This window comes from Phragmites australis, chromosome 11 (assembly GCF_958298935.1).
Source record: "Phragmites australis chromosome 11, lpPhrAust1.1, whole genome shotgun sequence".
Lineage (NCBI taxonomy): Eukaryota > Viridiplantae > Streptophyta > Magnoliopsida > Poales > Poaceae > Phragmites > Phragmites australis.
This window is the reverse complement of record NC_084931.1, coordinates 29,250,372-29,533,602: the sequence shown is the minus strand read 5'-3', so window position 1 is coordinate 29,533,602 and position 283,231 is coordinate 29,250,372. Positions and strand designations below refer to the sequence as shown.

Sequence of the window (283,231 nt, the reverse complement as noted above, 5' to 3'; positions counted from 1 at the left end):
TACCAATCTTTCAGGTCAAAAGCATAACTAACTCCAAAAATGACGAATAAAATGGCTGTTTTCCCATGATGTTTTTGTGCCATACTCATTCATAAATCATACAGTGCCAATAAAATTTATTACAAATATCGTATTAGTCAGGACGAAAAATGTAAGACCTCATGTTCTTTATTGGAGGAAAAAAGGAGACCCAATTAGTACGTACTATCTGATTATAAACTTTTAGATGAAAAAATGCAAAATTTTACTACAAAATAAAACGTAGAGCTTATATTTAATATTCAAAGAATTACACACCATTTATTTGAGATAGAATTTGTATAAACTTAAGAAACATCTAGGAATACAATTTATAAATGATTAATGTGGTATCTAAATATAAAAAGGAACTAAGTTAAAGTGTCCTATTCAAATATACACAAAATATAAAATGAAATATCCAAAAGACATAAATGTGTGGGTGCCTACTAGAGCACCGGACATTCTATGTTGTTGAAAGTCACATAGAACTTGTCAAACAACGCATAAATTTATTTTTACCATAAAATATTAATTTTTCTATGCCAATTAAAGCAGATAGGTTGTGTTATAATCAGAACGCAGATGCAAAAAGAAAATTCAGAACACAGATAATGTAATGGGAATAGAACAGTAAGCTAAATGTATAGTACAGATATAGCAGAAGTATATATACTCCCTCCAATCTCACATATAAGTTCATTTAGATGTGTCTAAGTCAAACCCTTTTAGTTTTGACCACCAATAGCAAAAAAAACATAAAGATTGACAGCATAAGTTTAATGTTACTAGATTTATCGTGAAAAAACTACCATAATATATAACTTTCCTATTTAAAATAATTTATTTTATAGATACTATTAGTCAAAATTTTCTAATGTACTTATATCTAAATTAAGAAACAAGAGTACTTCACTTTTGTCGTCGAGAGCAGCAGCATGCAAGGCATTTTGCTCATCGGGGCCCGAGTAGGACAGCTCGTCGTCGGCGTTGTGCAGCTCGTCAGCAATTTTGTGATGGCCCAACGAGCTGGCGAGGTACAGCGGCGAAGTGCCATCTTTTGCAACCACACGGGCGAGCTCCTTGTCGCTTTTCACCAGTGCTTGAACCATGTCCATGTTGCCGAAGCGGACGGCCTCGTGCAAGGCCGTCTCCCCGCGCATGTTCTGCGTCCTCAGGAAAGCCCTCACCTTCTCACGGCCGCCGCCGTTGTCCTCGCCTTCGGCGAGCTCGATGAGGTAGGCGACCATCTTGGTGTTCCCGGCCCGGGCGGCGCAGTGCAGCGGCGTGTCTCCCTTGCCATTGCGCGTGGCCAGCAGGTGCCTGGCCTTGCCGTAGATCAGCCTCGCGCTCTTCAGGTAGCTCGGGCTATCCCCCGCGGCTGCCACCACGTGGAGCGCGGAGTCCGCCTCCTCCGTGATGACTTCCAGCGCGGAGTCGTCGTCCTGCTCGCCGCTGGCCAAGTCGATGACGACTTGACGAGGCTTCAGCGATACCGACACCGCCGCTCCTTTCTCCTTGCCCAGGATCTCCTCTCGCAGCTCCTGCCACTTGCCGGAGCTTGCTGCCATGAGCAGGCTGGGACGCCTGACCGAGGCGAGGTCTTGCACGCCCTCGTTTGCCTCCTTCTCAAGGTTGGAAGCAGGCCGCCCCGAGTCGCTGCTTGACTCCATCACACTACTACTGTTTATATGTGCTATGGCGTGGAGTTCGTCTCGATCGTGGACAATAACAGCATGCATGCAATGTATATATATAGTTGGCTCCCAAGCCTCTATTATTCATTGCGTGCGACGATAAGCTATCTTTGGATTCTTCTGTATAAAATATGTTCTTTGCTTCCGGCCGGCAATATTGATTATTGAAAGCCGGCAACTGGCGTAATTAAGGCTCCTGGTTCGCACGTTGTCCTAAAGCTAGTGGACACAAGCCTTTCTTTATTCTGACGGGAATAGCGAGAGATGTGCCCATATGATGATATGAAGCAACCTTCGGGTTCTGCCAAGTATTTTTTTCAGGAAAGCTAAAGTGTGCCACGGTGTTTCTCCTCTCTCTTTACCTTTTTCTCTCTCTCCCTCTTTACCTTTTTCTTCAACTCCGGTGAGATCCGACTCAATCTTCTCCAGTTCCGGTCAACTCCGACCCTCATTTTTTACTCCGGCGAGGTTAGAGTTAGGGATTTGAGGTTTCGGAGTTCGGGCTCCGGCGAGGCTCATCTAATCCCTGAATTTAGAGGGAAGACTGGTCCGACGGTGACAGCAGTTTGGGCGGGACTATTGTCGGAGGGTGAACTCCTGTCGCAGGGATTCCGAGAGACCTATTTTTAGAGATTCGGCCGGGGGGGTGATCCTGAATATGTTCGTCGGAGAAATAAATGGAAGTGGAAATAAATGCAACGGCCGGTGGTGGGGGATGATCGACCCAGTGCAGGGGAAGTAAATGCACCGGAGTTTAGACAGGTTCGGGCCGCACGGGGGCGTAATACCCTACTCCTGTGTGGATGCAATATCCTTCCCTGGGGGGATCCCTCAGGGATATGTCTGGTTACAAGACTATATTGTCTAACTAAGAGCTTGAGGCTCCCTTGTTCTAGCTCTGCTCAGGCTTGCTTGCAGTGTTCTTCGTCTAAGTGTGGCACGGTCGATTGCTTGGGCTTGTTCTCTCCTCCGATGCTTCACGTCAATCCGGTCTCTTGGTCCGATCTTCTCTTCTTTCTGTATGCCCATCCTTTTATGCACTCGTCGGCCACGACATACCCCAAACGGGAAAGAAGGGGCGCAAGTTCCAAGACGCCACGACTGAGAAAGGCGTCACCATTCCTCTGGGCGAAGTGACAGGGGCGGTGGAAAAACGCGGCGCGCGTCCGTCCACCCGTCACTGTGGACGCCCTGGCGCCGGGCGCCGCTGAGAGGGCCCACCGAGCAGCCACAGAGGCACCCGGCGCGTCCACCCTGTCTTGTTCTTCTGCCAGGGCAGGGTGGCAGGCGGAACGCTTTGATCCTGGCAACGTTATCCCGAGATACACCGGATGGTATGGGACGGGACCCGTGCAATTAATGGCCCCACGCCTCTCTGCCAAAGCATGGCAGGGACTGACACTGCGGCGGGAGCAGTTGGAGATGTCAGGATGTCAGGCCGCGCATGCCCATTAAATGTGGCCTTGGACCTCTGACTGGTTGACACCTCGTCAGCGGGCCCCTCGGGGGCCCTTCTGGGTCGTCGGGGCACCGGGTGCTCTCGCACGAACCTTCGGGGAACCGAGTGCTCGGGGGCTGCCACGTGCAACCCCCAGCACCTTCTCCCGAGCACTTTTTGCACGAACCTTCGGGGAACCGAGTGCTCGGGGGCTGCCACGTGCAACCCCCAGCACCTTCTCCCGAGCACTTTTTGCACGAACCTTCGGGGAACCGAGTGCTCGGGGGCTGCCACGTGCAACCCCCAGCACCTTCTCCCAAGCACTTTTTGCACGAACCTTCGGGGAACCGAGTGCTCGGGGGCTGCCACGTGCAGCCCCGAGCACTCTCTCCCGAGCACCTTTGCACGAACCTTCGGGGAACCGAGTGCTTGGGGGCTGCCACGTGCAGCCCCGAGCACTCTCTTCCGAGCACCTTTGTACTGACCCTCGGGGAACCGGGCGCTCGGGGGCTGCCGCACGCAGCCCCCCGAGCGCTCTCTCCCGGTACTTAGCTCTTCTGACCATCGGGGGACTAGGGTACTCGGGGGCGAGTGGGCACCTCCCCGAACACTTTCTTCCCGGTACTTGGACTCTGCGGGTCATCGGGGAACTGGGGTGCTCGGGGACCAGAGGCTGTGGCCCCGAGCACCTTCTCCCGGAACTTAGATTTTCCTCATCCCGCGGGAGGGACCTCGCAGGATGGTGACACGTGGCGGACGGCTGGCCTGGCCTCGGGTACTCAGGGACCCCCGATTCCTGATACACCGACAACTATAGTTGGCAAGGTCGGGTGGATTGACTTGACAACAGCCCTATCGAAGAAAGGTTAGCCTAGCAGAGGGTGGGGTGGGGGTGACGACACATTGGGTGGGCATCGTCATTGGGGCATGTAACAATTACGAAGGCTGGAGGAGGAAGAAAGAAGGGGAGCCGTTGGATGAGAGATGGATCAGAGATCTAACGACCCAAAATTCGGATGGTAGATAGGCTAAAAATGCACGAGTGGGCTATAAACTGGGCCTCTTTTTTTCTACGGCCGGTGTGTTTTGAATAGACGACTTTATATTTTTTCTTGAGTACAATCCATACATGTCATGTTGAAATGAGGAGACGACGAATGGCACGAGGAATATTGTGACGTGCCTTCGTAACTTTAGAGAAACCCGATCCAGAATGATCATACAAACGAGGGGATTTAGGTTTGAGTTAGCAGTACCCTAACCTTGACGCGGTTTGTCCTCTGAATGAGAATTGACAGTAGAAGAGATTAGCTTCTGTATGATGCATGAGGCATGAGTCAGACTCCTAATTACTTAGCATGGAGCTCAATAATCAGTAAACCGTGTTCCAATGTATTAACAACTTTTCTACTTATAAAATATAGATTGCTAAGTAATTAAGCACAAGATAAATTTTCATGAACATGTATTAACAAAAAACTGAGATGCAGTTAACTACTAGGCCTCAATGGTCAAAACGGTGTCTGACAAAGGGGGTTAACCAGCTGCGGCAGCACTCAGCGAGCAAATTCATACTGTATACGTCTTACAGTTCATGCTTTTATATTCAAGGGAGAATCATTTGTGTTGACATCTTGAAGCAAAAGACATTTCACAACAAAAAATAAAAAAGAGAAAAAAACGACTCATAGAAATCCACCATGAAAATTTTATACGAAACTATAAAATGAAATTTATTAACATGCTCTTTTTACATAAATAATGTACTGATTAATCTTTTTTGTTTTTTGAGTGGAAAGTAGGGCTATCCTCAAAAAAGAAAAAGAAATGAAGGAAAAAAATGAAGTGGGTAGGAGTGAGCATGGATCATCCATGAGTATTCACTGATTCGCTCTAGTTTAATTTAATTACCTAACTAGATAGATCTAACTTTTAGTTTGAGGAGCCAAACATGGCGGCCTCCATCAAGAGGACATGCAAACTTTGCTAAGAGCATCTACATCCGCCTCCCATTTTTCTGGTGTATGTCTAGTTTTTCCAACCGGCGCCCTCAGGCCCCTATTTCAGTGATCACCACCGAGAACTTGCATCTATTGCATTCCTTCAAACTCTTCACCACTTCTAGGTAGTTCGAGGCCAAGCATATAGCTTCGTCGCATTGATATCAGTTGCAAGGCAAAGCGCTTCGTTACATGCTAGAGCTTCCAAAATGGTTGGATCGGTTAACTCATTTTAGATCAAAGCACTAACATCGACGGACTTTCCTATTCCATCTCTTCAAACAATACTAATATTTCTTTCCTGCTTGAGAGACTACATCATCAATGAAAGAAGGAAGAAATTGGAATGGATGTGGTTAATGTCTTGCTTGAGCTTCTAGGGTGGATTATATATATTTAAGAGTAAGAAACCTCCCAGAGATAAGATGAAAACATTGGATCATAATCCTAACAAATCCTACCCAACCATAACAGTTGAATCCTTTCGGATCATTACCATTAATCTTCATGTGATTGTCTTGTGGCGGGATCCAGCGAGGGTAAAGTCTTTTGCTCTGCACCCTACTATCAACTGATTTTTGTTTTGGTTTAATCATCTCCAGCTCTTCTATGTAGCTCCTAATGAAGTCAAAGGTCGACAATGGACTCTGAAACACTTCTTCATTGATTGCCTTCCTCCAGGTGTGCCAAATCACTCAGTAGGTTACTATCAACATGGTGAAGTCTTTGTCCTCGAGGTTCTTCGTCATGAAAACAACCATTCCTTTGGATCGGCAATAGTAACCAGAGTTGATCAATAGATCGATAGATGTCCATCCCTATAAATGGGACACGTAGGGTCCGTTTGGAACCTTTGCCCACACTTGCCTTGCCTGGCTGGGCAAGGTCACGTACTCACGTGTCGCTCGGATCGCGCTTGCCTCGTCTCGGGGCAAATTTGGAAATTTAAACAACATACGCGACCGTATTTGCGAAATTAGACAACATGTCGACGTATTTGCAAATCTAGCACTCGTATTCGGTACCTCAAATTCCGAAATTTGGATTTCGGTAACTGAAAATCCGAAAGCACCCCGGGCCCACCGTATTCGGCAACTGAGGTGCCGAATACGGCACTGTGGGCCGTATTCGGCACCTCAGTTGCCGAATACAGCCGGCCACCCATCCCATCCCCTTTTTCTCGCGTCCCATCAATCATTTTCGCGTCACATCAATCATTTTCACTATTTTTTGCAACCCGTGGCCGGATGCATGCATGATTTTGGCAACCCGTGATGTTTGGCACGGCCCGAGTACTTAGTTTATTTAATTAGAGTACTTAGGTTATACAAATTAGATTATTTAATTACGTTATTAGTTTATTTAATTAGAGTACTTACTTTATTTAATTAGAGTACTTAGATTATTCTCATTAGGTTATTTAATTACGTTATTACTTAGATTATTTAATTAGGGTACTTAGTTTATTTAATTAGAGTACTGAGATTATACAAATTAGATTATTTAATTACGTTATTATATTACTTAGATTATTTAATAAGAGTACTTACTTTATTTAATTAGAGTACTTAGATTATTCTAATTTGTTGTTCATCTATTTGTTGAACCATGAAGCCTTAAATCATTATCATGGCTCATGGTGGTCTTCCCGAGCTTCTTCAGCAGCGGTACGACGAGAACCATAGGGGAAGGATGATATTCACGGGACAACAGGTACCACGTTTATATGTGCTATTTCATTGCTACGAGAATTTTGAACTAATGCTGTACATGTATTGGATAACTCATGCAGTTGGGTCCGTTACGAGCCCGGAGTGTGCACAAGATTAAGGAGTTGGACCCTCGATTCCACGAGCCACTCGCACGGGCGGGACTACTACCTTTCGCTCTCATGATGGCCGGAGCTCCCATGGAGGTCGGTGGTAGGACACCTCTCCCGGCAATTGATGAGGCACTGCTCACAGGTCTCGTCGACCGCTGGCGTCCTGAGACGCACACTTTCCACTTTCCTTTTGGTGAGATGGCAGTAACACTGCGGGACGTGGCCATGCTGACCGGGCTGCCAATCAGGGGTGCCCCATTAATAGTTTCGCGACCCGCAAGGGAGCAGTGGAAGGGTTATGTTGCAGATAGGTAATTATTTGTTATGTAATGCACTTAAAATATTACAGTGCTATTAAAGCGTTATTGACCATCTGCATCTTATAGGTTTGGTGTGCAATACGACGGGAAGGATGCTGGCCTCTCCATGAACTGGGTTCATGGGCTGACACAGTTCGGTCCATGCCCACTGGATGCGGACGAGAATACACTTATGCAACACTATGAGGTGTACTTATACGTCCTGCTCGGAGGTGGAGCTCAAAGGGGGGCAGAGGCACGCAGGACTGGGCATCCAAGAATGCCGAGTACATACGGAGGTGGACAGAATCAGCTGCGGTGGATGTCATCATTACTGCTGGACAATATGACGAGGCCACGTACTGGGACTACCTTGCTTGGTACCGTCCGCGCACGCGTGCCACCTTACTCAGCGGACCTGTACAGCCGGGCCCCAGACCCTTCCCCGAGGATCGTGCCCGCCTACTTCATTTTGTGGTAAGTGATGCGTTACTTATATTGGTTTTCTTTGGAAAATCTCTGTATTACTGACATGTCCCTCATCTTATACAGACTGAAGAGGCGTATGAGATGCATACGCAAGCGGATCAACCTTTTGAGGAACCAAGCAGGTCATCATCGCAGAGGGATCGTAACCCTCTCCGGGAGTACATGAGGACAAGAGGATCCCGCTTCCTAAATGCTATACGTGGTCTAGGTGGGTGTGCCCCGCAATGGAGGGGGTACGACCAACATGCCATGGACCCGTCTCGTGCCTCCCACAGCAGGCGGTCCTCCCACAGCAGGCGGTCATCCAGTGCTCGTGAGGAACCCGTCCGGTCAGAATCACGACATACATCTTCAGTTTCGGCGCGTCATGTCTCATGTTCCGGTGCTGAGGCCGAGGAGTGCACGCAGCCTTCTGCGCCCGAGCAGGTTACGCTGGGTTCACTAGCACCTCCGGCTACGATGACACCTCCGGCTGCAGCATCTACTCATCAGGAGGACGTCATTGACTACACGCAGCAGACCCCTTGCTAGAGCGACCCTAATGCTTTTGACTGGGGTGCTGCAATGCATGCAACCGCCACCTTCACTGATCTACTCAGCGGACAGTCCTCCCATGATCTCAATGAACCTGGAAGTTCACATTGGTACCAGCATGGCGAGCCTTCGGCACACTGGACTCCATCGGAGCACGTTCTAGGGCTGTCCACACTTCCGCACGAGGATCCTTCGGCATGGTACATGTAGAGCCGAGTAAGCGGGGCGGGATACACGTTCGGTGGGGTTCCCACAGGGCAGGCAGATGATGATGAAGACGACCAAGGGCACGCAAGGCAGGGGCCTGCGCAGGCTGCTGGGATGAGAGCCACACACCCGCCAGACGCTTACACGCCTGGAGATTGTGTGAGGCATCGTCGCCGTTGAGTAGCCAGGACAATTTGTCATGACACATGTATTATTGATTTTAATGTCGAGGTCATCCCTATTATGTCTTATTCACTGTATTGTTAATTTAAGAAATTCTCAGTACAGAGGAAACAATAGTAGTTGTAAAGCATAAGTAGCTTGGAACCTGGTACAGAGGTTACACATAAAGAGCGAACAACAACAAACATTATCATGTACGATACGCCTAAAGAACATAATAACTTTATCAAAGTCATTGTTGGCCAAGTCGTAGATCCTCGACCGATGAAAGTGTGCCTTGCTCCTCCTTCTTGATATGATTTGCTCCACCTTAGGTGCAAACCGTGTGCTGCACTTCATAGCAGCATTACCACGGTCTCGAAAGTAGTCCGCCGTTCTGTAGAATGTGAGCTCAATAATGGCACACAACGGGAGGCCCCGTACTCCCTTTAGGACATTGTTGAACGCCTCCGCTATGTTCGTTGTCATGATGGAGTACCTAACATGGGATACAATAATTTTAGAATGGCTATTTGCATAAGAATCAGTACAATATGATCATTACAATTCTATGCGCTAACCTGGCACCATGAGTGTCATGGATAAGGGCCCAATGCTCCGCCGGCTTCCCCGCTATCCACTGGCTAAATGTACCACGTGAACGACAAACGATAGTTTGGCCCCCAACCATTTGCGCCCGCAGTTGATCCTCCCCTGCTTGCTGGTCTGCCATCATCTTGCGAGTGGTCTCATTTAACTCTCTCCATATCTTGTTGAACTTCGCCTGCTGGTTCTGAAGACATAGCCCTTTGAATCTCTTTACAAGCGACTTGCTGCGGTACCTTGTGTACAGGTTCGCGCCCAAGTGTCGCATGCACCATCTTCTCTCCACATCAGGCCATGCAATGGAGCAGTTTGTGCTATCATGCAGCACGTCTAACGCATGCAGAAGACCCTTGTTGCGGTCTGAGATGACGCAAACTCGTTCCCTATTTCCCACGACACGTGTCCTTACCAAGGTGAGGAACCACAGCCAACTTTCATTGTTTTCACTCTCAACCATTGCAAATGTGAGAGGAATGATCTGATTATTTGCATCCGCCGCCATTGCTGTCATAAGGGTACTGTCGGTGTATCAGGAACCAGGGGTCCCTGAGTCCCGAGACCGGGCCGGCAATTCGTCACGCGTCACCATCCCGCGAGGTCCGCCCTGCGAGATAAGAAGAGGCTAAGTCCCGGGAGAAGGTGCTCGGGGCCGCCGCCTCTGGTTCCCGAGCACCCCAGTTCCCCGATGATCCGCGGAGTCCAAGTACCGGGAAGGAAGTGCTCGGGAGAGAGTGCTCGGGGCTGCACGTGGCAGCCCCCGAGGACTCAGTTCCCCGAAGATTTCCCCCCAGTGCTCGGGAGAGAGTGCTCGGGGCTGCACGTGGCAGCCCCCGAGGACTCGGCTCCCCGAAGGTTTCCCCCAGTGCTCGGGAGAGAGTGCTCGGGGCTGCACGTGGCAGCCCCCGAGGACTCGGCTCCCCGAAAGTTTTCCCCCAGTGCTCGGGAGAGAGTGCTCGGGGCTGCACGTGGCAGCCCCCGAGGACTCGGTTCCCCGAAGGTCTTACCGGAGTGCTCGGGAGAGGGTGCTCGGGGCTGCACGTGGCAACCCCCGAGGACTCGGTTCCCCGAAGGTTCGCGCAAGATCGTTCGACGACCCAAAGGGTCCCCTCGCCGGGGTGTCAGCCAGTCAAAGACACGAATGCCGCATTTAACAGGCACGCGCGGCCTGACATCCTGACATTCTCAGCTGCCCACGCCCTAGTGTCAGACCCTGCCATGCTCTGGCAGGGGGGCGTGGGTCCATTAAATGCACGGGTCCCGTCCCGTTTCACCCGGGTGCCTCGGGATAACGTTGCCAGAATCGAAGCGCTCCGCCTACCACCCTGCCCCGGCAGAAGGACAAGACAGGGTGGGCGCACCGGGCACCTCTGCGGCTGCCCGGTGGGCCCTCTAAATGGCGCCGGAGGACCTCCACAGTGGCGGGTGGTCGGATGCACGCCGCAATTTTCCACCGCCCCTGTCACTTCGCCAAGACGGAATGATGACGCCTTTCTCCGTGGCACCTTGGCACGTGCGCCCCCTCTTTCCCATTCAGGATAAGTCGAGGTCGGCGCACCTATAAAAGAAAAGGATGGAGAATACATAAAACGACGCTCACGCTCACGCTCACGCTCACGCTCACAGCTCAACACACACAGCTCACAGCTCACGACACACAACACACGACTCACGACTCATCCTTGAAGAATTCCGCCTCAGATCCGGAAGCCCTCAAAAAAGACCCCGAAGCTCAGATCAAAAGACGAAGAACATCACAAACAAGCTCGAGCCAAGCTAGAACACGAGAGTCTCAAGCTCTCTGTAGACAGCTCACCCCTCTAACCAGATACATCCTTGAAGAATTCCCTTCAAGGAAAGGTATAGCACTCCCACAGGAGTAGGGCGTTACGCCTCCGTGCGGCCCGAACCTGTCTAAACCCCGGTGCACCCATCTTTCTTGCACTAGGACGATCATCTCCCACCACCAGCCACTGCATTTATTTCCGCTCCCATCTATTTCCCAGACAAGCTCGTTCAGGATCATCCCCCCGGCCGAATCTTTAAAAAGGGGTCTCTCGGACAGCTGGCGCGCCAGGTAGGGGGGAATATCCCTGGATTTGTTTGTTTCGCTTTTTTCCACAGGAAAAGATGGGTGGTGGGCACCGTCTCCAGCGTTCCGGCTCCACTTCCAGTGACGGAGTGCTGCCCGACGCTCGGGAGAGCCCAGTCGCTGCTGCGTTCTATCAGTAGCCTCTATCCACGTGCGCGGTTTTTCCCGCTCAAGGGGATCAAGGCGCTGGGCCCAGCAGGGCCGCCGTCGCCGCTGCTGATGCACTTTCCGACCCCCAGCAAGAGGTCGGGACCCCAGCCGCCAGGTCCGCCTCTGGACCACGTCGGGTGCCATCCCGGCGCAGGCTCGCATTCAGCGAGGCCGGCCCGGGGAGCGCGCTGCTTGCAGCGCATGCTCTCCTCAGGCACCCGCCCGTTCAGGCCACGCCGAATACTCCGGAAGGCCGGTGGATACAAGATGTCATCGCTTTGGTTGGCACTGCTCGCCACCAGGTGCAGGCCGGGAGTCCTCGCACCACTTCTCAACGTGGTGCCGCTAGAGCCGGCTCCTCAACGGGCAACGCCCGCACGGGCCGAGGGGCCTCCAGGCGGAGCGCCGTCCCCCTGGCCGTGTCCGAAGCCCGGGACCTCCGCTTGCGCCTTGACGAGCGGAGGGGCCACGAGGACGCCCGAGTTACTCTCGAGCGCCAGCGGGAGACCCGGCAGGAGGTCGGGGCAGAGGACCAGGCTTCCTCTCTCCCGGCCCAAGGCCACCGGGAATCCCCGGCTCGCCGCCACTCACCACCAAAGACCCCTACTCGTGCTGCGGGGTACGGCACCGGCTGCCGTGCCTTCACCACCGAGCTCCGCCGGGTCAGGTGGCCTTCCAAGTTCCGCCCCGAGCTGCCGGAGAAGTACGACGGGTCCATCGACCTCGTCGAGTTCCTCCAGATCTACACAACGGTCGTCCAAGCGGCCGGAGGCAACGAAAAGGTGATGGCAAACTATTTTCATGTTGCCTTGAGGGGCTCCGTCCGCTCTTGGCTTATGAACTTACCCCCAGGGTCTATTAGCTCCTGGGATGACCTGTGCCACCAATTTGAGGCCAACTTTCAGGGCACGTTTACGCGCCCCGGTTTGGAGTGCGACCTCCACGTCATCCAACAGCAGGAAGGGGAGACGCTCCGGCGCTTTATACAGCGCTTCAGCCAGGTTCGTAACACTATTCCGCGAGTGGCCCCCCATGCTGTTATTGTTGCTTTCCAGCAGGGCGTCCGCGACGTGCGGATGCTCGAAAAGCTAGGCACGCACGAGATCGAGACCACTGCGGAACTCTTCGCACTGGCCGATAAGTGCGCCAAGGCTGCGGAGGCCAGGGCGTGGCATGCCCCTCGCCCCGCCTCCGACCAGCCAAGTTCTCCTGTTCGCACGAGAAGAAGAGAAGGAAGCGCGAGGCCGCTCCTGTTGAGCCGACCCAGGTCTCCGCTCATAGGGTGCCGCAAGAGCCTGACCGCCGGCAAGAGCGCCGACCGGGCGTCGACCGACGTCCCGCCAGGGCCCCTGCTAGGGCTCCTCCTCGGGCCTCCGCTCCCACGAGGGCCCTGGCACCAGCTGGGGCACCGGCTCCCGCAAGAGCCCCGGCCCCCGGCCGAGCTCCTGCTCCAGCAAGGGCCCTCGCTCCCGCGGGGCCCGAGCCTGGTAAATGGTGTCCCATACACCAGACCAGATGGTACGACCTCACGGAGTGTCGTACGGTCAAAGGACTCGTGGAGCAGCGCCAGAGGGAGCGCGACGAGTCCCGCGGAGGAGGCAATGCTGAGGTCGCCCCCGACAACGCCGAGCTCGGCTTTCAGGAGCCCGAGCACGCCGTCGCCTTCATCAACGGAGGCACCTACACACCTTGCTCGTGCCGTGGCATCAAGGTCATGCGACGCGAGGTGTGCTCGGCAACCCCGAGCGAGGAGGCCGCAAGACCCCTGAGGTGGTCGGATGCTCCGGTCACGTTCAGCATGGCTGATCACCCCGCCAGTACCGCAGCCGTGGGGCGGCTACCTCTGGTAGTGTCTCCCACTATCTGCAATGTTAAGGTCGGCAGAGTGCTGATCGACGGTGGTGCCGGCCTCGACCTCCTTTCCAAGGAGACTTTTGAGAAGCTGCAGGTGTCCTCCCGACGCCTAAAGCCGTCGCTCCCCTTCTGTGGAGTGACCCCCGGGCACTCCCTGCCCCTCGGGCAGGTTGAGTTGCCTGTGACGTTCGGGAGCCGGGACAACTTCCGCACGGAGTGCGTCCTCTTCGACGTCGCGGAGCTCCCTCTCCCCTACAACGCCATCCTCGGGCGTCCAGCGCTCGCCAAGTTTATGATGGCCGTGCATTATGCATACCTTACGGTTAAGATGCCCGGCCCCGCAGGCTCCATCTCCGTGATCGCCGACTCCGGCGGCGCCGTCTCCTGCGCTGAACAGTCATACATGGCTCTGATCTCAGCGCAGGCTGAGGTCGATGGCTCTACAGGGGGCACGGGACCCTCTTCATCCAAACCCCAACTCGTCGCCGACGCCTCTGTTCCAACGAAGGAGGTCGTGGTGGGCGAAGATGCTACCCAGGTCGTCCGGATCGGCGGTGACCTGGGCAGCAAATAGGAAAGCGCGCTCGTCGCCTTCCTCCGGGATAACGCAGACGTGTTTGCCTGGCAACCGTCCGACATGCCCGGGATCCCTAGGGAGGTGATCGAGCATCACTTGGCGGTGCGTCCGGACGCCCGCCCAGTGAAGCAGAAGGTCCGGCGGCAGGCGCCTGAGCGCCAGGAGTTTATCCGCGAGCAGTTCAGCAAGCTCCTCAACGCCGAATTTATCCGAGAAGTCCTCCACCCCGACTGGCTAGCAAACCCAGTCATCGTCCCGAAGGCCAACGGCAAGCTCCGCATGTGCGTGGACTACACCGACCTAAATAAGGCTTGCCCTAAAGATCCCTTCCCCTTACCTCGCATTGATCAAATTGTAGATTCAACTGCGGGATGCGATCTTTTATGCTTTTTAGATGCAAACTCTGGGTATCACCAGATTCGCATGGCCGTAGGGGACGAGGAAAAAACTGCTTTTACCACTCCGGTGGGGACTTATTGCTACATGTCAATGCCTTTTGGCCTGCGTAACGCTGGATCATCCTTCCAGCGCGCTATTCGTATTACCCTTGACTCGCAGGTTGGTCGCAACGTCGAAGATTACATCGACGATCTCGTGGTCAAAACCCGAGACCGCGCCACCCTGCTCGAGGACCTCGCCGAGACTTTCAACAGTCTCCGCTCTACCCGCCTCAAGCTCAACCCGGAGAAGTGTGTCTTCGGGGTGCCGGCGGGTAAGCTCCTTGGTTTCTTGGTTTCTGGCCGAGGAATCGAGGTCAATCCGGAGAAGATCCGGGCCATCGAGCAGATGCGACCCCTGACTCAACTCAAGGAAGTCCAGCGTCTCGCCGGCTGCATGGCAGCCCTCGGGCGCTTTATCTCCAAGCTCGGGGAGCGAGGGCTCCCCCTCTTCAAGCTTCTAAAAAAATCCGGTCGTTTCGACTGGACGCCGGAGGCCGAGCAGGCCTTCCATGATCTAAAGAAGTACCTCACTTCGCCGCCCGTGCTAGTGGCTCCCTCTCAAGGTGAGCCCCTACTGCTCTACGTTTCGGCCATACCTCAGGTCGTGAGCGTAGTGCTGGTGGTGGAGCGCGATGAGTGTTCAGGACCGGGTGCTGGGTCCCAGCTCCCAGAGGTCCCTGACCACTCACCTGTCCTCGCGGCTCCCCCTGGGCAGGGGGTCGAGCCCGAGCACACTGCTCCTCCCAACCTGGGAGTCGAGCCCGCATGCCCGGCCAGCCCCGACTGCACCGCCGAGCCTGGGGGCTGGGCTGCAGCAGCCCCCCGAGTGAAGCCGCCGTCCGGGCCCACCGGGTTCAGCGACCGGTGTACTTTGTCAGTGAAGTCCTCCGGGAAGCCAAGACAAGATATCCCCAGGCGCAGAAGCTGCTCTATGCCGTGCTCGTCGCTTCCCGGAAGCTGCGCCACTACTTCCAGGCGCACAAGGTCTCGGTGGTTACCACTTATCCACTGGGGCCCATTCTCCGGAACCGGGAAGGCACCGGGCGCGTTGTAAAATGGGCGGTAGAGCTGGCGGAGTTCGACCTACACTTCGTCAGTCACCAGGCAATCAAAAGCCAGGCGCTCTCTGACTTCTTGGCAGAATGGACGCCCGTCCCCTACATCGTCCCGGAAGAGATCTTTGCCTATCCCGGGCACGACACGCCCGGGTACTGGGTCATGCACTTCGACGGCTCCCTCTTGCTGAAAGGCGCAGGGGCCGGAGTGGTTCTCACCTCTCCAACAGGTGAAGAGCTCCGGTACGTCGTGCAGTTGCAGTTCCGCGCATCCAACAACATGGCGGAATATGAAGGTCTCATCGCCGGCCTCCGGGCTGCGGTGGGGCTCGGGATTCGTCGCCTCCTGGTCAAAGGGGACTCCCAACTGGTCGTCAACCAGGTATCCAAGGAGTACCAGTGCACGGATCCTCAAATAGCGGCGTACGTGGCTGCGGTTAGGAAGCTCGAGAGACGCTTCGATGGCCTCGAGTTGCGGCACATCCCTCGCCGCGACAACGCTTTGGCCGACGAGCTCTCTCGCCTGGCCTCCTCACGTGCGCGCGTCCGTGCCGGAGTCTTTGAAGAAAGACTCGCACGGCCTTCCGTCCTGCCTGCCGAACAGGATGAAGGGGAAACCTCGAACTCAATTCAGGAGACCCCGGCGGTGTCCTCAGTGGGAAGCCCCGTCAGGGCGCCGCCGCCCGGTGAGTGCGCTGCGCTCGTCGAATGTTCTCAAGATGCCTCGTGGATGTCTGACATCCGAGGGTACTTGAAAGAAAAGTTCCTACCCGGGGATGAGGCGTCTGCCGAAAGAGTTGCTCGGCAGTCCAGACGCTATGCCATAGTAGATGGGGATCTCTACCGGCGTAGCGCAGGAGGTGTCCTCCTGAAATGCATCTCCAGGGCAGAAGGCGGCGATCTTCTCGCTGAGGTCCACGAGGGCGAGTGCGGTGGCCATTCATCGTTCTGCACGCTGGTTGGGAAGGCCTTCCGGCAAGGTTTCTACTGGCCTACAGCTCTCCAGGACGCTTCCGAGCTGGTTCGGCGCTGCAGGGCGTGCCAGTTCCACGCAAAGCAGATTCACCAGCCAGCTCAGGCTCTTCATACCATTCCCCTGTCATGGCCTTTCGCGGTCTGGGGTTTGGACATTCTGGGTCCATTCCCCCGAGCAATCGGGGGCTATGCATACCTATATGTCACCATCGACAAGTTCACCAAGTGGCCGGAGGCGGTCCCAGTCATCAAGGTGACCAAAAACACGGCGCTCCAGTTTATCCGCGGTATCACCAGCCGCTTTGGCGTCCCGAACCGGATCATCACCGACAACGGCACCCAATTCACAAGTGCCCTGTTCGGGGACTATTGCGAAGACCTCGGCATCAAGCTCTGCTTCGCCTCCGTCGCTCATCCTCGGAGTAACGGACAGGTCGAGCGCGCCAACGCGGAGATACTGAAGGGCCTCAAAACCCGGACCTATAACGTGCTCGCTAAGCATGGGAAGGGATGGGTGGACGAGCTGCCAGCCGTGCTGTGGGCTAACCGGACTACGCCAAGCCGCGCCACCGGGGAGACTCCGTTCTTCCTCGTCTATGGCGCCGAGGCAGTCCTCCCCTCCGAGCTCACTCTAGGCTCCCCTCGAGTGCATGCATACTCTGAGGGTGAGCAGGAGCAGCAAAGGCGCGACGACGTGGACTAACTGGAAGAGTGCCGGCGGCGTGCCGCTGTCCGGGCGGCTCGGTACCAGCAGAATCTGCGGCGTTATCATCTGCGCCATGTCCGGGCCCGGTCTCTCGAGGTGGGGGACCTAGTTCTCCGACGCGTCCAGTCGCGCGAAGGAATGAATAAGTTGTCCCCTGTGTGGCAAGGTCCCTTCACCGTGATCGTGGTCCCGCGAGCAGGTTCTTTCAGGTTGGCGACGGAGGAAGGACAGCCACTCCCGAATCCGTGGAACATCGAGCATCTCTGACGCTTCTACCCATAGATGGTCGTGCTCGCGGCTCAGGCCAGCAAGGCCGGGGGCTTCTCCCCGCCCAAGCAGTCCAAGGGCTCCGCCCCTTGGGTAAGTCGATGTCGCCCAACCTTGTAAATATTGTACATTCGGTATTTCAATAAGCAATCGCTATGTCGAGATATTTTTTCTGGATTCCGTATGTTTAATCTGTCTGGTGAGGTGCTCGGTTGTGCGAGAAAAAGTTCGCTCTCTCATTTTCCCTGCTGATAAAAGAATCCCAATCAGTATGCATGCGGGCAGTCACCGCTGACTTACGTCCGGCATGGTAGGCTGTGGTGTTCGGTGTCGTGGCAGGCTCCCGGGCACTACCGAGTTTCGGGGTGCTCTGGGTAATCCCATCGCTCGAGCTGCTCGAGTAGTCCGGAGCTCAGGCCCCCGGAGCGGGCTGTCGGTGCTCGGTCTGGTCTGTCATACCCGGGCGCCACCGAACCATAGGACCTCTGGGTTATGCCTCTGTCCGCTCTTGTCCGTCGGTTAGGGTATTCAAGAGGTCTCGGGTCGAAAACGAGAGCAGTCTATAACAAGTACCGCACTAACAGAGCACACCAGACAAAGAAATTCTATATTATCTCTTAAGTCACAGGCTGGCGATCACGAGCAGTTCGGCCGCGGGGGCTTAAATGCCCCGATCTCTGGCCGGCCCCAAGGGTCCTCGGGTGGTCCTACCACTTAGGCGTGGGTGGTCGAGATCACCCGACCCCGGGAGCCTCGTATGCCTCTGGGCACTCGGGCGCTACGCTGAAAGAACCAAGTCCCCGGGCACCCGAGCTCGGAAGCGCACCCCTCCTGGATCGGTTGGCCGAAGGGCCGACAGCTGTCCGGTGAGTGGTTATATTCAGACAAGTCTGCTTTCAGTAAATTTATGTTCCCGAGTCATTCTCGGGGGCTCTCGCGCTTTAATCTGTTCGGCGAGGTGGTCTCCTCGCACTCAAAACCCTGCCGCGTGTCTACTTTTTCTCAGAACGACAGGGCGGTTTGTAGAAAGGAGTACCGCGCGTACGGTAATGTCTGACCGGAGCCCTTCGTGGTGGTCGTGGTGTTCGGTCCGCTTTTAAGGACCCCGAGCACTACCGAGTCCTCGGGTGCCCTGGGTAATCCTATCGCTCGAGCTGCTCGAGTAGTCCGGAGCTCAGGCCTCGAGGGCGGGCTGTCAGTGCTCGGTCCGGCCCGTTTTAAGCCCGGGCACCACCGGACCACGAGGACTCTTGGTCACATTCTCGCCCGCACGCGTCTCCGGTCTACTAACTGGATGGTCGCGAGGTGAAAAAGTGTTCACCGGGCACGGCGTGTTCCGTGCTGGATCGATCTATCTCCCGGGCAAGGAAGTCTGTGTTTTTTTTGTTTCTTAACTTAGACAGCGCGGACTCGTGAGAACTCGGGGGCCGACTACGCCAGCAACAGCGATCGGGACAACTTCGTTCTCGGGGATGGGAAGGTCGGGAACGGCCCGACTGAGTACTCCCCGGGACTTCCAGGCAAAAGATCAGAAGAAACATCAAACACTCAGAGAAATTGGAGTTGTGAGCCCAAGGAAAAGCTGCCATTATATTCACAAGACATATACAAGGCATTTTCTAAGGGTTCACTCCTATATTTACGTTCATCAAGACGACAAAAGAAAGAAAAAAGCTACAAAAGATCTAGTCGGCGGCGGAGGCGTCGGCTGAATCCTCTGAGTCGTCCCCGGGGGCTGGCGGTGGCGGCACCTCTCGCCTGAAGCCGGCCGCTACCACGGCGGCGGTACTCCGGACCGCTACCCGGACGGCCTCTCCCTCAGCCTCGACCACTCCCTCCCGCGCCGGCTCCAGCGGGAAGTTCGGGTCCCTGCTTCGGTAGCAGGCCAGGACGTGCTCGGCCACTGCATGTGCCAAGCCACGTCCCTCCCGGGCGGCAAGTTCCTGGACCGCCCAAGGCAGGGCCTCAAGGCGCTCGCAGACCTGCTGAAGCCCCAACACTTGTCGTGCAGGGCTGTCGCTCTTCTGATCTTCAACGAGCCGCCCAAGACCACCCTTCTCTATGGCCCGCCGCATCCGCCGGAGTATGTCTTCCAGCATAAGCTGCAGGTTGACCTGTGAGACAAAAGCAGTCTCGAGCTTCTCTTTGGCGGCCCGCAGCTGCGCCTCAAGTCCCTGGTCCCCGGCCTGCTTCGTCTTGGCCACCATCTCGAATAAGGCGCGTTCACGGGCGGTCAGTTCCGCCTCGTGCTTCGCGTTCTTCTCTGCCCTGGTAGCCGTGGCCGCTGCCGCCGCAGCAGCCTCGCCCTCTCGACGACTCAGTTCGTCTTCTCGGCGACTCAGCTAGCACTCCCGCCGGGCCAGCACATCCTCCTGCTGGGTCACCGAATCCTCCTGGACACCGAGCTCCGACGCCGATAATTCATTGTCCACCTCCCGAAGGGAGACGTCCTCCTCCCAGTGGCGGATCTCTTCCCTGATCTTCCGGAGGTCGTCTTCCCAGCGCTGGAGGTCGGCGCGCGTCTTCTCGGCCGCGCCCTCCCGGCGGGTCAGCTCGGCTTGCCGCTCCTCCGCCGCCTGCTCCCGAGCTGCGACTGCCACCTCCCTCTCCTGCGCCTGCCCCATCCTGGCAAGGGCCTCGGCAGCTTGCTGCTTCGACGCCTCAGCCAGGCGGGCGGCGTCTTCTCGCTCCCGCGCGCCTTCTGCCCGCACGGTCTTTAAAATTTCTTGTTCCCGCGCGGCTTCCGCGCGGATGTCTTCTAGGAGCTTCTGCTCCCGCGCGGCCGCCGCACGGGCCTCCTCCTGGGCGCCCGCCAGCTGCGCCTTCTCCAATACCAGGCGGGCGCGCTCGGCCTCGAGCTCCCCCTCCTTGGCGTTCACCGCTATGCCCAGCCGCCCGACCGCTACCTGGACGCCTTCAATGGCGGCCAGGAAGGGGTCAGCGGGCTGGCCGGGAGCCGGTGGGGCCCAGGCCTCTCCGCAGAGTGCCTCCAGGGGGTCCGAGCTCTCTGCAGGGCCCTGCACCGCCATCCGCCCCGGGCTCTGCCTGCCCCGGGTAGGCTCCGCCGGTGCCGAAGACTAGAATCAGGGCCCAGGGACGCTTTCCCCGGTCTCCCGACGCCACCTCCTCGACGATTTCAGCGGCGCCCTCCTCCCTGGCTCGGCGGTTGCTGCCTGCGGCGACCCCTTCGCCAGCCCGCGCCGAGCTGCCAGCGACCTCCTTGCCAAGTAGCTCCTCCAGCCCAGGGAGTTCGGAGGCCTCGGGACTCCGGCTTCTTGGCTGGTCCACGGGCCCCTGGGCATCGAACTCCGGCAGCCCCGCCATAATGGCCACCCGGTTGGGGTTGGCGCAGAGCGCCATCTCCGGCCACGAGAGCTCCGTCCGGCCCATGTCCTCCGTTCCGGTGATCACCCTTGTCATCCCCCGTAGTTCCGCCGGCCCCAGATCCCATTCGCGCCGATCTGGGTCCTGGTGATGTCCTCCGGCCCGGTATAGAACCAGCTCGGCCGGGCCTGCTCTCGCAGAGGCGCCAGCCGATGGCGCAGGAAGTCCACGACCACCATGACGGAGGTCAGCCCGGACTCGCGCAGCTCCAGGATGCGCTCCAACACCGGCTTCAGCCTCGCGTCTTCTGGCGGCGGCGCCTCCCACGTCGATCGCCGAGGTTCCGCCGCCGCCGCCTCTGGCAGCTCGAGGCGCTCGTGGGGGTCGACGTCGACGAAGAACCAGTCCTGTCGCCACTCCTCCCACTTGCTGCGCAGCACCTGGGGAATATAATGATCCCCCAGGCCATCCCGGAGCCGAAGATTGCAGCACCCCGCGACGTCCGCCGTGGAGTGCCCCCTCTTCTTCCCCACCGGCCGAAGGACGAAGAAATGGCGAAGCAGCGTCGCCGACGGCGCCACCCCCACGAACATTTCGCAGAGATGCGCGAAGACCGCCAACACCACCACGGAATTGGGGCTTAGGTGCACCAGTTGAATGCCGTACGTCTCCAGCACTTGCAGGAAGAAGGTGGAGAACGGCGGCACCAACCCTGCCGCCACAAAAGAGGTGAAGAGGACGATCCGCCCTGAGACGGTCGTCGCCGGCGTCAGGCTCGCCGGCGTCACCACCACAGCACCTTCTTGCCCCTCCGGCACCAGCAGTTTCCTGATCTTGTCCGCCGCCTCCTCGTTCCTCAGACGAGACTCCGGCAAGATGCTGTCCGAAGCCTTGTCCCGGCGTCCTCCTCCAACCCTCGTCATCTCGACAAAAATGAAAGGTGTTTTGGCGGTGGAAAGAGAGAGAGAAGGAAGAGTGCTCCGGTCGCCTGAGAATTTCCTAAGGTCTTCGAAGCACAAAGAAGGCAAGAGCGCAAGAGCAAGGAAGCGTAAAGAGGGGGACGGACCGATCATATCCCCCTTTTATATCTCGAAAGTTCAAAAACCGCCGCCCAAACGGTTCGCTCGGCGAAGCGTCGCCTCGATCGGCGCAACCGCCAGACGAATCTCCCGCCGATCGCGCAATGTCAGCGGCTGCCAGGCGTATTTTCCTCGATCCGCACGGCGACCGCGCGTGCCGTCCGTACGGTCATCATACCCTTCGGAAGTTGTGTGGACACGCGTCCATTCATTTTCCCGTTAGGGCGTACTTAAGGTCTGGGTCCGTAAAGACCACCTCTCGAAAGCCTGCCACATAGCGTCTGCACCAGCCTCGGCCTCGGCCGCGACGAAGGGTCCATCCGCCGTCTCCATCCCGTCGCCTACCAATGGGCCCAGGGGCTACTGTCGGTGTATCAGGAACCAGGGGTCCCTGAGTCCCGAGACCGGGCCGGCCATCCGCCACGTGTCACCATCCCGCGAGGTCCGCCCTGCGAGATAAGAAGAGGCTAAGTCCCGGGAGAAGGTGCTCGGGGCCGCCGCCTCTGGTTCCTGAGCACCCCAGTTCCCCGATGATCCGCGGAGTCCAAGTACCGGGAAGGAAGTGCTCGGGAGAGAGTGCTCGGGGCTGCACGTGGCAGCCCCCGAGGACTCAGTTCCCCGAAGATTTCCCCCCAGTGCTCGGGAGAGAGTGCTCGGGGCTGCACGTGGCAGCCCCTGAGGACTCAGTTCCCCGAAGGTTTCCCCCAGTGCTCGGGAGAGAGTGCTCGGGGCTGCACGTGGCAGCCCCCGAGGACTCGGCTCCCCGAAAGTTTTCCCCCAGTGCTCGGGAGAGAGTGCTCGGGGCTGCACGTGGCAGCCCCCGAGGACTCGGTTCCCCGAAGGTCTTACCGGAGTGCTCGGGAGAGGGTGCTCGGGGCTGCACGTGGCAGCCCCTGAGGACTCGGTTCCCCGAAGGTTCGCGCAAGATCGTTCGACGACCCAAAGGGTCCCCTCGCCGGGGTGTCAGCCAGTCAAAGACACGAATGCCGCATTTAACAGGCACGCGCGGCCTGACATCCTGACATCCTGACATTCTCAGCTGCCCACGCCCTAGTGTCAGACCCTGCCATGCTCTGGCAGGGGGGCGTGGGTCCATTAAATGCACGGGTCCCGTCCCGTTTCACCCGGGTGCCTCGGGATAACGTTGCAAGAATCGAAGCGCTCCGCCTACCACCCTGCCCCGGCAGAAGGACAAGACAGGGTGGGCGCACCGGGCACCTCTGCGGCTGCCCGGTGGGCCCTCTTAATGGGGCCAGAGGACCTCCACAGTGGCGGGTGGTCGGATGCACGCCGCAATTTTCCACCGCCCCTGTCACTTCGCCAAGACGGAATGATGACGCCTTTCTCCGTGGCACCTTGGCACGTGCGCCCCCTCTTTCCCATTCAGGATAAGTCGAGGTCGGCGCGCCTATAAAAGAAAAGGATGGAGAATACATAAAACGACGCTCACGCTCACGCTCACGCTCACAGCTCAACACACACAGCTCACAGCTCACGACACACAACACACGACTCACGACTCATCCTTGAAGAATTCCGCCTCAGATCCGGAAGCCCTCAAAAAAGACCCCGAAGCTCAGATCAAAAGACGAAGAACATCACAAACAAGCTCGAGCCAAGCTAGAACACGAGAGTCTCAAGCTCTCTGTAGACAGCTCACCCCTGTAACCAGATACATCCTTGAAGAATTCCCTTCAAGGAAAGGTATAGCACTCCCACAGGAGTAGGGCGTTACGCCTCCGTGCGGCCCGAACCTGTCTAAACCCCGGTGCACCCATCTTTCTTGCACTAGGACGATCATCTCCCACCACCAGCCACTGCATTTATTTCCGCTCCCATCTATTTCCCAGACAAGCTCGTTCAGGATCATCCCCCCGGCTGAATCTTTAAAAAGGGGTCTCTCGGGATCCCTGCGACAGGAGTTCATCCTCCGACAGGTACCATGGAACTTGCCGCTTAGAAATGTGGCATCCACACATACAACCGGCCTACAATGCCTGAATGCTTCGATGCATTGTCCAAAGGACCAGAATAACCTAATGAGGTATCGGTCAGTGGTGCTATATGACCCATCATCTAGCCTGATCGGCTCATCCGCCATGGCCCATTGAGTCCCTGGATTCGTCATGGCAATCTTCTGCAGCAGTCTCGGAGCATTGTTGTATGACTCTTCGAAGCTTCCAAACAGCATCTTCAACGCCTTCTGCTTCGCTCGCCACGCGGTGTGGTAATTGATAAGCATGCCAGTCTTAGTGTGCACCTCCCCCATAATCGATTTTGGCGACAAACAAATTTCTGTACCAATAAGCGTGATGAGGAGTTGGGCTACGAACCTCGCATCAACGGCGTGGCTCACATTCCTAATAGCCTCTTCGCTGCATGTATGTGGGGTGTGTCTACTGATCACAAAATAGTTCTCATATTTCGGCTGATGTGCTCGTACGAAGTAAGGGCAATTCGGGTGCTTCGTACACCTGACCTCATACCCCGTAGGGTTAGACCGGGCGCACTTGTGGTCTCTTCTTGTTATTACAGCATAGTTGCTAATAAAGTGGATGACCTCCCCTCTGTTACCAAACTGTTGCCCGACCTGAATGTCGCTATTCTGGTATCCCCAGTTAGATAAGGTGTTATATTCAACGACGACACACTCCAGGAGCCCAGTACCACGAAAGTACTGGATCGCCGGGACCGGGTCATCATTGTCAGCAGCTTCTTCATCCCCGCTACCACCGTCTTCATTATCCATGCATCCTGCATCGACCTCACAAGGGTCCACTCTACCTCCCTCTCTACTGGAACTGCCCTCCCCGACATGCCCTCCATCCTCTTCATGCATCACCTGCTGGCCTGAGCCTTTCACAGTGGTCACTGCATCACCTTGCACCAGTCGTGACACTATGTTTACGTACACCGCCATATCAAAGTTCTCCTCCAATGCCTTGCGTGAGTACAAAGCCCATGCGTTGTTCCTACTCATCTCGAATAACGTATGGACAACGACCGAGCTATTTGGAACAAGCCGCGGTCGTACACCCTCTAAGACAACAGTATGGGACTGCTGGTTCACACGCAAAAGGCGCATAATATGTGATTTCAGGCCATCTAGATCAATAGGTACCTCAACTAAACTCTCTATGTGCTGGCAGTTCTGAATTGTTACAAGTCTCCCATGCAAAACTGTGGGACGTTCTCCATAATAAATATGGAAAATCATACCGTATCTCCTAAATAAATATACATGTAATAAATAATAAGTACAAAAATAATACTAATTAAATAGTGCAATATACAACTAATATGCATCTTTGTTGCTACTGGACACTATCTTCTACGGTTCTACCAAACCTAAGTGATTAAACTAATTAATCAAGTTAATTGATTAATTATATTACTTTAATAAAACTAATTACCTAGATTAAATCACGTAAATTCATGTTACTATATTAAGTAAAGAATCTAATCACACTTACTAATAAAAATTATATAACCCAACTAAATCATTAATTTAAATACTCTAATTTACCAAAATAATATAATTAATCAAATGTACTTGAATGAATTTAACAATATACTAACGAAAAGACTAATATACTTCTGAATGAACTAAGAAAAATCTAATTACAATTACTAATTAACTACGTAATCTAAAAACTTACCTTAAGGAAATTAAGCGCGGCTGCTGCTCGCGTCGATCCTCTCCGGCTGCCCCCTCTGCTCGAGCTGCTTCTCCTAGCGTTGATCCGCTGCTGCTCTCTTCTTTCCACTGCTGCTCTATTTTCTTCTCCCTTCTCTCCACTGCTGCTCTCTTCTCTTCTCCCTTCTCTCCTTTGCTGCTCTCTTCTCTTCTCCCTTCTCTCTTCTGTGAGCCAGGGCTTTTTATTAAGCGCAAAAGCAGCATCCCGCTGGCACGCACACACCGAAAGCATCGACAGGACGTGAAAGCGACATGATACACTGAATTCGGCAACTGAGGTACCGAATACGGCACTGTGGGCCGTATTCGGCACCTCAGTTGCCGAATACAGCAGAGTACAGGGTGTATTCGGCAACTGAGGTGCCGAATACGGCCCACAATGCCGTATTCGGCACCTCAGTTGTCGAATACGGTAGGCCCGGGGTGCTTTCGGATTTTCAGTTACCGAAATCTAAATTTCGGAATTTGAGGTACCGAATACGAGTGCTAGATTTACAAATACGTCAACATATTATCTAATTTCACAAATACGATCGCGTATGTTCAAATTTGCCTCGTCTCGGTGCTCGCCACTCTCCGACGCTGGCAAGGTTCGCCTTGCCGAGCAAGCCGAGCGAGACGAGCAGGTAACGGATCCAAACGGACCGTAGTGTCCTCCAGGCCGTCACGAGGCTCCACCGATCCAGGCCGTGCGCATGTGCCTTTCATATACTTTTATGGGCCTTGTCTTTCTGCACATTCGGCCCAAAGGTCATGGCAGACCGAACCATCCGGCCCCAGAAAAGGAGCAATTTAAACGGGCCTTTTAGGCTGGGCTTAGCGGATATCAGTTCCGGTTGCGACGCCGACCTTGTTCGGCCTCACGCCGTCGGGTTGCGGAAAGCAGTTCAGCTTCAACACGCCGGGGAACAACGCCGGTCGCCGGCCACTCCTCCCCGGCTCTGCCTTGGTTTGGTTTGGCCGCGCGAGCTTGGGGGGCCAGGGGGTGGAAGTGGTGAGCGCATCGGTGAGAGGTGCGGCCGTGCGGCTCCGGAGCAGGCTGTGGAGGTGGGCGAGGGGTGGATGAAGGGGGCGCATCGGAGAGGGTTGCGGTTCCGAGCAGGCGGTGGAGGTGGACGAGGAGAGTGAGGGCGACGCGAGGCAGCCGTAGGTGAGGAGTAGAGATGCGGGTGCGAATGATCGGGCCCCGTCGTTCCGGTGATGGACGGGGACGATCCTTTACAACGATGCATGCTTATGTGGGGATCGTTGCGCAATTTAGCCATCCTCGCCGCCGCCGCCGTCTGGACCGTCGTCTTCTCCGGCTGCGACCTTCGTCAACCCAACCTCGACGTCATGTAGAAGAGAGAGGGACTCAGCGGCTCCTGAGCCCGCGAGCGGAAGGGTGGTACTAGAATTGGAGAAGCCTGGCTCTTGGTGGCGCCTGTAATGCAATGTGAGGTCTTACTCTGACCAGCCTTTCATTTTGCTTCACAAAAACATCTATAAGCTCTAGATTTTTGGGTATTGGATGAATTTTGAATCTTACAATTTTTTTTTTACTTACTATCCACTATCCAGTGCTGGAAGTATTCAATTACAATCCACAAAACTACATTCCTCTACAATTCTACGCTCGCCAAACACAAAGATAACAAATCAGAGTCAATGCCGTTCTAGTATTCCACAATATAAGTGTCCTGCTCTGATCAATAGGAGACCTAGCTTGCTAGCGACCCTCGACCATGGTGATGGTCATGCTGTCCACAATGCTGCAGTCAGGCTTGCTCGACGATGTGTCTTCGGTCGCAGCTCTTCTTGCAGCAAAGCCAGGCTGCTTGGGAGTAGGCAATGAGGCAGTGTCAGTGCTGGCCAACATCAGGAGCACCTGGGACATCAGGGGACGGTCGTCCGGGTTCTCTTGCACACATAGAAGCCCCACTTTGAGGCATTTAAGAACCTCATCTGAGTTGAAGGAGCCTTTCAGGTTTTCGTCGACTAATACCAGGCTGTTCCCCTCGTTCAGTAAGCTCCAGGCCTGGTAAAAATCCAGAAATAGTTGCTAAATTAGCGTCAAGTCAAATTAATGAACATTATTGAGCTGGATGGATGCTCACGTGTGCTAGAAGGTTGAGGTGGCCGGAGTAGCTGTAGACACCTCGGTTCCTTTTACCAGTTATGATTTCCAGCACTATGACGCCAAAGCTAAATACATCTGATTTAACTGAGAACACTCCATCCATTGCGTACTCAGGAGCCATATAACCACTGTAGAGAACCATGTATATATCATCAACATTGGGATATTAAATTGCACAGTCAGTATTAGGTGATTAAATTTTCTGTCAAAACACTTAGTTACTTACTATGTTCCAACTACTCTGAGAGTATTGATTTCTGCGTCGTCACTGCCAAACATTCTTGCCATGCCAAAGTCTGAAATTTTAGGAGTCATATCCTTATCCAGAAGAATATTGCTCGTCTTAAGGTCTCTGTGGATGATTCTATATCTCGAGTCCTGGTGAAGATACAGTAAACCTCGGGCGATTCCCTCAATTATACGATATCGTGTTTGCCAGTCAAGTAGCTTGCTCTTGGTTTTGTCTGTTAACATAAATAGGTTGCTATTTGTTGCTTGAAAGGTTTGGAATGTTGTTGCTCAGAAGGGTTAAAGGCATACCAAATAGAAAGTAGTCCAAGCTTTTGTTTGCCATGTATTCGTATATAAGTATCTTTTCTTGTCCAGAAATGCTGCACCCAATCAATCGAACAAGATTCCGATGCTGTAGTTTAGCTATCAACAAAACCTCATTCTTGAATTCATCAAGACCCTGTGTTGATGTTCTTGAAAGTGTTTTAACAGCTATTTCTTGTCCATCCTCAAGCTTACCCTGTAGTTATGAAGTCATGTATTTTCAAATAAATTATATATGTATAAAAGAATGCCACATTTTTAGTGTCGGGACTACCAGTGATGTTTTGCTTACATCGTTACATGAAAGAACATTCTATTTGGAAATTCTTGAAATCTTTGTGCATGCTGAAATGCTAATGTTAAATTTAGTCAGCGGTTGGGCTGTCTTGGTGCCACTTTGAATTGTTTCAGAAATGTAAGATGTACCTGCACTACACCTATCATATATAGGTTGAGATTTGATACCTTGTATACTGGCCCGAAGCCGCCTTCACCGAGCTTGTTGTCGGTTGAGAAACCCTCTGTGGCTTCTGCTATTGTCTCGAAATCATACATTGGCAGATCCAGGTCATCCCCATGACCCTTTCCTTCATTAAGGCCCTCCTTACTGTGTGAACCAGCGCTCCATGTACTTAATCCTATAGAAATGCCAAAGTTAGAATTGCATCAACCAGCAAGTTGTCAGTTTCTCTGAATTTTTACATTTGTACTTTTTTTATTGAAGCAACAGGAGGGGCGCACCCCTACTGACTATATATATTGAATGGAAGGAACTGAGCTAGTGGGTGTGGATGTACACCTAGACCACCTAGGTTCGAGTCCTCTTTGACGCGAATTTAGGTGCCTATTTCTTCTTATTTATAATGTTACCTAGTTCCTCCTATGTTGGTCAAGTTTTTTTTTATATTGAATGGAAAAAAGAAAGTGTATCTATATACAAAGGATAAAAGGAAAAATAAATATTACTACATTTGTACTTTAAGATAAGGTATTGTTGTCCCTTTTTAGGAGGTCAACGGTCTGTAGTGATTGTATGTCACCTAGTTTTCTTGCTTTTGTTCTCTTTGCTCTCCAAATGAAAAACCCCGCGATTGCTAGAATCCCCACTGCAGTTATGCTGACAACAATTGCAACCACAATATTGACCTTCTTCTTTGACTTGCTTCTTGAACCTGTGCAACAAATCATAAATAATAAGTTTGATCATGGACTTGGTTGCACCTGCAATTTTCATATCTGGGTTACTTAGAAAATAATATACATAATAGTATAAAGCTGTCTATGAATTGTCAGTGTTCCATTTGCTGATTACAACGGCATATTGCTACTGTTAAGAACGAAGGCTTCATGGTAAATTTGTCAGTTTCGAATATCTTCATTCAAAACTAGGTGAGTGAATATATTAAAACTCTAGTATTATTCCATGGTCCATTTTTGGTAGATCTTTTGTACTACAGGATACAGAATCTATGTATCTAAACTACGGTGTATAATATTTTGCAGAGATAAGTGCTCACTCATTACTGCAAAGCATTCTTAACCATGGATGGAATAGCTTTGTTGCATCAAATGATCTATGTAACCTTTGCTTGTGAATAACTGGACATCATGGGACCAAATCAACTACCAGTTGGTGGTCGTGTTCTACCAATTACCAAACTCTTGAAATCTGAACACAGCATACAGCACAGAGGGTTCACGTCTATCCTGGACCATGGCACTATGAATATGGGATGCCTCGCACATAATTTGCAAGTTATGTTCATGTGGGAAATGAATTCTTCATGATATTTCAGTGGAAAGAGAAGACAACTGTTATCACTGTTGGCATGTCTTGGTCCAACATATGTCCTTCCTAACCAAAAAACCTGGAACATGATGTGATGGGCCCCAACTTTTTGCTGGCGTAGATCCATTTCCATGTGGTGCATCAAGTGACATGCCAGTGAATTTTAATTACCAAGTGTGAGAAGGATTGGTTCACATACATAATGGCATTAATAGTGCAGAGTTAGACTTGGAAACAGATGCTGCGACGCCCATGTAGCGAGCGGGACGATCTGCAGTTTAATAGTAATGCTTGGCTTCCCTAGACAGTGCCGATAGTTGAGCAGGAAGGGACCATGGAATTTTACCTGTGTCTAGGCTTTAAATCATGTGATGGTGCTAGAAAGCAAAGGAGAGTGGAGTACCATCTTGACCCCGGCAACAGCAGTGCCCTACATCACTACAGAACCTAGTGTGCAATTTGGACACGAGTACTACCAATTCTTTGGATCTGCAGAACTTTTCACATGGATTATTAATTACCTGCCAGCTGTGAAGCAACAATACCTTTTGTGATGGTAACAACTAGTCCAGGTATGTTGATTAATGATTTCTGCATGCTTGTGTGACTTGATGAATTCCTTCTGATTGGAGCATATGGTGCTAGTCTTACTTAACTTTGACACTTCTGTTGTTGCAGGGGATCTATTCTAATGCCTTCTGTTGAGTTTCATTAAGTAAGTTTTTTTCTAAAATGGCAACATTTTTTTCCTTCACCAGTTAATGCATATTTGTTTAATCAATAAACACACAAAACTAGCGCATCGTTCCTACTGGATCTCTTGTATACCACATATAAATGACATTTATCCCGGCTGTAGAGAGCCCTAGGCTCCCTTCTCCCTCTCTTTCTGTGCTTCTTTATTGATTGGCCGACACAAAAAAGGAAAAGACTTGAACACTGACTCACTTATCATGAAAAAAATCACCTTCATACTATCAGTGGACTAAGACATGGCTGATTAATGGGGATTAATGTTCATAATAAAATGTTTTTAATAAAATCATGTAAAACCAATTTACATGCAACCCTATGAACCCTCACATGTCAGTGTTTCTTTTAAGAAAAAAAAAATCCAGAAAGATCAGTTTATGCACATAGCAGCGCTTGTGCTTAAGAATTGTAAAACGGTGATGAGTGCCCATATATGTAAAATGATCTTAAGTCCCAAACACATTTTGTCCCGTTTCATTGAAAGGGTGCGGCCACTTTCACAGGAAAGTACCATGGTATTTTACCTTGTTTATAGCCTTTTGGCATGTGATATAATGATGTTGCTGGAAAGCATGTGCACTGGAGTACCATCTTGCACAAACCAGCATCAGCATGTGATATATTTGTCTGGACTTTGGACCACTTATTCTTTGATATGGAAGAGGATTCTTCAGATGGTTTAGTCACCTTTGTGAGCTTTCAAGGCAACTACTGTCCTATTAATACAACTACTCTTTTGGGTATGTCGATTCCTGCGCAGCTACGTTCTTTGATGATTTAATTTCCTTAAAAAAATGAACATATATGCTGTTACCAATACTTAATTTAACACTTTTTGTTTGTTGCAGACAGCTTAACGTCTTCTGTTCACTAGCTATGATGCAATTTATCAAATTATCCAGCTGCAGGCTTGCAGCAAACAAAGAAGGACATAATTCAGATTTATCTTTTATCAATATAAGGCATTTTCTTTTGGTCACACAACATGCAAAAATTGGCAATTTTTTTCGCTTCCTTCTAGCTGAATCTAATCGATGTCTATTCATAAATAACATTTAGTTGTTAATCCCATGTCAGGAAGGGCCCTTCCTCTTTTCTGCCTTTCTATTGGTGTTTCGTTATTTGATTGACCCGTAAAGAGAAGATAGACTCAAAACCTTTCCATCTATACCTCATGTTTGGCAGTTTTATACACGCCAACTTCATGCGAAAATAACCTTTTATTATACTGTCAGAGTTCAGGGTCACATGTGATTTAGACTTGGCTGACTAATTGGCCTTAGACATTGTAGATGTTTCATGATTTATCATGGTACCTAGAGATTTGGTTCCACACAAAAACTGGGGGTTAGATGAGATGTGTCGGCAGTGACTTGCACTGCTGCAACATGAAAATATCGTGCTGATATCTTCTGGATGGAAAGAAAATGCCGTGTCCAGTTTGCTTAGCAGGATTGGGAGATGCTGGAATCATTTAGTAGCAGAATCACATTATACAGTGAAACGGACATGCTATTTCGTCAAGTCAATTTTGCTGTTCTCATGTGCAGCACGTGAACTACTATGAACTGTGTGTCTATGTGTGCATGACTGGGGCAGGCACCAAAGTCTTCTCAAGAGGTCCAGAGTTGCTTGGAACCGAATCAATTCCTTCACTATTAAAGCGTCTATCCTAATCCTGCATTCATTGGATTGCACCATCAGGTGACATCAGGGATAGAAGTACAAGGCTTGCCTATAACATCTGAAAGACACAGTACAAGGATAGTTTCCACATGGGGTTGAGACTGGAAGACCTGCCTAATTGTAGGTATTGGAATCTAACCTGTTTCAGATCTCAAAGTTCAATTTGTATCCAGCTCAGTGTGTGTTGATTTTGTTCATAAGTCCTGCTCATTGTGCCCATCTACATCGCATAGCGCGCCTGAAAATTTGGATGCTACGTGTGCAACAAGGACACAGGAGATTGAAATACTGTTCCAGAATTGAGGCTTGCTTATCCATGCCACGGCCTACAGGTTTAAATCTTTCTTGTGCATATGTTCTCGAAAAATACTTTTCTTGTGCATAAACCGTAAATTGCTAAGTAATACTACTACGTTATGGTTCATCGCCTGGCTATGGTTTAAGGATGACAGGCTATTACTGTTGATGATATTACTGTTTGATGGGGACGAACTTCAGATGCCGAAATGATTGAAGGAACTAAAGGATAAACTCAGATCAGATGCTAAAGAAGCCTTTGGTCTTTCTTTTTTCTAGAAAAAAAAAACCTTTAGCCTTTCTTTCAAGTGGTGAAGTTATCTGATAGCAAGTTCTCACCAACCAACATGCATCATTCATCATTGTATGGTAGAACGAAAGAAATCAAGTTGTTCATGAGTACGTACATAGACGAAGTGAGGTGCAACGTACCGAGATCGGCCGCGGCGAGGCGGACGTACAAGTTCTGGCCGAAGGCCGGGTAAACCCGGAGGTCGGCGAGGCCGCCGGCCCACATGACGCAGCCACGGTGGCCGGGCTCGCCGCTGAGGTTGGCTCTGGCGTACGCCGTGCACGAGCAGTTCCTCAGGCACCTCTGCTTGCACTGCTCCCCGCTGGCGTCGTAGTCCACCACGGCGCTTGTCGTGTCCGGCACCTTGGCGTGTTGCAGCACCGTGAACCCGTCGGTGCCGTTGGTGCAGTCGAGCGGCGTCTCCCGCACGCACCCGGCTCGGCCGTCCCTCAGCGCCCACGACGCCGACGACCGCGGCGTGAAGCCGTGGAGGCACGAGCAGACCGGCACGGTGTTGGTGTCGCACACCCCGTTGGGCCCGCACTGGGAGACGGTGTCGCATTGGTCCTTGGGCGCGTACCAGTAGAGGTTCCACGCGCCGGCCGCCTCCACCCAGGTCCACCGCTGTAGCAGCCCGCCGCTGACGCCCGTGCTGTTCAGCGCCAGCCGCGTCACGATGCTGGCGTTGGGCACCTGGAAGCTGTAGGTGACCTCATGGGCGTTGTTGACGAAGCGGAAGGTGAAGCCCATGTAGGTGACGGTGTCCGGGACGCCGGTGAACTGCACGCCGTCCCAGGGGCCCGAGCGCCACACCTTGTTGGGCCCGTTCCAGACGAACACCTCGGGGTCGCCGGACGTGACCATCGCCGCGACGAAAGGGCCCGGCGACGGGTCGGAGGGGCTCGCCCACGCCGTCAACGTCATGTTCTTGCCGGCGGCGAAGTCCACCCCGACCCTCATCCCCGGGAGCAGCGTGTCCGTGGGGTAGTCGAATCCCTGCCACGCGACGCGCCCCCGAGCGTCGGAGACGACCAGGTTGCCGTTATCCTGGATCCGCGCCGTGCACGGGCCGCCGTGCACCGCGCCCGGCGGCGGGGACACCGACCACACCACGGTGGAGTTGGCGTCCGCGACGGCGAGCGTGCAGTCGTGGGAGACGGAGAGCGTGGCGCCGCCGTTGTCCCCCACAATGCCGCGGACGGGGTCGGCACGGTTGGCGACCCAGACGACGGTGCGGAGCGACACCTTGGCGTACCAGACGCCGACGTAGGTGTTGTTTGAGCCCGGCGGGGTGAAGAAGCCGAGCGCGAAGCTGCCGGCGCCGGACGAGACCAGCGTGTCGTTGCCCCGGAGCGGCTGGCCCGGCGCGATGGTATCCCTGGCGCGGGAGACCGCGGGGAGCAGCAGCAGAATCAGGGCGAGGCAGAGGCAGAGCTGGTGGTTGGCCACCATTGCGGCAACTGAACTAGTGCAGCAAGCTCGCGGCTCGACAACTTGGCAGCATCTTTATGATTCCATCATGTTGTGGGGAATTTTTTTTATTACTTAAATAAAAAATTAAAAATAGATTGTCTGTTTTGAAAATCCTACATCTAAAAATAAAAAATATTACGTTTTATTACTCTTAAAATTCAAAATACTATATAAATAGTCATGAAAAATTCTGAATTTTTTTTATGGAATAGATGATACTATGATCTAACTCTTCAAAACTTTTTAGATAAAAATATGATATGTAAAATGAGAAAAAGATAAATTTCATTATACAAACTAATAATTTTTTTTATTGTATAAGTAATTATTTGAGTTAAAAAAATTAAAGAGCTGGATTACAAAATCCTCTACACCATACTTTTTTTTTTCAAAAAAAAAATTATTACTATTTCGATAGTGTTTTAAATTTTGAGAGCATTAAAACATTGTATTTTATTTATTTATAACCTATCATCCATTTAAAAGATGTAAAATTTATGAACTTGTCACGCATCGAATGGCCGATTAGATTGTAGATGTACGATTTTAAAAAGAACACTTATTTTTATAATTTTTTATTTAAGAAATATAAAAATAAAAAAGTTTGTGTTATGATCAGCAAGCCAGTGAAACAGTTTTTTAAAACCTCACTACTAAAATATAAATTGTAGTATCTGAACGTACTTCCAAACACATCACACACGGTAGAACAGTTGTGAGTCTTCTGATCAGGCCCAGATGGGCCAATTCTTTTGAGCCTAGGAAGTCTCAGCTGGGCTGTATTGTGCTATTAGAGTTCTAATGGAGTTGGGCCTGTTCGCTGTGATGTGTAGCTGGGCCATACATCTTTCTCCATGTCACCTCTTCTCAGAATTTGCTCATGTAACAGGAATGCATACACAGATACACTTAATAAAAATGGTGTGTGCGTGCCGCCGTCTCACAGTAAAATTTGTCTCCTGCACTCCTGTCGGTCAGTGACGGTGATCACGAGGTACAGATCGACCACATCATTCATCCCCTCTCTGTCGGTGATCACGAGCAAGAGATCTACCATGTCCTCTATCGCGCAGATCAGTGCACGGATCGATGAGCCGGCGGCCGAAAGGGGAGCAGCAGAAAGAGACGATCGTTGTGCATGATGGTGAGGCAGACTTGAAGGCTAAGGCAGTAAGGCACACACGAACATGGACGTTCCATCCATGCACACATCAGCTCACGCTCGAGTCGAGCTTCCCTTTTTTTCAGCGTCAAGGGACTGGACCTGGACGAACAGAGCAACTGCCATGCATAGCTGCTGCGCCAATCCATCGTAGGCACGAGTTCCCGTCGCCTCTGACGGCCATCATTAAGCTGCAACTTTACAACAAAGACATCATGATGTCGTATGTATGCTAGATCAGATCAGCTAGCTTACCGCTGATTGATCAGATGGCGAGTAATCAACACATATATTTTTTTTCTTTGGAAAAGAGGACGGGAGTTCTATCATTCATTAAAGAAGAACATAGTTTCTACAACTAAACGCTCCTCTTGCTCAAACGAGAGGGGTAAGAAACTACATAAGATCAAACAAAAAAGACTTTGGCGCATAACAACACATAACACCTCTAATATGCAAAAAAAAAAAAGAGCTAAAGAGACAAAAAACACTTCTATTTTTACGATGACGTCTTTCTTTGCTAAGATTGAAACCTGACTTGGTTGGAGATTAGAATTTTGAAAAGTCCCCATGTTTCTCTTCTTCCAAATATTTCAACTCATATAGATGAAAATTACATTGGCTGTTTTTCTTGAGAGCTTTGGAACTGGTGATCACCACATATCGTAGCTTAAATTCTTGTCTGAATTACGTGGTGACGTTGATTATAACGCAAACGCAGCTGATGCAGATCGGCATGGTTCAGCCCTCCAGAATGCAGTCCGTTCCACTGATTTATCGGTCGAGACCTTGAAATCCCTGCCTCCTCGGCCAAACAGCTTCCAGAAGACAGATCCTTTGGCTTGTCCGTCAGGGTTGGTGGCGAAAGTGAGAGATGGAGGCATTTAAATGTCATTGGAGATCTTCTTTTTCTTTTCAGAAAGGGTATTCCCGAATTTCATTACCATGGCAACGAAATTACAAGATAGGCTACTAAAACTGAAAGTGACAATCCAGCTGGGGATTCCACAGCACAGGGGGCTATCCATTACAGGGGGCTATCCATTACAATTTATAGAAACAACCAGACGCTTGATGAACCAGCGCAAAAGATAGCTGCGAGAAACAGAGATAAACTATTCTACCGATCTACCATTACTACCGTCCACTAAGGCAAAAGGGTCACTTTTTCTTCCCCTGGCGAATGAGCGCCATTGACTCAGATTTTTGACAGATCGTCATGTTGTAATCAGTTGGTTCAAGTCACTCCTAGCTTCAGGATCTTGGCGTGGATGTAGTTGCAGAGCTGTCCGCTGCAGGGCTTCAGCACCATCAGTTTGCACCTGCTGATCGTCACTTCTTCTGCAGACCTGCCCAGTATTTCAAGAAAGAACAAGCATAACTAAATGATCCCAGCAGGAGATCGAACAAACTTTTTCTCAAAACAAACTCTATTTCTTATCCTCCAAATAGCCCAACAGATAGTTGCCAAACCAACCATCTGAAACTCCCCCCTCCCCCCATGCGGCAAGAAGTGTTTGATCCAAACAAAGTATTGATCAAAAGATTCAAGCCTACAATGAGCGCCAATAACGAGACCAACCATGCTCCACACATATTTAGCTAGAGTACAGCCAAAAAAAATAAGTGAGGAATGTTTTCATCCTCATCGCAAAATGCACATTTGGGGTTTACATGAAAATTTTAATCTTTTCAAAATGCACATCCTTGCCTTTTCAAAAGGTTGTCTTTAGTTAGGATAGTATTCTGATATATTACATGAAAATTTTGATCTTCAGGGGATCTTGACTTTCCAGATTATATTATATGGTCATTCGCAAAAAAAAAGATTATGTTATTTTGCCTACACATGTGAGACAGTGAAAATACGCTGATTTAACAGAAGTTTTGCCTGATTTTTCCCACAACCATTTGGGGTGGTCCCTTTCTTCTGACAGAGCCACAGTAGACAGTATATCTCGTAAACGTCTCAGTTGTACTTGCAAACGTTCATCAAGCCGCGATGTGATTGGAGATAGATCAGAGCTCGAGGTTTAGTTCCAGGCTCCCAGCCACTGCCAGCTTAACACGATTGGTCTCTGAACACGCTGTCGACCTTAACCAGTGTACGTGATGTAGTATTGACTCCTGCTGAAATTGTTTACGTGCAACTGAAATCTGATTCTCCAGCATTTGTCATCTACAGATCACCAGCCATGACATTATATTTCTTCTTGGTTCTGAATAGCTTCTGATGCAGCCATGACGCACTCACACATCAGTCGCTCTGCACAGCCATTCTGTGTGTCTGTGCAGTCGCCTCACCGCTCAATCTGAGCCCTTGATTCTCCGATTGGAGTGGCACGTGACATGGCGCCCTCCACGGTGGATCACACTTGGCAGCATCTCGCCAGCCCAGCAGCTTCTATAAATACTTGCCTCCCTTCCTTCACTCTGCACACCGCCTCTCTCGAACTTGTTTTTTTTCTCGAATATGAGTTTATAGATTACACAATACCCCTAACTGCGCAGGGAAAGGGAAAAACTAAAATTAGACCTATTACGAGGTAAGGAAACAAAAACAAAAAGGACAGAGCTAACGAAACTAGAAGATCGAGCCAAAACTACTAAATCGAACCCTTAGGATGGAAAGTTATCTTGCCCTGACGATACACCAGGGATCAATATCCTCTCGAATGAGGGTCATCAGTGAATCGGAAGTGATACGATGATTGTTGAAAACAATATCGTTGCGCGACAACCATAGCCTCCAGCGGGTTAGTAGGACCAGGGAGTTGATGCATTTTCGATACTCTTTAACCACATGTCGTCGGAGCTCCAGCCACCATTCCAGGAGAGAATTGTTGCCGTATGAGCATGTAGTCCCATAGTTTGTCACCAGATCTCCCTAGATAAGGTGCAGTGAAGGAGCAAGTGGTCGGTGATTTTCGGTAGCTGGGCACAATGTGTACATGAGTCTTCCGTTTGTAGACCATTTATCTTCTTTCGGTCCGTCGTCCATAGCCTCCCATGTAATGCGAGCCACCCAAAGAATTTTACCTTCGCTGGAGCTCAAGACCTCCACACCAACTTAGCGCCCTCAAACCAAATGGAGCTGAGGAACATGACTTGGTATGCCGATTTAGCTGTGTACTGCCCGGACGACGTCCATTCTCAGATTATCTAACCTTTTGCATTACTCAAGCTGACATATTTGAGATGGCTCCAAAGCCTTAGGTATTGAGCTATGGCCAATATGCACAACGGTCTGAAAATGTCTCTTATCCATCGACGGTTGGGCAACGCATCCCTCACAGTTCTAGTCTTCGAAATATTAGGAGCAACACATCTGAAAAGTTCAGGAGCCATGGTTTGGACGGAGTAGCGTCGATCCAAGGATCTGTCCAAAACAAGGTCCTCATGTTGTTGCCCACTTCAAATTCCGTAGAAGCTGCAAAAAGGGTGGCAACTGTAGCGAAAATAGCCCTATTAGGTTATGATTGTGATTTTAGTGATTAATGACAACATAGTCATTGGGACTAACATGTTTGTCAAGTATATGCTTTAGTAGGTCTCATAGATGCAACAAAAGAGAAGTCGCTGAAGCCAGAACAAAGAGAGGAATGAATTAGACTTGTTCCATGAATTTTGATGTGATCAAATGGAATAGATTTCTGTATAATCTTGTAGAGATCTTTACAAGCTTTCCATAGAGCCAAAGATCATCAAAATCGGAGTTCAGAGCGAAAAGTTATGCCCAAAATACATAACGATATTTTGCTGAAATTTGCCGACAGGATAGTCCGGTGCTCACATAAAAATTAGTCCGATGCTGCATAGGATAATCCGGTGAGTTCAATGAAAAATAGTCCGGTGTTCACAGAAAATTTGAAGCGGAATCTTTTGCATCACAGGATGATCCGGTGTTCACAAAATGAACACACCGGACTAATATTTCCAGAGAGCTCCAAAATGAAGATATGCACATAGGATAGTCCGGTGCATTTGTCCGGTGTTCAATAAGTTATCACAGGATGTGAACCGTCCGGTGTTCAATAAGTTATCACAGGATGATCCGGTGTTCACAAAATGAACACACCGGACTATTATTTGCAGAGAGCATCACAATGAACATATACACATAGGATTATCCGGTGCATTTGTCCGGTGTTCAGTGAGTCATCACAGGATAATCCGGTGTTCACAGAGACTTGAGTGGGGGTTCCAATGGCTAGTTTGTGAGAGTGTACTCACCGGATGATCCGGTGTTAGTACTACTGTTCTCACCGGATCATCCGGTGTTAACAGCTTTTTAGAGCCGTTAGGTTAACGGCTAGTGCGCAAGTTTGAGGCTATAAATACCCCTCCACTCAGTCATTTAAGTGTGGGGGAGTCTAGAGAAGTTCACAAACACCTGAGAAGACATCCAAGCCACCAAAGCGCTTAAAGTGATCATCCAAGGCGATCAAGCAGAAGATTAGTGAGTGATTAGTACTTATAGGCCTAGAGAGTGAGTTGCTAGGTGATTGCTGCCTAGAGAGTGGATCAAGGAGTGATCCAACAGTGTACCTCTTGGTACGCCGGCACCTTGGAGTCTTGGTGACTCGCCGGCAAGCTTGTTGACCCTCCGACTTGGTGTGGAGCGCGGCAAGGCGATTGTGCGGGGACGCGGAGACCCTTGCCTTTGTGGCTCAAGCTCCAAAGTGATCACGGCGGCAAGGAACCGGAAGAGAGGCTAGTGGTGAGACCTTGCCTTGGTGGTTTGGTGGCTCATCCAGGGGAGGCCTTGTCTTTGTGACTTGGTGGCTCAAAGGCCGTGACCGGGTGCCGACCGGGAGCATATCCTTTGTGGAGCTCCAACGTGGACTAGGGGTGGCATTCATGCCATCGATACCACGGGAAAAAAAATCCTTGTGCCGAGTTTGCTCTCTCTACCTTATTTATGTTTCCGCATTTAATTACTTGCAATTTACCTTCTTAGATAGGTTGCAAACGCTTTGATCGGTAGAGTAGACACATTAGATAAACCTAGAGCATATTTAGATAGAAATTGATATAGTTTATCTTGTGTTGTTTTTGGAGCTAAAAATAGTTTTAGATGTCCTAATTCACCCCCCCCCCTCTTAGGACGTCACCAATCCCTACAGGCAACCTTTGGCTCGTGATGCATGTGAAGGATGGCCCATGGTTTGGATGGATCACAACGTTGCCACCATAATCAATGGAGTCGCAAAGCCAAGCTGGCCAAACAGAGATCTTGGGTGCCCAAACCATTGTAATCAAGAGGCCGACAAACGCGTGACCTGGTAATGGCGCTGCATCCCCCCCCCCCCTATTCAAAGCCCTCTCTCCAGACCAAAGAAAAGTTTTCTAATCTGATCAATATCCTTGATAACCCAGGGTGGCACTATGATAGAGATCAGCGTGTACAGTGGGGTAAAGAATAGAACCGATCTCACTAACGCTGCCCGTCTAGCCTTAGAGATCAGCTTCGCCTGCCATGGTGGAAGCTTGGTGGCTACTTTGTCAACCAAAGGCTGCAAATGTCCTCTGCGGATCTTGTCGACTGAGAGAGGGACTCCCAAATATTATATAGGGAACAAAGATGATCCACATGGAAGACTATTGTTGATAATGGCAATGTGCTCCTCAGAGCAGTAGATTGGGACTGTTGTGCATTTTTCCAAGTTGGTGCCAAGTCTAGATGCTACCCCAAAGAATCAAATTATGTATAGATGTGGCGGAGCAATGGTGATGTGGCGGTGAGGCTTACCGGAGCTCGGCGAGGTGGTGTTTCCGACGGCGGAGAAGGAGAGCTGATGGGTGGGATGCGTTCCTCGGGTCCTTGCGGTGCTGGCAATGGCCTCGGACGCACCGGGGGAAGCTCGACTGCGGCGACGGACGCCCATGTTTCGCTCATTCGAAACAAGGCTTTTCGTGTTCGAACTGTTGTTTATTGTGTAATCGTGTATGTATTGCGGGCGTGCCATTATACTCAAAGTATACGAAAGGAGGCAAATCATAATTGAAACATGTAACTCTATTCATTCAATGTCGAAATCATAAAGTACAGTTTCATAGTTTACAATTTGCTCACACACATGTACAAACGCACACGCTATCTGACTATTTCTTCGGCAATTGCTCCGTCCTGGTTCCCATGGCCTTGCAGGGCCCCCGGTTAATTACGTTCGGCTTCCCGGACAACCTCCGATTAAGCTGCACTGTGTTGGTCATCGTCAAGTCGCCTCTGAGTCTACAGAGCTGTAGTCACACGCATCACAGATAAAGCAAAGTGAGCGTTAAACAATAAACAAAAGTAACAGACGGGACAAACAGTCTAGCATGAGCTTTATGGACTATTTATACATCCCGAGTCATCATCGGCCACACAGGCCTCAGACATTGTAGCCCCTCATCATCGGTCGTAGCCTTAGGTACTACAAGGGAATAGGGGGAGCGAGAGTTTAGATGATTAGCAGTCTTCCAGCTACAACCCGAAGGGAGCCCGACGAACTGCACAACATCTAAACTTTTAGCTACAACCTCTACCCCTTAACCCATCCGAATCTCTGTTGCAACCCCACAAAGGCCTCACAAAGTCATCAGCCATTAACCCAAGGCAACAAGCAACACATAGCTGGCTACTATCCCGACAGAGGTGAAATCATCATCATTACCAGCACACGTCACAAAGGGTGAATAGTATCACCCAAGCTATCAACATAGCAACATGAACTCGGGGCCTCAGTACCATCACTGGCCATTCCGAAAGGTAACATGCAATGAGCCATGAAGGCTATGAGCCACAAAGGCATGAGGCCACATAGGCAAAAGGGGGCCTAGGACCATTTCCACAACAATTCTACCACAATCAGCTAACTGAGTTCTACCAGGGAGCTAGATCAAAGCCTAAATGGCATCATGGCCGCCAACCAAAAGAACAAAAGTTGGGCGAAACAAGCACCCATCTCACATGACCACGGCGCGAACGCCGGCCAGATTCATCTCAAAACAAAGCTGAACAGCCAAAACCAACTAAAGGCCGCACGGATATAGGCATATTTCGCACGACCACGGCGCTAAACGCCGGCCGGACTCCATCTGCATGGACACGGGCACGAAGCGTCGGCCAGCATGTCAGTAAACACGGCGGCAACTTAACCACACAGAAGCACATGCGCACGGCGGCGCTCAGACACCCAGCCATCATTCCAGCGGCCCTCTGACTCCCAGCTGGCGGCGCATGACATAACAGAAGGCAAAAAAGAAAGGGGCAACGAACCACCATATCTGGCATGGTCTCAATTCCACGGTCGCGGTAACCAGACCGGTCGAATCAGAAGAACGAAAGACAGCTTAACGAACTTACGCAAAGCACCACCTCCACGGACACAGCAACAAGGGCCGGCCAGATCACAGAACAAACCCACTGTATGCATGGACGCGGCGCAAGAACGTCGGCCGGCTACAAGAACAACTGAATCACCAAAAGAATTGCAGCACAAACCCGGTCGGGGATTAAAACCCACGCAGCCAATCAAAGCCTTACATAGCCACGGCACGGTACAACGACCGAAGATCACCTGCTTGCGCGGACACAGTGACGAGGCACTGACCGACCATCATCATCCCAAAAGCTCGGCCCAAACCACTACAACGAGCATCACCGCCGGCCAACACGATCACAGATCACCAACGACCGCCTTGCTTTCATCACAGCACAACGAACAAACGACCACGGGCCATGCAGCACCTCTCCACGGTCGCGGCACGAGGGTCGGTCAAATCACCAACAAGAACAACCGGTGATCACAAATCATAGCCTACCCTGGACACGGCGACGAAACACCGGCCAAACATCACAGCTCCAAACGCACGGACGCGACGTCGAGGCGCCGGCCGGCCGAACACACCTGTTCGCACATAGATGGAGAGGGAGGAGAAATAAAATCATCACCGAGACTCACCGAAACTAGCGAAGGCGGCCATGGTGCCCCGGTGACGGCAGAAAGTGATGGCAAATAGTCGATTAGAGGGGGCAGATCTCTCTTTTCTCTATCTCTCTTCTCTCTCTCTCTTCTCTCGCAGATCTCCCCCTTCTCCATCCGCGGGGCACCCCCCTCCCAACCTTTATAGCGGCGGCCGGGGGCTTCCTACCGCGGCGAAAACGGATCGGCCGGTTGGATTTGGGGGAAGAAGAGATAAGGATGGGAGACGGGATGAGGACGACCGCGTACGGCTCGGGCGTGGCTGCGCAGCTCGGCTCAGGCGCGGCGCGGTCGAGGCAACGCGCCCGACCGCCTCGTACCCAGGGGTAGAGAGAGAAGCGAGGAGAGGAGAGAGAGAAGAGAAACGGGGAGAGGAGAGAGGAGAAGCGGGGAGGAGAGGGGCGCGTCTCAGGCGCGAGCGCAGCTGAGCCGGAGAGGGAAGCGGTAATGCAGAGAGAACGAGGCGGCGCACAGAGAAAGCGAGGGGGGAAAGAAGAAGGGGGCTGCCCTAGGGCAGCGGCGGGGGAGGCTTTAAAAGGGGCGAGGAAATGGGCAGGGCCGCCCTGGCCGGGAGAGGGAAGACGGCCGGGCTGGCCAAAAAAGGCATGTCGGCTCTTTTCTTCTTTTTCTTCTTTTTTTTCTATTTCTTCTTCTTCTTCTTTTTATATATATGTATATATACATGTGCGTATGCGTATACGGGGGATTGCGCAATAAACATGGCAAAATACCGTCGTACAGCCCGGTGGAGCTCGGTGATAGCAATGACGTCTCTGCAAAGGTGTGGAGCGGGCGGGGTTGTGGGCGAACGGGAGAGCGACGGGGCTGGGCGGCATTTAAAGGCGCGGGTGGAGACGTGGGCCCGCCGGCAGTTTCGGACGGCGCGGTTGCGCGTGGCGCGGTGAGAGGTGGGAGAAGGGGGCTGACAGGTGAGCCCGAGCTGTTAGTGAGAGAGAGGGAGGAGGTGCGGGCTCGGCTGTAGGCGGGGAAGGAGGGCTGGGCTGCGAAACATGGGCGTCACAATATAGGATAATGAACTTGCAGAAGTTGGGAGGGTTTAGGCTTGTAAATAATTTGGGTTTAGTTTTTTATTAAAAAAATGGTTTAATTTTTGGCTTTCAGTGTCTCAATCATGGTAGTGGGTTTGGTCCCTCCCTGATGGACTCATGGAACTGATGCAGCAATCGGGCCTGCCCCAAACGGTGGTAGGAACTTATCCTGCACTAATTGGGGGTTATTGCCTTTGACGGAAATTTTTTCCTCTTGTGGTAGGAAATGCCGATGGATTTGCGCCCCGATATTGGCGACGTCGTGAGTGTTTCTTCAATGATTTGTAGTTCTCTTACAACCCTTTAGAAACTAGTGGTTCAAATCACCACTTAGAGTGTGACTTTGCAGGGACTGATTAGGTCACTGTATCAAGGACAGTTGCTTTGAGAAACATTTAATTTAGTCATGTATGATATCTTTACCAACTCCCAGTTCCCACCAACTACTGAGTGCAACTGGTCATGATTCCCCGTGGGGATTAGATTGCTGAAAAAACTAATTCATTTTAGCAATGCAATTTGTATTTTTATCATACTGTGAGTTAGAGTACAACTCAACATTAAAAAGATGGGATCCACATGTGCATTAGGCTAATTCGAAAACACATTTAAATAACTGAACTCAAGGTTAATCTACTATGTTCAAGATGGGACTAGTATATGAGTTCAACTGACCTATAATTACAACTGAACTTCCCATTCATTCCAAGTGTAATGTATGTATAGCTTTGTTATTACCATTTTTTCTGTTTGTGTAATTTGTATCGGTTATTTGAGATGAAAATCCTAGCAAAATTGTGATAACTGGCCTAAATTACAAGCAATCTGTAGCTTTTCCATTGTCTCCTACTAAAGACGATTTTTTTAGCGTGTTCTTATTTTGTTTTTTCTGTTAAGGAGCGAAATTTCATCAGTTCGATGAGTGGGATAGTACAAACTGACCTAAAATTAGAAGTAAATTTCAGTTATATTCTATTTGCACAACTAAAAATGGTATCTTGTTTCAGTTTGTTTTTCTGTCGAGGATCAAATTTCGCTAGTTCTAGTTATATGTATATATAGTTTTTCCATTAAATTCTTGGTGCTATTCTTTCTGTCTGTATATGCAAACTTCTAAAATGCAGCATCTCAACGAGAATGTATCTCCTTTTCTTTTGTGGGCAATTATGAAATCCACGGGATTCCCTTTTCTGTTGATGTGGATTTTCCACTACAACAGTGCAATCCAACTCTGTCTTCTGATGGGTATGCAAGTTCGCTAGCTCTTGTTGCTTCCCAGTGTCACAGCAGCACATGGACCTTTTACTTGATCCATAATTTTGCATATCTTGCTTATTTGCCTCACAAAACCAAACAATGCATAACTAGTTTCCAAATAATATGATCATGTAGTTCATTGGGCTTCTGAATATTTGAATGTAAGTACAATTCATCATGAAACATACAGTACTCTCATGACCATTCAGAGGATGTCACTCTTGAGCAGCAAAAATTAAAATTTAGTGGCCTCGGGCATACTTGATTCCTTAGTACTCGGTGCATGCATCCTGTTATTGGCAAATCCTGTTATTGGCAAAGAACATTTTTCTGTCAAATCACATCACATCTATATGACAGCTTAAAAAGATAAATAATCACTCTCATATCGTTTAGTGTAAGTAATAAGCCACCCATGTTTTTTAGTTTTGCTGTCTGAATGGGACTGACCAACTACCGAAAAGTGAGAGCATCTAGAAGCCAAATATGATAAACTTGTAAATTATATGTTTAAATAAACTTGTAAATTATATGTTTAATTAGGGAATATCAAAATGTTAGTTTATTATTCGGATAAGCTTTCACTTATTCTGTTCATTTCATTTATTAGGGTTTTCATCCTCCGTCGGCCGGTCGATGATGGGTGGCGAAGGTCCGAAGTCCGGTCAGTTAATGACGTAATTACCCCTAAGGGTACCAAGATAATTACAATAATACCTACTAAAATAGACGGTTGGATCACAGCAATGATGCTCTCTATCATCTAGTATCATGGTGTATTGTAAATGTTCTCTTTGAATAAAAGATGGGAAACACTTGTTTTTTCAATACACCTTTACACCTAAATACCTAATTGACACTTGACATAATATTGTTGGTAATATTTTAGCCTCCATTTGGGCTTTAGTTCAGCAGACAAAAATAGTTATTCTGTTTTTAAGCTTGGAGCAAACTCAGATGAATTGTATCCATAGGATAACTTTGCTGAACTAGTTGAATTATACATTGGTGTGAAGTAGTTGAATTATATATTTGCCACCTTTTGTTCATTTCTGGATTAATAATATCACTGATGCAATATGGCTTATGAATCACGATGCCCTCATTCTTTCTACGTAAGCTTCATTCTGTTCCCAAAGTTTCCTGAATGTGATTTGCGCATTTACTGAAATGAATCAGTATTTGATCGTTTTAGTTCTTGCGCATTTATCGTAAGAGCAGTAAAAACACTACCGAATTTTCGATAGGTTTTACTCCACATACGGGCACGTTGCTAAACTAGCTGAGGAGATCAAGAAAGGCGCCGCCTCTGTCGAAGGCGTGGAAGTGAAAATATGGCAGGTCAGTCTCAACAACCATGTCTCGCAGTTGGCAACAATGCAGTCTGTGGTTTTGATGCTTGTCAGGAACTAATGTTGTTTATGCTTCAGAAATAATTACTAATTTATAAAATCTTTTTTTTCTTGGTAATTCTAGCATCGCTTCTTTTCGTTCTGCATCTGATTACCCATGTAAATTCGTGTATCTTATCTTACCATTCCAAAGGTCCCTGAAACTCTGCCTGAAGAGGTGCTCGGCAAGATGGGCGCGCCACCGAAGACCGACGCACCGATCATCACGCCGCAGGAGCTCGCGGAGGCCGATGGGATCCTCTTCGGGTTCCCCACGAGGTTCGGCATGATGGCCGCGCAGATGAAGGCGTTCTTCGACGCCACCGGCGGGCTGTGGCGGGAAAAGAGCCTGGCCGGCAAGCCCGCGGGCATCTTCTTCAGCACCGGCACCCAGGGCGGCGGGCAGGAGACCACGCCGTGAGTCATTGACCTGATCTCTCTCATCTCCCCCACAGCCTTGCATTGCACGAACCGATCACGTTGTGAAAGAGAGACGGAGACGGCCGGTGATAGATGCTAACGATTTTTTTCTGGGTCAGGCTGACGGCGGTGACGCAGCTGACGCACCACGGGATGGTGTTCGTGCCGGTGGGGTACACGTTCGGCGCCAAGATGTTCGACATGGAGAGCGTGCACGGCGGCAGCCCGTACGGCGCGGGCACGTTCGCCGGGGACAGGTCGCGGTGGCCGACGGAGGTGGACCTGGAGCACGCCTTCCACCAGGGCAAGTACTTCGCCGGCGTCGCCAAGAGGCTCAAGGGCGGCTCCGCCTGATGATCCGGCGATCGCCGTGCCAACGTGCTATGCACGTACGTTGTGTACGTACACTTGTGATTGTGAAGACGTGCATGGTACACCGGTGCATCTACAGCTATACTGTCTCCAGATAATATTGAGGCTCTGTTTCGTGGTAATCCACGGAGGGGATGTGTTTGAAAAAATTTGATCTCTGCAAATTTATATAGAGACGGAACGGGAAGATGCTTTTTATCCTCGCTATATGTCTGATATCACAAACACACACATATATATATATATATATATGTATATATATTTCTTAATATATTTTTTCACAAAGGGGGCCCACACACCCTCAGCTACAAAGGGATTGAGGAGCGCCCCAGAGGTGAGAGCTAGGGATCGAATCCAGGTCTCCCACCTGAGGGGCAGCCATCAGGAGCCACCTCGGCTCGATTGCCCTCTCATATTTTTTTAGTATTTAAATGTACAAATATTATTATATAAGAGAAATAATAAATTACTCTTATATTTTTTTTGTCTAACCTATGATATTTAATTCATCTTATACTAATTACTCTTGTATGCATAAAAAATTACTTATTTATACTATAGATATATTATTAATATATAGAAATAATTAACTATGATTTAACTTTACATCTCCATTGAAACCTGATTCTCGTAAAATTCTCCCCGGGATGAGAATGAGAGAAAACTTACTCCAATAACTAAATGAGCATAAAGATGAAGAAGCATTCTCCGCTGGGATTAGTCTCGTTATCATCCCTAGTCTCCATCACCTGGCTATCTAGCAATCTGCTGTTAACTAATCTACACGACTACGTGTGATGCGATCGATGTTGTTGTGGTTTCGATTGAACAGCTTGTGAAATTTGGTACGCCTATTGTGCATTTGTGTTTGATACCATTGCTCTCTTTTTTCTTTTTCCTTTTTTTGGAGAAGATCACATACCATGTGCTCTTATAATCCTTTCGCTGGTCACTGAACGGAATAAACGTCTTGCTGGTTTCGGCCCACTTACGGCCTTTAAGTGCCATCCGAGGTCCGTAGCTAGCTCGTCGCCCGGAGTGTTTGTGGATCGCGTGCCGGCCTGCCTACTCGGGCCGGGCCGTCAAAAGGACACCGAAAGGAATTGATGAATCGTGTCGACTTGTTACAAAGGCATTGATGCGTTTATGCGCCACAAATTGAATGAAACTAGGAGACAAAAGCATTCGTGGAAAATTGGCCCAGATTTTTAGTGGCTAAGATGTTCGTTGACACAATCTTTTAGTAAAAGAAGCGATGACCAAGACACGATATAATTTCACAAGCAGTGAACTAGTGCAACCCTTAGGTAACTTCATCCCGACCTGCAAAAGTTATGAGATATTACGAAAAGACTTCGTAATTTATTATATAAGGAATCCTATCATTCCACAAAAATCCAACTTAAAACACTAGATAAAATATTAAAGGTAATCCAGATAGTCCAAAAACTCCGTGAGAGTAAAATGGAATTTTTTTTTCCCCATTTTTATTAGTACTTGTCTACTAGCTACGCTTGGCTATAAATTATACGATGTACTTGACTGATTATATGTTTTAAAATTTTCTTTTAAGAAAAGTCCAACTGCTCACCATACTTATAGAGCTGACATCTCTGTTGCTCCCAAGTTTAGCACCTTTCCAACATTATATTCTCCTCCACCCCCAACCTGTCAAGACAAATTAATACAACCGATAACATTATTCCTTTGGAAAGTTGTTTACTACGTAATAGCATATCATTCTCTTTTGAACCTACCCAACATTATATACATATTATTTAACCTCTCTAATAAAGGCTCGTATCCTAGTTACTGCAGTTTCTTTCAGTTTACCCTCATTCGAATTCAATCTCGCAGTTACACATTGCTGATCGCTTAGATTTTGCTTTTGTTTCAACACTGAGTTTTACTGAAATAAGAACGCCTTGCTTGATTAGCACACACACAAATACCTGCCTAGCTAGCTACCTAGAGCTAAATACTGCACGCATGTCTCTATCTCTACCGAAATGTGCCCCCAAAGCTAGGATGCCAGAACTCCGGCGCCGTCTCGCTCGCCACCGTGTAAGTGCTCGCCACCGGGACGAGGCACAGCCCTCGGCTTCGCAGGTCCTCCTTCGCCTCGCTGCCGTCCGCCTGACAAGAAACCCTGTTAATTTATTGGGAAAACATGCAATTGGTAGGTGCAAATAAAGGAAAATAATTCTGAACGCTATTACACATCAAAATGACGGCTAAGAACTTGCAGATGTGTACCTGTTGTTGTTGTAGCTTCACAGGGCGTCCACACCTCAGGTACGGAGAGCTCAGAGACTGCAGGTCAGGTCGGTTCAATAGCTCGAATCACACAACTCGTGCAACTTAACAATATGCTGACCATGAAATTGTTCGGCTAATTGATTGAGGCTGAGCTATAGAACTCGATCTCAACTCGTATACTTACAGCTACTTGATCGTGCAGGAGCTTGATGTATTCGATGGCCTCGTGAAGAACCGATGCGGTATCTGTCTGAAATGCGCGGTTGCGATTGAAAATAATGTATAGGTTCATCAACTTGGAAATGAGATTTTTTTTTCTCAAACGAAAATTTAAGGAAACAAATAAGAGAGAAGCTGATGCAGAAAGGGGAGAAAATGGGCACCTTTCCAAAAGGCGAGACCAGTTGCTGGAGCGCAGTGATTCTGTCCCCGAGCTTCTCTTTCCTCACCTGCGGAGAAGAATCAAAAGCAACCCAAAAGCCATGCATCATAATTCAATTGATGATAACTAGCAAGAATATTTACTGTCTAGATAGCTAATTGAGCTGGAAAAGCTAGGAACAATAATTGAAGGAAATGGTTGTCATCATAATCTAGTATTCTAGTCACAGGCCGATGTACACCTTGAAGGTCGGCAAATGAGACGGCGTCTCGATCCGGGTCTTCTTCGCCGCCGCAGGCGAGTCAGGAACACTTCTTCTCGTCACCGAGGAGCATGCGTCCTGAGCAGGTTCCGTATTGGACTGCACCAGAGGCCGAGTCAGAAGAAACCCTAGCTGATCAGCAGGTAGCATCATATCTAGTCATCGCGCTAGTCCATATGATACCTTGAAACGTTTGGGCTCTAGGGCCTGCAAGAGAAGCGGCGGCGGCTCTGCAGCGGGCCCGAAACTCCCCATCGACGAGACGAGGAAGCCGGAGAACTGCTGCTGCGAGAACGGCTTCGTCATCGGGGCTGCCGGCGTGTCCCCGTAACTCATGGCCGAGCTGGAGTACTGGTTGTCCCCGTACAGGGACGCGCTCGGTGATGCTGCAGATGCCACGGGCGCCGTGCCGTCGACTTCATACTGGTCCAGCACGGAAGGTGATGATGGCTGGTCGAGCAGGAAGTGGCGGCTCGCGTCGCCGTGGAGTTGAAGCAGTGCGTTGAAGCTGGTGGTGGCCTCGGCAGTCGTCCTCCCGCCGCCCCTGCTTGCCAATTCGCAGGCATGCAACCATAGAGAGCATAGCCGTGGTGTAATATACTAATATACTAATATACTAATATGTCGTTACGCCGGGATGTAATTAAGGCAGAACGCGGCAAGTTCAGGATCTACTTACATGTAGGTTTGCGTCCAACCCATGTCTGGATCAGCGAGGAAGGAGGAGGAGGCGGTCGTGGCAGCGCCGTGCAAACCTGGCTGGAAATCTACCGGAGTCCCACTCGTCGCCGACTCGGCGACGTCCATCAGGTCCGTGGCCGGAGCCGTCGAACAGGCCGACGCGCCGTCGGTTCGTGCGGAGCTCCACCACTCGTCTGCCATGGGGAGCTAGATGGACGGCAGGCCGGCCCAGCGCCCGCCTTGGTGTACGTCGTAGTGGAATCTCGGAGATGTATATATGCCGATTAAGCAGTGATTGTAGCGAGGAATTCGGCCGGTATTTGCCGGGTGTGGACGGTGGACTTTGAGAGCTTGTGGAGGGCACAGGGGTCTCTGACTTGTTCACTGACGACCTTTGGATGGGGCGCTGCTCCTGTGCTAGTTCTAGCTAGACAGCCAGTTTATGGTCGTAAGGTCCTCACTTTTTGTTGATTAGATTAGAATGGTATCTGGCTAGTCCTGTACGCGTACAGTCACGAGGCTCATGTTGTAGTCAAGCTCAAGCACCGCGTTCATGAACAGTGCTGGCAAAGATATATATCTATCTTTGGTCCATTCCTAAGTTGACCAGTTTCCCTACACTTCTTACAATCGACCGTGGATTTGGAGCACGCTGGCATGGTTAGGGTTAGGAATGGGTTATGGTTCCGGGTTCGGGTGGTCTACGAGCTTAGAGGGTTGGCCCAAACGGTGGCGTGAAGGTGTGGCGAGACGACGATGGATGCCATGAGCGATGGGTGTTGTCGATGGCAGGGGCGACAGAAACGGGTTGGTTAGGGTGGCAGAGGACGGCTGCGGTGGATCGGACATTGGAAGAGCCGTCGAAGATGGAAGGAAGAGGGTGGGGCGGGAGAACAAGTAGCTATCGGTGGCGCGTCGCTCGAGAGATAGCAGGGTCCATTCTAAGATTTTGGTGGTCTAGTGTGAAACTAAAAAGTGGCTCATTGAATTGGAGCTTTAAATAATTAATTAATATATAAGTTGTAAAGATAATATTTAGTGTATTAAACAATTATTTTTGATAAATACTTAAAGTATACTTGCTAATAATCATACTATAAGCGAATCCTTCATTTTTATATTTGTCAAAATAATTTATTATATCTTCTATTTGTTGCAAGATAAAGTCGATGCACCTAGAAAGTGATTACAACTTCTTGCTTACAATTTTTTTTATCATTCTTGGCCATGAGTCCAATCACAAGCTTGACATAATTTAGATAAAGCTGACATTGTCTGAGGATCTTACTACCAAATCGCTTTTAACATTTTTTTATCTAACTCTCGTGTCGTTAATTGATGGATTACAATTTACTATAAAAAAAAATATAAATCTTACCGATTAGACTAAGTCGCTGACAGACCTCTTGACTGGCCGACTCTGAAAATCTGAAAGAACATGTTCGTGCGTAAAGAGTTTAGACGATTTGCTTAATTACTTGCATCGGGACCACTTGTTTGGCCGTTTGCTCTTTGCTTGCATGTTGCATCGATCAAGAACAAGAAGACAAGAACAAGTTCGTGCGTCACGTGGATGCGTGAGAATTTCCTTACCTTAGTTAGGGGTGGAAATATAACTTAGAGGCTTGTGAGCTAGCTCGAGCTCAAAAATACTCTACTCGGCTCAGCTTAGAGGCTAAACGAGCTGAGTTTGAGCCATATTTCCAGCTCGGTGTCAAACGAACCGAGCTCGAGCTGATTCGCGAGCGGCTCATTGGCTCGGTCGAGATCCAGCCAAGCCAAAGCCCATCAAGGTCCAATACAACCAGCGTACTTGTTTAATCGATAGATCCATATGGCCATACGGCCATACCCCAGTTCCCAATTCGTCAGTCGCCAAAGACCGAGAGAGACACATCGGGCGTCACCGCCCTCGTCGCGACGTCACCTCCTCAGTTGCCCACGGCCCACGGCCCACCGCCCTCGTCCCCTCCTCCCACATCGACATCCCAGAGAGCAGTGGTGGATCTGAGATTTTTTCGTAGGGTAAGCATCTAAATTTTTAAGATCACGAATTCAATAAAAAAGTATAAAATTTAATAAAAGATAATACAAATTTGGTAAAATCTAGTAAATCCAACAATAGATCCCAAATTTGTAAACCGCAATATAAATAATCCAATTATGACATTGTGGCAAATACTAATGGCCTTGCTAGTTAAACATAAGTGACAGGAGTGAGGAGTGCTGATCCATCCTACGTGATGAAATATTAAGAGGATCAGTAGGAAGTACCAAGTGAATTCTAGATATCTAATCATATCAATCCAGAAATATTGATCTGTTATTGAGATATTGAGATACAATATAGCTGAAGACACCAAACCATCTATCTAAAATTCTGTTTCATTGCAAATACAAGACGAGCAAGTTGAGCTAGTTTGATAGCAACTTGTGAAAAGTATACATCATATCATATGATATAATACAAGACAGTATTTTGTCAACTAAAGATTGTGTTTCACATAAATATTGCATTTGGATAAATCTTTCAACTAAAGATTATGTGTTTGAGGCACCAAAATGATGAGTTGCATAAGAACTCTACGATGTAGCCAATATTGTTGCAAAACTAAACACAAATGGATATTCTATTTCAATTACATATATCAAAGTGAAGATTGGAGAGCTACTTAACACTGGGCCGTTGAGCCAAGCTCCCACCGCTGAGCTATGCGGCCCGTCGCGCTGCCGCCTGCCGAGCACTGCCGCTCGCCGCGCCGTAGCCAGCCGAACACTGAACACGCGCTGCCACCTGCCGGCCATCGTGCGCCCGTGCTCCCCAGTCCTCGAGCCGCACCGCCGAGTCACGAACTCGTGATTAGGGATTGAGTGGGAGCGGTCGAGGCGTCGAGCAGAAGTATCAATTGGGCCAAGGTCACTTGGTTAGGGGCACGAGGTCGATTGGGTCATGGCTCATGAGGCCCAAAATTGGCTGCTTCTTTTTCGATGGTCTTGCGAGTTGTTCCAGCGCAGGGGTGCCGCACCCGCCGACCGAGCTTCCGTCACCGGACGTCATCGACCAAGGAGCTCAGGGCTGGACCAGGTAGTCCTAGGCCTATCAAGAGTACCCTGTGGGCTTGCCCCTCCTCTCCGCCTGCCCCTTCATCCTTATTCCTCCTCGCGCGTCGACTAGCGCCCTTGCCGCCTGCACCAACTAGTCACGATGGTACGTGCGGTGGCCAACGCCACCGCCTCCTCGCGCGTCGACCAGCGTCGCCACCGCCGAGGGCAGCGGTAGGGCCATCATGTGGGGTGGGTCCCTCCGTTCCTATCTGTTTTATAGAGGAGCTCGAGCGCCTAGCCAGGCCGAGCTGCGACCATGACCTCGATACCTAGAGGATGCCTGGGGCACCTAGGGGTCCGTTTGGTTCAAGGGATGAGGTGGGATGGGATGGGGCGATCTCTGTTTTTGTGTTGTTTGGATCAGGGGCAGCAGGGATGGGATGATCCCTCCTGAGGAATATTCTCTCAATATGCTGGATGAAGATATCCCTCAAAATATATGGGATGAAGCCATCCACCTTTGCTAATCATGCACATTAGTAAAATAATTAATGATATTAGTATACTTATATTACTTATTAGTACATATTACTACGAAATTAGAATTTGTACGGGTTAATGTACTAATTATTGCTAATTAATGAGCTAATTAGAGTATGATTATGGTTAATTAGTATATTTTATTGTTAATTAGTAATGATTATGGCAAAAATAACGTTAATACATGTTGGTGCATGTTGATTAGTGTATTATTAATAATTATTATTTAAAATTAAAAAATATAATTAGTTGATGATTCTCATCCTCATCCGTCCTCGTCCCTCCAACCAAACAAAAAAGAGACTCATCCCATCCAACCAACCAAATAAAAAACAGGATCATCCCATCCCTAAAAACAGGGACGGGCCTATCCCATCCCACTTTGTCTCCCAACCAAACGGACCCTAGATGGACGTGGACACCTCGATGGTCACCAGCCGGTCGTCGCTGTTGAGATGGAAGCTCGATTTAGATCAGTTCCTCGAAGCAGAGGACCCAAGCTCACGAGCTGGTTCAGCTCGAAAAGAGCCCGAGCCACGTTCGTATTCTAGCTCGCTTTTTCTATCGAGGCAGGCTCGGCTCGCCCAAGAGGGAGCTCGGCTCGTTTCCACCCAATATTTGACAGACAAATCGTGTGGTCTCGCACGCGCTCGTGGCGGCGCCATGGAGCCGGCGGGTGGGCCGAGTGCCTCGCACGCGTGCCTCCGCTCGCCTCCGCTACGTACCATTGGTCCGTCCGGCCGGGGCCGACCAATTTCCGGTTGCCGTCAAAGCCCAGAAAGCGACCGTCGCCGACGCCCGCACCACCCGTGTCCATTTGCAACGACCTCCGCTCTGCACCAGCAGCAGCTCCAGTACTCCTAGCTACTCCAAAGTGCCAATCGTCTGGTCTGACCTTAGTGGAATCTCTGTACGTATCATCTATCACTTGTTTGAAACAAATCTGAACAAACAAAAGGACGGTTGCCCTTGCTCCTAGTACTCCTACTCTCCTGCCGATAGTCAGCGTCCAGCAACGATCGAGTGATGAGCTTTGAGCTAGCGCTGCATGCGTGGCATGTGTCGATGCAAGCCAGCGACATGCAACTGCACAGGAAAGCTGGTCGATAAGAGCATCGCCGAATTCGCTTCTGGCGTCACGACGCGGTGCTCTGAATCGAGACTGTCGCCGGAGACGACGAAAGGAGATCAACGTACGATCGACCGTCGTTAACCAATTGATTATTACTCCTGTCACAGCGCGAAACAGACAAGGTTAGTTACGATTAGGACGCTACTGCTATGAGGAAAGTTAAGGTAACTGTTTTAGCTAACGCAAAACCGAATGCTTTTAAGTACAGCGCAAGTAATCATCGTAAAATAATATTCCGAACACATAAAAGCTTTGCGCGTCAATTTTATAGGACTGTAAATTAATCAAGTTTACCAAGCGGCTTAGGCCAAACTCGACGGTCGACAAGAGGTTGTGATTTACATGGAAACTAAGCAACTAGGATCCGAAAGATCACAGCAGCACTAGGGCCAAAACTTCAACATACTTCCACCGACGACTTGCCACATACATATATGACCAGTGACGGATTCAGAACTATAAAATATAGGATCACTCTCTCTCCCTCCTTCTATCCTCTTCTTCTTCATCTTTCATGTTAAAAAATTTAAGAGGAGGCTCCCAAGTACTCTCGGGTAGTTGGGGTTGAGCCCCCTCCCCGCCCCCCGTGATCTGCAGCTGTATATGGCATGTCACGAAGCTCATCCACGCTTCTGATGGCGGACTCAAACACGCGTTAGTATTAGTATTAGACTATTAATACATCTAGTACACCCTCTTATGCTCTAGTGGTTGGAGATTATGTAACCACTTCAGACTTTCAGAATCCCTGCTCCTGCCGTAAGCCTTGATGACAACAAACCTTGTAACGTTGTATTCGTCGTAATCTCTGAAACTAGTACTTGCCAAGATCTCTGCACAAAAACTAGTCTTGTTATGTAAGAGTGTATGATACCTTTTCCCCATTGGTTCTATTAACTAATTATGTCAACTTCTTGTTTCTGACTTGAGCTATGTTTGATAGGATAGGATATGCTTTATTTTGATACTAAGCTTACTAAACTTTGACTCATCAACTCCACTTGGTTCAGGTGAACCATTCATCTCAAGTTCTCAACTACGTGGTAGAACTGGGATATGTCCCCAATGGTGACGCCTGGTTTAAACGTAGTGCGTAGAGCGGTAGAAGATATATTTCCTAAACCAACAGCAGGAAACAACAAAAACTTATGCGTGTTCCTGAAAGAGAAGACTTGTCAATGATGTTCAGGAATCAGCGATCTTTTTTGTTTCTTTAAACAAGAGCAATCAGCAAAGTAGCTTGTTGTCCTTTCAATGGTCGTCCTCAAAAGTTCCGTGTGCATGACTGCCACTCGCAGAAAGAGATTTGACCTAATTAACCAACCTCTAATTCTAGACTCTTCTCCAGTTGAAAACCTGTCGCCCTGTGAGTGTAGATTTGCAATTTTTTAAAACAGATATATATATTTGTAATTTTTTAGTTAAAAATATAAAAATAAAAAAGTTCCCAAACGCGATTGATTTGTGGGCTCACACGCGTTGCGTTGGAAGCAAAAAGAGTGAGTGTTAGCAGCGGCGCTTTCCTTGCGGCCCAACGCTTATCCCAACCCAAACCCACCCGGGCCGAACGGCAAAGCAACAAACGGTGCGCCGCTGCCTACGGCCCACCGCGCTCAGTGTTCATGGTTTGCTTCCCTACCCCGGGTCCTCATCTCGGTGCTCGGCGGCGGTCTTTCTGCTCTGGCCTCTGAATCTGGGGGAGCGAAAATGGCTGAAAACCAGCCGCGTCCGGCAAGACGGCCTTCTACGCCGCCGCGCCCGAGTTAGTCTCCCGGTAATCCGGTATATAACTCGTACGCTGCGGCCCCGGCCGCCAGGCGCGCTGGCCCAAGGCCGCATTGGTCGTGATCAGGCACGGCTCGCAGACGGACGCCGCCGGTGGATAATACTAGAAGGCTGAAAACGTCTATGCCCACGGCGGCGGCGGCGGCGGCTGCCGATCGGCCACCTGCCCAACACAACCTGTGCGCCACAGTTTTGTATTCGCGAGTCATGGCGTTATCCATGGTATGATACCGTATCTTTAGCCAATTCTGTCGAAGCGTGGACAGCAAATTGACCCGTGCGTCGCGCCGTGTTTCTGCTTCTGTCGAGCCTGGACAAGGAGGCCAGAATGCAACTACGTGCGTACGTGTTACCCACGTAGGTTTTGTCACAAGATCGATCGGAGCAGCTAGGCAAGTGCATATATATGTCGCGTGTCAGCACCGAACTCGGCATGTACGTACCGTACGTACGTACGTACGCGTGCGCACGGTTTGGGTGGTGGGGTCACGCATGCATGTATATTCCGTGCGGAGGAGACATTGCGCACAGCAAGAGTAGATCATGAGCTGCTCTTTTGCGCTCGCAGAATTAAGTTCCGGTGCATTAGATCCAGCTAAGAAAGTGAGGAATTCAAGCTTGCATAACCAACAGATGAATCGCGACAAGAAATACAGACAAGGTGCCATAAATTGAAACCCGACCATACAAACCATCCGAGATGCACCGATTGATCACACACGCACGCAAGCTACACGGATGGACGCCGACGGCCTACCGCACTGCTGGTTTGTCGGCAGACGACCGGAATAGCCAGGGACACGAGCATATAATGCGAGCGGGGACATCCCTTTTGCGATCCGTCGCCACACGGGGTCCTACGCCCACGACATACTCCTTACATGCAGCTATCCCCATCTACTGGAGTATAGGACATTACTATAAAACCTGTTGGCTTCAAAATCTTCTTCATTATTGATTTTGAAGCTGACAATAGGTAACAAATAGTGATATTCTTCGACTATTATTATCAGCCTGAGAAACCGACAGAAAGATGTTATCATAGCTAGTTCAAGCTTTAAGTCAGCGGTGATGCCCTGATATCAATGTCTGGACAGCTACTTACCATCGCCGTGGACAAGCCCGAAAGAGCTAACATTAGTGGCCGATCCAGATTTTTTTAAAAGGGTGTGCTTGTTCTAACACAACATACCACATATCATATGCACTGTATCACAAATCTGATAAATTTAAGATTTCAAATTAAAAAAATGCAATACAAGGTATTTAAATAAGAGCACTAGTTAATTTTATATAAATATAAATTGCAAATTATCTAAAAAATTTACAACTTCAATTTAACACGAGGATGGCTCGTATTTTGAAAGCGCTTGATTATATCATCAATATTAACCGTTAAGAACATGTCTCGCTCTATAAATACTACGAGACAATTAACCATAAATAATTTGAATGTCATTACTCCAATGTTCCAGTCAACCATCTACAACTAAATCAATTGACAAGCCAAAGCCGATAAATGTGTCATTCAGTTACTCCTTCAGATAATCAGATAAGTCCGAAACAAACACATTACTGCATTCGCGAGCAAATTCATAACTAGTTTTAACTTTGAAGAGATAATGACATTTGACAAGCAATCAAGCACTCCCCTCTCACCTCTCACGACTGGCGGGCGCGCTCCTTGCCGGAGGCAGCAGGGCGACAACTCTCACGACGGTGGGTCGGCGGCTCCGGCACTCCCCGACTGCAGGGGCAAGCAGGCAAGGGGCGCCGAGTGCGGAGCGGGCGGGCGGTGGCGCCGGGCCCGGGTGGATAGTCCGATGACCGATGGTTCGGGTGCGCCACGCCGCCACACGACACTACGCTGTCAGGGAGAGGGCCAAGGGCGACCGCGAGCGGAGATACGGAGGCAGAGTAGGCTGCTGGCCTGTTGTGCAGCTAGGGCATGCGCCGTCGTGAGGCTTGGGCCCTGGGCTGGACCTCTTTGCGTTGGGCAGCGATCCGCTAGTTTATGAAAAATTTAGGTGTGCTCAGGTCCACCGGTGACCCTATTGGATCCACCCCTGGCCAGCGTCACCACAGCACTTAAAGCTCTGCCCAACCTGATATATACGGCGAGACCGCGCCAAGAACAGCGAAGCAGAATGCAAAACTTCAAACGCATGGAGCATATATTGGGAGCATATATTGGTAGGAATGGATGGATGGATAGACCGGCATGGACGTGACGCGAGAGCTAGCGCGCACGTTCAGAGGCCACGGCCACAGATGCCCCGCGCTGCGCCCCTGCCAGCCTTTTCGAAAGGCAGGGCGCAGACAGCGACCGCAGCACGGGAGAAAGCAGCGCTGCCAGCGCATACTCGCTGCAACCTGCTGCCATTGCTCGTCCGCCGGCCGCCGATCCAGACACGCCCACCCCCCGCTCGCGCGCGCGCGCGCCGAGCGCTGGCTCCGGTGCCGGCTGTGCCGACGGATCGTCAATACCGTCGCTGCGAGGCAACGATTGTTTGTGGCGTGCGGCGCGGATCCGCGAGGTGCGCGCCGCGGGCCCGGGGAGCAGGAGTAAATAGCTGGGGCACACGGCGAAGGTGGCAGCCATGTGCCGGCCGCGGCAGGGGAGGGCAGCCAAAAGGAATGTCCCGACATGTCGCCGGGCGCGGACATGCGACGTAATCGGTCGTCTCCTTTGTACGTACTTTGCCCTGGCCCACCCGTGTGGGCACCCGTCATTGCTTTGCAACCATTATTGGCGCGCTGTTTGGTTGCTGCGGTGCTGTGCTACTGTGCACGGTCCCCCAGGCCGTGGATTGCATTAGAGTATATGGTATAAGATATATAAAAATTTGGTTGTTATAGTAAGATAAGATTATATTTCATCTTACTTCTAGGGTTGCTTGATATTTAAGTTATTTGTACTCTATATATTCCGTACTCGAGGCTCAATACAATATATCGACCATATTAACTAATTCTCTACTTTTCATAGTATCGGTTTAGGTTTCGATCCTAGCTCTAAACCCATTGCTTCCGTCGCGCCGCCCTAAGGAGATCAATCTCCATGATTTCCACCGGGGGTTGTGCAACCAATAGCTAGATTTTCATAGCCGATCCTATTAATCTGTCATTGTTTTCACGTTGTCCAGCACCAGAAGGGCTCCTCCTCTGTCGCTTGGTCGCGTGGTCAAGTGGTCGTCGCTCCTCAGTTGTGTGGACGTGGTCATGCCGATCTGCGTCTGTCGGCTTGTCTTGCCGGTCTACGTCATCTTGCGTGTCACATTTGATCTATCTTGTTGCTCGGACAGCCGCACCCGTTGGACACCCACCGATTTGCCACATCGCTCATGGGTGTCACGTCGTCGCAGGCTGGCCCGATCTACTATGTCGCTCGGGCGGTCGTGCCATCCGTACGTGCCCTGGTTGCCCTACTACTGCTGCCTTTTCCTTTTTCTCGATCAGAGATTGGGTTGTGTCGCCCAATCCCATCGTCTTCATGTGCCTCTACTCCAACCTCGGCGTCGATTCCACTAGTCGGCCCCTTGTCTCCACTCGTGCGACACGGTTGGGTGCGTGACACTCCAGGGGATGCTCTCATGCGACGTTGCTCCACCACTCCATCCGCACATCACTCCATGACGGTTCATCTTCGTCTTCGTCGTCACCTCCACCAATTGGGATGCCTTCGCCACGCCCACCTTGTGCGCCCTCGGTATGATTAGCCGATCACACGTAGCTCCTCCCGGTTGATTGGTAACAACTCATGTCCTCCTCGAGTACGCGCGTACCCTCTTCCCGAGCACTGGGCTGCCGCTGCATCGCCTTTGGGCCACCATGCTACCACCCATGGTATGTGCCTCCATAGCGCCGTTGCGTCCCCCTTGGCGTGGTTCGACCGAATGGAGGTCCTGCCGTTGCCCTTCATCGCCATCCCGTGTGACACGCCACTTCGGCCGTTCGACGCTGCCTCTCTCAGCATGTCATCACGTTAGTCGTTGGCGCTCTTGGTCTTCATCACGTTGTTCGGGTGTTCTTCACCGGCTTCTTCGAGCACCGTCGTCACACTCTCTCGGACACTAGCGTCGTCGCTCCAGGCTGTTGGTTTCGCCTCCCTCTAGCGCCTTCATTCACCACAACCTCGTTGCCAATGTCGCATTATCCTCCCCGACTACTTCGTTTACTCCGAGAACCGCAGACTGCATTAGCACCTCCTCGTCATCGCTCTGCGCATTGCAACCATTAAGGCCTTCTTTGTTGATCCCTCAGACATTGACGTATGGTTATTTGGTTAGGCTCCCTGCCTTCGCGCCATGGTACTAGCAACACTGTTGCGTGCCTTCATCCCCGATGCATTCTCAGGCTTGGCAAATCTGGAGCACGCCTTGTCATCGATGGCGTCAACTTCAGCATCGACCTCTTCCTCGATGACTACCTCGTCCACGTCATCGCCTTCTTCCCTCAGGTCCCCTGCGCCCATCACCATGGCGGCCCTTGCACCTGTGGCTTCATGTGCGGCTCCCTCAACCACATAAACATTGTCTACGGCTTCGTCGACCACAGCTATATCATGCACGACATCCTTGACCATGGTTACTCGACTCACTCTCGACTATCTCGATATCAGGCACAAAGGGCCACCGTCTGCATGAGCAACTCATCGGTTTCTCTAGTCACAGTATCTACATCATGTTGTTTTAACTGTGGTGAGATGTCATTCGTCTTCTTCTTCAGTGTCATCGTCTGCGACGCTCTCGCTGTGACTGTGAAGGGATGTTATAGTATATGATACATGATACACAAGTACCTAATTGTTACAATAAGATATATTAAATTTTATTTTATCTTTAAAATTATTTAATATCAAGTCATCTATACACTATATATTCTTCCCTCAAAATTCAATACAATACATAGAACACCTTAACCAATTCTCTACTCTTTCAGAATGTACGTACGCATGCACTGTGCTGCCGTGTCCGCTGTCCTTGTTCGCATGTATGGTCTCGGGCTCTCGACAAAGTGACACGCCTCTAGCTGCAGGTGTCAGAGAGATGCCATCTGCACATAGGCTCAGATAATCTTTGGTACCGTACCGTATCATGTTCAGAGAAAATATTGCTAGGGACGACTTGAGTACGTAGTAGTAGGTCTGATTATTCCTACAGAATTTTGGAGGACGCGACGAGACTAGCTACGACCTAGCTAGGGGGCGTAGGCGCGCATTACCTAGGTTGTAGCGGGTGATCTGGAAATCGTGGCGCACAGCCAAGCCTCCAAGATTTTGCCGGATCACTACATTAAAAAATGTCATAAATATACCGTAAATAACGGTACCGTACTCATAATTCAGTTATAAATTGATAAATAAAGATTCGTCCCTGATTAGATCATTATTGATAGATCAAAATTTGATCTATTATTAATAAAGTTATAATTAACGGGTTAAACTCTGATCCATCACTTATTATAAGTTATAAGACACGTTATAACCCGTTATTTATGATTGATAAACGATTTTCATATTTTTAGACATAATAAAAAAATATTTTTTCAAATGAGGCAATAACTTTTCAAACTGTTTTAATACTTTGCGTTTTGTGAAAATCAAACTCACAATGTACCCTCACGCGTGTAGCAGTTTTACCATCTCACCCTCACTTATGTTCTGAAGGTAGCCAGATAAATATCATTTTAATATTTTTACTTAAGGTCATAAGTGATGGATCATAACTTTGATATATCACTTATTAAGTCATAAGTGACGGTCACAGTTATGACCCGTCACTAATTTTTATTGTACAATAGACACACAAAACAGTTGATCCGAAGTGCCTTTGATAAAATAAGAGTAACTTTTGCATACAGATCCCAAATTTGACATTTTTTTAACTTTATGGATATCTAAAAAAAGTTACGCCCATTTCTCCTTGAATTTGTCAGGTTTGACAAATTTTTGAGGCCAAAAACGGTTTGGAAGATTAAGTCCTCGCTCCAGAAGTTTCTGCACCGTTTTTAGAACGCGTGTTTGTATCCATAGCGATCACCTCTTACATCAAACTTGAGCGAAAAATAAACAATAGTTCCTAATCTAGTGTTGCTGAAGTGAGAAAAATAAAATAAAAATAAAAAAATATTTCACTTTAAATTTAAGATATTTCACTTCAAGCAAGATATGAAAAGTAAATACAACGAAGAATTAACACTTTTAACTCGAGATTTATTTCTTCTAGAAGAATTTGAAGGCCTTTTAAAGCTACCCATTAAACCTTTTTTTTTAATTTGAAACTGAACACACGTCAAATTGAAGATCAAACACTTTTGACTTGCTTTTTTTTAATACACTTTCAATTTAAAATATGGATCTTCTGACTTAATAATACTTAGAGTTTATGGCCCTTACGTTATTCTGATATCAATACAGTAATAAATTAGTGTTGTGTCAAGTTATATCATATAGAACTACATAGTATATAAGTGACGGGTCACAACTATCCTGCTACCGTAATTGAGCCAAATATTTATGAATATTGTCACTAGTGACGGGTTGACCCGTTACTAATAACTGATCTAGGAGATCCGTCATTGATAATTTGTTATTGGTGACGAGTTAAAATTTGACTTGTCACCAATAATTGATTTAAGATGATATGTCACCGATGAGTCATCATTGGTGACGGATCAAATTTTCAATCATCACTAATTATTCATCTCGGATGACTTATCACTGATGAATCGTTATTAATAACGAGTCATAACTACGACCTATCTTTTTATCCTATTATAATCCTTTACTTATATAGTATCTCTTTAGTTTGTTTCCATGTAGTGGATATACAATGGGATCGAGCGATATGGTTCGTACGGCAACGGATGCGAGCGCAATGCGATTCCGAGACAGGCACGCCACGGCCGTAGCATGCGTCGGTCGCGATGGCCATGCCACCAAATGCACCGCACCCAGGCTGAGTGGCCGGCCGTAGAAAAGGCTACCAATTAAGCTGGTGGCTTTGCAGGGACACATTAGCCTCGTAGCCGGCTAGGCAGCGACGAGGGCACGCGACCACGGAGGGATCAGGCGGTAATACCGCTTCCGTGCGACGACGCATCGGGCTAGATCTCCCTGCCGACGTCGACGGCTCTCCGGTCCGGCCCCATCGCTTTCCGCCGCGTCATGCGCCGCCGGCGTCAAGCGCAACATGCGCCGAGTGCTGGTGATGCACACGTACGTCTTGATCGATCCATGTACTTGCGTCTTTGGCAGGCAGCACACTGATCGTCCACAGAGAAAAGGAGAGAGTGACGCGTGAATTTATCCCGTGTGTTAACGGCAAATGCAGCACTAATTAGGGGTCAGCATCGATCTACAAAGTTCAGCCCTTGCGTTGCTTCGTTTAGCAAGACGAACGTTAGGAAAAGCATGCCGTTTTTCTCCGAGAAAGTTAGCAATCATATTGTCCCAGCAAAAAGCATTAATGACTTTATTAACTAAAGCGACCTTTGACCGCACACAGGATTATTCAATTAGTGGTCGAAAGGTAATTACTAGGCTGTGTGAAGATAATAGTAATCTCCACTTGCTACAGTCACTGATGATGCACTACAACCGCTAGCTGAACCTATACTAGATCTAATTATATAGGCCCTGTGTTAGCATTGTACAGTACTACTCCAGTAGCACAACGTGTTCTCTCTGGTTGGGCATTACCACTTCAATTATGTGTAGCGAGTGGTGGATAGTGGATGCGGATTAGTAACTGAATAGTCCATTAACCCTTGTACGTGCACGGGCTAAAAATATGTTTAGAAAATATATAAATAATAAAACTTCGTGAAATATCTATGATTTAGAATTTAGATGTTATTGATATGCGTATATTGTTCGCGTTATCTTACCGTGTTACTCTACTATATCAGAATCTTACTCAAAGTTATTTTTCTTGTCTTCTCCTCACACTCACAATATTCATCAATACGTGTGCCGCTATTTATGGTATAATATTTTCTTTCTTTTTTAGTTCATCTTTGGACTCCACAACATAATTAAGAGAGACCTAAATTCATGTTTAGGTGAAAAACATATAGAACTTTGCAAGGTAATGACACATTGGATTAATTTTGTTATAATGGTAGATGTGGGTAATTTAGAAGTAAATATTTGGGTTTTTTATTAGTTTTTTCACAATGACAGAGATGAGTAATTTAAAAGCATATATTCGGATATTTTGGATTAATGTTTTTATAACGGTAGGGGTGGATAACTTAGAAGCATGTAATTTAGAAGCACGACGACCTCTCGGGATTGCAGGAGAAAGGAAATTAAACGAGATTAGTCAATATATAGGAGTGCTAGCTATCAACCAGCTTGGACCTCCTCCTATCTCCTAATCAAGTTGGCATTGTCAATCAAATTGCTCCCAAATAAGCAGCCAAGTTGCATTGCTGAAAGGATTGAATGGTCTAAGAGGAGATATAAAGTAGGCTATTAAATTTTTTACTCAAATCGAATTCTAAAATAAGTAGTAACCTTAGTCTAGATGAATAGAAATATGATTACATGATCAAACTAGACAAAAGCATGAAAAATAAGCAAGCTACAATATAAAGTAAATGCAGAAACTAAAGCTTACAAAATAAATAAAATGCTTAAATATAAATACGAGAAAGTAAGGAGATAGATAAGATAACACCGATTTTTTTCCTGAGATATCGAGGAGTTGGCACCTCTTAGTTCTCGTTAGAGCATCCACAAAGGATATCGCTTCTCCTTAAGTCACGAAATCTCAAGTGCTAACTCATGATTGTCAGTTCTCCATCTCCAGATTAACGTGCATCAAACCAAGCACATAGCTTTTCTCGGGGCTCCCACAAAAACTCTAAGAGCATACCGAGACACCTCCAATACCAAAGACCTGCTAGGTGTTGCCAACCACCAAGAGGAACAAAGCCAATAACTTCACTTGACCAAGATCAGGCCTAGACTACAGCTAAATGCACACTTGCTACTCTCCAAGCACTAAAAATGTCATTAACCTTCAATTAAGAACTTTAAAATTCACTCAAGTGCACTCTCTTGATTTTTGATAACACACAGTGTATAAGCTCTTCTGGGGTCACAAGAGAGCCAACTAAAACCAATTGAGGGGTATTTATAGGCTAGAGATCCAAATTTAACCATTGCCTAACAACCCACCTTTTCTGTTAACACCGGATGATCCGGTGAGTATCTCCTCACAATCACCGGATAATCCGATGAGTACAAACTTCAGAGCCTCATTGTGCCAACTATTATTAGCCGCTACTGCTGATAAATAATCCAGTGGATTCATCCGGTGTGTCATAGTTCATCATGAGACCATCCGATCAGTAGAACCAAGTCAGACTACCCGTTGTAATTCTCTCTGCAAAAATTAGTCCGGTGATTTCTTTTTGCCTTCACCGGACCATCCGGCGAGTGTAGTTTCTTCTGTAAAAAAAAATTCTTCTCTGCAAGAATTGCTCCAGTGTTCCCATCTTTTCATCACTGGATAATCCGGTGAGTTCAACATTAATTTCTCTGGAGCATTTTGCTTATGCTGAAAAAAGTTATGGTGCTCTCATTGAGGTAACATCAGACTATCTGGTGCAACACTTCTAAAAAATCAAGCCACGTGTGACAAAAAAAAGTTCCAGTGATACCTGCATGTCAACCACCGGATCATCCGGTCAACACATATGATTTCTATCTGAACCAAGAAAAAAAATGCTCCGATGAGAACAAGATAGACAGCATCGAACCATCCGGTGAGGCTAACTTCACTAAGCTCGTCTAATTCAATCTTTTCTTGAGCTCTAACTTCACGACATCTTAACCATGAGCTATCAAAAACTAGGATTTCACAAGTGTGCATCAAATCAAGTCTAGACTTAACTAGATGAAGCTACTACTCTTAGCCCTTTTTTATAGTACAGTCAAAAGACTAAGAAAGAAGATCTATACTACTATAAGTATTTTGTACCTCCCTTATGACACTTTGAAGGATCAAGGATACCGACTAGAGGAGGGGGGGGGGGGTAAATAGACGGTTTTAAAACTAATAGACACGTGATCAAGAAAACTTACGAAATTAAACTATTGATTACTAACAATAAAAGGGGACAACTAAGAGCTATGTCGAAGGTTTTCAAACTAGGGTGACATGCAACAACTTAAAGACTAGAAAAATAGATTGCTTGAAGTAAATTGAATGGAAGATAAATAACTCAACAATAAAGTAAATGCTCAAGGAAATACAAAGGATTTTTCCCATGGTATCGGTGATTTGCCGATCACCCCTAATCCACGTTGAGGTGAGTTCAAGCTACAATCCGCTTCTCTATCAAGTTCAATTCTCCAAGGAGAAAGGTCTCTGACCGAGCAACTTGATCTTAAGCCAGAATTGACAAGAACTACTCAAACCTCGATTTCACTAGTGATGCACTTTGTCACTCCGGCAAGGCATGCTCAAACCTCTCACAACCACCACCGCAACTTCTTCACAATCTTCTTGAAGAGCTCGACGGTGCCACAATCTCCAAACCGTCTAGGAGGCGGCAACCTCCAAGAGAAAAAAGCCGATGTCACTTGCTTGAAGAATCACTAGTGCCCAAATGCTCAAACTCTTGAAATTATGCACTAAATGCTCTCAAACCTCTCAAGGATGCAACACTAAATCAAGAGAGGGAGAGGAGGAAGTCAAGAGCTCCAAATGTGTGTATTGAATGGCTAGAGTGCAAGAGAGAGCTCATAAGGACCAGCCAACCTCATATCTATAACCTTCACATTAAATTCGACCGTTACAACCGTTCTAACACACACACAACCTTGGCGGTCTGACTGCAGGCAAACTCCTGGTCAGACCGTCGGCTTACCAACGGTTATTTTGACTTCAGGTACAGGGTGGCGGTCGGACCGCAGACCTTCTCGGTTGGACCGCGGACCTGATCGGTCGGATCGTCACAGCCCAAAAACTTCTGCGCCAGGACGGTCAGACCGAGCTACACGACCGGCCAGATCAACAACCAAGAAAGGCCGACAACTCTATACAGCGGTCAGAACGCCTTCAGGCCAGTCAGACCACCAAGAACCAAAAACTCAGAAGCAGCCATATCATGGGGTTCTTTAGAAGCTAAGAATTTTTAATCTCTATATGAATGCAAGTTTGAGCAAATTAGCACTATAGAGACCTCAAGTAAACATACATCAACCCCTCTTTATAGTACGGTATTTATCCTATCAATTCGATCATTTTCTTTTCTAGACACCTTTGACCGACAAAAATAAAATGCCCTATGAAAATACTTTTGCCTTGAGCTACCCTTTTTATGCCTTCCACTCATGCATTTTTCTAGTTCCGCAACATCTTCGTGCCTACCTTTTACAACTCAAATAATAAGTTAGTACACAAAGATATATTGTCATTAATTACCAAAATATAATTTAGAGGTCTAGATGCTTTCACATTTAGAACTAGAAGATCCTTAATCTTGATACATATCTCATTTGATGGCCCATATAATCAACTTAGGGATAAAAAATACTGAATCATCATTGTGAACTAAAATTCTTAATATCTTTCAGAACAAATTTGTTAATCACGGTGATATAATTGTTATTCACCAGTGAAACTCTTACCACTTACCTAAATATCTAGATGCTACAACCGAGTGCTAGTATTTCTATTTTTTTTCATCTCGAGATCACACACACAAAATCAATGTGAACCTCCAGTAGCAGCGCTGCAAATTTCAAAAGTACTAGCTGGTATTATGATACGGTACGTGTTGTCGCTCGCAGCTAGCCTCGGGAGACAGTGAAGCTTAAGCTAGATTAGCCAACCATTACAATACTAGGTTGGCCCTCGCCTAGTGCGAGGTTAGGAGCGTGCTCACGGGGGGACAGGAGCCGCGGCAACGGGTCGATGCGTAGCGGTGTTCGTCGTAAACAAATCCCTCCTACGTACTCTACTACATGGTGCAAGCAAACGACGAAGATGCATCGCTTGTCGAGCTTATTTTAAAACTTTTTTTTTAGATAATGGGCCCACCTTGATTCAAGGGCATTTAGCTGAATCCAATTTTTTTACCAAAAGATCAAGTATATATTGTTTGTATTATATATAGATAGATATTCGTAGGAATGCAAATTTTATATTTTTAGTTAGGTCGATCCAAAACTTAAAAAATAAACTAAAGATTACTCCCACTTATTTAAGGTAATTAAAAAAACTATATAATTATCTAAAATTACTCATTATATACCCATCCACGTCCCTCCTTTATCCATATTAAGCTCTTTTTGTTGGCTTCTGTTTATCGAAAGTCAGAAGTTAAAATAAACAACGTGCTTCTGCTAACTTTTGGTAGTAGTTTTTGAAAAAAAAAAATCTTTGCTACTATAAAATTATTTTTCATGTGTACAATTATTTTTCCTATATAAAGCATAGTATAATTAAATTAATAAAAGTGGTTTCACTAATTTTGGAAGTGTGATGGGTTAGTTATGAATTAATCTAGTTACAACATATTTATACAATCTTGTATGTTACAATAACTATTTCATAAGTTCATGTATTTTTAAAAGACATAAGATCATGTAAGAATATTAAAACTATGCATTTAACTTAGTTTAGAAAATACATTTTCTCACAGAAAATATTCAACTTTTTTATGAGTATAAATACTTTTATCATGTATATAATGTTACAAGGAAAAAAAATTGTTTCACTTGATTTTAAGCTTAGATGAATTAGCTATTAATTTTACAAGGTTGAGCTATTTTTTTTAATATTATCGAAATTCGAGAAAACCGTTCGATAAATCGCTAAAACCGATCGGTTACCGATAAAACCGAGCGGCTACCGATAATGCGGAAAATACGCTTGATAAATCGGCGAAACCGCTCGGTAACCGGTGCAAACCGAGCGGTTACCGTTCGGTTGATTCGTCCGAATTCTCATCGAATTTCAAATTTGATCGAGTGAATTTTGAGCGAATTCTCGCCGAATTTTGAGCGATTACCACGATAACTGTAATTTTTCAGTTATCATCAGATTTGATTTTTATGCTCCAAACGATTTTGTAAACCTTGCTCGCACTACGCAACTGCACAAGAGCAGGGATCGGCGGACAGCACCACAGAAGGCAGAGCGCACCAGTCATTAGTAGTTAAGCACAGCACAGCACGCAGAAGCCAAATCTTTACTATCTACTCTCTAGCGTTTCAGTCCAACAAAATGTCAAAATGCGAATAATTGATCGCTGGTGAAATACTGAATGAACGATGGATCCTGTATTCTTTCTGTTGAAACGTACACTGTAGAGAGTAACCACTTAGAAAATGAAGAAGACCAAGACCGTGGCAAAGGACTGGAAAGGCACATAAGACCAAGATCGTAGTATTTGTGATCGCGTCGTGAGCGTAGCGGTTAAAATTGGTTCAATTGGACTAGGTTTTTGGTAATTTTTCTTAGCTACTTGAGCTAGAATCTAGTATGAACAGTTTGTAGTTTGCATTGTATTGTTGCTTTTTCTATTATGAGCATTTTATTTCGCTTAACTTTTTACGCTACCCTGATATTAGAATGTCCATTCTAAAAATCTTGGGTCGGCCACTGCGGTTTGGGCAAAGCACCGGAGATAATGTTCGGAGTGCAGGGTTACAACGACCCCAATCGATCGTACTTGGTTTGCATCTGGGTGTACTTTTGCTTTTAGGCCAGGGAGAGGCTAAATGAGTTGACTGCACGGAAGTGGCTCGGCAAAGCGGTGCCACTTGCCAGCGCCCATCAGTGAGGTTGTTATCGGTACTGATAGTAATAGAGAGTAAGCTTAGCTCTCAAATGCGATCACATAGTCTTGTATGGATCGGGATATTGCCACTGCAGAGAGATACACTGGAGTGTATTAGGGTATGTTCCATCATTGTTTCTACAGTAATGTATACAAATCTGCTGCAAAGAACTATAGCGTAAGACACATATTACTGTACCTCGTGCTACTATTCTCTGCATTAGCCTCAGCACTACAGAGATTCAGATACGTCTTGCATGTTGTTGTAGGGTTGGGTGTCCGTCACGATGACTCGGTTGGACGATAACTAGACCCTAGATCATTCTCTTTTCGGTGGATATATGCTAGCGATGATGGACGGATCATTGATGCGTGTCCAGCAGATGTTTTAAAACTTTATGGTGTCTAATTTGGCTTTCAATATAAACCAAGAAAAAACTCTTTTCTAAAAATCATTGATGCATGTACGCCATCCATGGTTATCGGACTAGTCCACCGACGCTAAATAAAATGGGGAGCCGGCGGCCTAGCAATCGGGTTTTTGCTTGTGCTCATTACTCTCCAATAACATCCTGATCAAAAGAAAAGCATCTAGGTGGCCGAAGGCCGCTAACCACTGTAGGGAGACCGATGCCATCAGAGGATTCTGACGTTCGTCCTCGACTCTACACCGACAACACCACGCCTGCATCAAGCAGGTACAGGTCTTTGCAAAATCATCTAATGGCTTCACCGAATTAAGGTTACGTTGATTCCACTGCTTAATTCTATGGTGCTTAGCGTAATTAGGTTAAGATCAATGGTTAATTAGATTGTTTAATGTATAACAGCGCATTGCAGGGTGAAGAAGAATCGGTGCATCGACTGCTCCACTTGGTACAGTGGGTTACTGTGCAACAGAGTTGGGCACGTCATGGCTGGTTGCATGGCATGTCAGGGTGCTGTTGCTTTTTAGAAAAAATGGAAATCGTTTCTGACCTTTTGCATTATATGATCCATATAGCACCGGCTCATTATTACTTCATCTTATCTTAACTGAAAGTTGGAGTAAAATAAATATCGTAAAACATGATAATGATCAAACATCTAACACATAGTCTAATATTAAATCATCACAGATTCTAAAAAAATTCATGATCATCATCTCCAATATTTGGCATGCCATGCGTGTACCCTCCCTCTGGTTCTCGATGCCATGTCAGGGTGCTTTTTGCTGTTCCACTGGTGCCACAGATCCCAACGGACGGCGATCGATGAGCCTGGTTTGTTTCAGATGATTTTTTCTCAAAAGACTACACCAGTTCCTTGAACAAGAAGACGGCATTCTTTATCCAAATTAATGACTTCGTGATCATGACACCTGGATCATGGATTAGATTATACAGAGCTGATCAAGTGGGCCTCACAGGCTGGCCCGATCCAAGCACACCTAGACACATCCCGTGAGACACCGTGCTGGACTGGCACGAGCACGTCTAGTGACAACCCGTTAGGCATAGCGGCTGGATAATGGCGGGGTGGGGTGGGGGCGATGACGGGGTGACGGCAGTTGGGCGGCGATGGGGAGGAGTGACAATAGGGCGGCTTAGCTAGGTTGGGTCGTACCAACGGGGTGACTTAGGCATAGCTTGGCTGGTCGTGACGTGCCTGTCCGACCCGCTTCTATACATGTCGTATTTAGATCAGACTAAAATCGTGGTGGCTCGTGTTAGTCCATCTGATGGCCAACTTTAAGATCATCCTTAGTCCCCTCTAAAAAATTATCACTTGTAAATGTAAAGAATCCTTTGTATAGGACAAGGACACAATACATGTGGGGAATAAATCCAAAAATAAACAACATGGGTACCGTATTTACTAAAATAGAATATATTGATGTATTTACAAATTTAGCACCCGTATTCGGCACTTCGAACACCTCAAACCCAATTTCGGAACGTGAGGCACAGAAAGCGGATGGGCCCGCCTGTATTCGACACCTGAGGTGTCGACTACAGCACTGTTCACCGTATTCGGTATCACAGATGCCAAAAACGACATGTATTCAACACCTAAGGTGCTGTATATTCGGCATCTCAAGTGCCGAATACAGTCGACCGTGCACACACTCGTCGGAGAAAGAAGCTAGGAGTTTGTACGTGTGCGTTTAAATTTTTTATTTAACTCTCAATTTTATTTGAGAGTATAGATAGTCTAAATTTTTTTAAACATTTTTATGGGTAAATTAGAGCTCACTAGCAGTCTGTTTTAATTCGTTTGATAAAAAAGTCTAAGCTAATATTTAATTAAATTTCTCCAAATAAGCTTACTTTTATAAATTCTATCAATTTTTTATGTCTCAAATAATTTCCCAAAAATAGAGAATAATTCAGTAATATTCTTCTCATGTGATGTAATAATTTATAAAAATATTTTCAACCATAGGTTATTTAGTGAAAAAGTAAGTTCCTTTGTATTGCTCTATTTATATCTATATTCTCTTTTTAATTCATTTTGAATAAAAAAAATTCAAACATTCATATTGATACATAGAAAAAAAATCATAAATTAATTAATATTCTTCTCATGTGATACATGACAGGTTGATAACTACTACTAAGATGATAAAGTGAGACACTTAAGAAGCATATAATCCAAGAATTACGGATATATATTTACATTCATCTTTTCAAAACAGGCAGTGATAGTATAAGTTTTAATATTTATCAATTAAATATGATAAAATGATATATTCAAAATTGAAACAACCAAGTAAGAATCTTGCATATAGGAATGTCATCTCTCAAAGCAGAAAGAGAGATCTAAGGAAGAATGAAGCACGGAGAACCAGAAGGAGCGGCTTAATATTAATTTAAGAACCAATGTTTTATGTATATTTGATTTTTTAATTTAAATTGGATTAAAAAGAAGATATCAAATAAAATGATAAAAATGTATATAAATACAAAGACCTAATATTAACCTAAGAACCAAGGTTTTGTGCATATTCGAATTTTTTATTCAAGTTGAATTAAAAATAATAATATCACATGAAATAATAAAAATATATATAAATAAAGCATTACAAAGGAACTCACTTTTTCACAAATAACCTAGAGTTGAAAATATTTTTATAAATTAGTATATCACATGAGAAGAATATTAGTGAATTTAATAGATTCTTAGAAATTTATTTGAGACACTAAAAATTGCTAGAATTTATAAAAGTAAGTTTATTTGAAGAATTTTAATTAAATATTGGCTTAGTCTTTTAGATCAAACCAATTAAAATATGTTGCTAGTGAACTCTAGTTTGCTTATAAAAATATTTAAAAATTTTAAACTATTTTTATACTCCAAATAAAATTAAGAGTTAAATAGAAAATTTAAACACACGTACAAACTATTCTAGCTTCCTTCTCCGGCGAGCGAGGTGCAGTGCAAAAAAACAATATGTATTCGACACCTGAGGTTGGTAGGTGCTGAATATAGATTTTTTTGGTATATGAGATGTTGAAAATAGGCAAGCTCACCTGTTTTTAGTACCTCATATTCTAAAATTGGGTTTTTAGTGTTTGAGTGTTAAATATAAGTGCTAAATTTATATATATACTAATATATTATTTATTTTAATATGTTATCTATTTTGAATTTTTGGCTACATATGGCCTGGCGACTTGGCGAGCTGTGCGCGGTACGGGCGAAGACGTACGCCTCCGGTGGGGCCGGCGAGCTGTCTCACCGGGAACTGGTACTGTTTTGGACTCATCGCTCGGCTACGCACGCGCCACGCAAAGGCCACGCCCCCCTGGCCGCCGTGTCTGCGGGGCGTTGCCGGCAGGTGCTCGGTAATCATTTATTTCCAGGTGATCTGCTTGCCTGCCCGCCTGCTGGCTGGCCTCCTTGTTGAAGCTCACCGACCTTCACTGCAAAACCACTTGAAATGGTGTGGCTATATCATTTATTTACCAGTAAATAAAATGTACCGGAGATCAATAGTAAACATGATTTATCTAATATATTGAATATACCAAACAAAATTTAAATAGCATTCACATAAAATCTAAATAAAATACTGATAAATATGATAATTTTTTTCTAGTTGAGTCTCTTGATAGACCGTAAACCGGGTTTATCACCGGTTTTTGGACGTTTTTTTTTTCTCTTGGGCTAGACTCTCTCGATCTTCTGCAATGTCCGGGCTAAAATTGGCTGATCTGAACAAGCACGTCGTAAACAGGATTCCACTAAATTACCAACCGAAAAAAAAGTAGAAATTCAGGGTAGAACTTTCTCGAAAGCCGCGTGCAAGAAGAGCTATGAGCCGGCGATCAAGGCAATGGACGATTGAACTTAGCCAAGCAGACCTATAAGTTGTGACAGGCTCTGCATTCAACTAGATCAGGTTCATCTGGGTTATGCATCGTGCGCGATCTCGTTGTCAGTCAGAGATGAAAAGCTTTTCCTGGATTGCAGGGGCTTTTGCGTGAAGCTGCCAAGTTTATCCGATGATTAGCTGGTCCAAAGCCGGTGAAGAGGCGTGGAACGAAATACAAAATCCCTCCGTTATTAGAGCCACCGGAAGCAAGGTGAAAGAACTGATTTTGTAGCATCCGTAGTATCATATAAAGAAGATATCTTGTATTTGGATCATCATCCATACCCTAGGCACTCAAGGATGAACCAATGCCATCAATTATTGATGTAGATTTGTCGATGGACTGGAATATATTTCGAACATTTTACTACGAGTCTACGACTGTTCTATGCGCTAACAAAAGAAAGATTGAAAACGAAATTAATCGAGCAGAGCTCGGCTGCTTGCCTTTCAATGGCATGTTGCCCCTAACGCATGATCACGAGAGGATCATGCAGATCGTATGCCCGGTAACCTCATCGCGCTGGAACGAACCGTTTGCCACTTGCAGCCTGCACGTCATTTATGTGACTCGATATAGAAACCGCGACGCTTCCATATCAGACCATTAAGAAACTTTATAGATTACACATCATCAATATAATGGCATACTTAAGGTCTATTTAGCGGAGATTTGGTTTCGAGAATTTTTAAAGTTGGGTATTGATAGCTCTAATAATTGGTGAAGTTAAAGATACATTAAAAGTATTTAGACGAACTATCTTGTTTTTATTTTAAATTAAAAATAGAGACTGAAACTATTTTATTTTAACTTATAATCTTAACATCTGACTTGAAAATAGAAGCGGAAGTTCTACCGAATAAAGTCTTAATGCCTTGTTATCCTAGCCATAATAATCTCTAAAGCGATATTCCACTTCGTACGTACGGGACAAAGCGCTAGAGGACACAAGCAGTGGCAGCAGCGAGCGAGCAGAGGCGATGCTGCCCTCCTCGCGAGCGGCGAGTGGCGATGCCGACCATCTATAAATATCGCCCACTCGCTCGCGCTGCAGTCACACAAGAACACATCGGCCTTGAGCAACTCAGCTAGCCAGTGATCACTTGTCACTCGAGAGAGAGAAGGCCTCCTTTGATAAGCCGGGAGCCTAGACACGCACTAGATACACGAAGCACAACAAGCAGCACACAAGATCATCAGTTGGAGTGACATGCCGGAGGCGCCACCAGCCGCCATGCGAGAGACAGCAGCGGTACCCAAGGAGCACCGCGAGGCGCTCGAGTACATCGAGCGCGTCACGGCGAGCGCGGGCCAGGTGCAGCGCCGCGTGCTGGCGCAGATCCTTGCGCAGAACGCGACGGCCGAGTACCTGCGCCGGATCGGCGTCTCGGGCGCCGCGCCGGGCGCCGACGAGGCGTTCCGCCGCGCCGCGCCGCTCGTCACCTACGAGGACATCCTGCCCGACGTCATCCGCATCGCCAACGGCGACACGTCGCCAATCCTCTCCGGCAAACCCATCCGCGAGTTCCTCACCAGGTACGTACGTGCGTGGCGTATGTGCATGCGGACGTGGCGCGCATGGATTGGCGCAACGTTAATCGGTGTGGTGATTGATGCGCGCAGCTCGGGCACGTCGGGAGGGGAGCGGAAGCTGATGCCGACAATAGCCGAGGAGATGGACCGGCGGTCGCTATTGTACAGCCTGCTCATGCCGGTGATGAGCCAGGCCGTGCCGGGGTTGGACAAGGGCAAGGCCATGTACCTCTACTTCGTCAAGGCGGAGTCGCGCACGCCGGGAGGGCTGCCGGCGCGCCCGGTGCTCACGAGCTTCTACCGGAGCCGCCACTTCCTCGAGCGTCCGCACGACCCTTACACCGTGTACACGAGCCCCGACGATGCCGTCCTGTGCGTGGACGCGTACCAGAGCATGTACGCGCAGCTGCTCTGCGGCCTCGTGCACCGCGCCGATGTGCTCCGCTGCGGGGCGGTGTTCGCGTCCGGCTTCCTCCGCGCCATCCGCTTCCTGGAGAAGCACTGGCCGCGCCTGTGCCGGGACATCCGGTTGGGGACGCTCGACACCGAGATCACCGATCGCGCCGTGCGCGGTGCCGTCGAGCGGGTGCTCCGCGCCGACCCGGCACTCGCCGACGCGATCGAGGCCGAGTGCGCGCGGCCGTCGTGGCAGGGCATCATCTGGAGGGTGTGGCCCAACACCAAGTACATCGACGTCATCGTCACCGGCGCCATGGCGCAGTACATCCCCACGCTGGAGTTCTACGGCGGCGGCCTGCCGCTCACCTGCACCATGTACGCCTCGTCCGAGTGCTACTTCGGCCTCAACCTGAACCCTATGTGCAAGCCCAGCGACGTCGCCTACACCCTGATCCCCACAATGTGCTACTTCGAGTTCCTCCCCGTCCACTCCGGCGCCACCGCCGAACCCGACCACCGCGACCTCGTGGACCTCGTCGACGTCGAACTCGGCCTCGAGTACGAGCTTGTCGTCACCACCTACTCTGGTGCGTCTGCTTCCGCACGCGGCAGATCAAATAGCAACTAAGTGTGTGCAGTGAGACTAACGTTCAAGTGCGACCGTGTCTGCAGGGTTGTATCGCTATCGCGTGGGCGACGTGCTGCGCGTGGCCGGGTTCAAGAACCAGGCGCCCATGTTCAACTTCGTGCGGCGCAAGAACGTGGTCCTGAGCATCGACTCGGACAAGACGGACGAGGCGGAGCTCCACGCGGCGGTGAGCGGCGCGGTGCAGAACCTGGCGCCGTTCGGGGCGTCGCTGGTGGAGTACACGAGCTACGCGGACGCGGGCACCATCCCGGGCCACTACGTGCTGTTCTGGGAGCTCCGCGCGGGCGGGACGGCGATGCCGGCGTCGGTGTTCGAGGACTGCTGCCTGGCCGTGGAGGAGGCCCTGAACAGCGTCTACCGTCAGGGCCGCGCCGCCGACCGCTCCATCGGCCCCCTCGAGATCCGCGTGGTGTCCGACGGCACGTTCGACAAGCTCATGGACTACGCACTCGCCCGCGGCGCGTCCATCAACCAGTACAAGGCGCCGCGGTGCGTGCGCCCGGGCCCCGTGGTGGAGCTGCTCGACGGCAGAGTGCAGGCCAGGTACTTCAGCCCCAAGTGTCCCAAGTGGAGCCCCGGCGGCAAGCAGTGGAGCAGCAACTGCAACGCCGCCGCCAAGAAGACCAGCAATGGAGGAGGAGTCGCCTAATAAGCTAGGCTTTAGCTAGCCAGCTAGCTGCTAAGTCTTACTAGATCTTTATTGGGAGAGTGTGTGTGATAAGGAGCTGAGCCATGGCATGGCAGTGGTAGTGAGTGGTTAGCTAGCTAATCATCGAGTGTGTTAATTTAGCTTAGTGCACGCACGCATCTACTGTGGGCTTTTGTCTCTTTCTCGTCTTTCTGATTTTGTAATAAAACGGTCGTAAGTGGTAACCCTTACCCTTTGGTTTTTTTTTGTCAGTACCCGAAAATTTGCTATGTTCAGAAGTTGACTGCGGGACCCACTAGAGGTGCGGATTTTGACCTTTTGAATCGTAGCTTGGATGGACGATCGGAGATTGTGGATATGTAGATCTTATCGAGATGATTCTGTTTTATATCAAACGTCTCGTTTGGATTCTCGACGAAGTCGTAACGAGCTCAATAAACCTAGATCGTTGGATGAGAAAAAAGAAGAAGGATAAGATCGGGGATCATCTCGATTTGATCCCACACATTCGCTCGACGCCTCTCACTATCGCCCCTCCCTAACCCTAGCTGCCATCCCGCCGCCACCACCCACGTTGTTGTGAGTCGCCTCTGCCTTATCACCGTCATTGCTGCCAGCCGGCCGCCTCTGCCCCACCACCGCCGTCGCTGCCAGTCGGCGCCTCGTTGCGCTCGGCCTAGCCGCCCCTGTGCTGAGTTGCCTCGGCCACTGGCTGCTTGGTGGAGGTCACCAGCTGGGGCGAGCAGGGAAGGGCCGGCCGGCCAAAGTAGAAAGGAAATGAGATGAAAAGAAATAAGAAGGAAGAAAGGAAGAAGAAGAAAGGAAGGAGGGAGAAGAGAAGAAAAGAAGAGAAAAAGGAAAGAAGAGGGGTTTTTACGGGGAAAACATTGAATCCATCATCAATTTAAGTTTCTTGTCATGAAGGTGACTTCTAATTAGTTCTTATATGCCTGTGGATAGTTGGGAATAGATGTTTTCATCGTCAGATTAGTGTCCGATGATCCGCGTAGCATGTAGCATTTTAATTCTGAAAATTGAGGTTGAATTGGTGTCGAATACGATCATAAGCTTAAAATGAAAGTTATAGGTCTAGTCATTTTCTTTATGATGGTGCTAGTCTCGTTCATGTTGGTTGAGCGGTTTAGAAGGTTTTGGCTAATCAGTGTTGTTATCCGGCGAGAGTTAGTTCGCGCGTTGTCGATTGTTATTCTTAAGTCTTCGATCTCTTTAGCGGATGTTCTCGCTAGATGTCTTACAAGTAAAGTAGAAGATATGGTTTCGTAGACCTTGGTTATCGGGTTTGCAGGGTTTTCGGGTGTATGCGCATGTGCCTCCTTTTACTTTTGTTATTATGGTATTTTGGTGCTAATTTATGCACTTGTTTAGGTGTTTTCGCTCCTGGACGCATCTAGTTTATGCTTTCATCATCAGTGAAGACGAGTGAATGTAGTGGTTGTGTTATGCTATAGTTTATTATTTGGTTGTCTCTGTCTTTTAATTATCGCACTCTCTAACCGCACTCTCTAATAATTTTTTAAATTGAATATGAGCATATTACTTCTGTCTACCTTCTGAAGATTTGATGATTTCATATATTATGAGGTAAAAGTAGCAGGGTATGTTATTTACATGTAGATATTCGTACTCTTTGTATGTAATACTTGAAGTATATTAATTTGTTGGAAGTTATTTCTTTCGTTTGTGTATGAAACATATCATGAGCTTGGCATAGGAAGTTTGGTCGCCACATTTAGCCGTGATCGTACCGGTACAACGCCGTATGTTCCCAGAGAAGGGGTACATCATATATCTTTATGTTATTTGAGAATGGGTAAGGGTGAGAAAGAACATAGCATGTGCATCCGTATGCATTCTCATGAAAGTATTTTATCTTAGAAGTTATATTTTTTACTTATGCATGAAGCATGCCATATATATCTGTTTCATGCATTGGAGGTTATGTCGTGCAAAGTTCGTGACCATACCGATGCATCACTGTATGTTACCTGAGAATGGGTATGGTGCACACCTCTATGTTGCCCGTGGAGGGGTAAGGGTGAGGAAGAGCATAACTTTGTGCATACATGTATATCCATATGGATGCCTTTACTTTAAATACATCGATGCTAATCTTATGATGTCAGAAAGTCTTTAATATCATTTTGGATGATACCGCTAAGATGAAGTTTTAGCTAGCGGATGATAGCGTGTGAATGTTGTATCGTCATTCTTATTTATATTTTCCAAATAATGTTAACCTGTTCAGCTTAATATCTTTATTAAAGATGAATGTTTAATCAACTGTAGTTCAATAGCTTCTTAAAGCAATTCCCTTGCTGAAATTTTTGAATCTCACCCTAGCTATCTTTCCAGGTGTGCCTTGCGGTGATGTCGAGCATGTAGGATGGGTAGCAGCACGGTTTTTGCACAAATCACCTTCACTCGTTGTCTTTTAGGTTGCAATGTCAGTTGGTGTTTCTTAGTTGTCATGTTGTATATCTGTCTCGTTGCGGTATGGATGTATGATCGAGACTTGTTTCTCGTTTTGCTAGTTTGTTTAATTTTGCTAGTGTGATGATATAGTTATCTCTCTTTTATGTGGATATTTGGTCAGTTATACCTTTAGTTAAATGGGAGGTGCTGTCGATTTTTTTTTATTTGGTGGATTTATAGATAGGTTATAGCACTCCGGGCTTATGGTGGTCCCTAGGGTGTTACATGTATCGTTAGATATTGATTGCCAAGCTTATCGTTGGTGCATCATGTCATCGTGACTAAGAGGAGACTATTGCCGCCGTCTCGTCCATGTTGCGGTTGCGGGGTACGATTGCATTGTCGTAGGTGAACACTTTGGTTCATTGTGCCAAGTGCTACTCTCTTCCGACGGACCTAACTTTACCTTTAATTTCATTTCAACATTGAACAAACGTTGTATGCATCACACGATGCAAAAGACCGAAACTCTTTTCCATTGTCTAAAATGTTAGGTGCAAGTCTTAGTGCTGTTTGCAACTTGCAAGTGTGTTATATGGTGCTGGCTTAGCTTGTGGTGGCACATTGTCACTTGTTCTGGTTCCAGTTTGGAGCATCAGAAAGTGGTCATGCTTAAATTCACAAAATGAAAGAAGGTGGTCATGTGCGAGCGGCATGGGTTAGCGAATCCAGAAGCTTCCTGCTCCAATTGGCAGTTCCCTATCTGGCTTAATTATTTGGCAAGCTCTTGGGAACATGTCATATTATTATGACCACACTTTTAAGTGATCTAACTGCTTTTGCCCTACCAGGATCAGTAGCATCATCGATCTGTACTGTTTTCTCTCTAGTTCCTTCTTGTTAGAGTTCTACTTCCCACCTTCATTTTAGATTGCAAAGTAGACACACAATTACACAAACATCACCACCAAGCATTATACAGTATACACACACCCGAGAGTGCGCCGCCTACACCAAACCATGTGCGTATAACTGGGTGCCCAGATAAACATGCAAACTCACGGTTGTTCCAGCTTGACGTAGCCTACATGTGCACGGAGTTGAGCACCATGATTTATACACGTAGTGGGATCATATTCACACGGCTCAGCTTCATGCTTCTCACGATCTTGTTACTTCTTCTGTGTTTATGATGAATTACACCAATATGCTGTGATGTTGAGGGGAAATTATGTGCAGGAAAGGAGTGCTCAAGACCGATCGGCAGCACCGGCCGGCGTCCTTGGTTGTTGCTAGTCGTTCGTTCACTTGCATGCATGTGAAGCACCACATAAACATGCATGCCAAAAAGCGACACGTCGCCATGTCGCCGCGTATGGCGAGTGGCCGGCGGTTACGAAAAGGGACAAGAAAAGGAGCAGATTCCTGACAGAAACAGCAGGTGTGATGACTAAGCTCTGCTCGAGTGAATCGATCCATTCCATGGCCGGGGCCAGTCCAGTCGACTCCATTGCATCACAGTCGCAGGCTCGCAGCACAAAAGAGAAGCTCTAGTACATGCATGTCCGTCTTTTCAACACAGCTACGACTGGAAAGAGAGGCCTAGCTCTAGCTCAGGTCAGCCTCGGCCTGAACTGCCGGACAAGAGAAAGGACCTAGCTAGGAGGAGAGGAGGCATCTCTCAAGGGCGTTGCACGATGCTGAATGCTGATCGATGCAAGGAGGCAAAGGCCTGGAGCTTTTCTTGGGGAAGGGCTCCGACATGATTGTTCCGTTTGCCGTTGTTGTAGCCAACAATATCTTTCTTGATTATGCTTCCTCCAGCTGGTATTGTTACTCGATTCACCTCTCTTTCGGTTTTTGGGTATGCCCGTGCTCTGTATGGGATTGGGGCTGGGCCTGGGCCTGGGTGGTGTCGAGGCAAGCTTTCCGGAGGTGCGTGGCTGGCGATAGGAGGGGACTGGCTGCTTTGGCGCTGTAGCAGTGAGCCTGCAGGATCGAGACTCAGTCAAGAGCATGGAGAACTACAGAAGATCGACGGAGAACAGTAAGTTACTTGCTCTTCTTCACCTGCCGGGGAACGAAGCCAGCTGCCGGGCACTCATGCATGCACACGTGTAGGAGGGGAACAAGAGGGGTCATCCTCCTCCGGACCCTGATCAAAGCTGCAGGGGTGGTGGGGAGAAAGGGTGTCGTTAGGTAGCGCATGCCCCTCCCGTTTGTCGCCAGCAGGGTCGAGGCCCTTGCACGCTTCATCGTCCATTGCACTCCCCATCTCCGTTTCCGTTTAGCAACAGTAATGGTGCAGCATCATTCATCGCCTACAGGGTACACCGGAACAGTATACCCGACACATTCCTCGTGCCCTGATGACACATCCTACTATGCATTATACAGTACTTGCTTAGCGATGAGATCATGCAATGGCATTCCAGTATACACAGATAGATTTGCTGTGCACGGATACCTGCTGCCAAAAGCTAGCCGGTGAACCCCTGGAACAAGGGAGCTAGCAATCGAGCGACTGCGATGGCGACACGTGCCGGAGGACATTCCGATCCCGCCAGGGATCCCGGGCCTCCGTTCGATTGCGACAGCGCTAGACTGGCCCGGCGGCTACGGAACAGATCAGTGAACAACGCAATCTGCACGCGCTTCGGTGAGAGTGTGATGCGTGCCGGCTCATCGAGCGTTTCCTGAAGCTGACGGGTGCACGGTCGGAAACCTGCACTGCTGCACACACAGCGACCGTGTCGTTTAGCTTTGCTGATTTCTGCAGCTAGGATTGTAGCGCATGTTCATCGTGTTGGCATTTCGAGTCACACAGAGGAAGTTCCTGTTAACAGCAGGAAAGTAGATGGAAGGAAGCAGAGGGGGAATTGAGGATTTTAGAGGAAGAACAGGAGGATTAGGTGAAGAACAGATGTAGGATTATAGGTTTAGCAGCAAGAGCTATTTTGTTATCACTTGGTTTCTTCCGTTTTCCCTCTCAGCGCTTATATTCCCGCACAGTACGGCTAGCCTCAGCCCACTCACAGCTAGCGCACCCACTCGGGTCTAGACACGCGAACACTTAGGCGCAGCTCTCGTCTAGCCCAGACTTCATCAGGTTCAGGTGTTGCACCATCTTCGCCAAGTTCAGCACTTGTCGAGCGTATCCTCTTCTCTTCACTTCCTCCGCCTATTGTTGACCCCGAAATAGCAACTCTGTGTGTGCTGATAGGTCCCTCTCGAAGAGAAACTGCTTGTCCACAAGCATGCGCATGATGGAATCACTGGCAGAGGGTGTCAATGTCTTCCTAAACCGCTAGCTCCTTTGGCATGTGTCGGAGGATTAACTCCTGTCGCAGGGATCCCGAGAGACCCCTTTTTAGATATTCGGCTGGGGGGATGATCCTGAATAAGTTCGTCGGAGAAATAAATGGAAGTGGAAATAAATGCAATGGCCGGTGGTGGGGGATGATCGACCTAGTGCAAAGGGAAGTAAATGCACCGGAGTTTAGACAGGTTCGGGCCGCACGGGGGCGTAATACCCTACTCCTATATGGATGCAATAACTGTCCTGAGGGAGGTCCCCTGAGGATGTATTTGGTTACAAGGATGTATTGTCTACTAAGAGCTTGAGGCTCCTTGTTCTAGCTCTGCTCAGGCTTGCTTACGATGTTTTCGTCTGAGTGTGGCACGGTCAACTGCTTGGGCTTGTCTCTTTTTTGATTGTTCTCTCCTCTGATGTTTCGATGTTTCGATCGTTTTTTTCGATTGTTTTCTTCTCTCTGTATGCCGATCCTTTTATGCACTCGCCGGCCGCGACATACCCGAACGGGAAGGAAGGGGCGCAAGTTCCAAGACGCCACGACTGAGAAAGGCGTCATCATTTCCTCTGGGCGAAGTGACAGGGGCGGCGCGCATCCGGTCACTCGTCACTGTGGACGCCCTGGCGACAGGCGCCGTTGAGAGGGCCCACCGAGCAGCCACAGAGGCACCCGGCGTGCTCGCCCTGTCTTGTTCCTCTGCCACGGTAGGGCGGCAGACGGAACGTCTTGGTCCTGGCAACGTTATCCCGAGATACACCGGATGATACGGGACGGGACCCGTGCAATTAATGGCCCCACGCCTCCCTGCCAAAGCATGGCAGGGACTGACCCTGCGGTGGGAGCAGTTGAGAATGTCAGACCGCGCACGCCCATTAAATGCGGCCTTGGACCTCTGACTGGTTGACACCTCATCGGCGGGCCCCTCGAGGGCCCTTCTGGGTCGTCGGGGCACTGAGTGCTCGGGGGTACTGTTCACCTCCCCGAGCACTCTCTCCCGAGCACTCTCGCACAAACCTTCGGGGAACCGAGTGCTCGGGGGCTGCCACGTGCAACCCCGAGCACTTTCCCCTGAGCACTTTTGCACTGACCCTTCGGGGAACCGAGTGCTCGGGGGCTGCCACGTGCAACCCCGAGCACTCTCTCCCGAGCACTTTCGCACTGACTCTCGGGGAACTGGGCGCTCAGGGGCTGCCGCACGCAGCCCCCCGAGCGCTTTCTTCCGGAACTTAGCTCTTCTGATTGTCGGGGGACTAGGGTGCTCGGGGGTGACCGGGCACCTCCCCGAGCACTTTCTTCCCAGTACTTGTACTCTGCGGGTCATTGGGAACTGGGATGCTCGGAGACCAGAGCCTGTGGCCCCGAGCACCTTCTCACAGAACTTAGATTTTCCTCATCCCGCAGGAGGGACCTCGCGGGATGGTGACGCGTGGCGGATGGCTGGCCTGGCCTTGGGACTCAGGGACCCCTGATTCCTGATACACCGACAGCATGCCTAACCAGCGGATCAGCGCTTGAGTGATTGTGGAACCCACGAGTGTCACAAGCCGCTTGTCCAACACCTGCAATGGAACCTGCAGAGCTGACTGATCATCAGGTAAAGAAGAAATGACAGTGTGATTGCGACCAACTGCCTTCTTGAGTTGAGAGGCATGAAAGATTGGGTGAACTGCTGCAGACTTCGGCAAGTCGAGCTTCTGGGCACCTGAACCCAATTTCTCCTAAATGCAGTAAGGACCATAAAACTTGAATGCAAGTTTGTGATTAGCTCTTGTTGCTATGGAGGATTGGACATAAGGCTACAATTTAAGAAAAACCATGTCGCCCACCTCAAACATGCGCTCTGATTTATGCTTGTCAGCTTGTGCTTTCACACGCTGTTGTGCGCGGTTCAGGTGTTGCCGCAGTAAGTGAGTCATCAATTCATGCTCTTGCAACCATTCTTGTACATCAGTGGAGGTGCGTACCTTTTCTGAATCAATGTCAAAGATCCGCGGAGAGTGCTTGTAAAGAACTTCAAATGGTGAGCGCCCCAGAAAAAATGACGGCACGTATTGTACCAAAACTCTGCAAGCGACAGCCAGGAACTCCATTTACCGGGATAGGTTTGTGCAAAGCATCGGAGGAAGGTTTCGAGGCTCTAATTCACACGCTCTATTTGTTCATCAATCTGCGGATGATAAGAAGTGCTCATGCGCAACTGTGTGCCTATTAGCCAAAATATTTCTTGCTAAAAAAATACTTGTGAACACTTTGTCGTGGTTAGAGATAATGGACGTTGGCATCTCGTGGAGTCTGTAAATGTTATCCAAGAACAACTTGACTACTTTGGTTGCGGTGAAAGGATGCAGAAGAGGCAAAAAGTGCACATACCGAAAGAATTTGTCCACCACCACGAGAATACAATTAGCTGATCATGAGCGTGGAAGTCCTTCGATGAAATCCATCGATATCATGTGCCACGACAAGGTGGGAATGGGTAACAACTGGAGTAATACTGGGTAACTCGCACGATCTGGTTTTGCATGTTGGCAAATAGCATAAGAGGAGACAAATTGCTGAATTTGGGCTTTCATACCTTCCAAGAAGAATGGGCGTTGTTCTTGTATTGAATGATTCTCAGCTAAAGATGAAAATGACCGCTCTATTGTCAACTGACAATTCAGTAAGCAACTGACGAGCTTGTTCATCAGTCTCATAAGCTTTGATGACATCCTGAGAAACCAAGTTGAAATATGTCTTGGTTTATATGTTATGAGTGATTAACAAGGTTGTCGATTTAGTTTGTTAAGTTTCAGATTGCCTGGGATATGCGAAGGGTCTGCACATTTGTTCGGATAATTCGTATATTTGGAGTTAACTGGGATTTGCAGAGTGTCCGCGTATTTTTGCAGAGAGTCCGCACTTTTGCGGAGTTTGAATAGTATTTTCAACATTGATGATAGTGTTTCAGCTATGAACTTCTTCCTTGTATTGGAACTTTTTGGGAAGTGTTTTGAGTTGATTTGAGGTTTTAATTGAACATTTTGATTGTGGACTAACTGGAGTTAGAGTTAAAAATATGTATTTGCTTGTCTCATGATGTACAGGTGATGAATGTAACTTAGCGGTCGATGGTGGGTGATCGGGGCCAAGCGGGGTGCTTGGTGCCGGACGATCAAGGAGGTCGGACGAAGTCAGGGGTGATCCTAGTGATATACGTGGAGGTCAAGCAAAGTATGTATGATGGATGAAGATGGCGTGTTGACAAAGTCAAGTGAAGGGGATGCCAATGCAACTGACAATACGGCATGAGGGATCAAAAGCAGGAGAGACTTGTTAGCGGTCAGGATCAAGAGACGGAGGACACGTGTCAATATCGGAGTGCTTGTTTGAGGCGAAGCAAGTGGCGGCTAGTCACTTTTTGAGAAGCGTGCTAGGGTTTGACGATTTGGCCTTAAAACTGTGTGATGACTGGAGGGTCACGTGGCGATTTGGCCTTAAAACTGTGTGATGACTGGAGGGTCACGTGGCATCATCGCAAAGCTTGCGTCGAGGTGAAGCTAAGTCATGGAGAAGTCATGGCTATTTGATGGACGAAGTGAAAAATAAACCAAAATACCCTGGTGGTAGGTGGGAGAGCACTACCGGTGAAGGGTATTTTGGGAATAAGAAAATTTAAGAGCCAAGGAAGCTCCCAAGGGCTATAAATAGAGGGATAGGGTTGTGGGGGAACCTTGAGTCAGCCATTTGAGAGCCTAGAGTTAGGTTTTGGAAAAGAGGAAAGGGTAGGCTTAGTCTTAATAGGCTAGAGCTTTTGTGAGAGAAAAACTTATGTAGTCTGCTGAATAGAGGATTGTCATGTGTTTGAAAATGAAGTTTATTTTCTCACAAGTGATCTTGTTCATCTCCTTCTAGTCCTTGCTTTTGGTTTACTTGCCTTCGTGCAAGTTTTTCTAGTTTTCTGTTGATTTTCGTTTTTCTTTTGGGGCTGCGCATTTTACCCCTTTGCCAAGTTTTTCTTCTCATTGCTAGAGGTATAAACACTCACATACTCATGTACATGAGTAGGTCTTGAGTCCTCTTGCCTCTGTACAATCAACTTGGAGAGTTTTGTTGCATAGTGTCCATCTTATTGGATCTTTGGATTTCCTTTGCAAGTTTTAGCCTTTATGGGGGGATGAGTCATGGAATGGGTCACTGTGGAACCTAGTATTCAATTCCAACCATAAGACTCACTTTCCGATTGATGTTCTGCTGACACTCTGGACTCTCTGCTCATTTTTCCAGACTCTTTGAATTTTCTAGGTTGATTCAGAGTTTTTCGCTGCTTGTTTATTTTGCTCTCTGTTACGATTCTCTTGTAGAGGTGCGTTGGGTGATTGAATAGGAGAAGGCCATCAATTTCGAAAGAAATTTATTGAGACGCCTATTCACCATCTTCTAGTCGCCACTCTCGATCCTACACATCCTCCAACCATTGTGAGTTGCACATAGAAATGGAAAAGATGAATTCAGGTGGTTGACGGTGTCAAGAAAGAGCATCAACCGCTCGGTTGTCAGAACCCTTCATGTATACGATGCGAAAACGCATGTCTAAGAGCTTGGTGAAGACCTTTTGTTACCATGGAGTATTCAATTGTTGTTGAGATGGGACAAACTGTGCTGATATGTGAATATGGTGATTTCACCATTCTGCAAATATGAAAACCATATGTCCACTACAATGAGAACAACTAAATACTCATTCTCATACGTTGAAAGGCCACGCGTGCGAGCTCCCAAAGCCTGGCTAACAAACGCAATTGGGTGACCCTCCTGTAACAGCACTGCCTCGACCCTAATGTCACATGCATCTATCTATGCCGAATGGCTTAGCGAAATTGAGAATTGCCAGCACATGTGCAATACATAGGGTCTTCTTTAAAACCTAGAAAGTTGTCTGATGGGTAGTGGTCCAGACAAATGGTGTATGTTTCTTGAGAAGATCCGAGAGAGGCCTGCTGATAATGCCCCTGTAGTAACCTGATAATCTCAGAAAATTTCTCAATTCTTTCATAGTGGAAGGCTCGGGCCAAGTCTGAATTGCTTCAATCATGGAGTCATATGTAGCTACACCTTGCTTGCTGATAACATGGCCTAGGTACTTGATCTTTTGCTGAGCAAAGGCACACTTGCCCATTTTGATTTGCCACTGATCGTTCTGAAGTAGCTTCAGAACTTGGTCCATATGCTTTAGGTGGGAACTTCAAGTAGGATTGTACACCAAGATATCATCAAAGAAGATCAGGACACATTTGCGGAGCAAGGGTGCTAGTGTAACATTCATAGCTATGGGAAAAGTAGTTGGTGTTCCAGAGAGGCCAAAAGCCATTACCTTGAACTCAAAATGTCTGTGATGTATTTGAAACATTGTTTTGTGCTCTTCCCCGTGTGCCTGTGATGCATTTGAAACATTGTTTTGTGCTCTTCCCCGTGTGCTAGCCTTATCTGGTGGTAACCTACGTGTAGATCGAGGTTAGAGAACCAGCACATGCCCGAGAGTTCATCCAAGAGCTCGTCAATAACCGGAACTGGGTACTTGGACTTCACAGTGAGAGCATTAAGATGGCGATAATCGACGCAAAACCTCCAGGTGCTATCTTTTTTCTTCACGAGGATCACTGATGAAGAGAAGGCAATGTTGTTGGGCCTTATGACTCCATTGTCGATCATCTCAATAATCCGCTTCTCAATTTCAGATTTCAGTGCAGGGGCATAGCGATATGGTCTTACATTAACTGGACGTGCTCCTTCAATCAATGGGATACGATGGTCACACGCCCCGGAGGGAGATAGACCTTTTTGCTTCAGTAAACACTAAAGAATACTTGGATATGAGTGCTTGGATTTTTGCAGGTAGTGCCTGAGTCAAAGTCTGGTCTGAATCTGACAATAGATGGATGCTGCACACCTAGACAATTGTGCATGCTGGAATTTCTTCGTAGAAACCTTGGAGAGATGTGAGTGTTTCTGTAAGGTATATGCATCTTCTTCAGATTCCAATCCACCTTGATGGGATTGTGTGTCTCTAACCAGTCCATCCCCATAATGAAGTCATAGGCTTGCAATGGAAAAACCTTGTGTGTTGACTGGAATGCATATCCTTCAAGGAACCACTTGGTTTGAACTAGCTCTTGGTCACTAAGGAGAGTATGATCATTGGCCACTTGCACTTTTATGGGATTTTCCATCTTTGTGATGCCTTGCAATATGTCGGCTATGTGCTGACTTACGAAAGAGTGCGAACTGCCGGAATCCACAAGTATTGGTAGCGCCACATTTTGAATATTGCTGGACAGCTTCAAAGTTCTGGGTGAAGTGGTGCCAACGATAGCATCTCACGATATGGACACCAGGGTACCTTCCACTGGCTCATCCATCTCGAGATTGTCACTTGAATCTTCATAATTGAACAACCCCCAAACCTCTTTAATGGCGTGAAGAGGTATTATGGCAGCACACCGGTGATCCTTGCTCCATTTCTCCGCGCACCTTTGACACAGGCCTCGAGCCCTTCGATAGGTATGCATAGCTGTGAGCTTCTCTTCCAGGGTCTAGGCTCGGGTTGCATCCAGATTGCACTGGTCTTGTACTTGCACAGGACCATCGAACCTGACCATCTTTGACGGTGGAGGTGGCAGTGGTTGAGGCCCCCTTGAGATTATCTTGGTGAAATATGGCGCGTCATGCTTCCTGAATTCTTGACGTTTGCCACCTTCGGCCATCTCCTCCTGCAACAATGCTAGCGTACAAGCAGAATCCAAGTCCAAGGGACGTTGAATAGCAACTAAAAATTTATATCATCCCGCAAACCATCTAGGAATCGCATGGTGTAGTATTGAGGATCAGTCGCATCCTGATATGCATCTAATTGGTCCACTAATTGGGAGAATTTCTCCACGTAATTTGTGACTAAACTCGATTGCTTGATGTGGAATAGCTGACGGATCAAGGACTCATGCTGATCACGACCGAAACGATCTCTAATCATGTGACACAAGTCCCCCCAACTCGTGTGCATAAGGTGGCGTTCTGTAGATTGCAGGCACCGCGCGACCGGACCAACAAAATACATTGTGGCTACTTCGATCCACATCACTAGGTCTACGAAGTACATATCAATGTAGCTCTCACACCACAATTGCCACAATTTGGGGCTCTCCATCAAACTTCGAAAAATGCATCTTAGATAATTTTCCCCCATTCCCATATCTCTCACTACCCATGACACTACTGCGATTCCTATGAGATGACTAGAAATTCGACGCTACATGGCAGGGGGTTGGTGATTCACGGTTACCTCTAACCAGGAGGTGAATCAGGGCATGATCGACCCAAACTCATTCTCCTAGGGAAGGTGTTCAACGCAGTGCCCCACTAGGCCATCGGTGTTGATTCCAGCAGGTGGGCGTGTGGGCGCCGATCCGGGACTCACAAGCAGACCAAGTGAGCTCGTGGACTGCTGCAACACCATCCTCTCCCAGTGTTTGTTGAGCTTGCCGAGTTTGGTCTTGATGTCGTTGATGGTGGACTCGATTTGCGATCACCACGCCATGATCGTCGTTGTCGCTGCCGTTAGCATCTCCACGCGCTTGTCCTTCTTCTGGTCTTGCTCCACGAATCTCTTCTCCCACTTGAGATCAAACTCGGCGAAGCGCTTGTTCATTTCGTCGATGATCGCTTTGGTGTTAATCTCCATTGCTCCCAACTTGCGCCAGAAACGGGTAAAGTGGTCATGGTGACTCTCCAGGATCGTGCTCTGATACCATTGTTAATGGCAGGGAAGTAGATGGAAGGAAGCAGAGGGGAATTGAGGATTTTATGTGAAGAACATATGTTGGATTAGAGGTTTAGCAGCAAGAGTTATTTTGTTATCACTTGGTTTCTTCCGTTTCTCTCTCAATGCTTATATTCTCGCGCAGTACAGCTGGCCTCGGCCCACTCACAGCTAGTGCACCCACTTGGGTCGAGACACGTGAACACTTGGGCGCAGCTCTCGTCGAGCTCGGACTTTGTCAGGTTCAGCACTTCCCGCGTCATGTTCAGGTGCCGCGCCATCTTTGTCAGGTTCAGCACTTGCCGAATGTCTCCTCTTCTCCTCAGTTCCTCCGCCTGTTACCGACCCCCGAATAGCGTCTCCGGGTGTGTTGACAATTTCTTGATCGTGCTTGTGTAGTAAAAGAAAGTCATTTCTGAACCTTCTCAAAGTCTAAATATATCTAGGTCTTGTTTGGAGAGTGGCCTTTGGATTACCGTACTTTTTCTTCGGACAAAATTCATGCATTCCAAATGGACCATATCGCATAGTACGGATTTGTGATCGAACGACTTGCACTACGAAGCAGATCTTTCAATACTTTAATCTAGGGGCGACTATTCAAGTGAGCAGATTTTTCCATTTCTGTTTCCTGCTTCGTGTAAATTGCATTATGACAAGCATAAGGTCTAAGGTCTTATAATTGATGACTAGGTGTGGGCCTGCCTGCCGGTTGAGCAACTCTGTGCATCCGGATGAGATGTGCAGCAAGTTGCCGGGTTATAGCCTATTGGCGCAAGCAAAGTCGCCGGGCCTTGAGATGTCGCCCATCAGGCTAGGCCGGCAAGAATAAACATTCACCCCAGTTTGTCAATGGTGAATAGTTTACCTGAAACGACCTGAAATGATTGTAGATAGTGTCACAGAGGAGGCCAATCATTCTACCGTTGCACACATATCTTCAAGGCTAACAGCAGCAGATGAGGACAAACTGTGTTCTATGTCATTGGAAATGTGGAGAGGGTTCGTTTGGACAGACAGATTTGGTTGCATCAGGAACAAGTCAATCATCATCTCAATTCACTCCAATATCCCAGAAGATTGCAAGAAAATATGGCATACATGACATTGCAAACGCTTTGTCAGTAACCGAATCTAGATGACACTTCTAGTTGTCTATCTGTACTCTTAGTGCGATAAATTGGCTTGCTAACAAAGTAGCAATTGAGTCAGTTACCAAAGAACTACATTCTTATTTCCTAAGAGAAAATTGACTGCATCCATAAATTGGTTAACCATCCAATTATGTTGAAGTTTATGCCTAATGAACAGGCAGCTGCTTACACTATGGGCTATGGCGTTTGGCATAAGATCCTACAATACATGTTATGCAACTCCTGTTTTAAACTGGAGCTTTATAGTTCTCATATATGAAAATTTCTCTCCCATGAAATGTAGCATCTGAATATAAAAATGTGATCCAGTTATGTTTAACCAACTGCAGTGAACTTGTTGAGTGTCATTAGATAACTAGTCCCTATCATCTGTCAATCAGCCATTTTAGCCAGGAACTCATCTAACAGGTTAAAGCTACAGATTTTAGTTCCCCACTCAGAAAGCATATACAAGGCCCAAAATCTGGGAAGCATCACTTTGGTGTGGAGTTGATATATGTCAATCCTAATACCCAGGGGTGCATTGCATTTGCACAGCTAGAAATATTTAGCAGAACTGCAGAAGGATCATGGAGGGCTTTCAAGCTGTCCAGTCACTGAGAGTCTGGGGGACCACTCTGCTGTGCTTCACAAAGTAGAAATTTCAGCACAATAGTGTTCATAAAAGTAATTTTGGAGCGAAGAGTTAGCAGCAGCACAACGGAAAGATCAAGAGACACAATGGATGGCTGCAAAGCGATTGGCCAAAGCAGCTGACGATAAACAATTTTACATTTTTCTTCGCCATCATCTATAATTTCTATTCACAAATGTTTAGCTCCCTAAAACTGATGAACATTACAGTACATGACAACACATGACATGAATGATAGATGAATCAATGTGGGTTTGAAGTGGTGCTATTACTCTGCAAGATCAGCATCCTAACCTGGGAGCCATCCAAGGTGATATCCTTCACATCCACCACGCGCGACCTCTTGAAGAGCGCGGCGACGGCGGCAGGGTCGATATCCCGGTCGACGGTGAGCGCGATGCCTCCGCCGAGGCGTACGGCCCGCTCGGCCTCGGCGGCTACGAGCGACGGGAAGAGCACGCCGGAGATCGCCGAGGAGTCATCGGAAAAGACGAGGTCGAAGGTGCCGCCGAAGAACGGGAGGCGATGGGGATCGGCGCGGCGGACGAGCGGCGGGAAGTCGACAAGGTCGATCCCGGTGACGTCCCCGACCCCCTCGGCGCGGAGCGCGTCGACGGCGTGGCCGGCGCCCGCGGCGAGGCAGAGGACGCGGGAGGGGGCGTCGAGGAGGCGGAGGGTACGGAGCGCGGGGAATGCGGACGAGGCGAGGGCGGCGGTGCGGCGCCTCCAGCGCGGGGAGGCGCGGAGCTTGGAGAGGCGGCGGTCGGGCGGGACCACACGGCGGGAGGCGGCATCGCAGGAGTTGCGGGGGAAGGGGGCGAGCGAGAGGGTGAGCGCGAGGGGGTGGGGGGCGGCAGAGCAGAAGGTGGAGGCGTGGCGCAAGAGGTATACGAGGGAGAACGTGGTGACGGCGGCCAGGGCGATGGAGACGCGCGTGACCAGCCGCTGCGTGCGCCGGTCCATCGCCGGCGGCGACCGCGCGGTGAAGGAGGCTGTGGGTGAATCGCGGGCAGGAGATTGGATCATGCTCATTACGGGCTGATCGGAGTTGGGTTTAGGGAATATTTAGCAGGCAAAATTTTGGGCCCAAAGTAACTTTGGGCCTTGTGCTTAACATACTTTCAGGCCCACCTCAAGCCCATATCGAAGTTTCTTTCTTTGTTTTTGAGCTCAAAAGAGTTTCTTTCAGACCGAAAATGACCATGTTTTTTTTCCATAAAAGAATATTTATTAACTTTTATCATCATAATAAGGAGATACAACCATATAAGAGTTCGCTCTCTGTTTCTACATGACCAACAATGCACACAGCCCAAAAGACAAAAAAAAAAAAAAAAACCAAACAACCCGAAATATCCGCAAATCATCGGGAAGACTCGAAACACACTACATTAATGTGGAGAACTCAAGATTCGAAGCCGAGAACTCCATCGCTTGATCGTAAATGTTACATGAAAATATGAGATCTTCATTTCACCTTAGTCCTAATCGATTCTTTCACCGTGATCATGGACGAACGAAAATGACTAAACTTCTGACGACTGTTTCTATGTTACATCCGTTTATTTTGATCCTTGTTGAGCTAATAAGCAATCTAACCTACTTTCTTGCCATGGTGGTATGCATCTTAACACCAGTTTTGATCGCTAATGGAGATGCCTATACTTAGTTCGGCGCCCAGGCGCTCGTGTACACGGCGCCATGGCCCTTCCAGGTGAGCACCAGCATGTCCTCCTCCCGCTTCACGCCCCACCCAGTGGCGTGCTCGCTCAGCAGGCGCCTCACCTCGGCCGCCTCCTCCTCGTCGAAGCCGACGCCGGCGAACCCGTTCTGCCGCATCCGCTCGGCGAGCCTGGCGCCGGACTCGGACCGCTCCCCTCCGTCGGCGTCGGCGTCGGTCCCGACGACGCTCTCGATCTTCCGGCCCACGGCCGCCTCGTGCTCCAGCCACCGCGGGCTGTCCCTGGGCGCGGACGTGTCCAGCGCGTCGAACAGGATCCAGTGGAAGTTGAAGCAGCCGGCGATGCGGGACGCGAGGCTGGGCGAGTCCAGTTCGGCGTCCTCGTCGGTCACGGTGACTAGGCACGGGTTGAGCGCGTGGACGGTGTCCAGGAACGGGTCCCTCAAGCCTGGCGTGACGTGACGGAGCCAGTTCTGGCAGTTGACGACGAGCGCCTCGCCGTCCCGTAGCCCCAGCGACGGCGGGTCGGACAGGACGAACGCCAGGTCTTGGCACAGCGTCTGTTTCTTTGGAGACGACTTCGGGATCGTGCTCGTGCCCTTGACGACATTGAACTCTAGCTGCACGCCTTTGGACTTGGCGAAGTTGCCCAGCCGGAGGCCGAGCTCCTCGTCCGACACGCCGAGCAGGGGCGGCACGTCGGGGCGAGCGGACGGCACGGTGATGCGGAGCGTCGGCGGCCCCCCGGGCAGCTTGGACAGCATGTCGATGAGCGTCGGCCACTGCATGCAGTGCGTGACGCTGAGGTCGACGACGTGCACGGCGGCCCTGTCCGCCACCGCCCGGAGGATGGCGCCGTTGGAGGCCGTGAATCCGAACCGGTGCCACGGCGTGAGGTCGACGTACTCGGCGAGCTCCGTGACCGACATGGCCCGTTCCAGGGGCGCCCCGCTCGCGGGCAGCCTCACGACGGCAGCCTGGGCGCCGGCCGGGCCGCACAGCCGGCACGCGCGCGCGATCAGCGCGCGGAGCAGCCACGACGTGAGCCGCTGGTTGGGGTCCCCCTGCGAGGAGGCGATGTTGTTGAGCACCCACACGGCCTGCTGCGCCAGAGTCACGTCGTTGGACTCGAGCGCGGCGGCGCAGTGGAGGAGCAGCTGCTGGATACGCGGGCCGATGAGTGCGCCGGAGAAGCAGACGGAGCTGTGCGCCCTGAGGCCACCGCCGCTCCTCAGCTCCTGCTCCATGCACGGACTCCTCGTACGGACGTGCCAACGTGCTACAAAATTCGGATGCTGATGATCCAGCAGAGCCAAGCCAAATAGTTAGTGATGGCTAGGATCGCGACACTTGTCGGCCTAGCATTGGGCGGATGCGGATCATTTGAGCTCAAGTTTTGAGGTGTGGAAAGTAGCAATCCCTAGAAGGATTGGGCTGGTAGCTGCTAGACCAAATGGTATTAGCATGCCACTGCAACTGCAAAGGTGAATGAGAGTGAACTAGCAAGGTTTTGAGGTGTTTTGTAGGTAGTTTTGGTTTGCTTGTTGGAATGACTTGGGCCTAATTATAGGAGCTCTACCTCTGTGAAAGATCCTCTCTTCATCACCATGGGGGAGAAAATTGAATAGCAATTTGGACTCTTTCCATTGGGGAAAAGACAACGTGAATATCTTTCTTAACGCCCTTGTCTGATTGTGTCTGAATTCTTGTTGTACTAGTACAAACTTTGGAATGCTATAGATTCTGGTATATTTAGTTGGTTGCAAATTCTTTTCAACGGTATTAGTACTACTGTCTAGCTCGCTCCTCCATAAGCTAGGAATCAGTCTGAAAACACTCAGTGTCAAAGCAGCTAACAGAAGCCGAGCCATGAAATATCAAGTTCAGAGTTCAGGCGAGACAGCATTCTTTCAGCTAACTTTTTTGTTCAAACGATTCAGCTTAAAGGCACTACCGTGATATGTATTATGTCGTTAATTGCAGTGCCACCATTTTTAAACTAGAATAATTGACGCCGGTGAGAAGGCGACGGCGGAGCAGCCATAGCCGCCCGGTCTCTTTTGGCCGTCAGGGCACACGACGAAGAACTGTGAATAAACTTACCTCACTTTGTCATTCTCTGTACCCCATTTTCTATATCGGAGACGATCTTTCCTAGAACAAACAAGCAAGTAGGCCAATTTTAAAGGGAGTAAAATCCCCACGTACGGGCATCTCCGGGCTCTGGAGAAGAAACTTTTGTTCTTGTCACTCTGAGCCTGATTGAAACATAACGAGAAAATTCCCTCCGTGCCATCAAATAATAAGGCAATTCCTTTTGCACTATCCGAATGCCACAACTTCTAATTTATGGCTCGAGCCTTGTCACCCTTCACTACCGACAGCCACGCTTAAGACCGTTATTCTCTTCACCAAAAATAAATATGTCTTTTCTATAAATCAAATAAATGGTAGTAATAAGAAAGAAATGAAAATTAGAAATAGTAATATTCAAAGTTATTTCGTGAGATGGTATACAAGAGATTTCCTTATTATTCGACGGTATAGAACGAATTTTCTCAAATATAATTAGGGTGTGTCTGTCTGTCTCGCTGCCTTGTCGTATCTCTGTCCTTTAGCCTTTGATTTTGACTAACGATTGGTTGGGGAGGGAGCAAAAGGATATGAATTTTTTAGCTCCGGTGATGTGATCCACGTGTACTTTGATAAGAGTGAGAAATACCCTCCTTGTCATTTGTGGGTCAAGATCAGTCAAAGATACGTACCGTGCAGCAGCGAACTACTGATGTGCGTGGAAGGGACAAGGAATTCTGAAGAACACTTGTCCACATGTTGATCGCCTGAACTGTAATCGAGTACGATAAGTGCATTTCCGAAAGATGTTTGCTCTACAACAAATTACAAATCTTGATCAATAATTGAAGATGTTTGGCCAATGACTTCTCTGCAGAATATCCTGACGAACCGAAAGCGCCCAGCTTCCGTCAGAACTCATGGTCATGTGTTTAATCTAAACTATAAAAACCCGACTCGAAACAATCATACGTCCATAAAAAAGAAATCCACACAACAATTAGCATCTCGTATCGGTCAACAACTAACAAATCCAACAATCAAGATCTAAACTATAAAAACATGAGTTAAAATAATTATATGTCTACCAAATAAATATCAACGGAACAATCAGCACCTTCAGATATATCAATAACTAATAAATCCAACAACTAAAATTCATTTTATGATGTTTCATTAAAACAATAGCTGAGAATTAGTTATCATCAACTATTAGGAATCATATGTCCATTTAACAAGTGTCCACAAAACTATTTGAATCCTTAGATCTGAATCCATTAATCGAGATTATGTTATCCTTGCACCATCCCCTCGTTCGGTTGAAAAATCATTATTTTTTATTAATTTGCTTCCCATAATCATAGCCGCACATTTCCTTATAAGAAGACTCCACAATCAATGACTAAGATTACGTTATCCATCCACCCACGAATCACGCTCCTCACCCACGAATTATGGGATGTGATTTAATCTCCTTCCAAACAATGGCGATTACATTCATAGTTTCTCCATCCACAAATCACATGTTCTTAGTAGTCTCTTTCGAAGCAACACAGACTCCAACTATCCTCCTTCACAGTGTCTGTGTCTGCGTCCGCTCTTCTCCCCGATATCTGCTCCTCCTCCCTATCATATGCATATGCTCCTCCTCCTTGCCGACACGTCAACTAATCCACCTCTCCCGCTAGCGTGGACATCGCTCTACCTCCCGTGCGGGCTCGACCACTGATCTGCCACCCCAGACAACATGTGAACCTATCTACCTCCTTCGTCGACCAAGAAGATGCGGTCTCACCAAGGGCCCAACGGGAGCATTCGCCAAAGGCCAGGATGTCGCGGGACGAGGCACGACATCACATGCCTTCAAACCCTCAGAGGCTCCTCCGACAGCCATCGATATTCTTGCTTGGTTCTGTCATCCTTGCCTGAGATGTTGCCTTCCTTACCAGCTGTCAGGCTGATCTGGTCTGGTCACTGTGGTAAATGGTTCCACCTACGTCGACTTTCAGTTAACACCAACAACAAGAGTAGTGTCATAGGTTAATTGTTTAGTGTGCATTCCAGACCAAAGCAACTCGCATATTAGAATGTGGGAGCTTTTTGCTGGTGAGCTCCTACTATCATTGGATCTTCTTTTGTTAATTACTGATTGGTAAACCATTCGATTGTTCTTTGTCTGGTTTATGTGATACTATTCAGATATTCACTAGATTGATCAGATTTATATTCAATGATTCCAAACAACTGTAAGATAATTAAGTGAACAGATTGTCACAGGCTCGCAGCAGCTCTAGACTATTTTGTGATGCTTGTTATTATAGCGCACCTTCTATATGACAATTCTAAGCTATCTGCATTTCATACCAATGGTAAAAATCCATTCATATGCTAGGACTACTATAAGTATCACTTTCATTAATCAATGTGTCAGTATATTGATTCCAAGTGACCTCCTAAGAACTACAATATTATGTTGCATTCTGATTTGTGTTTTTCTAACAAAGTTGTTGTTCACTAGAAAATTGTTTGTTTTCTATCGTTGATTTTTGTACTGAAGAGCCATTTTGAATAAGACTGTCTTTATAGTTTATAATATGGTCAATCCCATATCAAAGCATTTTTCCTTCAATTGCATATGCATCCTCCCACACTATCTATAACTCTACTTCATATTCCAAGTTGATAAAACTCGATCCAAGTCATAATTTTATTTTACTTTACTATTCTTAATTAATGTAATGTGAACTGTCTGTAGTACAAGTTCACATGAACTTTTATTTGCCTTTCTTTTCTTTTGCTAAATCTTGACATTTTTTTGACAGGTGTGTTGTAGGTAAGTTCTAAGTACCGATTGCCTCATTGGCATTCTTCAATGCCAATTAATCTTCTACTCATTGACATTTAGCTAACACAAATAATTTTCTTTCACCAAAGTTTAGTTTTCAATACTGATTATATATGTTATCAGTTACCAGTTTTCTTACTGTAAGATAAGTTTTCTAATTATACTAATTTTTCTGGCACTTTTAGTAAAGAACAATGCTAATTTTGAAGGACACTATATGAGAGTCTAGCACATTATTGCCAGTCATTTGTTAACATTCCTAACTTACCCGTATGACTTATCAAGCCTTGTCAATTGTCATGTACTATTTGTTTAGAATTTGAAATGGTCATACATTAAATAAAGAATCACCCTTTTAGAATCCATCTAAAATATAAAAGCATGAATTAAACCTATCCTATATGCACCCTAAAATGTGTACACAGATCCACTAGTATCCTTAGATCCATTCTCATCAATCACACCTAACAACTAGGATTTGTTTCAAACCTTGCTATTGAACCCAATGCATGAGATCCACAGATAAAACTTTCATCCGCACTCCCTGTAAAGGCCACTCTCCACAAATCACAGAATTGATACCAAAATCATTAAATTGATCACCATAATTTGCTCACTATAATCCTATATACACATTTCTTTTCAAAAAGACGGTGCAATCACCTGGAGATCAAATTCCAAACCATCCAATCAATTAATTCCTCAATTAACCCCTAGTCGTGGTATGCTTCTCTTGCCTACAAATCAATTAATTCCTCAATTAGTGTAATTAACTTCCCTATCAAATCCTTCCTTATGGCCAACCCAACCTTCTGAAATACCACCAATTAGTTACAATCAATTTGGAAAGTCCATCCTCATTGAATTGATTCCCACGCGCCCAATTTAACCATCTTGTTGTGACTTGTTACACCTTACCTCCTTGTGTATGCATTGCCAGCAGCCTCACCCACCTTGACATGACCACCATCGCTTCACCGCACGATGAGAGGTCACCGCCGACAAGTCATGGGTCTTGTTTTAGGGAGGTTGTCGTCGATTCGCTGACCTTGGCTGCATCACACACGCCACTATTCCCCACACATCTGCACATGCTAGCCTTCACTCGCATCGCCCTCCTCCCGTGTCTGCCTCCCACTTGCGAGCGCAAGTGCATCCAGGCAAACGTGACATGCTCTGCTCGGTGTGATCGCAACTATTAGGATTAGTTCGACAGCGCTCAGCTCCTTATCCCCGATGTTGCCCCCACTTGCGAGCGCAAGTGCCTTTGGGACAATGACATGTTCCCTCACGGCCAAAGGCGCTGCTGCGATGCAATAGTAGCTAGGGGGCACGACACAACCTAGCATCAACTGGTGGCGCTCCATCGCTCCATGTTGCACCATCGCTCGTGGACGTCAGTGTGCGGTCCAGCCTAGATTTTCCTTGGCTCTCCTGTTGGTACCGCCTCTTCCTCCTCCTGGACACTCAAAAGACCCATCTCTCATCTAGCATCGCTATCGCACTCTGCGAACACAACTACATGCTATAATTCATCTTTGTCCCACCCTACCGCGTCGGCCTCCTTCCTGCCTTGTTGCTGGCTACTGCCTCTCTTCCTTGCCATCGGTATGCCCTAAGTCAGGTTCTTCCTTGATGTGATCGCCACCCCATTTTCACTCCCCAAATCATATTCATCAATCCATGTCCATTGAGTAACCAGTTTCTTAGTTTTCTTTACATGATTCGATCAACACTCTTTCTTAATCACCTTAATTTTTTTCCTGACTTCCTCCATATGGTTCCTTTTGTTTTTTCTGCAAGTAGCATATGATTCTTATTATTTGACTCTTGTAGTCTCATTCTTTTGTTGTGTTATGCATGTATTGTCAGAAGCATGCATAATCATAAATGTGTAACATGGTGGATCATTAGATCATAACTAGTAAATTTTTACATCCCTATTTGTAATATGGCTTTCCAATCAAGATTTGTCATACTATCTATTTGTTTCATGGAACTTTACTAGCCCAACTGTTAAATCGTTTCCTTTGAATCCACCATGTTTTTTATAAAGATTTCTATGTTTTATTTTTTAGCATAAATAGTACCACATCTGTTATCTTTTCTCTGTTCTCATATGTTAATAGTTTATGCTTTTCTCTTTCTTTTTCATACTTCCTAAATTTCAATCGACTGAAATCTATGAAGTCTTTGGTCACTAGCACTGGTGGAGAGATTAAGGTTGGGGGTTTTGGTGCTCTGGGAGGCTGATGAGTTATAGAGAGGCATGAGGTGGTGGCTCTATCAGCGGTGGGTTATGGTGTGATGGTGCGGCGAAGATATAGTGGCGGTAGAGTAGAGTCGGTGACAAGGGCGTCAAATCGGAATGGTTAGCTCAACAGAGGGCAGCGATGGTGGAAGAGCCATCAGAGATGTGTGTAGGCAGATTGGAGCGGGGGAGCCAGTCTACAAGCGGCGTTGGGTGAAAGAAACAGACTGTCGTTAAGAGAGAGAGAGAGAGAGAGAGAGAGAGAGAGAGAGAGAGAGAGAGAGAGAGGACAACTTTTGGATCGTTAGATCATGATTAAAGGTTGGACAAATATTGACTGTGATTTGGATCATTTATTGGTTGTAAGGTATTTTAAGCCTATGTCTTTTGCTTTAATGTTATTGGGAATACTTGAATCATGCTACTTGTATTGCTACGAGTATATTTTGGTCGATGATTTTATGATGTGAAAAAGAATAGTAAATTTATACTGAACATAGGAACATTGGCGCATTGTATCGTGCAATTTAAGACAAACCAATTTTCTATGTACTTGCATATTCATTTCAACTACAAGTTATGTTGGAGAGGTAGCATAGATATTACAAGTAATTTGTAAAAATTGTTACAATATTATACAATTTTTATTTACTCACGTGATCCCATAACTAACATCTAAATCCCCTACCGTCCTTCACCACCATCCCCAGTGGATATGTACTTCCATCTCCATGTCACAAGTGTGCCCTTTAGATGTCCCTTTCAACGTGTCGTTCTTTGCTATATGCCAGCGCACCAAGATGGCTACATGGTTGTCAACATATTCTCGGAGGGTTTGCTGGTGCTCAAGGCTGCTGGAGATGATTGCTAGACGACGTTGAAGAACCCAATGAACAATAATGTAGACAACAATTATTATCCAAAGTTTACTTGGACATCATTGTTGACATGAGAAATGTGGTCATCGTGAACCAATATGTGGACTTCTTTTCATGAGACATAGACAGTAAGATTCACATTAGCGAAGACTCTCATGAGCATGGGTTCTATCTGATCTTGTTGAATGGTAGTTAACTTGTACTCGTATGAATATACGACCAGCACGGTTATTAGTGGAGATAAAGGGACGGGGTGATAGAGAGACATCCTGCCGAAAGAAATGGGAGAATCCGCATCCGCCTTTCGAAAGCCGCGACCTGTGCATTTATATTCATGTATTCCGGAATCATGTTTACGGTCTTGATGCAGGATTTGAACGATGACCAAACCGACAGTGACACTGCTAATTAGCCAATTAAATTTAACAGTTGACACCGAAGAACAAATTACATACATCGTTTCAGGGATTTGCATATATGTAACATGCAATGATCTTTGCTCCTTTTTTCGTCTCCATATCTTGCAAAATTTTATCAAGATTACGCCGTCTTTTTCCATATCTGTCGACTGTTCGAAGAAGAATAAAGGTAGGATCAATGCTCTCCTCCAATCACGCGGCGAGGTTCGGATTCTCAGGCGGTGACCTGGTGCGCGTCGCCGCACTTGGGCACCTTAATCTCCAACGACCCCTCGCCGTCGTCAAAGTAGGCCTCCACTTTCCGCCAGTCCGCGTCCTCCGGCAGCTCCACCCGCCGGACGAAGCCGTGCTCCCACCACCGGCCGGCGCGCCAGTCCCGGCCGTCGGCCGGAGACGCCCGCCACAGCCCGCTGATGTCGATCACCTTCATGGCGTCTCCGCTCACCTCCACGTCGCATCTACACCCACCTGAAATTCGAAAAGAGTGAAATCTTTTGACTTAGAATCATGCAAGTGGTCAGGTCGGTTCTTGGTTTCGGCAATCGTCTTGCACACACTTCGTTTGGCTTCCATTTCTGTACCACACGATGGATCGCGGTATGCCACACGCAAACGCAAGGAATATTTCTGGAGAAAAGCAGGGTTGCGATGTTGCTGTAGTGATAAAGCAGAGGATTGTTAGTGGGGGGAAAGAGGCTACACACATGACCATGACCTCCTGTTACTTTCATCCTCTAGCTACTACTAGTTGCAAGAGATTTTTCTAGAAAATCGTATAGTCTGCAGGTGCTGGATTCCTCGAGGAAGTTTTGTGGCATCTAACATTGCAATTTTATGATCACATTCACACACACCTGCTGATATTCCGTGAACGAGAAGACGCAGTAACGCACTAGATAGGTGGCGAGGCAAGACCAGACGTAGCAATTGCTGGGAATCTATGCCGCATCTTATCACAAGTTCTAAATCTCTAACCTGCACCTGCTAAATCGAAATCATCTTATCTCAGGTTCTGACCTGATATTTACACAGGGATCTTGATGTTTGTTACTGAACGGTGTTCTAAAACCAGCTCGAAGTTCGCACGAGGATCTTTTTCGTTGGTACTACTGAACAGTGAGCTAAAACTATGGGTGGAATCATGGAGCTGAGCAGCAAAGTTGGCAGCGATCGGTTGAACGAGCGTACCTGGTATGCCAGCTCTGAGGTAGTACTCGGAGTCGGTCTCGGCCCAGTCAACGGTGCTCTTCGCGGCGCCGCGGCGGAGCGCAGCGAGCAGCACGTCGGGCTCGAACTCCCACAGCGGGAACGCGTCGGCGGGGTCGAAGAACTTGCCGAAGAGGAACGGGCTGAACAGGGACCCCTCCCCGAACACGGCCCTGGCCCCCGCGCCATCGGCGCTCTGCAGGAACGCGCTGAACGTGTTCTCCAGCAGCGACATACGCCACTTGGGCGCCGCGCCGTCGCCGCCCGGCTGCAGCCGGACCTCGATCGCCCGCCGCTTTTGCATCGCTGCTGACCGTTGACGTATGAGGGCGCGGCGCCTAGAGGGGGGCGATGGTTTATAGGAGGGGTGGTGCAGTGGCGGTGGCGGTGGTGGTGGAGCTGGCCTTTGGGGAAAGCAGAGGATGGGAGGAGCGATTCCGTTTGGAGTTGGCTGGCCATGCCATCGATATGATTCCCGCCTTTTTCTTTTTCTTTTAATGGACATAGTGGGCTGTGAAGACGCGAAGAAATGGGCCCACACGTGACAGCGGTTTCTGGCCGAAACAAACTGAGCTTTACCACAGCCCGGCCCATGAAACGCTCTGCGACGAACCAAGCGGGCCCAAAGCCCGACCTGATTCCCAAGTCCCAAACGAGAAAGAGAAACAGCCGAGCTGACCCCTCGGCTTGGCTAGGGGCATGTTGAGTTTATTTTATTTTATTTTTACATATTCTAATATTAATATTTAAATAAATAAATTTTTGATGGAAAAATTTGTACAAATAGTCACTTATAGTTCTTAAAAGAGCTGTAGCATTTTTAGAGAGTGATTAGCATGTTATGGTGATACGGGTATCGTTTATCGTCCTATCAGAAACGGGTAGGTCCTACCCTCCGAGCGTAGAGCCCGTACCGACCCTACCCACATACTCAGAGGACGAGTAGACCCTCCAAACGCCCCCTTATTACCCTCTTAGAGGGCGGTTAGCCCCTGCCGCGCGCCCCTCCCTACCCAATACATTATAAAAAGCTGAAAATCAGTTAAATAGGCATTTAAATCCAGGAAAAAAGAAAAAAGGACGAGAGAAGACAGAGGTAGCGCGGCAAAGCCTTACTATTTCTGATCTATGGATTTTAGATCTCAGTTTCTGGTAATTTTTCTAGACTTATGTTTTTATTAGTAATTAAAATATCACTAGATCCAAGATTTAGCGACATAATTGTAGTTATATGAGACCTAGGGCTTAACAAGGTAATCAGAAAATGAGACTTTTCTGTCTTGTATAGTATATTATAATGATCTATTTCAATATGGTAGGATAACTATCATATGTATAGTTGTATTTAGAGTACGGTAGTTTCGATTATCTAGATTTTACAAAATAGTGATGTGTGTAATAATTATAGATAATAAGAAACTTTATTAAGCAGATGGGGGTTTAATTAGTTTAAATTGGTTAGTTTGCTTAGGAGCAATATTGATTATAGAAAACTAAACGTATTGTTAGGTGATCATCGGTTCTGGTAATTTTGTCAGAGTTTCGATAATCAAAAGTATAGTTTTCTGGTATTAATGTTGGACATATTTTTGGATTTTTTAGGATGTTCGATAAGCTATATTTTCATATATACTATGGTGAATGTCAGATTGATTATGGTTCTAGCAGTGTGTGCCTCTTTGGATTTTAGCATATCGTCAAGTGACTTAGTAGAGCTAATGAGAGGATCGTAGTAGGCGTGTGCAAGTGGCTGATGCACTATTTTCAACCGGATCCCTAGCAACATGAGCTTAAGCTGAGAGTTGTGCTAAGCCGTGCTACTCAGGGGTACTATGGAAAGCTCGTCCTGATTAATGGGACATCTACTTGGAGGCAGTACGTAGATATAGCATGTGAATATGGTCTCCCTCTTGTGCTACTAGCTGAGGTGTACCAAAAGGATCCAACAGAGAAAAATGTTGGGGAAGCAGTAGCCTAAGCAAGTCAGACGGTGGTGGATGAAACACACCCAACAACTGTGGGGGACAAGCAAGATGTTAGGGATGTGCAGGAGATACAACTGAGGGGTGTAGCCGATGAGGGGAGCACGTCTCTAGCATAATTGAAGAGATGGAGAGGGAGGATCAGGAGCTCGAGAAAGCCATTTCCGATGAGGATTCATTCGACGAGGAGGAAAATACTCTTCCTTCTGCAGAGTGGAGGAATTAAGAATTTTCAAAGCTAATGGTCAGTGAGGGTCATCGGACACCGTGGGAATATCATGAGAACGATGTGCCCTAAGGTGCTATGTATCTTACTAAGGAGGTTGTTATTGATGCAACGAAATTCTGGTCGTCGTCTCTTCGGAGGCAGTTCAAGGTTGTAAAGTCAAGGAAAAGGAAGTACGATGTCATGTGTTTGGTGTCTGATTGTCCGTGGTGGGTGCACGTATTGAGGGGGAAATTTGACCACTGGGAGTGCTCAATAGTTAGGGAGCATAACTGTCACATTGAGGACATAGAGTTCTCCCACCGAAACATATCGTCTACTTTTGTTGCCAATGTTATGTACGGAAAGATTGTAGACAACCTAAAGTATGAGCAACGTTCAATAATCTATGCTATTGAGGAAATATTCTAATGCACGGCATGGATGGTGAAACATAAGGCTATTAAGATAAGATTTGGGACATACGAAGATTTGTATGAAAACTTATCACGTCAACTAGCTACAATATATACGAGAAACCCTAAAAATTACTTTAATATCAAGCATTACCCGTCGAGTGAGAAACCTGGAAAGCGAGTATTACAGCGTGCTTTCTTTGCATTTGCGACAACCATCAAGGTATTTAGGCATTGTTGACCCATCATTTGCTTGGACGGGACGTTCCTCACTAAGAAGTATAAAGGACAGATACTGTCTGCAATTGAGGTAAACGGGAACAACTAAGTCATGCCACTACGGTTTGCCTTTGTGGAGAGCGAGAATGGGGATACTTGGTATTGGTTCCTTGAGCAGGTCAAGCATGTTATTGTTTTGGACCGGTCTGATGTATGTTTGATTCATGATAGGCATGCAGAGTTGTTACAGACTTTGTTGAATATGCAATACGTCAGTGTTAGACGGTGTGTAAGCGAAAAGTGGCCCAAGTTGAAGAGCAGTTGGTGCATGAGGCATATGAGTGCAAACTTTTACAGATAATTCAAAAATAAGGATCTGATGAATCTTTTTAAGAAATTATGCAGCTAAAACCAACAGAGAAAGTTCAACGTACTATGGGCAAGACTAGACTAATTACGAAGCAGACAGCTGAGGTAGCAAACATCGGAGATAAGTCGGTTGCTCTTGGACTCATCTCAACAGATACTCCCTCGATAGTAAGGAGGTCAGGGTCAGCTGTTAGTAACTTTTCATAGTGGATACAAAATGAGCTAAGAGAGAAATTAACATTGATGTATGATACTGGAGGGGCAAGGTATGGGATAATGACAATAAATCTTGCTGAGATCTACAACTAGGTTATGCGAGGTATGAGATCCCTCCCACTTGTTGGAATTGTTGAAGGCATTCTGTATGGAACTTCCAGATATTTCATTGATCGCTACACAACTGCTTCAAAGGTAATGGTAAATAACCGTATGTTATATGGATCGATGTTATGTGAGTACATGAAGAAGACCACAAAGAAGGCACATATGCACCACGCAAATCAGGAGGGAACTGTGGAGCACATGTTCAGTGTCTTGTACCGGGATAAGGGTCGTAGGGGTGGCAAACATGAGCACATGTGCAAGAGTGCGTGCTTGGAACATGCATCTGTACATGCCAGAAGCCACAATTGTTACACATGCCGTATACACACGTCATAGCTGCATGTGGGGAGTCCAATATGCTGCCCAGACAATATGTTTCACGCTACTTTATGAAGGATCAGATACCGAAGATATGGAATCATGAGCTTTATGGCTACAACATTATTGATACGTTTACAAATGATCTAGGTCCCGCGCGAATGTACCTGGTAAACAAAGAGAAGATGAAGTATACACCATGGCGTCAACAAACTTAGTGGATTCAGAATAATATGGATGAATCTGAGGTAGGTCCAAGGGTGAAGCGATGCAGCAAGCGCGATGCAAATTGTCACACATACAAGAACTGTCCGAAAAATGCACCTGCTGTGTAGATGGAGTCATGACAACAGTCAATTGTGAATATGTTTAGCGTATCTTGATGTTATATTTGTAAGGTTTTTGCCTTACCTATGTACGTTGTATTTGGAACTTATATTTCTATTTGATTGTGTACCTATATGTTCCTGTTGGATCCGCGAGGGCTCACGGAGAAGTGGAACCTCTAGTTCCAAGTACCTTGCAATTTACCTTCCCGTTTACTTTACGATTTTCAAGATATTTTACTCATCATGATTTAAGCCTGCATACATTCACCTGGACGCCGGTGTGTACTCAATCGTGAGGCACTTGTAGCCTACCTGCTTTGGTTGTTCGGTTAGGTTATGTTCACCAGCGTCCAAGGCCACTTGGTGTCGAGGACCCATCTTCCGTACACGAGGGGGATCATTGATGCAGAGCCCGATGATGTCCCTCAGTTCAGCTGGGCCTCCGCTATCCTGACGACGATGTATCGGGCCTTATGCGATGCGTGCACAAAGAAGGAGCCACAACCCACATTTTTTTGAGAGCCCACTCCTGCTGCAGTTGTGCTCGTACTAGCGGTTTATGATCGGTCAGCCCGTTGTGGACCACTCCCTGTACTCTAAGGAATGGTACAAGAACCCAAGAAGGATGGGCCCACCATGGGCTTGCTGTGGTGTCGACGTCGAGTACGTAAGAAACATAACTCTGCTTTACTTGCCACATGTTTTAAGTCTGGTTTCGTACTATTTTTCTCCATAGCTGCACTAGGCGCACGAGAAGGCCCACAGCGCGCATGAGATTTTTAGGTCGTAGTTCGACTATTTGCGTCCAGAGGACGTGGTTTGAACCCCCTACAAGTACTTGATGATACAAGACTGTGCGTCTTTCGGTCTGTCTACATTGTGCGACCGCGACGAGGACTACTGGCTTACGAAGAAGCCGCTCGTCTTCGACATCTACATCGAGAAGTACTCACCTCACCGCGAGATGAGGTAGTTTGGACGCATCCAGGCGTTCCCCTTACACACTTATCAGCGCTGACACCTAGACCATGGTCAGCGCCGACACCTTCACCATTCGCAGGCCTATCAGGTAATAGGCGCCAATATACTGCCGCATTCAATATATTCAATAGTATATCTAATGTAATCATCCTTCCACATGTTACTACAGTGACAAAGCCGAGACGTCTTCATCTGTACCTCCACTGTTCGCACCCTACTTCGGCACTTAGGCCTGGTCGTTTATAGCTGCCCCTGCATACCATACAGGTACAATATTGCATTTATACTAATACATTCATTTCCACATTTACCGTATCTAATACATTCATCCGTTCATAGACCCCTCTAGTGATTATGCATGGACGATAGCGACACCATCGCAGTCGCCTTACTCGAGTCAGGAGGATGAGCCTGGGTCGAACCCCTCATTCAACCTCGTGAAGGACTTCTTTAGAGGCACACCAGACTACGATGTCATCATACGATCCCAGTTGTCCATTGATCCACTATTAACGTAGTAGACCCAGGAGGAGGCCTTGTATCCACCGGACAAGGTGGCCGACTCTAGGGGCCACGTGAGGGTGAACCAGCGGCAGCGGCGACGAGACCATGATGGTGGGAACAGCCGATGACAGCAGGGGATGCAGTAGTAGCATTTTATCTTTGCTTTCGTAACTTAGATGTTTGTTTCATGATGCATGTTCGATTCACAAACTAGTCTTATATATTCAGATGTGTGTACTTTCTATGTACTATATGTGACCGCACAGTAGTGCCTTTTCATATTAATGAAACAACCTTTTATGAGCGATGTGATAGCATGCTGTCGCCTTTTATGATCGATGTGACCGCATGCTATCACCTTTCATGAGTGATGTGATCGTACGCTGCCACCTTTTATGAGTGATATGACTGCACGCTTACATTTTGTATCGACCATGATACCTAACGCTACAAAAATTGTAACTTTACTATGTGTGTATCGTATGGCAGTGTAACTGTGTTATGTAATCGTACTCGAATGAATTATCACTGACTGTTATTCTACAAACCTTTTTTACCTCACATATTCGTATCTCCCTCTGATGATCTGCCTTCGTCAGCTATGTGACAAATGGCATATACGACATGTCTAGTCTTACATATTTGTACATGTCTGCTTTCTATGTATTGCAAGTTCAGACATTACTACTTACCATGTCAGTAATGCATTTCTTAATCCCATGTGACATCACTCTACCAGCTTCTTAGAGTGAAATCACCTCCTGCTACCACCTTTTTAGGGAGATGCGACCCCTCGCTATCAACTTTTCAAACTGACGAAACCGCACGCAGCCACATTTTTAGACCGATGTGACCACATGCTGCCGACTACTCATAGTCCAGTGGCCGCTCGCTGTAGGAAGGTATCCAATGCATGCATTGTCTCTAAATTACATACTTACACTTGGTTCATACACCATCGATCCCTGCTTATAAAAGGCGAGGTCGAGGCAACGAGAAGGTCATGGCATCACAGTTTTCTGAAACACCACTACCATCTGATACCTAATACCAAACCATGGCTCCCTCCTCAAGCGGGCATTTATTGTGGACATTCAAATTCTCAATGATAGCCCTATAGACTATGAGGGAGACACAAGTAAAAGGTGATGATGTGTTCAAAGGAGGAGAACCTGAACAAAGTGCGGTCGAAATGGCAGACCATGACTCGTTGCCCCTGTTTCACCACAGAGGGATGGCGGCGAACGGTAAGCTCTATGACCTCCATGGACCTTAAGACACACTTGTTAGAGTGCCGTCAGAGATATATCATGGTGTGTAAACTAGCCGACATAGCAAAGTATTTTAGCAAGAGAGCACACATGATATTTATACACCCTCAACAATACGAGGAGCACATTAAGGTATGTTCATCGTTATTACATGTCCCAGTTAATTGTTATGTTGCACTTCTAAGACACGTTTAAATTTTCGTATGTTCTTTTCGTATACTAGGTATTCCCTCGTGATGAAGAGTTGCTGAACGAACCCATCGAGAACTTTTTAGGGCTGCATCTATTCTTCGGTGACGGTTGCTTATCTAGACATTGTACGATATCATTTAGGCATACCAAAAGAGCTATACATATACACGTATATGTTACATGCATGCACATGCAAATATGGAAAAAAAAAACAAACACGTGCTCACCTTGCTGGGAAGGCCTACTCGGCCTCATCTTCCTCCCTGCCTCTCTTCTAGCCTGAGCAGGCCTGCTCTCTCCCCCAGCCCAGCTGGCCCATACCAGCCTTCTCCTTCCTCCAGCCGAGAGGCATAGCAGCCAAGCCGCCTCCACATCGATCAAAAGCCAGGCACCCTTCCTCATCCGAATCCCCCCAAATCCGGACCAAATAGGCGAGGGATTCCATCTAGAAGCTATCAAAATGGATCGGTATCAAGTTCAAAACCAAATCCCCTTCTTATCCTAACCGATTTTGGTCTTTATCTCTTGGTTGCAAGTCAAGCTCTCATCTATATAATGGGTATCAATCTCTGGGGAGGGGAGGGATCCCTGCTGCACCAAACCTTTGCACCACCGCATTCTACTGCCACCGGCGCTAAGGTCCTGCTACTGCCCGTAGAGAGGAAGGAGGAGGAGGCCTGTCTCCCTGCGGATCGCTGTCCTTGTGCTGCGCCGTAACCTTGAGGAACGCCACACCTGCTGCTTCCCCACCGTTGACTCGAGCGCGTTGTTGATCCATCACCGTCGCCGCCATGACTCCAACCCGAGGTGAGGCCTAGCTGTTATTCCCTTCCCCGTTATGCTCTTTGTGGTGTGCGTGCCATCGTGCCGCCTTGTGCTCGTTGTTGCGCTGTTGAAGCTCGACCGCCAGTCTCTCTCGCCGTGCCATATCATGCGCGTGCGTATGTATCTGAGAGATCCCTCTGCGCGGTTGCTATGCTTGAGATCTCGCCGTGGGCCAGTGATGATAAAACTGAGGCCCGACTGTCGCGTTCTCTCTGTCTGTGATGTGTCATGCCGCTGATGCTTCCTCTTCATGATGACCGGTCGTCGTGCCGTGCATATGCTACTGTCTTGCCCACGTTTGTCCCTGGCCTTCGCGTCGGCGTGCTCTTGCTTCATGTACTTGCCGTTGTGCCTACTGAGGCCCGACTGTTGCTCGTCCTGTTGATGTGTGCTGATGCCGCACCATGCTCCGTTCGACCCCTGGCCATGGCCATGTCGGCGAGCCTCTAACAGTGCTGGTGTCGTGCCGTGGATCTCGTGATGTTGCTAGCCCGGCCATGGTGTTGTCTCTCTGTCTATGCGTGCCATTGTGCCGCCTTTGTGCTCGCTGATGCGGCATGCCCGTCGGCCGATGAGGACAAGTCCGAGGCCCAAAGAGGAACTAGTGAGTCAAGCACGGCGTCGGAGCTCCCGGTTGTGGCCATGCTGCTGCTTTCGGTCGAAGCTACACGTCGTGCCGCGCTCCTAGCCCACCTCTTCATAAAAAACATAATTCTGAGGCCTACGAGGCCGATGATGACCCGGGATACATAAACAGTCCAAAAAGCTCATGCTAGACTGTTATCCCATTCTTTACTGCTTTTGATTTCTAACGCTTACTTTGCTTGGTCTTTGTTGCGTGTGACTATAGCCTTGCAGACTCAGAGACGACCTCGGTATGACGACCGCCAGCGCACTTAATCGGAGGTAGCCCGAAGACGGGCGTAATTAACCGGAGAGCCTCACGAGGCCACGGGAACCAAGACAAAGCAATCGCCAAATCATGAAGATCGTCAGATAGCGTGTGCGTTTGAGGAGTAAAGCAATTGTAATCGAAAGATGTACTTTATGAATTCAATATGAATGAATAAAGTTACAATTCCATTACATTGTATCCTGTCTCTTGTATACTCTGTATACTGGCACGTCCGTAATATTACATACACAGTTTTTTCAATACAATTCGAAGTTGAGAAGTTTCGAATCCGCGAAACAGACATAACTAGAGACGCAGAGGTGGTCATTCGAGACCTTCACATCGTTGTGAAAGAGGCGGTGGTTTGAGCCGTCGTGAAAGATGTGGTCATTCGACAACAACCACAAGAGGACATGCTTCTACCACTTTCGTCACAACCGAAGGGGTTCGTTCCGACGATGATGACTTCATGCTTAATCCTCAGAGAACTCCACGCCATTGCGAATTCTCTGACGACGGGGCAAATGACTGGGATCCTAACTTTGATTATTTTTCATATATACAGGCATCACGTAGACCAAAATCCCCAGAATATGATTACCATTGGATGGAATGTGAGATAAGGCACAAACAACTTCAAGGGCCATTTCGTCCGTAATATCTATGCTACTAAATATTATACTTGTTTAATTCAAGGTGGTTATACTATTTTTAATCTATTACTAAAGTTGTGTATATATCTTAGATGTAGCCTACATGCTATGAGTAATGTTCAAATTCCATGTACTCATCTCGTGTACATATTCTATCTAATATTCAGTGTGGTTTTTTCATTTCACTTACATGTATTTATTCTATCTTCACTTTAATATTTTTTAGGATTTTTGTTATTTTTATCTTAGATAACTTCTGGGATTTTTGTTATTTTTATAATAAAACTGGGATAACTTCCCCTGAGAGGGCGGTAGGGGCGCTAACCGCTCTCTTAGAGAGCAGTAAGGGGAGTGTGGGGTCTAATCACCCTCTGAGAGGACAGTAAGAGGTATCCGTGCCACTGTGGCATGCTTACCGCCCTCTGAAAGGGATGTAACTCTTTTAGAGGGAGGTAAGCGTCTATTTATGCAAATCTTTTCATCAGAGGTCTATTTATTTAATTATGAATGTTAGAAAATGTAAAAATAAAAAAGTCAGGGCATGTTTGGGTGTAGGGATGGCTAGAGCACATTTTACTGTGTGTTTGTGGGTAAAATTTTTAATGGGTGCGGGTTTATGTTTAATTTTTTATCCGTGGATATGGATGCGGGTTTGAAATTAAACCCAATAGGTATAGAGAGATGGGTATGAAATAAGCCTACTCGTGTCCGTTACGTCCGTGTACTCGCTCCACACATCTGATATGTTGGCCAATTTTATTTTTAATATATAAAATCCACGCTTTCTTAGGGTTTCTATTTGTTTCTTCTCCTTACCGAGAATAACTATATTGTATGCGGTTTTATAAACATGTATAGAACATGAATAATATATTTAGAGTAAATTTTGTAAAACTACACTACAATCGTCAAAAGTATCACAAAACTAGAATTTTTCCCTCCTATTTTACAAAACCACACTTACTTTGTATCACTTTATCATAAAATTACACTTCTTTTGGTTTAACTATCACAAAACTATATTTTTCCTCTTATATTTCACAAAACCACATGTACTTTGCATCACTTTATCACAAAACGACACTTCTTTTGGTTTAACTATCACAAAACTATATTTTCCCTTCATATTTTACAAAATCACACTTATTTTGCATCACTTTATCACAAAACTACATTTCTATTACTGTGAATAGATTTGACAAGATGGGTCTATGTGTCATACTTATAGGTTTCAGTCCTCACCATTTGCTGACGTTATCAACTACGCTATGTCACAATTACTTGCCAAGTTAGCAGATACTATGTGGCATTTGAGCTCCTTCTCTTGGAAGCTATCGATCTGGCGTAAGTTGAATTTTTGAATGCGAAAAATTGGTGCTGGTGGGGGTGCTAGTGGGGGTTGGTATGAAAGGACAATAATATCGCATAGAGGGTGGATGAATAGGTATTTTTACAAAACTTCGACCTCTCTTACTATTTGACCTAAACTTGCAGCAGAAATAAAACTAACATATTTTTCACAATTGAAAACCTAAATATGCTGGGCTCAACTAGTGCACAGTCAACCTAAATAAGTGTGAATGTTACAATCCTAGGGTGACAAAGATATCTAGCAAAATATGCAACAAAACTCTAATAAGAAACTCTAGAGTTACTATTCATCAAAAGTTCTGGTACTGTTCATCGGAAGTTTCTACTTTAATGTTCATCAATGTTCTGATTTCCCAAATTGGAAGTTCCGATCAGTTCAAATCAGCAGATTTCAGAATTACGAAATTAACTATATGCACGTACAAATAAGCATACAAGCATGAATGTAAAAGTAATGCACAAGAGTAAGTAAATACGGGGACAAATGATTTGTTACTGAAGTTTGGATATCCACCGATATCCTACGTCTCTGTTGAGGAAGTTCGGTCACACTTGAGACGGATCTTTTTCAATCCTTTTCCTCACGAGGTTGCACACATGCACTCCTCGCCTCCACTATGATCAACTCTTCCTCTACTCCCGAAATGGTGAGTTCCAAAACCACTTCCGGATCTTCTCACAATCTTCACTTGAGGAGATCACCGATAATCCACCACCGAGCCATCTAGGAGACGGTGGTCTCCAAAAGTAACAAACTCCCAATCTCGTGCACGATCAACGCCGAGTGCTCAACACACGCAACTAATGCGACAACAATGGGCTACCAAAGTACTACACCGTTCACACCTCTCTCACTCTATTCACTAAGCCACAAATACTTGATTCACATCAAATCTTAATAAAGAGAGAAGGGGAGCACTCAAAGGTAGAACACCAAGTTCAAACACCTCACACAAGCCGCATAAAAGGCAACCAAGCAACCAGCCCCACTTAAGGAGACCAAGGGGTATAAATACCCCCACTCTGAAAATCTAGCCGTTGGACTCAAACTGAACATATCGAAACTTCTAATTCCCCAATCAGAACTTCTGATCCCATAAATCCCAATGGTCAAATCCAGACGAAACTCACTCATGAACCTGGTAAAAATCACACATCAGAACTTCCGATCTCCAAATCGGAACTTCCAATTAGAAGCTAACTCCAAGCCTGAGAGCACAAGATTTCTAAAACATCGGAAATTCCGATCGACATTGGAACTTTCGATTTTGGGAATCAGAACTTCCGATATCAGCACAGTTGACCCGCTGAAAACAACGATAACTTTTGATCTTGAAGTCCGATTTCGGCGATTTTGGACTCTACGAAAAGCTTATTCAGAGGGCTACATATCCCTATTGAATTCATGATCTGGAGCACATTGTATCAAATCTAGGAACACTCCAAAGAAGATTCAGACACTTCTATCCATTTTCCAAAGCTTAATCCTCCAAGATCAAACTAGGAACCACATAGAACATGCCAAACACCACTAAGACTTGGCCACAACCACTTTTCGCCACTAAGGTCGACAACACAAAGGGTTAGATCTAAAATACTTTTTAGATACTCTGGACTCTTAAAGCGAACTCTAAATACAAACACATCCCGCACTAAGCACATGGTTTAAGCACTCGATATAACAATCGATCAACGCTTTCGATATCCCCTCTTGATAGGACGGCTATCGATTCTATAACCCGGTCTCCCATCAAACTCCTTAAGACCTGCAAAACTAGAAAACCTATTCCAGTTATACCTTTGCCTTGAGCAATCCTATTGGACTTGACGAACACATCATCTAAGCCCTAATGCTTCTCACAGCTCTTCAAGTCTCATCATCAACTCCTCTTCTATCGATGATGATGATCATTCTCGCTTCCATCTAGTTCTTCACTCGATCTCCAGAAGCTTGATGAAGTTTACTTGATAGCTTCCTATGTGTCAAGCGTGGAATACTTTTTTTTTACATCATCTACATCCGGTTCACCACTTATGTATGAATCGTAAGAATCAAGCACACAAGTTGTTCACTAAGTTTATCTTGATCTTGCTCTTCCAATTTGGCATATTGAATATCTCAATTTAGCTCATGCCTTCTTATGAAACACAATCCCAACTCACGTTAGTCCATAAAATATATTTAATAACTTTATACCTTTAGTTACTTGATCTCCACAAGTAAATTAGCATTCATATTTATTGTCAATCTTCTTGAGCTTCTCATTCATCTCATGAGCATCACTAAGAGCTCAATGACAACGATATATTTCTTTTGATCTTATGGTATTTTTCAATAAATCCATACTTTATTTCTTATGCATCTCATATGGAATAATCCTAATAATAATTATCAACATAATTGTTAGTTCATATGTATTGTCATCACTTACCCGAGCATCACTTAAAGATCATTCATCTTCATGCACATCTCTCCTCCATACAATTATCAACATAATTGTTAGTTCATAAGTATTGTCATCACTTATCCGAGTATCACTTAAAGATCATTCATCTTGATACACATCTCTCCTCCATGCATCACCTATAAAACAACCTGCTAACAGTTCTCAATAATAATGTTAGTCTATAGGTATTATTATTAATTACCAAAACTACACTTAAGGGTTAGATGCACTTTCAGCGTAGTCGTCCGCATCAGCATACGGTGAGGGATGAAGCCTGTAAGTATGACGCGTGGGCCCATCTTATCATATCTGTTCACAGTAAGAGAAGTGTAATTTTATGATAAAGTGATGCAAAATAAGTGTGGTTTTGTGAAATAGTGGAAAATGTAGTTTTGTGATAGTTAAACTAAAAGAAGTGTAGTTTTGTGATAAAAGTGATACAAAGTAAGTGTAATTTTATGAAACATGAGAGGAAAATGTAGTTTTGACGATTGTAGTGTAGTTTTACGAAATTTATTCATATGTTTAATATGTTATATGTTTATTATTGGTTTGTATGCTTGATCTTACAATGCTTGTTTACTATATTCTTGATATACAGGTGTGCCCGCTGGTATGTGATGTCCATAGATGGTGAGCACAGGGTATGAATGTGGATTTGAAAATTAGCTGGCAAGTATGAGTTTATATAGCTTCTACTTATGAGTATCGTACCTATTGCCATCTATATTTGGTGAACTTTTAGATTAGTTTCTAACTAGAATTACTACGAGTTGTGCTAAACAGTAGTATATAAGTAATTATATGAGAGTGATTTGTAAAATAAACTATATATTATAAATAAAAAATTAATTTTCTCTAATTCATTTCTCTCGTAAAATCATATTCCCCATAAACTTTACTTAGAATGACTTTGTGCATAGAATCATTTTCGATAGAGAATTACTGTGCCACAGAATTTGGATTGGGAGCTCTAATAAACAGTTACTAGATTGTTCCTCATCAGTTCCTCTGCAGTCTCCACGGAAACCCTAATCCAATCTCGTTTCCCTCCCGATGGGGCTCTTCTCGTGGTGGAGGGGAGGGCGACGTGGCGGCGGCGGCCCGCCGGAGCAGCGGAGACAGCAGCCCGCGGCGGTTGCGGGGGACGAACCGGCGGCGGCGGCGCACGGGGCGGTGGAGGTCCGGCGGCAGCGGCAGGCGTCTGACGCGACCGTCTTCGAGTTCGGGTCCGCGGCGGAGTCAGGTGCCGCGGTGACGCTCGCGGGGTACTGCCCCGTCTCGGATGAACTCGAGCCGTGCCGCTGGGAGCTGGTGCCGGCCGCCAGGGAGGGCGCGCCGCTGTTCCGCATCGTGTTCTGACCGCGGGGAGAGAGCACCTCATCTGGAATGTACCAGATTTTATAGGTATAAAGGTGTGATCTTTGAATGGTGTATTGCTAGTCTGCTACCCATGCACATTGAAATAAAACTTGAGATATTGATGTGTTTGTTACTTGGTTTGAGTTGTCATTGCTGGTCATGCGTTCTTGGCGTGATAATGGTTTGATTGGTCAAGTTTGCCGGTTTTTTTTCTCAGATGAACTAGCTAGCCAATTTAGGCGAACAGTAACGAAAATACCAAATCAGTGCATCTGAATGGATTTATTACCTTTGAGGGTGTGGTAACAGCATTGTATTTTGTGGGTGAGTTACAGCGTGATTGGAAAAATTTATATCAAGATGGAGGCTCAATCTACATGGGAAGTTAGAACGATCGTGGTTTCTCCTCAGTGGAAGTTGTTATTTGTGGTGTCATAATGCTAGAACTGGTCATTGAAATCTTACAAAGATCACTACATTCCGTTGCCGGAGTTTTCTGTTTTGGAAAGATAGGGCGTTGGGGTATTCTCTGTTGTCTAGGGAAGGACAGAAGGTATCAAACATTGAACCTATACTTGAATAGCTTTGTCATCACTGATAAGCACCTAACCGTTATGTGGCATGGAAACATTATCCCCCTGTGAGACTTGAACTAAGCATTTGCGGTCTATGGGGCTGTTTGGTTTTTGGCCCCAACAGGCGAAGCCAAAATTTGACTAGAGACCAAATCAGGACAATGCCAAATTTTGGCTGTCAAAATGGCGTTTGGTTTGAGGTCAAACCAAAATTTGGCCATCCAAAAATTTTGGCGGACGATTTGGAGATTTGCCTAGAAATTCTATAGAAAAATTTTGGCCGGCTAAATTTTTTTGAGGCATGACCAATTTTTGGCCTCAAACTAAATGGAGACTAAATTTTCAGGGCATGGCCAAAATTTGGCTTCGCTCCCTTTGGCCAAAATTTGTTTTCTGCCTTTGGTGTCTGTAACAACATATCTTCATACAATTTTATCTTCTAAGTTGCAGAACATATTAAAGACCCTAAATACTGTTGTGGTATGTGTCATCCATGTAGCGTCGATTCTTTTTTCACACACCAGTTGATCAATTTTTTGATTGATTATGGCTTGCTGGAGTTCATTTGTCCTCGCTTTGCAGTTCTGCAACACTAGATGGTCTGTTTGGGTCTAGTTAAGTTGGTCAAGTTGAATCAGAAAACAACCAGCTGTTCACAATTCTTCTCTGTGATTTATCTCACTAGATTATGGGAAATGGTGTCATGTGTTTAATCTTTCCTAGTTTTAGTACTATTTGATCAATGACCCTTAATTACCTTATGACATTGGTGAATTTATATTGGTCGCATGGAAGTGGCTCCAGATTTTTTATTGCTGTTGTATCAGCTCTGGGCCAACACTCCAGCAGTACTACACAATAATTTAGTGCTGAGCCCCTCTTGTAACTCAGGTTGAAAGTGGGACAGGGAGAGCAAATTATATGGTGATGTTAAAACTGTAGGAAAATAAATCGAAGCAGATACATATTGATCCGAGCGATGAACAATTCTGAAGACACCTCAATCAAAAACTGTTAAGCATGTAGGGTCACTTTTACCGAATTGTAACCTGCATACCTGTAGCAATCGAAGTAGAAAGGAAGTGTGCATGTATATAAGATGTCCAGTAAACTGAATACGTATATCATAGTTTGAAATATGACCTGCAATTGTTTTGAATAGTTTCTCTCTGTTATAATTTGTGAGATTTGTCTGTTTATCTTTCCCGCATTTCCTCTATGGAATGCTGGAGGGAGCAGCAGTGAATTGATTTTTGCCGGGACATTGCCTATCCAAAAGGAACCATCTGCTGTCGTCCGACCCTAGGATGCCTAACATATGCTTTGATACTAAAATCTACATTTTTTTCCATTTGAACTGATAAGTAAAAACCATCAAGTGGCTTCAAATCCAGAAGTTCAATACTCCTGCAGCAGCTTACCTGCGTCCTTTTATATTTATTTACATTGTTTCCGAGAATAACTTCATGGATCAATATGTATATATGTGATCCAAAAATTTAGTGCATTGTCAGCTGTGTTGAGTTGTATTGTCAGTCACTTTGTTTGTGATATGCGACTGTGTATAGGTAGAATGATACAGGTATTTCTCTGTTTATTTATTTGTTGACATAATTTCTTCACTCTTTGATACAATGAACGAACTGCTACGGTATTAGTTTTCGAAGTATTGGCTGCTATTAGTGGGGACGAATTATATTTCTTCATCTTTGGTGCAATAAACAAACCGGATTGAGTTCTACTACTGTGGGGGTATGCTTTGTGATGTGAATACCTGGTATTGAGGCCCAAACAGCTGCTTTGCAGATTATTTCCGCCGCAGCGAAGACATGAATTCGTTGCTCATTTTATAATGGTTTCGCTGCACAGTTTATAATGCTGGGCATGACAAAGAGTACATACTAGTGCTTATTTATCTTTTTCGTTTCTTGTCCATAACCTGTAGCATACGAACAGATACGAATCGATTCTGTTTTTTTCCAGTCGAACCGCCGGTCCGGTCTGGTTTGGTCCATAACCTGTAGCATACGGCTCAGATGATGATGGATCATCGACCCATATGAATCGATAGCAGCCCGGGGCCCGTGTTAACTAAGTGCGACTTGGTTAAGTGTGACTTGTTTTAAAAAATATGGTTAAATTTTTTAATTATAAATATGGCAATGTTAGTAAAAAAATTGAGTGTACGACGTGTAGACTAGGAGTTAATAAAGTGTGATTTATTATAGTTGTGACAGTTAACTAAATAACTATTTAAAAATCTATAACTTGGCTATAAATATGATAAAGTTAGCTGTGGAATAAAGCTAAAATGATATATTTGTATCTATCGATACCAGACTAAAATAGTAAATATAAATAAACAAATATATATTTTTTTAAATTATATGTATTCACTAAACTAAGTTAGAGATATTCAGACAACCACAAACACGCCGCTGGTCAACTAGTCGACTTGATCGCGTGTTCCTTTGTGATCGATCCGTCCATCCTAGTGAAATCCAAGTGATCCAGACCGGCACCTGGTAGCGATCGTTACGATCCGTGGGGGCCGTCCGATCCGGGACGAGTGGCGTCGATAGATGGAAGCCGATGGAGGCTCATGTGCCAGTCGATTTCTGATGGTGAGGCCCATGGGGCAGATAACCCCTTATCTTCTCTCGCAGCGACGCTTCCCGCGCGGCCGCTCCAATGGCCTTCAACAACCTCCTCAACCTTGCTCACTCCAAGGTCGCACTGAAACCCCCGCTCCCGCCACTCCCGACGCGCCCGTTCCTCTCCGCGCCATCGCGCCTGTCACCTTTACGTCTTTCCCTCCGTAGCGAGCCGCCGCCGCCGCAACGTGTCCGCTCGTCCGCGTCCACGCCGTCTGACGGCGCCGCACCCTCGCCGCCGTCGTCAAGGGAGGAGGCCGTCGCCCAGGCGCGGTCCTGCCTCTCCACGGCGCTGCAGAAGCCGCTCAACAACTCTGTCCCGCTCAAGAAGCTCAAGAGGCAGCGGCAGGCCCGGTTCCGCGCCGAGATCCCCGTCGTCGACGACTCGCCGGGCTCCCTCGCGCGCCTCACGTTCGACGTGTTCACGGGCGCCGCCGGGGTAAAGAGGAAGGGCGCGCCGGCGAGGCTGATTCTTGTCTGGCCCTCGGCCGAGGCGCTGGCAGTCGCTCTGCGGGAGTTCAAGAACTGGGGAGACTCGACCACGGCGCACGCGCAGCTGGGCTCGGTAGCGCAGGACTCGCTGAGCGCCTGCGACGCTGCGGTGTTCCTGGCGCCCGGTCCGTCGCAGGTGGAGAAGGTGAAAGCCGCCGCCGCCGCGCTGGACCCAAGGCCGGTGGTCCTGTTCAACCCGGCGTGGAGCTTCGACGAGGAGGAGGGCGAGGGGTTCGACGCCGGCGCGAGGGGCTTCGTGGGCTCCTTCAACGTGGTGTACTCCTTCACGGGGCTGGAGGTGCGGGGTTTGCTAAGCAAGAAGCGGGGCGTGCTGCTCCGGTGCGTCGAGGGCGGGAGGTTCGGCGGGGAGAGCTGGGTGCTCATGGTGGAGGACGACGCCCCAGCGAAGCAGGGGGAGTTCAAGGTCGTGTCGCGGCTGAAGCGGCGGCCGACGATCGGCGAGGTGGAGACCATGCTGTACAACCTCATGGCCGCCAACTCGCCTGTGACCAAGTCGGCCAGGTTCCTCAGGGAGATGGTGTCCAACGTGACCGGAGGAAAGGCGAAGCAGTGATTAATCCTGCCTACGTGAATTGATGTACTTTTTAGAGAGGACTTGAACGTGAGATTAGTTGCCTTTGGTTAGTGTTCCCGGCATCTTTTGAATTTCTTCTTACATTGCCAATTGCCTGAAACGGTTGCAGCGGCAGCACACTGCTAGGACTAGCTTTAGTCTGCCAACTCAGGCTGCATTTGCACGAAGTCTTCAGAAGAGAGCACCGCGAACCGTGGGGATCTGCGGTTTGATCGGCAGTGGTTACCTGCTGGTGTCTATGTGATTATGGGGTTTGAGGGGTGCAGTGCAGAGTGGAAATTTCGTTTAGGTGGGCAAAACACAAGTGTCTGACTGAAAGGTAATTGGCGCTTTTTTACTTTTAGCACTTGATTTCTGTTAGTGATTACTGTCATATGTCAAATAAACCTCCATTTTCCATAGGTACCACTGCACTGAATAATTATATTGACTGACGAACTAAGTTAAGACTACATCGCTAGCGGTGATCAGACAACAGAATGCCTTGAGTTATCCATCCAGTTTCTGCTGCTGCCATGCTTCAGCTTAGAGGCGTAAACAAAGAGATGCTAGTTGCTGCCGTGCCCGGATATACTTGAGCTGAGCAGGGTTGTAGTACTACTACTAACCAAACAGTGAAAACATATATACATAAACAGCACACGCTACCTGTGTCGATTTATGTGGAAGCGCTGGTACCCTTTCGGGGCAGCGTTTACGTGTTCAAGTCGCCATGCATCCGTAGCCTTGGCCGTGGAGAGGTCCTAGTTATCAGGTTTCTAGGTGGATGGGGTCGAGGAAGAGATATTACATACAAAAAAGTAAGGTACGATGGGAGTATACCTCTTCGAGATGATAGTTTGTTATGCGGAACGTGATCTCTAATAAATCTGGAATAATAGTATGGAACCATGACACATTTAATAGCTATTTATTATATAAGTTAGATATGATATAGATAATATATTATAAGTGTATCAGAAAGAAAAAGAAAATGAAAAAAAGGACAGTAAATAAATGGGCTGCCAGCCTGCTCAGCCTACTCAAAGCCCACCAACTTGTTTAACTCTAGCAACGGCATCCTCTAAGAAAAAAAACAAAACAACAAGCATCAAACACACACCCTCACAGCGCCGCCACCCTTCTATTTTTTTTTTAAAGTTAACTGGCAAGAGATCTGCCAATTTTTACATTAATAGAGCAGGAGAAAAGAGTAAAAATAGACTATTAAATACAAGAAACAACAAAAGGACCCTAACTAGGGCAACGAAAGAAAAGACGCTAGGCTCTTAGCTCTCGCAATGCACCAGGCTCTTGCTTCCTCCTTGATTTTCGCCACCAAGGCGATCGCCGAAAGTTCCTGGTGTTGGAAAACTCTTCTATTTCTTTCATTCTAAAGCTCCCAAATTATAAGGATGATGAGGGAATGAAAGGCCCTAGGTGGCACCCCTCGCAGGGAGCCGATTGCGCTCCACCAATGCTTGACGGTGACGAATGCGTCCCATACAGTTGTACAGTTTGATCTCTCAGTGCACCAACTGTAGATTGCTTCTCAAACTTGCTTGGAGAATCTGCATTGTGCGAAAATGTGGATCGCTGGCTCATCTGTGACTCTACATGAAGTACAGGTCATCTGGTTCGGCCACCCCCTCTTAATGAGCATGTCCATTGTCCAAATTCAATTATGGAATGCAAGCCATGAAAAGAGCTTGCACTTTGGTGGCGCCCAAACTTTCCAGATCAGCCGCTCCATGTCTTTGGATGCCGAGCCTAAGAATTGCGCTTGGTAGCCGCCACCCTTCTATTGTCTCCCTCGATCTCTCACCCGCGTCACAGTTCCCCTGATGGCGGCGGTGGCCACCTCACTTCCACGACGCATTCTAGCTATCCTCTTCCTACTTGTTGCCCGCGCTCTCCCGCCACGACCGCCCATGCTCCCACCGCTTGCCCTCTCCACACAAGAGGTTACCGCCAGCGCTCTTTGCCGTCGACGGAGATCCTGCCCGTCGAAGCTCTCTTCCCATCGCCTGAGCCCCCGCACCCGCGCTCTCCAGATCGTGTCCCCGGCGCAACCCAGACACATGACCCACATTGTCCGTGACCCGCATTTTGGAACGAGGAACCGTGGAACGGGGATCGCAGCATCGATCCCTGGTCTCGGTGACTAAGGGAGAGGTTCCCCACTCCTGGTGGAAGTTCGTCCACGGGCGAGAATGCGTAGGTCGCTACCTTGATCATGGCACGACTGGGGCAACACCGGGCGAGAGCTGACTGGACGTCTGAGGCCTTCGCTGTACGGTGGCCTCGACATATGAATCACCGATACTTCAATTACGTTGTCGTATCCGATACGACATGACATGGCGATACATTGGAGTATTAAATTTTTTGATTTTTTTTAAATAAATAAATAGTTCTCGATACTTCTTCGGATTAGGATTTTGCGGCGAAATATCCGACCACCACACTATCACGCCAGTTTTTCCCTAATCGGTTATTTATGCCAGTTTTTATCCAGAACCAATAGTCATACTTTATTATCGATGGATCTAGCTGAATCGACGATAATAAGAGGTAAGAAATGGTGTTTCTATAGTAGTGAGATAAGATGATTGATGGGGTGTTAGTGACATGCATGCCTAGGTTGCATTGCCAAGAGTGAAATAGGAATATGCTCACGGTGCTAATAAAAAGATGTACTAGTAGTTGTGCCAGTGGGATGAAAACAATCGCCACATTTCTAAGTACTATTGAATAAAGGAATTATCGCAACTGTGTTCTATTGTTGATGTTCATTCCAATATACCTTGTATCTGTATGAATATAATTATCATACATATATGCAAACTATCACATGACATGTGCTATGAACTCTAGATGCAGAATGATCAGGTGATACATTAAATAACTTGGGTGGAATGGGTGGGCTAGGATCAAACTTACCAATAACTTGAGATGTGTGAGGGTGGTGACCGATCCATACATGCTTTCCTGGTGAATTGGTTCCTTGTGGTGCTCTTTGGGGCCGTCGACTGGTTAATTGATAGAGGTGAGCGCCGCAGTCGACTTCGGTTGTGTGAGTAGGCTTAGAGTAGCTGGGATTAGATGTGCATCGATCAGTCCCATTACTTACTCAACGTCTTGACCTCCACCTTGAGATCGCTCACCGTTGCCTCAAGCTTTGGTTTTCATGCTTCCAATGACACGGCCACCGACTCTAGGGCCTCGACACACGCTTCATTCTACTCCAGATCAATTAGCTGATGCTCCCACTTGAGGTCATTCTCCTTGAACCGCTGCTCAAGCTTGAGGTCTGAATCCTTGGACCTCTTGTCCAATACATCGAGTAGAAACTTGGTGGCCGGATACATAGCGCCTTGCTTGCGTTGGAGTCTGATAAAGTGGTCGTGGTGGATGGGCCAGAACGTTTGCAGCTATATAGAATTTAGGGTACATAGCAGAAATTCAGGGATAGAATTGGATTCAACAAGAACAGGAAAGTAGGAAGGATTACAAGACTTGAAGGGGAATGAAGGTTATGTTTCTTCTTATTCAATGCCTCCTTTACTCGTTTCGATATGGCTATATAGCGTCATGCTTACATCACAAGCGTACACACTCTTACATGGCCTTGTATCTTGGGTGAGCTTCTATTGGGCCTCCACCATCGAGTCTACGTCCGGAGCGGGACAACTGGTCGATGACCAAATTAATCGTGTGATGTATATATCATTGCTCGTTATTACATCATCTCAACTTATAGCTAAAAGTTGGATAGAATGAAAATATCATAATAGACCACATGAAAAAGGAAATTAACTATCACATAGCCTACTACTAAATCACCACTCGTTCTTGGCGCAAAATCCATGGCCGCCACTTCCAATACTTCGCACACCATGAGGGTCTCATCACTGTCTTCCTCCTTCTGTAACCATCTCTAAAATCTTAGCCAATAAGTGCCCCTAAAAAGTGCTTCCATAAAATGATGTCATTGATTTTTTTTTATCAAAGACAATACCAATGCATCAAAGTCAAATAGCCCAATATAGAACAGCCACACTAACTAAAATCCTTTTTATTTTACTTTCCCCTATGCCTCCCATACATCCATCCAACATATGGCTAATGATGGTAGGTTTGTTTATACCTAAAACAATTTGGACACTTCTCCATATTGAATTGGTAAAGTGGCATTCAAAAAAGAGAGACATTGTAAACTTTCATTGTGATTGTAAAAATTGCATTTTAGGCTCCCATTCCAATTTCTTTTGGTCATCATATTTTTGGTCAAAATAACTCCTCGACCTAGATACCATAAGAAGATCTTTATTTTAAGAGGAGGTTTGAGCTGCCACCACTTATTAGGGATTGTAACTGGTTGACTGATAATTTGTTGGTACATGGAATGAACTGAGAATTGTCTATTCACATGCAGACTCCACCTAAAAGAACCCTTTCTTGAGAAAGATTAATATCAACTAGCTTATACACTAAATCCTACCAAGCAGGTAGTTTATCTCTAATGATAGCTCTGAAGGAAATGTTGAGAGGTATTAATCTCATTACTTCCACAACTATTGCTTTTTTTTTCCTCACCACATTGTAGAGCAATGCTCCCTGAGAGTGTTATTCTCTAACTGAGTATCATTCCAAAATCTTATCTAGGAGCCATTCTATATTTAGAAGGTTACCCACTTAAGGAATTTACTTTTAACTTTTATGAGACCTGACCTGAAATAGGAATCCTCTAGTTTTCCTTCTACCTATGTTAGAGCCTTGCTTCCTAAGTATTTATTCCTGAGCAGTCTTTGTCAAATCACATCCTCATTTAATAGCTTAAAAATCCGCTTACTAAGGAGATATATATTTTTGATCGATAGATTAGCTATGCCTAATCCCCCTTGGTCTTTATGTTAGCAAAGTATATTCTATTTTGTAAGTCTATATTTCTTCTGATGATTACCCTCCTGCCAAAAAACCTAGATAGTAAATAATCTAGCCTTTTTAGCACTCCTCGAGGTATTTTGAAGGACATTGTAAATACGGGAAGACTGCTTAATACTGAGTTAATGAGTACTAATCAGCCCCATGCAGACATAAGCTTTTCTTTCCAACTACTTATTTCTTCTCAAATTGTTCTTTTACTCTATTCCGGTCTATATTCTGTAACTTTCTATGGTGTATCGGGATGCCAAGGTATCTGAATGGGTAATTGTCAATTTTACACCCGAATAGTTGTGTATATTGGTTTGCACATTCATTTGCCTCCCCATAAGAAAATAATTCACTTTTATAAAAATTGATCTTTAGATTAGAGAGTTGTTCAACGACATATAATAGAAGCTTCATATTCATTGCTTGCTCTAAGTTATGCTCTATGAAAATGATAGTGTTATCTGCATATCGTAGAGTTGACAAATCACCATCCACCAAATATGGTACAACTCTTAATATTTGATCATCATTATTTGCTCTTCAAATTAATATTCCTAGCATATCTTTCACAATCTAAAACAATATAGGTGACTGGGATCTCCTTATCTCAATCCTTTGTGAGTTTGGAAAAAATGGGTTAACCTCATTATTGACTTTAATCCTTACATTCCCTCTAGATACAACTTTGAATCCACTCACACCATTTTTCTGATAACCCTTTTTGTTCTTAAGGTTTGTTGAAGAAATGACCATTTTATCTAAAAAGAAGAAGAAGAAGAAGAAGGAATGACCATTTAATTTTATCGTAAGTTTTCTCAAAATTAAATTTTAGATTACTCATTTAGCTTTTTCCTGTGCATTTCATGTATAGTCTTTTGAAGAATTATAGCCCTTTCTATAATATTTTGACCAGGCATAAATACAGTTTGTGTAGACCGCACTATATTTTCAGTCACATTACCAATCATATTAGTGTCAACTTTAATGAATATTTTAAAATTAACATTTAACAAACATATTAGATAGTATTATAATATTTTAGAGGTATTACTCTTCTTAGGAAGAAGCATTATAACACCAAAAGCAACTCAAGCATTCCGTCGGCAGCCAACAAGTTTAGGGCTGCCGTAGAGCTAATTCTTTTTCTGAAGTTACTAATCTGTTTTGTCAACTTCCCTGGTCTGCTCGTTCCACTGGGTCAGGTACTGTTCACTTGGAGACCTGATTTCTTGCCCAACGTGCCTCGAACAAAGGCGAGGGAGTGATTAAGCCTGCCGCGCATGCATGAATGGATTTTGTTTTCTGTTTCACAGAACGAGAAAACGCGAGATTGATTGCCCAGGCCAGGATCCGTGTTCACGGTATCTTCTAAAAACATGGACTAACGGCTCTCCGCTTTTGATATGATATATATAGCTTAGGGCGAGTGCTCCACTGTGACAGGTGGTAGCTAGGTGGCACCGTGGCACGCACAGACTGGCGGCACCGACTCATCGCAGCCTTGGCCGTGAGACCGTGACAGTGGTGCGCATGCATGTCGCAGCCGATAGAGACGTTCGCCTAGGTAGTCACCGGAGCGTCCGCGGGAAAAATGGCTTAGACCGACTCCAACGGATACGGTATCCGTGCGGCATCCAACTGTTGCGGCCGATTTGCGGTTCGGGGCGCCCGCAAATGACTCCAACGGAGGCCATATCCGGTGCGACAGGGTTGCAGGGTGGGAAGACAGTCGGCAAAGGCAGATGGCTCTGCAGGAAGCCTTTTCGCGAGCGGATAGGAGAGGGGGCGGCTGCTCCCGCGAAGCTGCGGAAGAGGAGCTGGCGAGACGGCGCGGCGGTGAGGAGGGCGGGTTGGGACTCCGGCGGAAGCGCGGAACATCAGGGTCCTCGGCGGTGGTCCCTGCGGAGGAGGAGACGTCGGAAGCAGATCCGGCGCGGGCATTTGGATCTTCCCTGCCGTCCGTGGGCTCGGCGACGGCACCAAGAACGACGTCAGCAGCAACGTAAGTTCTCGGGCCTCTCAGATCCAGTAGTTGCGGTGGCCGACGGGGGGAGCGTGGTTGTGTTGTCGGCGCTAGGGATTGGGTGGCAACCTGCCTGTAGAACCATAGTTTGGGAGTAGATTGGGTACGAAGTAGCAGCCCTCCTTAGCACACCATGAAGCTTGGTTCTAGCTGGGGTTCGTCGTCAGAGATTGACAGATTGTAGGCTTCAATCCTGTGCTTGTGGGAGTAGAGCTGTGGTGTCCAGATCCATGTGTGCCTCGGTTGGACAGATTATGTAGCGGTGTGTCCGCATGAATCAAAGTATACTTCAGAGTATGGATTGTAGATTTGCAGTAGGCATTCAGAAAACTTTAGTTGTCACTCCTGTGCTTGTCAAAGTATACTTCACAGTATTAAGATGCAATTTCTTTGTTGGTCATCTTTTATTTCGTTGCCAAATGATATATATGCAGTACACTATGGTTGCAAACATGTACATGGACGCCTTGGGACAGCATGGCATTGTTTCTGTTTTGTTTCCTTGGCATTGTTTGTGTTTAATTGCCTTGTGTCATATTCCAGATATGCAGTACTTTCCCTGAATGAAATGTTGTTCTTATGTCACAGTGCTCACTATGCTTGTTGCCCCTGCATACAACTCGTCACAGTGTTCACAACATGTATATGTAAAATGGTCTACTTGTGCCACATAATTTATATGTTCTTCTTGTGTAGTGGTCAGTGACACATGCTCACTCCATAAATTTGTTTGACATGCATGCTTATCCTATGCTCATTGGTCAGTCCAAGTTATGGAAAGTGTAGCTGTACCTGTAACCTTGTAATTATGATGCACATGTATGAGTACCACCAGCTGATTTGAAGGTACCTTTGCTGCAAAGGCATATGTTACAGTTGTGTATTAGTTCGTGCAACCATGTTATCACAGTCCAAATCTCATTTTCTGCATTTTACATATATTGTTAGTATATGTGGCATCTTCTTCTCGCAGTGCACCTTTGCTCCTTACTCCCAGTAATCAACCTGCAAAGTTACATGAAAGTGAAATGTACAGAATGTATGCATGATTCGTAGGTAATAATAATAGATTCTCAGTTTAGCCATTGCTCTCATTGGTTGTAGATGGACGCTGCTTCGCTTGCCGCTCTTGTCTCAAAAATGCAGGACCAAGTCGAACAAATGGCGGCGGAACTCAAGAACGTCGTGAAAGACAACTTGAGTACGGAGAGCACCCCCGCCGATGTCGACCTGAACCGAGCTCTCCTTCAGGTCGAAAACATTGCAGGGGAATTGGAGATGCTCGTCTTCCAAGTGGAAGATGCGTTGCGGACCGGTGCCGACCGCAAGCAAGTGTTACCCACCAGCACTTTGGAGGAGGAAGGGTCCGGTTCACAGGACGTCGACTGCAACGACATTGTTCCTGTGGATTGGAGCGCCGATGAGCTGTTGTGTGGAGATTCAGTGGACTCTATGTCTGTAGAATCCGATAGGTCGTGGCGTCTGCAGTGAAGTGCTTTATGTATATTGTTGTCCGGATAGTGGTAATAAACATAGTGTTCTGTACTGACCGAACGAGTTCATGGTTTGTACTGAGATAATCTAATCACCTATTGCTTAACTGAGAGTGCCTACTGTCTTTGTCAAATAAAGTGCCGGGTTCTTGTATTTCATCGCGTTTCTGACACATTGCAGGAGCAGTATGGAGTACGCCCCATTTCTTCGGGGTGATGAAGATGACATTCCGTGGGATGATGTTGTGGCGCCCACCCAAGACGACTTCTTCGGGACGCAGCCTTCTTCGGCACAAGATCAGCATCCGGAAGGACAGAATGAGTTGCCAGCGGCAAGTGGTCGTGGAAGCAGTTACACGATCCAGGAGGACCTTCATCTTGTGAAGTCGTGGCTAAACGTGAGTATGGATCCAGTGGTGGGGAGCAACCAGAGTATGGGGGCTTTCTGGCAGAGGATCGAGTCATTTTTCCACGAGCACAAGGACTTCCCTAGCACTCGGAACAAGAAGTCTCTTCAGGGTAGGTGGACCTTCGTCAACGGCATGGTGCAGCGATTCTGCGGCCACTATGCTAAGGCCCTCCGTAATAGGAGGAGTGGGATGACAGAGGCAGACACGGTAAGCATCATTATTTTGAAATGTGTAGTCTCAATTCATGCAATGCGTTCAATTAAATCTGATTTCATCCCATTTCAGATTGCTACTGCATGTAAGATGTTCCAAGCAGTTGAGAAAAGGGAGTTCACATTGATGCCTTGCTGGGTCGAGTTACGTCACCATCCTAAATGGCAAACGGAGTCGTCTCGCAAGAAGCAGAAGACTGGGGCAGAGGGAACCCCGGTATCTACGTAGCAGGGAGAGTCCTCCCCCAGCTGCAACGAAGGTGAAGGGGCGACTGCCACGCATACCAGCGGGAGCAGCCGGCAGAATCGGCCAGCAGGTCGCAACAAGGCCAAGGACCTCGCTCGCGGTTCGTCTTCATCTACCTCGGTAACAAAACCAGTGCTTGAGATGTTTAACAGGCAAATTGCTGTGAAGGAGAAACTTGAGAAGGAACGAGCTGATCGCTTTGCAGAGATGTTGAGAATTGAGCAGCAGAGGTTGCGCCTTGAGGAGGAGCGTGTGCAGCTGGAAAAGGTCAAGCAGGAGAGGCAAAAGATCAGGGAGGAGAGGGAGATAATGAGCATGGACATTTCGCAGATGGACGAGGACCAGCAGGCATATTACAGGAGCCTCCGCCGAAGCATAATTGCTGCTCGCCAAGCTGAATCTGCCCCCTGAGTCCTGTTGCCCATTTTTGCAAACTTTGTATCCTTTATGTACTTTATGGTTGCTGTATTTGTTGAGGATAGAATTTTTCATCTACGGCATACTTTGTCTTCAATTCCATAGGACCTTGAACAATTTCTATGTTCTGCCTGTACTGAACCTGCTTCGTACCTGGAAGTATGCATGTGCACTTGTGGACCAAGAAGCTGCTATACCTGTATGCAGGTGCAATTCTGGACCAAGTAGCTGCTACCATTTTGCTGCTATACCTGTATGCAGGTTTAATTCTGGACCAAGTAGCTGCTGTCATTTTGTTGCTATCATTTTGTTGCTATACGTGTATGCATGTGCACTTCTGGACCAAGTTGGAACTATCATTTTGCTGCTATCATTTTGCTGCTATACGTGTATGCATATGCACTTCTGGACCAAGTAGCAGCCGTGGTGCTTGAACTATGTAGGTACTGCGACGAACTTCCTGATGCAATGAACTTTGTGCAATGAGAAGCTGTGAAATGCAAGTGCTCAGGGATGTGTTTATGAGGAAGAATCTAACCATACATTGTTCACTTATTACCTTGGATAGACAAAATGTTGTGATAACTGTGGCTGAAAGTACCATATGCCAAAATAAAACCATGGAAGCCACATCAGAATCTACAATACCTGGAGATAAATTTTTACACGATGAAATGCGACACATAACTACGTCCAACCATATTACATTTATTTAAGCACATTACATGATGGAAATAGGTCTACTGTCCTTTTTGCATCTGCCACAGGTGCTCCACTATGTCGTCACGGAGTTGATGATGCGTTGGTTGGCTTCTAATTTACCCGTACCTTTCCATAAATGCTTGAAGTGGGGGGGGGGGGGGTTGGTTCGTGAGACGGCACCGTATCCTCGCCCGAACCCTCGTAGACGTATTCGAGAGCTCCTCCCGGTCTCTCATCCTCGATTATCATGTTGTGCATGATAACACACGATGTCATTACGTCGCTGAGGGTTTCTTGATCCCACAACCTCGCAGCTCCACGGACTATGGGAAACCTGGACTGCAACACTCCAAATGCCCGCTCAACATCCTTTCGTGCAGCCGCCTGCTGCACCACGAAGTGTTGACGCTTCCTGCCTACTGGAGCTGGTATGGGCTTCACAAATGTCGCCCACTCCGGATAGATCCCGTCTGCAAGATAGTACCACATCGTGTAATGGTGGCCATTAATAGAGTGGTGTACCTTGGGTGCTACTCCCCCAGCAAGGTTGTCAAGGAGATGAGACCGGTGCAGCACATTGATGTCGTTCAATGAACCTGGCATTCCGAAGAAGGCATGCCAAATCCATAGGTCCTGCGACGCCACGGCCTCTAGAATGATAGTCGGTGTATTGACATGGCCCCTGAACGAACCGGACCACGCCGTGGGACAGTTCTTCCACCTCTAATGCATGCAATCGATGCTTCCAAGCATCCCGAGGAACCCTCGACGCTGGTTCATATCCAGCAATCGAGCAGTATCCTCCTCGTTCAGAGCCCAGAGGTACTCGTCACCGAACACCTCAACAATGGCACGCACGAAACGCCGCATGCTCTCAATGATGGTGCTCTCCCCTAGCCGAAGGCACTCGTCGAGAGAATCTGCAAGAGCATCGTAAGCTAACATATGGAAAGCGGCAGTTACTTTTTGCAGGGGTGACAGCCCAAGCTCTCCTGCAGCGTTCCTCCTTTGCTTGAACCACGGGTCATGGTCCTCAACCTCCCTCACAATCTTGCAGTACAGATCGCGTTTCATCCTGAACCTGCACGGCAACGGATCAGTAGTACTTCATACATCGTCCGTACGTACACCAAAGTACAGTGTTACCTGCGCCGAAAAATGTAGTCGGGGTACACTGCGGACTCAGCAAAATAGTCGTTGTACAACCGATTGTGTCCCTCCAGCCGATTCCTAGGTATGCGCCGGTGCCCGGGGACGGAGCCGCCCCACGGCCCTCTGCGCGAAGCTTCGACGTCGGCATGCCATGCGGTAAGAGTCGCTAGGACCAACTCATCTTCCTCATCGGACGAATCGGTGGAGAAACATAACTCTCTCATGTACTGTTTCCATGCTGCACGAGGCTCCATTTCGTGGCTTGCAAATGAGAGGCCCTCTTGCACCTATATATAATGCTCGGCCGAACCTTCCAAGGGAAGACACTTGTGCTCCTTCCCTTACAAGCCACTTCGTCGGAGGCTTCGGCCGCAAGCTTGCTTGTTCCTTGCTTTGCACGATTTCTTCTACTGCAAGACACCACAATTTATGTTGTTCGAAAATAATGTCATCGTACTGCTTATTAACTGAACTACAATTGCAGACCATGACAAAATTCAATTATTTCGTACCAGTGAAACGGGATGCTACGTCGGCGGTTATGTCGGTTGAATATTAAATATTGCAAAATAGGAAAGAGAAGATAGATGATGAAATAAAGGAGATTCTGTTAGAGATGAAGGGAATGAGGGATGTTGTAATAGTGATAGAGGATGTTGTAATAGTATTTTAGAGGATAAAATTTTAAGAATTTTGTTAGAGATGGCCTTAGATGAGGTGGGCAGAGAGGAGAGGAGGCGAGTTGCGTGTCCCGGTCGTGCAAACCCGGCTCGAGGTGAAGGAATGAGTTCGTTCGCCTCGGTCACGTCGGATCGTAACCGGATCAGATCCTTACAACCTGGAAACGTAGCCGGATCGGACGGAGGAGATCCCGCCTCTGACGTCGGTGAAACGAATCCCACCCGTTGCCTCTACGGGCCCACGAGTCAGTCCCCCACCGCGCAGTCCTAGCGCGCCCGCAGTTACCCGGTGACGAACGACGAGCTCCCCCTCTACGCGGCCCCAAATCGACGCTCGCCGCCGCATGATCCGCGCACCTCGCCTCCTCCCCGAGCACTTGACATCGCCAATCCACCGCCGCGTCCCCCTCCTTCCGTACCCGCCTCGCTTCCGACGCTGCTCCCGCGCGCTGCCCGCCGCCTCTCTCGCCGCACAAACCCTATCCCCGACCCGCCGCCTCGCGTCGTCCGGCCTTGCCCCGTTCGGCCTGCTGATGGATCCGGCCGTGCCCGCCCCCGTCCCCACCCCCGCCCTCGCACCCGTCGCCGACGCCCACGCCGAGACCAACGGCGAGAGCGTCGGATACGAGGACGCCGCGGAATTCGAGGACGCGGAAGTCGGGGGCGAGGTCGCGGGAGCCGGGATGACGCCGGCGGCGGGGGACGAGGAGGAGAGGAGGGAGCTGCCCGAGGAGCTCGCCAAGGGGGTAGTGTGCCTCGAGTGCGAGACGTCGACCGAGGCGGCCGCGGCGGGGGTCGGCGGGACCTGCCGCGTCTACGTCGTCGGCACCGCCCACGTGTCGCAGGTGAGCTAGTGTCGTAAATCGTAGTCCCGATATGATCTGTCAACGGACAACGATTTCGAGCGTGATTCGCAGGTGTTCGTATTGGGTTGTCGGAATGCAGGAATATACACTTGTCCAAGTTCTGCGTGTAGGCATTACCTCGGATTTAGAGAACATTGCATACTCCCATTGCTTCTCATTTCGTGTTAATCTTACTTGGGAGGCAAATAAGTTTCTTTTTTCTACTAAGCCAGTACGCATATCATCCAGTGGTTTCAGTCTGAATGTTTCAAAAGGACCGCATTAGTACAACTATATCATGGAGTGGGTATTTGACACTTGATTTTATTGCAGGAATCATGTGATCAAGTGAAAGCTGTCATAAACTACCTGAAACCTCAGGTTCTTCCTCTCTTTACTCATCATCAATAATTTTTGCGAGTTGGTGGATTTTGGCAGGTTTGCTGCCTGCTTTGTATTGTATTATTTTCACTTTTGTTGTTTGGTCTGGTAAGATATTCCTCAAATTCCTTTGCATCTCTTTTGCAAATGTAGGCTGTTTTCTTGGAGCTCTGTGCCAGCAGGGTTTCAATTTTGACACCACAAAACCTTCAGGTATCAAAACTCAACATTTGTGTATTTATGTTCCTATGTAAGATGAATAACCAACAACCCTATTGTGAGGGGCTTTTTTTTCATTTCTAATATAAAGTTGTGTAAAACAAAAAAGCTAGACTGGTATGTCCTGTCTGGATTCTGAATCATCACAGGATTGGACGTTTATTTTTGTGTATGCACAAGTTGTGGTTTTTTGTGTAGTAAATATTTTTTTGTGGATCCTCCTTATAATTCTACGCATATAACCTTAGAGATATGCTATTTTGTAATAAAAGTTTGAGCCATATTAATGGCTTCAATTATCACCCAAATATAATATTTTGGTACTTGGAGATGTTAACTTTTGTTTACCTGTTCCTTAATGCATCACCTAATTCATCCTTTAACCTGTTCTCACAGGTTCCTACTATGAATGAAATGATTGACATGTGGAAGAAGAAGAAGATGAACACTTTTGGGATTATTTACAGCTGGTTTCTTGCAAAGGTATATGTGGATGCTTGTCTTCGCCATTAGCACTAGTTATCTCATTTTCATATTACTTGATATATATATTGTTTTTGTTATCCAAGGTTGCCAGCCAACTTGAGGTGTTACCTGGAGCTGAGTTTCGGGTGGCATTCGAGGAAGCAATGAGTTATGGTGGCAAAGTTATCCTTGGAGATCGCCCTGTCCAGGTATGCAACCTAGTGCTGGAGTTTGGTTGTATGTGTACAATCCTATTGAATAAAAGTACTCAACTTCTGCTCTGGTTGTTTTCACGCATATGGCATAAGCGAACACAGATGATTGATTATAATGCTTCACACGGAGTGGTCGTATATTCTGATCACAAGTCAACACCTTGTGCTTCTAATCATCTTTTCATGTTCTGAAAAATACAAACATTTTCAAAATGAATATCGCATAGGGCTGCTTGGATAGCTGTCACTTGCTTATTTAGTATGTCTTCTTCTGTGACGTGCCATAAATTAACGAGGTTACTTCTGTTAGTATTTGACCCAAAGATTGAGATACACCTACGACATTAGGAATAGCTTTTAGGAATAAAAGATGAAGCATTTTAGTGATTCATCCTATGTTTATTGGTGATGCTGTTGACTATCGCTATTTGCTACTTCTTGGCATCACATTATTTTTCTTCAGTATACCATATCCGTCTTGATGCTTTTTGAAATCTTGGTCTCCGAATTTCCTGCAGAATAAGTTGAAATTTGGTTAATAATCAATTTTAATTAGCAGTGGATACCATCTTGACACTATTCTTTATTTGTTTTGAAGATCACTTTAAGGAGGACCTGGGGAAAGATGTCACTGTGGCACAGGGCAAAATTTTTGTACTACATTGTTTTCCAGTCCATATTTTTACCAAGCCCGGAGGAACTTAATAAGATGGTACGTTGTCCTAAACTCCTAATGGTCCGCACCATTTTATGGCTGAAAATGCTCTCAGAGATTTTAGGTAGCCTATAGGATCATGGAAGTTAATGTACCTTTTGCAATTAGACTAATTATACATAAAAAGTAGTTGTTATTGTGTTCATGTTGTAATGACAGCGCTTGTCTACAGTTGAAGGACATGGACGATGTTGACATGCTAACACTTGTTATTCAAGAGATGAGTAAGGCATTTCCTAGTTTGATGGAGACACTTTTACATGAACGTGATATGTGAGTTCCTTTAGTACAGTTATTTTCTGTAAAGCAGCTCTTTTTTATTCCTGGTGTTAATGTTCAGCTATAATTATTAAAATTGTGCCTTCAGGTATATGTCTTCAAAATTATTGAAGGTGGCGAGGGAACATTCTTCTGTAGTTGCGGTTGTAGGAAAGGGGCATGTTTCTGGAATAAAAAAACATTGGCAACAGCCAATTCAGGTTCTTCTTTTTCCCGTAATAGTATTTATACTTCATATATATTACCTTATGAATAGGAAATTCATCACTGATCTTTTTTCTCTCTTCTTGATTAATGTGATTAATGTTTGCTTAATAATTAATACAGATTATATAATTAATATATACACTTTAATTTTCAATGTTGCTTGCAGGTAAGAAGTTTACTGGAATTACCAGCAGCTAATCAAGGTGCTTCGAAGCTGAAAATTTTGGCATCCATTGGAGCATTGAGTGGTGTAATAATAGCATCCGGAGTGTATCTATGGTGTAAAAAATGACAATGTGCGCAGCGAGGTTTTGTTCTGTTCAGCGTGTCTTAGTCTCATAAGGAGGTATTTAGTTTACTTGTAATTTCTTTATTTTTTACATAGATGTAATTTTGAAAATTAAAGTTAAACAAATGAAATAACAGAACTAGATACCGAAATGTGGCTCTTTGCACAGCATTGCTTTTTATACCCTCTTCCCTTTCAAACTTGAGCAACTATCTGCATCCGGACAAGGAAACTTCAGATCCAAGCATTAAGCATGCACCTGATATAAACTATCTCGCATCTCATGCTTGTTCACTGGGTCAAGTTATGTTAGCTTGCATGAAGGCTGACGCAATCTTTAATATAAGTCATGAGGCGTATGGTGTATGGTGTATGGTGTGATTAAATATTTCATGGACCGTATGCGTGCTATGGAATAAAAGAAAAAAAAGAAAAAAAGAGGAAGTTACATGCGACCGTATGTGTATAGCTGTTGAGTGCTGTTCAAATGTTATTCGGATAAGAGAAAAGAAAATGCAAGATTGCTATGTTAGAATCTGTCTTGGCCCAGTATAGCTTGACGCGTTGGGCATGAGCCTCAGACAGCCTGCGTTGGGTATGAGCCTCAGACAGCCTAGTTGGGTATGAGCCTCAGACAGCCTAGTTGTTCGACGCATGGCCCTATAGCTGTTGAGGAGCGGGCGGCCCATGTGGGATTCAGTGGTAAGACAGAACGTTCTATCTATTTTATAACGATCATTATGTATTCTTAAGTAGTAGAGATTTTAATATAATTTGATAAGATGCGGTGACCAAATAAATTTGGATGCGTATACTTGGTCAAACCATCAACGCTGTCAAGAGGAGTATAAAAGAACGAATAAATAGCTCTTGGCATGGCATTCGTCAATGACGAGCGTGTGAACAGAACATAATTCTTAATGCACACACTGTTACAGTTCATCCTCTTCTGAGCAAAAGCATGTTCTAAATCTGAATAAAAATATCACTTAAAGAATACATATTAACAGAAGATCGTACAGATTAACCGTTTATATGTGCAACTGAACCTAGTCGACAAAAGCGCCACACGTCGGCCTGATCTCCCCCAGGTCGCCGTAGAGCACGTCGGTGCGCCCCATTTTGACCATCGCGGCCGCGAAGTCCACGTAGTACTCGTCCGGCGACGTCGCGTTGGCCACCTTCTTGACGTATCCCCTGGTGACGGGGTCGTCGAGGAGGCTGCTGTCGGACTGGAACAGCCCGCCCGTGGCGAGAACGTGCCGGTAGTAGCTCAGGTCGAACGTGTTGCCGCTGCCGGGGTCCATGGGCACCTTGGTCTTACCTTGGCCGCGGTCACCGGGGCCGGGCGGAGGGCAGAGCTTCTTGAGCTGCGCCGCGTAGGCCGGGTCCAGCGACGGGTCCCGGTCCATTTTTCCGGTGAAGTTGTAGAGCCGCTGCTGGATCGGCTCGCAGTGGGAGGTCCCGATGCTGTGGCACCCTGACGAAAGGCGAGGCGTAGTGGTGGTTTTGTTAGGCTGTTGCTGTCGCTCACGCAGAAAGGAAGGGGATGGTGGTAATGGAGAGGAAAGGAGGAGAAGTGAGCGAGCAGGGAGCTACCGAAGAGGACGGCGATGTCCTTGGAGTTGAGCGATTTGACGCTGAAGAAGGTCTTCACGTCGACGATGTTGGAGTCCGGCGGCGCCAGATCGTTCTCGGCGTACTCGGCCACGGTGACGTTGCCGTCCCGCCGCCCGGTCTCCACGTCGTACCACGGCCCTTCGCTCTGGACGCACGACACAAGCGAAACATGCAAAGCGAATCGCAAGAACCTACGACTCAAAAAACTTGATTCGAACAGCGTTTCGTGGCACTGCGTTTGTATGCTCTGCTCACCAAGTAGACGGCGTCTCTCGCGGCGATGGCGATGATGTCGGCGCAGGAGACGGTGAGCGGGCAGACGGTCTCGAGTCGGGCCTTGATCCTCTCGATGGCGTCGTACCCTCGCATGCTGCGGTTGGGGAGCGCGTCCCTCTCCGCCTTCCCCTTCCTCGACTTGAGCATGATCGATCCGTCGCAGCCCTTCGCATGAGCAGAGAAGAGCATCAGGAACACCAGCCACGCATGGACGTGCGGCTGAAAACGCTGGACAGGTAGCTTGGCTGGTTACCTGAACGAAGCAGTCGTGGTAGTGCATCCGGAGCAGGGACGGCATGAGTGTCGAATCTTCCAGCAGGATGAGCTTCATCTCCTCGAGGACGACGTCCTCCGCGATCGGGCACGTCGGCTGGTAGAAGCCGACCTGCAGCGCGGCCTCCGGCGAGCTCGCGAGGGCGCTGGTCACCAGGGCCGCCACGAGAAGCAGCAGCCGCTCCCTCCACATCAAGAAACGACGCTCTCCTCGCAGCTCGCCAAGACAGGATCGCGGGAGACGATCGGCGATGGCCTGAAACGGCGTGGAGACGGGAGATGATACGCGAATCATCCTGCAGGGTGGTCGCGATCACACGGGGCGGGGGAAGTCGGCGCGTCTGGTTACCCTGTGGTTTTCGGATGGGTGCGGGTGACGAGCCTGGCAGCGGCGATTGAGTAGGACTGACTCCGCGTCTCCCCTTTCGAGGCTTGAGGGTGGTTTGGTTGGTTGGTGGGCGCGCGTGTCGATCGCCGGGTTAATGGGTTCTCCGGGTACGATCTGCTCAACAATTTCTGCTTTTCCGGCCGCGTGTCTCTACTCTGTGGTTGGTGGATGACGTAGCACTTGAAGGCTTCATACATGTTTTTTGTTAGGCTGTAATCAAAGTCTTAATCTATGGCGTTGAGGTACGTGATACTGAAGTTTAGGAGATGTTTCCTCGAGAGTCGAGATTAGTAGACTCGTCAAGGCAGGTCACCATCACCTCACTTGCAGGGGAAAGTTAGCGTCGTTTAGAACTGGTGACGAATCCAGTATGAAAATGGATAGTATGCTCTCAAATAGGAAAGTAAGTTTTTTTTTAAACACCGGATCTCTATTTACAGAGTTTTTATTGGAGACTTTTTAATAAGGTGTGCGAGACCGGAGGTTTGAACCCTGACCAACGCCCTCTACTCTTAGAGGTTTGCCATCGGGCTATAAACCCATTCTCAATTTTGTATCTTTTTATTTCTTAGGTCGATTCAAAACTAGAAAAAGTAAATTAAAGATTCACTCTTACCAAATTAAATTAAAAAATAAACTAAGTGATAACTCAAAACTACTTTTTGTGTACTTACTTGCATCCCTACTCATAAATTAAAGATACCATGACACATGCATATTAAAGTTAGTCTATAGCTACCTATACTTCCGGCAGACGAAATGAAGAGATTATTGTAAAATTTATGATAAATTGTTGTGATATTTGTGTTTGAAACTTATATCTAGAACAAATTTTTTACCAAATTATTGCAAATCGCACATTGCAAATGTATCCTTGGAATGAGCAGAAATGTTGTCTTGCTGGTTGCACCATTGTACGACTTATGCCGGGAAGTAACTGGGAGTTATTCGCAAAAGAAAGGGAAATCATTGTGAGTTTGGACACACTGAGATGGCTGGGCAAGAATCATCGGGTCCACAGTCCGCCTCTGGTTCGAGCTCCTCTAACCAACCCTTCTCCAGCTTCGTCCTGTCTTTGCCTTGAGCTCCTTTCCAGACCCATCCGCCTTGGGCTCTATTGCCTAGCTCCCCGAACCAGTGGTGAGTTCCTCCATCCACATGAGATTGTTGTGCTTGTCAACGAGCCCTTCTCCAGCCCTTCGATCAGCTTGGAAGATTCCTTCACACCATTGAAACTTATTTTAATAGCTAAAACAATCGCTTCTATAGTATGAAACAATTTCTTTTATAAGCTTACCAAAAGGATCACCAATGTCGTATAGGGTGACTGTGTGTGGTGCAGGAGTTGGTGGTAAATAGCGGCGCCATGCAGAGATGCCCAACTCGCTCATCTCTAGTGACCGTCACGACCGGGCCGACCCACTAACGTGGGCCTCATGGGTTGAGCATTGCGGATTCGGTCCACCCATATTAGCCCCAAAGCCCCCTTGGCGGGACCAGACTGGAGCATGACCCGTCCATGTTCACTTTTCAGGCCAGCAAGGTCCGAGCTGTGCTAAGCTTGGTTACGTAGCAGTGACCTCAATCTAGAGCCTAGTGATTTTTTATATTTTTAAATAAAAAATTGTAAATATCTGCGTCCGTGTTGCATATATTTGCAATTTTGATTTAAAATATGTAAAAAAATAGAGCCCAGCCACCTCTAGGAAAAAAAAAATCTAGAGCTCAGCCTTTGCTCAAACCAGGCCTCAGGCTGGACAATCAGACAAGGATGCAGAAAATATGTAAAAAAAATAGAGCCCAGCCACCTCTAGGAAAAAAAAAATATAGAGCTCAGCCTTTGCTCAAACCAGGCCTCAGGCTGGACAATCAGACAAGGATGCACCAAATCTGCTTAATTGCTTTAGGTCCGCCATTTGCCACTAAAGAACAGAGAACCAGCTGGCAGCTGCACTGCAACTCTGTTTTGCCCGGTTCTAGAGCTCCGATTCGACGAGATGCCATCAGCAACAATCCACGCCCTTACGGTGCACGCCATGTGGGCTGCTGGTTAAGAAACTGTTTCCTCCCGTTACATTAAGCTGCAGCATGGGCGTGGGACTGTCCACTAACACATGTCATGCGGCCGCGAGTGATGAGTGCATTATTGACCGGTCTCCCTGGCTTCGATCACAGCCGTCAACAGGTAATGGGCATGCCGTCTAGTATGCCGTGCATGTGCTGATGTGCGTAACAACTGGATTGCTGATCAGCTGTTCCATTTTAATATACATGGCAACGGCGTCTAATGACACGCCGAGACAAGTGTATATGCATGATCGATGCATATCAAGGGAGGTAAAACACAAGTTTATTGTATTATCATGAGATCCTAGTGGAGAGGAGAAAATTTTGCATGCATGGTTGTAACAAAACAAACAATCAATCAATCGATGATACAGTAAAAATAGGAAGGAGAAGAAAAGGAGATGGAAATCGTACGTAGTACATGTCAAATCAAAAGTCTGAACCCCGGCCCGTAATGACGCTGCACACTACATACAGTCTCGATCGATCTCAGGTTAATTGACGACGCTGCACTTCTTCCTGATCTCGCCCTGGCTGCCGGTGAGCACGTCCACGCTGCCCATCTTGACCATGGACGCGGCGAAGTCGGCGAAGAACTCCTCCTGGTACGCACCGGAGGCGTGGCGCAGCACGTAGGCGCGGGTGAACGCGTCGGTGAGCAGCGCGCCGTCGGAGTGGAAGAGGCCCCTCCGCTTGGCCACGTTCCTGTAGTAGCCCAGGTCGAAGGTCCTGAAGCTGCCCGGGTCCATCTCCACCAGCGTCGTGTTGTCGTCCAGGCTCGGGCACTTGGTGCGCAGCCGGGACATGTACTGCAGGCTGAGGGTCGGGTCGATGTCGTGGGCGTTGTCCAGGCCGGTGAAGTTGTAGAGGCGGTCGGAGAAGGAGAAGCAGTGCGACGTGCCGATCGTGTGCCCGCCTGATCGAATATCGAGCATAGGATCAAATCATAAGGAGTCAGCTATGGGATATATCGATCACCATTACTAGAATGAACTGTGATGATTTGTGCATTGCATTGTAGGCCACGGCACATGAATATTGGAATGGTGTTATTTACCCGAGAGAACGACGAGGTCCTTGATGTCAAGGTTCTTGGCGCCGAAGAGCTGAGTGAGCTCGGTGAAGTTGGCGGTGGGTGGCGGCAGCTGGTCGGTCTCGTTGGAGATGGAGACCCTGCCGTCTCGCCGGCCGAGAGGAACGGACCAGAACGGGCCCTTGCTCTGCAAAACAAGAAGTAGTATTGAGAATTTCTACCGATTCTACACGTCCTGCAAGTGTAAACTCGAGTGTCGTGGTGCTCACCAGCCACACGGCGTCCCTGGCCACGAGCGCAAGCACGTCGGCGCAGGAGACGGTGTCGGGGCACGCCTTCTCCACCGCGGCCTTGACCGTCTCGATGAAGCCGAAGCCGCGCAGCGTCAGGTTCGGCTTCGCGTCCTTCTCCGCTGTGTTGTTGCCGATGGAGTCCAGGAGAACCGAGCCGTCGCATCCCTACACCATCCATGCGCGCACAGCGGGTTAAGCAAGCCAGCACAAGCGCCACTTGCCGGCCCAGTACACACGGCCAAGCTCTCAAGTCTCTGCCGATGCCACCTTGCCGCCATGCGACTGTGTATGGATGCAATGCACGTACCCTGACGAAGCAGTCGTGGAAGTGCATCCTGAGGAGCGGCCCGGCGAGGCTGGGCGCGACGGAGAGCGCGCGCACCATCTCCTTCCGGACGACGTCCTCCACGCTGGGGCACGACTGGCTGTAGAACTTCTCGTCCAGCTGCGCCGACGCCGACGCCGACGCCGCGGCCAACGCCGAGAGCAGGAGCACTATGAGGCCCCGCCTGGACTCCATCTTAGAAGCTGGAGCTAGCTCGCTTCTCCCTGGCTAGCCTTGCTTATTGGCAAGAAGGAATCGTGTGCTGCTGCTGGATTGGCGGCCAAGACACGGGGCGAGATTTATAGTGCCGGACAGGGGCCTACATCCGCATGTCGTAGGCTGGCTTCCGGTGCAGGCGTGAGCTTGCATGGCTGAGTGAGTTGTTCTTGCTTGCGCTTTGCGGAATCTTTTCTGTAGCAGGTACAACGCCAGGTTACAACGTAGACGGAGTAAAGAATGTCATTTTGTTCAGTTAGAAAACAAACTTGTTGTGCAGTTAAAGCAGCATAAGTACCACATTAACACCTACACCTATGGTAGTGGTTAGCACTGGTGAAAAATCACTATCGCAGGTTTCCTTTTTGAAACAGATCATGCGTGGTTAGCACTGGTGAAAATTCACTATCGCGGGTTTCTTTACTTATTGAAGACATCGGACATGTTTTGACAGGAAGCTCTTTGCATGGATTCTTTATTTATCGTGGGCTTCCCGCACGTCTAGCCTACTGGTGATATGTCCTCAACCTTTTAAGTTCACATTAATCATATGTTGTGTTCACATTAGACTTATATTCCCATTAGCTAAGGTATGCTATATATGCAGTCCTTGGTGTGTTGCATACACATAACAATTAGGTAACCAATTACATCTATCGTGGTATTAGATTTCATATGTCCTTTGACCTTCCGCTTTAGCTAATCCCACCCGCTATCTATCTGCACACCACCGTTACCATGGCTGGAGACGACACCCACTCCCTCGATCGTGAGCACAAGGCTGTCGCTACCCGAGAACATGATGAAGCCCTCGCTCATGAGCTTTAGGCCACTATGACCTGTGAGCGTGAAGTTGCAGCCACCACTGCGGAGAGCATCATTGCCCTTCATCAAGCCGAGGTTGCCATCGTCGCCTCTCTCCACACCCAGGTCGTGGCTGTGCAGAACATCAAGGCTCTAGTTCTGATCATCTTCGACCTCACTACGGGAAACTACAACAAGTGGCGTGGCTTGCTCCTCATCACCCTCATGAAATACTCCCTTATGGCTCATGTGCTCTCCGATGGCGTCCATCCCACCATCTCCAATTGGCATCGGATGGACTGTGCCATTCTCTTGTGGCTCTACGACACAGTCTTTGCGGAGCTCCTTGAGATCACGATGGTACCCAGTACCACTACCCGCATCGTTTGGTGCGGGCTTGAGCAGCAAATCATCAGCAACTAGGAAACCCGTGTGTTGTATCTCGATGCCGAATTTTGTAACTTCGTCCAAGGTGATCTCATCATCATTGACTACTTCTGCAAGTTGAAAAGCATGGCGGATGCTCTCGACGATCTGGGCGAGCCTGTACCCGACTGCACCCTTGTTCTATCCATTCTACATGGTCTGAACGAAAAGTTTACGTACATGGTGGCTCTCCTCAAGTGCTAATGACTGTTTCCAACATTCATCAAGGCTCGTTCTGACCTTCTCCTTGAAGAACTAATGATGAAGTCGCACCCTTCCGAGCCCTCCACCACCCTCAGCACCATCACTCCCTTCGGCAATTAGGCATCGGGGGCGAACTCCACGACAGGGCCTCGCACCATCTCAGGTCCTCATTTCGTGGCTGCTCCACATGGTGCCCAATAGGGCCCCTCCTCCGGTAGCTCCAAGGGCTCGGGTCACCGTCATCATCGTGGCAACGGTGGCTGCAACGGCAAGAACTCGTTTGGCAACGGTAATGCCAGGTGGCCCTCCTTCTACAACCCATGGATAGGCACAATCTGGATGTAGCCAGGCCCCGATGGCCAAGAGCCCCATCAACAGATGTCGGGCATGCCGCAACATCCTCGCCCCGGTGATGCACCATCACAGTAGTAGGCGTTCCTAGCCACACCCCCATCCATGTTGTACTTGGCGTCGTAGCATGGCTGGATGTGGCCACAAGACCTGGTTCCTCAACCGGCCTCGGGTCCTCCCTCTTGACATCTGATGTCTGGTCTTGGCTCGTGGGATCAACAATCACTAGCCAATGCATTCAACACCATGACTCTTGCTCCTCCAATCATAATAGGCTAGTACATGGACCCCGGTGCGACCTCGCACATGATATCGGACGCCAGTAACCTTTTCCTATCCCATTCCTCTCAGTCATATACTACTTCATCTATTGTTGTTGGTAATGGGTCATTTCTGCTCATCACCTCCATTGGCTCCGTGTTCTTTCTAATTCACTATATCTTAATAATGTTCTTTCTGCTTCACACATCATTAAAAATCTCATTTCTATTTACCAATTTACTACTGAACAATTACTCTGTTGAGTTTGATCCTACTAGTCTTTTTCTGAAGGATCTTCGGTCTAGAAACATGATCATTAGGTACAATAGCTCCGAACTTCTCTATCCTTTGCATCTACCATCATGTGTTCCCCGTCATGTGCATGCCCTCACCACCGGCGCCTCCACCCCCCTCTCGCATCGTCTTACTATTAGATTCTAAAGCAACTGAATCTTGCTGAATTTATTCTGAAAAGAACCGACTGAATTTGCTAGTTACAGCTTGCAACTAGCCACTGATCCTTGTACTTCATGATTTGTAGTTGAAGGATCATCCAAGATTATGTATTTTTGCTTGCAGATATTTCACGTAACCGTGAGAGAACATTACTTCAGATTCTGAAACGAACTACAATGTCCACTTCAAGGTGCCGTTTGCTCTAGCCTGTACATCGGCCTGTACTGTGTTTGCTTGGAGCAAACTAAATCGTGAAGTGTCCAGAACACAAAAAAGGATCAGAAATAAATCGCAGTACTGCGTAGCCTGTTTGGTCATAAAAATGACAGTACAAATCTGTTTGTTCGCATGTAGCGATCTGGGTGTTTCGTACAGCCTTTGCATGTTCATGCAGTAGTACAGTACTTGCTAATTAGCTTCAAGCCCTGCATTGCACGCAAACGTTGATGACAGTACAGCAAATACCGATGGCAAGAGCTTGTCACTTTAGTCGGTATCCACCTCCTACACACCTGACCTGGGCAGTGAGCACACCCTTTCCAAAAGTGGAGGAGATAACTGGTGATTACACACAATGACACAATCATCGGGGCATTACGTCTCCAGCTCAAATTTGAGATAATTTCTGCCACTGAATGCTAATAAAATTCTCAATTTGCTACGAATTTAATTTAGTTTTTTCATCCTCTAAATGATATTACCGTCATAACATAGGTGGCGATAGTGGCAGTGTGCTACTGTTGTCAACTCTGTTATAACCGAGACGGCACACAAGGAAAAAAAGTGATGATATGAAAGGACCATAATTTTTCAATAACAAATATAGAATTTTGTTAATATTTGGTAGCACATATGGAATATTATCTCCTGAAATGTACACCTCAAAGCAGCAAGTACACGGCAATCAACCAGGGTTAACAAATGCGACCGAGGACTGAAAACCGGACCCTAGCGTATTCTTCGAAAACCGGAGAATTCAGCCAAATTCAACTGAATTTCGTCAAATTTCTGAATTTTAAATTTGAATTTGATCAAAAACCACTCGGTTTCTAAGTACAAACCAGACCGAATCGATAAAAAACCGTGCATTTCGAGCGATTTTCGTAGTATTTGTTAACCCTGCAATCAACAAGAGGAACGTGTACTCCGAACAGCACAAGCCGGCACTGCAGGTAGGGTAGGTAGGCGTCTGATATTCTAATGCATGTGCGATTCCAAGCAGGGCGGCTACCTGCAAGCCGAGCCAACGAACTCCCCAATTATTGGGCTGGGCGTCCGTCGATGGACACTCTGTTATGAGGTGAACCGGCGTTGCCACACTCATCTGTATATCAAATTGTCAATCATCCGCCTCGCTAACAACACGTAATCGATGATCCGTTCAAGAGCAAGAGCTCCCAAATCGAGGAACAAAAATTGAAGCCATATTAGGTAGAGGCAACCGGACAACAGTTTGCATCATGATTCACGGCCACATGGGGTGGGTGAGGTTACCTGCCGGTTGTTCTGTATACCATACTGCTGCAGCCAGTAGCTCGCGTTCTTGGCGTTCTAAATTGCCCCACTGACCGCAGGGTGCACGATACTGAATAATTTGGTTTTAAAAAAACAACACTGAATAAACTGACTGGACAAGCATGTGGCTTCGTACTTGTTGGGGATCAGCTCACCCACGGACTCGGAATCGCTCTCACAGACTCAGGCGCTCTTCTCTCTTTCGGCTGATGAAAACAGCCTGTTGTCGACGAAATTCAGATAGCAGGGAAGTTCAGAACTTCAGCGAGCCAGAGGGGATTTTGTGCCGTTGACTTAGTGACTTTTCCATTGATTTGAGCTGTAATTTAAAGAGAACTAGCAAGGTGGTTCGTGCTAATAGCGCGACAAGTCTCGCTAAAATATTTTAACACGATGACATTTGATTTAAAATGAATCTCTTTAGTTTATTTGTGAGGACAAAATGCATAGTATTGGAAAAAGAGAGAACAATTATGTTAAAGGATGAGAAATTATTTATGCTCGCAAATTATGTTAAAGGATGAGAAAATTATTTATGCTCGAAACTTATTAAGTTTTTTTCAATATTTTTGTGTAGTTGTCCTGAAGCAGATCAACGGAAGCTCAAAGTTTAATCCAGCCCATATGAATTAGTTTAACAAAGTTTTTTGGAGTCACGTTAATCTAAATGGGTTCGCCCTGTGTCCCAGCACAAGGCAAAGTCTATCCTTTCCATGTTCAGATCATTTGTAGCTAGGCCCAATCCAGTGCATAAATCTGGCCCAGTTGGAAGTGGTGTTCTCTTTTACGGATCAGAATGACTTCAAAAATAAAATAAAATGGAGACATAATACTCACAGCTCGTTGCTCTCCGTGCTTGGTGGGTGGCTCTCGTCCGCTCGACAGAGACTGCGCGGAGGATGAGGGATGTTGGCATGCGGGTGGTGCCTTTGCTCTCCGGGTGTCCCGATGGGAGTTTAGAGAAGAGCCGTTCACGAAGGGGAGGTGGAATGCGAGGTGTCCAGTGTAGGCTTCCAAGGTCTCCGTCGGCTAGACGGATCCTTAGCTTTCCCGTCTCTGGCCTCAATCCCCTCTGTCCCTACCACCGCCCTCCTCCTTCCCCCTACTCAAGATACGTGCGCAACGACCAGTAGCTAGCTCTCGCTAGGTCGATCCTACCCTGCTCGTCCTCGTCCATTCCTCTGATCAAGTTGTGCATGTGGAAAAACTACGTCTTTTTGATGGGTGCTTCGTGGGATCACGTGCGAACTGATGGGGTTCATGGAGACAGCCACCGGGATGGGCGGGGGGTTTCAGGCGCTAATGGGACGAAAGTCGATGGACTTCGAGCGGGCGGGCACCGCCGGCGGGCACAAGCTCTGCAAGGAGCTTGACCTCTCTGCCTTCATATTTCTTCTGAGCCTTTTTGTTTGGTTAATTTGGTAGATCTTTGCACGGATTCTGTTGTAAAGCTGTGAGCTTTGTTGTGTTTTTTGTGCTTGGATCCAGGTGTTTTTCTGCATTGGAACCTGTCGTGGTTTTGTGAACTGGCGGTGAACTAACTGCTTTCACATGTTTACAGTTACGATTTCTCTGTAATTTCAATCAGAAAGTGTTTATCTACACATGCGGTAATTCGTAGCTGTCAATAGATGTTGAGAGGTACCTGAATTCTAAAATGGATAGTGCTGCAAAAAGCACTTCTCTTTCTTGCTACATTTTGTTTGTCATATCTGAGGAATTTAGCGTAACAGTCTTCAATTTATTATATGCAGCCAAATCTTCATTTCAGATTGTTCAAGGAAGGATAAAAATATTACCAGTTTTGGAAGTTACTTGAAGTAAACTCAGAGTACCACAACCAAAAGTTTGTGAGAAATCAAGAAAAGTTATCCTCGTTTATTCTCTTGTACATTTCTAAATGGTAAGATGAATTCATAAGTTTAATTGCATTCATTCATTAACTTAGTTTGTCTTTATAATTCTATATATGCCTTACTTATCTACATTTACTCTTTTTGAATGGTAAAGAAATATTCAATCTCATTCAAGATGATTTGATGACAAATGAACTATTTGTTTTGGATTGCTATGTGTACATCTTCGTATATAGAAAAGCTAATAACTAATTTTGGTATGTCTAAAAAACTTTATACTCTGGAAGACAAACTAAATCTAGATCAATTATTTTAAGATTTGTATGCTTAGCAGATTATCTTTTAGATTGTCACTTGATGCAAAATGATTTATATAATTACACATGAAATAAAGCTGAGACTTTGATGAAAACCATACAAGATTGTCAAAAATAATCTCTGCCAATAGTATGAACAAAACAGATGTACAATCCTTCTGATTGAAATTTTGAAAATAGCTATCTCAGTGGCAACAAACTCTCAGGTTCAATACCTGACTTGAGTAGCATGCACACCTTATATGCTTTGTAAGCTCAAGCATACTTGAGTAGCTCTTGAACCATTCATCCTAGGAGTTTTCTCATTAGGCTTACTTTTCTACATTGAGAAGGCATCTTGATGGCAGTCGGTTGAGTGGAACGATCAAACCATCATTGGGAAAAGTCAGTAATCTTAAAGAGCTATAAGCACTTAATTTTTCATTTTTGTAATGTCTAACAATAATAACACCTTACTTTCTTTACGTAATGCATTTTGTCTGGACGACGGCAGATACCTAAACAACAACAATCTCTCGGGTCAGATACCAGACATCCTTAAAAACAAAGCTGGACTTGATTTGAGGTATGAAGAGTAAGAGAATATTCATTTGAGTCCTTTTTATCCTGATGATATAATTTTCATGAATAATTTACAGGACTGAGGGGAACAAATTTGAATGAGTCTGGCAAGGAGGAAATACACTGATGCTAATTTCAACCTGATGCTGCATCCATGCATACCGAAGACACTATTTGATGATGAAGGGAGATGAGTGAAGACAATATTGATGTTTGATGTATGCTAGCTGAAGGTTGATGTTAAATTTAGCATTCCTTTGAGCCATTTGTGTATTTTTGTTGTACATGTTGCATCGGATAGAATCAATGTAGGGATACCTTTAAGTTGATAGAATCATTTATTAATCTATTTAAAAGTCAGAAAAACGTTCATGTTCTGAAACTTGCTTTAGGACAGTAACATGCAGCGGGCAAAAAAATAGAGCTGATTACTTGAATTTTTTAAGTTCTAACTTCTGCAACTCTGGAATCTCATTAGCAGTACTGATAGACATAAATACATAGTACATAACAATTAACAACTATGCAGCCAGTTCTGAGCATAAGTAATTGCTACTGCATCCAAATAAGAATAAGGTTTTTCTGCTTGTCCACCTGGAGTTCAGAGCATTGTATCTCGTCCAAGTTAGATGAAAAAGTTATTTTTTTAGTAATGATCAGGCTATAGTCATCATAGGTTGGTTATGTGTTGTATAACAAATTTTAAATGAACAGTAGTATTTATAAGGTTTTTTTTGGAATAACTGAAAGTTATGAACCACTGAAATTGATACCTTTTTTGTTTGCTAAAGCACCTAAGCAATTATTGCAGAGGCGATTCCAAGTGCTAAAGAATGTAGATCATGTGATCGGATGGTTCGGTGAATATATTATGTACACTAGAGCATCATCACCGGGCTCTTGCAGAGAAGGTGTTAGAAGTTGAAGAATGAAGTTTAACTCATTGGATGTTACAGTGTGAAGAGGAAGTGCACCGGAAACTTGCACCGGGATGTTTTACATAAAGAAGAAGTGGCGCGGTTTGACTGAAGTTAGCTCACAGGAAGGTCCGGTGATGAAGTTGAAGAATCCACCGGAGTATTAGCTGTTTAGGATAACTTTGAGTGGAATCCAACGACTAATTAATGATGGTGTACTCACTGGATTATCTGGTGATTGTACTTCTATTGTCACCGTATAATCCGGTGCTAACAACTTTTCTGAGTCATTGGGTTAACGGCTAGTGTGCGAGTTTGATGCTATAAATACCCCTCCACTTAGTCATTTGAAGGTGTGGTTGTCCAGAGAAACTCATACACTTGAGAAGATATCAAGCCACCAAAGTGTTTAAAGTGATCATCCAAGGTGATTAAGCACAAGATTAGAGAGTGTTTTGGTGCTTATATATCTAGAGTGAGTTGTAGCTAGGTGATGCAACTTGAAGAAGGAATCAAGGAGTGATCCTACCTTGTACCAAGTGATACGCCAACGTCTTAGAGTCTTGGTGACTCGTCAGCAACTTGAGCCATAGTTTCTTAAGCTTGTTGACCCTCCAACTTGGTGTGGAGTGACGGTAAGATACGTGTACGGGGACATAGAGACCCTTATCTTGGTAGTTCAAGCTCTGAAGTGATCACGGCGACAAGCAACCGGAAGAGAGATTAGTGGTGAGACCTTGTCTTGGTGGCTCATCCGACTTGAGGCTTTACCTTGGTGACTCAAGAGTTATAACCGGGTGCCAACCGGGAGCATATCCTTGGTGGAGCTCTAACGTGTACTAAGGGTGACATGTTTGCTCTTTGTGCCTTATTTACGCTTTCGTATTTGCATTTTTGTAATTTAACTTTCTAGATAGGTTGTAATCTCTTTTAAACGGTAGAGTAGACACCCTAGATAAATCTAGAGCACATTTAGATAGAAATTAAGATAGATTTATCTTGTGAAGATTTTAGAGCCAATTTAGTTAGTTTCTAAGTGTCATAATTCACCATCCTCTTAGGACATCACCGATCTTCACACCCTCACTCTGAGGGTCACACATTGGTGCCACAAACTCACAAAGTTTCTTCTCAGGGCATAGGAGAGATCCATGTCCCTCTCTCCCACATCTAACGCATCTAACCGAAGAAGGGCAATCTCCAACCCAGTGATCAAATGAGCCACAACCATAACAAGCACGAACCTCAAAATTCACACCATTATCATGCCCAGAAGAGGAATTGGGACGAGTTTACTTGAGAATGTTTTAGTTAGCATCAGATCCGCCATCAACCTGGGTAGAACCAGTCATCGCCATCGATGAAGACTGCACTTGAGGGTTAATCGGAGCCATCATAGGGGGCATTGTTAAGATGTTCCTGTCACATCTCTTCTTAATGATCCAGTCTTCCTCTACTAGATTCAACAGCCATAACAGTAGCCGAAGGATTAAGCCCTTGCGCCTGAGGAGCCGGCAAATCCTGAGAAGATAGATCAGATCTCGAACCCCCAGACCCTTCTCTTGCCAGGAACGTTGTGGTTCTACATATCCCCTACTGAAGTCGCTTTGCGCCGGCGTTTAGCTAGTGCCCCAGCCAGAGCGACCAACACCGAATCCCACCTGACGAGGAGCACCCCAATCGATCCTCCCCACCATGATGACTAGTGCACTCAAACTCACGGCTGGGTAGGAGAGGAAACTACAACAACGAACGATCTCATATTGCCTTGAATCGTCCCACCACACACCGGATTTGAGGAAGAGATGAGAGTGGAGGGCACAGACTAGAAGCAGCGGAGCGATTTACGAAGGGAGGAACTCTAGGCAAGTAGCGCAATAGTAGGGACAATTTTAGGGTTAGACCTTGGGTGCGTCAAAGAGGCGCCATGGCAAACCCGTAATTACCCCTTCAGCAACTGCCCTCGAACTCCCCTACCATGTCAGCCCCGCACCGTGTGCACCATTGGACTCACACCACAACTTCTCTCGTGGCATATGCCTGAGAATCTCGGGGAAGATGCGGGCGTTGCATCATGCCATCTCCCATGCCTAACGACCGTGAGAAAATAATCGAGCAAAAGGAGGGAATGACCATGCCTCCAATGGGATTTTCGGTAGGCGACCTGCTGATTCTCTCGCCATCGTCGCCGAAGGAAGCACCATCGACGATGGAAGTTTGGTAGAGGACTGCCGCCGCATATCAGGTGGCTCTGTAGGAGCGACCCATTTCAATTTTTAAATGAGAAATTTAGTTGAAAAGATGTTCTCCGAGCGTCTAGATACCACTGCAAAGCGCCGGATAACATAAAAACTGCAAACTGGCCCCCAGACTTAAAACTTTAAGCTGATCATTTTTCTTTGAGAGAGAGGAAGCTAATCAAGTTGTCCAATGTATCCCTTGATAAGGCCCAGTTAGATGACTAGAAAGCCTAATTACTACATGCTTGTCAAGTTGTGCCCAAGCATAGACGCCTATACTCGTGGATCAGAAGGAAGGCCTGTAAGAGGTTCGGTTGGCATGAAAAGCAACTTTTTAGTTCGCCGTGCATGCTACAGAAAGGTTTGTTAAGCAAACGCAAAAACTGTTTTCCTCGTCAACGAAACGCCATTTCCTTTAGTAACTATTACACTCCCTCTCTAAAATTCATTTACAGTCCAGCTCACATGTGAGGTGGGTCCACATACATATAACACTTATGAATTAACCCTTTCATACAAAACAAGAACAAAATTATAAGAGATATGCTATACTTATACGGCTTGTCCTATAAGTAAACTGAGATGTAAACAAATTTTAAATATTTTTTTAACGCCGGGTCCTCTTCCCGAAGGCAGAGACGTGCATACTGCACGAGCACCGCGGCTTGAATGCGGCTGGCTCAGGACGGGAGCTCCTTGCTCCCTCCGTCACTGCCAACCGAGCTAAGGCTCGGATGCAACGAATTTTAAATATGGATGTTACATTAAGCCTTTCTCTTCCTTTTAAACTTCATATGGCATCAAACTCGCCATATACCAAACACCCAGAAGCACCGAAAGCAATGCAGACCCACGCGTCTGTGAGCACATAGAAGGACATTCTAAAACGGCCTTGTAGATACGTTCATTAATCACACCAAGGCAAAAGCACACAAACACATACACTTGCTACCCAAACTAGGTACATCCAAATGAGAGGTAATGTGAAGTGTTATCTTACCAAAACCCACGTCAGACCTTTACAAAACCTTCCAAAAATCTGTTTACAAAGCTCCAATTTCGTTTCAGTGTTTCATTCTTGCAAGCATTGAACTTCTCTTCACACAGAAAGCTCAAATTGCAAACAGTGAATCAGTGATGTCCAAGCTAAACTCGAAAGCCACGGTTCCTAACCATCTCTACTACCTTCTCCTATAAAAACCCAACCCCCTCACCACCATCTCATCATCACCAAGAACGCAAGAAACAATTAGCTCGCCGGATCAAACTAGCTATAGAGATTTACCACTGATCCGTACTGAGATGGCCAAGTTCGTCGTCGTCGCCGTGGTGTGCCTCGCGGCTCTCATGGCTGTGGCCGTCGGCCAAGGCGAGGCAGAGCAGCAGAGGCTCAGGGACATGCAGTGCCGGCAAGAGGTCCAGGAGAGCCCGCTCGACGCGTGCCGGCAGGTCTTGGACCGGCAGCTAACCGGCAGCATGCGCTACAGATTCGCCCCGTTCCGGTGGAGCACCGGGATGCGGATGCAGTGCTGCCAGCAGCTCCAGGACGTGAGCCGCGAGTGCCGCTGCTCCGCCATCCGGCGGATGGTGCGGGGCTACGAGCAGACCATGCCGCCGCTGGAGGAAGGGTACTACGGCGAGTCGACGGGTGAAGGGTGCCACGGCGAAGGGACTCAGCTGCCGCAGGAAGGAGAAGGGTACTACGGGTACGGCGAGATGGCTGGGCGACAACAGCAGCAAGGTGGAGGGTACTACGGCAAGGGCTGCCGCTGCGGTCAGACAAGAGAGGAATACGGTGAAAGCTGCCAGCAACGGAGGGGAACGGGGTTCCCACATCGCGCCGGCACCGGGCAGCAGATCACCCGCGTGAGGCTGAGCAAGGTGCGGCAGTACGCCGCAGGGCTACCGAGGATGTGCCTGATGGAGCCCCAGGAGTGCAGCGTCTTCTCCGCGGGCCAGTACTACTAGGGTAGACGTTCCCGGCGCTAAGTGCAGGGGCATGCATGTATGCGCGCTGCGTGCAAAGTGCAAGCCCTGAATAATGCAGCAGTGACGTCTGTGCACATTGTTGCATGCTAAAATAATGATGACTATAATGAATAATAATGGATTGTGGCTAGTAGAGTTCTACCAGTGCATAGTGACTGGTCTGCTAAACACCATTTGGAGTGAAGAATTCCGACCATCTCCAGGAAAATCACACGAAATTCTAGTATTCTACACGATTCAAACAGAACTACCGAGATGCATTGCACGTTCATTAATGGCGGATCCACAAGGAGGGGGGTGCACTTGGTAGCCTCCCTCCCTTCAATTTTTGGGCATACAAGAGGAAGAAAAAGAGAGGAGGGGAAGATAAAAAGAAGAGGGGGAGGAGAAAAAAGAAGAGGCTGAGCCCCCTCTATTTTGTAGCGCTGGATCTGCTACTGACGCTCATGTAATATAAGACATTAAGAAAAGTGAAAACTAGCAATAAATCCAATGCAGTAGTATGAAAGTAAATCATTGTTATTCATCATGAAAATCTTCCATTTCATATCTTGTACCGATTAGTCCTCAATTATTCATGATGTTATATTGACTCATCAAATGAATGCTCCAGATCTAAATAAGATTGCGCCATTCTACAACATTTCTTTGATAAATTGAGGATTGTTGTCTCTCAAAAGGAATTTGCAGCTCCTAGTTAGCATCCTATTAACTTATAGTATAAAAAGATGATGAATAAAATTATACGAATATTTTTCAAAAAAATTAGGAGCAGATTTGCAATAAACATACGCATATACCTGTCCCGAGGCTCAGTAACGTTTATGTGACAAAAAGAATAGTCCCAAATACATCGCTAAGCATGACTCGCAATCGTTGCTGGATTAGAACTAGATGTGCATATCGGGCTGGGCGCATCACAGCATGTGGTATTTCCTCAAAATGACAGCACACAGAATAGTGTCACCAGAACTACATGACAGCACCGATTGCTAAAAGAGCCTTTCATGCTTGTGATTATCTTTATACATTTGTAAATGTCACACAACACACTAATCCGTGTGCTTAGAAATTTTAAGTACCCATTGATATACAAGACTAACAAGAAATACATGCATGCACACGCATTTTCCGCGCGCAAAACCGTATAAACAAGAGTGCTAAGTAGATTATACATCCATGAATCATGATAACCGACTATATTGGCTATTTAGTGCTAAAGACCTTCGGTCTGTACATCCATGTGTGATCGAGTTGGCATGGAAGGCAGCTTTTTTCTTGTCTATCCCCTACTAAATACATCCATTAAAAGGTCTCCTTAGCAAGCTCCAAAGTTAGTTTTCTTATCGAAAAGTGTTACCAGATTATCAGACCCGACCGTGCATATATAGCTTTACAGAACTTACCAAAACAACTGTTTAGGATGCTCCAAATTGTTGCACCTTTTGACACCTCCAAACCTGTCATCTTCGTACGTTCCCTACCAACCTCATTCTTCCTCACGTTTGTTCTAAATTGCCACTGAACATGCCGTGCACACAACCATGGTCTCAAACCTTCACCTCGTCTCTATAAAAGCCCACCCCTTCGCCAAGAACAACAGAAACAAGTAGACCAAATCAGTGGCTACAAACATATTTGAGACTTACCAGTACCCCCATAGAAAATGGCGAAGCTTTTCTTCTTCGCGGCGCTCCTTGCAGCCATCGTGGGTGTCTCAGTTGCACAAGGCGAGGGCGCACAGAGGTTCTGGGACGTGCAGTGCCGGCACGAAGTCCAGCAGATTCCGCTCGACGTGTGTCGGCAGGTCATGGACCAGCAGCTATCCGGTGGCATGGGCTTCTCGCCGTTCAGGTCGAGATCATCAAGGCCGTGGAACTCTCCCTTCTATTGTCTTTGTTTATAAATTTTTTGTAAAATGTTTACTGATTCCTCTCTCTTTCAAAAACTTAGATGGCCCGCACGAGACAGACAGCTCGCAAGCAAGTTGGAGGCTTCATCCCCGTGAGAGCTACTTCGGACATCACTTGGGCATATCAGGCACCAGCAGAGTTCCACTCCACTGCAGGCGGGAGAGCTACCCCGCAAACTCTGGTCGATCCTCAAAGGCTTGGGCTATCAGGAGGCCCCGGTCTACAAGGGGGTCAGGACACCGCTAAGCAACAATGGTTACTCCTGGATGGTGGAGGTGGCCATCTATTAGAAGAATCTGGACAACGACAGGTGCAAGGTGCGCAGGATCCACGCAGCCGTCGCCCCGAGGGAGAGCTTCGCTGCTGGGATTGGCGATGCTGCTCGCCAGGCCCTGGCAATTCTCTGTGCAGAGCATCACGACATTCTCCAGACCACACCATACCACTTCTACACTCAGCGAGCCAGTGGTAGCCTGGATGTCACTTCGCCCCCACAAACAGGGAGGGTGATGCCAGATTGGTGGAGCAGGTCCGCTTCACCGACATTCTGACACGGGAGCTGGACGGAGCCCTCAATGAGTTACATGGCACGCACTTGAGGCTCGCCGAAGCCGAGGAGAGGATTCGAGCTCTACAGGCAATGATGCCGGAGGATTCGGAGGAGGAGCCAGAGGAGAGGCCTGACCCGGAGCTGCCACACTCTCCTTCCCGCAAGAGGCTCCGCCTTGAAGCTGCTATTCGTATTGCACCTCAGGACCTGTCAGAGGGTGGCGATAGCTCTTAAGTTAGCAGTTTCCCCAATAATAGTCAGCATCGTTTAGAGTCGTTTCTTAGTGTAATGTTTGCTTGATTTTCTTTGCTTTGAGCTGGGTGTTAGGTTTGCTTAGTTTGTGTCGATGCGATGTCTTTCGCAGATGTATCCCTTATCAATCATCAATCAATGAATCAGTTTTTGAGTATTAATTAATTCTTCATCTGTCCTTGCCCTGTTCTCGAGCTCAATCATATATTCTTGCAACAGCCAGATGGTGAACATGAGGAACACGAACGACGTTGGCGCCAACCGAAACAACACTGAAGGCAGCAACCCAAACGTTCATCCCCAGGATGGTAACCAGGACACGTTCCCCTCCTGGAATAGGCGGACCAATCGGAACGTGGTGGATCCAATGCAAATGATAGCTGTACAGACTCAAATCTTACAGGGGTTGGCACAAACAGTGGCGAGACTCCAACAGGCGCCCCCAGCTTATCAAGCACCGCCACCGCCACCACAGATGCAGTCGCAGAATAAGTTGAAGGAATTTCTGAGCACCAAACCACCCACCTTCGCGCAAGCAGTCGAGCCAATGGATGCAGATGATTGGCTCAAGACAACCGAGAGTAAGCTGCAAATATCCTAGTGCACAAGCAGAGAGAGAGAGAGAGTCCTCTTCGCTTCACACTAGCTCGTGGGACCCGCTTCGGAATGGTGGACGGCATACACAGCTGCCCACGATGACCCTCAGGAGATTACCTGGAGGGAATTCAAGGACAGTTTCAGGAACTTCATAATGGGCGGCTGTGTCCAGAGGACTCTCTCTCTCTCTCTGCCTGTGCACTAGGATATTTGCAGGTTGCTCTCGATTATCTTGAGCCAATCATCTGCATCCATCGGCTCGACTTTGCGCGAAAGTGGGTGGCTTGGTGCTCAGGAATTCCATCAACTTATTATGTGGCTGCATCTGCGGTGGCGGTGCCTGATAAGCTGGAGGCGTCTGTTGAAGTCTCGCTACTGTTTGTGTCAATCCCTGTAAGATTTGAGACTGTACAGCCATCATTTGCATTGGATCCACCACGTTCCGATTGGTCCGCCTGTTCCAGGAGGGGAACGTGTCCTGGTTAACATCTTGAGGGTGAGCGTTTGGGTTGCTGCCTTCAGTGTTGTTTCGGTTGGCGCAAGCGTCATTCGTGTTCCTCATGTTCACCATCTGGCAGTTGCAAGAATATATGATTGAGATCGAGAACAGGGCAAGGACAGATGAAGAATTAATGAATACTCAAAAACTGATTCATTGATTGATGATTGATAGGGGATACATCTGCAAAAGACATCGCATCGACACAAATTAAGCAAAACCTAACACCCAGCTCAAAGCAAAGAAATCAAGCAAACATTACACTAAGAAACGACTCTAAATGATGCTGACTATTATTGGGGAAACTGCTAACTTAAGAGCTATCGTCACCCTCTGACAGGTCCTGAGGTGCAATACGAATAGCAGCTTCAAGGCAGAGCCTCTTACGAGAAGGAGAGCGTGGCAGCTCCGGGTCAGGCCTCTCCTCTGGCTCCTCCTCCGAATCCTCCGGCATCATTGCCTGTAGAGCTCGAATCCTCTTCTCGGCTTCGGCGAGCCGCAAGTGCGTGTCATGTAACTCATCAAGGGCTCCATCCAGCTCCCGTGTCAGGATGTCGGTGAAGCGGACCTGCTCCATCAATCTGGCGTCACCCTCCCTGTTGGTGGGGGCGAAAGTGACATCCAGGCTACCACTTGCTCGCTGAGGGTAGAAGTGGTATGGTGTGGTCTGGAGAATGTCGTGATGCTCTGCACAGAGAACTGCCAGGGCCAGGGGAGCGGCATCGCCAATCCCAGCAGCGAAGCTCTCCCTCGGGGCGACGGCTGTGTGGATTCTGCGCACCTTGCTCCCGTCATCGTCCGAAATCTTCTCATAGATGGCCATCTCCACCATCCAGGAGTAACCATTGTTGCTCAGCGGTGTCCTGACCCCCTTGTAGACCGGGGTCTCCTAATAGCCCAGGCCTTTGAGAATCGACCAGAGTTTGCGGGGTAGCTCTCCCGCCTGCAGTCTAGTGGAGTGGAACTCTACGGGCGTCTGATATGCCCAAGTGACATCCGAAGTAGCTCTCACAGGGATGAAGCCTCCAACTTGCTTGCGAGCTATCTATCTCGTGCGGGCCATCTAAGATTTTGAAAGAGAGAGGAGACAGTAACCATTTTACAAAACTTTATACACAAAGACAATAGAAGAGAGAGTTAAATAACACTGGCAGAGTAAAAGATTTTTCAGAAATCCCTTTGTTTTTTTACAAAGATCAATCCTTAATATCGACCATTTCTAACTAGACTTGCTTCCTACGGTCAACACGGCTCTGATACCACTTCTGTCACACCCGGTTTTCAAGGAAATAAACCAGATGTATTACACATGTATGTCAGGATCAAGTTTCCATACATGTAGCGACATCATCAGTGATAATATAAACTGTGTCTTTAATAACGACACACTGCTCATCTCCTAAAGCCATTGCGCATACCGGAAAGCAAACAAACATAACAGCTAAGTACAACACACAAATAGGGGCAAATAATTTTAAAAAGGCTACTAAAGGAAAGTACACGATGCTACGATCTCGGGAACACGAAAATCACCTAAATCGGAGCTCATATGAAATTAGCTTTTCTGAAAAATTACAGGGACTAATTTGTGAATACAGAAGGTTCTAGGGGCTTATGTGTAAAGTTCAGGGACCTATATGCAATTATCCTAAAGTTCAGGGGCCTAAATGCATAAAAGAGAACTATCCAAGGGCATTTTTGTTCAAACAGTAAAGTCTAAGGGTGTATTTGCAAGATTACCTAATTTCAGAGAATAACTGGATTTATTTTTGTATTGAAAACCCTATTTATTGCGCAATGCTGACGTTGCCGGCTTACATGGCGGCTGACTAGGCTCAGGGGCTGACGTGGCGCGTTGACGTGGCTCGACTAGCTGACTGGGTTTATGTGACACGTGACGGCTTCTAATTGGCTAGCGAAGGGGTACGGGAAGGTTCTAATCTCGGGCGTCCATCTGAGATCGGACGGCCGAGGCGAAAAACAGGGCCGACGACAACCAGAGATCAGAGGTGCCACCTCGGGCTTCGCCGGAACTTCGCCAGAGACACGCTAAATCGCGCTACAGGCCACTAGAACCTATAGCGAGCGGCGGAAATCGAAGAGGGGTGCACGGGGGTTCTCACCGAGGGCTTGTCGACGGCCGGAGAGGTTTTGGCGGTGGTCGGCGACGGCAAATGCGGACGGCGACGGTCGGAGTTCGGTGGACTCGCGTCTGCGGCGACGGAACGACGCAAATGGCGGTCGGGACGGGTTCATGGGAGGCATGTGGAGACGGAGAAGGGGTCAATCGACCGCGGGGAGCTTCGGAAAAGGCTGACGACGGCGAGGGGGTGGCGGTGCTTACCGGCGTTCGGTGAAGACTCGGTTCCGGCGGCGCGGAGGCTTCGACGAGCGGCGAAACGGACTCCACAAGCTCCAGCAATGCTGGCGGTGTGCTCAGACGCGGAGGGGGAGGCTCGAGTGCGGCGAATTTGCTCGGCGAGCTCGGCGACGGCGGCTATGGCGCTCAGGTTCTCGGCGAGATGAGGTGGAGAAGTGGCGGTGCGCTACAGGGCTTTATAGGCGAGGGGCGTGCGGTGCCATTGCGCGGACGTGGGCGCTGGGGCGGGGCATGCCGGCGAAATCGGACGACGCGCGCGCGACGGTTGAGGGAGCGGGCGTAGGCGCGGCGCGGCGGAGACGAAAGCGCCGACAGGTGGGGCTCGGCTGTCAGCGAGTGAGCGCGGGTGAAGTTTTTGGCTGGGCTGCGCTGCGTTGGCTGGGCCGAATTCGACGAGCTGGGCTGGGCCGCGCGAAAAGGAATGGGTGTCACAATATAACAACATGTGCACAACTGCACACCATGCATGATTTTACACCCTGAGCTCATCGCCAGCCAATGGGTGCAAACAGACTCCTATTACTCATGCGAAAGACCAGGGTGTGGCAAGACCATTACTAAAACTAACAGCAATTAACAGGAGAAACGAGCTGACCAAAAACATGGCTTCTTGGCCTGAGAATTGTCAACCAAGGAAAAAGAGAAGCTGCCTCACTCCCGATTTCCTATCCACAGAGAAGCGCACATGAAGAAACCAAGTGGAAGGGGGAAAAGAGAGAAAAGGGAATAATACCCTTGCAGCCTCTTGCTGTTCTTCGTTTGCGCGCGGGGATCGGCACAAGGGTGCTTGCCCACTCTCGCGTCGATCCGGCAATTCGATGGGGTTGCTGAGCTCGGCCAACAGATGCGGCTGCAAGAACCTCCTGAGCTACGCGTGCTGCTGCTCGTGGATCCGCTGTATCTGCGGTAGGGGGATGAGGGAGGCGACACAAGAAGCATCGACATCGGAGACGAAGAGGAAGAAGAAGAGGAAGTGGGTGCGTGGCGTTTGTGGTGGAACGGTGCGAGAATCGGAGGAGCCCTTGACGTCGGAGTCAAAGAAGAAGAGGAAGAATCCCATGACCCCCGAGCCAGCGAAGTGCAAGTGGACAAAGAAGAGGATATGGAGGAAAAAGAAGGGGAAGAACGAACAGAGCGGATTGGCAAACCTCGTAAAAGATATTTCGCTCTCAAGTAATAATCCAGCCTTCATTATTTTCCCTGATTTTCCATCTGCTGCATGCACGTATGAAAGAATATATAAGATTATAAGCAGCTGCTTAGAGTCTATTCAACGTATTCTTGTCAATAGCAACATTACAAAAATCGATATATGATAGTAGCATTTGGGCCTGGGATATTTGGATCAGGTTATTTTGAGAACTTACGAATATTATCACAAAAGAGTTGCAGCACCTCATAATAGATGGGCCTCCTGAAATCCACCTGTGCATCTGCCAGTCGATCCTACAAAAATTGAAAAAAAGTTTGTTTAAAAATGTAGCAATAGCAAATTAGCAGTGGTTATGAAATTCTGTTTGTTCACTTCCAGAAATTGTCCTTTCGGAACTAACAACTTATTATCTATACAATGAAAATGCAGCAGCAATAGGCTACCATTGCAAAAAGAAAGAGGCATTTCTGACTGTCAGCAAATTTTTTACATGCAGACAGTCCCAAGCACAGGGCTGCAGTAGGGGAGATACTACGGATTGGAAAAAATAACATTCCTAGCAGGGTGTTTACATTCCGACAATTAGCCGATGCCACCAATTCTTTCAGCCCAGAAAACCTGCTGGGTGAAGGCGGCTTTGGAAGGGTGTACAGAGGATATATTCCAGACACTATGGAAGTAATAATTATTCCTTCCCCCAGTCACCCCTTCTATGTTCCACTAAGCTAAGACAAGATACGATGATGAATATAGCAGTAACATGTTTTTGATGTGAATCATGTCCATGTCTAGGTCATAGCAGTTAAGCAGCTAGACAAGGATGGTTTGCAAGGAAACCGTGAGTTCCTCGTCGAGGTGCTGATGCTTAGCCTCCTGCATCACCCGAACCTTGTCACCTTGCTCGGGTACAGCACCAATTGTGACCAGAGGATTCTAGTGTATGAGTACATGCCACTCGGTTCATTGCAAGATCATCTACTAGGTAACGAAAATTCATAATGCTCTAGACCCCAGTCTTGTTTAGCAAAAAAAGAAAGAAAAAATACTAAGAATGTACATATGTGAATTGTACCTGTTGTTCATTAAATTTCGCAGATCTCACTCCAAACTCTCAGCCACTGTCCTGGCATACACGGATGAAGATTGCAGTTGGTGCTGCCAGAGGCATTGAGTACTTGCACGAGATAGCCAACCCGCCGGTGATCTACCATGATCTCAAGGCATCAAACATTCTCTTGGACGGAAGCTTCAATGCAAAGTTGTCGGATTTTGGCCTGGCTAAGCTTGGCCCAGTCGGCGACAAAAGTCATGTCAGCACAAGAGTGATGGGCACATACGGCTATTGTGCTCCTGAGTATGCCATGACTGGCAAGCTAACCAAGATGTCAGACATCTATAGCTTTGGCGTAGTTCTCTTGGAGCTCATCACTGGGAGGCGAGCAATTGACACCACAAAGCCGACACGAGAGCAGATTCTTGTTCATTGGGTGAGCTTCACATCTAGTTGATCAGGCAAACATGTAGTATGGAGTGTTTGAGACTGTTCTTTTACTTAGGAATCATATTCTGGCTGCAACCAAGTAGATAATTCAGAAATTAGATATCAAGATTGCACATAAAGTTTGGATTACGGTGCTGCTCTTCTAACTTCATAGTGTTGTCTATGTGCAGGCAGTGCCATTCTTCAGGGATAAGAGGAAGTTTGTGAAGATGGCTGATCCATTGCTTGACAGGAAGTTCCCCTTGAAAGGTCTATACCAGGCACTCGCAATCTCATCAATGTGCTTACAAGAAGAAGCAAGCAGTCGGCCGCTAATCAGTGATGTGGTGACCGCCCTTACATTTCTTGCTGATCCAAACTATGATCCTCCAGAAGACATCAAGGACCCTCTACCCATAACAATTCCAAATTTAGACAGAGAAACTAGCCAAAAGGAAACCAAAGGAGGTAACGAACAACTACAAGAAAAAAGAGAAGATGGTAGCTGAAACGGCTTCTGAAATGAACAGATGATAAATCAAGCCAGAGAGGTGTGTAGAGGTACCCGATTGAGGATCAACACAATATATTCTCTGTTGTAATGTCACATATAGGCAGGATGTAACAACAGATCATGTTCTTTCATGTATGTGCTTTGATTAGGAATAACCATTTTTTACAGCAAAAAGAGAGATCCTAGTGCTAGAATTGGGGCGATGGTTAATAGTAAATTATGTTTATGGACATCTAACGGCTACAACATTTTCTGTTGCATGGAGATCATTATAAACAAGATAGGACTTTACATCAAAAGATAGCATTAATGAAATGATGTAAGAGTTTGTATAAACCAACCGCAATATTCACACTATACTAATTCATGCCTTGTTGGGTAACTAAAAACAACCCCCACTTTCCATAGACATAGAAATGTACTTTTAATGGCATATCTCTATATCTATAGCTAACATGGATCTGCAGTGATGGTTAATTGTAAATTTCAGCCTTCACACGGAAAGAATGAAGCAACTGGAACTATGGACATGCAATAACTGAAGGAAAGGTGAGAGTAAATGCAAATCCTGAGTACGCTTTGCTCCACAAGGTATGAGACATGTAGCTATCTTTCTAGGATCTGGATCAAAATCTGAAAGATCCACATACATGAATGTGTTTCACTCTTTCATTAACGTAGGTGAATATGGGGCACTAATGTCAACTGTTGCACATCTACTAGCATCAAGAAGCTGGGATAAACATTAGAGTCAACAGTTTGTTAGGAAATCTTCTATGTGTGAACGATTCTCATAAAAAAAAAAGGAGCCATCCAAAGTTTATCTTTAACCAGAGCAGAAAGCACATCTTTTAAGTAAATTGCTGGCTTATTGCATTGTAAACAGTATATTAGGTTGCTTGAAACCTTACAGGATATGTAGCACGATGAGGCAAGGCGATCATATGGTTGCAGTTCATTGAAGTTCTCAGAGATCGAAATGAATTACAACAGGTGAACTGATTGAACAAGCTGAGAGGGTTCAAGGTTTATATGCTTGAATTCTGCACACACCCACCAATCCACCATTCATTAGCAGCGACAAACGGCAGTACCAAGAAAACCTGCAAGTGCAAAGCAAGGTATCTCAACAGCTTGTAAATAATACTGCAGCTGCAGTGACTAGTTCAAAGAGGCGATCACCTTTGTTGTCAACAAATCTTTATAGCTGAAACAGGCCCAGCGAAAATCCCCACTCGGGGTTTTTTTCAATGATACCCAGGTTGGCACGATAGATTGATAGCCAGCAATAATTTTAAGTTGTTTTGACATCTGCTGAATTTCAACGACAAGACTAAACCGGTGAGGACCTTCACCAAGACGTTGCCGATTCAGCTCTAAAAGTGCAGGAATGTCAAGATCGTTAGCTAGTTCTTTCCACAAATCAGTGGAAGCAGTCAACTCAAAATGTCCAGCTCCAGCAAGCCAACCCATCGCGAAGGGATCAATACATGTCTTCGAGTTTGAGCAGGGTGTGCGGTTGATGAAACTTTACCTGATACCTGCATGACTTAAAATTACATAATCTAGTGAGATAACACAGAATCAAGCACGCCTCGGAAACTAATCAAGCAATTGAATTCAAACAGCACCACTTGGAAACTAATCTGGATCCGCAGAATTCCTACACCAAGTAACGTCAGACCACAGCGAACGCCTTAACACTAAAACTGGAGTAGTTAAAAGTACCCCCAAATAGCAAACCCCGTAGCAGCATTGGCGGCTCAGCGTGTAAGAAAACTCATCAAATTTAAGCGCACCTGCTCGCGCGACGAAGAAGCAAGCGCGGAAAACCAACCGATACCGACAGGCACCGACCCCACGCCCAGCACGAACGAGCAGCGGCGCGCGACCGTAACGGGCGACCCACCCGCCCTCGCAAACGCGATGGGCGGCGCTGGAAGGACAAGGCTGAGCGCCTCCACGACCAAACGACGACTGCGGAATCACCGCCCTCGTCCCGCCGTATCACGCTGCGAGCGAGCGCGCCGAGATGTTCGCCTTTCGGAGCGGGGGCGCGGCGGAGAGGCGGAGGCGACCGAGTCGCGAAGGAACGAGCGCGGCGGGATCTAGAGGCGAGAAACGCGCGCCGGGCCCCAGAATCTCGCGTGATCAGGTTGATCCCGCAGAATTTCTTTATTTTATATTTCGCAAATAAAAAATTACAAATATATATCCGTTTTCAAAAAATTGAAAAACTAGACTACTGTCATTCTTAGAACAGCAGGCACTTGTCAACTTTCCAATAGACAACAAATTAGACATACTCTGTACAATAAAAAAATTACAAAAATAAACATTTGTTTGAAATTTTTTGCAAAACTAGATTACTGTCCTCCGCTAAAAGTGCACCAGGCACCTGTAACCTTTCTAATAAGTGACAGATTGGACAGACTCTGTACAACAAATTTTTATTTTTCTAATTGTATGGATTAGTTTTGTCTAGAGATTTTTAAAAAACTAGATTATACTATCTTATATACCACTATTTTTTTAAAAAAAATATAACTATTTTGATATTGTTTTAAATTTTGAGATAATGAAATGCAGTATTTTTATTTTTAAATATGTCGTCCTAAGGGTTTTGCAATTTTTTAAATAGAGGTCTATTTTTATATTTTCGAAATATAAATAAGAAAAGGTCAATCCCGCATCCCGAGCGGGGCACAACGTTACGTAGCCGCCGGCCCAGCCCGCTCGGCTGGGCACAGGCCACAAAGTTGAAACGCGTGTAAAGACGTCCGAGAAACCTGTGCAACCGGGCTGATCTAGCCCATGCGCAGGCTGCGCTGGGCTGGCTTGTGTCCGGCCAGTAGTAGTTGGTTGGCTGCATGCTCAGGTGCCCATAAGGTGTAGAATATTTTTTATATTTTTTTAATATTTTTATGAATATATGTTCGTTTAAAAAAATGACAGGTATAGGCTATCGTTGTTGGTTCAACGGACGAGAAACAGATCTTGCCAGTTGAATGGATGAGAACTTGTAGGCCCTGGCAGTCAGTATATTTAATAACTGGTTACAACAACGTCTCATCCGTTCATAGGGCGAGAACTTGATCTCGCCCACTGAACGGGCAAGAACTTTATCTCGTCCAGATAGGCCCACCCAAAAGGTCTCGCTCGTTCAGTTGACGAGATTTTTTTAGTATATAATTTGGTCGCGCTTGGCCTGCCGACGTTAGCACGTCATTTGATTCCAACAGAGCCGGGAGGGAGGGATGAGAGGTGAGGAGAGGAGAGGAGAGGGGAGGGGAGGGAAAAATTTGTGACGAAGCTCTGTCGGGCAAAAGTTGTATGTTTTTTCTATGATGTTTTTACAAATTCGGTAGGATAACTATTAGTGCAAGATTTTGACATAGGTTAAATGTTATATGTAGGATTTTTTTTACAAATCTGGTAGGATAGTCACTAAACATAGGTTAGAATGTAGATCTAGTTTTATAATTAGGGTTAGATATAGTTTAGCAACTAAATCATGTTTGTACTTATATTTTAGCAATTAGATGTAATATTTAGACATATATTAGGTATTAGATATATAATTTAGATATAGTATAGTCTAATTGATATGGTAGATGTAGTATTTAGATGTGTTTGATGTAGCGACTTAGGAATATTTTGTTGCAGTATAGATTACATATTGTACTATGTTTGTAATGAATTTTTTATTGTAGATGTAGTTTTATATAATTATTTCTGTTATGTTGCAATAATATTAAGGTTTTTTCGATGGTTGCTAGGTACGTCGGATATGTGGTAGTTTAAGATTTTTAATGGCACAATGAAATAGTATATGGTCTGGAAGGGATAATAATGTCCTTATTTTAGTTAATGTACAAGGGTATATTCATACCTATGCACAAAAGTGTCGAACACTTGTACACCTTATTCATACAGAGTTTCAAAATAGACCTTGAGGTTCAAGAGCTAACCATTAGCATATAGGCAATCAAGTGAGAGATGATGTATACTAGGAGACTTACCCGCTTAGGAAAGATAAAGTGTGGAAGAGATACCTGCATGATGTTGTGCACATAAGTTGATCTCCTATGTTGCTTGTGCAATAGAAGAATAAGGAGACAGTTGGGAAGATGCATGGTGGGAGTACGCGGAGGTGGAGGGTGATGAGGAAGAGTACGATGACGATGACGATGACAATGTCAATTTGAATGGTACACATTCATCGGATTATCCGACTGAACTGATCGGTAAGGCATACAAGGAGGAACGACTCCCTTCTCTAATTGAATAGATGGAACGGGATGATCTTGATGCTGACGGATCTCTTGAGTATGATATCTCAGATGATGAGGACAATGCTCATATTCCTGCGGACTGGAACAATCCCAACTTTAACAATCTTGTGGTCAATTAGATAAATTAGGTGGCCTGAGAGTATATGCAGAATGAGGTGACCCAGTATGCTAGGTATACTACCAGTCAGGCTATGAAGGATGTTGTGACTCAATGAGCAATATCGCTTCAACGGCAATTTTATGTTATTAAGTCAAGCAAGAACGAATATGATATCAAGTGTGTGAAGAATAGTTGCTCGTGATGGGTGTATGGCTTCAAGGGGAAGTGGGTTGAATATTGAGATGTGTCGATTGTGGTCATAGAAGGATAATGATGTCGCCTGGAGGAGGATGAATGGTCATTTTAACAAAACTTCACCCTTTTTTTATTTGGTCTAAACTTACAGTGAAAATAAACTAACGGATTTTTCATAAGTGAAAAACCCAAATATGCTAGACTCAACTAGTGCACAAACACCCTAAACCAATATGAAGCTTACAATCCTAGAGTGAGACACTCAAGATGGAACACTAAGTTCAAAACACTTCACAAGAGCAGCACAAAGCTCTCTTAGCAACCAACCTCATAAAATGAAGCTAAGGGGTATTTATACCTCACTCTGAAAAACTAGTCGTTGTACAGATTCTGTACTTATCGAAACTTCCAATCCTCCGATTGAAACTTTCAATCCCAAGAATCCCAACTGTCAAAAACTAGCCGTTACAGCATTTTCCCAGCACACGTCAATCTGATGCTTAGATCAGAACTTCCGATTAGCAACAACCCTACCGAGAACCTAAGGCTTTGAGGATATCGGACAGTCCGATTTAGATCGGAACTTCCGACCAAAATGTCGGAACTTCCGATTATAAACCAATTAGCAAACCGAGAGCCCCAGATTCCTAAAACATCGGAATTACCAACTGACATTGAAACTTCTAAACTTCCGACCTTACACATCAGAAGTTCCGAGTTTAGCGCAGCTGACACTCTGGAAACAGCGATAACTTTTAATTCCAAAGTCCGATTTCGACGATTTTAGACTCTACGGAAAGCTTATTCAGAGGGCTACACATCCCTACTGAATTTATGATCTCAAATACATTTGATCAACGATAAAAACACTCTAAAGACCGATTTGGACACTTTCACTAATTGTTCAAAGCTTAATCCCCCAAGATTAAACTAGGAACCACATGGAACATGCCAAACACCACTAAGGTTTGGCTACAACCACTTTTCACCACTAAGGTCGACAACACAAAGGGCTAGATCTAAAACACCTTTTAGATACTCTAGACTCCTAAAGCGAACTCTTAACACAAACTCATATCGCACTAAGTGTATGGTTTGAGCACTCGACACAATAATCGAGCAACACTTTCGGCAGTCCCTCTTGATAGTACCGCTATTGATCCTATAGCTTGGTCTCTCACCAAACTCCTTGAGACTAGCAAAACTAGAAAACATACCTTTGCCTTGAGCAATCCCATCGAACTTGACGAACACATCATCAAAGCCTCGATGCTTCTCATAGCTCTTCAAGGCTCGTCATCAACTCCTCTTCTTTTGATGACAATGATCACCCTCGCTTCCATTTTGATATTTATTTGATCTTCTGAAAGCTTGATGAAGTTTAATTGATTGCTTCCCATGCACCAAGTATGGAAGACTTCTCTCTTTTCATCATCTTCATCCGGTTCACAACTTAGACATGAACCGCAAGCATCAAGCACATAAGTTGTCCACTAAACTTGTCTTGATCTTGCTCTTCCGATTTGGCATATTGAATATCTCAATTCAACTCATGCCTTCTTATGCAACCTAACTCTAACTCACCCTCAAGCACAAAGCACATGGATCAGTCCATAAATCCTAATTGACAATGACATACCTTTAGTTACTTAATCTCCACAAGTAACTTAGCATTTTTTTCTTATTGTCAATCTTCTTGAGCTTCTCATTCATCTCATGAGCATCACTAAGAGCTCAATGACAACGATGCATTTCTTTTGATCTCATGGTATTCTTCAACGAATCCATACTTTATTTCTTATGCATATCCTATGAAATAATCATAATAACAATTATTTACATAATTGTTAGTCCATAGGTATTGTCATCACTTACCCGAGCATCACTTAGAGCTCTGTCGGAGGATTAACTCATGTCGCAGGGATCCCGAGAGACCCCTTTTTAGAGATTCGGCCGGGGGGATGATCCTGAATAAGTTCGTCGGAGAAATAAATGGGAATGAATGCAACGGCCGGTGGTGGGGGTGTTGACCTAGCGCAAGAAAGAGTAAATGCATCAGAGTTTAGACAGGTTCGGGCCGCACGGGGACGTAATACCCTACTCCTGTATGAATGCTATAACTGTCCTGAGAAAGTCCCTGGAGGATGTTGCTGGTTACAAGAATTATGACATAACTAAGAGCTTCAGGCTTCTTGTTCTTCGGCTGGAACTGTGCTCGACCTTGCTCACAGTGTCTCTACTTGTTGGTCTTGTTCGTCTTTTTTGATGTTGGTCTCTACCGATGGATGCTCGTCTCGACCGACTGGTCTTCGTCTGGACCGAGGTTGGGCGTTGGGTTTCTCTCTTCTGGACCCTTTCTTCTGTGCTGCCGGTGGCTTTAAGTACCCGCCGGCCGAGACATGCCCCGAACGGAAAGGAGGGGGCACGAGTTCCAAGATGCCATGAATGGACAGGACGTCATCATTTCTTCTGGGTGAAGTGACCGGGGGTGGAAAATGCGTCACACGCCCGGTCGCCCGTCACCATAAATGCCCTGGCAACGGGCGCCGTGGAGAGGGCCCACCGGGCAGCCGCAGAGCAACCCGGCGTGCTTGCCCTGTCTTGTTCCCCTGCCACAGCAGTGCGGCAGACGGAACGCCTTGATCCTCACGACGTTATCCCGAGATAAGCCGGATGGCACGGGACGGGACCCGTGCAATTAATGACCCTACGCCTCTCTGCCAGAATATGGCAGGAACTGACGCGGCGGGAGCAGTTGGAGATGTCAGACCACGCACGCTCATTAAATGCGGCCTCGGGCCTTTGACCGGTTGACACCTCGACGGTGGGTCCCTCGGGGTCCTTCCTGGGTCGTCGGGGTACCGAGTGCTTGGGGATACTGTTTATATTCCTGAGTACTCTCTCCCGAGCACTCTTGCACGGACCTTCGGGGAACCGAGTGCTCGGGGGCGGCCACGTGCAGCCTTGAGCACTCTCTCCTGAGCACTCTTACACGGATCCTCGGGGAACCGAGTGCTCGGGGGCTGCAGCACGCAGCCCCGAGCACTCTCTCCCAGAACTTAGCTCTTCTGAACGTCGGGGGACTAGGGTGCTCGGGGGTGACCGCACACCTCCCCGAGCACTTTCTTCCCGGTACTTAGACTTCGTGGATCATCGGGGAACTGGGGGACTCGGGGGCCGCCGACCGTGGCCCCGAGCACCTTCTCCCGGGACTTGAACTTTTCTCATCCTACAGGAAAGGCCTCGCAGGATGGCGCCATGTGGCCGGTGGCTGGCCTGGCCTCGGGATTCGGGGACCCCTGGTTCCTGATACACCGACAAGCTCATTCATCTTGATGCATATCTCTCCTCCATACATCACCTATGAAACAACCTACTAATAATTCTCAACAATATTGTTAGTCTATAGGTACTATCATTAATTACCAAAACCACATTTAAGGGCTAAATGAACTTTCAAGTCGACCACACTTGCACGATGGACGAACTTGAGTCCAACTATGGGAACATCACCTCAACATTTGTCACCAATGTGATGTACGCCCCAATTATGAACAACCTGAACTACGAACCAGAGTCCATAATCAGACAAATTGAGAAGGATTACAAGTATACTATCAGCTACAACAAGGCTTGGAGAGCGAAGAGGAAGACAATTGAGATGAGCTTCGGGATCTATGAAGTGTCATATGACAATCTTTTATGTACATGTTCTTGCAGGTTGACATGGAAGGGGGCTCATTCCACGAGCACGTTTGTGTCATGTGTGCAGAGGTGGGTTGATGAATGGGATCAAGTTGTGGAGCACATCTGGACGAGGATCGGCCACACTCTGAGGAGGCGTACGCGGAGTATCTCATATGGTTCGTGGCTCAGACACAGATCCGGATCACTTACACACCGACCGATCTTCCACGACACGTGGTGGATGTGTGTGGCACGTACCCAACACATAGAGACCAAGCACGGTGGTTTGAGGTACGAATAACACTACATGAGTCCTCATTTACTACAATTGCTAGTAAAAAATTACGTAACCAAATGAAACTTTTCTTTGTAGAGGAACATACTGCACTAGATTGATGTTGAGGCATGTGCGACGAAGCTGTAGCTCGACAATAGCCTCGAGGTCCCTAGGAACGAGATGAGCACGGTGTTTAGCTTATTCGAAACATAGTGAAGGTCTTTCGATCAATGAGCTGTAGTTCCTCCTCGGACATTACAACGAGAGCACGAGCATCATCTCATCTCCCGGCACGTCCATCCTCCACATTCACCGAGCCACCGCACCGACCGGTACGCCCGACCTTCCTCTTCGACCCCTACTACAACGAGATAGTCCTTCACCGGAGCTGGTGACCCATGCTATAGTGGCGCATGGCCTCGGCTTTCGTTCTCCATCATCGATGATCCCTGTTACGATGTCACAGTGTCTAGGTCAACCCTCACTTATGCCGATGACCACATATACGCAGCCAGTAGGGTGGCACAACCTTCCTTCATGGACCCAGGTCATTCGAGTTCTTGCATCCCCACCTTAGGTACGACACTCGCTTCATAGATACCACATTGTTATGTGTGTCATGGTTATGACACGACACTTGCCAGCGGGGTGACATACCCTTCCTCCGCGGACCTAGGTCCTCCTGCTACAGTGATGCACGATGATTATCTTACCAAAGTATTTGACGACCTTCATCAATATAAGGCACCTCCATCTCGATTATCTGAACAAAACTAAAACTAAACATGACACAAAGAGGAAGATGTAGAAGGGACATGCAAATATTTGAAGGTCATCCATAAAATGATCCAAACAGGGACGTGTTCGACAACCGTTTACCCCCAAAATGTATGCTGAGGCTCGAATGCCATTATGGACAGACATGCAGTGTTCGGTGTTCCCATGACTTGAATACCTTCAGGAGGAGGCACTTATGTTGTTCGAACATAGATCTACTTTCTAAAACGAGTGAATTTTTTCAGGTAATCACTTTGCAAAAATACAATTTTCCATTGACTTCATGTACTAACACTTTTCATCTGCAGTCAACAAATCTTATCCAGTCCACAACCGGGGGTGTGCATTTCACCAGTGGATCGATGACTTCATATCCCCTAAGGACCGGGAATGGGTAAGTCAAAGGAAGAAGGGAAACGAGGACGAGCTGAATTGGAGGCGTGAGAAAGAAGCTCGCACACAAGGGCGTAAGAAAGAAGCATCAAGTGATGAGGATTAACTCTAGTACGTGTGAGGAACCATCCAAACAGTATTCCAATTAGTCATTAAGTTGATCATTTTCTTTATCACAACTCTCATGACTAATCAGAATATCATCCCGGTCCCGGCACGTGTTTTGTGCTCAAGATCAGAACACATACATTTTCAACATTTAACATCACAACACAGCTTAATAAAGAGTGAATAATTAACACTAGATTACACGTTCTTAACCATTTAACAAGTTATTACAATTTACAGCAAAAGAGAGCTAGTAGGAGATAAGAACCGACTCAACAACAAACCAACAAAATAAACTACGCGGCAGAAAACTAAAGACTGCAAAGATGGGTGAAGTCATATACCCTTAGGCTTCACCCCAAAGGCGTGACCTCCGAGTAGTTGCCTATTCATGCCCACCACCACCCTCAGCGGGCATGAAGTAGCCAAAGACCATCTCCTCCTCGCCGGTAACACCTGAAAAAGCAGTGTGAGTACTCGCAAGACTTAATCTATAATGAGCACTTATAAATAGTCCGACTCCAAGGATTATGTATTTGGATATTAGCAAGAAAAAGCCACATGTTAAATAAATTTCATATGTGAAAGCAAATTTGACATAAACACGTGTGAGCATCTATACTTGACCAACACGACAATCTAAACCATAAGCCTCAACTAAATATATGTAAACAGAACCATAAGAATAATATTTGTAAAGCACCATCTCAACCCATCAACCATCTCAATCCACATTCATAACTCTACGACTGGGGCAAATGGACGGAAGCATGCTCATGACCGAGATTGTGGCATTTTGAAATGTTTTTATACCCTGCTAGGGGTACTCCTTTATCTACATGACTTGATGATCATACGGCTTTCATGACCACAAAGGTCCATACAATGGGGTACTCCTGTCAACCTTTTCCAATAAGCCTCGATCGTTTGATCATGCATCGATAGGTGCGGGGGACATCCAGAACTACTCTCGGAGCAAAATGGATACCCCAATCGGCCCCATGCCCAACACCATCGACCCGTACGCCAAAAAGCCACAACTACAAAGGTAATCGGCTTATAGTTCTCATATACGACATGTGGTAAGTACAGAAAGTACTAAATCCAACTGCAACAACGATCAGTGCTTAAATGATACAAGTGGTGTATGGTGTCCGGGTCCCTCTCCCGGCCTACCCAGGGGAACTCCATATCCGGGCAGGACAAACACCCCTAACACTGCCCACATATCATCTCATCCTCACCACTCATCCAACCAACACCATCAACTCATCATTATGATCATTGTGCATGTAATTAAAACCTATGCTCACAAACGACACCGCTCGACTTCTATTGAGGACCTAAGTACATACTAAGCATACCAAATTATATTTTAAGTTAGATAACAACATATTAAACCCAGGCTATAAGAATACTGATCAACAACTATTCAAGACAGGAGAATTAGTACATCAACATAGGTTTCACCCATCATAAACCCGACATCGACTCGAACTCATGCATAACATACATAAAGCGTAATTTATCGTATATGATGCATACGATCCAAATTAAAGGGAGAAGTCTGATTAGATGTTTGCCTTGATTGCTCGGATGACCGCCTAATGCTACCCACGCAACACTCGTAGAATTTCGGAAGATTGGCGTCGCCTTCAACTGCGACCGGGTCACAAGTCGGTTCTTCATTCACTAAACAAGAACGTGTGCATTAATGAGCATGAATAAAGTGCAACAAAGTATGCCACAATATGCATATGATGAAATATCATAAACTATGATTTATAATGCAAGAAAATATCTTTCCTAAATGGCACTAATCATAACATGAAGTGTTCAAGAGATTTCATAATTTTATGACATGGTATTAATTAACTGTGATCTAATCAAGTTGAAACATATTTAATTAACTAATTAATTAATTATCAAAAGTATTTCCTTGAGTTACAATATTTTTAACATGTAGTTCATACTCATATGAAGCTAACACAACTGGTTTCATAATTTTTGGAGTTTGTATGAACTAACTATAAAATTTACAAGCTATCAACACAAAAGAAAAGGTCTCATGAACAGTAACTCCAGAGTCTCCGGATTTTTCTCCACACTTTCTGTACTACGGAGTCTCCAGAAAATTCTCGGGACACTCCAGATTTTGGAGTCTCCAGATTGTTATCCAAACTTTCTAGATTTCCGCAGAAAGTAGTTCTTCACGGGGAAAAATGCTAATTTGATTTGCGAGCCTCCCTCAACCAAAGGGGAACATTTTTGAGAGAGTTTATAGAGTCTAGAACTCATTCAATAACCTAGCAACTCTATTTCTAACTCAAATCTAACCTGAATCCTCTAAATTGCTCTGAAGTTCAAGAATTCAAGAACTTTACAACCCTAGCTCAAAATTTGAAATCCAACCATCCAAAATGTGGATTCTTGCCATGGATGCCTAGGGAACTTACCCAATGGTCCTTGCCGAGGTTGGTGTTCGCCGGATGATAAAGGAAACTGAGGAAATTGCTCAGGAAAAAGGAAGAACGCTGATGCTCCTCGTTCTTCAACCAAGAACACAAAAATACATCAAAATCAGCTCGAATCCTAAAAAACGAAAATGAATTAGATGGATGGGAAGCTCATGAGCTAGGGAATGTGTGGATAGCACATGCATACCTCAGCTTCGATTCTTAAGGGAGAAATCCGAGGGAGAGGAGAGAGCTTGAGAGGGGAGTGAGAGGGGGAGCTCCTCTCCTTGTCTTGGCTGGTTGACGGAGAGAGGGAGCACGAGAGTGGAGTGAGGGAGAGAGAGGAGTGGGCTGCTGCCCAAGTGGAGAGAAGGAGAGAGTGGTTGGCCCACTCTGGTGGGACCCATGTGCTAGATAAAGAGTCTATTTTAACTGTTAATTCTATTCTTTTCTCTTCCGAATTTCTTTCTCTCATCCGATTGACTCAAATCAAAGTGCTTTGATGTGCCAAAATAAAATGCTCTGAAATTAATTATGACCCTAATGACGCATAATTAGACTTAATTACGTGATTACTGTTTCAGGATGTGATAGTATGACTCCACTGTAGGACGGCCATTTACTTTTCATAAGGTGTGTCTATATGTTATACTTACGTTTTGTATCGACCATGATACCTAACGCCCAAAAAATTATAAATTTCCTATGTATGTGCCATATGACAGTGTAACTGTGTTATGTAACCGTATTCAAATGAATTATCACCGTCTGTTATTCTACAAACCGTACTCCATGTTGGTACTCCATGTTGTTACAGAAGATGTTTATGCCAGTATTAACCCTTGTGTATATAAGGGTAACCTATCCATAGTTACTTCATCTCCAACACAGTCCAACACAATCTTTTTTATGGCAAACGGATCTGGAACCAAGTCCAACAAGGGTAGGCAGGATGGGTGTATTGTAACCACAGACAGACAATGAATACTTACGAAGAGTTTATATGTGATGTACTTTATTTTCATTGATGGGATGACCATAATTTATTATTCTACCAATATGTTTTTTTCTAAGCACAATGCATTCATAGGATTACATGCTTTCCATACAGAGGTAACAATAACTCCTTACTGAACTTTTGTAGAATGAAATGACTATACCACGCAATAACTTTCACATGGAATATCTGCCAACCATCATTGTCCTAATTTTTCTAGCTTTCACAGGGAATAGTCATTTGTCCTTGTGTACAATACTCTCATTCTCCGGTCTATAGCCATGCACATGCACTCAGTCCATGCAACAGCCTCCAGCCATCATAAATAACCCCACCCTCAACCATTGATAGACCACTTATTCCTTAGATCTCTCAACTGCAATATCTTCCTTAGCTCCACAAAACTCACCCAAGAAATATTGGGGGATTTTCATCCCCTAGGGGGTCAAACTGCTGATGTGCTTCTATAATGACCCTTGTAGACTACGCGAGTCCCAGAACATCTCCTACACCTATGACGAACACTTCTTTATATGTGCCAACTACTAGTACGACTCGCTTCGATATGGACCGTATGAGTACCTACCGATATAGCGATAAAGATCACTTTTGTGACATTTTTCATATGATTTCGTGCACTGTCTTACTAATCTCGTCTCTTGTTTCATTCTTCAGTCTCCTCCACTTATCTGTAACATCATAGGATGACTGGATATGAAGCAAACTGAGGATCAGAAACGGTGGGTCGACATGAGCATGTAGTGGAGGAGGAAAGCTTACGAACGCCGGGAGTATGGACAACAATAGGAGGAAATATGGCTCAAGCTTTAAGAGGAGGAGCACATGAGTAAGACAGCAAAGGAGCGTGTCGTGGCTGAAGCCCGTGACGCTAAGTCGAAGGGTCCCGGTGCCATGCGAAAGTACAAATATCCTAGGTGCATCTATTGTAATCCTGCCTATTTTCATTCTCAAATACATATCAGGTTTAGCAGCGGCACATAATTAGTTTAATCTTTAGTCGTACCATACATGCTAATGTTTATTGTCATCATCTCTTTACAGTTAAGGTTCATTAGCTCAGCGACAATAAACCTCATGTCCCATGTAATGTTTATCAGCGTATGTAATCTTTGTGCTGGGTTATATGATAATTGTGCTTCACGACTACTATTGTTCGACAAATTAAATTTTATATCATCGTAGCGTTACTTCACTAAAAAATAACTCACATACTTTTACATCAACTAAATAAAAAAATATCGATAAAATTACATCGAACCAAAATTAAGAATAAAATGAAATACTCTATGAAGCCATTTTAATAACTATTTGCACGACCGACACTTTTTCTCGACATAATGTGCAATATTTTTCAAATTGTCATATACAAAAGTTATATTATAAAAAATTCTACCATAAATTAAATTAATTTGAACGTGTCGCATGTTCACCAGGCGAAATAAAGATCTCGCCCGTTCACGGGATGAAATAAAGTTCTGTTGATGTAACTAGTTATTAAATGCACTTACCGCCAGAGCCCGTTTAACGAGCGACGATAGTATGTACATATTATTATTTTTAATCAGATATGCATTCTTGAAAATATTGAAGAAAAAATATAACAAAAATTTTAAGCTGCAAGGCGCAAAACTATCCAGAGACCCACGAATGGTGGAACCTTTTTTACGGTGCCTGCTGCCTGCACTGACGGAGACCACACAGGCACACACGACACAACTGTGAGTGGGTCCACGAAACTGGATCAACCCATCAAGAAATGAAACTCTCGAATGTATCAACAACAAGAGTTGTCGTTGAAGGGGGAGAGCAATGCGTGTTCAGCTGTTAAACAAAGCGAAGTAGTTACATACTTTGCATAGAGTTATAAGTAATGGTGTCAGATTCAATGCACTATTTTCTCTAACAAATTATTTATTTATATTGGAACATGCTTGCGTTCCTAAAATCAGATGAGTTTTGACACTCCCAGTTTTACCTCAAGGGTGTCAACACGTGATATCTTTGCATAACTTTTCAGCAACAAAGAGAATAAACATGATAATACAGGTTCACAACATAGATAATTTAGGACTTGTTGAAACCTCCTTGATCAAGAAAGAACACAAACTGAACATTCAAAATATCAGACTGTTACATGCACTTACAGTTCAATCACAGAAGAGAAAAAAAAAACTATAGAGCTTCAGGGATACTGTACCTGAAGTGAAATTTAATGAGGTGCGATAGAATTGAGTTTCTTCCGAGCGCCAGTGTAACAGAGTACCAGACATTCAAATAAGGTACCATATCAAACAAGTGCTAAGGTATAGTACGTATACATCCTGAAATAATACGGACATGCAGTGAGCAAAGAGTGTGTTTTTAGTCTAAAAAGGAAAGAACAAGGTAGCTCTAAAATTGCCCAAATACATGGTGACTGGGTTGAGACCCTGAAGGCTTTAGCGATCCTGACATAAGTTCATCAGCAAGCTCCAAAGATGTTGAGGAACGAAGATCGTGTTTGTTTACTTTTACAAGCTCCTCAATGCTGCAAATGGAATAGAAAGTTACATGCTTAAGTGAACTATCCAAAGCAAAATATTGCAAATCAAACATTTAAGAAACTAAGTTATCAGAAGAATGAGGCAGCACAAATTGGCGATCGACATCCAAACATATCAACCACCTACAAACATTTAGGTTAAAATTCAGCTAATAAAATTCTTCATCTTTTAATGAAAACAGACACTTAAGAGTAACCTTCATAGGTAGGCCCAGCCAGGATGAAGATGTATGCAACAACACACCTAGATCAGCTTACCCTAAAATATTCGAAGGATTAGCATTTATACTAAAGTGTGAAATGGTTTGGCAATCAGCTGGATTACCAAGGAATAGAGGGTAGTCTTCTGGTTTATCCGCTCCTCATATTTCTTCCTATCAGGTCCTTTACCTTTAAAATTGAAATACATGAAAATCAAACAATTGTTAAACAACACACCATAACAAACACACGCTCCTTCCATTAGATCATTGCCTGGCTCAAAAACCTGGTCTGGTAGTTGTAGTATTCATACTATGCATAATTCCCTTTAGTAGAAACCTGGTTTAACATGACATGACTCATTACCTTGCAAAATGGTTACTTAAGAATCCAAATATACATGCTGTAGAGTAAAAAAAATCCATCTATTTACTTATAGAATGCGTTCACTGATACTCGCATCTACTTATGCCATTCTAGTTCTAACTATTTTTGCAACTGTATCTTCAATCACATTTGATCTAAGGAAGTGTTCAAGATGATTTCTTTTGTTTAACTAATTTCTGTATCAACAAAAATCTAGATTGTTGCTGAGGAAGAATTAGGGATTAGCATACTGTTCGGAATAGAAGCAGCTACACCCGTCCGCATTGCCGGCTCCACGGCCGACACAACAGAGGTCACCACCGACCCACTGTTGCTATGCCGCTCTAAGATAGGGTTTCCAAATTTGTTTTATAGTCGAAAATCAAGACCCACCAAATTTCTAAAATTCGTGAATATCGGAAAAATCGCTCAAACTTCGGTGAGAATTCGGTCAAATTTGTAAATTTCGGTTAGAATTCGACCGAATCGACCATTTGGTAACCGCTTGAATTCAATCAAAAACCGATCAAATTACACCACAAACCGATCACATTTTCTGAATTTCCCGCATTGAATGTATTTCAAACAAATTCTTAACGTTCAGTTTTCCCGATTTACCGAGCGCATTTCCCGAATTGCAATGAAGTTCAACAAAAAAACAAAAAATGACTTAGTCTTGTAAAATCAATATCTAATTCATCTGAGCTTCAAATTAAGTGAAACAAATTTTATTGTTTTCCTTGTAGCATGATCTACATGATAAAATTATTTATACTCATAAAAATGTTGAATATATTATGTGAGAAAATGTATTTGCTAAACCTAGTTGAATGCATAATTAATACTTTGCTAGTACAAAAATCATGAAGCCAAATTTTTTAGTCTTTTTACATAATCCTATATCTTTTAAAAATACATGAACTTATGAAACAGTTATTGTAACATACATGATTGTATAAACGTGTCGCAACTAGATTAATTCATAACTCACCCATCACACCTCCAAAATTAGTGAATCCACTTCTATTAGTTTACTTACACTATTATTTATGTAGAAAAAATAATGGTAGATATGAAAAGGTTAATTATAGTATTTTTGACATGTTCAGTTTATGCTTGTGAACTTTGTAAAAATCATGGAGGAATTAATAAAAACTCTAAATGAAGTTAGACTAATTTTAAAGATCCTCTTAAGATACGCTCTAGACAAAAAATATGTGTTTATATGTTAAGTTTTTCCGTAACATGATGGGCCAAATCATCTGGTTCATACCGACTCATTTCAATATTTTTCTTTTTTTCAAACTTCCGCTCTCTATGAAATATAATGCAAACGACATTTTTTAAAATTTTATCATATAGTCTTAGAATTATCTCTAGTATTTTTAGAATTTTTATGATTTTTTTTAAAATAAATTCAAATTAGAAAAGTGATTGAATTCAGAATGCAGTGCAGATCGAATTGGCCGAATATAACGAATGCTGAGCAGTTTTCAAACCCTGCTCTAAGAGCAGCCGTCTGCGCCCCACCTTTGCAAGATGGCAGGTATACAATATGGGAATGCGCATGATATATAAGTAAAGCATGAATAACCTAGCATCTAGAAATTCGATTATGAGCTCAGTTTAAGTGGGAAGAATGCGTCCGCCGTGTAGCAAAAATATAAGAAAACACCAACCGATTACAGTAGCTTGTTCATAAACATAGAGAAGAGCGACATGGTAATATAGAATGAATTTTATACCAATGGTGGCCAAATTGGAAATCTAGGATAGGATGAATTTTATACCAATGGTGCAAAGCAATGCAAGTGTAGAATCGAAGCATCTCATAAATAGCGAGATTGCGATTCCTAGCTGAATCTGGCCACTGGAAGAACACTTCCTCGTTCCTCCTCTCTGCCGAGAAAAGGGGAATAAAAAACTTCACGAACATGGATGATTTTTTACCGCTGTATTCCGAGCTTGGTGGTGGTCTCCTCCATGGTGGCCAAATTGGAAATATAGGATAGGATGAATTTTATACCAATGGTGCTAATGCAAGTTTAGAATCGAAGCATCTCACAAATGGTGAGATTGTGATTCCTAGCTGAGTCTGACCACTGGAAGGACACTTCCTCGTTCCTCCTCTCTGCCGAGAAAAGGGGAATAAAAACTGCAGGAACATGGACGCTTTTTTACCTCTGTATTCCGAGTAGAGGTGGGACTTGGGCCGGCCCGGCACGACCCGGTTGTGCCTCGGGCCACGTCGGGCCGCGCTTCCCCGGCACGATCAGCACGTCGTGCCGTGCCGGCCCGGCACGACTCTTCGCCCGTGAGGTTCGGCACGGCGGGCCGCTTCGGGCCGGGCCAAGCACGGGCACGACCCGAGCTCCGCGTCCCAGCAGCTGCAACAGCCGAGTGTGGTTCGGCGGCGGCGCTCCTGCGACGCACTGCGGAGCCTAACGATCGCGCAGGAGAGGAGCAGCACAGCGTGGCGCCAGGCCCGATGCCTCGTCCTTCGCCTCCTCCTTAGCTGGCTCCTCCGGCTTTGTCTCCTCCGTCGAAGGCGCCGCGGCGGGCTGAGCCGGTGGGGTTGGAGGTGGGGGCAGGTCGAACTTCCCGTTGGCGAGCGCGGCGGCGATGAGCTCTTTGTACTGCGCGAGCTCCATGCGCTCTGGGTCGGGGAGCTCGGACACCAGGTTACTCTCCTCCTTGAACGACCCGGTCCCGTCGGTCACGGCCACCTCGTCCGCCGCGACTGGCTCCTCGGCCTCGTCCGCCTTCTCCTCCTCCTCTGAATCGTCATCGGCCTTCTTCTCCGCCTCCACAGCCTTCTCCTCCACCTCCACGGTCTTCTCCTCTGCCGGCTCGGGCTCATCCGCCTTCTTCTCCTCCGCCGGCGCGGGCTCGTCCGCCTTCTTCTCCGCCTCCGTCACGACCACCTCGGGCGCGGTGGCGGCTGATTCTTGTTTCGTCTCCTCGGCGCGTGTGGAAAAGGCGACAGAGCGGGATGGAGTTCGGGGAAATTTGGAGCGCGAGATGGACGTGGAGAGAGAGAAGTGGAAGAGACTAGTAGACGCGACACGCGACGCAGACCAGCCGCGCGCGGCGCGCCCGCGCCAAAGCTTTTCGCCACCCACGTTTTGGCCCTGCCAGCCGCGCCAAAGCGTGGGCCAGACGCACCAAAGCTTTTCGCCGGCAGAGCTCGGCGTCATCCAAACGTTACACATATTAACTTTCTTAATTGCAGAAGAAGAAAAATGCAATTGGGGAACATGAATTTTATTAATTGCAAATACATGCTAGTACACGGCCTCGTTAAAAACCTTACACCCCAGTATGGAGTTTTCCCCGGTAAGAAAAAGAGTACCGCATACTATTACAAAGATAATTAATCCTCGTCTTCGAGCTCAAGATCGGCCATGGCATTCGCGATCTCTGGGTCCTCTAGTTGGTGCTGCTGTCGAGTTTCCGCGGCCTCCCAATCCTTGAGGCAAGTGAGTGCCTCGACCATCTCGGGTGTAAGAGACGACCTTCGTTCTTCGATTATTCTTCCCGCTGTGCTGAATGTTGATTCTGAAGATACAGATGATACTGGCACAAGAAGAACATCTCGTGCGAATTGGGATAGCACAGGAAATTGACGTTCGTTGTCTTTCCACCATCCAAGGGGGTCGATCTGGTCATCATCCTGAAGTAGTGGATCATGAGAGACATGATCCAACTCGAAGTAGTGGTTGAGCTCTGCGCTGGGGTTCCAGGATGACTTAGCTGGCTGAGTTGAGGAAGAAGAGTCCTTGCCCTTCACCTTCTTCCACATATTAGCCGCCGTAGTTTTTCTTTTCTCATTTTGTGCTGGTTCAGACCTCGGGTGAGGTTGACCAAACTTCTTCTGGTACATACCAAAAACTCGAAATATCTCAGATTTAACATGTGAGTAAGCAGCTGAGTAATCAAGATCAAGTGCATCGCCAATAAAACGGAAAGCAAGATCTAATTTCTCCAACTTCTTACGTGGATCAAATACGAGAGCAAAACAATATAAGTGTGGAATAGCATCGAAATATTTTAAGTATTTTTCCTTCATTGCATTAACAATAGGGACTAGCATTTCTTCTGTACTATGTTCATTAAACGTGTCAACAATTTTCATAAGCCATTCAAGAACTAGAGGAGATGTAGGGTAGTAAATACCAGACAATTGTGTTGATGTATTATAGAATGGTTTTAAGAGATGACGTAAACTTGTAGCAACTTCCCAATCCGTGTTAGTAAGCAATATGCCTATACCTTGAGCATTGATAAAATTGCTAAAAATAGTCTCGTACCCTTTCACCTGTTTTAGCATAGTGTATGTTGAATTCCAACGGACTTTCATGTCTAGGCCGAATTTTCTTGGTTTCAGACCGTTAATCTTGCAGTACTCCTTAAATTTGCTGTATGCCAATGGGGAGCTCGAAATAAAGCGAATAGCACTACGAATATTGTTTACATATTGACTTACCTGCGACATACCTGCCTGTACCATGAGGTTGATGATGTGGCATATACATCTTTGATGGAGGACATATCCACCAATGTAGCTCTGCATATATGGTTCCAGTGTCCTTATGGCCGATGTGTTCGCCGATGCGTTATCCAATGTAATAGAAACAATCCTATTTTCTATCCCATATTCTTTGATAACCTCTAGAATGAGTGCGGCTATAGCCTCTCCAGTGTGCGACTCATCAATAACCTTGAATCATATGACCCTTTTGTTTAGCTTGTACTCGTTGTCTATGTAATGGGCAACAACACTAAGGTAGCATGTCCTCTGGTGTGAAGACGTCCAAATGTCTGATGTCAAGGCAACAGAAAAGCTTACGGCCCGAAAACTTTGTTTTAGAAAATCCATTTTTTTCTTGGTACCTTCTCATTATATCTCTCGTGGTGGTTTTCCTAGACACATTACTGTACTGTGGACAAAAGGCTTTTTGTATCATTCTTTCAAAGCTAGCACTTTCGCCCATCCTAATGGGTAGATTTTCCGTAACTATATGCCTAGCAATTTCGTCGCGAGCTATTTGAGGATCATAAACCCATGTACTTACAGAGCCATCTGCAGAGATGTTCAGTTGAGTTTGCACTTTTCCGCCTTGTTCTCGCATGGCAAACTTTTTCAAGCATACCGGATAATGACGGTTTAGATGCCCCGTACCACCACGTGAGCCTGCAGAATATTCTTTTTTGCAATAATTACAAGTTGCAGACACTACAACCAACTTACCATTGCACATTTCTTTATTCTTAGTGAAATGCTTCCAACATTCTGCTCCCCCCGTCTGCGGAGCAGATGGCCCAGCAGTATCATTGGTCATCACCGTCTCTGCAACGGGGTAGTTGGTTGTTGCTTCCTCCGGTATGGAATAGCCTTCGCCTTCGTGTTGCTCCTCCACCTCGTAGCCGTCCACACCGTCCATATGACAGTCGTCCATCCTATAGTCTCCCATGCTTGGGGACAGACGACGTGGATCAGGAACCTCGGGCATGGACGAACCAGGACTTGGAGAGCTATTGCGCACATAGCTCCTTATTACTCTTTTTTTCCTACCAGTTCTACCACTAGGGAGTATATTTTGGTGTGTGAGGATTTGATGATGTTGCTACTTGCTAGTGTGAAACTGTGGACTGTGAAGATCGTGAAGAAATGAGCCGGTGACTTGGTGACGAAACGAGTAACGAAAACATAGATTATATAGGCATTATGTGAACGTTAGTTTTTTTTTACCTGTTGTCTCTTTACCTGTTACCTCTCTAGTCATATCTACTCTCTCTTTAAGTCACGTTACCTCCCTCTTTACTACTGCTTCCGGTCAAAAGAGAGCAAAAAAAAAAATGGCGACGTGACTCATGCTCAGCTCATGCTGTCTGCACTCTGCACTGGCGTCATGGCGCGCGGAGCGGGCCGATGCTAGCGTGTGGGCGTGTGGCAGGCAGTCAGCACTCAGGCTGTCAGGCACCGCCTGGTGCTGGTGCGCGCCCGCCACCTGGTGCTGGCCGGATGAGGCAAGCGGGTGGCGCCGGGCTGGAGTCCATGGAGTGGTTTCCTGTTTGGCTGTGTGGTGTGATGGGATCATGGGAATGTGTGCTTTGGATTTTGCTTTCTTTTTCTCTGTGACATGAAAGAAAGAAACGATTCTCTGTAAGACTGTGACATGGAAGAAAGAAATGATGGGATGCATTGCAGTATTGTCTCGATGCTGCACTGCTGGTAATTTCTTTTTTTACTGCTCAAAGCCATCAATGCTTAAAGGCTGCTTAGCCTCTAAAGTCTAAACGAATTTTCGTTGGTACTTGGTACACATTCAAATGCGAGCAGCGGGTAGTTCAAATGCTGACGGGCCATTTTCATGCCGACGGGCCTTTTCCGTGCCGACGGGCCATTTTCGTGCCGTGCCGACCCAGGCATGGCCCAATATTTGGGCTGTGCCGTGCCGCCCACCGTGCTCAGACCATGGGCACGGCCCGGCCCACACGTCCGTGTGTGCCAGTCCGGCCCAGATTTTCTCGTGCCGTGCCGTGCCGTGGGCCGTGCCAAATCTTCGTGCCACGGGCCATCCGGATTTGACCCGGCCCAAGTCCCAGCTCTAATTCCGAGCTTGGTGGTGGCCTCCTCGGTCTCCTCCCTCAATGGTGGCAACCTGATCAGCAGATGAACCGGTTTCCCGGCGGCCATCGCGAGGCCTGAGACACCAAGGAGCGAGATGGCGGGCCGGCGATGGTGCCGGATACGCCGACGAGCGGATCGGCTGGTCGGTGAAGCAGCGGCGATCCATCACACTGATGATGCGGTGACGGCGGTTGTGACGTGCTAGGGGGGCGATGAAACGGCGGTGACGAGCGAAGGGGCTGATGAGATGGCAGTGACGCGCGACTCGACGGTCGCGACCGCTGATCCAAATTGGTCACGGCTGCCGATCCGATCAGATTCGGGGGAAGACATGTACGATGAGCGCGGTGACGGTGATGAGCGTGGCGACGGGATCTCAACGTCAGAGGCGGGCGTGTTCGTGATTTGCGAAGGCGGTGTGGCGACGTGCGGAGGGTTTGGGAGTGGAACGATGCGGGAGACGAGGCAGGGGAGCGGAACGCCGGATCCGTGCATGGAGGACTTGCGGTCAATTGCGGCGGAGGACGAAAGCGGAATTCATATGTGGGTTTTCTCTTTGGCGCGTTTCTTTCCTGTTTTTTATTAGATAACGTGGAAGCGAAAAATAGAAAGAACTACGAACTAATTCATATTTTATATAGTAGAGATATAACATATAGTAAAAACGTCACAACGTACAAATATGTACACAAGTGCATGTTCCGCTTCATGACTCGTCGGCTTCCGGGATGCTGCGCAGCGCGGGCTCCCAGCGCCGGCGGTGCCGGCCGTCGACCACCTCGCCGGCGTCCGCGATCTCCACCAGCACCTTCTCTATCGTCATCCCTTTGCCGCCGATACCACCCCCGGCCGCCTTCGCCATCAGCTCCTGCAGCTGCAACTTGCTGACCCTGATCGTCACCTCGACGCCCGTCCTCGCCTCGCTGCTCTCCCCCTGCTGCCCCGGCCACATCCCCGGCTCGCCGTCGTCGGTCCACGACGCCGCGTACCGAGACGCGCTGCACGCGCAGTTGCCCATCCGTACAGGCAGGTCTTGCTGGTCGAAGAATGAAGATGTCGTTCGTACGGAATGCAATGCACCAGACTGACCGAGCGTGCACGTACCTAGGGTTTCATATATAGTTTCGGAGACACGAGGCGGGAAAAAGAAGCGAACGCGGTCACTCGGTCAGAGAGGGAGGCTGCTATCAACGTGCGAGCTGCGGAGCTTATCCGCAGTAGCACAGTAAATGAATTCCTGAATTTCCAGTCCCATGTGAACATGTGATGCAGGCATGCAGCTGCTGCATATGCAGGCAATGCATATGTACTCCAAAAGAAAATTTTTAAAAAAAATGCAGGATGCAAGAGAAGTTGTGCGTTTGGCATGAATCTTTGCAGTGGTCAGATGGAAATGTCGCCTTCTCAAGTTGACGACCGGCAGCATCAGTACAGTAACACACGTTTGATATGTGCCCAGTTCTCAGATCGATTAGGTAGCAAAAATGGGGGACTTTGAAGCTGCAGCTTTAATCGTGTGAATGTTTACAGTTTTTCGTTGAACTGGACAGAGAATTTCTGGAAGCGTACGAGAATTTCAGCAACAGCAAATGTTTCAATGTGTGATGGAAGCGTTCAATCGGCAAGCAAGCCACGAAGACTTGCCAGCTTTTACCCTGAATCATTCTTATTGAAGAACACCACACGTGCGCCTAAGGAATTACAAAATCATATTTAATCTAGGTCGGTGTTGACATCTTCTTTCAAAATCGCCTCAGAGAGAGAGAAGCAGTCGTACTGCACGAGAGAGAGAGAGAGAGAGAAGCAGTCGTACTGCAAAAGATGAAATTGTTGGACAAGCTTGGAGGCAGCGAGCCTCCCAATTGGCCGATTGCTTACAAGCTAATTGAATATACTGTTCCAACTTTTACTGAAGTAATATATTCGCCTGCAGATGCCTTATATTGCATGCCTGCGTGAGAGAAACGGTTCTTCCTTAGAGGTATTTGTTCAATTAAATTCAGAGCTAATAGGCAGCTCTCCTGCCTACTTCTGGAGACAGACCCATAACCTGCAGCGCTGATGTGCTTGTTTTACCTACCAGCGATCTCGGTCAGATGCAGCCTTGATTCAGTTCAAGGAAACCCCGTGCACCAAATAGTCAGATCACTAATCAACACTAACAATCTTCAACCAGCTGCAGGTATGCAACCATGGTACAGGTAAAAACAACTAGTGTTTCAAGTTTCTCGTCTGCACGAAGTGGTACTAGCAGCGGCTTCTCTGAGAGCACAGTAAAACAATTAGAAGGATTAGGACACGATCTTCAATGTAACAGTTAGGTACTTATGTATTTACTTGCACTACTATTAATATTAGCTAAGTGTCCGTGTGGTACCACGAAAATATAAATATTGAACGTGATTGCATCAATCAGAAACTTAATGTATGGAGACGTGGATGCGCTATAGGAGCGCCGTCTCACGAATATGTCAGAAGCGATGTCATAATTTGATTTCAGATATGATTCAAAAAATGAGATTGTCCACTAATTTTCTCCTAATTTTTATTTATTTTTATTAGTAAAACGGGTTTCATATCTGTAGTCATTAAGAGACAGAGAGGTTGGAGGACGAGAATGAATAGCAAAAGTGTATAAATTATTTAAAGTTTTAAAGTTTTATTATATGGAAGAAGAGTAGAAGAAAAAGATGACATATGAAATAACTTGTGTTTTATATAGTAGAGATAAGACTGAGCGTCTTTCTTAAAATATTAGAAGGATTAGGAAAAATCAAAAAGAAAAGTAAAAGGAAAAAGATTACCACCACTTATGGGCCGGATCTTTTTGTTTGGTGGGCTGTAGTGGAGCGAATCCCCCACGCCACACGCGTTTGGCCCGTACACCAGCGATACACTGAGCCGCGGGCCAGCTTTTCAGTTGTAGGCCGTGCGTGTGCATTCTGATTCTGTGGCATCGCAGCGCGCTCGCCCCAAACCCGCATAGAGCTTTCTGGAGCCCACACGAAGGACCCAGGGCTTTTCTACAGGCCCACCTAGACTAATGAAGGACGATTTTTTTATTTTTAAATAAAAATTACAAATATATGCATCTATTTTGAAAAATTAAAAATCTAAACTCTTGTAGCCCACAAGCCGCCTGTTACCTGTTGGAAAGATGACATGTTTAAAAATAAAAAAATGTTACATTTCAATGATCTTAAAATTCAAAACACTATCGACATTGTAATGAAAAATTCTAAAACAAATTTGTGGTATAGAGAATACTATCAGCTAGCTCTTAAAAGAATTCAAACAAAATATTATATGTACAATGAGAAACAAGGAGGACAAAAGGGATCATGAAAATTGTCTTTTTTTCTCATTGCATAAGTAATTGCTTGAATTGAATTTTTTTAGAGCTATATGATAGTATCCTCTACACCATAATATTTTTCATAACTATTTCGCCAGTGTTTTGAATTTTGAGCATTCAAACACAATTGTTTTTAATTTTTCAACATATCTGCCATTGAAAAGGGTGACATGTTAGGTCCTATGTTCTTCCAATGGGCGGCATGAATTAGATTTGTAATTTTTTAAAACGGATACATATATTTGGAATTTTTATTTAAAAAAATAAAAAAGACAATGGAGGACAGCTCCGGAAAGAAGACATCAATCCCACCGGAAGTTTGTTTCTTTGATGATCTTGAGCTAAACAAACTATTGACTCATCTTCTCGCTGGCCGCACGTTGCTAATCATGTATGAAACTGCTCCTCCATAAGAGATATCTGTGCAATCAAATTCACAGTTTCAGTTGGCAGGCTAGGCTCATAACCTTCAGCTGATGCGCATGTTCTACCTACCAGCAATCTTCAGTCAGATGCAGCTTTGATCCAGATCAAGGAAACCCCGTGCATCCCGTGTCCAAATCACGAAACCAGTTTGTCGCCTGAACGAAGTGGTGGTAGCGGCCTTGCTCCGTAAGATTCTTGTACTGACCAGAAAAATGTAGTATCCAACAAAGGTCGTGCTAGGTTAAATACTGGTATAAGATATTACTACTATTGCTTTACTAACTGCACTGTTGTTGGATCTGAGGATCTCTGCTTACTTGAAGTTTCAACTTGTCCACAACGATTCACTAGTGAAGAACTTGATATCTATTGCTGCTAATTAGGCTAATTTGAACGCAAATGGGGACTGGTAAGCTTAATTTGAACACAAATGCAGGTTTGCGTGAGGTTTAGGGTTCTGAAACTCCAAAGAAATAATCAAAGAAATGGGAAAACCACAGTATCTAAAAATATGAGCCAAAAATAGCTACTGTTTGGCTAAGCAAGAATGCTGCAGTCCAAGTACATAGGCCTCATAGGTCATAGCCATGTCTTCTACAACCATGAGTACCCAATATTTTACCTGTGCCGAACTATACATGGGCTGAAAATGCAGATCCAAATGCAATACCAAACTTTTGGGTTCGTCCATCCGTCTCTCAAAAACGAGTTTAACTTGTTGCTAACCACATGATTTTTAACAGTACATGGTTTTCAGAGCAGGTGGTCACATCTTGGCGTTTTATGTTGCAGTAGTATTTGAAGATCTCGGGACAGTAACCTATCGAGCAACTTAGTTAAGAACTTACGGTGTGATATTTACGATAGTCAGTAACAGTACAGATCAACTACGGGATAGTGGAGTAATTCAAGATCCCGGATTAGAACAAATGCATTCCTAAATCCTACTGGTGATAGCAGTACTCCTGCTACGACTAGCATAGCTTAGGTGACTTAGGGCTCTTTAGTTCAAAGGATTTTCACATGATTCTCCATTTCTTTGGGATCAGGCAAAGGAATTTGATTGGAATACTGTACCAACCCTATGAAAACGCAGGATTTCCTACATACAGTCGGAGCTCATTTTTTTCTAGCTCGCGTAGGCTCGAGACAAACCACCCAAACAACTTTTACTCTAAAATTCCTGTGTTTTCAATCCTTTATTTTTCACCCGTCATCATATTCTATTTCTACGTTTTTCCAATCCTACGTTCGAAAGAGCCCTTAAATTCTGCATTAATTTCATGAGCTGAGCTGCTTATTTAATCTCACCTACGATGCAAGTAACCTACCCTGCCGTGCTCAATGGGGTAGGGAGTTCATTGTCTCAAGCAAATCAAGGTCGAAAACAAGACATGCGCATGCAAACATCAAGCTTCCTTTCCCTCCTCCCAATGACATGCATAACCACTATGCTTGCACTTTAACCACCTAGTGGTGGGAGTACTTAACTAACCCGTCCATTGATTAATCATGCTACCACTGCATGCATGTTGCATCATTGGATGGATCCAAACATCCAAGATGTTCCATTGAACTTTGCAACACCTTCGTTTTTCTGATCCCTGTGCTTCGACTTTTATATCTTGATTAGGTTCTCTGAGACCATGAAAAGCTCAGACTGTTAACACTGGACTTTCCAACGATATGACATTGTTGTACCTTGAAAAGGTAGTACCTTCAGACATTGTTATGGGCTAGATCGAGGTGCACATGTAGTTAGGACTATAATACTAATGTGCATCGATGTTTCAAGAAAAAACAATACTACTCCAATATGCATGCTGCGAGGACGATCATCTTGCAGTTTCTTAATCAGAGAATGATCGCAGATGATCCTGCGTGGGGATGCCGGGCACATGCCTGTGTGATTCTCTCCTTGACCGTGCCGCCTGAACCGCAAATTGCGAGGACAACTAAGGTTTAAAAATTTGTTTGAACCCTAAAATGCGGAGGTCATCAAATTCCCAATATTTATGATATTTGAAAAATTCGGTTAAAATTTGGCCGAATTCACTTGATCAAACTAGTTTGATCACGGCAAAAACCGATTGAATTGGGCATTTAGTAACCGGACGATTTCACCGATTAATCTTTTGATTTCGTCGGTATTCAACCGCATTTTCCATATTTCGTTTGTAGTCAAAAACCGCTCGATTCACTTCGAAAATTGCTCGAATTTCATCAAAAACCGTTCGGTTTTATCAAATTTCAGTAAAATTCAAGAAAAACCATAAAAATAGCTCAACCTTGTAAAATCAATAACTAATTTATCTGAACTTCAAATCAAATTAATTTTTATAGTTTCTTGTAACATGATCTACATTATAAAAGAATTTATAATCATAAAAAAGTTGAATATTTTCTGTGAGAAAATATATTTTCTAAACCTAATTAAATACATAGTTAATTCTTTGCTAATACAAAAATTATGAAACCAATTTTGTTAGTCTTTTTACATGATCTATGTATTTTAAAAATACATGAACTCATTAAATAGCTATTATAATAAGCAAGATTGTGTAAATATGTTGCAAATAGATTAATTCATAACTAACCTGTCACACCTCCAAAATTAGTGAAATCACTTTTATTAGTTTACTGATAATATTCTTTATCTAAGAAAATTAATGGTAGACATGAAAATATTAATTACAGTGTTGTTTCTTAACATGTTCACTTTATGCTTATGAACTTTGTAAACATTATGGAGAAATTAATAAAACTCTAAATGAAGTGAAACTAATTTTATATATCCTCTTAAGTTACGCCCTACACACAAAAAATATGTGTTTGCATGCTAATATTTTTCTTAACGTGAACCCTACTAAATGACTTTCATGCTTTTTAAAGCATGCTTTTTCTTTTTTTTTCTTCCCCAAACTTACTCTCCATGAAATATGATGCAAATGACATTATTTTTGAAATTTTTTCACATAAGGTCTTAGAATTGTCTCTAGTATTTTTAGTGATTTTATTTTTTTGAATTTAAATTAAAAAATAGGTGGAATTCAGAATTCAGTACGGACTGAATTAATCAGTTTTTACAGATATCAACCGATTTTTGATGAATTTTCGAACCATGAGGGCAGCACTTTGTTGAGTGTTCTTCTTCATATGCTACACTTAATCATGCTACTATGGTAGTCGTATAAAGGGGTGGACACATATGATTGCATGGTTTTCTTTAGGCCTTTGAGTATCTTCCAACTTGTGGCTCCACTAATGTGCTTCTACTAAAAGAAAGCATTCCTAGCTAAAAGCTTCTGGTACTCACATATATACTACTAGCAGTAGCTTGGCAAAGTTCCTAGAGTACCATCGTCCTTCCTACATTCACATTAGAGTATTACCGATGTAGAAGTGCTTAAAATGTTGCTTAGTGAAAGAATATAAGAGTTGGCTTAACATGGTTGATTATATTGCTTGAGCCTTAAGAACGGATTATATAGAGTATAAAGTTTAGAGGGCAAGAAGCCTCTCATAGAGATAAAGCATGTATCACAGGATTACAATCAATCCTAAACTATCATATCCAGAGATATCCCAATATACTCTAATATCCCTAGCAGTCACAATGGGAGTGTTGCAGACGATGAGACTGGAGAGAAAGATAAAGTGACATCCCCTGCAGTTGAAATGGGACGCCAATACAATGTAGATGTTGTGTCTGGAGAAACCGATGAGTTACTCATGCAGATGGTAGCCCTTTGTATTGATATCGAGATAGCGGAGAGCAAGGCAAGTAGCCATGGTCGAGGATGTCGTGCCTGAGATAGCCGTATTCAGGTTTGCCATTGACAAGGAAGCAGCACTTAAGCCATAGGCGTAAGGAGGTGCCATGTTGACAGGGTGCAAGGAGGGCCTAGGAAAGAAGACGGTGATACAGTCGAGGCAATCGTTGAGGAAAAGGTCATTGTCGAAGTTGATGCAGTCAATGTCAAAGTTGATGCAGTCAATGCCGTCGAGGATGCGGCGTGCACTGGGTTTGCTAGGCTTGGGAATGCATCGGGGATGAAGGCACGCACCGGTGTTGCCAATACCGGACGCGCAAAGATAGGGATCATCACAACCATGCGCCAATGTTTGAGGGACTAGCAGAGAAGGCCTCCAAGATGGTTGCGATGCGCAGAGCAGCGAGGATGAGAGTGCCGGTGCAGCCCACAGTTGTTGAAGTAGACAGAATGTAGTTGGGGAAGAGACGATGACGCTGGCGATGAGGTTGTGGTGGCCAGAGACTGAATGTGAGGCGGAACCAATGGCCTGGAGTGGCAACACCAGTATCCAAGAGAGGTGTAGCGGTGGTGCTTGAAGAAATCGACAAAGAAATCCGATCAGAGTGATGAAGACCATGTGCGCCGACGACTGAGGTAATGATACACCGAAGAGACATGACGTTATTAAACCGGAGGATCGTGGCATATGGGGACGACGATGTAGGGCGACAGCGAGAGCCATTGTTGGCTGAACCATGCCTAGGAGGGTGCGGTAGCATTGCAGAGGCACAGACCATGAGCGGCGGCACTACGACACGAAGGTGATGCAACGACAGTCCTAGTTCTCGGGAATGTCATGCGTGTATGAATCGGCGATGACAACGAACCGGCGGTGGCGTGTGTGGACGGGGACCAGGAAGAACCGTGGGCGATCAGCTAATCATACCAAAGGCACGAGAGGTGGTCGCGGCGGAGGCGTCCCAATTGGCGGAGTGGTGGGGGCAGCGATGCGTGAGGGCGTCCCCTAGTGTCACGTCTCAAATCCATAATTACATAATTAAGTCTAATCATGCTTCATAAGCATTGGGTTTAATTTTGAGTAATTTTGGGAGAGAAAAAATTCGCAGTTGAAACATGCTTCTTTCTCTAGCATGTGGGATCCATATGGGTGGCCAACCACCCCATCTCCTCTTGGGACAGCAGCCGCCACCCACTCCCTCACTCCCACCGTGCTCTTTCTCACTCCCTTCCGTTTCCAACTGACCAAGGAGAGAGCAGCCCCTACTCTCTCAAGCCCTCTCTCTTTGTCCTTCGATTCCTCCCTCTAGAAGCTGAATCGAAGCACGCATGTGGTATTCACGCGATCACTAGCTCATAATATTCTCATCCATCCAATTCATTTATGTTTTCCAGAAAGATTCGAGTCATTCTTGACGTTCTTAGTGTTTTTTGCTTGAAGCACGAGGAACCATGGTTGGATTCCTTTTCCCAGGCAATTTCTTTGTTTACTTCATCATCCTGTGGTCACCAACCTCCATAAGAACCTTTGGTAAGTACCTTAGGCTTCCCTCGGCAAGAATGCGTGAATTGGTGGGTTGATTTCAAGTTTGGAGCTAAGTTTGAGGAATTCTCGAGTTCTTGAGTTTTAAAGAAAAAGAGAGGATTCAGATGAGTTTTGTGTTAGGTATCGTGTTGCTAGGTTGGTGAGTGAGTTCTAGACTCTATGAACCATCTTAAACATATTTTCCTTTAGTTTGGAGAGGCTTGTAAATCAAATCTACCGAGTTTCCCCCCTCGAAGCAACCTCTCTAGACAAATTGGATAGTCCGGGTAGCCCAGTGAAAATCCTGACAAATTGTGCTAAAAAATCGTTAAGGTTTATGATGCAAATTGAGTATAGAACCTTTTATATAGTGTATATGTATGTTTATGTATGATAGATTTAACATGCGAGTAGAATCAGTTGAGGAAGATCATCGAGAAGTGCAAGTCTGCTCAACCTAGATAGTCCAGGTTAAACCCAGAGGGTTCGAGTAATTCGCAGTGCTTTTAAGCAAGCACCCTCGCTTAGAGCATCACCGGATAATCTGTCCAACCCAGATAGTCCAGGTTAAACCCGGATGGTCCGGGTTAATTCGATTTAGATTTAGCAAAAAAAACCCTATCTAGAGTACAACCTGGAGGGTCTGAGTTCAACCCAAAGTTTCTGGCCTCCTGTTAATTTTTCAAAGTCGTTTAGACCGCAAAGTTTGCTTTTATTTCGCATGTATTTTACATTTAGCTTATTGTTATATATATTGTAGCATACATTATTGCACCTCATTTATGCTCACCATTGCATGTGTTTTTCTTTAGTGAATGAGGATACGAAGCGTGACGCAGGTATGGTTGAAGGTAGCACCAAACCACATGAGTTCTGTGAATTTTATGTGGGTAGCATCAGCAGCCGCCTAAGAAGCACGACAAACATCTAAACATATTTCTTCCATTAATTTAGATCATATGTGTTGCATTACATCCTCTGTCTCGAGATATTGATGATCCATATCCTTGTAACTGAAGTTTAACTTGATGCTATCTAATTCAAAGGTTAACCGAATTGCTTAGTCATGCTTAGGTTCTTCGGTAGAAGTGGAACGGTGAAATGAATTCATCGTTTGTGATCTATATGCTTTAATTATTGTCACATTGATAATAATATTGGGTTGATGGTGTTGGTTAGTTGAGTAGTGAGGATGAGGCGAGATATGAGCAATGTTAGGAGTGTTTCTTCTGCCTCGATGTGGAGTTTTCGAGGTAGGTCAGGAGAGGAATCCAAACATTGTAGACCGTTTGTGTCGCTTAAATACCGATCACTGTTGTAGTTGGCTCTAGCACTTACCGTACTTATCACATGTCGATCTAATAGTAAGATAAGCCAAATACCTCTGTATTTGTGATCATATAAGCTTGCACATCGATGGTGTGAGCAGATGGGCTTGTAAGAGACACTTAAGGTTGCTCTGGGAGTTAATCTAAGTGGGCTCTACACCGAGTGATGTCTGATTCAAATGGTTGAGGTTTATTGGGAAATATTAACACGGGTATCCCCTTGGGTGGACCTATGTGGTCACTCAAACCGTATGATCCTCGAGTCTTGTGGGTAAAGTTGTATCACCCTGCAGAGTGTAAAAATATTTTTAAATGCCACGCTCTCGATCATGAGCATGCTTTTATCTATTTGCAGTAGTCGTAGAGTTTCAAGTTTGGTTTGAGATGGTTCTTTGCAGATGTTATTACTAGATTCCTTTTACATATATGTTCAGTTGATGGTTACGAGTTAGATAGTTGTGTTCGTTATTTCTCGATGCTCACACATGTTTTTGTCAAATTTTGCTTTCACGTATAAATTTATCTAACCATGTGACCGTATTCTTGCTAGCATCCTAATTCATAATCCTTAGAGTCAGGTTATCTATAAGTATCCAATATAGATTAAATCTTGCGAGTACCTTCGTACTAACGCTGCTCTTTCATGTGTTACCGGCGAGAAAGAGTTGGTCTTTGGCTATTTCACGTCCGCCGAGGGTGGTGGCAGGCACGAGTAGGCAACTACTCGGATGTTGTACTTTTGTGATGGAGCCTAAGGGCACATGGCTCCATCCTCCTTTCGTAGTTTATAGTTTTAGTTTTCGCTATATAGTTCTCTTTTATCTAGGAGTTGATTAATTTCAGTCTTCTATTAGTTTTCTTTTGCTGTAAATTGTAAAAAAATTGTATGTTTAAGAACTTATAATATAATTAAATTACTCACTATTTGTTAAGCTTTGTTGTGATGTGATATGTTGGAAAGATATGTGTTCTGATCTTGGGCACAAAACACGTGTCAGGACTATCGGAGTGATATTATGATTAATTATTGAAATTGTAATTAAGTAAATGATCGATTTAATGATTAATTAGAATATTGTTTGGACGGTTTCTTACACCTAAGTTGTCGCGCGCCCAATCGTGCCTCGTGGGAGGAGACGAGGAGCCAGCTGATGGATTCGACACCAATTGTCGGAATAGAGGCGTGCGAGATCGACAACCGGTGGGCAACGCAAATTGATCTATGACCGGAAAAACCAAAGAGAAGACGTCAATCAACGATCGACGAGAGGTAAAAACCTGATCAATGGATCGGTAAAAGACTCTCTAGGGCGGTCGATCGACATGATCGGTGGCGCGAACCCTAGCTATGTGTTGCGTTGTCCCTGACAGAGATTATGGAGATCAATCTCCTCAAAGGCGACATGGCGGAAGCGATGGTTTTGGAGCTATGACCAAAATATAAACTGGTACTATTAAAGAATATGAGAGTTAGCTTAATATAGTTAATTGTATTGCTTGAGCCTTGAGGACAAATTATATAGAAAACAAAATTTGAAAGGCAAGAAGTCCCTTCCAGAGATAAGACGTCTCTCATAAAGATAAGATAAATATCCTATAATTACAATCAATCTTAAACTACACTATCTAAATATATCCCAATATACTCTAACACTTAGAAGCGTGAGATTGTACCGCAACCCTGTACAGCAACTCAGGATCGAATTGTTCAAATAACTTTTGAGAATGGAGGGAGTAGAGCGGAAGATAACGTATCTTTGAGGACTACCCAAGGGTTCTAAGTATCTGAACAGACTCTCCATGCATGAAATTCAGTAAAAACATTTTCATCGGCGAGTTGTGATTCCTTTGACAAAATTGTTCACAGTCCAAGTAGAATCAATCATAGGGTCTCATCATCATCATTTGTATCTCGAATTTGCAGAGGTCTTACCCCGATAATCATGGGTAGCTGGCTCCAAGACCCCCAACATAGAGGCTTACAGAGATATGATAAGGCACGCATAAGCAGCCAAGAAGCGGCCCCAAGGCCGCCAAGAAAACGCCGGCCGCTGCCACCCCACCGCGCCGAGGATCCGGACGACTCCGTGCCATGTTCCCCGCCCTGTGCGCACACCATCCTCAGGGGCCCGGCATGGAGCCAGGAGCCGGCCGGTGGAGCATCATTTGGAGAGGGTTTGGAAGACGGGAAACACACGGTCGAATAAATGAACTCCACCACCTTGCGATATTATCCTGAAATTAGCACCACCGGATCCGGATGATGCAGTACAACATGGATTAAAATTTTATCAAAATTTTACGAATTTTGAGATTTTCAGAGAAGAACAAAACATCTAATTTTAAAAATTTCTTTTACTGATATATACAACTCACATAGTCAAGGACGAAAAATTACTAAAATTTTAACGAATTTCGATCTTTTCACTAGTGAATGAAAAAAATTCTAAAACAAAACTAAAATCCGTACAACTGTAACTAATTTGCACCGACGATCGGTAGACTCTGGACCGGTATCCATGCAAAGTCGGCACGGCCCCTCACCTTTCATGTGAGCGCTTCCCCGGCTGATTGAAGGCTCACACCACGAACTCCGTGACCAGCGGTGTAGGTGTAGGAATACATCTGCCTAGCCCCCATTTCGGGCTGCTTTTCGACACGTTCGTTCGTGATCTGGAGGTTGGTTTTGCAGCGTCGGTCGTCTGCTCCGGCCGGCTGGACCTGTGCCGTATCATTACTTTTCGTACGTACGTGTACTTTGCTAGGTATATTGGGTGTTTGGTACGCAGGCATGCATCACCGGTCAGCCTACTCCCGATGCATGACTTCCACGTAAAACAGTACAGTTAATTTGTTCGTTCTCGCTGAATTTATACGAAGTGCATGTATTTTAAATCAGTCTCAACGGGCTGTTCGAAACGCCAAATTTTCATTGGTATATTTGCTGGATCCTCACAGCAAGCAATTCAGTTCGCATGCCTTGTGTTCCGAATGTGGCTTAAATGTTATCGCGCTAGTGGAGTTACGAGAAACGCTGCGGAGAAAACCCATCTGCTGCATGCTACCATGACCTGCATCTGCATTGATTGACAGGGGTGAAACCAGAACTTAAATGATAGCGGTGTTAAATATACTATTTAAGATAACATTAGTTATAGAGTTCAATTTATTTTAATCTACATATGATAAAAAATAAGATAATTATTATTAAAATTTTGATTTATCTCAACATTGCCCTAGTTGTAAGATCATCTCTAACGGTTTCAACAATATTTTGAATTTGATAGGATTGGAGCGTAATATTTTTTATTTTTAAATCAGTCTATATTTGTAGTTTTTCACAAGAATATATATATTTATAATTTTAAAAATATATAAATAAAAAAGTTCTTCTCCAGACTCCTCACAGGCCTACAGCTATAGAGTACCAGTCGTCTCACCAGGCCACCACCACTGCTGGTAGCCTGGTACTAGATCTCGCACGCCTACCCGCGCAGCGCCCCCGCGCGCTATTCACGGCAATGCCACTGGCCCCGCCGCCGTCTCGGCCGGCGCAGTGGTGAGCCAGCACGCGGTCGCCATGGCGCGCCCCCGCCGCCCACCGCCGCTGGTGAGGTCTCCGGCCAGGCCCCAGGTCCCAACAGCTGCTGCCACCCCGCGCCAGGCGTCCCCCTCCCGCTCCCGCCGCGGCCGCCGGCTGCGCGTCCAGAGCCCCTCCCTCGCCTCCGCCCGCCGCGCCCCCGCCCTCGCGGCCCCGCCGGCCACTCCACCGCTCAGGTGGCCAGGAGACGCCGTGGCGCCCCGCGGTGCCGGCGCGGGTGCGGCCGCGTCGGTGAGGAGGATCGCGGCGGCGCTGTGGCGGGCGCATCCTCAGCCGCGGGAGCACGGGGAAGCGCGGCAACGGTTCGAGGTGAGCCTTGCCTCGACTCGAGATCCGTTCTTTTGTGGAAATCCGCGATAAGTTGGCGCCTTGGTCTCGTTTTGGGGAGCGTTTTGCGCTGGTGAGCTCGTAATTTCGCATAATAGCCGTTTGGAGCAGTAGGGAATCGGTTGGTTTGGTGCTTTCTGGTCATTTGTTTAAGGCGAAGGGTGCGTTTCTTTTGTTTTTGCCGTTGTTTGGGAAGTCAAGTGCCGTGTGATGCTAATAGCTTTGGCGTTTTTTTTCTGAAATATTTGAGCAGGACGTTCGTAGAGCTTGGCAATTTGTGTACCCGCGAACCAAGCGATTGGTTGTTTATGCTGCAGAATTTGTCGTAGTTGTGTTATCTTGCGGGAGGGCTGGAGATTTATACGCTTTGTTCCACAAATTCAATATCAAGTTGAGGCTGAGCATTTGAGCTGGTGGTGAAAATTTAGCATCTTGGATAAATTTGTAGCATGAACTCGCAGCAAATCATAAGTTCTGCTTTATGGCTGCATTGGCATAGTTTGGTGGTTTTAGCGTATTGTCTGCACAGATTACCGAGTCATGCAATTAACTAGTTGATTAAGTTTTGGTTTTGTGAGGAAGAGCAGTCCCCATCTTTATGGACCAATCATGTGAGTTTTAAGCTAGACTATAGTATATTATTCTGATGCGTTGGTCCAATTGGTGATCCTTATCGTTCCAGATTGCTTTGAGTCCTTTTCCATGCATCTCTTTCAGTTGGGCTTGAAGATGTGACATCCCCATAGTTCCATGTGTTAACTACAGGGTTGTTGTTAGGATGTAACCTGTGTGGTCCCCAGATATTAACTGTTCTTAGTTGTGTAATGATTTTTTTAAAACCTCCCAATGGACGGATTTTTACAAGTCTTACTCCATTTTGCCTGCAAATTTGTAATACTATCAACATATATTTCTTAAGTATTGGTGGTGAACTAACGGGAAATGAATTTTGCAGCCTAGCCCAAGGCATCTGCATACACCTGATCATTGCAATTACTATAAAGCGGTCCTTGAAGGCAAGACAGGAACGAAGCCTCTTGGCAATGACATCATTCATGAGGTATATACCTTGTTCATAAATTAATATCTTTGGTACAGATTGCCACCTTTTGTTCTGATCCAGTTTTATCTGATGAAATGCTTATGAACCTCAATTAGGTGGGAGCTTATTCTCCATCACCCCAAATCAAAATGGAGGTCGCAACAAAATGGGACCGTCGATGCCTGAACACATTGGGTGGTGCTGACCACGATTTCTGCGACCATCATGCAACAGCTGCTGATGAAGAAATCTCTGCACTTAAAGAAGAGCTTGTGCAGGCCCACATTCGAATTCATGAGCTTGAAGCTGAAAGCCAGTCTGCAAAGAAGAAGCTTGATCACCTGGTGAGGAATCTTGCTGAGGAAAAGGCTTCCTGGAGGAGCAGGGAGCATGATAAGGTTCGAAGCATCTTAGATGCTGTTAAAAGGGATCTGAACTGGGAGAAGAAGAATCGACAAAGGGCAGAAATTATGAACTCCAAGTTGATGGATGAGCTATCTGAGTTAAAGTCAGTAGCAAAAAGGTATTTGCAAGATTATGAAAAGGAAAGAAAGGCTAGGGAACTCATGGAGGAGGTGTGTGATGAATTAGCGAAGGAGATTGCAGATGACAAAGCTGAGGTTGAGGCTTTGAAGAGTGAATCAATGAAGATGAGAGATGAGGTGGAGGAAGAAAGGAAGATGTTGCAGATGGCAGAGGTTTGGCGTGAAGAGAGGGTACAGATGAAGCTTGTTGATGCTAAACTGACACTAGACAGCAAATATTCACAGCTGAGTGAGCTTCAAGCTAACCTTGAGGCTTTCCTCAGTTTCCACAGAGGCAGCAGTGTAGACAAAGAAACAGTAAGAGGTGGAGAAAGACTCGGGGAAGCAATTTGCTCGATGAAGTCTCATGGTAAGGAGTTCTCTTACAAACCTCCGCCTCCTTCAGAGGACATTTTTGCCGTGTTTGAGGAACTCAGACAGAGGGAAGATATTCACGAGAAGGAAATTGGGCAGTGCAATGCAGATACCCCCATGAGCCATGCAACAAAGATCCATACAGTGAGTCCTGAAACTGACATCTTAATGGAAAAACCAGCAAACAAATATTCCAATCAGCCTTGTGCCAGAAATGAGGATGAAGATGATAGTGGATGGGAGACTGTCAGCCATGTAGAGGAACAAGGCTCTAGCAATTCACTAGATGGAAGTGAACCATCCGTAAATGGTTTCTGTGGAGGAAATGAGGCATCGGTGAGTGGAACCGATTGGGAAGATAATTTTGAAAACTGCAGGTCAAATAGTGACATCAGTGGAGTTTGTTCGACAACAGGAGAGAAGTACCGTAAGAAGGGGTCTTCTTTCGCCAGACTGTGGAGATCATCAAAGGGCAATGACCACAGGAAAATAGGATCCGAGTTACTGAACGGTAGGCTCTCAGGAAGCAGAATGTCCAATGCTGCTCTTTCTCCTGATTTCAAGAACAGTGAAGTATGCCAAATCTCACCTAGTGTTGGGGACTGGAGTCCGGACTTGGTAAACCCTCATGTAGTCCGTGCAATGAAAGGGTGCGTCGAATGGTCCCAAGGCGCACGGAAGCACGACTTGAAGTCCAAGCTTCTGGATACGAGAACCAATGGTCGTAAGCTACAGCTGCGCCGAACATTAGAACAGAAGATGTAGTATGGCACAGCCATACGCATTCCATTGCTTCCGTGAGACGCATACCATTGTTGCATTGCTTCATTGGTTCTCAATTGGGTGTTATCACTCGCTGTACCTAATTGATGTCCTATTAGACCACTTAGCTCGCGTAGAAAAAATCATGAGCTCCATGTAATCAAATGTAATAGTAGTATTTATTTTCTATGCGTCATTCAATATTGTTTATTAGCCTATTACCGGCCTCTTTCTTCCGTTTCTTTTGCTTTCGAAGTCAGATCTATACAAAGCAATATACGGTATTGGCGACAATACTCTGCAGTATCTTTCAGGTGTGCATAAATTTGAGGCCGAATCGGAGGTTGTGAACCAAACTGATTCGAACAAACAGTTTTTTCCTGTACTGTAGGGAAGCATTTACTGAAATCCGTGTGCAGTCATCAACCCCATGGATGTTTGAATTAGGATATTACCGCTCATTGGCACTAATACCACCTACGAGTGCATGGGACGGATGCTGAGTTGATCCAGCAATCGTAGTTTACACGGTTTACAGGCCACACCTTGCGCTGTCGGCAGATGATGCAAGTGCATTTTACTGCCGCGTAGCCAAAATCCAGAAAATGAGGTACGTGAGCAAACGGCTAGGTGACATGATTGACAAATCTCAAGGACGTCCGGTATACTGACAATTGTTGTTGAACGGGAGACACTCTCCATGTAAAAGTTACTCGTGCCAAAAGCTCCGATGAGACGAATGATAAACGTGAGCAACTTGGCCGGGGCCCAAGACGTGAACAACACAACGCAATCAGATACTACTTTGGACCGCGCTGTCGCGGGATTCGTCGTGTCCACACCAAACGACGTCTCAACCATTTCAGCTGCGCGGTAAGATGCTGGTGTTTGTCCAGTTGATTGCCTCTGCGGTTCTGCCGCCGAAAGATTCGGCAGCCGTGGCCCCAGGGCTAATAGCGACCCCGTGCGTTCTCGCGGTCGGTAAAACGTCGCTCTCGCGGCGAGCCACTCATCGAGCGCGCGGTGCGGGCTGCACATGCGTACGCTGCATTAGCCACCGCTCTCGTCAAGCCTCGCGCTCAGTTTACTCAAGCTAACAGCGAAAGCGCCGTGGGAAAGCGATTCCTGACGAGCAGGTCTTGGATCCAGGGTCTATCAACAATTCAACAAAGCAGTGAAGAACATCACAAAGAAAAGATCAAACAGCAACCAGACAACGTCGTCCTAGAACATCCTCAAGTCTGGCACCAAAACTTGCATAACCAGACGATAGTGTTAAGAAGTTAAAATCAAACTCAAGAGCAAGAAGCGTAGGAGAGAAACATCAGAAGTATAGCCAAACAGTAAGTACTTTCATTAAGTTGACAATATCCCATACAAGCCATACCCATATGCCGGGATTCCATAATGGGGCGACAACGCAACTTGCATCAAGCAAGACACTTGATAATAGCACAAGTCTTTATGTTCTGATAGGAAGCAGTAACTAGTATTATCACTGCTTCAGGTTTCCCAATATCTGATAGCACACAATATAGCGCGCACAAACATTTACAGGTCGCCTAGAACCCGTGAATCTTGATGTTCTCCTTCTTTGCGATCCCAGCCTGCCAACACAAGCCAATACACGCGTTATAACTACGAGCCTTTAACTTCTGAAGCTACACCTCTGAGAATGCTTAATACCTGAACTAGGAAAGTGGCAACATTCTTGCGCTGATCACCTTGGAGCTGAATGACCTGCAGACGACAAACGGATCATCAGTATATCCACATCAGCAGAGAAGATTGTGAACTTGAAGCATGACTTGCGCATTGTACCTGGCCTAGCTCTGGATCCTGGACTACAGTACCATTGCAGCAGAATTCCTTCTTGAGATCCTTGAGGATCTTGTTGTAGCTGAACTCTTTCTTCAGTCCCTGAACAGTAGTCAGACTCTTTCTGCCGTTGCGTTGCTGGATGCGCACATGCACATAATCCTTTGTTCCGGGGCCAGCACCGGAGTCCTCAGCATTTGCCTCAGCAAACGGATCTATCAAACATGATGACCATATTACCAGACAACATACATGGAGAATTACACATGCTCACACAATACTATTACATCAGAACAGAAGCATATTTCACATGAACTTCTTTATGCATGCACTCAACTCATTCAGTAATCCAATACTGAGAAGCTAGAACAAGCTAGCTCGGACAAAGAGGAATATAAAATAAATCCGGGCAACTGTTCATTCATATGTAAGAGAACATCGCGACAAAATGGAAACGTACCGAAGGCAGATGGAAGCTGGACGTCGAGATCAGACATGAAACTTGGTTGTTGAAGTTTGATTGGCACCGAGCTGATCAAGATTAAACTTGTTGGTCTTTATGCAGAAGCTGCAGAAACCATTCCATTAATCACATGCTATTCAAGCAGTAAAGGGAAAACAACAACTAGCACAGATCGATGAAGCGTCCAACATAGAATTCAACGGTCGCAGGAAAGCGCAATAATAAGGTAGGGCAAGCCCTACAACGAAGGCAACGTTGGTAGCATCAATCAGTTAAGAAAATTACCACCAGCTTCCCAATTTTCTCGGCCAAGGTTAGAAGACGTGGGTTCCTAAATCATATATTCATCTAACGACCTGCACCATACTAGATCTCTGAAACGGGATAAATTTAGATCCAGAATTCCCCGAGTCCTAAGGCTTCTAATCACCGCAGCAAGAATCGAATCCAGAAGACCACAAGCACACCTGTTTCTCGCATCCAAAATACGGAGCACGACGAATCAGATCAAATCAGACCATCAACCCCATGAACCCCCATAGCAGTCGCCAGACATAGAAATTTCCCCAAATACTGAGCACCCACCATCCCGAACCGAGCCCAATCAGCTCAATCTCCCCGCCCGAAACGCCGACAACAGCAACCCCCTACTAATCAGAGCAAAATCACAGCCCAAACTAGCACCCCGCCCAAAAAATTCCGAGATCCGTCGCTTCACAGCGCCACCACCCGTCAAACCAAACCAATCCAAAATTCGTGGTGGGACGGGATCGAGCCCCCTCCAGATCCCCAAACCTTAGGGCTAGAACAAGGTGGATTTGATCCAGAAGAGGAGGGGAAAGGGGGTGGTGCTCACCTTCTCTTCCCTGGAGGAGGCGTGGAGCGCACGCGGTTGGAGGCGAGCAGTGGCGAGAGGCTGGTAAGACTTGACCAGGGGACGGTTCGTTGATTTATAGGCTCCAGGCGAAGCATAGAATTATGTAGGGGAACCGCCCTTCTGGGGGAAACTAAGACCATCTCCAACGATTTTCTTCAGGGACCAGAATCCCTTCACGACGGGATTTTCGTTCCCTTCAACGTTCCAACGGTTTCCCTTCACGGTTCCCGTCACGATAGGATTCCCAGGGTCATTCCCTTCAGGACGGGATTCTCTCTCCTTTCCCTTCGCGATTCCTCTCGAGGGGAAACTGTTGAAGATGAGAGGAAATAAAGGGAATGAGAACGGAAAATGGAATCGAGAAGGAAACGAAATGAAGGGAATATAGTTGGAGATGGTCTAATTATGCATCCCCACACGCGTCTAGGCTCTGGATTCCTGCCGACCTATCGAGACGGAGCTTTTTTTTTTCCTTTCTGTGTTTTTCTTTCTTTAAAACAAGTCCTTTCTGTGTTTTCCTTCGAAAATTGTGTTTTTATCTATTTACATCGGAATTGTTGGTGAGTAGTCTGTATCCTCATTGGTTGATGTACTGTTGATGCATGCGTTGGTACTTGGCTCGTTCTCGGTGAAATTATTTTTTTAAAACAACTGGTATTTTATTCCTAAATATACGAGATAAATTTTAATTGAGTATTTACAAATGATTAACATGTGAAAATTGTATTGTGTGGCTTTCTTTTAGTGGAAAATTGTACTGTTTAGCTGAATATGTATTTCTCGTATTCAGATATGTTGAGCTACACCCATGGGCCACAACTGAGTAACTGACCCACATGGGCTGTTTGGGCTACACAACGAGAACGCACGCACTCTGGGCCCTGGTGTTCACTGCTCACCGAGGAACTAGAAGGCAGGAAGCTTCAGCATTCGCCAAGAATCAAATGCGAAGAGACACAACCCAGTCTATAGCGGATTCTCGAGCAGTAATTTCATTCACGAATGGGGCGCGTTAGGTATAAGATAAAGTAGATTCCAAATCTATTGAATCCGATTCCAAAATCGTTTGGCCGAGGACTTCCAAACATCCAGAGCCGTGGGATCTTCAAACTTCAAAATGGTGAGCTAGACTACTAGAGTTCAGTGGCTCTATTGCTTGCAAGTTCACAGTGAAACAAGCAAGAGAAGGAAACATTTAAGCTGTAGACAGTGCAACAGATCAACTGAGGTATTTGCGACATATAGCATTCCTGCTTTCACCTTTTTTTCTCTGTACAGCGTTCCAGTTCTAGTGAGCTAAACTCTTGATTTTCAGATCTACGACTCGGAGGGAAAAATTTCCTGGAAGAAGCTGTTCAGATCACCTTTGTGTGCATCGAAGGCCAACAGTTTAGTCACCGCATCCTGGAATTTTCAGAGAGGTTATATTCACTTAAAATATCTTTGCACATTTTGTATGTAACGTCAGGGTTGACGTTTTCCCCGTTAAAACATGTCATTCTGCCAGTAAGTCGTAACCTGGTATTGCTGGTCCGTAGCTGCTAATTTCTCGCAGATCATGCGGCTTCTAGGTCTCTTGGAGTGGATGTCCTCCAAGACACTGGCAGCTCTCTGAACAACTTCATTCGGAACACCTGCGAACAGCCAAACATGAGGATCATCTTTACATGGACACTCTAGAATAAATATGTCCAGTTTCTTTATACAACTCATGAAACCATCCATGTGACAGTGTGACTTGTAAGTAATTTTAATATGGAACGCCTACTTTAGCATGTCAATTACTTCATGGCAAGGGCAACTAACAATGCCAACCAAACAATATAGCAGTTATTGTTTCCCAATAAAGAACTCATGTTATCACAATTTGCCAGCTGTAGAAGTTAGTTCAGGTATATACCAGCAAGCCGAGCACAATGCAGACCTGCACGGAGGGAAAAAAAAAACGTAACCTTGTATCTGATCCAAAAGGATCTGTAGCAATTGTTGTACAAATGTAGTATAGCTTACCAAAACTTAAGAGCGCTTGCCCAGGTACAAGTCTTCACCATGTGCATTAGGAATTAAGCGAGACATTAGTACAAAAAGAAAAAAGAATAGGAGCAAGAAAAAGATGTGGCAGGTTTCAAGTATACTTACCGATAAAGAAAAATAATATCTTCATTGCTTGTCTGTCCATCAGGATTCAGAACACTCATGGTAAAACATTTGATATGTTCAGACTGCGAAAGTTCTCATGTTTCTTAAAATTGGTATGAACCGTGCTAGACAAGAATCACTGAAAAAGAAAACAATCATTTCTATACATCAGCAACTGGATATTGGCTATTAACCTGTGGTAGGTAGTTATTGGTGAAGATCTCTGTCAGATGTGTTGACAAAAGAACCTGCGATAATTAGATAATGTGTCAACATACTACGCTGGTAAATTTTAATGCTACATTTGCCAGTTTCCCAGCATTATAAAATAGAAGTAGATATATTGCACATCCACGTTTGAGTAAGCTACAAGAGCCAATCAGTGATTACATCTTTGCTTCCATTCAGTAAGATAAATGACATGCACACTGAATTATTCATAGTTAATATGTTACAGGGGTCAGAGCAGCAGGTTTGATTCAGAACCACATAATCCCTACCGAAAACATAGGGAATGCATCATGGCAAGGCGTCAAGCTACCAGTTATGTCAAGTCGATATAATTTACTCATGGTACAAACTAGTAGGTTATATTTAATATGCCACACACTTACATGGACAATAATTCTACTCAGGCTCGAAAATGTGATGTCAAACTGCTTGTTATGTGCAGAAGCATCATGAAATGAAATAAACACGAAAGATGGTATCGGGACAGAATCATATGATTTGAGAATCCAGCCCAAACCTTCCGTTCCTACCTCCTCTGCACTACAGTCGAACAGTACTGCAAATTTCTGCATATCTTCATTTATAGTTTAAAAAAAGAAAGTATTTTTAATTTAAGTGATTTCGGTTCAACGATGCATCAAGTCGGTCACCAAATAAGGGTAATCATTCTGGCGCCAGTATTCACAATTCAAATCTCCACAAATAATGGAAAATGATATCAAAATTTCTAAACAAACTGAAAAGGAAATGATGAGGAAAATAAGACGATAACAATGCAGAAAATATGAACTAAGTAAATCATGCTATGATGTCACTACTTCCAAGTGTGATTGTAAGGAAGACAGCTGGAAGTAGTGTGATTGTAAGGAAGACAACTATGCTAGACTGGCAAACCTCTCAGATTAAAATTCTATAGTAACATTTTCCCAAGCTAGCTACCTAACCTTTGGGGGATAATCATAGTTCGCAAAATGATTGATAGTCCCTCCAAGCAGACCAATGCCATCTACAAAGTCATGGGAAGAAAACTAGGCATATAATCCTGAGCCATGTTGAGGATAGAACGAAAGAAAATTCGGATTTTTAGTGGTCTCACCTTCTGTTAGAGTGCCCTTACCGAATTCATCCAATAAGCACAGAGATCTCGATGTTGCATGCCTGAAAAAAAAATTATTCGGCATATGTTCAAGATCATAAAAAAAACTAGACCAACCTAGGAGGAATAGGAGGGTTTTTATTAAGAAGAAATAGGCACCAAAATTCACAATGAAGAGGATTCGAACTTGGGTGGTCTGGGCATACATCCACACCCTCAACCAATTGAGCTAGGCTCGGTTCCTCATATGTTCAAGATCATGAGGAAACAAGCTTTAAAGTGGATGGCTGGATGCTACTAGGATACCTGAGCATTGTTCCAACTTGATGTAAATCAATCATAAAAGTTGATTGTTCAGTTGTCATGGATTTGCTTCCCATTGCACAGAATATCCTGCAAAACATTCTTGAGAATGTCAATGATATTTCTCTTCCAGTATTAATACCATATTGTGTTTGGTTCAGACTCATGTGTGCCGCATACATACATATGGCATTTGGTCAACAAACATAATACAACGCTGTTTTCTAACAAAAAAAAAATGCAATATACAAAGAAAGTGCTTAAATGACAGACCAACCTATCAGTCAATCCAACAATAGCAGAATCAGCAGGAACAAAGCTTCCGATATGAGCAAGAAAAACTACCAGGGCCACCTGAAAGCAAATATCCAATGCAGCTTGATATTTCTTATAACTTGTGTTTATCATAGTTGGGAGTGTTTAACAGTAACATTACCTGTTTAATATAAATGCTTTTCCCTGAGTAGTTAGGTCCAGTTATTATGTTTATTCTTCCTGAAGTAAAAATAGTGTCAAGTCAGAAGGTTTGCAATTATTCTAGCAGTAACATATAAGCTTGATGGTTTACATCTCTCGAGAACTATTCACCTGCATCGTGGATTTTACTATCGTTTGGAACAAAGGTATCAACAGTCATTTCCTGCAACACATGTCTAAATGCTACTGGAGTAAATTTAGGGAATTGAACATAGATGTTAAACTAGAGATGTTATCCATATCCAGCCATCATGTAACATGAAAATAGACTATAATAAATACTAATACTAACCTGCCATTATGTATCTCGAGTATTGAATCCTCAGTTAAGATGGGTCTCACATAATTGTTTTGGCGAGCAACAGTTGCTAATGATAAAATACTGATGTAAAAGTATAAAGGAGAGCACATTAGATCGCAGTACTGTCAGTGAGCTCATTTAAACTACTTGTATGCACAATAAAAGCGGTACATACCAATCAAGTTCTGCTGCAAAGTTCACCGCATTTGTCAGTTGAGGTAGAAATTGAAGAACACGGCGCACTAAATCCCTTATGATTGCTCTCTCCATATCTGTGTCAAGCATGACCAGGTTTGAGTTAAAATCAATTGTGTCAAAAGTAGGCGTCTTAAACTTTTTTGTTTGAGTTGCCGATATATCACGATATGGTATTCATGTACCGCATCAAATAAGGTCCTTTGAAATTAATGGCATCTCCAAAGGCTTGTGCCCCAAGCAGGAAAATACAGTCCAGAGAGCAAACAATAGAAAATCAATTTGACCTTGACAAAAGGAAAGGTATCCATTATACATACTCCAGCAATTCTGTTTTACTTCTAGTCCTAAATTTCAGAACTATACTTCTTGAATCATAAATAACACAGCAAGCATGACTAAAATTTCGTGAAGAAATCACAAAGTGGGACAAGATACAAAGAAGTAAAAAAAGTGTAGAAGCTACCAAGAATTTTATGATAAATATCTCCCAGAAGATTGTCCAGTTCCCTTGTCTTTTGAGTATGATAGTAGAACCTTCTCTCCTCCCCTTCCTCTGAAAACTGATGAAATAAAATTTATAACACAGTAACAAATTAAACAAAACAAAAGATAAAGACGCTGCATACCGCAAATTCGTAATCTGGAAGTCCTACCAACAGGGCATCACCAATCTTCTCATCGAAAAAGCACATTAGGTACCCTGGAAGCAGCACGTGTGAAGGACATAAAAATTGCAAATACATAAATTTTAACAGTGTTATGTAGCAACTATCTTAATTTTGTAAAGAATCTAGACTCCAGTAGTTACTACAGTAACTACACTAAGAAACAACAAATGTTTTAAATCTCTGCAGACCAAAATCAGGTCCTTATCTTCTTACAAGTTTTGCCATAAATGGAGTAATCAAACAAGCAGTTACATCAAATATTTGAACGTAATACAAATAAAAGTTTGACACAGCATCATCTTCACCATGAACCCTACCTTTCACCAAGTGAGACAACATCCAAACATCCCTCCAACTTAAATGAAGGTTGAAAGATTTCTTATGTATATTGATATGAACTATAGATCAAGCTTAATTCAAGTATGATTATCTCTCATGCATCTAGATCAACAAGATGACAATAGAGTCAGACCATACAACTGCATCAAAACGAAAAATTTCAACAAGCAAATTTAAAATAATCCAACTTTCCAAGAGTTTGTTATTTTAGCGATATATTCTCTGGTAAGATCACTTTGAACCATGCAAATGCTAGATAAATTGAGAAAATATACATTGATTTCTTTAAGTGCAAGTGAATTATTTAGAATCCCTGCTATATACAGTAGAAAAAGGTGATCCAAGCAGTAGCTTGGTTGTTAGAGCCTTCAGTTCGGGTACTCGCAGGTCATGTGAGCACCTCCCTAAAGGGTTCAGCACTCCCCTCTCTTAAGACAAAGAAAGGAGACTTCTATAAAATAAACAAAGGAAACAGGACAAAGTTTGACCACACAAAAGAAATTTCACATACAGAAGGCTAGGTTCTAAATAAAGATAAGGAAAGGCTACCTATTTGGTGTACATAGACAATTAGTGGAGCTTTTCTGCATTCAAGAGAGAAAGGTAAGGATGCATTTTCATTAGCTGACACCTAGAAGCAACTGAAATGTTAGACATTATCCAATAAAGGCTTAAAACTTGATGTTCAAAACAAATTTGGATTTGGAAGATCCATCACCTGCTCCAGAAAGTCAGGTAATTCTTCATATATCATCCTCAGCTCATCCAGCTGTTTTACATAAAGAGATGATTACACAAGTGTGCCATAACTTGATGAACAGCTACAGAGAAATCTGGGTATTTAGGAGAACCAGACAAGTTCAATACATAACAAAAGCAGCTCCTACAATGCCTTTTGTGATAAATATGGATAAAGCAAACGGATAGCAGCATAATAAAACATAATCTAGCATATATTTTTCCTGTCACGGTTTTTTTTTCTTGAACACGTAGGAGTGTTGTGTCATTTCATTGAATAAGAAGAGAAACAAAATACAACATAAACCACAAAAAGAAAAGATACAAAGAAACCACAACTGAACTGAAACAATAAGATAGCAGACACGCCTAAAAAGGATCAACCAAACAAGCAACAAGCAAAGAAAGCTAGAACCCAGCTAACAGGAATTGAAGATCCTTAGCTCCAGCAGCACACCAAAGTGCTCCTTGCTCAGCCACAACACGAACCACCATATCCAAATCAGGGGAGGCACCATTGAACACACAATTATTGTGATGTTTCCAAATTTCCCAAGCAAAATGAACAACGAATTTAGCCCCTTCTTACGCTGCTTGTTGACCTGTTTCAGCACTCGACACCACCAACTTGAAAAGTACTTCATATCCAGTTGTGGCACAACAGTTTGCAAACCGACCCGCTGAAAAACGCTGAACCAGATTTGGCTAGTGACCACGCAAGAAATCAGCAAATGTTGAATGGTCTTGTCTTCCTGGTCACATAAAGGGAAAGCAAAAGGATGAGGAAAGCCACGCTTAGCCAACCTGTCCGCTGTCCAATAACGATCAAGAATTGCAAGCCACAAGAAGAACTTGCAACGTAGCAGTGCCCAACATCTCCAAACCCGCTTCCAAGGAGCAAACCTGATTGAACCGACAAAATAGGCATTGTAGGCCGATTTACAAGAATATACTCCCGAAAGTGATAGCTTCCAAACATGTTGGTCTTGCACACCTTGCTGAAGAACCAAACTATCAAGTAAATCCTAGATTTGGAGATACTCAACAATAGCCTGAACAGAGAGAGTTCCCTTGATATGAGACACCCATTTGAAGTCGGCTAATGCCTCTGCAATAGACCTATGCCTGACAATTCTACCTAGGATCAGCGCAAAAAGATGAGCCTATTCACCAATGGTCCGACCATGAAGCCAAAGATCTGACCAAAACAGAGTATTGTTCCCATCCCCAACTAGGGACACCAAGGCCATAGAAAACAAAGCCCTGGTATTCAGATGGACTATAATTTGCAACACAGACCAAGGCCGCAAAGGCTCAGTTTTCTGAAGCCAAAGCCACCTCATAAGAAGAGCCAACTGAGGGTCGATAAATCATGAATACCCATGCCACCATATTGGAGAGGCCTACAAACCCTTTGTTAAGAAACTAAACAATTTCCACCATTAGCATGATCATGTCTCTTCCAAAGAAAACCACACCTCAATTTATCAATTGCCTTAATCACCCACTTAGGAAGATCCAAAGCAATCATCTGATAGATGGGTGTTGCTGCAATGACAACGCGAACCATAGTTAATCTACCTGCACAGTTCATCAGAGAAGCCTTCAAACTTGGGAGATGATCAGCCACCTTGTCAACAAGAGGCAATAAAGCCAGCTAAGACCAGATATGCCAATGAAGCCACTTATCGTCGTTCTCACTGTCATCCAAAGGAGCCGTTGAGTCCGAGGAGGGAGGAATGGGCTCCAGAACCGCAACCAGAACAATGTCGATTTTGTACGCGTTCGCCGGTGGACCTACCCCAGCGTCAGCTATCAATGGCTCGGCGATGAGCAGGTCCATGCAGGAAGAAAGCAACTTGGGATGGAAGGGCCATGCTGTAAGACGGAACAAGGACAGATCTGAACGATCAGCCGTTAAAGGATGGAGCTGCAAAATCCAATAGAACCTCGCAAGCAGCCGTCTGCTATAGCCAACTCCTAGGCGTGCGCCAGAACCCCATGAAGGACCAGCTCAACCTTGTACGCTAGAATCCTGTCAACCGCATGGGCTTGCCTCGTCCAACGTTTAATGACCAACGTGAGACCGAAAGTGCACACATGCTAACCACCATTGAGAACTGTCTCTGCCGCCGCCACATCAGGGAGAAGAAGCAAAAAAATCCTCTAGAGCAAAAGGGTGAATCGACAATGAGCCAAGATCCAAACTGAAAACATCTGCAATGGCCACAACCACTTCCTATGGAGAAAGCGAGGGTCTTGTGCCAGCGACCGTGACGAACACAACACGGCGCAGATGCTCCTCAGCCCTCACGATGCTCCGTGAACGATCGATCACACAAGACTCATGCAGTGGATTGTCGGCGGTGACCAAAGCGGAGCCCATCTCGCCCCGCCGAACAGGGGAAGGGGACCTCGAAGCACCACCCGAAGAAGATGATAGGGGTGCTGAAGAACCCACCCCAAAAGGAAGATAGCGTCTGCGCGGTCTACGACAAGGGCGAGGACCACTTTGAACCTCACGGCCAACCGACAGAGCAGGGTCAACGGCCTCAGACACCTTGGCCTCAGACACCTTGCCGAACTGTGACGCGCCAAAACTAGAGCAAACATGGCCTAAAGACTTTGGTGACGAGACGCGCCAATCGAAACGACGCTTCTCCAAAGAAGGTTGAATGCCACTCATGACGAAATGCCTCGGCTGCGGAACACGCGAACAGTCAGAAGAGCGATGCCCCAAAGAAAGGTAATGAAAGAAACACATTGGCCGCCAACAATCTGCAGCACAATGGTTCACCGATAGCAGTTGAAGCACTTGCCATGAAGGTTCACCAGGACAGGCTTGCGGGGCAAACAGGGAGGACAAAGCCACTGCCGCCTAGCATGATGGCCCTCGACAACTTGCCAACTGCCTTCCTGCAGACTACCGACTAGGTCACGAGAAATAGCACCCAAACAGACAGGAGCCTAGGAACGTGGACAAGACGATGCGATGGAGGACCAGCGAACGATGAAGGACCGATGAACACCTTCTAGCCCCGCAGACGGAAGAGTCACCGATGAAGACGAGGCGACCAGGATAACCGTTGCCACCTCCAAAGCAGACGCACCAAACATCGCATCGCGATACGAACTAGGAGCGCGACGCTCCGAGCCTAGGCTACCAGCTATGGACGAAGCAGGGCTCGCATCACACCATCACAGCACCTTAGTATGACCACCCGGAAGGAAAGGCTGCTCATGAGGCGATAAGGGAGACAAACCCAGTGCAAGGGATGGTGGGGAGGCCTGCCGCGAAGGATTGCGCAAAGCCTGGGAGGTGGTCGCCAGAGCCGGAGATGACGCCAGCGAGGGGTTGTGGAGGTGGGTTGCACCAGGGAGAAGAGAGATTGGAGCGGAATGAACAGGGAGAGGAGAGGTTGGACGGGAGGACGTGGGAAGAGCCACACTCCTATCATAGTTCATATTTAAATCACCGAGGCTTGCAATCATTGATTGAACAGCCAGGAAATTTTCATTTCGCAACCAGACTAATGAATTATTGCTATGTTGGGAATGATCTTGAAATTTCAAACATATGCACCCACTCACATGTGCACTTATGATTAGAGCTATTCATAATAAGGTATTAAAGCATTTAAATTTAATTTCCAAGAACAGAAGAGAACTCCAGGATGAAGCAACGAAAGGTCTGACCTCATCACATAACCCTTCTTTCACCACTGTCTCATAACCTTTCTCCTTACCCCGTTGCATATCAATCACACCAACTACCTGTCAATAATAGAGGGACAAGATTGCCGTTTTACAACAGATGAGACAGTAAAAACAGGTTTAAGCAAAGCTCTAAATATTTATTATTAGCAGCACAAAACAGTTGCTATTGTCAGAAGAATGTTCAAACACAAAAGAAAATGTAATAAATACATAGCAAGAACTAAATTTTCACAAGAACCGGATAGCAGTTACTGGTCACTCAATGATCTGAAACGACGATCAACGGCGGAACTAGGGGGGGGTGCCGGCAGGGGCCTTGGCCCCCCTGACATACCAAACTTTTTAGCATTCAAAAGGTTCAGATGACTAGAATTTGGTTTCAGTGGCCAACGAATAGATACAAGCTCTCTGCGCATGTGGTTCATGACAACCAGTATGGTTGATTACCCGCCTCGTCCGTCACATGGTTCCTAGCTTGTAGGTTGTAAGCGCTCGATCTCACGAAGCACATCTGAATACAGCAAGGTAATGCGTAAATGCACTCACGCACACATATGCATATACATGTATGTCGTTTACATTTTGTCCATGTATAAAAACATTCTAGGTTTCTATTGGTTGTCCATGCCATGCCATTAATTAGCAGCCAATACTCTGAACTAACGCTGACCAAAGCTTACAATTTGACCATACAATTGGGATGTGGGCTCATGCTTGTCAATATAATTATGCATATTCTTGTGTTGAACATATAAAAATGATACGTGATGAGGTATTGGAACTAACCAGGTCTGATACATAATCCAGCTCTACTGTAATCGAAGAATTTGCCTGAAAACATAAAGGATGAATGAATGAGAAAAAATATTATTATAACAGCATGAAACTTGTTCAAATTTCAATATTGAAGTGGTGGAACCAATATCACCCCATTGGAGACTGGTACCTTTCCAACCAAGTCAATGTGCATATGTTGCAATTTATCTGCCAGATGCTCTGATATACCTACTTCAAAAATCTTGTTTATATGCAGCAGAGAGCAAATGCACTGAAAACAAGAGAAGTGCAAACAGAATTACCAATAAGACAATAGAAAAAAATGAAGAACAAAAACTATCACGCAGATGGACATACAGAATATCTAACACTACAGGCATAGCTTCAAATGCAAAACACTAAACTCGCCAAGCAGGAGAAATGCCAAAACAAGAACTTGTTAAGAATGATCATGAATTTATAAATAAAAGAAGCATTGTATAAAGGACATTCTCAAAAGCCCTAAGCTCATACACATTAAGTCAGGGTAGGATAGTAGCCAGCTTCATTCGATTTTCTGAATGAGGGGTTGTTAGGGTAAACACCGCTGGGAGGATAGCCAGATGGCGTCAGCTGCTAAGGGGAGGGATTAGATTATAGATTGGGGAGATTGAATATTGGGGGAGACTAGATTAATTCTTCTTTGCTTGATTTGATCTAGGCACAATGCCACGTATATATAGCTAGCGAGTCAGCCTGATTTAAACTAATCAAACTCTATCTTATCTCCTAAACCGAACCTGATTCAAACTAACAAACCAATCATGTGCTACAGGGGTCAACTGCTCATCAGAAATGAGGGGCATGTATTCTATAAAAAAAAAAGAGGGGCGTGTAGTCTAGTGGTAAAGCACAAGGTTGTGGTGGTTGAGGTCATGGCTTCAAGTCCCACTCTCCTTAAAATAAAATATGCATAGTTTCTCCTCTGCATTCTAGTCTTATTGAGGAGCTTGGCATACAAAATGACTAAAAAAGAACAAAAAGGCATAGCAACAATTGTAAAGTCCATGCACGGATGCACCAACTATAACCAACAATTATAATTTCAAATATCCTACATGGTAAAATGCTCCAAAGCAATAATCAAAACATGCGCATGAGAAAACCGTTCAGCGATTTCCTGCCAGAAACCGTAACACTTGGTTGTAATATTTACTCTGTTCGGACAAGCAATACAACAAACATGGCTTTGTTTTTAAGTCTAACCAGAACCTACTTGTAGAAACTAGTGAGGCAAAATTACAAATTTAAGTTTTTTATCAGTACCGCACTGCACAAGCATGCAAGGCATAAAGGAACTAATTTCTATATAAAGGTAGATATTTTTTTTCAATGTAACATGTAGGATTTGGAAACAAAAACTTTCGGGGTACCTTCAGAAATGTGTGCCAATCACTGCTTGTACAGAAGGAACTTGGAGAGTTGAATTTCTTCAGAAAAAGACAAATGTCAGATGTGCATATTAAAACTTAAAAGCTCTGAAGTTGAATCCAGCATGCTCGGAGAGACTTTTAAGAATAGCCACAGTATTGTTATGAGCAGCACATGATTACCAGGATTCAACTATGTCACACTACTTTTGAGCTTTCGTTTTTACTATTCTGACCAAAATAATGCCTTGATTTGTTTATTTAAAATAATAATAATAATGTCTTGATTTCATTATTCAGTTACAAGAAACAAGTCTTGATCCTTGTATATATAGTATACTGTGTTATGTCAAATTCACATTGTTTGGAACAGGGTGGGCAAAAGAAAATATCCAAGACCAAGGAATTATTGGGAGGCAGGTGAAGGGTGAAACCGGGAGGCAGGTGAAGGGTGAAACCTGACACACACGGAACTTTAGGCAGATTTAGCCTCCATCTTTCCACAATGAGGACCAAAGATATAATTATCATTTTTCACTTTAGTTTTGAACAGTTATCTTTTTGCGACATAGTCAAGGGGTTTTGACTGTATTATAAGGTTATAATGAGAGAAGGTGCATATAAGACCACATTAAAAATTGTTTGTTTTGTAAACTAAATAGCACCTTGAGCATATGGGGAACATCTCTGACAGACTTTAATGTCTCACGCAATGCAGACATTACTTCTTCACAGCAAAGAAAGAATGATATCTACCATTTCTAGGAAAAACACTTCAGAAAATTAAAGGTACCTTTTGGGCATAAAGTGTCAGAATAAGTGAAAATAATGTATTCAAGAAAAGCAAGGATACTGTGTTGAGGCGATTATTTATGACATCGATATCGATTATAGGACGCAAGAACCATGCCCTAACACACACCAAAAAAAGAAAAGTTCAGACAAATTTGGTTTATTGCTATTGGCTTATTGCAATGATTATTATCAGAAGGTACAGACTAACCTCAAGAGACGTCTTCCCATTGGCGTGACACACTATATTGAAAACACAATTAGTGATTTTCAGAAAAAGAAGTAAAATAAAAGAAAGAGCTTATTTACCTTGTTCAGCATGCCAAAAACTGAGAACCTGCAGTTTGTTAATATTATTAGCAATTGAAACCAGGCCAGGAGCTAGTACAAACCCTTGATGAAATATTCTTACCCTTCTTTAGCTCTTCCAATTCCCATGTAACTAGGATGTTTATCTACTTGAAAAATCTGTAGTGCTTCATGAGCAGTTGCATCGACTTTAAGGAACTTGTCTCTGTGAGTAGAAGTCAAGGGGTAAAATGCTAACTAGAAAACTTATGAGAATGCCACCCTGTCAAGACTGCATCCAGCATCATAAATCGAATTGTCAGCATTCAGCAGGACTTTGTTGAAATATGCAGTTTCACATGTACCAAGATGTTACCCTGCAGTACAGCTACAAAACTAGTCTTCCATTTAAGTAGTTCCAAAGTATGACCACAAAAAATTGTTGGTTCTAACATAGACTATCACTGGAAGATGTAACTAAATTTCAGCACATTAGTATGTTTGGTTCATCTCATATCATCACAGCTCAAAGGATAAAATGAGATCTGCACCACAGAATCGATCGCAATAGATGTTCCACCTTCCATCTGCTCGCTGGTATCAAGAAGCCTCTCATTGTCTAATATAGCAAGGAGACCTCCAGCAGCACGAACTTGAACATCGCTACCAAGATCCATCATGGAATTAAGCTGTAAGTAAACCAAATGGATGTTTTTATCGCGTAATAACAAATGGTTAACTGATTTTCTCCAATGTATCATGTTAGGATATCCTATATTTGTCTCAAATTAATTTGCTGATAAACTCTGGCTAATTTGAGACAAATATAGGATATCCTAACATGATATATTTGAAAAAATCAGTTTAGAAGGGAACAAGAAAAAGAGTTGGACAGTTGTCCTTGTTGCAGTTCTTGATTACATATCAGTGGTCTAACGAGATACAATTTTTCACTCAGAAATGCAATGAACATGTATTTACAAGAAAATCAAACTAAACTTTTATTTTCTAAAGAAACCTTTGGAAATGAATTGAAACATGTAAATATAAAATAGTGTGGCAAGATTATCATTTAAGATCACTTACAAAGCAGATCCTTTCTTTTATACTTAAGCCATCATCCATAGCTGCAACTTTCAAGTAGATCAATCTGCAGTTTAGATATGCACACACAAGTTTTGCATCATCAAGTAACCGGGTTAAATAATTAGTCATTGAGAGAAACAACAAAAATATTGTGAGCCTAGGCGGTTACTAATTACGGTGAACTTTACAAGAACAGACGGTTGGTTAGTTATTTCGTTACCTCAATTACCAGGTATCAGGATAAAGATATATACAAAAGAAAAATTGTTACCATAGGTCATCAGACAGCAGCACTAAAGTGTTTCTTAGCCTTTTTTTTTACAAACCAAACACACTTGATTGTAGCTGCTCAGAGAATATAAAGTTTTTCAATGAAAAAATGATAATGTCGAAACCCGTCATTATATACATAATACTAAATGACTCAAATTTGCATCGAAGCTTGATGAAGATGGCTGTTCTTATACACATGTTCAAGAAGGAACACAAAAACAATTAAAAAAACACGTCCAATAAATTAGCATACTTGTCAATTTTGATTATCCAAGTCGAGGCAACCTTTACATGCTGTAAGGCACAGAAAGAACAGTTCTTAATGCATTGAAGTAAGTGCCTGGTTTTGTAAACAGTAACAGAGCTGGTAACCTGTGCCAGGCTTGCTCATAGCTGAATGTTGAGCTTTTCATGAGCTTCACAACGGGGGCCTTATCATTAGTATCTGCATAATTTCATGCAAAACCATCAAAAGGGAACTAAACATATTGGTTGCAGAAGTGGTTGCAGCCCATACCATTTCGTTGTAAAGCCGACAAAAGTGCTTCTTCTGTTTTCGTACTTGCATATATTGTGATTGGTTTCGACTGATATTTCACTGATCCAACACCAGACATCACAAAGAGTCAGATATATGATTTTATTGTCTTCTTGTTCTGATTTCTAAATGTTCAATGCCCTAACATTGGCAAAATACAAAAATATTTTGTTACCAAAGCAACCCATATGAGTATATTCCAAAGTCCAAACAACTATTGATCTCAAATAAATAGTAAAATTATTTACTATTGATGTGAAGAACATACCAAGATCAATCAGAGGAAATCCCCCAGCACTGTCTTCCCAGATTTCCAGTACGAAAAGCCGGCGGGTATTTGAATCATAGTATGCTACTCCAACTCTGAGATCACATTTATGTAAAAAAAGAAAATAATATAACGATTTGACTCATTCTATACCTTCCATCAAGTGATCCAATAAATACAGAGATGCACGGGTACTTCACAAAAGAAAATATTAGCATTGTACATTCTGGTGCAATGATAGAAAATATTATTTAGTTGCCACAGAATGAAATGTTACAAATCAGGAGGGGGTTTTATTCTTTCTGTTGAACAATTTTCACAGAAAAGGACTATTTTGATTGAAATCTAGCATTCACATTCTTGAGAAAGTCTATTACGCAGGATCTTGTAATGCAACCAAATTTAGAAATAACAAGAAAACATTCAAGTGACGTAAAAATTAATTATGTCAAGCTAATGCTTAACAAATCGTAAATCAAGGATCTTGTACATCAAGGAAAGAAGTGTATCTCATAAAAATCGTGAAAAAAGGATAGCTGATGCTTAATAAACTAATTATGCATCTAAATTTACCTACGCCCTTGCATTACACAAGCCATATGAACCTGAAATTTAATCACAAGAACATTCAGTAAGGACAGAATAAAGTTTTATGTTCAAAATATTTTGATAATAACCAAAATGTCATGTGCAGAAAGCACGATACCATATGCAAAATCTGACAGAAGAGTTCGCTAGAGCATAAATTGACTGTACAGCACAAACTAAATCTCACAGAAGAACAAAATCAACACACTCCAAAGCAAGCCATCCAAAGTTTTCCATGCCTCGCAATTTACAAGAATGTCTACAGCATAGTGGAAGCAGGTTTGAGTTGAAATAGTCATGAGGTGTCAGGTGAACTTCATCATGATTTGTCAAAGCATTACTTGATCCTTCCTTAATATTCTGAAAGAATCATCAAATGACATATTTGATTACAGACTGAGGCATGCAGCTGAAACAAGAAAAACTCAGGTAAAGCAACATGACCCATCATGCCAAATTCTCACTGTGATCCATACCCCGACAAGTATTTTACAAGCCAAAAGGCACGTTCGATAGAGTAGCACACGGACTACACAAATTTTAAATAAATACCACGTGCAGATAAGATTCTAAAACTGCCTCACCCAACCGTAACTTGGCCCTCTGAAGCTTAACATATCACTTCAAGTCCCATTCTAACCATATAAAAACTAGAAAACCGCATTTGTGTGACATGAAGTAAGTTACTACATGCATTTAATGAGAATTAACAAATCATAAGCTAAACCAAAGGGCTGGTCGATTCTAAATCAATCCGATACAGATTAGGACGCAGCATTCCACAATTTGGGGTTTCCGCAACACGATTTGATCAGACGCAGCGACGCGATATGGGGTAAAGCGAGAGAACTTCACTCCGCATTATGCGATTGGAGGCGAGGAAGTGAAGTAGCGGGTCGATACGAACCTGGGAGTCAACCCCCGTCTCGGCCACCTCATTCTCCTCCTCCCCCTCAAACTCCACCTCCATTTCGCTCGCCATCTCGCCTAGAGGTCGCCCACGGGTGGCCAGTGAAGCGGTTCGCCTCCTCGCCTCGCCTTCTCAGACGCTCCGCCGCTCGACGTCCCCTCGCCTCGCCTCCCACTATGCCCAAGCCCTTGGCCCGGAATGCAGCCGAGAAGGAAGCGGAGCACACGGAGAGAGGCCAGCGGCCAGCGCGGAGGCCCCAGGGGAGCGAGACGGCGAGGGTCAGTGGTGGTCGCTGGGAGTCAGAGGCGTTGCGACCGAGCGCTGGGTGCGAAGTGTGCGTGTGGGCTGCAGCGCTGTAACGGCCCACTTGGCTTGTACGGGAAGAAAGGACAGAGCGAACAATTTTCATATGCAACGACGCCTCTCGAGTTCCATGTGTTGTGGAAAGCAATTTTTATTTTTATTTCTATTTTTTCAATATTTATAAATATATATATATATATATTTTAAAATATTACATCTTTTTATTTTTTCAATATTTATAAAAATATATGTCTATTTTAAAATATTACGTATCTAGATTATAGCCATATGTTATTATCTTGACGTGATAGATCGGTAACATGGTAGTTTGTTGGATAAGCGGTACCTTATTATCTCTTTTAAATAGGCGGCGGTAGTTTACATGTATAATATTTTTAAATATATATTTTTATAAATATTTAAAATAAAAATATATAAATAAAAAAAATCTTATGGAGAGGAGAGGATCAGAGGACACGAGTCCACCGACTGAAGTCCAAAGGCTGAACTGGTCCCTGAAAATGGTATAAACGTCTCGCGGCCATTGACACATGGCTGGTTGCAGTGAAAAGGCATGAATGACAATTTCAAAAAAGTTGGAAAGCTGAAAGCTCCGAAAGGCATTACGGAAATTCGCTAGGGTACGATAGTCTGTCAAACGAATTGATGAACCCTACGATCTGCCGCACTTAAACTACGAGTTCATGAAAACTATGACTGCATTTATTGGAGCCGAGGCCTTTCCTAGTTCAAAAGACAAAAATAGCGCTACAAAAATATCGGCCTGACAGGCATGAGGCTAACTCCTGTACATGAACGTGCAGTTTCATAGGCGTCCCAAGCAACCCAAGCTGTACGCCAGTACGTGGTCGATCCACAGTTTCACACGCGGCACGCCTATCTAGCAGCCCAGCACGACGAACAGGCTAGCAAGCCCCAACGGCCAGCATTAACGGAGGCCCCACATGCCCTCCCAAATCGGCCGAGAATAGTAGCGCGCCACGACGCCACGGCTCTTGCTTGTCCAGGCGCCAGCGGCGAAGACACCACCATCTCCTGAACTACTCGCCCTATCCTGCTCTTTCCCCACCTCCTTCGAGCAACGCGCACTCGCGCAGCCACCGCATCGGGGGCGGCGATGAGAGGCGGGACGAGGTTGCTCTGCGCGCTGGCGCTGGCGCTGCTCTGTGTGGCCGCTCACTTCCATGGCGCCTGCTGCCGCGGCGGTGGCGGCGGCGGGAGGGGTGGAGGAAGAGGAGGCGGCGGGAGGGGTGGAGGAAGAGGAGGCGGCGAGAGGGGCGGCGGCGGGTCAGGAATCGGCGGCCGGCCGTTCATCGGCGGGGCGGCGGCGGGCGCCGCCGCCGGCATCGGCGCGAGGACCGTTTCCGGAGGATCGCACGGGCACCGCAGCGCCGCGGGCGGCGCGAGTGGGCGTGGCGCCTGGAGGGTGGGCGGCGCCGGCGCCGCCCTTGCCGCCGCGGCGCTCGTCTGGTGATTAGTGGTGCTGATCGCACTTGTGGAGGCGTAATCCAGGTTTGATGGGTGAGTTAGCAGCAGTAGCTTGGTAGTAGTACTAGCAGATCTGTGTAGATATCACGTTGTTCTTTCATCTGATGTGATTACCTGTAAAGTAGGGCGAGTTTGTGATTAGATCTTGAATAATTGTCACGCAACAAAAGCAGAGGAGTTAAGGCATTGCCTTCGTGTGGTTGTGGTAAATTCAAATCTGCAATGCTCTCTGGTTTTTGGAACCTGTAACTTCATTGCTTAAGAGTCCAGAACCTCAAATCTCCGAGCATAGGGCGTGTTTGGATTGCAGCGGTGGCTTTGCCATGCCAAAATTTCAGCGCGGCCACGTCTCATTCATTGTCGTTTGGATTGATGCCACAGCTTTTACTTGTCCACCCAGTGCTACCTTCCCTAGATATTTTCTAGTCAACATGCGGGAGAAACTGCGGCGGCGAAAAGCTTCGCCAAAATTTTGGCGAGCCTAGGTTTGAGGGGGCTAAGAGCATCCTCCATCCCCCTTATATCTCACCTGATAGCCAAATCGACAGCCGAGCCCCTTCATCGTCCACACTATTTTGACGGTCACGCTATCCCCTTTCTTCTGCATGCTAGATCTGGCGTGTCTCTTCGCTCACGTCATCCTCCAATCGCAATTCACTCGTGCACTCCCGTCACCATCTGGACGCATGTCTACTCCTTGTTGTTGTTGCTCCTCCTCCTCCTATCATCCCCTCTCGAGGCTTCACGGCACGTCGGGCTACGGCGAAGTGGTCCGCGGATGCAGCCCGCCTCGGAGGGGGAGAGGAGCCAGTGGACAAGGGCAAGAGGGAGAGGCAGTGACGGAGGGCGCGGAGGAAGCAATGGTGGCAACAGGAAGGGGAGTGCCATCCGCAAAGGCAGAGGGGAGGGAGGGGAGGGGAAGGGAGACGCAGTGTATTATAGCATGGATGGCAGTTTTGTTTCATAAGACATTTGCTAGATCATGTCTGAAACTCTGAACTCCAGATTGGTAATTTGAGGCTCACATGTCTTCAGTGTTTCTGAAATTTCTATCCAACTAATTCTGTTTCATTTTTCAGGAAGGAAAGTTCGAAGCAACTCACACATATCTTATTCTTAATCCCCATTTTAGGCTATGTGCTGATTAGGCATCCTGATTGGAATGGGATAGTTCATAAGCTTGTGCCATTTGTGTTCATATCCATTGAAATGTTGTTCCAACATTCGAATTATGCATAATTTTTTTAGCCATGAGCAGCCCTTCACACTCCTTTAGCTCCTGTAGCGGAAATAATTCTATTAGATTGTGATTGTGATAATGATTAATAACAATATAGTCAATGAGATTAACATGTTTGTTAATAATATATGTTAGTATGTCTCATAGATGCAATACACGAAGAAGCCACCGTAACCAGAATAAAGTTTGGTTGAATTTGAGAAGTTCTAGGAGATTTGTTCTCACCAGATGGTGTGGTGTACTAAAAGCTATAATCACCAGAGTATTCTCAGCAGAGGAGAAAGAAGCCATCGGATAGTCCGGTGTTAAAACACGTGTGCTCACCGGAGTGTTTCTGCTCAGAAGGCAAAATGAAACAACCCACCGGATAGTTCGGTGATTAGCGAATGATCTCACCTGAGCATTCCTAACAGAGAGGATGCAATTGTTGAAGAAGAATGATGAAGTCACCGAATAGTCCGGTGATCACAGAGATAGTTGCACCAGAGTATTTTCAGAGAAAAGAAGAGATAGTTTAACTCACCGGATGTTCCTGTGTGAATGGAATGAATACCGGATGAATGCACCAGAGCACTTTACACAGAGAGGCTGCAAAGGTGCTTTGGCTCAGGATAACTCACCAGATGGTCCGATAATAAAAAGATGGACACCAAAGGTTTCACCGGAACAATTTACACAGAATAGATGCAAAGGCTCAAATGACTCAAGATAACTCACTGGAAGATCCGGTGATAAATTTGAGTATACACCGGAGAATTCGGTATTTAGAAGAAGTTTAAGTGGAGTTCCAATGGTTAGTATCAACTGATGTACACACCGGATGGTCTGGTGCTTGGACTATTGTTGTTACCGGATCATCCAATATTCACAGTAAAGTTGAGCCGTTAGAGCAACGGCTAGTTCGCAAGCTTGAGGTTATAAATACCCCTTCACTCAGTCATTTGAAGTGGTGGTATGATGCTGGAGTTCAGAGAATCTCATATACACTTGAGAAGACATTGAAGCCACCAAAGTGCTTAAAATATTCATCCAAGGCAATTTAGCACACCATTAAAAAGTAATTAGTGCTATTAGGCCTATAGAGAAGTGTTGCTAGGTGCTGCAACCTAGAGAGTGGATTAAGGAGTGATGCAACCGTGTATCGAAAGGTACGCCGGTGCCTTGAAGTCTTTGTGACTCGTCGACAACTTGTTAATCCACCGACTTAGTGTGGAGCGGCGGTAAGACACGTGTACGGAGACGTGGAGACCCTTAACTTGGTGGCTCAAGCTCTGAAGTGATCACGACGGCAAGGGACCGGAAGTGAGGCTTATGGTGAGGTCTTGTCTTGGTGGCTTGGCGGCTTATCCAGGTTGAGGACTTGTCTTTGTGACTTGATGGCTCAATAGTTGTGATCGAGTGCTGATCGAGAGCATATCCTTGGTGAAGCTCCAACGTGGACTAGGGGTGATATTCATGCATCGATATTACGGGAAAAATTCTTGTGCCGAGTTTGCTCTCTTTACCTTATTTACGTTTCTGTATTTACTTACTTGCAATTTACCTTTTTAGATACGTTGCAAATACTTTTATCGGTAGAATAAACACACTAGATAAACCTAGAGCATATTTAGATAGAAATTGAAATAGGTTTATCTTGTGAAGTCTTTGAAGCCGAATAATTTCTAAGTGTACTAATTCACCCTCCCCTCTTAGGACGTCACCGATCCTTATAATTAGTATCGGAGCCGGAACTCACACATTTCATAAGGACACGCCATTCAAGTAACATTTGAGGTCTTGTCTCATTTTGATCGGTTAGGCTTCACCATCTAGTGAGTTGTGACGTCCGGGGTTGGGATAAATATCGCTAGTGCTTCACTTTTTAATGACACAAATTTACTTCGTAGAAAAATTTTAATACCTTGTTATTTGCAAACCAAATGTCTAGATGTTTGGATGGTCACCGAGGAACAGATGAGACCTTACATTACCAACAAGTAGAGGTAATTAGATGTATTGGCGAAAAGTATCCTTTTATCATCTTGAAATATGGATACATTTAATCGTATTTATTCTCTCACTAATGCATATGATGTTTGGACTAGTCTCATTGAAATATATGAAGGCATAAAGGATGTGTGCAATGAGAAATATCATATGTTTGTGACTAAGCTCAATACCATTAAGCAATTACCCTATGATGAAAGTGCTATTGACATGTACTCATATTTGAATATTTTTTTCAATGAGATCAATTTGTTAGGCTTAACGAATAATACTTCAAGCTCTTCTCCTAAAGTACAAGTCGATAGTCTATATTATCTATGACAACAATGATATAAAAAGATGACTTCAAATCAAATACTTAGCAAGATCACCGCTCATGAGATGACAATAAACATGGAGGTGAAAGCTCATACCTCATCAAATGTCAAGAATCTTGCCCTCATAAGCAAGCAAACTTAATACTCACACCTAAAGACGAAGATGAGGAGGCAAGAGCAAGAGTTAAGCTCAAGCAAAGATGATGGTGATCAAGATAAAGAGAGTGATGAAGAGGATGATCAAAGCATATTAAGTGATGATGAAATTGATTTCAAGATAGCCAAACTCTTCTCAAAAATAGAGAAAAATATGAAGAGAATCAATGCTAAGATTGACCATCGTATCTCCATTGAAGATTTGGTCAACATAATTGATTATATCAATAGGAGAAGAAGACCAAGAACAAGAGGGAGACAAGGGGAAGAGCCAAGCCATTCACAAGCTTAGGAAGATAGGTGAGCGACAATAAAGTGTCAAGCTCAAGTGATGAAACTTTCACCATTCTTTCATCCAAGAAGAGCTTCTTCCTCAATGTCATCACCCAGTTGGAACCCTTCTCCGACAAGCTTCCCAGTGCGCACCGCCATCGATTTCTCGCCGTTGGCTGACTTCCCCCGCCCCTCCGTGACTCGCCCAGCGCCAGCGCCTGTGTGCGCGCTTGAAGTGGCCTCGGGCCGTGGCTCGGCCTGGCCAATTAGGTCATGGCTCAGCCCAGTGGTCGACTGGCCTGCCAGGCCGGCTCGGCTGCCAAAGGTCGTGTATCCATGGGCTAGCCCAACTTCTTTAGCTCGTTAGCCACCAGTCCAAGACCCGAGCGGGCCTACATTGTGCAGACCCGGCACTATGCAGTCCAGGCCCATCCAAGCCCGGATCCGGTCGTATTGTTGGTATTTTGATCGTATTGTTAGTATTTCATTTTTAATCGGGAATTTCCTGTTTTCTAATTAAAACTAAACTTCACAAATCATAATGAAGCTCATAGGTTAAGTCTAGTTGGCTAGCTCAAATATCACCTCAATCTCAAACTTAACTTAGATCCCAATAATCTAGTCTCAATCGATTACCAACTTACTGATATCGTTCAAGCTCTTAAGCCTACATCGCCTTCAACCTGTAACTATATGTTGTGTCGAGTACTTGAACTACGATATGATAACTATTTTTAGTTAAGAATTATATCATTATATGATCTATCAGTGTATGGTATAAATTATTTTTATTGGTGTAAATTAATTATATGTCACATCGATGCTTGAAACCATACTTCGTCAGTGTTCTCGATTTAAACTATCGGTTCTCAATCGATACCGGTGTGTTTCCGTTTAAATTAGTTTATTTTTATATCCTAATATTCTTAGTTCATTCGTATTTCTATTTTTTTTTCATTTTTGATTCTGTTTATTAGAGAAATATGAAAATAAAAACGGCAATAATTTTTCGAACCGTTTTCATCCGTACGGAACAGGGTACAGTCTTTGAGCCATACTACGATGCACTGTGCTCCTGTGCAGGTAGTATTGGTTCCGTAGCAGCAGTAACAATGCATGTCAATTGGAGGAGCAAGAGCGACAGACATAATCGTGCAATTACGGTCACACCATAGGCCAATAATACAAAGTCTAAGCAACGAGTAGCTTACAAAAAAGATTTTCCGTAGTAGAAAGGCGAATAATACACGACGGATTTCTATTGAAACTATCCAACACAACGAATTCATTCACTTCTAAGGAGAAGCTTCCCGTCGGAGAAGAAACCAAAGCTACAAGCTATTCAGCTTTCAGGGTCTCCTCGCCGTCGCCTCCTCCCTCCCCGCGCACCATGGAGCCGCAGGAGATAGCCGCGGCAGCGCGCCACTTCGCCGCTATGGCACGAATCGTCGGCCCGGTGAGCCCCCGATGCCACACCTCCTCCTCCTCATCTGCTATCAGCAGCAGCTCCTTCGAATTTTCTCGCTAACCACCTCTCTGATCTCCGCGTCCAGGACCCCAAGGCCGTGAAGATGCGCCGCCACGCCTTCCACCTCCACCAGTGTGGCACCCCTCCTCTCTCCCTCCCCAACCCGTCGATTTACCCGCGAAATTTGAGCTTTCCTCGAGCCGTGCCGTGACTTCGGTTGGCTTGGGTTCCAGGTCGGGGTCCACCACGCTCTCGGCGTCGGCCGTCCTCCTGCCACGGGGCGCCCTGGCCGACCCGCCGCCACTTCTCGACCGTATCTGCGCGGCCCACGGGCACGTGGCGGGGAGCGTCGCGCTCACGGCCGCGTCGCTCGTCGAGCCGTTCCTGGTTGCGGAACAGCGAGATAAACCCGGCGAGGTTGGTTACAGCGCCAAGACTGTGTAATCGTGGTCGGTTTTGTGCTAAATTGTTTGGTTGCTTGCTTTGATGCCTGCAGGAATTGCACCCGAGGTTGGTACCGGAGGCGCGTCTTGATGTGCTCGTTGAGGTGAGATACTAAGCGGGGATTTGGAATTTGGCGTCCTGCAACACTTCGTACCTGCATTCCATCACCGATAGTTAGTTCAGCTCCTGGAATTGTGTTGATTCCATATATAGCTAATACGGTGGCACCGTAAAAGAGCTCTACTGATATGCTAGTTGATCATGTGTGTGTGGTTCTTAGGACTTAGATCAATGTGCCAGCACTGAGTGCTATGGGATCGTATGCGCAGTACCTAGTTCTCTGAAAGTCTGAATTGAAGACTTGCACTGTTGCACGGGATTTATACCTCCAACATACTAATTTCGGAAAATTGTCCTTAATGCCTGAACCTGCTCTGCTGTATGCAGCATGAGAAACTGGGGAATGCTCAAGATGGAAAGTCTGGAGCTCCACGGTGGCTTCCAGCTCGGTTGCTTGCCATGGTGGGTACTTCTTTTGCCCAAGAGATTATATGGTCTTGTTACCTTGAAGTCTACTGTTATATTTTCTTGCTCAGGTTCTAGTGTCAGCAATAGCTGTGTGAAAAAGTATGTTTCTGACTTCATTTGAATTCTGATGATGTTCTGAGTTCAAATGATGGTGATGTGCAAGTGGACTTTGGAATTGAATATTTTATATGCCAAGCAATAGTGCATTTATTTTCAATTTAAGGAGATGTACATTAAAATTTACAACAACCCCTTCCTTTTTTAAGTGAATTATGATTGAACATTGTCTTTTGTGCATCGTTCTACCATAAATGTCCTAATCTTTGTTAGCTGCTACATGCTAGTAATTCATTTTTAGGTAACAAGAGGTAGTTGCTTGGCTTGCCATTGATATGTTCCATTCTAACCTACCAATGCCCTACACTAAGAACTAAAGAATAGCTTTGAGCTGGTCGCTAGGAATAAAGTGAGAGCAGTAAAATAAAAGATTGCATCTATGAATATCCTAGTTACCAGTGAACTACATTTGAACTTAGTTACTAATGATCGACATTTGTGTTTAATGGAATAAAGTCAGTTCATGCTTCTGTCAAATTGTAAAAGAGAATGTTTGTGGGTTTTATTTAGTCTTCTTCCTAGATACTTATGCATAAATGATTGATCATCAGCCCAATTTCTTGTTTAGGTTGATGTCCCAACAGCTGCTGATTCGGTTTTATCCTTACTAAAACATGATGACTCATTGATTGGAAGACCATCGTGGGATGTCGGCTGGTCATTGGACGATGTCAATCAGAAGCAGGTCTCTTAGTTCACCAAGAAAATTATCGTCCGTATTTAATCTTGCCTTAAAATTTACTGTCATCAGTATTTCTCAGGTAGAAAATGATGTCAGATCTTCCCTCGAGTCTAACAGGAACAATTCATCTGTTGAGTCAATGGGCCCATCAATGTTGGCCAAGTCTGCCACTAGAATTGCTATTCTAGGAATTGTGACCTTAAACTCAAATGTAAGGCACAAATTGATATATTTCTTCCTTTCCTGGACATTTAGCACCTTGAAATTTACAGGTTGCAGTTTTTTTAAGTTGTACTTAGTAATCTTGGTCATTGATGATCAGAATGCAAGACATATCAATGTTTCAGTGATGCAACACCAGGGGGACTCTTTGCTGATAATAGGATCTCCATTCGGCGTCATGTCACCTTTCCATTTCTTCAACAGGTAATTCTTATCCTACTGCTTTTAGTTCCATCTGGCTATCTCATTAACTGTTTAGCAGGCTGTCTAATAGTATTCACTAGAACTAAGCATATCCAACCTTGTGTGTTTGTAAGGTCAAACATTTGGATTTGATTAATAAGAACATAGTCATTCATAGTGTTGGCTAATGTAATGTTAAACACTAAACGTTTATAATCTGATACTAAACGTTTATAATCTGATACTGTTTTCCATATATGTTATGGAGATAATGTTAAAATGTTGTTCTCTAGAGTTTTACTAAGTCTTTGCTTTGCACGTCAACACTACAGTGTTCAAAAACGTATACAATCGTAGCACTTGTTCCCGGTATTCACTGTAATGGCCTAACGGGCTACTGTAGTTTCTGGAACTGGAAAGACATGTCATGCTTTTATTCATTATATTATCCCACCTTTATTATAAAACACGGTAATAGTGTCAGATTAATCCGTATACATATGCATCCTTTAAGCAGTATATCAGTTGGTGCTGTTGCAAATTGCCTTCCTCCAGCCACTGTGAGGAGCAGGTTGCTTATGGCTGATATCCACTGTCTCCCTGGTAAATATCACTCCGTTTTTCTTTTCTCTTATATTATGAAATTAGCTATTGACAAGTTTTTTAATTGACTAAGGTATGGAAGGTGCTCCAGTGTTTGACAAAAACTCTTGCCTTGTGGGATTGCTGATGAAGCCATTAAGACAGAGAGGCAGCAGCATAGAAGTTCAGGTGAGTTCACTACTTCACTGGTTTCAACAACGTACCTTTGCACGCAGAACAGATGTAAACGTACATATCTTAAAATCTACATGCCAGCTCATGATTACATGGGATTCAATATGCACTGCATGGAACAGCACGAAACTGGAGGAAATTGGGCGATCCCCAAGTGAACTACCTGATGACAAAAATGTGGATAGTAAAACAATGGAATTAAGACATGCTGATAACTATAGGGGGTTTGTCTCTTCTATGGCCAACAATCTTAATCAGTGTTGCATTTCACCAACTTCACTCGTAGAAGCTACATCGTCAGTTGTCCTTGTTACTGTTGGTGATACATCTTGGGCTTCAGGGATTATTCTCAACAACAAAGGTTTAATTCTGACAAATGCTCATCTCTTGGAACCTTGGAGATTTGGAAGAACTTCACCTTTAGGTTTACAAAACAAAGTCACCTTATCTGCTGGAGAACATCTCAATGCCAGAGAAAACAAACCATTGCAGCCACAACGATGCAAAGTTTCCAATGAAGATGCTGTCAAACATGAGGTTTCATTGTTTAATTTGGGTTTCAAAAGAGAGAAGAGAATATCAGTTCGTTTGGATCATGGGGAGAGACAGATGTGGTGCAATGCTAGTGTGGTTTTTATCTCAAAGGGTCCGCTTGATGTTGCTTTGCTTCAAATGGAAAAGGTTCCAATTGAATTAAATGCAATCATACCAGAATTTGTTTGTCCAACAGCAGGTTCGGCTATATATGTTGTTGGGCATGGCCTTTTTGGACCTCGATCAGGTGACAAGTTTTAAAAACAGTGCTTAGAGCAGTGTGATGCTTGTTTTGATCACATATGCATGCCATTTTAAATGTTTTGAGTTATGTTATTACGGAACTTATATTTGAGTATTTGAATGTAGGTCTATGCTCCTCCCTATCCTCTGGGGTTGTGTCAAAGGTTGTCAAAATCCCGTCAACTCAACATTCTTATCTGGTTGGCTTTGTGGAAGCTGACAATGTGGACGTGCCAGTAATGCTGCAGACAACAGCGGCAGTTCATCCAGGGGCTAGTGGTGGTGTTCTTGTTGATTCACATGGACGAATGGTCGGGCTAGTAACAAGGTATAAAATAAAACTTATTTTGAAGCCTCGCTTCAACAATTAATTGCACCTTTATATGAATTTCATCAAATTATTCTGTAATTTCATTGATAGTATTGGCTTCGCAATACTTTTAGTTGGATATGTGTTATTTGGGAAATATCAGTAGTCATTTTAGTTTTCCTGCTACTCGCAAGCAGTGACTTGCTTCCATTATGTCATTCATTCTAGTGACTAGAGGAACAATGCAGTATGCATTTTCCAAAAAGCTCAATCTTTTTTTTAGCCACTTATTTCTTTTGCTCCCATATCCAGCAATGCTAAGCATGGTGGTGGAAGCACAATACCTCACCTGAATTTCAGCATCCCCTGCAAATCCTTGGAAATGGTCTTCAGGTATTCAGGTGCTGTTTAATTTCGCTCATACCATTTTCTGCTTCAAACTTCAGTCAACATTGATGAAATCAAAACCCTTTTGAGTACATAGGAATGCTTGTCAATTTACTCCTTTCTTTGACAGCAAATGAAGATTCCACAATTTTAGGGCAGTTGGACAAACCCAATGAAGTGCTCTCATCAGTTTGGGCATTGGCACCAGCGTCCCCATTTCCCAGCGGTTTGCCTGAAAAGGGCAGAGGGGAAAAAGTTTTGCAGTTTTCAAAGTTTCTTGCTGATAAGCAAGAAGCTTTGAAATCTAGTGGAGAACTAGAGGAACTCTTAAGGCACAAGATTCCTAGCAAAATATAAATGGTATCTGCAGATAGTTATAGGATTGATGAGGGGGGGAATTCAAAGGTTTGGTGTCCGACTGTTGGGGAAAACACTGAATTATAGAGATTCAGATAACCTAACCTAAATGCCAGACTGTTTGCCACCGTTTTTTTTTTTGGGCCAAAGACCTTGGAAAGGAGCACGTCGATGTATTCAAAGTTTGTTCATAAAATTTCCCACAAGGGTGTTATCAGAACACAGTGGGCTAATTTTCAGAAGAGTTTAGACATGATGCCCTTGGTTGCATTTACGTAGGACGATTCACAGTTTTCGCCAATTGAGAAGGATATTTTCTGCCATTTCTTGGAACGCTATGTGAAGTGTACTACAGTATTCATCTTGGCTGCTAAAGCCTTTCACAATGAAAATCAAGCTGGGATGTGGATATCCTACTATACTTTGCTACATTTACATTAACATGGATCCCATAGGCTATCCCGGTTGATAATGGCGAGCATAAAACATGTGATCTGATCATCACTTCATCCTGTAATACGTTTTGCTTATCGCAGAGAAGTACGTCATGTAGATCATGCTTAGCCTGGTCAGCGTCAGCTACAGGCCTTCTCAATCCCAAAAACTGACATATATACAGCCAGTAAAATACAGTAAAACAGACCTTCTCTAGGATCCTGACAATCAAAGGTCCAATCTCAATAGTTGGGCGCCACAAGGCAAAAGGAAAAAAAAGACTAGTTAAGCATGCAATCACTGTGTAGATTATGTAGTTTCAAACAATATTTAATCTGGTACATTGGACATACTCTCGACACCCTGTTGTAGTCCAAAGCATTTGTTCTATGGTATTCAAGTAAGCTTACCAAACAGTGTCAAGAAGTTAGGATAAATTTCTGGTTTGTAGGGGAAAAATTCTCCTAATGGTCAGAAAAATGTATGGTAAAGACGCTTCTTGAATGTGTCGGGAAAAAAATTGGCAGCTACACTCTCCTGGTTCCCTGAAGGCAGACCCATCCATCCATTGCAGATACCAATATGATGTCCAAGTACATGGAGTAAACTTCAACTTTCGGCACCTGAATTTGATGAGACAAAAAAATACCAAAAAGGAAAAGCATACAAATAAGCAAAAAAAAAAAAAAAAAAAAACTCCGGGCGGCATGAAATTTTAGAAAATTTGAATCGATTCCTTTACCTGCTCCTCTAAAATTCCAGAAACAGCAACTATTCCACCAGGTTTTGCATAACCAACAAGTCCTCAACCAGCTCCAGTAAGGGATTCAGAAGTATATTTGCTGCAACTATGTCGTGTGAACCTCTTGAGGACTGCAAATGAATGTTATCTTTGTCCCCTTCGGATTTGTTGATGATATTTGGGAAGTATGAAGGCTGGGCACTCGTTACCAAATAAACAGGCATTTGATCGGAACGTAAGCCATTCAGCAACAAGTTTTCAGAAGCAGAGGTTACTGCTTGACGGTCTATGTCTATCCCAGTAGATAGAGCAGCACCCATCTGCATTCATAAGCCAACAGTGAGTGTATGAAATAAGGTAACACTGCCTTGCTGTCATGACACTTGCCAGCAGAACGATAAGTCTTTGACACCTTCAGAGCTGCAATCCCCAAAACTCCAGTGCATGTTCCATAGTCAAGAAATGTTCACCCCCTTTACCAACTTCTCGTAGAAGTAGAAGAAACAAAAGGAGAAAAATTCTCAGCTGAACTAAATTATCAGCGTAGGAATAGGAAAAAAATCAAGCAAGCTCCTTAAGATTTTTGTTAAGAGAACTGAATGAAAATAGCTGTGAAGACAGACAGGGGGAGTCCTCCATTTAGGAACAACCCAAAGACCATCAGCCACTTCAGTGGATTCGTATGTTTCCTGCAGACACCACAAGAGTAATCTTTTCAAGTATTTGACAAGCACAAACCGTGCACCCTATTCGAAGATTAAACAAAATAAATCCCGTAAATAGTATTCCTACCCCAGTTCACAACCATGCATCTAGTTATTCAAGTCAAAAGTTATTCCACAATGGAAATATAGATACCGAAAGGTTACAGTCGTGAAACGGTCTAACTTAGATTCCCGGGATGTTTCTGCATTTTGACCCAGTTTTATTCCACTCACCGAAATATGAATCCATCTTTTAAGAATAACTGATGATTGAATAGGTCTTTTCTCCTGACTGTGTGACAATTTGGCAACAGAAATAATAACATTGTACTTCCACAGGTCATGAACAAGAAAAGGGTACAGCATCCAGGTCCTAACCTGCACAGTTGCCACCCAATCGCGCTGCTTCCCCACAGAAGTTTCATGCACCGGGGTGTAGTCCAGACCAGCTGAGCTTGCCACATTTGAAGCGCTCGAGCCCACGTCCCCCATCGGCATAAATGGAGGTTATGGAGATCCGCAGAATTAACATTTTGCATCGGCTAGAATTAGGCTAATCGATTAGATGAAATCAATTGACAGCAGAGTAGTCACGGGAATCGCAAAATGCACGCAAAAAAGGACTCACTCACTTCATCGAGATTTCCAGCATCGGCAATGTCATCAACGGTCACGGAGCTAGCACCGAAGCACAGGAGCGCCTCGGAGAGCACTTCCTGGTTGGCGATGTCACATGAAGAAAATGTGTCAAACTACTCGCGGTAGGTGAAGGAATCGAAGTGGCCAAGGAGTGCGGAAAGAGAGTGATGTATTGACAGCGTCCTGCCTGCGGCACCGGATGCGGACGGAGAGGTAAGGCACGGAGAGGTCGGAGCTGGAGGGCGCCTCATCCTCGACGTCGACCGCGCGGGCGCAGAAGCTCCAGCCTCACCGGGCGCCGCTCGCCGGGCCGCTCTCGCTGGTGCGGGACGGCGAGGGGCGAGCGTAGAGCGGGAGGAGAGGCGGGAGGTTACTGTCGCCGCCGTCGCCGCCGTTGCTGATGGCGTAAGGGACGCGAGGCGATAGCGTTCGGGGCGAGGAAGAGGAGGCGGAGAGGTGCGCGGCCAGCGGCAGCAGCATCTCGGCGCCGGCGCCCGGCGGCACACTCGCGCGCCGATGCACAGACCAGCATCGAAATGGGCGGCTCAGTGTCTCCGTGCGCAGCGTGGAGTTCGGAATATGCCTTTTCGGCTTTATTTTCCCCGTTTTCTAAAAAAAAATTGTGCTGCAACGTGTGGTTTTAGCGAGCTATACAGTACGGTAGTAGAGGCGACGGGATCCGGTGCACTCGCAACTGCGACTGCAAGTTACGACTGCACCGATTCTCAGTCGTCTGTTCCCGTGATGAACAATACAATGGACTGCTACAGTACCATCTGCTACAGTAATTTTCGCTACATTATTCCTGCTACAATATTTTCAAAAGTTACTTACTCGAGATGCTATGCTAAAATGTCTTATGGGTGCCACAGAAATTTTTTTTTTGACACTTTGAGCTCTTTTTATTGTCATGAGGTATTTTTTTCCCTTCCTACGTGAAAAATGAGTGAAAATGTCATTTTTTTCTTTTTCCAACTTCCACTTAGTTGAGCGCCATCGCCCCCCTAGCCACATATGTGCACCATGGTCGCCGCCGTCGTCGGCCCCTCCTCGCGCCTCCTCTACCACACGCGTGCTGCCATTGCTAGCTCCTCCCTCACCCACGCACACCGTGATCGATGGCATGATGAAGCGCTCAACTTCCGCGGGACTCACCGCCAATAAAAGGACAACGAGGGCATGGCACCACGAGAGGCTACTGTGAGTAAATGACTGGTCACACATGTGGTGGGAGGAGCCGATGGCGGCAAAGGAGGCACGGGGGAGGGGTTGGCAGCGGCGGCGCACGAGGGACAGCAGAGGAGGCACAAAGAGGGGCCAGTGGCAGCAACACCCGTGAGCGGCAGAGGAGCCAGTAGCGATGGCACACGCGGGTAGCAGAGGAGGTACATGTGGTAGAGGAGCTGCTGCCGAATGGGAGAAATGAGAGAGGGGGATAGAGTGCTAATTTCCTCTTCACTTCCACATTAGCAGGTGAAAAAAAAATGTCATGTGGCAATGGAAAGGAACTTAAAATGGCAAACGAGAAAGTTTTGGTAGACCTCAAGTGGTATTTTAGTATAGCATCTCAAATGGGTGGTTTTTGAAAGTGTGGCATCCGCTAGAGTAGAAAAAAAATTATTAATCATATCTGGAAAGTTGAAATTGGACTGAATTAAAAACCCGTTTCGACGTGTTGGAAGGTTCATTTTTCTTATTTGAAAGTTGAAATGAAACGGAACGGAGAGTTGTTTTAATGCCATGGAAGGTGGACTCTATCTTTTATGGGGTTCAGAACGAATTTGTTCAATTGAAAGTCGATTATGGGGTTTAGACCATACATTAGAGCTTGGCTCGCAATACTTTCTTTATCATTCAAATAACCCTAAGTTCTAATAAAAAATAACCCTAAGTTGTTGTATTTACCAGGATAGGGGCGATTTGTCCAGTTTTAGTAGTTCAGAGTTTCGGATGCCTGATTAATTGTTCAAGATTATTTTACAGACTAATGTTTATGAATGGAAAATGGACATTTTTTTTCTTAGATGGGGATCCTCCTGGCTCTGAAACCAGGAGCAACTTGATCGAGCTACAAGAAGTCGGCTGGTGACTTGGTGAGAACCTTGGCTTGTGCGGTACCTAGCCCCACCCGAGGGTTTGAACGGAAGCAAAGGCACTGAAATGTACAATAATTTAAATCTAAATAAATAGTGTCCTTCCATTATTTACTGTAGCTATTTGAGTGTCCTGATCCGCTAACCAAACGAAATGCACGCAGCAGCACCGAAGGAAGGCTAGTGGACTGCGCGAGAAACGTGACCTTTCAGCTTCGTACAGGTCAACAACAACGACCAGTGAACTTTATTTCTATATACTGTCAGCTTCGCACAAGTCAACAGCGACCAGTGAACTTTATTTCTATATACTGTCAGCTTCGCACAAGTCAACAGCGACCAGTAAACTTTATTACTCAACTTTTCAAGACTGATACAGTATTACTACTCCAGCTAAGTTGCAGATATTACTAGCTGTACGTATCTGTACAGTATAGCCAGAGCGGGCTAAGTGGGCCTAAGGGGTTGGGTCAGCACTCAGCACGCGCATAGACACATCTAGGTATGGTTCTGTTAGGATATGATTCGTCAGGCTTGATTATATAAACGGATGTGCTGTGTTGCCCTGTGTATCGGAGGCTCAGCCTACAAAAACGTCCCGTGAGGCACCGGGCCGGCATGGTGAGCTTCACGCGTCCCATTTTTGAAAAAAAATCCTCGAATATAGAAATTCAAAACCAATAGCTCAAAATTTTAAAAAAAATCAAGAACATAAAAAAATCAGAAATAATATGGACACATAATTAAAAATAGAACTGAGCTTCATTGATATTTTGATTGCCTTGTTAAAAACTTTTCTAAGTAAAAACTCATTATGAAATAACCTTAGAAAGGAAAAAAATAGTACAAACTAACTCAGAAAATTACACGTTCTCGTTAACATCTAGATACAAATTTTTGAATGAAGCTTCAACCTCATTGTTCTCTGTAGTATGTTGCATTCGCATTTCAACTTGTTTCAATCTTTTACTATGGTCACTATTTCTATCATCTCACTTATAAGACTTGTTCTTCTATCTTCAATTATTCTTTTAGTAAGACTAAAGGCAGACTACGAAGAAACTGTAGATACATGAATCATTAATAAATTGCGTGCTAACAGTGAAAGCACTAGATATGTCGACTTGTGCTTATGTCACCATTGCAGTATGTTGAAATTGTCTTCTCCATAGTTGATTTTGTCGCTGTTGTTGGAATTCCGACGCCTGTAGTCTATCATGACGAAGAGTCTGAACTTTTTGATGAAGAATCACCTTCACCAATTATTTTTTTTCCCCATGATGTCTTCTTACTTGTCGTGGGTACTGGTGGAGGTTGTTGTAAGCGAATTTCGACATACTTTTTTTCATACTTACTATCAACATCGAATAACTTAGTACAAACATTAATATAATAAGTAAAATAATTGTGACCAAGAGCATCACCTAGAATTTAGAGAACTCTGTAGAAATATGCGACTTTAGCTCTAGGATCTAAAATAAATGCAAAGTCGTACAACAAAGGAATTGTTTTCCATTATTTTAAAGATTTAGGTTTCATAAGAACCACATTATCTCTTAGGAGACTGTCATTGACAAAGTTGTTTAAATGAGTAGAAATTTCAACAATATTATGCACTATTAACAAAATATTGGATAATAAACTTCTGATAAGCTAACAGTTGAATCATAAAAAAATCTAAAAACTCTAGTATCTTTTGCAACATAACAATGCGCTTACTAGAGTAAAGTTTGATCCCATGTTGATGATATTGTATATGAATAAACATACCAAATATATTATTATATGGTACAATATTTTTTAATATAAAAAAATAGAATTCCATCTTACCGACATATCCACAGCAAACTCACATTGATGCACACTCGTTGCAACACGATATTGCTTATATGCTGCAATTCATTGGTTAGAGGAGTTCACAAAAGTTATTACAGTACAAAAATCCTCTAGGTACGCTATCAACCTCTTTAAATCAGATTTTACCATAAGATTGGTAATAAAATAAGCACAACATTGATATAACAAGAAAGATTCATCATATATACTAAAATAACAGAGTAAAAATATCCATTACTTTAGAGTTTGCACTTGCATTATCTAAAGTGATAGAAACTATTTTATTTGTGAGTCCAAAGTCTTTAACTACTTGAGAATATTTTTTAGTAATATTTTCACCGCTATGCACATTGTCAGTCACTAAAACATATTCTCTTTTCTATTATTAATAAAATATGCAACTACACTAAGGTAATCCTCTCTAGCCCTACCTACCTATATATCTGAGGTCAAAGCAACTAAAAATGTACAAGTTTTCAACTTTTCTTTAAGCTTTCTACGACACGTATTATAATATTTTACCATATCTCTAATAGTTATCTATCTAGAAACATACATGAATCTAGAATTATGAGCTTGCTTAATGTAATTTTCAAATGCAACAGACTCAACGATGTTAAGTAGTAGATTCGCTCTTGCAATAAAGTGGTATAGCTCTTTTCAAGTATTGACGGAGTCATACTCCCAATGACGAACAGAGTCGTCGAGGTTATACTGTAGCATCATCTGTTTCATGGCTGCTCCACTCTTTCGCTTGCAAGTTACGGTGTGCCTCTTCAAGTGTCATGTTCCAGCTAAGGACTTTGCAGATAATTCATTATTGCAAATATAACACCTAGCATACCTGATACTTACCCCATCTTCGTCTCTATAGATACTTACGATGTCTTAACAAACTTCGGATGTAGTGGCTTTTGATCTTTTAGAGCCGATGCTTGTTGACACGTGCGTATTTATAGAGCCTGACGATGAAGGTGCCGGTGCATGTGAAGTAGCTGGAGGTTCACCATCAAGTCCTTTTGCATCTTCAGCACTGCTATCAAAAGGGCATAGTCCCCTGAGTGAAAAAAATAAAAGAGTAATTTTTGTTAGTAGGGTGAAATGAGAGGGTAGAATGATACTCTATTTATAAGTGAAAAATGATAAAAAATTTAAAAATAATTTTTTAAGCCAAACCCGTTAAGCACCCGTGCCTCCAGGGGGAGAAAAATTTTATAGGACCCGATAAAAATAGACCCCTGTGAGACCCTCTCTTTCTCCACTAGCTATGTGATACGTCAGATACTGTAGCTCCTACGTATACTATATATGACACGTGCCGGATACAGAAGAAGAGACCCAATCTTATAAAATTTTTCTCCCTCCACGGGCCATACTGAAGCCTCGGCCTAGACACAGCCTGTCTTACCATGCCATGTGGACCCATCTCGTTTACCATTGTACCATGCCATGCCATGCTAGAGCCGGACCAAAAACCGTGCCTGGTGAGTGTAGCATTACAATAACAACTAATAACTAATTCTACTTTTTTTTTTACGTCAACAATTGATTCTAACTCACCGGCACGTGCAGTGATAAGAATCGATTACGTGAATGCAGCACATGAGATGACGACAGCAAGTAACAAATCAGTTAGGAATAGAGTTGCTCAGTTACTTAAAAATTCAGTTCAAATGGTACAGCACGCACGCAGAATCGCTGCATGCGCGACACAACCAAAACAGAAGGCAGAACCAGGCATAGCTTGTTCGGCCTGTTCAGATTGCTACTACCCAATTCCATACACTTTTAACCAACGAACCGGGTATATATCTCACAAGATATCAGAGCAGATTAAAAACAAGTAAGGGTAAACAAAAGGCTATTTTGCGCCCTTTTCTATATTGAATGCCTTATGTAGTTATGTACAAGCTTTCACCAGATAAAGATCCTTGCAGAACATGGTATTCCAGGCGATTGATCAAGTTGACAGTGAAGGTGCCACAAATTCGATCTACCCTTGTGCCTTCAGAGAGTATAACAATTCCTGGGATAAATAGGAAAACAATGCAGTAGCGTCAGAAAAGAAGCAACAGTCAAATAAATAGGAGTTGTTGGGCAATCATTTGGAGATTGAGAATACCAGATCCCCTTGACCGGTGGCAAGCAAAGGGTACAGCTCTGAAAGAGATTTCTCTTCCCACAATCTTTCTAAGCCATTAGATTGATCCGGCTTTGTCTCATCTGTACTGGTGTTATCGGTCGCCAAACATTCATCCATGGAGTTTTTCCTGATGTATATCTCGACTTCTTTGGGTTGCCGAGACAACTGAAGAGCGACAAACTGCAAAGATGCAGAAGCAGAACCTTTGCTTATTGATCTTGAGTCAGGCAAACTAAAATTGCTTAAGACCGACAAGTTTATGGAAGCAAATGATCACCTGACAGAGATGCTGGACAGATAATGTTGGCTGACAATTGAGATAGGGCTTTTCCAATTTAGGCACACTTTGTCCATCAAGTGGAAGCAGAGCAAGATACAAGTTGAACTGCAAGAAAGAAACACGATATTCAACAAACCAAATCGACTGGAGTCATGGACCTCTTGTGAAACTTCTGCTAGCTCAGGTAGACACACGCACGCACGCACACACGATATTCTCCTTCCAAACCAGCCTTTTTGTATGTCATAGTATCATGAATATTCTGAAGAATAAATAGGAAACCGCAACAACAAAATTTAAATACCATTGCATTTGATGTACTTTCTTTCTACCTTAGTATCAAATTCATCAGCATTACGGAGGTGGTCCACCAACTTGGCAACACGTCCACCCTTGGCCATCCTTCCACTGGAGCCACTGGCATTGCCATGTCGAGTTTGACTGCGGACGCCATTTTTCCCCCATGCAAGCATCTCTCCCCGCAATGGCGAAGTAGTCAAGATATCTCTAGCACCTCCTAAGTCGTCATTATCCTCAATGCTATTATCAGTACTGCCGATGCTCTTAGCAGGGGAACGCCGTGGCACAGGCCACCTCCGAGCTCTTTTGTGCCTTACATCTGGGGAACGATCATCAACAGAAGATGACTCTTTGCTTCCATCATTGCCATTTTCTTCTCTATCCTCATCATCAAAATCAGTTGGGACAGCATCCGGAGAACTAGTTCGCCTTCTCCTCCTTGACCGCATATTCCCCTGAGCCTTTCTTGAAGCTAACTCTATTGCTTTTGCAGCGGAACGCTTCTTCACAAGTGCTTCCGTTTGTCTCCGAAATGTCTCAGCAATGGATTCTTGAATCTTCCATGAGAAATGAAGCCAATGTCAATAACAATAAGAAGAAAATGAATAACAAATGACCAGGGGCATCATTTCCCTCCAGACTTAAAATGCATTGCTGATTGACAGCCAGATAAACCGACCTTTTTGTTGCGAGTCCTTTCCTCTTCACTGAAAGCAAGCTCCTGTAGTATCAAGTAAATTAGAAGTACTGCACCAGAACTAAAATGAAAGCTTAACCAAACAAAACAAAGTGCAATAACTGGAGAACTTATGCATCACCTCTTCCTCATACTTATCAACATCTGGATATAATGCCAAAATTAAAGCGTCATAATTAGGATCATCCCTCAGGGAACGTCTACTTGCACAATGAGTGCGGCATGCTGGGCATTCATTATTTCTGCAAAGACAAAGCATAACTTAGATTATTGTAGAAAGAAAATGTATTATTGTCTTTTGAGACTGCAACCAGGTTAGGCCTCCACTTTTGAGAAATGACACTGAGACAAGACATTTTAGACAAATAATATCTGTAACCATACCCAAGCCGCATGGATTTATCAATGCAATCCCTGCAAAACCGGTGCAAACACTCCATAACCGTCCTTGTCTTCCGAATAATGCCTGCAGAATAGGACCATAGGAGAGGCAGATGATCAGATATGCACATTTTGCACAGAGATGCTACTTACAAATTCACATATGAAAAGCTTACTCAACCTAGCTTCCTAATATAAACCACTTATACAAAGTTTTTGTAAAATATGAAGACCATGAGCTTGACTTTCTGGCTTTTGCAAAGGAAAAAAAAAAACCCAGACAAATAGCCTGCAAACAATTTGCACACTTGCATATGTTAGATTGTGCGATATCGAATTTGCTTGTTTCACCCTTTGTAGTAAATAGTAATTATACCACATATTTACGTAACAATACCATCAAACTCCAATTGCAAGTGAAGTTGTCAGAACAGAAATTGTACAGTGTAAAGAAAAGCTCTGAATCTGAAAGCAAGTTGACCACATTTTTACCTAAGCATATAGGGCACTGCACTTCCTTCCGAATATCTGTTAATTTCACAAGTATAAACCTGTATGAAAAAACAACATTTATCACCAGTTTGAAGCTTTTGACTAAAATGAGGAAAAAAGTGTTCTTATCTGACGATGAATAATGGATAGTTACCATATCCGGGTACCCTAGTTTTTCTTGTAATTCTTAGAGCATATCTTTATCTCTAGGAAGGGAATCTTTAGAAGAAAGGAAACTATCCGTTGGTGTCCAACGCAACCCGCAGTCGGGAAGGTTTATCTCCAAGAACAGAAATGAGTCCAAATGACGTATGGCACCCCATCACCCCATATATATACAGAGCCAAGAGGCCCTGTGGAGAAGTTAAATCAGAGCAACACAAGCAAAACAAGCCAACAAAAACCAAAAAAGAAGTTTCCGACTAGGTTTAGATCTATCTAGGCTAGCTACACCTCCCATGTAACAAGTTTAGATCAATACAAGACAAACAAGACGTATGGTTATTATCCTCAGAGAGGTCCGAACCTGTCTAAAAACCTATGCGTGTTCCCCTTGTGATTCGTCTAATCAAAACATTCTCTAATTCTTCAACAAGTACTTTAGATCAATGATTACTAATCGTCGACAGTTGTCACCGTCCGCGGGGATCATGAAAAAAAGGCATTGAAGAGTCTACACACGATATGCCGTCGACATCGCCCAAAGCTTCGCCAAAAACTAGTTTTTTGGATTAAGAGTTCTACACAACTTTACCTCTCTTCCCGACGAACCAATGATCGTTCGGGTGGATTTCGGCAACGAACTTTCTAGCGATGAGGTCAGTCGATTTATGGTTCAATGCGCCAAAGATTACGGAGTCGAGTTCGAACCACTCGACTGCCAAGACAACTGTGAATGTCCAATTCACAACAAGTTGGGATCAATCCCTGCAGTTTTTGATAACATGAATTGTTAAGATACCAATCCGGAGCAATCCTATGAAGCATCCATGATGGATCTAGACATCCCCTCTAACGAAGATTACCCTCAAAAAGTTTTTGTTATCGGAGACATGGGTGATGATCTGGATCATTATGACGACAACTCTGCGAATGGTCGGGGTCCTTTGGCCCTGGCGGCAAGCAATAGTCAGCTTCAAGCGGGCACACCACCTCCTGTCCTTATCGGGGCTAGGGATGACAATCCTACCCGCGGGTACCATGCCCGACAGGCGGGCATGAGTACGGGTTTTAAAGTCTGCCCACGGGTACCCACGAGTATACCTGATATGTAATACTGGCCTAGCAAATCCACTATCCATTGCTAACCCTAGCCCAACCTAATACCCCACCGGCCCACTCCCACTTCCATCCTAGCGACCCAACCCCCACCTGGCCACCCCATCCCCATCCCCTCGGTGCGGCTGTCGTAGCCAACTCGCTTCCCGCCCCCATCTGGCCAGCCGCCACGCAGGTTGCTCACCCGCGCCTCACCATCGCCATCGGCCCACGCCCATCCCCCAGCCAACACCGTTGCCGTAGAGCGTGATCAAATTAGTATCCACGGGGAACCCGATGGGTTTCGGATACCCGTCGGGCACGGGTACGGGTATGAAAATTTGCCCATCAATACCCGACCTGACCCATTGCCATCCTAATCGGGGCCGTAGTTCTACAATCTCTCGATTATCAATAGAGGCTGGCCGCTTTAAATCCGTAATTGTTAAGAGGATCCTCCTACAAGAGGCCCTCATGCGCCCTCCTACCACGAATCTGGCTACCCTAGCCGGTAAGGATTGAGTGAACTCGACAGTCGACTTAACAAAGGAGATCATCCTCCAGGCCTAGAAATCTTACTAAGCCCTAGCCGAAAACAGTGCTAATCGGGGCAGACCAGGTAATTTCCTGTCGCGAGACGCATCGGACCCGGAGAGGCGTAACCCCAAGAATAAAGCTTCCCGGGATGATAATCGGGCAAACAACCGCTACCGGACCTCATCGGTCAAAGATCACCCGAACAATGATTTGCGTCAGATCATCGAACACTAGCGAAGACGCCTGGAGGCTTCTAAGGAGGCTTCTTCTACCCCTCATCGATCTAATCGGGAAATGTCCCGACATCAGTTAAATTGGGACCGATCTCCGATCGTTGTAGGAAAGACTCTCGAGGGTGCTCGAACCAAGCAAGGCACCATTAACGGATGTCTGACTTTCTCTCCAAACCTACGGAATGTAAGTTGGCCGACAAGATTCTGCCCTGGGACAATCGAGAAATACAATGAAAACACAAATCCTGTTGAGTTTCTCCAGATCTATGCCACGACCATTCAGGCGGCTGCTGGGGACGCGAAGGTAATGACGAACTACCTTTCCACGACCCTTGAAGGGGCATCAAGGATATGGTTAACCAATCTATCACCAGAGACAATCTACTTGTCGGAGCAGCTTTGCAATGAGTTCCGAGCTAACTTTCAAGGTACTTACGTTCGTCCCAGTACCAAGGAATTGAAGTTAATCCCGTGAAGATTAAAGCTATTGAAGAGATGTAACCCCCTAAGTCAGTACGAGAAGTTCAGAGGTTAACCAAATGCATAGTAGCCCTTAGTCGGTTTATTTCCTGGCACGGAGATCGATGACTTCCCTTCTTTAAATTGTTGAGACAACATAACAAGTTTGAATTGTAAAAAAAAAAAACAGATGAGGATCTTTTTGCCCCCTCCCCCTTTACTGGCTGTGTGTTTGAACCGTCGAAGTCTCATTTCACGGACTGGCAGGTTACTTAACGATGACTAATAAATAGTTACCATATCCGAGTACCCTAGGGTTTACCGTAATTCTTATGACATATCTTTATCTCTGAGAAGGGGATCCCTAGAAGAAAAAAAACTACTCATAAATAGGGGTGAAAACGGCTGAATTTTCTCCTGCCTGCCCGATCGCCTGATATATGATATCCAAAAGAAATCTCGGATATCGGATTGGATCTCGAATAATTGCATCATATATCAGATTCGGATGTAACGAGTTAGGTATCCATCGGATATCGGATATCCGAGAATAAATCGAATATATCCGAAGAATATCCGGCAGTTATTCGAACCTATCTTTCAGAGCTTGTAACTTTTTCATACATAGTCGAATGGAGACGATCTTTATATGAAAATTGTAGCTCTTGATAACATCTCTAAGTTTCTAATTGATAATTTTTCCATTTGAAGTTATTAATACGTTCAAATAATTAATAGCAACTTCAACCAACATATTAGTCACTCATAACTTCTCCAATTTCACTATAACATAACTCCTTCTATGGAAGTATATTGTTGATTTGTTTGTTGGACCTCTAATGTAGTTGGGTTTTGGATGCGTGGAATGGTCGAACAATTATAACATATGCGATATATATGGTTGCTGCTTTTACTCAATATTCGAATAAAATATTCGTGACCGACATTGTCTGCATCGGACTCGTCACATATTCGATTTGTATCCGTGACCAAGACTATCCATATCCGTACCTGTATTCGGCACTATCTGTATCCGACTCCGAACTCGAGGAAAAAATATGGGATAAAATATCTATCCGTATCCGATCCGTTTTCACCCCAACTCGTAGATGCCCAAGATAACTCGTAGCCAGGAAGGTTTATCTCTAAGAACAGGAAGGAGTTCATAGAATGTACGACACCCATATGTATATATACACGATGAGTCTATTCTCCACCTAGGCGCAACAGTGAACTATGTTGCACCACCCTCAGTTGTTGCAGCCACCTTCGCACAGCCCTAGTTACGACTAAGAAACTAGTTAGTTACGACAGCACATATAATGTATAATTATGAGAAGCATTGTAGTTTACGACTAAGGAGTTACGATCACATGATAAAAAGTATATAATTATGAGAAACATTGTAGTTTACTGCTGCGCCACCCCCAGTTACGACTAAGAAAATAGTCAGTTACGACAACACAAATTGTTAAGTTACGATCATATGATAAAAAAGTCATTTACGATAGCAACTATACTGCTTTTTGAATCGTAACTAGGGTGTGCGCAGAGGTGACCCAGTTGCGATCACAGTTACGACTAAGAAAATAATCAGTTACGACAGCACAGATAGTTGAGTTACGATCACATGACAAAAAAGTCAGTTACAATAGCAATTATACTGCTTTTTAGATCGTAACTGGGGGTGTGCGCAGAGCTAACCCAGTTGCGATCACATGACAAAAAAAATGTATAATTACGACTAGATAATGTACCCAGTTACGGCCATATATATTTATAGTAACAAACCTATCTTGTGAATCGCAACTATACTGTTTTTGTATTGTAACTGTGGGGTGGCGCAACAGTGAGCTACAGTGCGCCTAGGCACATAATAGATATACAGCGCGTGTGTGTACACACACACACATGGAGCCAAAGGGCATTGAGGAGGAGAAGTCGAACCAGAGCAACACAAACAAGACAAGCCAACATAAGTCAAGAAGAAAATCGCCGACTAAGTTTAGATCTATCTAGACTAGCTACACCTCATTGTAACAGGCTTAGATCAATACACGACAAATATGACGTATGATTATTATCCTCAGGAAGGTCTGAACTTGCCTAAAACCCCTTGTGTGTTCACCTTGTGATTCGTCTACTCAAAACATCTCCTAATTCTTCAAGAAGTTCGTTGATCAACGGTTCACCAATCGTCGACATTATTCATTCTCACATTGTTTACTTATCTACAATTTATGGAACATAAAGAAGTCCAGCATAAGGTAATTTACATAGCTAGGACATGAAGAAGGTGATGTTCACATTGGGACAAGAGAAGGGTGGGACAAAACCAAATTGAAATTATTAGCTTATTCGTGGATAATTGAAATTATTAGCACTTGAGCAATACTTGGACACAGAAAAGGGCCTTAATCTTGCAGTCTACATTTAACAGCCAGAAGAATAAAACACATGCTAGTATACATAGACCCCGTTTGGATAGGCTTTTTTCTGGCTTTTCCTTAAAAAAGAAAAGCCAGAAGCTATCCAAGAGGCTGGCTTTTGGCCTCGGCTTTTGGATGGCTAAGGAAGTGGCCGTGGCTGAAATGAATTAGAAGCTGAGAAGCAGGCTGAGACGAGTTTTTCTAGCTTTTGTGTGCTGAGAAACTAAAAGTTTATTATAAAGCCAACAACCAAAATTCAACAGCTATAGCTGCTTCATCAGCCAGCCAGAAACTCTAAAGCCATAGCCTATCCAAACGAGCCCATAGAGTGGCTGAAAAGTATGGCTGACTCGATAAACCGACAGTATCTGAAAGACAAAAAATAGGATATCTGCAAGAAGTGAGCCTACAGAATTATCCGGACTGATTGATAAGTAACAAAAGAGATTCGCTAGTGACAAACAATCCCTCCTAATTGGAAACTGTATTGATCTTACAGCAATTGAGGAGCTTATTTGCACCTAGTAACAAATAATAAATGCAGGACACGCAAATGCACAGTATAAAAGGGAAAAAAGAAAAGTATCGAGGACATGATTTTGATACAGTGAACCTTATGAAATTCAACTGCGAGGAATGACATACAAAAATAGCTGATGGAAGGGAGATTGTAAGCTAGATCATAAGAACAAGAAAGCTTGTGCGCCGAACTGAGTTAAGGCTTCCCTCAAAAAGAAAAATGAGTTAAGACGCTTAAACAGTGTAAGACCTCAGTCATGGAGGTCAGAACAGCAACAGTAGAACAAGATACCAGATATTCAGAGCTTGACGGCACAATCCATGACTAATAAAACTGCAACTCTTCCAATGAACTGCTGGAAACGCGAAGAACATATCCCCAATACAGTTGAAGGTGGCACCAGTGATATAATTGAGAACCCCCACGGGAAGATCTTACATGGAATGAATGAGCTTGAACACCACCCCTGGACCAGAGGTTAAGAGAATGGCGTCTCCACGAACCATTCAACATGACGAACATGGGTGGTAAGACCATTGCGATCCTGGTGGTCAAGCTATCAACGAACAGGACACACGAAAGAGTTCGCCGTCGCCGCACACGATTCAGGAACAAGAGAAACATGGAACTGTTCCAATAGGCAGTGGGAACAGGACAAAGAGGGGTGTCGATTCAGCTGTGACTGGCAGCTCCGGCAGAACAGCTTCGGCATGCGACGGACGATTCACCTGGATTGCGCCCCCCGGCATTTGCCGTCAAGAGCACGGCGCCTCCGGAACAGTGCGACATGACGAAAGCATGCATGCTACGGAAAGATCCCAGACCTTGCGGTGATGAGAGCGCTTGCGCCGTCGCCGCACTGCCGAACGAGAACAACCCATGGTGCCCCGCCGCCGCCACCACGACGAACCCGAGTCAGCACGCGAGTCACGACACCACGAAGATCCCACGCCTCGCAGCCAAAGGGAGCGCACGAGCGGACGTCGTAAGAACCACGGCCGCCGCCAGCGCTGGCGGCTGGGCTAGAAAGCTCCCGACGGCGGCCTCCGCCGCCACCCCCGTACCGAAGCTAGAGCACGGGGACGCGACAACGCCAAATCGCAACGGGAGGCAGAGCAGGCGACGGAGAAGGACATGGGAAGAGCGGAGAATAGGGGAGGGAGGGGGGCGTTCACGGTTTACTTACTCGTCCATCTCGCCATCGCTCTGCGACAACTGGCTGTCGCAGTCCTCGTCGCCCCCGCCGCCTCCTTCGCCTTCGCCGTCGCCTTCCTCCTCCTCCTCGTCAGCATCGGAATCTGCCAAACCCAACAAACGCACACGCCGCTCAGCGAAACCCACAGAGAAACACACGGCACCCGCGATGCGTATGCGCATCCCGAGGAGATGGCGTCGGCAGGCCGCGCGTCGTCAAAAGTTCAGTACCGTCGCGCCGGCCCTTTGCCTGCCGCGGCCCGCCCTCCAGCTCCTCCGCCGCGGCGGAGGCTTCGTTCAGCAGCGGCTTCGGGGACCGCCCGCCGCCGCTGTCTGCGTCGGCGCCAGGAGCTTCCTCGACGTGGCCGTCGGGGCCGGGAGAGGCGGACGACGAGAGCGGGCGCTTCTGCGCGGGCATTCCGGCCGCTCGCTCGTCTCGGTGCGCGCTGCCCCGCGAGGCGTTCGTGCCGGGAGGGGCGAGGGAGCAGGTGAGGAGGAGGAGGGGGAGGGGGAGGCCGGGTGATGGGTGGAAGGAAGCGGCTCGACTCGAAGGAGGCGGAGAGCGAGAGGAAAAGAAAGGCAACGCGAACGCGAGGCAGGGAAGGAAGTGAGGGGTAGCCCCCGCCGTGCCCCGCCCCGCCCCGCCGTTGTGTCGTGTAACTTTAGGTTTGTCGGACCAGCGGGCCAAAGACAGTCGACAGTTTCCGTGCGCCTGTGTTCGCGACGTGGATCTTAAATTGGGCGGATATGATCTACTTAATACTAATAGTAAATATTAAGTAATAAGTATATAGGATAATTTTTTATTGGACATTGTCTACTGCTTTTGAGATGCACGTTAGGGAATATGATCATCTAGACAGTGCTGCAAATTCTGCTCCTGTAGCACCGCTACATAAGAATTTTTGTTCGGTTTGAGTGGGTGCTAATGTGAGTGGCCTCGTGCCGTCGTGCGTCGTCGACTGCTCTTACGGGACTTGACGGATGCCTGCCGCTCCCGGCCTTCCTCGTTCGTTTCTTGTTTGTGGAGTGCGCGACGCGGGACCTCGCGGGGGCGTGGCGCATGCAGGGGCAGGGCATCAGTGTGGTGTGGCCCTCGGCCGCGGTCTGGCGTGATGCCGATTTCCGTAACCGCTCGATGAAGCGCGGGAGCGTTTGAAGCGAGATCCAGCAGGCGGTTCCCAAATAGGAAATTCTACAATTTGCTTGTCATAATATGTGAATTTAGGTTTTATATATCATCTTTACAATAAATAGTATATTAGAGATTAAATAACTATCTGGGCATGTGGTGGATTTATCAATTACACTTCATCCTTCCGGTGTCGTTCGGAGGCAAGAAGCTCGTCTCCGATCACGTCCGTCGGTGCATCTTTGGGTCAACGGGAACGGCACAGGAATTCCAAGGAGAAAGCGCGATTTACAGCAGGCCATGGGCGGGGATCATGTTGTATGGAATGCTGGAGCGATGACAATGTTTCTAGATTGTTACTGCTGCTGTAACGACTAGATTTCTCGTGCTTGAGCTGTGTGTGGCTGCATACGTGTGTACAGGTGGTTTGGCCATCGTGTATCTGTGAGATAGATACCACGGCGTATCGGGACTACTGAGAAAGCACACGATGATGACAATGTCTTAGGGTATGAGATAAAACGATCAAGAAAATCACTCTTATAATCTGAATACTGATGCAAAGTACACATCGACATGGTATTTAACAGGCTTTAACAGAGTTTTGCAATTGCAGGTTTGAGAGGGGGGGGGGGGGTGTTGTTGAGAATCGGGTTTGATCATTTGTGTGATGCGGGAATGGTTGGGCTGGATTCAGCCCAATGGGATAGTTGGGCTGATTGGGCTTCTTTTAGGCAAGTCGATTGGGCTCCTAGGCTTGCCAAGCCTCAAATGCACCCAAGATCAAGCTGGCTCACCTAGCCAGGCCCAATTAACTATTTAAGTAAAACATGTAAAAATAGACAATTTGAACTATTTAGTACTTTCACATTATGGATCACTAAAACTTTAATGAAAAACTTGCAGCATCTAAAGAACATGTAGTAGCATAAATAAAATCCTTATCATCTAGTCATCCAAGAGAGAGTCAGAGATGATGACATAGAGGTACCTTCAATCTTATATCATATCGCTAGTTCATCATTGCCGTTATATAACAGTGTTATCACTAACTACCATGGTTTTATCTTGGAGTACTTTGTCTCCTAGTCACTAACGAGTCATTGATAAGCTTTTAGCATGATAAATTATCTTTTAAACATCGACGACTAGCCTATTATCTCCCTTATTTGAAACCTAAGCTTTGTTGTCAAAGTTATTAACTACATCGTACTATCACTTTACCTTATAGCAATGATGGCCATCAACCTATTCGGGCTTTGCCTTAGCACTATTGATGATTTTAACATAGATATAATATTTGCTTTTATATCATAACTGTTTTAAATACAACTATAGACACGTGGTGTGTGTATCGCCTTCATGTAATGGAACTATACACACCCTATCTGCATAGCACGTGCGTTGCTTCCATGTTATAAAGTTAAACAAACCATAGCATGACTTATTGATCTTCCGATGTTTTGTGTTTCCTCTCTCAACGATTTATTTTTGAGTTATCAAGCGTATACAAATGCGCAATTTGACAAGGCCTTAGTAACTCTGATTTACACCACGGGATGCGCGCAGGTGAGCGGCTGAGGGGCCCCGCTTTATAAGCATGTGTGAGAGAGGTGACATTGCCGCCGTGGCAAAGGCGAAAGGGTTGGGAACACACCGTGGAAACGGGAAGAGAAACTGAAGCGACCGGTGGTGAGGTTTTGCTCCCAATCCCCCCTCGCCTCGACGCCTCCGCCGCATCCTCCCATCCCTCTCGCCGCGCCGCCGCAGCGTAGCCTCCGTCCGGATGGCCAGCGCCAGCGGTGGGGTTCGGGCGACGGACGAGATCCCGGACGTGGAAATGGAGGTCGTGGAGTGGCCGCCGGAGGATCCGGGGCGAATCGGGTCGAAGAGGGTTAGGGATTCGCCCATCGCCAAGGGCTCCTATGGTATAGCGCTGTGCTCGCTCTCTGCATGCATGCTTTGCTGATCATCTGTTGCATGTAGTTCGATTGCTGTGTGATTACTCCAAATGTTAGATTTGCGCGGGCATGGTGTGTATATTGGATGAAGTTATGTTTTTTTTGGGATTTTTTGCTGTTTGCTTATAGTTTGGGATCGATTCGTTGTTACTTATTAGGTTTATTTTGGGTCTTGCGGAAGGAGTGCCTGGGAGGCGGGAGTTGATTTGGGGGTTTTGCTGGTTTGGAGCGGTGGAGTATATGTAGGCGGCTAGAATTTCGGTATCCAACTATTTAGGGTTTTCCTTGGCATGCTGAGTTGCATAGCTCAGCCTTTTCTTGTGTGCATGTGCTGCTGTGTGTGCTATTCTCTTTTTCGTAGATGTATTTGGATGAAGTTTTGCAGCTGAGAATCAGTAGCTAGATGGCTTGGACGAATATTTGTGCATGATGTGTCGGTAATACTAGCTGCCTTAATGCTATAGGAGCTAAAAGCCTTTTGGTAATTGGGAGAGTAGCTTATGTAGTGTAGTTGTGGGCATAGTGGTAGTCTGCAATCCATGCATTATGCGATGAAGCACTGTGGTGTGGTACTCGAGGCATTTAGTTGCCCCTTTTGTAGTTACTTTGTGGATTATGCCGGTTTTGTCGTCACATGGCTTGTGGCTTCTTGGCCGATGCTAATTGCTAACGTACATATATGACGTATGATAGATAAATTGTTTTCAAATCTTGCCTTTCCTTGAGGGTCTTAATGATCCGATGACAAATGACTGTTTATATTCATTATTTTAGTTTTATCACATAATGAACATTTTTTCCTTGATTAAATGAGCCAACTCTTTTGCACGACAAATAATGCAGGCAAACCCTCTTGTTCGTTGTTTTGTTTAAGGAGCATTGAATTTTTTTCTTGACTATCCAGTTGCCCAAGGTGTGGATGGGCCAGAAGTGCCACCTCCTTTTTCTTTTGTTAATCAAGTGATCCCTGATCTGGTGGTGTTAGAGCAAGGATTGCTTTTGGTCTAACTTAGTAACATCTTACTTAAGAGAAAAATAAACATTTCCCCTAGCTTAGGTACAGAGTTGCAATAATTAGCATTGCAAGTTTCTGAATCAGAGTTTCATCAGAAGTATGTTAGTTTATGTTTGACAGCTCACATCATTGTGCTTCACAAATATGAGGATGAAATGGACAAATCTAATAGTTTCTCCTGCATTACAGCAAGCAAGAAAAATTGCCTTGGCATTGTGGGAATTGCAAGTTTGAAGTGTATTCTTTCTATTGTAACGAATGTTATTATGACAAACCAAATTTCTCCTGTCATATTTATAACTACCAGAATCCTTGCCTGCTTTCTGTTCTTTGATTTCAGTCCTATTTACTCATCAGTGGCCTCAAAAGATTGAATTAATGGTATACATTGTTTGTTTCATTTTGTGCCATTATATCCATGCTGCTTTGCATTGAACGCTAATGTATTACTTTTTATTTTTCTCAGAACACATTTTTTTGTTTCTTTTTCTTTTTGTGTGCGGTGGGAGGTGGGTGGATGTGAGGCTGTGGTCAAAACCCAGCAAAATTAGAAATAAAAATTGAAATATCCATGGTCAAATTTAAGTGCACCTGGAGGTCTTATGATGATCTTCAGTTAGTTATTTGATGAATGATAGAGGCACTGTAGTTGCAATTTTTTGAAAACAAAAATCCTTTAGGTGAGATGCCAGCCACATGGTATAGCATTGGTACTTTAACATCTTTGAGTGATTTGACAAATCGATAGAATATATTCAATACACAATAGTTAGGTACAACCTTCGCTGAAGATTTATCAGATGAAACGTCTGAAAATGTTGAGATTTGGATCTAACTGTGACCATACATCATCTAGGTTTTTGCGGAGTGGCTACTGCTGAGAAGAAACCAACAAATGGTTCACAGACTCTGCCAGATTCTAATTTGAGGTATGTTACGTGTAGTTGCTGCTCCTGTGGGCATTGGGAATTTTGAACTTTTGAACAGAATTTCAGCTTGACTATATTGTCTGATGACTGGCTTATCGTTTTTTCTGCTACATCAGATGGTCAAATTTATACCTAATCCACTCTATTCATTTCACAACATAGATTTAGTAGCTCATCTCCCAGTGAAGATCTGGAGAATGAAATCAAAAGGCCTACCAAACCATGTATCTTTTATGTTCAAGGTCGGTGCAAGAAAGGAAATAGTTGCACTTTCCTTCACGAAAGAGAGGGTCCTGGTTCTGATAACCGGTGGAGTAACGAAGACAAGGATGGTCTGCTCACACCAGTTGCTTATGGAAATTCTATAGGTATGAGCTTTCTAAACAGGATAAAACATGAGGGACAACTTGCTATCGCAAAATTTTTATTTCTCTCTTCTGTGCTTAGGTTCCAAACAAGGGTCTCAATTACTACATCTATCCAACTCGAAAGCGCCCCTGTTTAAGAATCCAGAGGGTTCATCAAAAGATGAGCTATACCGGACCCTTATTCATGCGTATGGTGAAGATAATAAGAGGTTGACACATCTTGTTGATAAACAAACCTCTCCCACTCTGGGGATTTCACAAGGGATGATTTGCAGAATTGATGATTCATTGAGTAAAAAACCCACCACTCTTACAAATGGGCTGGTTCAAATTCCAGTAGTTCATGAGAAGAATCACGAACCTTATTTCATGGGACGGCATATTAGTTTGACTCCTGATACCTATTTGGTTGATAGAAGTACCTTTCCAAGATTGCATCTGGATGGAGAAATGCTGCAGTTTGATGTGGACAAGGGAAACGGCTCAAGTGATTCTCATGTCTCAAGAGCTTACCTTGAAACAAACCCCGCAAGTTCAAACAATCGGTATCGATCATTAGCTTATGGTGGAACAACAGAGAATCTTCCTCAAGCACATCAGAAAGAACATCGTTCTAGCCATGCCTCATACAGCTCGCATAGCTTAACAGGATTCAGAAATCCAGGATTTTCTAGTTCTGATCATTCCTTTGGTAGCCCAACTCTCCAAACATCTCACCTAAAAATGCTATCTTCTCATCAGCTTACACCTGGTATCAAGAAGGCTGGTCTCCATAGGTATGATGATGTTGACAAGGGATGTGGTACTTATAGGCCTGTGTTACTTGCAAGCGATTCACCTCAAGCTTCTATTGTGTCAGCTGGGTCCCTTTCTCCAATCAAGGATGAGGTCTGGGAAACATCAGTGCCTTTTGTGCCGTCTTTCAGTTTTCCTGATAGCACAACATCTTCAAGAAGTCAATATGACCCGTTTGTTGATAGTGTTGACCCTCCTAAAGTTGAAAGTACAAATAATCTCAGGTCAGCAAATATATCCTGCAGTATTTCAAGTCAACATACAAATCAGAATGCAAGTACTGACAAATTACTAAATTGTGATGACAAATTGACAAGGAATATGTCCGTCAAAGGATCAAATGAGCTTGCATTTTTAATTGCATCTGGTAGGGTACGCAGCTCTAGCCTGCATGGTAATGATAGAGTGAAAGCTTGTGACAGGAAAAACGATGCAGCTAGTAACAATGAGAAAACAAGAGAATTTCGTTTCCGTTTGGCAGAACATGTCAAGGAGTTGGTGAAACCAATTTGGAAGGAAGGTTATCTTAGTAAAGATGCTCATAAAATGGTAGTGAAAAAGTCTGTGGATAAGGTTCTTGGTTCGCTTGAACCAGATCAAGTACCAGCTACTGAAGAGCTGATAACCAATTATTTGACCGTCTCTGGGTCAAAGATAGAAAAACTTGTGAAGGTAAAATATCTTGAGCGTCCAAGTCAGTGGCACATCTAAGGCATTAGCCGTCATATTATTAACTTGTGTTTATTTATTTTCGTCACAGGCATATGTTGATAGGCATCATACAGCATGACAACCTTCTAGATGTTGAATTACAGCACCACCAAGATGGGAACTTGAGCCTGCTGTCCTACCAGTGTGGTTAACCTACATTTCTGGGCCCAAGCAGTTTTATTGGTATGCTAGTTGTTTCCGAGTAAGATACTCTGTTGCATGAGCCCGGTTGGTTTTGTAGACTTCTTGCAGACTCCCTAATAGTACCGAACGAGGTATAATTTAGTTGGTATGATTGAATGTTAGCTGAGAGGACATCTAATGCAATCAATGGTCTATGGATCAAAGAATGATGTTCTTACACTCTTTTTGTTCTGCTCGGTGAAGTCCTCCCTCTGGTAGTTCAAAAGTATTCATCTTTAGTGGATGGTATAGGATTTAAAGTGAGTGTTCTCATTAACATGTTCCTAAAGTGCCCCTACCTCATTTAGTGTTTTCTACAATTTACAAGACTTGATCCCTCTGTTATAAGTCACAATAGGTGGTGTAGGAGACGACGACAACAAGAGCTACTACAACAAAGCCCTTTAGTCCTAAGCAAGTTTGGGTAGGCTAGAGATGAAACCCACAAGATCCGACAAAAAATATGATGAGAAAAACAAAATAAAAATGTACTAGTAATAGTAAATATAGTAATAATAATAATGGTAAAAGGAGACTGTTAGCATAAGTCATGGTTATGGCACGTGGATTGCTAACTTCCATGCGCTCCTATCCATGAATAGTTCTTTGGGGATATTTCATTCTTTAAAGCCTCTTTACAAACTCCACCTATGTCCTCCCATGTTAGGTTTGGTCGACCCTTGCTGCTCTTCAGATTATAAGCGTGCCTTAGTATCCTACTATGTACATGTGACTCTGGAGGTCTCGGTTGGATATGTCCAAACCATCTCAAACGATGCTAGACAAGCTTTTTTTCAATTGGTGCTACCTCTACCTTACCATGTATATCATCATTTCGGATCCGCTCATTCCTTATATGGCCTTAAATCCATCGCAACATACGCATCTTTGGTACACTTAACTGTTGGGCATGTCGCTTTTTAGTTGGCCAATATTCTACGCCACACAACATTGCGGGGCGAATCGTTGTCCTATCAAACTAAACTTTTAGCTTTTGTGGCACCCTTTTGTAACATAGGATGCCAGAAGCTTGGCACCATTTCATCTATCCGGCTTTGATTCTATGACAAACATCTTCATCGATATCATCATCCCTCTGTAGCATTGATCCCTACTATAAATATGTATCCTTAGTGGGAACCACCACTTCTCTGAGACTAACATCTTTGCCCTCATGCTTAGTAGCATTGAAATCGCACCTCATATGCTCGGTTTTAGTTTTACTAAGCCTAAAACCCTTCGGTTCTAAAGTTTATCTACACAACTCCAATTTCCTATTTACCCTCGCCTTACTCTCGTCAACTAGCATCACATCGTCAGCAAAGAGCATGCACCAAGGGATATCCCTTTGTATGTCCCTTGTGATCTCATCCATCACAAAAGCATATAAATAAGGGCTCAAAGCTAACCCTTGGTGTAGTCCTATTTAAATCGAAACATCATCGGTGCTACCATCACTTGTTTGAACACTTATCACAACATTATTGTACATATCTTTGATGAGGGTAACGCACTTTGTTGGGACTTTGTGTTTCTCCAAGGCCCACCATATGACATTCATCGGTATTTGGTCGTTAGTTCTCTCCAAGTCAATGAATACCGTGTGCAAATCCTTTTGCTCTCTATCTCTCTTCAGAGGTTGCTTTATCAAGAGAATTGCTTCCATCGTCAACCTCCTAGGCATGAAACCAAATTGGTTTTTGGTAATGCTCGTCATTCTTCTTAGGCGATGCTCAATAACTCTGTCCTGTAGCTTCATTGTATGGCTCATCAACTTAATTCCACGGTAATTAGTATTGAAGATTGGCACTAATATGCTCATCTATTCTTTGGGTATCTTGTTTGACCGAAAAATGAGGTTGAAGAGTTTAGTTAGCCATACTATCATTATGTCTCCAAGACATCTACACACCTTAATGAGACTGTCAGGGCATATCACATTGCCTCCTTGCATCCTTTTTAAAGTTTCCTTAACCTCATCTTCCTGAATCCTTCGTACAAATCGCCTATTAGTATCATAAACAGTGTCGTCTAGCTCAATGGTAAAGCTCTTATTCTTTCCATTGAACAGTTCGTTGAAGTACTCTCGTCATCTATTCTTGATCTCGTAATTTCTCACCAGAAGTTGATCTATCGCATCCTTCATGCATTGGAATTGGTTGACATCCCTCGTCTTCCTCTCATGGATCTTGATCATCTTATAGATGTCCTTTTCTCCTTCCATCGTGCCCAGACACTGATAAAGGTCCTCATAAGCTTGATCCCTTGCTTTCACTTAAAGCTCATTTTGCGTTCTTTATTTGCCACTTTGCACTTCTCTATGTTGTATGCACCTCTGTCAAGGTGTAAGCGTGTGAAACATTATTTCTTCTCCTTGATAGCCTTCTGAACATCCTCGTAGTGTCTTTAGCTTCGCACTTGCTTCCTTTGGTCACCCCAAACACTTCTGAAGCCACCTTACGCATGCAAGTTGCAATCTTCATCCACATGTCATTTGCATCCTCTCCTTCCTTCCAAGAGCCCTCATTAATAACTCTCCTTAAAATTTTGTGCCGCCTCTCCTTTGAGCTTCCACCACTTTGTTCTTGCAATTCTGGCGTGTTTGTCCCATCAAACATGTATGTGGAAGCGAAAGTCAGTCACCACAAACTTTTGTTGAGGGACAACACTCCAAGTATCACCTAACAATCTAAGCAAGCATGTATGTCCCCTCTTCTTGCAAGGACAATCAATCTTGCTAGAGTGTTGGCCACTACTAAAGGTCACTAAATGGGATCCTCTTTTCTAACGAAGGTGTTAGCTATTATCAGGTCGTAATTCATAGCAAAGTTCAAGACATCCTCCCCTTTTGGTTCCTACTGCCATACCCAAAGCCCCCGCACACCCCCTCAAACCCTGCATTAGATGCCCCTAAATTGCCATTAAGGTCTCCTCCTATGAAGAGCTTCTCGCCAATAGGCACAATACTAACCAGAGTTTCTCGCTAATAGGCATGACACTAATCATGTCATCCAAGTCTTCCCAAATTTGCCCCTTGGCGCTTTCATTGTGAGCTACTTGAGAGGCATACACGCTAATTACATTCAAAACCAAATCCCCAACAACTAGCTTAACTAAAATAATCCTATCTCCTTGTCTCTTGACATCCACCACTCCGTTCTTGAGGCTCTTGTCGATCAAGATTCCTACTCCATTTCTATTCGCAGCTGCCCCGTGTACCATAGCTTGAAGCCGGTATTCTCCACCTCCTTTGCCTTCTATGTTATGTCCCTTCCATTTATCAACTAACCCCACAACTTACCCTTTAGGGACCCTACGTTCCAACTACCTAAACAAATCCTACTTGACTTGGCTAGCTTCCTTATCCATCGTACCCGTCGAGTCAAATGCGAAGGCCCTTGTTTGTTTTCACCAATAATGATTAGAGGCAATTTGTTGGTATAAGGTCATCTTTTGCCTTTTTTAATGACAAGTCTAAAACAATAATGGAAAGGAACACAGCATGAATTGCGTGCCTTGATTAAAATCCCCCATCAAGCTTGATTTGGGCTGCTAGGAGGATTAAGAGTATGTTTGGTTGCTAACCACAGTTTGCCAAACTTTATATGCCAAAGTGTGGCGTGCCCAGTTTTTGTAGCTAAGAAATTGCCCGCTTTAAGTAAGGCAAAATCTGGTAAGAATAGCAACAATTTGCAAATTTTTCCATGCCAAATTGCGGCTTGCCAAAGTTTTTGCGGCTAAGAATTCACCTATCACAAGTTAGGGAAAATCTGACAAGAAATCGTATCATGGTGGGGGCACTAGCCTAAGATTTTGTGGCGTGCAAAAGATGTGGCAACAAATAAAACATGCGGCAATGTGGTCACAAACAAAACAAGCCCCCACGGTTTGAAGTGGTGCACTAGTGCAAGTGAGGTTGTTGAAAGAGGAGAATATGAGCTAGCAATGTGATAACCTAAGTTCTAGAAAGAGATGGCGCATATATTGTTTATACATATTCAACCTCAGTGTAGAATCCTAACTGACATACAATTAGAACCTTTTGGTAAAGATCCTTATCAAGTTATGATGAAGGCTCTACAATTGTAATTCCACTAACCTTAGGCCATCTCCAACAATACACCTTAGGTTGTCCACATTAGAGTTTTGCTTACATGGCAGAGAGAGAACACGAGAGATAAAAGTCTACTACTAGTTAGTAGGCAGTCTACTCACGGATCCTCAACTCACATGCAGATCATATTGCTTATGACTCGTGGACCCCTATTGATTTTGGAGAATGTGCTAAGTCAATCTATTAGAGGTCTATTGCGCTATCTATTGGTGACTTGGACAACGACTTTAGACAACAATTAGCTATACTATTGGAGATACTCTTATAAGTATTAGTGGTGCGTATGCCATTCATGCCCTAGTTTTGTGAATTCCATATCCTATGGGCACGTTTTCATGAATTTTTCATCAGAGTGAAACCAATTGAACCTTCCCCATCGTGACCTAAGAGGAGCATCTAGTTTATTTCGGGTGCCTTTTTTATTAGCGACCTAATCTTGTTGATTCCATAGCATCAGGGACTCGTCATTGGCCCTGTTTTTTATGAAATTATTCATTGGAGCAAATTCAATTGAAGTGTGCCTTGCTATGACATGTGGCGTACTAAAGGAAGATCCTATGCGTTTTTGGTGAGATTTCCATCGGCAACCGGTTTCATGAACTCCATGTGTATAAAACATGTTCTGTTTTCATGGAATGTTTCATCTGAGCAAATTCAACTGAAGCATTTGGTGCGCTTTACATTTGCGACCCGGTTTTCCATGTGTGTTTTCCATTTGCGGCCCTGTTTTCCATGTGCGCTTTCCATTTGCAGCCCTGTTTTCCTTGTGCGCTTTCCATTTGTGGCCTGGTTTTCCATGTGCGCTTTCCATTTGTGACCCAGTTTTGTGAACTTCATGCCTCCAAGGCCCTGCTTTCACGAAAACTTTCTCCATAGTGAAATCTACCAAAATGCATCCCGCCATGATTGACGACACATGGGGAGCATTGATGTGTTCTTGGTGTGTTACTGCTCAGTTCCATTGTCACTCGTCTTTTGGCTCGATTATGTTTTCTTCCGCCCTTCTCTGGCTTAGCTCCCTTCGACCACTAGACGTCGTCCAAAACTTTTGTGGAGAAGATTAGTTGTAGAATATCTTTTTGTTTGTATGAACAAACCTCTTGATTATATATTTGCCTTGATAACTATCTATAGTCTACAAAATCAAGATATATACAACTTTTGGATGAAGCACATGAATCTCATCTCGGCACCGTCTGTTTGCATGATGATGTGGAACCTTGGAGGTTGGTCTACTATATCCACTTAGGCCCTGTTTGTTTGTGCTTCTACAAGTTGTGGCTTCTTCATAAACCTACTTCTAGTATAAGCACATTCAGACTTGCTTGTACCTTCTCAAGTTTCTATAGTAGTAAAGTAAAGACTGTTTTTGCTTCTTAAAAACCATAATTAGAAGCCAACAGAAGCAAACTATTTGTTTGGGCTTTTGGGTTTTGATTCTCAAAAGCACATCGACTTGACCTAACCATTGCTACAATCCCATGCTTTGTTGTTGACAAGCCCATATGCTTCCTTGTAGCATACCATTGTAGCGCCCGTAGTATGTCCTCATCGTGCCACTCTTGGTTAGCCGTTACACGCTCTCGTTAAAACATCACAACCGCTATTAAAGAACCACCATGAGGTAGTTCTCACGTTGAGTTGTTGATGCAGCGTGAAGGGGTAGCCCTGTTGTTTGAGCATTGCCTAGATTTACAAGCTCTTGGTCGTGTCTAGGACTTGGGTTTTATGCAGAGAGAACTGTTGAGCGCATGGCAAGTTAGAACCAGACTTAAACGTCATGTGAGATTGAAATTTAATTATGACTTTGTACAAATTATTTTGTATTAACAATAACTCCCTTGGTGATGTTGTCCATCATGACCATATCATAATGCATATAATAATCTACCTTGGTGCTACTTATTATAATCATTGAGAAAATTATTCTGCATCATTTGTACCATAATTGAGGAATCTCTTTGATTTTGATTTTCATCAAGTGATTCGGCCTGCTTCTCATCTCGTGGGCCATCTATTGCTATTGTCACACAAATTTGTTCAATATGTGTATATTCTCGTTTCAATGATCTTGAGTTGCATGTGTACGTCTTCAGTGGACCCTTTGTTGGTAGGACGGAGCAAGGACACCAAAAACTATGTTGTAAAATTGAAAAAATATAAGCTAATTAAACTCTACTGTTTAATTTATAGCTCCTTACCCTCTGTAGGAAAAGTCATGAATAGTTGGAGATGGATTGTGCGTTGAATTTGAACAGAGTAAAAGGTTGGATCGTAGAATTTCTAATGTATATAAAGTGTGTTTGGAATTTGTGCTATTGAATTATTGGAGTTGAGCAAAACCTATTTTTTCTCCTTCAATTGTTACCATTTTGGGTTGTTTCCTGTGAGTGGTTAGGCAATTTTTTTGGCGCTCTCTTTTGTCAAGTTGCGGACCTAATCTATCATCTAATTGATGACTCTTCATGAAGATCATGCCACACATGTAATACCCCAGTCCATTAATGTTTCTAGTTTCAGTCTGTGTAGCTCAAGTGTTCCGGTGTGGTTGGTTTAGTACCACATTTGTAGTTTAGAGAGGTTAGGGCTAGCTTATAAGCATTCGCGCTCTAAACATAGCACATCCGAGTTAACCATTTTATACAAAGCGACGACGAAAGTGTAAGAGATGTACTATGCATATACAGACCTGCCTCACAGGTGGGCTGAACTGTAAGCAAATTTTGGAGGTATGGTGTTACATATGGTATCAGAGCTAACTCTTACTGCGCGAGTGCATGCATGTCAGTCCGTGGAGGGGACATGGCATGGCCGTGGTATCTTGCCAAGGGTGTAATACTCCGGCCCAATAGTGTTTATGGTTTCGGCCCGTGTGATTTAAGTGTTTTGGTGTGGTGGGTTTAGTGCCACCTTAATAGTTTAGATAGGTTACAACTAACTTATAAGCCTTCACGCTCTAAACATAGCATGTATAGTTTAACCTTTTTATACGAAACGATGACCAAAGTGTAAAAGATGTGCTATACATACAGGCCCGCCCGATAGAGCTATAAACGAATTTTGGAGGCATGGTGTTACAACCCATATGTCTACTTTAATATCGTGTGGAACTTTATAAAAAAAAAATACATTCACTACTTCGTCAATGACTTTGCGAAATGGCTACACCAAACGAAAGAAATCTATATTACTAAACAATTGGAGTATTAGTTATGAGCATATTAAGTAGCTTTAGTAAAACCTTGTCTTGAGTTCATGTGCAGATTAATAGTGCATATGTTGAGCTACTAAGGAAATAATAACACCTTTCCTGAAAGCTCCACCTATACCTTTTCCATAAACTAAATTATACCATCAATCATCCTAAATGACATATAGCTTACCTATCATATATGTGAAGGAATTGATATCAGAATAAGATCATAACCAAACCACTATGGGCAAGTATTTGTTGCTTATTGTGCTGTGTGATCCATAGGTATGAATTCCAAAAGCCCTTTGAATTCCACTTAATAATTTCCTATTTAGTTGGGATGATTTAAATGACCCTCGTTATAGGTGCTATTTACGGTGCTTCATCCCCCCCCCCCCCTAAAAAGAAATTAATGCCAGTGATTTAGTGAACAGCCCTTCGAACCAGAATATCTTTTCACATTCCACTCAGTAACTTCCCGATCTATCCTCAGCATTGGACCTTACATACCATTCATAACTCAATAGCTTACCTATCATATCTGTGAAGAAATTTATGTGAGAATAAGATCATAATCAAACCACTATGGGCAAGTATTTGTTGTTTATTCTGATTTGTGTGATCCATAGGTATGCATTCCAAAGAGGTTGTAAAGCTTTGGCGGCGTTTTTGTGCAATTGTACCTCTAAGCTGCCTGCATCTCTTTTGCAGAAAGCTTATAATAGGAGCAATTTTAGTAACAACCAATGGACATTTCATATACCTCCGAATTCCATTTAAAAGCTTCGCTATGTAGCCTTTGAACAATTGTATTACCTTTTCTAGGGACCATTTAGTGTGCCTTTGTTTATACCAAAAGAAAATAATACTATTAGCAATTTTAGTGGACCCTTGGACCTTAAATTTCTATTTGCAATGTATTTGATAGTTTCCCTAGTAACCTCCATTGATTTATTGACTCTTGGACCATCGATATCATTTATATTCCACACATTAATTTCACTATCTTACTCCTTCACAGCATGTCGTCTACCTCACACACTGCTGTCACTCGTCTAGTGTATTTCATGCTCTAATGTGCCTGTTTCCTCACAGGCAGAAGACTGAACATTCTTCAATTGACAAAGGTTGCGGGAAAAAAAAACTCTGGAGTGCTGCTGAAGCAGAGAAGAGCATTGATACTATTGTCAGTAGCGATTCATTACCTATGTAGCGCATCATTTTCATTATTGCCAATATTAGCATGCATGAGGCTTTTTGCATGAGCAATTGTAGTGAAGATAAATCCCATGTTTTTTCAAACTATACATGTATCCAAATTTATCTGTCATGGTGCTCAGGGATTTGGATGTTACGTACAGGCAGATAAGAGAGTAGCTGATATGAAGCTTGCCAAAGATTTTGCTGGGACAACGGAGAAGTACAGGAAACTTCAGAATCTTGCGATTCAGAGAGAGAGAGAGAGATGGCATATAAACTAGATGCTCCCCAAATGTTCAGCCAAAGTAATGTTTGTTCACGTGTAAACCAATTCATTCTGAAGTTTGTCTCTTGTCTTCCATTCTCCTTTAGTGACAGGGCTTCGGTTTGAACTGTTAGACAGATGAACGCCTGCTCTCTTTTAAGCTACATTAGGTACATACTTTATTTATTAGTGGGATGCATCAAGCTCTACCTACATTGCTAGTATTTATCACCTAAGATCAATAAGTTTACCCCATTATTGTACAAGAGAAAGGCCAAATTTAGAATACTCAGATGCTGTTGTATATGTGAACCATTATGATTAGGCCAGGCCACTCAGAATACCGTACTTCATTCACCTATGACTTGATGATCCTTTGTCACAATGTTTATGGCAAATCATTTCTGATGTTAAAACTTCTTCCAGGAGTGCTGTCTGGCGGTTTTCTTTTGACTAACTAATGTAGGTTTGCATAGTTAACCCTACCGTAGCATTTAAGTAGAGCAATTCTTCTTCCTTTTGTTCAAAAAGAAACTCATCTTCCTTTTGGTCTATGAAGAAAAAAAAGGAACCTCCAGTTAACTTATGTAAATGGGTGCATAGTCTTTGACTCCACTGTTTCCTGGTCTTATTTTTTGCATGTATTTACTTGATGGCTTCAGTTATGCAGATTTTGTAGACACTCTTTAAGATGTTGATTGTGCATCTCTGACTAGGCTATCTACTCAATACTTATTTTATTGCTCCTGATGTTGTGGTCATGATGCAGCTAAGCTACAGACGATAGAAGTGCTGATTGTGGTAAAATGTCCGAGGAGAGTACCTTACTTGCCGAATTAAAAAGGTCAGTATTCTTACAGTTCTTTTTCAATCTCACTGCTTGTTATTTAGTGATTAGCTGGTGATCTGGTGGAAGCTCAGCATTAATGCAGGATCACGTTTTCACTTTCCATGTTTTAAAATAGAGTAAATTTCAAAAACCTATAACTCTTTTAACATATGTTAAAAACTACAACTTCTGATGCCTATTTAAAAAATCTACAACTATTTTGACACATGTTAAAAAAAACTACAACTTTCTCACCGTAGGCTCATCTGTCATCCTCTGACAACATGTGGGGCTACGGTGAGAAAGTTGTAGTTTTTTGCAATATGTGTCAAAATAGTTATAGGTTTTTGAAATGAGTACCAAAAGTTATAGTTTTTTGCAACATGTGTCAGTTTTTGAAATGAGCATAAAAGCTGTAGTTTTTTGCAACATGTGTCAAAATAGTTGTAGTTTTTTTAAATTTACTCTTTAAAATATTTATGTTTGTTGCTTTCTTTATTTTCCTTTCTTGTGTATTGTCAAACCAAAACCCTAGTGTTTCATTTGTCTTCTGGGCAGCATAGTTTCATGTAGTCTCCTTTTTTTAAGGATGGTTTCATCTGTCATGTATTCTATGTTGCCTACATTTAAACTTGGTTACTTTTTGGGGGTCTTCATGCCTGAATCACAAAGTATGATTTGGTCCAGATACAAACTTGCAGTCAACTTGTAACCCAGGACTGACTAAAGATCAAGTTCTAGAGATTTCTTTTAAAAATCCCATTCATATAAGCTAGTTAAGGGTTTGATTTTGGGTAGGATCCTGCCCATTTGTCAATAGTGCAATGCAGCCTGAGCTTCATGAATTCACTAATAATACTTACAGAAGAAAATATAATCCACATGTTTCATTCATCGTACTGAACTTCAAACATGAAGAAATGTTTCTGAATTTTCCCCGATCCAGTTTGTAATAACAAAAGGTGAATTCCATTAGTCTTGTGCCCTCCTGTAATTCGTAGAGTTCATCATTGCTTACATTGTTTTTTGTGTATTTGCTTCTGTTTTGAGCATGGTGGTTTCCTGACAGTTCCCCAGTGTTGTATATGGAAGACAACGACCAGCTTCCAGCATCTGCTTCCAATTATCATGCAACAAGGCATAAGGGAACTGTCAGGATCTAGATCTACTACCAACAATGGGTATTTTGTCACCAAAATCGATTACTCTTGGTCGATTGAAGTCAATATCTTTGGCTTCCAAGGCTGTGGTGAGCTTTGGAGACGTTCCATATTGCTATGAAGTTGAAGATGCCCGGAGTTAATTGTTCATCCACAGCATGGGATCGATTGGTGGGATAAGCGTTTGGAGTGCCTTTGTTGTTTCGATCCTTCCAAGTCTTACCGGAATGTATCGTGCTGAATCCTGGGTGTTTGCCAATAACCATTCAAGTGGGGCTGTAGAATGTGTTTCTTCTTGGTAGATGTACAGTTAGTGGGATCCGTTGTGGCACCTATTGGTCATTTTAGTGATGTTGATATAGCATATATGCTCTTTCTGGTCGATGTAACCTATCGCTATGTCCACGCAATTATCCCTGACAGTTGTACAGCAGAAAGCGAGCCTACCTTTTGCTTGCGAGCTCATCTTGGACTACGTTCCCATGTATGCGAGTAAGTCATCCAATTGTTTGGTAATGCGCAACAAACTTTGCTCCTTGTATCTGTGAAACATCAATCTGTCATACAGAAGCACAGCTTTGGTTCATAACATGGTGGGTGAGAAATGGCCAGATGGGCCCATTGATAACTAGTGGCATCAGCATATGAGAAGACAGTATGGCGTCTACGGGTGGACTAAGCTCGTCTGCTCGTGTACAGCACCCGTCGTTGAGGAGTCGCTCTTGTTTCAGGCACATTGAAACAATCGCCAGCCATGAGCGACTCGTTGGGGGGGGGGGGGTTGTATTCTGATATCAGCTGAAAATCTCAGACAACCAAAATGTAACCCATTGCTAACAAGTAGAAGCAGCCACTATTTCGCCGTTGTCACGATGCTTCGTAACCAGGGACACGTCACGATGCTGCATTACCTCCCTGTGATTGTGCGGCCCCACTCCCTATTTCGCCATCGTCGCGATCTCCAATTGGCAGGAGAACCATCTCGTGGAAGTCTGCAGACCGGACCTGCTGCGCTCACACAATCGCACCTGCTACGCGGAGTAGCGTCATGGCCACTTAGCATGGCCACAGTCAACAAAGTTCACACGAAACTCGCACCACTGCTCTAGTGACGGAGGGCAGGAACGTTCTGGGTGATCTCGTATGGCGCTGGGCCGACACGTACGACGGACCCATGTTGCCAGAGGTTAATCACCTGCTAGTACAGTCGAAAGCAGTCTGCAGTACACACATCGCGCCTCAAACGGGAGTACGGGTCCCGCCACGATCTGCACAAATGATCCGTCCAATCCGGAGTCTGAAACACACGGACTCGCGCACGACTGAGGCCGTGTTTGTTTGAGCTTCTGCTTTTGAGTTTCTCTGAAAAACAGTGTTTTTGGTTTTTCTAAAAAGCTGTTTTTGGAAATAGGTTATTGGCTTCTATAATAAATTTTTGGTTTCTCAGCACATAGCTTCTCAGAGAAGCACATCTCAGCGAGCTTCTCAGCTTTAGTTCATTTTCCTCAGAAACAGACTTCTAGCTTCTCCAGAAGCCACTTCTCCAGAACCTCGTTTGTTCTGGTTTCTGACTTCTAGCTTCTGCCAGTAGCAGAAGTAGTTTCAGAAGCAGCAAACAAACACAGCCTCAGTCAGCTGCTGCGGCGCCCGAAATTTCAGACGCTCCGGCGTTTTCAGAGAAGAATCGCCCGAGCTGAAAAGGCCGGCGCACCACGACGCGTACGCGTAGAGTCGTTGGCGATTCGGCGACCTGGAGGCTGGAGCCAGACACGGCAACGACGACTCACCTCACCTGGAGAGAGAAAAAGGCGTCGTCCGCGCTAAGGACGGCCACCGACTCCGCTCACCTGTACCATCAACAGGCGGGCGCCGCGCCGGCACGCACGCATGATTCGGCCCCGCCGGCCCGACGCGAAAATTTTGACGAGATTTGGAGAGGCGGCACGTACACTGCAGGCGGCGGTCGCTGTCGCCGGGTCCCCCACCTTTCCCCACGGCGCGCACGGATTATTCCACGACCGGATCCGTGGCGTGATCCGCCAACCACGCCACTGAGCCGCCGGGGCCCGCTGTTACGTGCGTGCACGGCGCGCGGTCCTCCGGGTCATTGGTCACCTGGCGGTGCAGTGGAGTACGGGCGTTGTGATTTCTTTAAGCGCAAGTGTGTCGGCCGCGTTAATTAGCAGCTAATCCAGATCCGGCGATGTGTAGTACGCGACTACGCGGTCCACGAGGCGCCAACGCCTCGTCGGAAAGTTCGTCTGTCAGCTACCAGCGGGTGCCAGAATGCTTTGGTTTGGTTACTTACATTGCGCTCTGCCGTGTGACTGTACTAAATTATGTACGGAGATCTGTTACAACAAATAATCATTGCATACAAGATTACTAGTTTACTACTAGTATCAGTATAGTACTCCACTGAATAAACACTGTGTCTGGCAACGGTTCTATGGTAAATAAAAAGTGGATTGTAAATGTATGTCTGCATCAAAACAAGAGGTATGAGATAACAGAGTAAGTCTCGCAAGAATTAAACAAAAATCCCAATAATTAGATATCGATGTATGCAGAAAAGAAATAAAAATTGCAACAATGTCCGGTCAAATAGACTGAAAAAAATACTGCTAGATAATACTAAGATGGAATGTCACTGGGCACAAATGGGTTTTCCAACCAGGTTCGAAACTCATTACAATCCCTCGAAAATTCTTATGAAATGAGTTATTCCCATAGGAATTCCGTGATTCCTTTATTTGAAAGGGTTCCATGAAAAAATCCCTGTAAATTTAATTTAATTTCTCTAGAAATTGTGCTTTTCCCTTTGTTCCAAACTGTAGCCTATAGGGACGCTACATGGTTCCTATGTAAGCTAGCATCGCATATATGATTCTTGAGTAAATTCACAAACTACATATAAGTTGCTAAAAGTATGACAAAACTACATATTCAAGGAATTGTATTGCAAAAATACAAATTTAGTGCATTATTGTGTCGCAAAACTATGGATTTAAGGAGTCATAATGTAAAACTAAAGATTTTATGTGAAATGTATCACAAAACTATAAATTTAGTGTGCCAAATATCACAAAACTATAAATTTTACATGACTAAAACATATAGTTTTGTGATATATTGGCACACTAAATTTATAGTTTTGAGACAAATTTATATACTAAATCTGTAGTTTTACGATACACTTTCTAAATCTGTAGTTTTTTTATACACTGGCTCATCAAATCTGTAGGTTTGCTATATAACTTCTTAAATATGTAGTTTTGTGTTAAATTATTTATAATTTTACGAAATTTACTCATGATTCATGGTTCTTATGCAACACTGTCCTCAACTGATCGCTTCCTATGCAACTACACTGCAGCAGTGCATCTCCAACTGCGCTCAACGAATGAACCACTCAGATCGCGTTCTGTAGCTACTGAGCAGGTACCGGAGCCGAAACTGCACCTATTCTATTTCCAGCAAACCGCACAAAATCACTCCCCCAACGACTACGTTTCGAATTACTCCTAGAGCGCAAACGTTTTGAAACGGGCAAGCTCTCGTGGTTAGTGCCCGACGAGGTCGACAACGTTAGCTCTGCACGCAAACCCGTCCCTAAAGCCGATTTCTACACCTGAAACCACGAGCTTTACTCCTGACCCAGCCCGAGGTCCAGATCGATGCGCGCCGCTCCTACCTCACAAATGGACAGAGGGGGCGGGTAGCCCGTGCCTGGTACGCGGTTCGGTGTACGCGGCATGCGCGGCTCCACGCCGCGCGATCGATCCAGTGGTCCTCGACGAAGAAGAGTGGCAGCGTCGCAAGCGTGTGGTGTGGCGTGGGGGCGGAAGGACGTGAGGCGGCGTCGTCACGCGCACGCCCACGGGACGTGCGTACGTCGCGACCGGCGCGTGGCGGTGCGCGCGCGGCCCCGAGAGCTGTCGGTAAACGTCGCGCGCGCGCCCGCCCCTCCACCGCTTTCAATGCGAAAGGGAGGGGCGGAAACGGTTGGTGGTGGCTACGCTACTACTCCTGCTGTTTACCGTACTAGCGTGTTGGGTAAAGCTCGTTTGATTTAAATTTTGTGGGCAGTGATTTTCTAGGTAAAATAATTTATAGTTAAAAGTGATTGTTTAAAAATAAATTCTATATATAAAATAATATTGTATCAGAAGTGAGTCAGTGAAAACTATTTTTTCTCTCAACATCTAAGTTCATTTTAGTGAATTGCTCCCACGAATTACACTATAAAAACTAAAAATTAAAAACCGTTGTTCGATAGAACTCCCTCTAATTCCATCCGAGGAGCTGAGCGCTCTGCCAAACAGACCCCTACTACAGCCTTGCGTTCCATGTAGTGCGTAGGCACGAAACCAGCCGATGCCGACACTTGACATGGCCATTCCCGTTGGCCACTACCGCCTAATAGTATCTTCAAGAGCCTTCCTAAAACTTACTCTCTGTATCCTCATATATGAAGGTATCCTAAAAAAAATCATCTAACTATATTACTACACTTTTAACAAACTCTCTGTACCTCAATCCCTATATTTAAATGGCTCCCTCTCCTATCTCACCACGGGTGGACTCCAGTTATAAGCTCCATCTTTATGAGGAATGGTAACATCCTAAGAGAAGATAAATTATGACACTTAGAAACTAATGACTAAAAAACTTCATAAGATAAACATATCTCAATTCTATCTAAATGTGCTCTACGTTTATCTAGTATGCCTACTCTACTGCTCAAGAGGATTGCAACCTACTCTAATAAGGTTATAAGGAACCGTCCAAATAGTATTCTAATTAATCATTAAATCGATTATTTTCTTAATCATGACATCAATAATTAATCAGAATACCTCTCTGGTAACCCCGGAACGTGTTTTGTGCACAAGATCAGAACACATGCTTTTACAAAATATCACATCACAACAAAGCTTAACAAAAAAATGAGTAATTTAATTATATTATAAGTTCTTAAGCATCCATAATTTCTTACAATTTAGAGTAAAAAAGAGCTATTAGAAGATTGAAACTAATCAACTCCTAGATAAAATAGATCTATACAGCGGAAGCTAAAACTATAAACAACAAAAGGATGATACAGTGATATGCCCTTAGGCTATATCACAAAAGCACGATTTCCGAGCAATTGACTACTCATGTCTATCACCACCCTCGATGAGCGTGAAGTAGCTAAATACCAACTCCTTCGCGCTAGTAGCACCTGAAAAAGCAACATGAGTATGAAGGTACCCACAAGAATTAATCTATATTAGATACTTATAGATAACCTAACTCTAAAGATTATGAATTGGGATGTTAGCAAGAATACAACCACATGTTTAAGTAAATTTATATGTGAAAACAATATTGGCAAAAACATGTGTGAGCCTCTAGACTTAACCAGCACCACTATATAACCCAAAACCATCAACTGAACATATATGTAAAAGAAACAATAGAAATAGCATATGTAAAGAACCATGTCAACTCATCCACCACCTCAAATCAAACTCGTAACTCTACGACTCTTGCAAATGTATAAAACTATGCTCATGACCGAGAAAATAGCATTTCAAAATGTTTTTACATCTTGCAGGGGGTACAACTTAACCCATAAGACTCGAGGATCATATGGTTTGAGTGACCACACATGTCCACCCAAAGGGTACTCATGTTAACCTTTCCCATTAAGCCCCAACCATTTAAATCAGACAACGCTCAGTGTAGAGCCTACTTTGGTTAACTTTCAGAGCAACCTCAAGTGTCTTTTACAAGTCCGCCCACTCACACAATCGATGTGCAAGCTCAAATGATCACAGCTACAGAGGTACTCGACTTATCCTACCATTAGATTGATACGTGGCAAGTATGGAAGGTGCTAAAGCTAACTGCTCGGTGTTTAAGTGACGTAAACAGTCCACAGTATCCAGGTTCCTCTCCCGACCTACCCTAGGGAACTCCACATCAGGGCAGAAGAAACACCTCTAACATCGTCCACATATCGCTTTTATCCTCACTACAAAACCAACCAACACCATCAACCCATCATTGCCCTCAATGTGACGGTAATTAAAGCCTATAGCTCGCGAACAGGGGTTAAACCACCGCTCGACTTCTACCAAAGAATCTATACATGGTTAAACATTTCAATTAACTTGTAAACTAGACCATCATCAAGTTAAACCTTGGTTACAAGGCGATGGATCATCAATAACTCAAGATGGGGTGTAATGCATCAACCTAGGTTCTACCCATACCAGACCCGACATCGACTCAACAACGTACATAACGTAGATAAAGCATATTTTATCACATTAGACACATATGATACAAATTAATAGAAAAAACATTCTTAAATGCTTGCCTTATTACTCAGGTGGCTGTCTGATTCTACCCACATAGAATTCACAGAACTCGTGTGGCTCGGTGTCGACTTTAACCATACCCGCATCACTCTTTGGATCCTCATTCACTAAATAAGAACATGTGCAATGATGAGCATAAATAAAGTGCAATAATGTATGCTACAATATGCATAGCAATAAGCTAGAAGTGAAATATATGCGAAATAATAGCAAACTTTACGATCTAAACGACTTTGAAAAGCTAAAAAGAGGCCGGAGACTTCGGGTTGAACTCGGAAAATCTAGGTTTTGGAGCCTTCGGGTTGCATTCTCGCTTAGCAATTTTTGAATTAACCCGGAAGGGCCGGGCTAAGTTCAAAACCTCCAGGTTAGGCTAAAATATCTTGGTGAGGCTCCAAGCGATGGTTCTCT

General features: G+C 45.4%; 23 protein-coding genes, 3 long non-coding RNA genes and 2 pseudogenes across 42 annotated transcripts in view; 13 read left to right on the top strand and 15 right to left on the bottom strand.

Moving 5' to 3' along the window:
• The window catches only part of LOC133884144 (uncharacterized), a 3,536-nt gene extending 1,809 nt beyond the window's left edge, over positions 1–1,727 (bottom strand). Inside the window, exon 1 of the mRNA XM_062323505.1 lies at positions 935–1,727. Within this exon, the coding sequence (XP_062179489.1) occupies positions 935–1,691 (757 nt within the window). The 5' untranslated portion in view covers positions 1,692–1,727. The remainder of the gene's footprint in view (positions 1–934) is intronic.
• A 24,599-nt stretch (positions 1,728–26,326) lies between these two features.
• Positions 26,327–33,121, top strand: LOC133884598 (uncharacterized). Of its 4 annotated transcripts, none has more exons than XR_009903137.1 (4): positions 26,327–26,920; positions 29,663–30,520; positions 30,627–32,321; positions 32,406–32,820. It is a non-coding gene; the product is annotated as an uncharacterized LOC133884598 (long non-coding RNA). The 4 variants fall into 4 exon arrangements; XR_009903139.1 differs by having other exon boundaries at positions 26,327–26,925; XR_009903140.1 differs by lacking the exon at positions 26,327–26,920 and adding an exon at positions 32,832–33,121 and having other exon boundaries at positions 29,326–30,520; positions 32,406–32,719.
• On the bottom strand, positions 26,999–34,473 carry LOC133884595 (receptor-like serine/threonine-protein kinase SD1-8). Its single transcript, XM_062324060.1, has 7 exons — positions 33,117–34,473; positions 29,200–29,331; positions 28,625–28,797; positions 28,145–28,355; positions 27,831–28,068; positions 27,582–27,732; positions 26,999–27,502 (listed from the first exon to the last, which is right to left on the bottom strand). Exons 1-7 carry the CDS (start codon positions 34,426–34,428, stop codon positions 27,194–27,196), a joined length of 2,526 nt encoding a protein of 841 aa, XP_062180044.1. The 5' UTR covers positions 34,429–34,473; the 3' UTR covers positions 26,999–27,193.
• Positions 34,474–47,282: 12,809 nt separating this feature from the next.
• On the top strand, positions 47,283–48,151 carry LOC133884596 (probable NAD(P)H dehydrogenase (quinone) FQR1-like 1). Its single transcript, XM_062324061.1, has 2 exons — positions 47,283–47,695; positions 47,818–48,151. Exons 1-2 carry the CDS (start codon positions 47,469–47,471, stop codon positions 48,050–48,052), a joined length of 462 nt encoding a protein of 153 aa, XP_062180045.1. The 5' UTR covers positions 47,283–47,468; the 3' UTR covers positions 48,053–48,151.
• A 1,065-nt stretch (positions 48,152–49,216) lies between these two features.
• Positions 49,217–52,073, bottom strand: LOC133885105 (transcription factor bHLH123-like). 2 transcript variants are annotated; one of them, XM_062324745.1, is made up of 8 exons: positions 51,653–52,073; positions 51,157–51,517; positions 50,953–51,072; positions 50,713–50,778; positions 50,514–50,579; positions 50,327–50,383; positions 49,662–50,219; positions 49,217–49,393 (listed from the first exon to the last, which is right to left on the bottom strand). In XM_062324745.1, exons 1-7 carry the CDS (start codon positions 51,853–51,855, stop codon positions 50,094–50,096), a joined length of 999 nt encoding a protein of 332 aa, XP_062180729.1. In that variant the 5' UTR covers positions 51,856–52,073; the 3' UTR covers positions 49,217–49,393; positions 49,662–50,093. The 2 variants fall into 2 exon arrangements, with proteins under 2 accessions (XP_062180729.1, XP_062180728.1); XM_062324744.1 differs by having other exon boundaries at positions 49,662–50,206.
• Positions 52,074–77,390: 25,317 nt separating this feature from the next.
• On the top strand, positions 77,391–79,758 carry LOC133885391 (probable indole-3-acetic acid-amido synthetase GH3.4). Its single transcript, XM_062325103.1, has 3 exons — positions 77,391–77,853; positions 77,941–78,836; positions 78,922–79,758. Exons 1-3 carry the CDS (start codon positions 77,528–77,530, stop codon positions 79,545–79,547), a joined length of 1,848 nt encoding a protein of 615 aa, XP_062181087.1. The 5' UTR covers positions 77,391–77,527; the 3' UTR covers positions 79,548–79,758.
• Positions 79,759–93,827: 14,069 nt separating this feature from the next.
• LOC133885300 (uncharacterized) lies at positions 93,828–95,946 on the bottom strand. Of its 2 annotated transcripts, XM_062324991.1 has the most exons (2): positions 95,172–95,946; positions 93,828–93,967 (listed from the first exon to the last, which is right to left on the bottom strand). In XM_062324991.1, exons 1-2 carry the CDS (start codon positions 95,907–95,909, stop codon positions 93,926–93,928), a joined length of 780 nt encoding a protein of 259 aa, XP_062180975.1. In that variant the 5' UTR covers positions 95,910–95,946; the 3' UTR covers positions 93,828–93,925. The 2 variants fall into 2 exon arrangements, with proteins under 2 accessions (XP_062180975.1, XP_062180974.1); XM_062324990.1 differs by lacking the exon at positions 93,828–93,967 and having other exon boundaries at positions 94,997–95,946.
• Positions 95,947–96,288: 342 nt separating this feature from the next.
• LOC133885299 (scarecrow-like protein 32) lies at positions 96,289–98,349 on the bottom strand. The gene has a single exon (XM_062324989.1). It carries the CDS (start codon positions 97,803–97,805, stop codon positions 96,543–96,545), a length of 1,263 nt encoding a protein of 420 aa, XP_062180973.1. The 5' UTR covers positions 97,806–98,349; the 3' UTR covers positions 96,289–96,542.
• Positions 98,350–105,001: 6,652 nt separating this feature from the next.
• Positions 105,002–106,698, bottom strand: LOC133885936 (22.3 kDa class VI heat shock protein-like). The gene is made up of 2 exons (XM_062325709.1): positions 106,213–106,698; positions 105,002–105,492 (listed from the first exon to the last, which is right to left on the bottom strand). Exons 1-2 carry the CDS (start codon positions 106,532–106,534, stop codon positions 105,239–105,241), a joined length of 576 nt encoding a protein of 191 aa, XP_062181693.1. The 5' UTR covers positions 106,535–106,698; the 3' UTR covers positions 105,002–105,238.
• A 13,814-nt stretch (positions 106,699–120,512) lies between these two features.
• LOC133885152 (uncharacterized) lies at positions 120,513–121,026 on the top strand. Its single transcript, XM_062324806.1, has one exon. The coding sequence runs from the start codon at positions 120,588–120,590 to the stop codon at positions 120,891–120,893; it is 306 nt and encodes a 101-aa protein (XP_062180790.1). The 5' UTR covers positions 120,513–120,587; the 3' UTR covers positions 120,894–121,026.
• Positions 121,027–124,117: 3,091 nt separating this feature from the next.
• Positions 124,118–125,870, top strand: LOC133885844 (uncharacterized). The gene is made up of 3 exons (XM_062325604.1): positions 124,118–125,236; positions 125,319–125,528; positions 125,612–125,870. Exon 1 carries the CDS (start codon positions 124,160–124,162, stop codon positions 125,186–125,188), a length of 1,029 nt encoding a protein of 342 aa, XP_062181588.1. The 5' UTR covers positions 124,118–124,159; the 3' UTR covers positions 125,189–125,236; positions 125,319–125,528; positions 125,612–125,870.
• A 10,483-nt stretch (positions 125,871–136,353) lies between these two features.
• On the bottom strand, positions 136,354–137,036 carry LOC133884143 (uncharacterized). The gene is made up of 2 exons (XM_062323504.1): positions 136,777–137,036; positions 136,354–136,711 (listed from the first exon to the last, which is right to left on the bottom strand). The coding sequence occupies exons 1-2, from the start codon at positions 137,034–137,036 to the stop codon at positions 136,354–136,356; spliced, it is 618 nt and encodes a 205-aa protein (XP_062179488.1).
• Positions 137,037–137,709: 673 nt separating this feature from the next.
• LOC133885738 (uncharacterized) lies at positions 137,710–141,248 on the top strand. The gene is made up of 9 exons (XM_062325480.1): positions 137,710–138,307; positions 138,641–138,688; positions 138,842–138,901; positions 139,304–139,390; positions 139,477–139,581; positions 140,186–140,299; positions 140,475–140,575; positions 140,670–140,781; positions 140,955–141,248. Exons 1-9 carry the CDS (start codon positions 137,807–137,809, stop codon positions 141,078–141,080), a joined length of 1,254 nt encoding a protein of 417 aa, XP_062181464.1. The 5' UTR covers positions 137,710–137,806; the 3' UTR covers positions 141,081–141,248.
• Positions 141,249–141,934: 686 nt separating this feature from the next.
• Positions 141,935–143,866, bottom strand: LOC133883898 (peroxidase 1-like). Its single transcript, XM_062323294.1, has 4 exons — positions 143,227–143,866; positions 142,953–143,138; positions 142,677–142,842; positions 141,935–142,557 (listed from the first exon to the last, which is right to left on the bottom strand). The coding sequence occupies exons 1-4, from the start codon at positions 143,539–143,541 to the stop codon at positions 142,127–142,129; spliced, it is 1,098 nt and encodes a 365-aa protein (XP_062179278.1). The 5' UTR covers positions 143,542–143,866; the 3' UTR covers positions 141,935–142,126.
• Positions 143,867–145,973: 2,107 nt separating this feature from the next.
• LOC133883882 (peroxidase 1) lies at positions 145,974–147,690 on the bottom strand. The gene is made up of 4 exons (XM_062323271.1): positions 147,335–147,690; positions 147,004–147,192; positions 146,759–146,921; positions 145,974–146,617 (listed from the first exon to the last, which is right to left on the bottom strand). The coding sequence occupies exons 1-4, from the start codon at positions 147,545–147,547 to the stop codon at positions 146,196–146,198; spliced, it is 987 nt and encodes a 328-aa protein (XP_062179255.1). The 5' UTR covers positions 147,548–147,690; the 3' UTR covers positions 145,974–146,195.
• A 4,764-nt stretch (positions 147,691–152,454) lies between these two features.
• Positions 152,455–155,337, top strand: LOC133885551 (uncharacterized). 2 transcript variants are annotated; one of them, XR_009903234.1, is made up of 6 exons: positions 152,455–153,226; positions 153,340–153,488; positions 154,091–154,142; positions 154,252–154,323; positions 154,397–154,552; positions 155,131–155,337. It is a non-coding gene; the product is annotated as an uncharacterized LOC133885551 (long non-coding RNA). The 2 variants fall into 2 exon arrangements; XR_009903233.1 differs by lacking the exon at positions 155,131–155,337 and having other exon boundaries at positions 154,397–154,670.
• Positions 155,338–158,672: 3,335 nt separating this feature from the next.
• Positions 158,673–159,444, top strand: LOC133885719 (19 kDa globulin-like). The gene is made up of 2 exons (XM_062325455.1): positions 158,673–159,124; positions 159,173–159,444. Exons 1-2 carry the CDS (start codon positions 158,779–158,781, stop codon positions 159,442–159,444), a joined length of 618 nt encoding a protein of 205 aa, XP_062181439.1. The 5' UTR covers positions 158,673–158,778.
• A 6,253-nt stretch (positions 159,445–165,697) lies between these two features.
• Positions 165,698–168,798, top strand: LOC133884142 (probable serine/threonine-protein kinase PBL7; annotated as a pseudogene).
• Positions 168,799–187,659: 18,861 nt separating this feature from the next.
• Positions 187,660–188,415, bottom strand: LOC133884141 (patellin-2-like). Its single transcript, XM_062323503.1, has one exon. The coding sequence runs from the start codon at positions 188,413–188,415 to the stop codon at positions 187,660–187,662; it is 756 nt and encodes a 251-aa protein (XP_062179487.1).
• Positions 188,416–192,436: 4,021 nt separating this feature from the next.
• LOC133884310 (uncharacterized) lies at positions 192,437–192,922 on the bottom strand. The gene has a single exon (XM_062323670.1). It carries the CDS (start codon positions 192,868–192,870, stop codon positions 192,559–192,561), a length of 312 nt encoding a protein of 103 aa, XP_062179654.1. The 5' UTR covers positions 192,871–192,922; the 3' UTR covers positions 192,437–192,558.
• A 12,771-nt stretch (positions 192,923–205,693) lies between these two features.
• On the top strand, positions 205,694–209,196 carry LOC133884585 (uncharacterized). The gene is made up of 3 exons (XM_062324046.1): positions 205,694–206,169; positions 207,143–207,247; positions 207,346–209,196. The coding sequence occupies exons 1-3, from the start codon at positions 205,840–205,842 to the stop codon at positions 208,891–208,893; spliced, it is 1,983 nt and encodes a 660-aa protein (XP_062180030.1). The 5' UTR covers positions 205,694–205,839; the 3' UTR covers positions 208,894–209,196.
• Positions 209,197–210,221: 1,025 nt separating this feature from the next.
• On the bottom strand, positions 210,222–212,176 carry LOC133884586 (protein translation factor SUI1 homolog). The gene is made up of 5 exons (XM_062324047.1): positions 212,028–212,176; positions 211,169–211,276; positions 210,712–210,923; positions 210,577–210,630; positions 210,222–210,497 (listed from the first exon to the last, which is right to left on the bottom strand). The coding sequence occupies exons 2-5, from the start codon at positions 211,203–211,205 to the stop codon at positions 210,453–210,455; spliced, it is 348 nt and encodes a 115-aa protein (XP_062180031.1). The 5' UTR covers positions 211,206–211,276; positions 212,028–212,176; the 3' UTR covers positions 210,222–210,452.
• Positions 212,177–213,073: 897 nt separating this feature from the next.
• LOC133885374 (DNA mismatch repair protein MSH5) lies at positions 213,074–229,536 on the bottom strand. 7 transcript variants are annotated; one of them, XM_062325079.1, is made up of 34 exons: positions 229,182–229,535; positions 228,260–228,291; positions 227,687–227,781; positions 227,398–227,478; positions 227,253–227,325; positions 226,608–226,671; positions 226,059–226,210; positions 225,646–225,747; positions 225,543–225,570; positions 225,445–225,476; positions 225,295–225,352; positions 225,107–225,193; positions 224,445–224,501; positions 223,202–223,303; positions 223,042–223,086; positions 222,235–222,312; positions 218,519–218,569; positions 218,350–218,431; positions 217,420–217,493; positions 217,257–217,353; positions 216,771–216,867; positions 216,587–216,676; positions 216,406–216,470; positions 216,254–216,312; positions 216,095–216,171; positions 215,821–215,907; positions 215,515–215,576; positions 215,363–215,424; positions 214,382–214,435; positions 214,188–214,270; positions 214,059–214,090; positions 213,949–213,972; positions 213,567–213,682; positions 213,074–213,452 (listed from the first exon to the last, which is right to left on the bottom strand). In XM_062325079.1, the coding sequence occupies exons 1-34, from the start codon at positions 229,254–229,256 to the stop codon at positions 213,366–213,368; spliced, it is 2,460 nt and encodes an 819-aa protein (XP_062181063.1). In that variant the 5' UTR covers positions 229,257–229,535; the 3' UTR covers positions 213,074–213,365. The 7 variants fall into 7 exon arrangements, 5 of the variants coding, with proteins under 5 accessions (XP_062181063.1, XP_062181064.1, XP_062181065.1 ...); XM_062325080.1 differs by lacking the exon at positions 223,202–223,303 and having other exon boundaries at positions 229,182–229,536; XM_062325081.1 differs by lacking the exon at positions 229,182–229,535 and having other exon boundaries at positions 227,398–227,559; positions 228,260–228,294.
• Positions 229,537–236,132: 6,596 nt separating this feature from the next.
• On the top strand, positions 236,133–241,642 carry LOC133884583 (glyoxysomal processing protease, glyoxysomal). Of its 2 annotated transcripts, none has more exons than XM_062324044.1 (14): positions 236,133–236,427; positions 236,525–236,571; positions 236,673–236,856; positions 236,936–236,986; positions 237,331–237,405; positions 238,097–238,213; positions 238,290–238,421; positions 238,533–238,636; positions 239,133–239,218; positions 239,292–239,386; positions 239,474–240,173; positions 240,296–240,497; positions 240,792–240,872; positions 240,997–241,133. In XM_062324044.1, the coding sequence occupies exons 1-14, from the start codon at positions 236,362–236,364 to the stop codon at positions 241,001–241,003; spliced, it is 1,947 nt and encodes a 648-aa protein (XP_062180028.1). In that variant the 5' UTR covers positions 236,133–236,361; the 3' UTR covers positions 241,004–241,133. The 2 variants fall into 2 exon arrangements, with proteins under 2 accessions (XP_062180028.1, XP_062180027.1); XM_062324043.1 differs by having other exon boundaries at positions 236,135–236,427; positions 240,792–240,880; positions 240,997–241,642.
• Positions 241,643–241,940: 298 nt separating this feature from the next.
• Positions 241,941–244,341, bottom strand: LOC133884140 (uncharacterized; annotated as a pseudogene).
• A 4,952-nt stretch (positions 244,342–249,293) lies between these two features.
• On the bottom strand, positions 249,294–259,244 carry LOC133885357 (putative E3 ubiquitin-protein ligase RING1a). The gene is made up of 10 exons (XM_062325063.1): positions 258,826–259,244; positions 258,587–258,698; positions 251,966–252,024; positions 251,477–251,558; positions 251,214–251,334; positions 251,075–251,116; positions 250,428–250,952; positions 250,093–250,200; positions 249,795–249,995; positions 249,294–249,698 (listed from the first exon to the last, which is right to left on the bottom strand). Exons 1-10 carry the CDS (start codon positions 259,010–259,012, stop codon positions 249,666–249,668), a joined length of 1,470 nt encoding a protein of 489 aa, XP_062181047.1. The 5' UTR covers positions 259,013–259,244; the 3' UTR covers positions 249,294–249,665.
• Positions 259,245–261,360: 2,116 nt separating this feature from the next.
• LOC133884581 (zinc finger CCCH domain-containing protein 36-like) lies at positions 261,361–274,449 on the top strand. 4 transcript variants are annotated; one of them, XM_062324042.1, is made up of 7 exons: positions 261,361–261,654; positions 263,559–263,631; positions 263,794–263,999; positions 264,079–265,466; positions 265,555–265,688; positions 274,095–274,181; positions 274,357–274,449. In XM_062324042.1, the coding sequence occupies exons 1-5, from the start codon at positions 261,513–261,515 to the stop codon at positions 265,582–265,584; spliced, it is 1,839 nt and encodes a 612-aa protein (XP_062180026.1). In that variant the 5' UTR covers positions 261,361–261,512; the 3' UTR covers positions 265,585–265,688; positions 274,095–274,181; positions 274,357–274,449. The 4 variants fall into 4 exon arrangements, with proteins under 4 accessions (XP_062180026.1, XP_062180023.1, XP_062180024.1 ...); XM_062324039.1 differs by having other exon boundaries at positions 274,091–274,181; XM_062324040.1 differs by having other exon boundaries at positions 274,091–274,181; positions 274,336–274,449.
• Positions 274,450–274,489: 40 nt separating this feature from the next.
• On the top strand, positions 274,490–277,038 carry LOC133884582 (uncharacterized). Its single transcript, XR_009903135.1, has 3 exons — positions 274,490–274,630; positions 275,230–275,304; positions 276,359–277,038. It is a non-coding gene; the product is annotated as an uncharacterized LOC133884582 (long non-coding RNA).
• The last annotated feature ends 6,193 nt before the right edge of the window (positions 277,039–283,231 follow it).

Bases quoted from the DNA above. Each gene is read 5' to 3' on its own strand.
- LOC133884595 (XM_062324060.1), bottom strand. From the start codon at position 34,428: ATGGTGGCCAACCACCAGCTCTGCCTCTGCCTCGCCCTGATTCTGCTG. The intron at 27,733-27,830 runs GTAAGTAACTAA...GGTTCTCTACAG, and splicing joins CTCAGAGTAGTTGGAACATA to TGGTTATATGGCTCCTGAGT. The intron at 27,503-27,581 runs GTGAGCATCCAT...GATTTTTACCAG, and splicing joins ACCTCAACCTTCTAGCACAC to GCCTGGAGCTTACTGAACGA.
- LOC133884596 (XM_062324061.1), top strand. From the start codon at position 47,469: ATGGGCGCGCCACCGAAGACCGACGCACCGATCATCACGCCGCAGGAG. The intron at 47,696-47,817 runs GTGAGTCATTGA...TTTCTGGGTCAG, and splicing joins GGCGGGCAGGAGACCACGCC to GCTGACGGCGGTGACGCAGC.
- LOC133885105 (XM_062324744.1), bottom strand. From the start codon at position 51,855: ATGGCAGACGAGTGGTGGAGCTCCGCACGAACCGACGGCGCGTCGGCC. The intron at 50,580-50,712 runs GTGCCCATTTTC...CGCGCATTTCAG, and splicing joins TGGTCTCGCCTTTTGGAAAG to ACAGATACCGCATCGGTTCT. The intron at 50,207-50,326 runs GTACACATCTGC...GTTTCTTGTCAG, and splicing joins TGAAGCTACAACAACAACAG to GCGGACGGCAGCGAGGCGAA.
- LOC133885391 (XM_062325103.1), top strand. From the start codon at position 77,528: ATGCCGGAGGCGCCACCAGCCGCCATGCGAGAGACAGCAGCGGTACCC. The intron at 77,854-77,940 runs GTACGTACGTGC...TGATGCGCGCAG, and splicing joins ATCCGCGAGTTCCTCACCAG to CTCGGGCACGTCGGGAGGGG. The intron at 78,837-78,921 runs GTGCGTCTGCTT...CCGTGTCTGCAG, and splicing joins TGTCGTCACCACCTACTCTG to GGTTGTATCGCTATCGCGTG.
- LOC133885300 (XM_062324990.1), bottom strand. From the start codon at position 95,909: ATGAGCATGATCCAATCTCCTGCCCGCGATTCACCCACAGCCTCCTTC.
- LOC133885299 (XM_062324989.1), bottom strand. From the start codon at position 97,805: ATGGAGCAGGAGCTGAGGAGCGGCGGTGGCCTCAGGGCGCACAGCTCC.
- LOC133885936 (XM_062325709.1), bottom strand. From the start codon at position 106,534: ATGCAAAAGCGGCGGGCGATCGAGGTCCGGCTGCAGCCGGGCGGCGAC. The intron at 105,493-106,212 runs GTACGCTCGTTC...TTCGAATTTCAG, and splicing joins CCTCAGAGCTGGCATACCAG to GTGGGTGTAGATGCGACGTG.
- LOC133885152 (XM_062324806.1), top strand. From the start codon at position 120,588: ATGGGGCTCTTCTCGTGGTGGAGGGGAGGGCGACGTGGCGGCGGCGGC.
- LOC133885844 (XM_062325604.1), top strand. From the start codon at position 124,160: ATGGCCTTCAACAACCTCCTCAACCTTGCTCACTCCAAGGTCGCACTG.
- LOC133884143 (XM_062323504.1), bottom strand. From the start codon at position 137,036: ATGGAGCCTCGTGCAGCATGGAAACAGTACATGAGAGAGTTATGTTTC. The intron at 136,712-136,776 runs GTAACACTGTAC...GTTGCCGTGCAG, and splicing joins GACTACATTTTTCGGCGCAG to GTTCAGGATGAAACGCGATC.
- LOC133885738 (XM_062325480.1), top strand. From the start codon at position 137,807: ATGATCCGCGCACCTCGCCTCCTCCCCGAGCACTTGACATCGCCAATC. The intron at 138,902-139,303 runs GTATCAAAACTC...CTGTTCTCACAG, and splicing joins TGACACCACAAAACCTTCAG to GTTCCTACTATGAATGAAAT. The intron at 139,391-139,476 runs GTATATGTGGAT...TTGTTATCCAAG, and splicing joins ACAGCTGGTTTCTTGCAAAG to GTTGCCAGCCAACTTGAGGT.
- LOC133883898 (XM_062323294.1), bottom strand. From the start codon at position 143,541: ATGATTCGCGTATCATCTCCCGTCTCCACGCCGTTTCAGGCCATCGCC. The intron at 143,139-143,226 runs GTAACCAGCCAA...GCTCATGCGAAG, and splicing joins ACCACGACTGCTTCGTTCAG to GGCTGCGACGGATCGATCAT. The intron at 142,558-142,676 runs GTAGCTCCCTGC...GCCTTTCGTCAG, and splicing joins GGACATCGCCGTCCTCTTCG to GGTGCCACAGCATCGGGACC.
- LOC133883882 (XM_062323271.1), bottom strand. From the start codon at position 147,547: ATGGAGTCCAGGCGGGGCCTCATAGTGCTCCTGCTCTCGGCGTTGGCC. The intron at 146,922-147,003 runs GTGAGCACCACG...CTTGTTTTGCAG, and splicing joins CCAGGGACGCCGTGTGGCTG to AGCAAGGGCCCGTTCTGGTC. The intron at 146,618-146,758 runs GTAAATAACACC...ATATTCGATCAG, and splicing joins GGACCTCGTCGTTCTCTCGG to GCGGGCACACGATCGGCACG.
- LOC133885719 (XM_062325455.1), top strand. From the start codon at position 158,779: ATGGCCAAGTTCGTCGTCGTCGCCGTGGTGTGCCTCGCGGCTCTCATG. The intron at 159,125-159,172 runs GTGAAGGGTGCC...AGGAAGGAGAAG, and splicing joins GTACTACGGCGAGTCGACGG to GGTACTACGGGTACGGCGAG.
- LOC133884141 (XM_062323503.1), bottom strand. From the start codon at position 188,415: ATGACGCCGAGCTCTGCCGGCGAAAAGCTTTGGTGCGTCTGGCCCACG.
- LOC133884310 (XM_062323670.1), bottom strand. From the start codon at position 192,870: ATGGGCAACTGCGCGTGCAGCGCGTCTCGGTACGCGGCGTCGTGGACC.
- LOC133884585 (XM_062324046.1), top strand. From the start codon at position 205,840: ATGGCGCGCCCCCGCCGCCCACCGCCGCTGGTGAGGTCTCCGGCCAGG. The intron at 206,170-207,142 runs GTGAGCCTTGCC...TGAATTTTGCAG, and splicing joins AAGCGCGGCAACGGTTCGAG to CCTAGCCCAAGGCATCTGCA. The intron at 207,248-207,345 runs GTATATACCTTG...AACCTCAATTAG, and splicing joins GCAATGACATCATTCATGAG to GTGGGAGCTTATTCTCCATC.
- LOC133884586 (XM_062324047.1), bottom strand. From the start codon at position 211,205: ATGTCTGATCTCGACGTCCAGCTTCCATCTGCCTTCG. The intron at 210,924-211,168 runs GTACGTTTCCAT...CATGTTTGATAG, and splicing joins CCAGCTTCCATCTGCCTTCG to ATCCGTTTGCTGAGGCAAAT. The intron at 210,631-210,711 runs GTACAATGCGCA...TGTCGTCTGCAG, and splicing joins AGGATCCAGAGCTAGGCCAG to GTCATTCAGCTCCAAGGTGA.
- LOC133885374 (XM_062325079.1), bottom strand. From the start codon at position 229,256: ATGGCGAGCGAAATGGAGGTGGAGTTTGAGGGGGAGGAGGAGAATGAG. The intron at 222,313-223,041 runs GTTAGTTCCAAT...TATTATTGACAG, and splicing joins TGGATTATGTATCAGACCTG to GTAGTTGGTGTGATTGATAT. The intron at 217,494-218,349 runs GTAGCCTTTCCT...TGCTGCTTCCAG, and splicing joins TGTCTATGTACACCAAATAG to GGTACCTAATGTGCTTTTTC.
- LOC133884583 (XM_062324043.1), top strand. From the start codon at position 236,362: ATGGAGCCGCAGGAGATAGCCGCGGCAGCGCGCCACTTCGCCGCTATG. The intron at 238,214-238,289 runs GTCTCTTAGTTC...AGTATTTCTCAG, and splicing joins ACGATGTCAATCAGAAGCAG to GTAGAAAATGATGTCAGATC. The intron at 240,174-240,295 runs GTGACAAGTTTT...ATTTGAATGTAG, and splicing joins CCTTTTTGGACCTCGATCAG to GTCTATGCTCCTCCCTATCC.
- LOC133885357 (XM_062325063.1), bottom strand. From the start codon at position 259,012: ATGCCCGCGCAGAAGCGCCCGCTCTCGTCGTCCGCCTCTCCCGGCCCC. The intron at 251,335-251,476 runs GTATGGTTACAG...TTGTCTTTGCAG, and splicing joins GATAAATCCATGCGGCTTGG to AAATAATGAATGCCCAGCAT. The intron at 249,996-250,092 runs GTGATCATTTGC...GCATCTTTGCAG, and splicing joins CTGTCCAGCATCTCTGTCAG to TTTGTCGCTCTTCAGTTGTC.
- LOC133884581 (XM_062324042.1), top strand. From the start codon at position 261,513: ATGGCCAGCGCCAGCGGTGGGGTTCGGGCGACGGACGAGATCCCGGAC. The intron at 261,655-263,558 runs GTATAGCGCTGT...TACATCATCTAG, and splicing joins CATCGCCAAGGGCTCCTATG to GTTTTTGCGGAGTGGCTACT. The intron at 263,632-263,793 runs GTATGTTACGTG...TTCACAACATAG, and splicing joins CTGCCAGATTCTAATTTGAG to ATTTAGTAGCTCATCTCCCA.